General features: G+C 39.8%; 8 protein-coding genes and 1 long non-coding RNA gene across 28 annotated transcripts; 7 read left to right on the top strand and 2 right to left on the bottom strand.

Moving 5' to 3' along the window:
* Positions 1-4,958: 4,958 nt before the first annotated feature.
* PAQR9 (progestin and adipoQ receptor family member 9) lies at positions 4,959-13,050 on the top strand. The gene has a single exon (XM_071566086.1). The coding sequence runs from the start codon at positions 5,225-5,227 to the stop codon at positions 6,503-6,505; it is 1,281 nt and encodes a 426-aa protein (XP_071422187.1). The 5' UTR covers positions 4,959-5,224; the 3' UTR covers positions 6,506-13,050.
* Positions 13,051-33,228: 20,178 nt separating this feature from the next.
* Positions 33,229-53,543, top strand: PCOLCE2 (procollagen C-endopeptidase enhancer 2). The gene is made up of 9 exons (XM_071566729.1): positions 33,229-33,423; positions 34,316-34,424; positions 41,546-41,801; positions 42,286-42,410; positions 45,335-45,471; positions 47,223-47,377; positions 49,568-49,651; positions 51,583-51,750; positions 52,972-53,543. The coding sequence occupies exons 1-9, from the start codon at positions 33,332-33,334 to the stop codon at positions 53,100-53,102; spliced, it is 1,257 nt and encodes a 418-aa protein (XP_071422830.1). The 5' UTR covers positions 33,229-33,331; the 3' UTR covers positions 53,103-53,543.
* Positions 53,544-55,774: 2,231 nt separating this feature from the next.
* Positions 55,775-74,008, bottom strand: TRPC1 (transient receptor potential cation channel subfamily C member 1). The gene is made up of 13 exons (XM_071566783.1): positions 73,776-74,008; positions 72,974-73,128; positions 71,683-71,784; positions 70,658-70,860; positions 69,148-69,279; positions 67,657-67,852; positions 65,685-66,021; positions 64,110-64,249; positions 62,313-62,456; positions 59,587-59,762; positions 59,235-59,436; positions 58,496-58,690; positions 55,775-57,685 (listed from the first exon to the last, which is right to left on the bottom strand). The coding sequence occupies exons 1-13, from the start codon at positions 73,909-73,911 to the stop codon at positions 57,458-57,460; spliced, it is 2,346 nt and encodes a 781-aa protein (XP_071422884.1). The 5' UTR covers positions 73,912-74,008; the 3' UTR covers positions 55,775-57,457.
* A 29-nt stretch (positions 74,009-74,037) lies between these two features.
* On the top strand, positions 74,038-83,393 carry LOC139677134 (uncharacterized). Of its 2 annotated transcripts, none has more exons than XR_011698778.1 (4): positions 74,038-74,286; positions 75,735-75,893; positions 79,082-79,238; positions 82,898-83,393. It is a non-coding gene; the product is annotated as an uncharacterized lncRNA (long non-coding RNA). The 2 variants fall into 2 exon arrangements; XR_011698777.1 differs by having other exon boundaries at positions 78,818-79,238.
* PLS1 (plastin 1) lies at positions 75,464-117,451 on the bottom strand. Of its 6 annotated transcripts, none has more exons than XM_071566784.1 (16): positions 117,331-117,451; positions 98,096-98,204; positions 94,655-94,818; positions 94,029-94,158; positions 92,266-92,398; positions 91,263-91,344; positions 89,841-90,006; positions 89,603-89,745; positions 88,256-88,351; positions 86,876-87,071; positions 81,905-81,983; positions 80,792-80,906; positions 79,990-80,123; positions 78,983-79,106; positions 76,874-76,998; positions 75,464-76,388 (listed from the first exon to the last, which is right to left on the bottom strand). In XM_071566784.1, the coding sequence occupies exons 2-16, from the start codon at positions 98,163-98,165 to the stop codon at positions 76,253-76,255; spliced, it is 1,893 nt and encodes a 630-aa protein (XP_071422885.1). In that variant the 5' UTR covers positions 98,166-98,204; positions 117,331-117,451; the 3' UTR covers positions 75,464-76,252. The 6 variants fall into 6 exon arrangements, with proteins under 6 accessions (XP_071422885.1, XP_071422886.1, XP_071422887.1 ...); XM_071566785.1 differs by lacking the exon at positions 117,331-117,451 and adding an exon at positions 110,821-110,948; XM_071566786.1 differs by lacking the exon at positions 117,331-117,451 and adding an exon at positions 108,240-108,475.
* Positions 117,452-117,867: 416 nt separating this feature from the next.
* ATR (ATR serine/threonine kinase) lies at positions 117,868-156,961 on the top strand. The gene is made up of 47 exons (XM_071566637.1): positions 117,868-117,944; positions 118,714-118,805; positions 120,110-120,253; positions 120,809-121,698; positions 122,729-122,913; positions 124,135-124,329; positions 124,549-124,775; positions 125,583-125,735; positions 125,880-126,066; positions 126,648-126,907; positions 127,105-127,295; positions 127,401-127,501; positions 127,814-127,985; positions 128,646-128,813; positions 129,670-129,864; positions 130,220-130,405; positions 130,820-130,912; positions 132,329-132,459; positions 132,654-132,797; positions 133,672-133,765; positions 134,413-134,538; positions 135,987-136,193; positions 136,397-136,510; positions 137,257-137,372; positions 138,246-138,366; positions 139,204-139,341; positions 140,470-140,677; positions 141,123-141,301; positions 142,182-142,346; positions 142,714-142,805; positions 143,354-143,445; positions 143,824-144,001; positions 144,959-145,135; positions 145,522-145,681; positions 146,217-146,396; positions 147,674-147,816; positions 148,227-148,324; positions 149,360-149,592; positions 150,284-150,418; positions 150,994-151,194; positions 151,472-151,615; positions 152,362-152,512; positions 153,367-153,523; positions 153,654-153,807; positions 154,732-154,883; positions 155,124-155,229; positions 156,387-156,961. Exons 1-47 carry the CDS (start codon positions 117,886-117,888, stop codon positions 156,558-156,560), a joined length of 7,968 nt encoding a protein of 2,655 aa, XP_071422738.1. The 5' UTR covers positions 117,868-117,885; the 3' UTR covers positions 156,561-156,961.
* A 1,176-nt stretch (positions 156,962-158,137) lies between these two features.
* XRN1 (5'-3' exoribonuclease 1) lies at positions 158,138-195,103 on the top strand. 12 transcript variants are annotated; one of them, XR_011698729.1, is made up of 45 exons: positions 158,138-158,253; positions 160,074-160,306; positions 161,452-161,549; positions 161,904-162,013; positions 162,104-162,214; positions 162,442-162,524; positions 164,699-164,786; positions 164,898-165,066; positions 165,274-165,341; positions 166,346-166,480; positions 167,798-167,861; positions 168,595-168,700; positions 169,339-169,428; positions 169,581-169,737; positions 170,087-170,206; positions 170,890-171,059; positions 171,849-171,969; positions 172,062-172,160; positions 173,664-173,767; positions 174,259-174,390; positions 175,109-175,271; positions 175,414-175,527; positions 175,999-176,097; positions 176,218-176,333; positions 177,163-177,309; positions 177,654-177,743; positions 178,210-178,345; positions 179,003-179,059; positions 179,200-179,332; positions 180,400-180,469; positions 181,544-181,769; positions 182,415-182,510; positions 183,179-183,274; positions 183,427-183,541; positions 184,060-184,124; positions 184,504-184,614; positions 184,956-185,081; positions 185,398-185,554; positions 185,849-186,027; positions 186,714-186,827; positions 186,907-187,024; positions 188,004-188,155; positions 192,418-192,588; positions 192,722-192,775; positions 195,088-195,103. XR_011698729.1 is itself a non-coding variant. In XM_071566048.1 (44 exons), the coding sequence occupies exons 1-43, from the start codon at positions 158,179-158,181 to the stop codon at positions 188,644-188,646; spliced, it is 5,304 nt and encodes a 1,767-aa protein (XP_071422149.1). In that variant the 5' UTR covers positions 158,138-158,178; the 3' UTR covers positions 188,647-188,651; positions 192,449-192,469. The 12 variants fall into 12 exon arrangements, 8 of the variants coding, with proteins under 8 accessions (XP_071422149.1, XP_071422150.1, XP_071422154.1 ...); XR_011698730.1 differs by lacking the exon at positions 195,088-195,103 and adding an exon at positions 194,823-195,081; XR_011698731.1 differs by lacking the exon at positions 195,088-195,103 and having other exon boundaries at positions 192,449-192,588; positions 192,722-192,935.
* A 1,908-nt stretch (positions 195,104-197,011) lies between these two features.
* Positions 197,012-220,555, top strand: GK5 (glycerol kinase 5). Of its 2 annotated transcripts, XM_071566056.1 has the most exons (16): positions 197,012-197,455; positions 198,304-198,397; positions 201,337-201,412; positions 201,839-201,932; positions 202,880-203,011; positions 204,609-204,684; positions 205,294-205,355; positions 205,444-205,517; positions 205,841-205,901; positions 206,817-206,943; positions 210,012-210,116; positions 211,505-211,590; positions 214,649-214,752; positions 215,690-215,749; positions 218,227-218,360; positions 219,435-220,555. In XM_071566056.1, the coding sequence occupies exons 1-16, from the start codon at positions 197,027-197,029 to the stop codon at positions 219,569-219,571; spliced, it is 1,851 nt and encodes a 616-aa protein (XP_071422157.1). In that variant the 5' UTR covers positions 197,012-197,026; the 3' UTR covers positions 219,572-220,555. The 2 variants fall into 2 exon arrangements, with proteins under 2 accessions (XP_071422157.1, XP_071422158.1); XM_071566057.1 differs by lacking the exons at positions 215,690-215,749; positions 218,227-218,360; positions 219,435-220,555 and adding an exon at positions 215,631-215,680.
* A 2,070-nt stretch (positions 220,556-222,625) lies between these two features.
* On the top strand, positions 222,626-268,892 carry TFDP2 (transcription factor Dp-2). 2 transcript variants are annotated; one of them, XM_071566116.1, is made up of 13 exons: positions 222,626-222,919; positions 232,849-232,942; positions 239,575-239,641; positions 248,014-248,117; positions 251,584-251,705; positions 254,047-254,094; positions 255,360-255,522; positions 256,049-256,192; positions 258,275-258,343; positions 258,848-258,999; positions 263,087-263,253; positions 267,247-267,352; positions 268,230-268,892. In XM_071566116.1, the coding sequence occupies exons 2-13, from the start codon at positions 232,928-232,930 to the stop codon at positions 268,396-268,398; spliced, it is 1,326 nt and encodes a 441-aa protein (XP_071422217.1). In that variant the 5' UTR covers positions 222,626-222,919; positions 232,849-232,927; the 3' UTR covers positions 268,399-268,892. The 2 variants fall into 2 exon arrangements, with proteins under 2 accessions (XP_071422217.1, XP_071422216.1); XM_071566115.1 differs by having other exon boundaries at positions 222,627-222,919; positions 256,046-256,192.
* The last annotated feature ends 783 nt before the right edge of the window (positions 268,893-269,675 follow it).

Raw genomic sequence — 269,675 nt, 5'->3', positions numbered from 1 at the left:
CAAAAGCCCTCCTGCAGCTTCTTGTCAGAGAGAATTAGCCTGCATGGCTAGAATCCAGATGTGCGCCTTTATCAGCTGTTTAAAAGCATGGAAGCTCAAGATGAGTGCAATGCCAGCCATTCCTTTGTCCATACTGAGAGTCCCTCCTTTCAGGTTACTAACTGTAAGTAGCAATTTGTGCTCTGGAAAACACTCCCACTCAGCACATACAAACAAAACAATTTCTTAACCATGAACTTTGTAAGTGAGGGTTCAATTCTGCAACCCTTGCAAAGGACAAGCTGTACTTTGCTCTTACCATGAGCCCCTGGAAGTTGGGACAGTGGTGGATTTTGACCATAGAAAACATGTGAAATATGCATCCATCAGTATGCTACTCTTCATCACAGTGAAACTAATTTCACTGCAATACTTATGTTCAGATTGGCAGCTGCCCAGAAAAATAAAAGTTCTACATCTAATCTTTCAAAAACAGGAACTTTAAAAAGACAACAACCAAGCCTTCAGAGAAATTTTCTTAAAATGTGAAGTATTTTTACCAGTTTGCTGTGTTCAGTGGTTTTTTTCAGACTTTTTCAGATGGGTTTTATTGCTGATTTTTAAAGCATAAAGAGTAAAAACCTGAAGATATTCAACTTGATGGTAAAGAGGGCAAAAAATAAGCAGCTTCTGGTGAATGAATATTGCTGTGCAACCATTATGCTGTTGGTTACTGTTACTCCCTTTTACCACATCTAGCTTTTCTCCCCTCCAGTGAGGCTTTAAAATACATGCATCACTTTCACTTTTATCTATTAAGGAAATCAGGTTTAGAAAGTATAGTTGTCCCTAATTAGGTAGTAAAGAAGGAGAAAATGATGCACGGATTACTGTTTATCCTGTCTTAAAAGAATAGTGGAGTAGAATCTCTAAAGGCAAGTTAATCTCTTCAGTATTAGATCAAAGCACTGTTTCTACTCAATTATTACAAACTACTGTAATCACTGCAGTAGAAAGTTACCCATCAAGACATTATTTTCAAGAGATTGATACACACTTGAGAAAGGATACAAAAATACCACATAGAACAAAAGGACCATTTTTGTATGTCTGTGTATCTCTTCAGTTGTTCTCCCACAGAATCTGCAACCATGAGGTACAGGCAAGAAAGATGAGGCTGAAGCTTCTCGCTCTTTAACAGCTCCTCTCTTCAAACAGAGCCAAATTCTACCCTCACTCTGGGTCAGTGGGGTTCTGTTCAAGATGTCACAACAGAATCAGGTTTACTCAAGAGATTTCAGTGAAGAAGGATAAATGTTTTTACTCAGACAAAATTTCTCACAGAGAAAGAAATAATAAAATCTGTCTTGGAGGTGAAGATATAGAAAGAAAAAAGAAATGAGACAGACAGAGTTGTGTGGTAGAGGATTATGTCACGCAAGAGCTCTTAAGACACTTGCTTGACAGTGTGAGTGGGTTGAATTGGGTGGGGCTAAAAGGTTATCTTCAAAAGCATCTTAAATCTTCCAAACACCACCAATGCTTGCTCATAGTAGGACTTTCTCTCTGTTTTAAGTCTTTAAAGTTATTTACTTACTCAGAAAAGCTATGGATAATCAGAGGGCTAAGAATGACCCCTTCCCTAGTGTGCTCAGTATGTTAGAGTGCAAAACACGAATTTAGCTTTTTTATTTCCTAAATAAAAGGCATAATTTCATTGGGGAGGGTTGCAAAAATTTAGAGTATTTTTTAGAGGTTTAGATATTTCAGACAAAATGGCACCTTGTGAAAGGACTTCAACAATTAATGAAACAAAGGTATAACAGAAACAAATTCACATTTCCTATTTTAACGCATCTTTTTTATTTTGAGTGTTCAGCCAGCACTGATTAAAATTATATTCCATTACTTACCTCATTAGGCAGTGCCTTCATCAGTGTTTTAAGGCTTCTCAGAGGTTGTTTGGAGAGAAAGCCTGCAGAAAATTCTACACATGCTAGAAGAAACCCTGGTATATGCTGACCATGCCCTTCTAAATATAAACTCTGGTTAGAGAAATGCAGAGGCCTCTTCATGAACTACATTATGTGGACTCTTCTCTGTGACCTCCACATGTCCTGATTCTCCCTGGCTTACCACATAATAGTCATGTAATACTAACCTTGATGGACTACATATGAATAAGAGGCTATTTTGAGGTTGTAAGTGCTTTAAATTGTAAGGTTCTCTGTATACTATTCCACAGCTGGCTTGGGAACAGAATACTGAACTCAATGTAAGATGTATGCAGTTGTCTTTATGAAAGCCCAGTCCATCCTCAGAGATCATTCTCCCTGCTCCTGTGAGGAGCCTCCCTTGGAAAAAAGCAAAAGACTCAGATCACTAGTAATGACTTTCATAAATGTGGCTGCTAAAGCTCCATTGCTGTCTCTTGGCAGCGATGTGAACTGTGATCTTTAAAAGCTCTGAGATCTCCCTGACACTTCCTGGCCAGACAAGGAGACCCAGGTTATGCATGTCTGACATCAGCAGAGCACTTGGGGCAAGCCAAAGCTGGATGCCCACACAAAGGGAGAAAAGAGAAGATGTGTATTTATTGTACACAGCTTGTATGGATCTTTAGGACAGTTAACAGGTAACCCCAACAGGGACAGAGCAAAGCCCAGGAGCTGGACTAGATCATCCTTGTGGTTCCCTTCCAACTTAGGATGGTCCATGACTCTAAGAAAACTACCATGGACTGTGCTTCTGCTGAGGTACAAGTCTCTCAAGTGGTTTTCAGCTCTGCAAAAAGTCCCCATCCTCTAAATATTTTAAGACATCTTAAAATATTACTGGAAGACATCAGAAGTGGAGAGAAATTTCCAGACATCCATCTCCGCTGCAGCATTAGTGTGTATCTCCAACAATACCCAGACCATTCAGGGGCCACCAGAACTGTCAGTCTTGAATCACAAGCAATTCCCACCAGCTCCTCCCAGCCTGGCCTGCCTGCCATGAAAACATAAACCCAGTGGGTGTCTTTCCAAGGTAGCCAAGCTATACCCCAGTACTCCCTGAGGCAAGTGGGCCGCCTGCCTCCCACACCCCTCAAAGTGTGGAGGTTGCAGGAAAGCCAGAACATGTTGAACGAGCCCTGCTGCCACTGCTAGGCCAGCAGTTCCCAATCAGCAGTTGATGCTGTTGTTCTTTAGACACCATCTGTTGCAACAGCTGCTGGTGGCTTTCCAACAGGCTCTTTAGCACAGGTCTAAAACTCTCAGTCAACCCCCTCTTATCTAACCTTGATGAGGGAGGCTAAAGATCATGGTCACTTTGGCCCTCTTACGTAGGGCCTGCAGTGGCACTGATCACCATAAATTACTGTCACTTAAGGACTGTGGGAGAGGGTCACTGGAGCCGTACTAGGAGCACCTGCACGTGTGGTGTGGTGGGAGCAGGGCAGGGGAGGGGTCATTCTCTAGCTAACAGCCCCCTCACCACCAGGTGAGCATACAGTCCAGCGTCTGGCTTGTCTCTTCTTCAGGGTGGCCTCTCTAGTCCAGAGCAGCCTCCATGAGAAGCATGACCTCTACTAGAGGCTGAGCAGTTTGTGTGAATCCCCAAGAGCCTTTCCTCTCCCTAAACAACACACTGGGCAGTGGGGCCCTGCTTGTTCACAAGGCTCACTGCAGGTGGATTCAGACACATCAAGGTGCAGTGACACTCGTACAGCTCTTTCCCCTGTATTTTTATATTCTGATTATGTAACTGTGCTGCTTGCATAACTGCAACAATAAATGTAGGATTTGTCTAAGAATCAACACAGAGCAGCTCCTGTCCCAGCAGCCCCACTCGGAGCACGGACAGAAGGTGGGTGCCATGTGTATTAGTGAGATGCACTCCCCAAGCCACGGCCAGTTGGTGTGTCCCTGCATGCCACCAGCCACCTCCTACAAAACACATGGACATCAGAGCATATTTGGCCTGTTATCTGAAAAATGTCTTTCATTTAATGTTTTACTCCTCACATTGGCTTTTCAGCACTGTTCAGTTGTTTATTTTCCTAGCAGGTCTCCTGAGTAATTTTTATAAATATAAGCAGTGTCACCAGTCTGCCCTATTTTTGACAGTTCCATAAAATCAGTATTTTTACTTCAATCACTTGAAAAATCACTTTCAGCAACACACCTTTATGACTTTCGTTGTGCTAACTTAAAAAAAAATGTAATTCTTATTGCCTCCTTGTTCAGAAGATTTTTCACATTGTCATGTTGGGCAGAATGTCCTAATTACACTGGACCTCAGTTTATACCATGTGACCAAACATTTATCTCTGAATATCACCATGTAATACATACTTTTGGAAACCAAGAGCTATTATAATTTTAAGACCATCGAAAACAAATAAAATGGAAAAGAAACACGCTGAAGCAATGGAGAGCAGTCCCTTACTCTGGCTCCTACCTGTGCCTGCATGAGTGACTTACCTTTCCCCATAGCCTGCTATTTCCTTTGGACGCCTTAAGGTAAACCCCTAACACTCGTACAGCACTTTCCCCTGTATATTTTATATTCTGATTATGTAACTGTGCTGTTGCATAACTGCAAAGACAATAAATGTAGGATTTGTCTAAGGCTCAGCTCCTGTCAGCGCTGCCGGGTGTCCCCGCGGAGATAAGGAGGGTGCCGTGTGTGTATCAGCGGGACGCACTGCCCGTTCCGCCCGAAATAACGTTTGCATTCGCTGCAGAGATAATGTCACCAGGTCTCACCGAAGCACACACGGCAGGCAGACACTCAGCTGGCCCCTGTCTGGGGGTACTTCCCCGCCCTGTCCCGACGCCAGGGGTCCCCCAGGCCCGTGGGGTCACCTCCCCTTCCCTCGGGGCCGGGCGGGCGCCCCGGTGCCTCCTCCGTGCTCAGAACGCCCGCGCGGGCCGGTCCCGTCCCGTGCCGAGCGGGGCCGGAGCCGGGGCCGGTGCCGGGGCCGCCTCCGCCTGTTCCTGCCCCGGCAGGGTCCGGCTCGGCCGCACGTCCCGCTGCGGGGGCTCTGCCGGACCGGCCCCCCCAGCGCGGCCGCATCAATCATTAACCGCGGCTCCGGTGTCCAGCGCCTCCCTCCTCGGGAAACCCTACCCGAGGTGGCGGGGGCGTCTCTTCTCGCTCCTCTGGAGCGCTGGATGCGCCGCCGGTTTCCAGTTACCGCGATGCCGGGCGGCGGGGCGGGAGGAGCCGCGGCAGTGCCGCCACTGCCCCTGCTGCAATGAGTGATGCTGCCGGGGGCGGCGGCGGGGGCGGAGAGGCGCAGAGACACCGCGGATCCTCCGCCGGCGGCTGCGGGCGCAGCGGCTCTGCCTCGCCCGGGCGGCGGCGAGGCGGCGGGCCCGGGGTCGGCCGGGGCAGTGGCGGCGGCGGCGGCGGCAGGAGCGGCAGCAGCAGCAGCGGCAGCAGCAGCAGCGGCAGCAGCACCAGCACCGGCATGCCGGAGGGCGAGGGGGACAAGGAGGAGGCGGCGCCGCCGCCTCGCCCTGCCGCCCTGCTGCGGTGGGACGAGGTGCCCGAGGACTTCGTGGAGTGCTTCATCCTCTCGGGCTACCGGCGGCTGCACTGCTCGGCGCAGGAGTGCCTGGCCTCGGTGCTGCAGCCCACCAACGAGACCCTCAACTTCTGGACCCATTTCATCCCGCTGCTGCTCTTCCTCAGCCGCTTCGGGCGGCTGCTGCTGCTGCGGGGCGCCGGGGACGTGCCCTTCCACCACCCGGCCCTGCTGCCCCTCTGGTGCTACGCCTCGGGGGTGCTGCTCACCTTCGCTATGAGCTGCACGGCCCACCTCTTCAGCTGCCTCTCCCCGCGCCTCCGTGCCACCTTCTTCTACCTGGACTACGCTTCCATCAGCTATTACGGCTTCGCCAGCACCGTGGCCTACTCCTACTACCTGCTGCCCGGGCTGAGCCTGCTGGACGCCGGTGCCATGAGCCGCTACGTGCAGCAGCAGCTGGGCTGGCAGCTGGACTGCAGCCTGCCCATCGCGGCCTACCGCGTGCTGGTGCTGCCCGTGGCGCTGGCGCTGGCCGTGGGCTGCACGGCCGCCTGTTGCCGCAGCCGCGCCGCGTGCTGCGCGTACCCCTTCGCCGTGCGCACCTTCGTGTTCGCCATGCCGCTCAGCATGGCCTGCCCCATCATGCTGGAGAGCCTCCTCTTCGACCTGCGCACCCGCAACCCCACGCTCTTCGTCTACTTCTACCGGCGCTACTTCTGGCTGCTGGTGGCCGCCTTCTTCAACGTCAGCAAAATCCCGGAGCGCATCCAGCCGGGGCTCTTTGACATCGTGGGGCACAGCCACCAGCTCTTCCACATCTTCACTTTCCTCAGCATCTACGACCAGGTGCACTACGTGGAGGATGGGCTGGCAGAGTTCCTCAAGGCGCCCCTGGCTGCCCCCACCTACCTGGGCACCGTGGGCTACATGGTGCTGCTGACCGTGTGCCTGGCCGTGGTCGTCAGGAGGTTCCTCAACGTCGCAGACCTCTGCAAGCAGGACTAGCCCGGCCAGCGACCCTCAAGACAGTGACCACCATAGCAGTGACCATTGGGCTGGAGCCCCTCAGGCTGATGACCTTCAGATCAGTGATCCTCAAACCAGCCCCACCATGTCCTGAAGAAGCTGTGAAACCTGCGGGAAACACACCTGTGGATGAGCCTGGTCCCGTTCCTGGAGGGTTTCTGGAGAAAATGACCATGACAGAACTGCTCGTGCTCTTTAAACTACTAGGTTACCAGGGGAAGCAAATGCTTACTGGTATGTTGCTGCTTAGAGTATAAGCTGAAATAATTTAGCTCTGCTACTAGGAAGAATGCATGAATGGTGAATGCCACTCACTAATTTCGTAACAATTAAACTAGCTCTGTATATACATATATATTTATATATCTAGCTATATATTTATTAGCTACATATATGTGTATATATATGTATACACTTGAAGACATTTGTGCAATGATTACTCAGACTTTTAATCAACTCCTATGTGAAATTTCCTAGCAGATCATGCACTGACATTTATCTTCCTCTGTGTTGCTGTAACAGGCCTTTGCAGCCACATACTGAATTTTAAATGCAAACAAATCGATAGCTATCCATAGTTTCTAAGGTCTTGCAGCCTTTTCAGCCAGGGAACAATAGATTTAACAGAGAGAGGAAAAACAGCTGTGAATTATTACAGAATTACCAGTTGATGGAGAGACTTTAATTAGACAAGCAGTGAGTGGTTGGTGTAACCACTCGGATACTAAAATAAAATAAAAGGATATGTAAAATAACTGAACTGGAAAGGGGTCAATGAAATGGGGGCAGGGAAGGAAGAAGGACACTGCATAATGGCATGGCTCTTCCCTCAACACGTCAGGAACATCTGTCGTGTTAAGGGGGTTGCTGAGGGGCCCCTTTATCTTCCCTGGTAAATCACACCCAAATCAGCCCTTTCGAGTCAAAGTCAGATGCCAGACTTTCTATAAGCCCCTGCCAAGCTCGATGGGAGCTCTGCGGATGTAAAGAGAGCAACTGATGCATGAGATCTCATTCTGGATCTTTTAAAGAACTACATGGAACTAGTTTCTTCTGCTCTTTAATTAGAGCACTGTCAGATTTACCTTCCTAAAATTAGTTGCGGAATAAGGTACTGCTGAATTTGAGTTCAGGACCTAAAATCTGGCTCTGGAAGTACTGGATACTGGCACTTTCTCATCATTCCCACCTTTTCCTATTTTGATTAGTTGTGGCTGCAGCTCTGTTGAAGTTCTATTTCAGAAGCTTTGGGGGAGATCAAAGACAAGAATTAAGAGATCCTTTCCAAAGCAGTATCTTTTCAGAGCAAGCCAGGTATTATCCCTGTCTCATAACAGAGCTCACTATAGTTGGACGTTACTCTCTGTATACAGAGACATTTTTGTAAACTCTGTGCAGATTTTAAGCAGATGCATTTTGATTTTGTCTGACAGAACAAGTTATGCAATAATATTACACAAGGGGGTTACAAATCAAACTTCAGGTGAGAAACTACTTGTAATGCCATTGTCAGAAGGGTGGTACTTCCTTAGGAAACGTTGGTGTCAGACTGCACAACTGTGTAGTGGTTCTTTTACTCAGCCCCTGTTGTAGAAATATATTTCTGCTTGGGTCTTTCCTGTTTTCGTGGACGTGGCATCTGAACCCCAACAAAATGTTTTCAGTGCAATCCCATAGTCTACTGTAAAACAAAGCCCCCTTTGCTCATAATGGGAATATAGGAAGAGCTATAGCTGGGGATCATGAGGCCAAATCCTTAATATGGGTCAGAATCATCACAGAAACCAATAATTTATATGTCCTGTACCAACGTCAGCTTTGTGAAAATTTCTCTATGAAAGTGCATAAGCTAAAAGAAAACTACACTTACTTCGTTTTATCTCAACCCATTTTAAGTGCAATGGTTTGAATCTTTTAGATTCTTAGTGAATGATTAAAATGGCCTAACAAAAAGATGTACTCTTTGCCAGCCGCAATTCTGGTAGTACATAATTTCTAGTAGGGTCACATGTGGTCTCTTAAAGAGATTGGCTAGAATTTTCTGAAAAAGCAGTTTCTAAACTGTGGCCCCTTGAGTTACTGCTGATGGGCCATAAAAAACAGCATGGCCCCATGTGGCTGGCTGTGTTTGGGTTTCATTTGCCAACCTGCATTAAAAGAAAATGAAAACTACATGAAATATTTTTAATTTTACATATTTTCATTAACTTTTGTCATAAATGTGGCAGAGCTTTACTCAGCCAACAAAGCAGAAAACGATCTGCAGCATTGGGAGAGGAGGCTCATTCACAACAGTTTTTCTTTGAGATGCATTTTATACTGTGAAACCCCTGAAAACTCATAATGGGAAGCCAGTGGATCAAGACCTGCAATGATGTCATCATATGAATTGTCACAACTGCAAAAAGAGGACAAAAATCTTTGAGATGGGCTGTATTCAAATTAAAATAATAGTGGCATAGTAGTTAGAACCCAATGACTCATCCAAGTTTCAAAACTAATTATGTGGAAAGGGTTTGCCTGGGAGATGCCACTAGCACATCCAACCAGCAATTAAAAACTAAGAAATAAATCAAAAAGACCAGGGACAGTAAGTCTCAACACTAGAAAACATCTTAGAAACAAGGAACAGTGGAAGTCAAATGTAAAGACCAGGCTTTTAAAGCATACTGTATAATGAATTATATTTGTGCTTGTCAGTCACAATGTAGAGGACATCTCAAGAGGCAACGTCAAAAATGGCTGTTGCTAACTTGCAAAAATACATTTGATATTTGCAGTTCGGCCATGCAGGGTCATCTATATATATCTCAGTGATGGGTAACAGTGTAAAGTTTGGATTGCAACCAGCTGCAGTTTTCCTGGATCTTACTGTTGCTACAAGAGTTGCCTGTGAGCCCCAGTTACACTGGAGATTGGGTACCTAGCTCTGATATATGAATATTGCTTCATTTAGAAGTTTCTGTTGGCAAATTGTTGAGGCACGTGTATGGGCCTGAGCACCTCTTGGAATTATTTGTACATGCTCGTTGCAAGCACTGCTCTCTGAGCCACTGTAGGCAGGCTTCACAATTCCAGAGTGAGTGGCCACAGGGAGATGTGGTCAGAGTTTGAGTGATAATTACTGTTCTTTTGTTTGTCTGCTTGTTTAAAAAAAAGTGGCTACAGATTGAAAAGGTACAGTTAGTGTAGAGAATATCTAGGGAAATCCTACCTGAGTGTCCGTGTTTGCCCAGTGAAGGACATGTTTGCAGATAATTGCTCCATTTGCCGTGTCCAATGGCCAGCCTTTGTAAACATGGACAGAACAAAACTGAGTTAAAGAGATTGAGAGCAGAACAAAATATCTATAATTACAGTGCTTGAATTTGCTCACATAGAAGTGAGTCAGCATTTGTGTGACTTGGAAGGGTGCAGGATGACTTCTTGGTGTGAAAGCACACATTACTGAACATGTGTAAGCATGTCCAGAGTTTACACAAGAGGTCTAACCTGCAGACTGGATGTATAGGGATGTCAGAGAAAACAAACTTTTTTCCTAAGTACGTGTCATACTGTTTTTATTGCCTGGGTACCTGCCATAAGGCCAACACTCGCTGCTTGTGTTTGAAACCGAAAGGCTTTTCAGGCCTTGTTTGGTAGAATCTGTGTGGGGGTGGGAGTCAAGGTGAGGACTGGAGTGCAGGGGGATGGCCTGGAAATGCCTGTGTGTCCTTCTGACTTGGGCCAGCACTGACCTTCAGACTGACACACCTGTGCCCATGGGAGCTGCCTGTTGATGGGGACAGTTCCCAGAGTGTTGGTGGTGCAGACACCCCTCCTTACAGTCAGCACGTGCCTACAACTGCAGTCTACACATTGGCATTAATTCACTAAGCACTGGGCACTTCCAAGTAGCCTGTGAGCTTTAAGCTCATCTTTGTGTAGGGTTGATATACCTGATCTGTAGTAATCATCCTGTGTTCTGTGATGATACATTATTGCTTCTTCTGCAGCACGTTCATTTGAATGTCTCTCTCCAGAGTATCCGTGAAGCTCTGAGCAGCTTCATTAGCAAGACTGGAATGTGCAGTCTGGAAACAAAGGGAAAGGGTTCATCTGCACGATGCACTTGCAGAAATTTAGCAGTTAAAAGTAGAAACATGTTGGTGTTTTTTTCTAAAATGATAGTTCTGCTTAGTTGTCCAAGTGTTGTGCTTATTATTTATTTGCTGAATTCAGCCACTTTGTCAGGTTTTTGTCAACAGTGTACCTGCAAAAAATGACAGTATGAAAGTTTTACTACATGTTTAAGTAAACTCTCTGAGGCAGCACATGCATAAAGCATTATTGCACTAAACTCAGTTGATTACCATCCACATGCCTTACAGAAGCAAATCATACCTGTAGTAATTGCCCAGATTAAACTGTTTGTCATTGCCTATGAGAGTAAAAATGACCAAGTGGCCAGTAAGAAGCTGAGGAGTCAGGCACTCCTGGGGTCTTGTCCCTGCTTTGCCACTACCTGTTCTGTAATCTAGGGCAAGTTGTTTAAACTGTGTTTACTTTGAATGAATTGAATTCATGTGAAACACTGGAATTGTACAAGGGTTGAATTTGACCCTCTGTGTCTCAGTTTTCTCATCTGTAAGATGGGGAGAATATACCTTACCTACCTCGCAGGGTTGCTCTGGAGACTCGCTAATGTTTGTCAAGCACTTAAAAATGCAAAGACCCTCCTTGGTGCTAAGAAGAAATATTACTGAACTCCGGCAGAGAGAATGTTATTTTTTCTTCATCTCACAGGGAGAGGAACAAGAACATTTCTAGACCATGAAGTCTTGGGACAAACATTTGTCATTGCCATGCTCCCAGGAAGTTCAAATCCTGCTGGAGCTGAGGGCAGAATTTCCACTGGCTTCAAGTGGAGGGCAATCAAGACCTAAGCAGTATTAAACAGGCTGACTAAATGCTTAAGGGTCAGGAGTAAAGAGAAAACATACATAAGTTACATATCCTACTCTGCAGAAATTCTCACTAGTAACTTGTACCTGAGGGGCATTGTAACACTGACATGAGGCCTCATTCATTTAGCCATGGATTGTATTCCAGTTACCACAAAACAATGGAGCAAGATTTTCCATCAGTGTCCGTAAGAGCATGGTTATGTCTCAGTTGCCATTGGGAATTTCAAACTACATCAAGCTATTTCTTAACAGTGAAAAACCTTAAATAAATGAAGCTTTAAAGTAAATGTTTAATCATTTGAGAACATAAAATTATATTGATCAAACAAGTTTCTCTTTTTCCCTCCTGTTCCCCAAAATCAACAACATGGAGCCAATCCTGTTATTGAGTGAAAACTGAACTTGGATCTTCTGACCACATACATGTACTCTTCCTTTGCCAAGAAGCCCCTGGATAATAATCCTGCTAACCCACTCTGCCCATCTCCTGAAGGGGCTGATAGAAACAGCACCATTGAGTAGAGGACCATGTTTTTAAGAGCTTTTCTAACTGGCAGCAATAGCAGAGGGGAAAAAAAGACTTCAAATGGTTTGAGTGGTTCATTAAGTCAAAGCTTCTACCATTAGAAATTCTCCCCATCCAAGTATATTCCTAGCTTCGGTTAGACACATGTAAGTCAGGGCTATACATCCAACACCCAGATTACAGCTCAGACTTTCCTCTCTTCTCCTCAGATGAGATGTGAGATGCTGAGGCAGTGCCACATGCACTGAAAGACACAGACCTCCATTCTAGACACTTTGTGTCTTGGAGCTGGGTGTGGAATAAAGTTAAATAATTTTCACATCTTGCTTAGACAGATGCTGCTTCATTCCACTGAATTCAGTAATAAATTATTGACCAAGACAAAGGAAGCAGGCTTTTGCTTAAGGTTGCCTGTAAGGGAACACCACCAGCAGACTTCTGCTTTCAGGGCAATTGCTTCCTGGGCCACACTCAGAACATGGAGGATTCTGAAGTAGGTCTTTGCTATTTCATGGGAATGCCTTAGGACTTGTGGTTGTAGCTGGGGGTTAATAGTACAGAGAAACAGATCATAGCAAGTCAATTCTGTCTGCTAGAGGTTCAAGCACACTTCATTAGGAGGTACCACATTTAAGGGTCTGTGCATGCAGTGAACAAAAAGTGTGAATTTTGTGTGGTTCTGTTGGGAGGGCTTGAAAATTTACTCTTTGTACACTTTTGGATGCTGACTACTGTCTATGTAATGACTATGCATTTTTAGCAAAAAAAAAGGTGTGAGCTATAAATAAAGTTGATTCTGAGTACATTTTTGCAGAAATGCATTTATAAAGTTTTTTCTCATTTCTTAGTATATTTTACTGTGACACCTGTGGGATCAGAAACATGTTCAATGTAGTTATCTTCAAACACAGATGTTGGCCTGAGTACAGGAACTTCAAATTCATGTATAGTGGTGTTGGTATCTCTGAAAACACTATACCAGTGAAAGTATCATTGCCATTTTGTTGTCCTTTATAATTTAAAGCAATAAAATAGCATAATTGCCTTTTTAATTCTCCAATATCTATGCTAACTAATCAATGATAGCCATCCCTGTTATATTAAGCTCATTAATATGTATAAGGACATCAGCGATCAGTGTTCAGCCTACAGTTCTTGCTAAAAAATCATGAAATTGGTAGCAGCAGCAATGTCAGGAATAACAGCAAAATTCTGACTTCAAAATGGCATCAAATAAAGTCTCCCATTTGAAGAGTAGGAATGTTTCAGGTGACAAAATACTGTTTTCAGTCCAAATCAGGCACCAAAAAGCTCTAAATCAACTGCAATTACATGAAATGTGGTAATAACTTCAAGGATTTGATGATCCCAGCAAACACATCCATTGCCCCTCACAAACAGATGTTTCAAGAGACAACATCCTACAAATAAGCACTTCACAAGACTGCATCCTGCTGTTAATATTTAAGGCCTCTCAGTAGGCTCTGGATCTGAGTGTGGGACGTGAACATGCTACAGGGAAACCTCACCAAACTGATGGAGCCAGTGAAGATGGAGGAACACTGAGCAGAATGGTGGGCAGCCAAAGTTACAGCTGCTAGGACAGATAAGTTGCTGAGGTCAGTCCCTCAGCTTTCAGCTGAGATGGGTTCGTAGTTACTCTGATAACCTATTGGAAATCTGAAGGCAATTTACATTTTGTTAGAGTGACATCACTTCTCTGACAAATGGCCCTAAAAGTGAGGACATTGTATTTGTGAAGGAACAAAGGAACATCTGACACACGAGAATAACCTTCAGATTTTACTCTCTCATCACAGGATAATGTATGGTTAGTAGGGTTTGTGAATGGAGATGAAACTCAGTACAAATTAAAAAGCTGTTAAAAATGTAGAGTAAATCAGTACTAACGCTAAGGCTAAATCTTGGTTTCAGTGATGAGAGTCTCTGGGGCAGACACTACAGATGCACTTTCTGCATTAGAAACCCCACTATTACAAGGCAGATTTCTTATCAAGATTATTATACACTTCTGTTAGTGGGGAGCTGGAAATTCTTCTCTTGCCAGGGAGCACAGCCTTTGGGTATATGTTACATGCTTTATAGAAACATAGCAACAACATCACACAATCTTTTTGGAGAGTAAGCAGTTTTACAGAGTTCTCTAATTTGAGCCTCTCCTACCTCCAAGATCTAATCCTTTATGTCCATCCTGACTGATGAAACATGACAATACAGGTTTTTTTCATTTTTGGTGTTAAGCATACTATTATCCTCTGTTTGCTAGGAAACGTTATTCTCCATCACTCTTCTCTGCTGTCCTGAGAAACTGGGAAATTCCACTTGTACAAGAAGAAAAACGCTGATTTTTTTCCCCCTCTTTATATGCTGGGCTCTCTGCATCCACAGTCCTGGGGCTATGGAATTCAATCACTGGCACTCAGTGGTGTTCCAAAATCTCAGCTTTTCGTTGTAGCAGCACTTGGAAAGACAACTATGAAATGTCAGTGGGGTGGATAACAAGCAGCAATACCTACAGCCCTCAGAAATAATATAAATAATAAGAAAAAGGTAAACAGGTCCCTGGGACAGCTTCTATCATACCTCTGTACAGCCAGGCATCATCTCTCATTGTCCCAAATTTAGCGAAGCTCATAAGCACATGCTTAACTTTAATATGAATGTATGTTTATCTTTGTTCACTGACAGGGGTGAACTTTTCCTTGTGTTTTAAATGTGCTATAGAAGCAGAGCCCTAATGAGCAGACAGTGCCAGGGAAATGCTGCCAGCAAGAGTCTGGCACAGCAAATTCTGCCATTCAGCCCTAAGGCAGTGTCCTGCCCCCTGACACCCAAGATTCATTCCCTCCTCAGCCTTAGCACTTCAAAGCATTCTCCTTTCAGGTCATTGTCTGAAAGATTTTAATACAAAACAAAGAGCAAAATACAAATGTAAAGCCAGAAACGCACCAACTTAGTAATGAAATAAACCTGCAAATTTTCTGTCTGTACCAATTACATTATCAAAACATTGTTTCTAGTAGTCTGGTAGAAAACCATAGCTTGGAGAAAAAGAGTTTGGAACAGTTACCAGAATCACTGAGCACTGTCAAATACATTCACTAGCCAACCTAGTTTAAAAGAATATTTATTTCTGTATTATACAGACTTAAAGATTAAACACACACGGAAGCCATATATTCTATGAAGAACACCTTTGTCCCTAGCAATAGAGCGTGTTCCTTCAAACTGTAACTATTCTGCTCCAACAGAAGCATGCCATCTCCTTTATTTTAAAGTTCAGATGTACTTTGGATGATAATAATTTGAATTAACTGATTTCAGTGAAACACAGGGAATTGAGGGTATACAAGAGTGGAAAGCCTGCTCAACTGCAATATTTGGGTTGTTAAATTAGTATCACTTAAAGTCACAGCTAGCTCAGCATCGAGCAGCCCTGATGCCTCAGAGGGAATATACAGGCAATGTGTGTTCAGCTCTGCTATTACTGAGACTATCAGTAATCCAAAGGATTTAGTGAATTGATACAATGAATGGAAAATAGCACATACCTCGATTACAGTTAATCTGTGATGAGTATATTCCTGTATTCAGACATAAGGCTGAGTTGTTTACATGGTAAATATGTTCAGACAGCAACATTTACAAATAAATTGGTAGTGCCCCACATACTTGTTTGAGATCTCCAGCTGTTACCAAGAAGACATTTTAGAAGTTTTCCTTATTAAAGGGAAACAAAGAGGGAAGATTAATCTCACAGAGGTTAAAAGCTTTGTTGCTTTTGACTTTGCTGGCAGACTTGTTACATAGATTTGCACGATGTAAATGAACTGGTGGACTTACAAATACTACAAAGTGAAGTAATCACTGCATTCTCTTGTCAAAGTCACAGTGACTCTCCAAGTTACTGAAGATCCACAGTGAATCCAGCCTTTACAGCAGTTGTGGCTTGGAGTGCGAGTCCTGTGTGTAAAGTACTAGATGCTCACCCAGCAGTATCAAACACAGTTTCTTGCTGCTTTTAAGTAACTCCAGGGAATGTTATTTCTTAGCCAAATATGCACATATAGCTAAGAAATATTTATCATTTCCAGGCTCTGGAAGTGTCTTGATTTGTGTCTTTAGTGTCATGGCAGACCTGTCAGGTATGTCCCAGACATGAATGACTTCCAGCTTAATACTGAATATACTTTGTTTTCAAAGCCATTTCAGTCCCCCAGTAGCTAATGAATGAAATGATGTGCAACAAACAGGCTGGTAAATTAATTCTCTAAGGTGTCAACTTCCCATGTGCACCATAATAGGTCAGCAGCAGTGAGGTTCTCCTCACAAGTAATTCCTGAGCTAAATTCACAGACAAGCACCAGACTCAATTCTCTTCCCTTGGCATTTTGCCTGGAAGGCTCAAACAGGCTGGAGAATAATACTGACTAGTAAAAAGCTCTTTTACCCTACAATTCCCTAATCACATCCCTGCAACACGGGCACAGAGAATGCAGCAGCAGTGCAGTGTGGCACAGCACATCTCTACGCTGCACTAGTGCGTTCGTGGCGCAGAGCCATATGATCCCACCAGGGCTGCCCCCACACTCATGAGTCAAAGCAGCCTGAGACCCAGGTGGGTTCAGCCCTGCCTGCCTGCTGTGCCAAGTGAGCCTCAGAATAAAGAGATTCAGGCCTGCTGTTCAGGGGAAGGCTTTGCCACGTTGGTCTGTGCCCAGCAGACCACGGAGGACACCGAGGTCAGCCAGCAGGAGTTTCCTAGACAAGGTTTGGTCTCATTCAGCATTAAGAAAACCCTCAATCTTCTAACTCAGGCATCAGGACTCTGGAGTCTCAGCGTTTGATTAAATCCTTGTATTTCACCAGCCTGAAATTAACAAAAAAAGACAAAATAAATTATTCACATACATTGAACAATACCAGGTAATTCAGACTTCTTCTAGCGTGCCCTGGTCCATGCACACAGCTGGCCAGCAGCACAGCAGGCAGCACAGCACAGCAGGGTGGGCAGTGCAGCACAGCATGGTGGGCAGTGCAGCAGGGTGGGCAGCACAGCAGGGTGGGCAGCACAGCACAGCAGGGTGGGCAGTGCAGCACAGCAGGGTGGGCAGCGCAGCAGGGTGGGCAGCACAGCAGGGTGGGCAGCACAGCACAGCAGGGTGGGCAGTGCAGCACAGCAGGGTGGGCAGCGCAGCAGGGTGGGCAGCACAGCACAGCAGGGTGGGCAGCACAGCACAGCAGGGTGGGCAGTGCAGCAGGGTGGACAGCACAGCAGGGTGGGCAGCGCAGCACAGCAGGGTGGGCAGTGCAGCAGGGTGGACAGCACAGCAGGGTGGGCAGCACAGCACAGCAGGGTGGGCAGTGCAGCACAGCAGGGTGGGCAGCGCAGCACAGCACAGCAGTGTCCCTGTTAATCCCGGCCGGCCGCGGGGTTTAGAAGCGGCCGGAGCCGCCAGGAGGAGCGCGCAGACAGCTCCCGGCTCCCGGCTCCCCTCCCGCTCCGGGGATGTCCCTCGGCCAGCCCAGTGAGCAGCTGGGTGCCTCCAGCACGGACACATTTTTTCCATGGTAGCTGGCCGCTGTATTCCTCATCTGCAGCGCACAGAGAGGAGCACAGCAGTCCTCGCCAGGCGCCTCCGGCCACCGCCCTGCTGTCCTTGGGTGCTGCACAGCTGGTGACAGTGCTGCCCTTTGTGCCTCCCCACCACTGCGCACCTCTGCTGTCCCCAGGGCTTATTTGGGAGGGATGCCCCATCCATATAACACTCTCAGGGAGAAGCTGGCACAGAGAGCCTGACCGTCTGGCAAGAATAATGCCTTGGAGGCAGCTGCTTGCTGATATAATCCCATATGAAAAGAAAAACTGTTTTGAAGGGGATGACTCTGCCTTCCTAGACATTCCTGGAATATAAACTGAGCATGAGTCAGTCAGAGTGAGAGTATGCATCTTGCCATGTTGACAGAGAAACAAAACAGGCAGTAAGTAAAAAAAAAATAAAATTGAGAAGTATCCTCTTATGCAGGATTTCACCCTCCAGTACCTGGAAGGCTGCAAAGCTGACCAATTGAAAGTCATCCATTCAGAAATGGCTCCTTCCTGGCCCAGAACATTCTGTGAGGGATTTCTCAGGACAGATACAGGACAAGTGAGAGGGACCAGCCCTGATAAAGCCTGAATCAGCCATGAGGCACACACCTGGCTGGCACAATGCCATGTCCATCCTTCCACAGCTGACCTGTTGCCTGCTAGATGTGAACAACTTAATCTGCCACTCAATTTTCAGATTCATGTTTGCTCAGCCTACCTACCATATTCCCAGCTTATGTCAAACAATGCACATAGATTTCATGCTACAGTTTTCAACAATTAAAGCATTCAAAGTACTTTCTGAAATATTGCAGTCCTCTTTTTGGCTCTAATATTGCAATGTCCATTAAAGTATTATAACAGTGGTATGATTCAATCCCTGCTTGCCAGTTTACAGCAGGAGCTGTTGGACTAGCTATGCTGTTTTGAAAGTAGAGCTGACACTCATCATTCCTGCTCAGTGACAGCACAGACACCAGCTCGTGGCTTGCCATGACCTTTGAGCTCTCCTGCAGAGCCAAAGATCATACAGCACCTCTGAGACAGCCGTGCTTTACTGTCCACTGCTCACCCTTCAAATAAGCCTGTTCTGGGCACAGGCACAATCCAGAGCTGCCCTGAGGCTGTCAGATGATCTCCACAGCCCTTGTCGAAGCTTGGATATGACTAAGCCTGATCCACTCCTCTCTCATTTAACATCAACATATGGGGAAGTGTTTCACAGTATGAGTTCCTGTGCCAGCTGCCCAGTGACCCGTCCACCTTATGCTGGCACAAGCTGTGCAAGTCAGTAGCCTCACTGCATGGATGCAAGTCTAGCATCACATCAAAGCATTTCCATATCTCTTTACTATGCTATTTTCTTCTTTTCACTTGTTTCTTCACACTTTCTGGCTCAACTTCACTATCTCATCCTCTTCTCTTTACAAATTTGAAGCCTGATGCCGTATTTCTTCAGATCAGTCCTTCAGTGCAGCTGAGCACTGACAACTGCCTTGAACACGGGTGGAAGCTCTCCAAGACAAACCAAGGTGGAGCAGACAGTGAGCCTGTTCTTGCTGCATTCAGGACACTGCTGCCTGTGTCAGTGCCACACCAGTGCCCTGCCTGAGGCTTGCTTAACATTGTGTAGCTACAGATACTTCTGTCACACAGGCAGGACGTACAACTGACTTCCTGACTACCTGTGGCCTTTTAGTAGTCTTCTCTTGTCTTTTACCACTGGTTGTATTAGCACTAAAGAACAGTAAATAATTCTACATCCCACCTGACATATGTAATAACATAATTTATTCTGACTTCCCACTGAAAACTGAATGCATTTATTTCCTTACACAATCCAGCTATAGGTAAAGCTTTACTGGATGTTTCAGACCAATTATATAAACTAACTACACACAACCATCTAGATACAAAATATCCTTGAGGGTGAAATTCTAGACTAAAGAATTTGCTTTGGCAATAGCAAGATTTACTGTTTTTCTTGTCAGATTTTGTTCTCAGGACATCTGCCATCATTTCCTTGTCGACACCTTTTGCGTATCAACATGACTGATTGACCTGCAAGTCCCATCAATGAGAACCCGGAGGCCTCACCATATTTTCTGACAACTGCTGGGATTTACTCTCAACTAAGAGTATAAGAATGTTCTGCAGTATGAGCCACATCTTTTATGCTCAATGTCAAACATAATAGGCTTCTAATAATAGAACCACCACAATCTGTCCAGCTATTCCAGTCCTGGATCTGCCACAGGAAGCATCTCATGAGGTCATAGCTAATACAGTAAACAGTGACCCTTCTTAGTGGCATGGTAAGAACAGAAAGGCTTCAAATGTTGGAGAGTTTTCTCATCTACAACACTCTTCTAAAGGATTTAGCAGGGTGAGTTTCGGCGATATATTTACAGCTCCTCTTACACAAATTATCACAGCACGTACAGAACTCTGGGGTTTTCATACAGCTCTGTAGAAGGAGGAAGGACAACCATCTACAGGGTAGGCTGATGCCAAATCTCTAATTTCAGATCTCTCTTATTGTTGTGTATTCAGAGGTTCTTATTTTATGATGGGAACATAATAGAAGAAATAGGAATGTAATGAGGACATAAAACTTTCCCCCCACTACCCTTAATTCAAAGAATTTTTGCAAAAATTTTCACATTCCCTTAAATTATTTCCATGAACAGATCAAGTTGCAGAAGTATTACTTGCTTTGGGACTAGCTGTTAACGAAATAAAATAGTTTTAAGCTGTTGGTCAGCTTTGACTACTGGGGGATAGCAATTCTCTGGTCCAGCTGGCATTTTAGTGCAATGTTCTCACCAGTGCTCAGTTCAATACTTACCTTAAGCCTACACAGAATTTGTGTGACACCACAGACTTTAATGGGAGAATAGAAACAAGATGCAGAGGTGCCAGGGTTCATGGGTCTACCTGCAAAACCTTCCTGCCCCCATATCCTGCTGCTGCACAGCCACGGCTCTGGAGGATGCCAACCTCATGCTTCCTGCTGTGCAGCCCCACCATGCCAGCTGTACATCCTCAGCCAGGTTAGGTCCAGCATCCTGGAGCCACAGCCCACAGCCAGGAGCAGAGATGGACAGAGTTAGGAAGCCATGGTTGAAACTCCAGATCAGAAACCCAAAGAGAAGCAGCTACAAACTAAGCTCTGCAGCACAGTAGAAGTTTTACATCTGCACCACCTGCACATCAGAGCCTTAGACCAGCAGAGCAGCTTGTTTCCTGTGGGCACGTGGCCAGTGACAGCCAGGCTGAAGGACACCTCAGCCTCAGCCGGGAAGTAGCTCACCACACTTTCCCAAGGCCAGGGCCCCTCATCCCATTAGCCCAAAGTCTGTTTCCTGGGCTGAGCTGGGTTTTGTGGATGGTGCTATGCTGCTGAGAACACAGCTGCGCTGGGTAGGGCACGTCTCCAGGATGGAGGATCACCACCTCCCTAGGATTTTGCCCTGTGGAGAATTCACCACCGGCTGCCGCAAGAGAGGAGCCCCAAAGAGGAGATACAAGGACTCCCTGAAACAACACCTCAGCCTTAGCCACACTGACTGCCACCAATGGTCCACTCTGGCCTCCAGTCACAATTCATGGAGACACACCATTCATGGCACTGCTGCTTCCTTTGAGAACGCACGCAGAGTCAGTCTGGAGGAGAAAAGACAACGCAGACAGAACCGTTCCTTGCCAATATCGCCGAAGGAGACGTTCTGCTGTGCCTTTTGTGACCGGACTTGCCTATACCGCATTGGCCTCTTCAGCCACCAGCACCTTGCAACAAGTGTGGGGAGTGCCCTTCCCAAATCTTCATTTGCTAGCCTAGCCATGATGATGATTAGCTTTAATGTAGTACTTGCTGTTTAGTCGTTCTCCTTCCATCTGCCAGAGCCTATGTAATATTTAATGCCTTAATTTTGAGTATTCATCTCAATATCACTTGGTGGATTCTTACCTCTTGCTGACAGCTGCTTCTTCTTTCATAGCTTTCACATAAGATGTGTAGATGAAGAAATATTCTGTGTCCCTTCCATCTCTGTGTTTCAAGACAGAGACTTCTCTGCTCTTACGGCAGCTTTCCTTCAAAATTTTCTTTGAAAATCTTTCATCTGAAAATACATGTTTTGAAGGTTACAGGTCATTTATTGCTCTGCAGTCAAGAATTTCTTTCCAGATGCCAGACACTACTGTTCTTTAATTATACAGTCCTCTGAAAGGCCTTCCACTATGAAATTTTGGTTTATTTTATGAAAGTCACTTTATTGGCAAAACATATGACTAACAAAAGGGATATGACTCTATGCTTACTGTATTATGAATTGTTACATTGTTTACAGCTGAGCTCTAAAAACAATTTTCAGACAGCTCTGGTTTGGGTGACTAAAGCTCTAAACCTCTTGGGTTTTTTTACTCCTTTATTAAAGCCAGAGGTAGTGATTTTCTAGTTCCTCATGTCATTTTTTGTCAGGCCAGGCATAGGGGTCTGTAGGTCAGACACAAGTACTAGAACTACCTATGCTTTTTTTTGAGTTCTCTAATGGAAACTCATCTGAACTATAAGGATATGTTAGAAAATTGTAACACATTGTCCAATTCACAATCTGAGATAAAGTGAGACCAGTTCCCCTCAGCCTACCTGGAGCTTAAAGTTTGTTCCTTCTGCCTTAGCCCTGAAGGGGAATTTGTTGCCTGAAACATTGTCTGTCTTTTTAGCTGGTTCAATGAAACTCATTTGTGCCCAAGAACTGTGCCTTGCATGATGCCTTGATTCAGCACACTGCAAAAACATCCCTGCTGGAGCTCCATACAGCCAGGACTATTCAACTGGCTGCAGGTCTCAAGAGTTCCTTATTCCTGTCAGACACAAGCCATTATAGAGCAGCATTCTCCAAGAGACAGATCTGCTTGTGGGACATATAAATACTGGTTTCCCTTCCATTGATGTCAATAGAAGCAAGGATACAGGTATGATGTTATGAGATACTAAGTTCTTAAAATATGTTCTAAATTATTTCTATTTTTAAGAACTGTTTTGCTTTGGAGGCTGAAAGGTCTGTTCACTTAATATGAGGAACAAGGTCTGTCTCAGAGATGTGGAAGAACATCTATTCATCCAAAAGCTTAGCTATTTCAGGAATAATCTGTAAATTATTTTAAGAGTTTGTTTAAACCGTTGTTAACTATACCTGGCAGATTTCTGGCAAATGCATTATTGTTTCTTTAGACTTCTTCATAACTTCAAGGAAACTTTTTGGGAGACAGGACTTGTCACTTCTCCTGTTGACACTGTTCTACTTTGTATAAATAATTACACATTCACTGGGACTGGGACTAACACCTCCGCCCTCCCCAGGAGGTTACTGAACCATCAGACTGGAGCATTGTTTTTTCTCTCACTAGCTGGCTCCATGAATATTTAAGTATATTTTACAAAGTGGGACTGTTCCAGCCAAAGGGGCTGGTGGTCAGGTCGTTGCTGTGAGGCAGAAACCTAACCTGAAGTTGCAGAGGAGAGTGGAATTCCTCTCAAACACAGGTAGGAGTTAGGTTTTCTGAGGCATGCTTTCTCTGTGGGATTTGCACATCAATTTGTATCACTGTTTTGACAATCACTTCCATTAAAAAATACATTTTTAGGGTTAAAAATGAATAGTTTGCACCAAGTGAAACAGTTTGGAAACTTAATTTCATTTAGAAATATGAAAAAAAACATATTCAGCTCCTGGGTATTGAGATTTTCTTTCTTGTCCAAGTATTCAGTTAATTACTAGCCCAAACTAACTTGCAAAGTCTTCCCAAATAATATCTTGTTTACCACTATGGACTCCACAAATTCTGTGCCTTTTATCTCAGTCTAATCAAAGTTCAGGTAGGTAATTTTTGGTTTCTGCTTTAAAAACTCTGAAATGTGCCTGATGTCAGAAAGTGAAGGGCTTCTGGGAAAGGCAGGGTAACTTGGGAATTCACAGCCTGGAAAAACTTCATTTTCCTCAACTGAAAAATATTCAGTTCAACAAACAGACTTATTTTCTGAGGGCAATTCAAACACCCAACTAAACCAAAACAGACAAACTGGGATTAGGGGCAGAACAGACTGCTAAACTACCCAAAACTGAATGGCAGATTTAACCTCTGATTGTCATATTAGTACAAAGTGAATTAATAATTCTGAAATGGAGTCAAATTGTAAAAATAATCTTTGAACACTATAAGGATTCAGGAAAATCAAAAGTCCTGTTGTGTTTGGATCAAACCTCTGATCATTTTTTTATAGTTACAACCTTTTGGGTCTAAGTCTTGCATTAGAGCTTGGCTGGGAATCTATGCTGGAGTCTTCTACATTACAGAAAATGTAAAAGTAACACTACAGATATAAATTCATACATTAATAATCTAGGGCAGGTCAGAGACACTGAGTTTTGAATTTACTTAATTTAATTAGATGTATTTGAATTTCACTTACATTTAAAGAAGATAATTGAATAATGATAGTCAAGAGGAGACTCCAGGGTTAATAATGACAGCAAATTATTAAGGAATCCACAGAAACACACTTTCACCTGGGTGAAAACTGCAGCCTTGGGAGGGGTGATAACCAAGAGACAGGTCAGCAAACACTTTGGGTGCATTTAGGGTGGTGCCAAGGCAGAGAGAAGTGTCAGCAGGGTTTGAGAGCCAAAGAACCTGGAGCTTTGAACACTTAGCTGGAAAGCTGAATACAGAGATGTTGTACAGGATAGACAGTATAATAATCATGATCCATTGGTTGTACGTCTAACTTGGCTCCATATAAATCAGTTCCTCTCATTCCCTTTCAAAAATATATACCTAGCATCACATACTTTCATCTGTACTTATTTACAGCAAAGAATTCCTTACTGTTTGACACTGTGCAGGATAATTACTGTCATGCACTGCAGTGCATCTGGAAAGACAAAGGAATGCTGGCTCAGCATACCTCAGGCAAAGCACCGATCCTCTTAAAGGATGAAAGCTGACAGGAAACAGGAGCACGAGAGCTGCCTCAGTCTCCATGCACCCTGAAAGCCAGGCTGAATTGCTTTGGAGTGGAAGCAGTTACAGCACGGCAGCTTTCCAGCTGTAGAACAGGTAACAACAGGAATTTAACTACTTACCAATCCTTTGATTCCTTTCCCAAAGATGCTTCCCATCCACCAGCAAATGTTATGTGGTAGAGGCAGGGTCTTGGGTCCTTTCCTGCCAGGATTAAAATGAAACTTGACTGTTACCTCAAGAATGAGCTCCAAGACCAGACTTAGACCCTGGAAAGACTTTTCTCTCAAAGTACCCTTATAATAAGTGAGTTGAAGGTTTTAAACATAAAGACTCTTTCAAAACAGTTGCCTGTGCTCAACTGTCCAGCCCAACTGAAATCAAGTATAGTTTAAGAACTGAAATTAAATTACAGTGTTACTTTCTCAGTCTGGCCTTTATTTTGTTTGGTGGATATGGGAAATTTCCTCAGAGACTTAAAACAAAAATAGTCTGGGGCTCTTGAAAGGCTTAAAACAAGTAACTTCTGGAATACAAAAAGGATAAACTGCTGCTTAGTTCTGGCCTTGTACTTTTGATTCCTAAAAGGACTAAAGGACTGTTGCTGAGTTAGAACTGCATACAAATTCCATGCAATTGTTTTCATATAACACTAAAAACACGGAAGCATTTTTATGTCAAGTATATATCTAATTTAAATCTATAATGCTTTCTCTAATGCTTTTCCAGTGTTTTAGCTACTTCTGTAACCACAACTGCTACTATCTTGGCTCCTAAAATTTCCATGTATATTCCATTGATTTTTTATAACTTTTCTCCTTAATTCTTTAGCATTTTAATGACCTATAATATTTTGCTCATAGCGAGAAGCACTTTTGTAGTGTTCAGATGTGTTGCTCTGCAATACCATGCCAAGACTGATATTGACAATGACATTTCTTTACATATTAGATAACGATGATTCTGTGAAAATCATTACCCAGCAACATAATAGATCACAGATGTGTTTAAAAAACATAGTATTAGGCTAAACTCTGAATGCTGGCCTGGAATTCATGTGTGCATCTCCCAGGACAGTAATTGAGCACTTAGAAAAAGTAAACTCACCATTGTAATGCATGTGGCAGATAGCTGAGTTCCAGCCATCAGTGAAATAATCTGGCCCCAGTTTTGCATTCCATGAGCCCTGTACTGTGATGGGAAGGAGGCCATAGGGACTGACTGTAATTCCTGTAGTCTGAACTACCCAGCCCTGGTACAATTTATTGTTGCACAAGAACATCAGTGATGCAACACCCACCTTCTTGCCAGGGACTCTACACTGAATAAGGACAACTGGGCTGCATAAGGACAGCTGAGGGCATAGCATAAACAACAAGGGGAATCCAGTAAGTCTTTCTGTATCATCAATATGATGCTGTGCCTGGCAGAGAATGACTGTATCAACATACTCCCTCACAATTACATCAGCTCTCTTGACTTGGCCTAATCTACCTATTGAAGAAAGGGTATTCTCCCAGTTCTGAATTTTCATCTTTGAGGAAGTCCTCCAGGTGTAGCTCCCCCAGTTTATCTTTCAGATGTAGCTGTTGAGCTGCTCAGGTAAGCGAGGGACTCCTTTTCAAGTCAGGAAAACAAGTGCAAGAATGATCAGGGCTGATGGAAATTTCCTTATATTCTCCCATCTCTTGCTGCACAGGCTGTCGTCTCACTTGCACATTTTGCAGAGTCTTTTCCTTGTTGTCCCCTCTGTGGTCATTTGGAAGTGGACAGGGAATTTTCTTATCAGTACAAGTAGGGAAACAGTATTTTAGTTAACTGAACTAAAATTGCTCACAACACTTTTCTTCCTAAGAGCATTTGCAGCAAATAAATTAGATCAAACTGTACTCCTTTTTATGCATAGCCTTAAAAATAATAGTAGAAGGAAATTCAGGGAAAACAATGAGAGCATTGGCAGGAAAGAGTTTCTTACAGGGCTTAATTCTGATTTCAAATCTGTGTTTGCAGTAACAGCAAATGAATTATATGTGAAACTGCACCACGAAACTTGGGTCTCAGGTGTCACCTGTGAAAAGGCAGTATGACAGCTTATTAGAAATGCTTCTTAGAAATACCTCTATTGCAAATACAGCATTCAGTAGACAAAAAACAAAGGGGGCAGGGGGTAAAATAAAGTAGATGCCTTAATACAAACCTACTTATTCATAGACAATGTAGAACTCTTTCTTGAACACCAGAGAATTAAATCACACGCACACTAAATAGGCACCTTCTCTGCTCAAGGTTCCAGTTTTAATTTTGACAGCATTCTTGCCAAAAGCACACTCTAAGCCTGAAAGAGACTTCTCTGGAGCACCCCTGATGCCTTTTGCAGCTTTTCTTCCTCTGCTTCTGCATGAGCAGCCACTGACAGGCTCTCTCTGCACATACTGAGTGCACTCACACGTGCCTTTGCCTCACACCTCCAGTGTCACTTGCAGCCAACTCAAAAGGAAGGTGGCTGTGGCCATCACCAGGCTGCTGGCACCATCCAGTGTGCCACGCAACACAGCAAGGGCTCCACACTCTCACTCACTTTCTTCATTCAGGTCAGAGCTGAGCTTAACAGTCTCTGGTGGAGGTGGTGATTTTGTAGGACAGAGGATGCTATTGTGCTGCAGGTTGTTCAAAATATCAGCTCTTTTCATTTCTCAATCTATAAACCAGACTCTGATCTCAGTCTCCAGAAATTTATTCATATGCAAACATGAGTGAGTCTTGTCATTAAATGAGGACAATAGAACCAAGGATGATTGATATATATATTTTGCTCATAAGAATAATTCTAGTTTGTATACAGAAACAGAAGGTCTTTTTTTTTTCCATTTCAGTGACACGACTTTCTAGGTACTTTCTATTTCCTTGCCCAAGAATAAGCACAATTAAAGGTTTCATGTTTCTTTCCCTCATGCACCAAAGTAAAGGAAATCTGCTTTGTAATTTTCTTTCATAATATTATCTACTTGAGTACTTGCTGATTTAGATTACATCAAGCCTGGGATAAGGACTGACTGCGCAGCTGACCTGTCTTTGCTTTTACAGCTCTCTAGATAAGAGCAGCATTTCCTGGTCCTTGATGATGCCCTGCCCCATGCCAGGGTTCGGAAGTTGTCCTGCAGAGCCTGAGGGGCTTTGCTCCTCTCTGTCTGCTGCTGGAAGATACAGCCATGGGACTGCCTGATTCACAGGTACCTGCAGGCAGTTTAGGGCTTCTGCCTTTTTAATTTCATGGCCTTCTACTCCATGGTTTATGCCCCTGTTCCTTTTACATATTGAATATTTTCCTTGGATTGATGTGTTTAAGATACACTGTTACAGACATAGCTCTTGTTTAAAAATATTCTTTTTAGAATCCATTTATTTGATTGGCACTTTAGCCATTCCTGCACCTGCATTGTCCGTGCCTGTACTTGGTTAATGGACCCTGGGATGGTTCACTGGAAGTGTTGAAACAATCCGCTCAGAGTCTTGCACTGTGGTGGAATATCTGTTCACAACATTATGAATGCTTCAAGCATCCTGCTTGATAGCAGGCACTCTGGTTAATAATTATTAGATCTCTTTGGTTACAGGAATATCTGCAATTTAGCAGTAGTTGTGCAATTTATAACTTTTATATTACGATGAAAAACAATCCAACTAATTATAACTCAGCACCATTGTCCTTAATATTTTCTTATGCTGGCAAATAAGCAACTAATCTTGAACAATAGGGGGTAAAACATTAAAAAAAATACTGGATACCATTTTTGTGTTCCTATAAAGAGAAGAAGCAAGTAGAAACTGATGTCCAAATTGCCCAAACTGGCAAATGGAAGGACAAGACGGTTATTTAGAAAAGTCATACTGAAAAACTGTACTGCTTTTATAGTGGATGCATCACGTCTGGTCTCTCTGCTAAATGATAATATGAAGTTTTCCAACTGTATTGAATATGTTATTACTTGAGGTAAAACCAGAAAAGAGACAAAAAAACATTAATTAAAGAATGCAAGCTTAGTTCCTATTAAGTTCCTAAATCCCTAAGGTCTGGGAATACTGCAAATACTACATTTGCACTTGGTACCTCAGTAAATAAAACAGGGGAGGGGAGGTCTGTGACTCATCACAGTCATTTTTTATATAAAGCCAGAAACCACATTGTCATTTGATAAATAAGCCAAGAATGAAGCTTTACACAGAAAAAGAGAGGAGAGTGAGAAGGGTGGAGGCTCTGAAAGTTTTCCAGTGACAACTCTTGTGTGGGTTTTCACTTTTATAAAGTAGCAGATTCAATTAAAGGCATGACATGGTTAAATCCCTGGCTTACAGACCAAAGCAAATGCGGGAATCCTAGGAACTGGGTGGATACCTCAGTTTGTAAGGTCATTTTAGGTGCTAGAATTATCAACCAAATAGGGATACATCCTCTTTATTGCATATTGTCCAATGCTATTCTGAAAAGGGACAACTTGCAATTCCAGGAAATACCAAAGTTCTTTTAGAAGTGAAAATATCAAGATTTTGGCACTTAAGACTCTACTGAGAGAGATGGGGTTGTCTAGCCTGGAGAAGAGAACACTCCAGGGTGACCTTATGGCAGCCTTTCAATAATTAAAGGGGACTTAAAAGAAAGATGGGGAAAAACTTTTTAATAGGGCCTATAGCAAGAGGACAAGGGGTAATGGCTTTAAACTAAAAAAGTGTAAACTCAGATAAGACATAAGAAAGACATTTTTTATTATGAGGTTGGCAACACACTGGAACAGGTTGCCCATGGAGGTGGTGGATACCCCATCTCTGGGAACATTCAAGGTTAGGTTGGATGGGGCTCTGAGCAACCTGATCTAGGACCTGCTCATTGCAGGGCGGTTGGACTAGAGGACCATCAGAGGTCCCTGCCAACTCAAACAGTTCTATGATTCTATGTTTCAAATGAAAAAAAGAGCTGTTGTTGATAGCACTCACATAAATTTAAAGTCAAGTATTTTCACAGCATAAGCAGAGCAGGACTCGTGCAGAAACAGTAAGAGAGCACTAAGAGATCTTTTGCCATGGTACAAGGTATCTTGTACAAATGACTCTCCACAGAGAAAAAGGTCTGGTGGGAAGCCTGAAAGCTTGAGCATAAACTAAGCTTTTAGGGAGGGGGTTTGTTTTCAGTCAGATCATCGGGCCATTTTGGCTGCTGCACAGCAACATCCTTATTAAATTTGTCACAGTAAAGATGGCAGGGATGCATGGGAGGACACGTGGTTTGCACCAACATTTACAGTCTTTTCCAAGAACATCTTGGGGCCAATCTGTCACACAGGGCTACATTTCAGGAAGAGGTTCTCCCTTTCCACTTCAGCAGTTGTCTCATTTTCAGGCAGACAAGGTCACACTTGCCAGACATTCATGAGGAAATTTGTCCCTTGTTAGCTTTGGGTACCCAGTATCTTTCTGCAGTGGCTGACAGGGAGCAGCGCTCAGCCCTGGATCACCGGCTGAGTCCCAGAGAGCCGGAGCAGCTGAGGTGAGGGGGGGTCTCTCAGGCTGCCTGTTCTGCCACGGCTGCAGGAGGCAGTGATGCCCTGGAACAGGGGGCATTTTTCACAGTAATGGTGGCAGTAGCTCAGAAGTTCATGTTAAATGCCCGTCACTAAAGATTCATCATTCCAAGCCTGAAGATGCCTCACCTCAGGGACACGTAACAGAAAATAACTTTTGTTCTACCTTCAAAAAGAAACTGCTGTAGAAAACTTGTGTTGCAAAGTCAGTTGTCAAAAGTTAGACACTTTTTGTCCACATTAATGCAGACACTTTGCTTATGCAACTCCATACTACTTTTGTCACTTAACCTATGCATCATTTATGCAAAGAATACATACACAAGGCAGCGTAATTAAGATTGCATGAGACTGTAAATCTGCCATCTTTTGGTTTTGAACTTAAAACCTTCCTAGCTGAATTTATATCCACTACCTACAAAAAATTCCTAACTGTGCTTTCCATGGTTTTATCCCAAAAAGATAGGGACTATAACAGATGCTGATTGAGAAGCTCCCTGACTTCAAAAATGAAATATAATCAGCATATGAAAGAGTTTATTTCATTTGGTTCCCTGCAAGAGTAGAGGACTGAGCTTGGAGAAGAAGAAAGGTCACTCCTGTTTCTGTGTTCATAACAGATCATAATTTAGCTGAAGATTAATGTCAATGCTAACACATTTATTTATGGATAACTACTTACTGGCCTTTTACTTGCTGTTCCTTCTGCAGCCATCAATGGAAACCAGCCAGACGTCTCTGAGTTAGCTCATGGATGAATTCTCTCCAGCAACATAATTTACATTTGGTAAATACAGTTTAATCTAAATTAATGCCTTGTTTATCATTTACTATTTGTGGTATTCATAATCTATTTAATAGTGGGACACCAAAGAAGGACTTGAGTACATAAGATTTAGGGTGCTAAGGGAACACACATTCAGGGTGTGCTCCTGGGTATGCAGTGCCAGGGAGCAATGGGGCTGTTTCCCAGTGCAATGGAGGTGCAGCAGCCTGGCTGCATGGCTGTGTACAGGTGTGTGGGGCTTTCCCAGCAGCCTGTTCATTGCCTATGTTTGCGCAACAGGCCTGAACTGTCCTGTTGCTGCACAGATGTGTAGATGTGCTTGGGTAGCAATGCAGAACCTGTTAATGCCTTAACTGTTCAGAAGTTTAAAACTGCCTTTAGATGAGGTTAAAAGTCTGAAGCACCCACATGTAAAAGATTCCTTGTATGTGTAATCCATGGGAACTATCAGCCTTTGTTGGGGGTTTTGCATGGAGCCAGCTCCTCTGTGGGTGTAAGGCTTGAAATACTTTCTCCCTATTAAATAGTGGTTCTTCTCTGGACAGAGAGGAGCAGCAGGTGTGTCTGTGGTGTAAGGATTATACAATTCTCTGTCCTATACATTGACTTTGGAGCTAAAAAATTTTATTAACATTATATTACCTTCATGGCAAAACCCAGTATACCTACTGATAGTGGTTAAACTTTAGCTGCTAGCCAGCATCATGCTGACCACAGAGTAAGTAAATGTCTCCTTTTTGGCTTTCTTATTTCCCATTTCTATGACTTAAAATCAGTTCCAAACACAACTGCAAATATAATCTCTGCTCAGACCATGTTATGATCTTCTCTGTTTCCAAAGCCCTCTTTTTGTGAACTGGACTCCCTGCCCCAGTCTCTCACCAGCCATTCCTAGATGTGTCCTGCTCCCTCACCAAGCCTTTCCTAGATGTGTCCTGCTCCTTTCTCCAGTTCCACTAAGGAATGTGGGGCTGCCCCCCCTCAGGACTACAGGCCAGGCACTCCCACTGTCTGCCAACACACATTCGCTCCTACAAAACCTGGGCCTCCCCAAACCCATGCACGTCTCAGCCTCTGCCCTTTAGTTGTTGTCCATTGCCTCCATGCACACAGGAACACTCTTGGTATCTCTTACCAGCAGTCTTGTAGGCTGCCACAAAGATCTGGGACATTCCAATAGCAGCTGCACCTCTCTCACAAAAATCCTTTGGAAAGTTTAGCAAGCATGGATCCAGGTTAGTCTCCTGCTTTCTTCCTCCAGCACTGCAGAAAGAAGAGTACAGGTAATTATGTCTGTTAAACTGCAGCATCCACTTTTTGTTTATTCCTCACAGCATCCTCTCTAATTCACAGCACTTCCTTAAAGTCATGGTAGTGGGACCACTCTTCTCTGTATTTTGCAAGAATAGGACCGTTAAGTACCTAATAAATGAGCTAAAAATAAGCTAATAGGTTTATATTCTGCCTTGTATGCAGCAGAATTTCTGTTTAGTTCCTCCAGTGTTTGCTTCAGTTGGCTGTGCCTGAACACTTTATTACAGATTTACCTCTTTCTCCTGCAAAGAGGTGCACGTGACAAATACTTAAAACAGTAAGAGGGACAGGCTCTTCTTAAAGCAATCTTCAGAAGATAAATTACTATTTTTTAATGGGATAATCTGTATGTCATCATTCAACAGCACTAACAACGTCAGGCTTTTACATGCTGCATTCAGTAAGAACACTGTGTTCAATAAAAACACTGATTTAATCTTTCATTTCTTTTCTCAGTCAAACAACTTTGGCCAAAATCCTGCAAACACCCAAGTATTGAGTTCATTACTGTACACTCTGCCACAGCCCTTTAAAGAGTATCTTTCACAGCCAGAGCGAAAAGGCTACTAAATGGGTCAAGATTGCCCATTGGTAAACAAAACGAAGCATTTCAAGTTTACTTTAGAATTTAAATAAAGAAGAAATTTCAAAGTAGCATTACTATTTTTCGCGCTCCGCCGAAGCTGCACCGCGCGGTAACACTGAGTTCATTCACGGCCGGGACGAGCCCCCGCCCTGTGGCACCTGAGGACAGAGCGGGGCGATCCGGGGGCTACGGGCTCGGGGGTCCCTGCGCCCGGGATGCGGCTCCGGTGCAGCCCCCGGGAGGCTCCGGGGCGGGGCCGGGCACACCCCGGGCAGCGCCCGCGCCCCTGCCCGGGCCCCTGCCCTGCCCCGGGGGCGGAGGGCCGCGGGAGCCTTTGCCTCCTCCCCCGGCCCCGCACTCACACGAGGAGCAGGCGGCGATCGCAGCAGCGGCTCCGCGGCCCCAGCGCTGCCGCAGTCGCCGCCGCCCCGCGATGCCGCTCGCCGCCCCGCGGCCACCGCCGCTGCTGCTCCTGCTGCTGCTGCTGCTGCCGCCGACAGCGCGTCCTGCAGCCCCCCCACACAGGTACCGTGTCCGCACCCGCCCCGCGCCGGCACCGCTGCCCCTCGCACCCGCCCCGCGCCCCGCACGGCTCCCGTGCCCAGGTGTCCCGGCACAAGTACCGTGCCCCCGCCCGTCCCTTTCCCCTCCGAGCCCCGCAGAGCCGCGCCCGCCGTGCCCCCGAGGTGTGTCCCACCCGGAGCGCAGCCAGACAGGCGCTTTTCCCACCGACCCCGGGACGCTGCGAGCGCAGCCCCTCAGTGAGAGATGCCGCGTGTGTAACCGCGGTGTAACACCGTATGGCATCCCCGCATCTAAAGCCCGGCAGGGCACTCGCTCACCCTCCAGTCCTCAGCAGGATCGCTGTGGTTCCACACAGAGGTTTTCCTCGGCGCCTGAGCTCACCTGAGCTGAGTCCTGAGCACGAATGGGCTGCAAGGCCTGTGCTCGGGATGGGTTGTGCTACTGGGGTACAGAAAAGTACTGGAGACTTACTTGATTAAAACATCCAATCAAAGCATAGAAAGGAATGAAAAGTTATTAATGTGCTGATTTAACTACTATTATATGTACTGTAAAAAGCCATCACTAATGACTTTTTAATAACTTTTTTCATTATAATAGTAATTTGCAATTATGTATGACACCTTTGCTCCTATGAAGTGAAGGAGGGAGGGATAACAGTCTATGCAAATCCAGAATTAAGGCCCAAGTAGTTAATTTTTTCTACATGTTTGCATGTTAAATTGCACATTTTATGTCAATAGTCAAATTATGTAAATAATGAAACATTTGATGTTAGCAATGTTTTTAAGTACTTAAGTGTTTTTGAGACAGTTTGTGCCTCTGGACTATTATACAAAGAATGAATGAAATATATTTAAAAATTAAGCACTATTTTTCCTGTTATTCTCAGGCCTACATTTACATGTGGAGGAGTTGTATCTGGAGAGTCAGGGTTTATTGGCAGTGAAGGATTTCCTGGAGTCTACCCTCCAAACAGCAAATGTACTTGGAAAATCACAGTAAGAATTTTTAATATCACAACATCAGTGCTGGAGACAATGAAGAGCTATTTGTTGTTAATGCCAGTGTTTTATATGGGGTAACATATGTGCAATGATGAACTCAGTAACTCTAAGCAGCTCAGGGATCTGGAGCTTTTTAGGGTTGATGTAATATGATAATAGTGGCTGAAATAGAACTGGCCTTGGCTCATGGCAGAAGCAGATTTTCACCGACTTCCACAGACACACCTCTAATTGTTTTAAATTAACACATCTACAAGCAAACATCTCCCCTTCCTGTGACAGTGGAAAGCAATAGTGAGTTCTGTCGAAGTGAAGGTTTGAGGCAGAGATAATGAAAAGAACAATTTTCTTGGAAAGAAGACATAGAAAAAATTTCAATCAAATCCAAAAAAATCAGGCAGGTTTGCTTGGAGTCTGCTCCTAGCACTGTTCTGCCAGCAGGACATCTGGAATCTGTCATCCAGCAACCTGACAGCAATAGGGAAGTGTTACATTTATAAATGACCATGTGAAATGAAAGCGCATGGTGTGATTGATACTTTGATGCTGAAATGAGACTGCAGGGCAGAGACATCGTATTCATGGACAACAGATGCCATGAAACAACTAGGACTGAACACTGGGTGCTGGATGTCCTTACCCACAGACTCAGAGAAAGGGATGTGAGTGAATGCTTACTTTCCTCACATCTGCACAAATTAAACCCTCTGAAACTGCCCACCAAATTTCCTCTCTGTTTTTCAGGCACAGTTCACCAAGAATTCTTCTGACATTCAGGCCTACAGAAAAAATGAAGTATAAGAAAGCATAAAAAAATAAGTTAGTCTATGTGTTGACGGGCTCACTACAGACAACTGCAGTTCAAAGACTGCCTCACAGCCCCAGTGCTGGCAGGAGAATAGGATGTCACAGAATAATTGTTTCCTGCTACTATAGAGATGCTGACGCAAAGCAGGAGACATTGATCTGTTTACAGTGTTCAGTTTAAAACGACTCTCGTACCAAATGAGTGATGTAAATTTAATCATTTTATCTGAAGGATACTAGTGAAGTTGCACAGTTGATTTCTGAACCTCTCTTGCATTATTATTGGGGCCGAGTTTGAGGTTACCTCTGATCTATGACTGACTTCATCCAGAACAGCATGATGTGAAACACAGGGTATGCTCCTAAACTTGCTTTCTTGCTATTGAGAGGCTGAGGTGACAGCCATTAGGGTGGCCCAGCTTGCAGTCTGAAGAGCAGATGCAAATTGCATTTTGATTCATATGCACGTGCCTTAAATGAAAGGGGAAAAGTGTCTAAAGTTAGTTTACCAATATAACTCTGTATTAGATCTTCAAGAGTTCAAAATCAAATCTGGAAGGAAATAACAATTTTGCTTATAACAGCATAAAGTTTTTGTCATTAAAAAACTTATATTACAAATGGAGGCTGCACTGAAGAAGCAATTACTGAAGGGTGCCATGGATCTGCCCTTCAAATATTGGGGGTAGAGGGAGAAGAGAACAAATGATTGTGCTTAAAAAGTCCATGCAGAGTGGTTTCATTGCAGACTTAACAAGGCTGTTGCTCACAAGATGCTGGCACCCAGGGTAGCCTGGCCATGCTGAGGAGCACTCCTACAAGGCTGTAGCAGAGCTGTGTCTGCACTCGGGCTTCCTTGACGATGGGAAGAGCTCCATGGCGCCTGGCATTTCTTGATCACCCTGATCCCAAGTTTGCTGCTGTGCTGCCATTTGCTTCCACTCTTTGACTGCTGCTTACTTGTCCTCTGTAACTCACCCAAAACCAGAGAAGAGTTGCACTGCTGTGGTAGTCTGGACTTGCTTGTGCCCTCACCTCATTTAACCCCTATTAGACAATATTGTGCACTAAGCCAACCTGGTTTTTTCTCCCCCATCAACTGTGTAGAACACCCTGTCTTTTGAGTGTTTAGGAAGGATGTAGTGAAGGCAAGGACTACAAAAGTTGCAAGACTAAGCCTGTACCCTCTTTAAAAAGAGGGTGGTTTACCAAACTGAGGGAAAGTTACACTCAAGGGTCTGGTTAGCCTGAATTTAAACAGCAAAATCCTTTCGCCAAATACTGCTGAGGCTCAGAATAGCTTGCAGTAGCACCCCCAAGTAAGAAAGCCAGTTACAGTGCCATGAAGAAATACTTTGGAATTACTGTTAGGCTTCCTCATTTAGCATCGCTGTAGAAAGTGACTGACTTTTTGCCTGTCCGTTTTAGCCAAGGGCTGTGAACACCTTCCTGAAAACACTCTGCCTAATGCAGGATCTGACGAGTCTGCAAGACTGAAAGAGACGTTGATTCACTTTGTTGTCTGGGTCACAAGAAGCATTAAGCTGTTTTCTCAACTACAGGATCTGATTGTCTGCAGAAGAAATGCACAGAGAGGCAGACTGGCAGCTAATTCATTCTTTAGAAGAAAATAGGTTTAGAAAACGTTATAGGTAATACAGATAAAGCAATGTAGCATTCAGGTATCATCTGAAATCTTTCCAACTGGTTTGCTAAAGCTGGAAGAGTCTCTCTTGCTCAATTATAGTTCTGTTATTTCAAGAGACTGGGACTTTTTCAGCTGGCTAAAGAAAACAGCTTCTCTATTCTAAGAGCTCTAAGAAGTGTTCAGCACATGCTCGTGGTTATATTACAGCCTTGGCAGACTACCCAGCAGCTTTTAGCTGGCTTTTCTACAAAGTCATTTGTACAGCTATTTCCTTTCCTATAGTAATGTATATAGCTTTATCTCAATTGTGTCATATGCATTTACTTGTAATACTCTGTAATCCTTCTTGGCCATTGACTCACATAAATGTGTCACATAGTCCGAGAATCTGGACTGCTGTCCTGTGGTTTTCTGGCAGACTGCTTAGTTCCCATAAAACTCCGTCAACTCCATGTGCAACAATAATGCTGAAAACTGTCGGAGTTATGTAAGGTTATGCTTTTATAGGTTCAGGAGCTTTGTTACAGCAGGTTTGCTGGCAATAAGCAAGGTTTGAAAAAATTACTTATGAGAGAAGCTGGGAATCTGCCCTGAGGGAGCAAAATATTTTTACATAATTTTTTCTATGTTTTAGGTATTCATTTTCCCATATCAATGTAAAACTGCCCTTCCAGTAGAAAACAGATCTTTACACGTGGTTGTATTGCCAGAAAAGAGAGAGATGAACAGAATCTCGGGCCTTTGTCAGGAAGATTTTTAAAATTGCATCTAGAGTACAAGACAGGAATTGTGGTTCTTCCCAGGATGTAACTCCAAATTACTTCCACATTCATTCTCAGCAGAGAGAAACAATATGTTTGGTGTGCAGGTAGCTGATGTATTTTTCAACTCTACCTAGGATTGCTATGGCAGAACACACATCAGAACAACAGTCAGAACAACAGTTTCTACTTTAACTGAACTTTGATTAACATTATATGAAATACCTGCAATGAATGATAACTAAATACAATCTAGGGACCTTATTTTGAGGGGGGTTGTATATATGAAATAAACATGCCCTTTTGAAGAAATTAGTAATCTACACAGATGATTTTAGGGATTTATCCTCTAAAAAACTCCTAAAATTGGTTTAGCCTTCAATAGGAGTAAGGCATCCTTCACATGATTTTTGATGCTGAAGAAGTTCATAGAGTTAAAATCAGAAGGGAAGCAGAGACTGAGTATGTGTTAGTCCCCCTCTTTGTGACAAGGAGAGGCAGAAGCTGAAGTGCTTCTGTTGAAAGATACCAGCTGGATGGATAGAACAAAAATAAGGCACACCCTGCAGAGGAAGCATCACATCATTCTTCCACTCTTCCTTCCTCCCTCTTTTTTTCCCCTCTCCTTTCTTCTAAGAGCTGGAATTCCTTCCAGTTCTTCCTCTGAGGTATCTCACCATCTTACTGCATCAGGCTCGGACCTGAGTCGTGCTGGCCTTTGCTTTCTCCCTTGTTGTTTCTCATGGAACGATATTTTAAATGTCCTAGGATAAACATTGGCAGATTTCAGCACATTAGTTTTCAACATTTAAAAGAGCAAAATGGTAACTGGAGCAGCTTCTGTCAGAATAGGGAACTATCATCCTCTGCACTCCTGATTGTCATCCAGTCAGACCACATAATTTTAATTCTTTTACCATACTGGAAAAAAATGGTTATTTTTGTGAATGACAAATACTATTTTAATAAGCAAGTACATTATTTTATGAAGTAATGGCTGTAAGTAGTGACTCTGATTAAGGGCCCCACACATTCCTCTAAATTACTTAACTCCCCAAATTCAGCTAAACGTGACAAGGATTATTCTAACAATTAAAACCTGTAGTAGGCTACTTGTTAAATATTCACGATCATGTGGCTGAGTTTTTCCTACACGTGTTTTACAAACTGTCATGAAACAAAACTTAGAGTTAAGTACATCAATGGGAAACAGCCTTGACCAAGTTCAAACAGATTGAACTAACAGAAGGTACAGAGATTAAGAACTATAATGAAATATAATTAGTGTAAGGTTTTATAACATAGCCTGTAGTGGAGAGAAGAGAAGGAAGCTCACAACACTGCACAGAATTACTTGTACCACAGAACAGAAAACCTGAGAATGGCTGGCTGGCACTCTGGAGCTGGGCAGCTTTGCCAGCACCCTCTCCCTCCTGTGGGGGTCAGGCCCATGTCCCTGTCCCCCCCTTCCCCGTACCTTTGGGCAGCATGAGGAGGTGGGATGCCCAGGGGCAGAACCGAGTGCCCTGAGGCTGGGGAGAGCAGGGCAGCGCTGGGGCAGTGCTGGAACAAAGCTGTCAGTGAGCACCGCGAGCACTGCTGAGGGGTAACCACTTGGCTAAATCTGAATGCATTTCTACAAGGACAGCAAAAAGACCTTTTCTTACCCCAGAACCAGCTACCTCTCACATTTCCACTTCCTTCTTCAAACACCGTGAGGGAGCAGGTATATTCAAAGAAGCAATTCAAGCTAAGAAAGTAGGGGAAAATCTCATAAACATTGATAAAACTGTTTAATCTAATATGCTAAAGCGACTTCTGCTCAACTTTCAGAAATAGGAAGGAAAAGGAGAAACTTCTTAAAAATGAGTAACTTGTAGCCTAAGCTGCAAGGCACTGTAATGGAAAATGTTGGACAATCTTAAAATTGTAGGGATAACAGCTCACTCTGCTTTAAAACATGATAACCTTTAAAGGTCACATTTTTTGCATCCTGTCATACCAGTTGTACAAACTTATGAATAATCAGTGTTCCACCCCAAAAGACCATGTTATTTTACATACATACTGCTGGAAAAAAGGCTGCCGTAATTTAACTGCCTAAATCTGACTTTATCTGACTAACTTTACAGTCAGCATTTCTAGTATAACCATAAATAATGTTCAGGTCTTCTGACAGGAACACCAAATTCATTTTAGCTCATTTTCTGTTACAATGACCATGTCTTAATGCTCCTGAGTGGTTCAGACCAGAAGACAAGTGAATGCAATAATAAGAGGTTTAGTTATGAGGGCAGTGAGTCAAGGAGTGGATTCAAGATGAGGTGAGCTTTGTGGTTTTGATGGAGCAGTAGTGATGTACGTCAGCACAGGGGAACTGAATGCATTTTTGAGAGAACTCTGTGCTTGAAGGAAAATACTCTGAAACCAGATCCAGGAATTGCAGTGGGGCTGGTCAGCCTTTGAGCATGTGGCTCCTGGGCAGCTGAGAACAGCTCAAGCAAAAGTCTGTCCTGCTGCAGGCTCAGTATGAGCACTGGATGTAAAAGCAACCTCTTGAATGAGTCACCAACACACCTACAGCACATTTGTCACTACATCTAGAATTGCTGCCTGTATTGGCATCTTCTCTGGGCTAAGTGGTCACTCCCATCTATACCACTTCCATCTATACCTGACCTGACAATTTTTAACTGTTGAGACTCACAATGTTTGACGATTTCATATAGGAACAGTTTAGTTGTAGTTTATCTCAAACTGGTGTTTTAAAATAAGTCACTGTTAAGGAATGAAAAAAATTCATGAACTTTTAAATAACGTGGCTTAAATATGAACTAACTGCAGATATATTAATTGTGTGTTTAAAGCAGAAAATTATAGTAGTGTCTTAGTAAAGCAGAACAGCTGCAATTATTTTAATAGCTAACCACTCTACCAGGCTGTGGATTGAATGCAGATAATTATACTTGCCTGTCTAGGATCCCTCTATACTTTAAAATACTGCTTCCCTTCCTCCTGGCCTGCTCCACAGCATTAAGTGCTTTGTTAGAATAATTTTTCACTTCTCAGTATGCTGCTTTTTCTCTTAAAAGCTTGCAACTCTATCCCAGGAAATGTTCTCCCTATTATGTGTCTTAATTTACATTCTTCTCAGTACTCTTGTCTCTTTTGCAATGTCCACAGATGGAGACATGTAAGATTTGCCCTGCCTTATGTTCCCTCAAATGTTTCAGAAAACAAAACTCTCCTCTGTATGGAAGACACCGACTAATGGTTCTTTTGAATTCTCTGTTTATAGTTTTACATAGCCTTTCCAAATATAATTCTTTCCCTGTAGCCACTTCAGCTACCAAATAATTAGGGTTGTACATTATTAGCCATAAAGTTTCCAATTTTATTCACAAATATAAGATATGCGTCAGTACATTTAAAAGTAAATCCTTCAAACTATGAAATTTGGTAACACAAATCAGGAAGAGAGGCCATTTCAAAATGCTAAATTGTTAATCTCATCCTCACCTTACTTGGTGACAGGGAGCTGCATGGCTGATTTCATACTTTCAGCAGAAGATAAGAGAAACACGCCAAGCTGAACTGGGCAGTGATGGTTTATAATTAACTGCATGAGCCTGACCAGAGGATACTGTAGATCAGAAATAAGATAATGACAAGAGATGGCCAGAGCTTTGTATTAAGGATTGGTCCAAATTATTGTCAAGACTGCTTTGCCTGGAGTATAACTGACACAAAGAGCCTACCTGGTGAGAAGTGGAGGGTATGAAGACAGTCACGCAGACAGTGGGATGCGATAGATGTGTGGGTGTCAGTCGCATTTCAAGATGCACCTCTCCTTCCTTCCCTTCCCCTCCCTCTCTCTCTTTCTCTCTCTCTTTCTGCAGGTCCCAGAGGGAAAAGTGGTGGTTCTTTCTTTTCGATATTTAGACCTGGAAAGTGACAACTTGTGCCGCTATGATTTTGTGGACATTTACAACGGCCACGCCAACGGGCAGCGCATCGGCAGGTTCTGTGGTACTGTGAAACCAGGTGCCCTTGTGTCCAACACCAATAAAATGTTGGTGCAGATGACTTCAGATGCTAACACTGCTGGAAGTGGATTCATTGCCAAGTTTTCTGCTGCAGAACCACATGAAAGAGGTAATTTGTTATATACATGCTGAAGACAAGCATAATGGTACATTATGCTCATTGCAGTTACAGCTTCCTCATGAGGGGAGGAGGAGGGACAGACACCGATCTCTTCTCTGTGGAGACCAGTAACAGGATCTGAGGGAATGGCCTGAAGTTGTGTCAGGGAAGGTTCAGGTTGGATATTAGAAAAGGTTCTTCCCCCAGAGGGTGGTTGGGCACTGGAACAGGCTCCCAGGGAACTGGTCACAGCACCAACCCAGCCAGAGTATCCAGCCCCAGTGTTTGCAGGAATGCTTCTCTCTCTCTCTTTTTTGCTGCCCTTTGTTAAATATGTTTTCCCAGAGGTGCCACCAGCTGAGCTGCAGGGCTCAGCCATGTCCTGTGGTGGGGCCATGGCAGAGGAACAGTCTGGTCTCCCTCCCCGCAGCTCTGCAGCACCCCGAGCCTCTGGCTGCCCTGCTGTGCTCTTAGCTCTGTGTGTGTGTTGCAGGAGACCAGTACTGTGGGGGACGACTGGAGAAGCCCTCGGGGTCCTTCCACACGCCCAACTGGCCGGATCGAGACTACCCAGCGGGAGTGACCTGCTCCTGGCACATCGTTGCCCCCAAGAACCAGGTAAGGCGCTGCTGTCACTGTGGCTCCGCATCCATGGCCTGCCAGGGTGTGCTGCCCAGGGCCAGGATGTTCTCAGCATCCATCCTGCCAGGGCATGCTGCCCAGGGCCAGGATGTACTCAGCATCCATGGCCTGCCAGGGTCTGCTGCCCGTGCTGCCTAGAGCCAGGATGTGCTCAGCATCCATGGCCTGCCAGGATGTACTGCCCAGGGCCAGGACGTGCCATGTGGCTCAGAGCTCGGGCTGCGCCCGTGCAACAAGTGCAGGCACAGCTGTGCTCCAGCCAGACTCCAGGTCTCACTGCAGTAACTCTGGTGCTCCCCCAGCACTGCATGGCCTCTGCCCTGCACGCTCCCTAAAGCAAGCCTGGTAAAGCATCTGTGGCTGGTGAGGCTTTTAAACCAGAGTTTTTTAAGATTATTTTGTTAATTCACAAGCATTATGCAAATTATTCCACCATAGGGAATATATTTGGTTGTGTCCTGGACAGAGACTTTCAATGTACACTTCATAAAGTTTGTTTTGTTTCCTATGAAGGCTCCATCTCGTAACATGCTTGATTAGCCAGATGCCATGAGAGCATATTAAGACCTGAAGAGGTGTGACAGCAGACCAAGAGGGCTCATGGGCCACATGTGGCGAACACAAGTGTGTTCCCTACGCTGTAGGGCTAATCTCAGTTCTAGCCCCACATTTTCTGGTTGCTGCTGAGCCATCTGCTCTGTACCTTGGCAAGAGGTCTACAAAGACAATGTTTTGGTTGTCAGGCATGTTTGGTAGGTTGCTCTTCTTGCCACATCCTGCTTTTTAAATTCATTTACATGTAAAGATGACTTTCTTCTTCATCTTCCACTCCTGACAGAAATCCTCAAAATAAAAAAGCTGCCCCAGATAAACATATTCTTCTGATCTCTCATACTTTTCCCTTTACCAAGATAGTTTCTCCCTTGAACTGAAGCATTATGTCAGCTTAGTCTTTCCTGTACTCCTCTTTAATCCACATTCCTTGTTTGCTAGATGCAGGTCATGTAGCAATCCTATTTTTAAAACCTTATCTGTAAACTGCAGATTACTTTGGTTCTTTCCAAATGTCTCTAGATAAGCCTAAGAACTTCTCCTAAGCTCATAGACAACATTTAAGAAAGGCTATATAAGCATAAAAATAAGGGCATTATATCCTGTGCCTTTTGATGATCCTGTTCCATAAATCTACCTGTTTCCAAATAAATATTAGTCATGCACTGCAACAGTGGTTGTTTGCATGCAAATAAGGCAGAATTTTGACAGTGACAAAAAGCAATTTTTGAGGAAGTAATGAATAAGCATCTCTCTTCAAGTGCACATAAAAAGGTTCTCTCTCTTCCATTTGCCAAAGTTTAGGTGACATTTTCTCTGTTTTTATTTTATGTGAGCAATAAAACAAGTCACTCTTGTTTTGTTGCTGTAAATACAAACCAATAATTACTTTATGTATTACAGAAGATGAAGGAATCTCCTGATTATGAAGAGTTTCTGTTCTATCATGAAATACTCACTAGTGCAAGGTGCTCTTATGAAGAAAAGCAAAGTAGATATTATGGCCTGCTGTTTTGCCTGTTATGGGAAAATTTTGCATTTCTATTCCCAGTTGCATTGCTTCTTTCTATACCATTTTTTTTATCACGAGCATATTATTCAGATGGGTACTTCCGTTTCAAGGCCATATTTTCATCATGATGCTGAGGGCTTTGAAACAGGCCTGTTAGTTATCTCTGAAACCAAGTCCCCCAAGGCTACTCATACTTTATGGGAAACAAAATTATACCTTAAACATCTGAATAGTGCAAAAGCATATTCAGGCAAAACTGAGACATCAGGTGATAACAGGCTATCATTATAAGGAATATAGAACAAGATAATTTTTACTATGTCAGTAAAACAAAGTGTATGCCATGTTCAAATTACTCCTTTTTCTGTGTACCATCTTAGAAGTTTTAATACCATCTTTGTTTGAGACAGACTTTTAAAAAGAAATTCTGCATATCTATAATCAACACAGTTCAGTGTTGTCATTCAAGCCTCATTTGTGCTATTTGTGGGAAGATGATTTAAATACTGTTTTGCTTCATATAAAGAAGCAACCTAAATGCATGTATTACCTCTGTTTCCATGGAGCAGTTAGGTTGTGTTTCCCTTCCTTGCTACACAAGTGACAGTCACTCTGCAGGACTTCCTTTCAGAGTAGTACATTCCATTTCTGTTTTCCTGTCTATAGTTTTTCTTCCTTAAGTAGAAAATTCTATAAAAACAAGTCATTGGAGATAATAGCATCAGCAATGGAAATACCAGAGTTACACTAGTTCTCATTTATGACTTGTAGAGCCTCAACATTTATGGAAATCTGACATGGAGACAAAATTCATTTAACTACTTACTTTCTCATGGTTTTAGTCTTACTATTTGCTAATTTTATTTCTATCAATATTTTAATTTGTAATGTTTTTAATTCTTCATCAAATGTAAATGGCATTGGTGACCACAGTGATTCAGACCTTGCTGTTAATGAAGTCAGTGAAATGGCTCTGACCAACTTTGCCTTTTCTTTAGCAAATCTTGAATGAAATGACACTAACAGCTTCTTTTCTGTGATTTTCACTTGTTACAGTTATTTTAAAAGCAACGTAACACCCAACACCTACTACCCTGTTCACATTCACTCATAAAAATAACTTTATCCAAAGTTACTTGCATATATTTGAGGAGAAAATGTTTTACAGAATATTAGTCATATGTTGAACTATTTGTTGGAGAGGTCATGTGGATCAAAATACTTTATAATTAAGTCCACTAAGGACTTCATGGAAAGAAAAATCATCTTCTTCACATGAAGATGTCACTTACTACAAGAAGCACCATTAAATTAATTATCTACACTTTCCCCATAGCTAATAGAGCTGAAGTTTGAGAAGTTTGATGTGGAGAGAGACAACTACTGCAGATATGACTATGTAGCAGTGTTTAATGGTGGAGAAATCAACGATGCTAAAAGAATTGGGAAGTACTGCGGGGACAGTCCACCAGCGTGAGTAACATCCTTGAACTATGAGCTTCACTACACTGTGTGTCTTAACCATAGTTGCAGTTACAGTTTTGTCCTAGGCTTCTGAAAGATTTTTAATGTTTTTTAAATTAAATGTAACATTTTCTGCCTCCAATTGAACTTCTGGGAGTTGCTTCATATTTTGTCTCTCTCTAGGTCTTCTCATTTTTCTCCATGACTAACCCTGGCTCCAACCCATATTCTCTCCTGTCCCACAAGCCTCATTAGACCACTGTCCAATAGCACCAGTACCAATCCTGTTGCTATTGATATTGGTATAAAACCAATGGTAGCTGAACATCCATGTAACTTTATGTTTCTTAACGTTTTGATTATAGATACTACAAGGATCCAGCTGAGCTCTCTAGCTCTTTGGCTCCTTACTCACTTTAGCTGACTTACTTCCATCTCAGACACTTTTTAAAAAAACAGGAGACACAGACTGGGTCAGATTTTTCAGATTTGGCCTTGTAGTCCTGGTGTTCAGGGAGCAGAACAAAGCTCTCAGGCAGCTGATAATCAGTGCCCTCCCACATCCAAGGCCTGTGCCAGTGCTGCACAAGAAAAGTGTGATCTGTGCAACTCCCTTAGCAGGAAGAATTCCAGACAACCAGGCACTTACTGTTTGTGTCAGACTCGGCCATCAGAGTAAACTGACTTGGGGTAATCTGCCAAAAAATGGGACATGATGACAAGTTTTTACTTCAAAGGCCTGATTAAGTGTTTTGAAGAAGTCCTGCTCATGAGCTCTGTCAGAAATGCCGGGAAGAAAAAACAGTCATTTTAGTAAATCTACAAGTTAAAATCGCTATTTTCTTCTCTCCTCACTCAGATTCTTTTGCCCCTATATTTATTTTTCCTCACTGGTTTTGCTTGAAAAAATTGTGTTACTGATTAGTAATTAATTTTGACACAAGGTTTGTGGAAAGCTCAAAAGAAGGAGAGAAGTGCTGCTTTGGCTAGACTTGGATTCCATAGGATTTTCCCAAACAGTAGTCTTGAGTGCAGTGTTATTGCACGACCTCCACATCCAGAGGCAGTGACAGTGTCACAGAAGGTACTGTGCAGTTGTGAATTGAATGTCAATGCACTGAGCAAGGCCTGCCCAAGATATTTCAAATCCTAAGAAAGTAACTCTATTACCTCTTTAAGGCCTTAGTAATGAATATCCAACCATTGCTAAAAACCACACAGAAATAATAACATTTAATTTTTGGTGGTTTTGTTGAAGAGTTACAGAATCCAAAATTGTAATGATTTTCTTAAGACTTTCCAAATGTGTAACATGTTTTACATTAAGCAGCAACAAATTTAAAACCCCTCCATTTACTGACCTCCCTTACATACTGAAGATTTCCTCAATGTGTTTTCCCTCTGTGTCAGTCTGGCCCCTTCCGCTCCATGGAAGTGAGGGCTGCAGTGAATTCACACAGAAGAATTTGAGGACAGTGATTGACATAATCTTCAGGAATCAGTTTTAGGTGATTCATCAAAATGACTTTCATGCTCAAAACACCAGTGTGTGACACAGCAGCAAAGAATCACATATTTTTCAATATTAGTCTGGAGACAGCTACTTCATTCAGACCAATAAATAAAGAGAAGCACTCTCTTTTTTATTTGTTTGTTTGGGGTTTTGTTTGTTTTGTTTTGTTTTTTAAAGAATGCTATTAATGCTTTTGGCTTTGACATTTAAAATAATGGAAATATTTTATTTTGTTTTTCTATTTCAGGCCTATTCTGTCTGAGAGAAATGAGTTGCTCATTCAGTTTTTGTCTGATTTAAGCTTAACAGCTGATGGCTTTATTGGCCATTATAAATTTAGACCAAAAAAGTTACCTACAACTACAGTTCCACCTACGACCACAACAGTTCCTGCTACCTCCAGTAAGTTTTACTGGCTTTATTTAATTTCTTTGAAAAATTAATTATTCCAGAACAAGGAGAGGGCTACGGAAATATGTACTAGAAAAGATACTAAAAAATTCAAGTTTTATGGTTTGTTAATATTTCAAATGTTAAGGGAATTAATTAAAATTAATATACTCAGGGGAGAATTTTTAACATTATTAAAAGGAAACTGTCCAGGCTACATTTCAGTGTGACAGTAACTCACTCCACCTGAGAGAATCTTCCTGTCTTCCCAGTTTTGGACAGTTAACCAGCAAATGCCATAGAAGAATGGATGAGCAAATTTCTTCTGTATAAGATGTTCTAAATATTTCAGGAAATGGGTTTATTTAAAGGAACTCTTTCTTCTAGAGAAGTTGATATGTAAAAATCTTACTGTATTTTTCTTCATATTGTTATTATGATCAAGCAAAATTCATATGGAAGCCACCAGAGCCCTCTTAGATTCTGCCAACACCCTGTCAATATGACATTCTCCAAGAATTATTTATATTTTTTAAAAATTTAGGGATTGGAACTTACAAAGAAATATGTCACACTGAAAATAAATTTCCTTTTATATTTTAGACTAGACAGCATATATGAAAGATCAGAGGGGATTTTTCTGAAGGTATTGCCAAAACTAGCTCATTACTGAGATAGTGAAGGAATAAATTCTTAGAATTTCTATAACCGGAATGTGAGAGATTTAAGATGCATTTATAGCAGAAAACCAAATTATTTATGATGTTTTTGCAAAACATAACCTGATTCGTACTTAAAATGCGTCAGAGTCAGGACAGCAGTGACCTGTCAGCAGGAAACCAAGAAGCTGTGGCGTTTAAATACTGCTAACAAAAGGTATATAAAATAGATGAAAATAAACATTATAAAAATTAAATCATAATGACCTGTAAGTCATTCTGATGTGCCTGGTGCTCTGACAATAAATAATCCAGCTCTTCCTCACTGTAAAGCACTTGTTCAGGCAGTTGTTGGCTCAAAACCCTGGTCTCAGGGAGCCCAGGCTGTCAGTTCCCTCCCCTGCACCATGCTCAGGGTTTGCCATCAGTTCACCCTGAGATGTTTGTGGGTGCACAGGCCAGAAAGGTGAACTTCACCAACTAACTCCAAGTCAATTTTGATGACACCAGTGTTAAGAAACAAAGACATACCAAACCTCTGCAGTTCAGTTCAATTTCTGAGCTATCATTTGCATTCAGAAGTGTCCAGTTCAAATAGACTTGCAAATCAGATCTGTTAAAACTTGCACCGAACTCCAGGCATGAATAAAATATTAAACTTTAGTAGGCCCTTTCAAGAATTATCTGTCTCTATCTTATATAAAAATATAAGAATATAAAAATATAAAAATACTTGAAGAAATAAATAAATGCTGTTAGTACATTTTTTACATTTATCTGTCTTACTTCTATGTTTCCAATAATTATTATATCAATGGCCTATTTCAAACAATTTGAAAAGGATATAAAAACCTTAAAGTCCTGCATTCTGTCATGTTATGTAGAAAGGGTCAGCTGAGTAAAGTACAGAGACTATGAACATCCACCCAGACAGGGAAAAGATACCAAGTGTATTCAGTTGTTTATAAACAAAGCATTCCACTTCAGAAAGGGAATGTCAGTCCCTAATGTTAAATACATACTTCAAACGCTGTGTTTCAAGATGTCATGAATAAAAACTCTGCAGTGCTACATGTCAAGACGCTATGTGAAAAATTTGGAAAAAAGAAGTCAGGAATTTGAACTCTGATCCCTTCCATCACAGTACAGTAATTTCCAATAAAAGGCCACCCCCTCCCTTGGAAGCTTTACTGTAATACCATGTCATGATACATCGTGTCCTGCTAGGGCTGTGTGGCAATAGCACTTGGCTAGGTATTTCAGATCACAGTGTGATCACATGGAAGTTTTCCATAACATCCCATTCTGCCACGTCATTAGAACAGGCACACAGCTGAGACACCTGAAAAGATTATGTCAGGAGGAGATGGGTGAAAAAAGGAATATTGTTACTGTGGTGTTCATCCCTTGCAATGCCAGATCTAGTTCATGTATACTTCAGGATTATTCATCTTTCTTCTCTTTTCTTTTTTTTAAACATACTGCTTTGCATTTGTACCAAATACTTAATTTCAATTTCAATTTACTTTTTTTCTTCAAAAAGTTGTGAAACCTACAGTTGCCCTCTGCCAGCAAAAGTGTAAAAGGAGTGGGACTCTGGAAAGCAACTATTGTTCAAGCAACTTTGGTAAGGAAGCAAAGTTTCTTTTTAATTATTCACTCAGCAGTGCGTTTTTAGACTCAAGGGATTTTTACCAGATGTAGTTCTGAGTTATCATTAATATAATAGGCTGTATTTTTACACCACCTTATGTGTGTACCTGATACAAGTATCTGTGTTTCACTCAATGCATCCTTGGAGATATTCTGAAACAGGCACTGCACAGGTGCCTGAGACAAACATACTTCCTCAATCTGGAAAGCAAACGACAACACAAGCCCACCACAGGAAAGCGAAAAGTATGGATTCAGTTCCTGTGGTGTCATCTCATGTGCCTGTAACCAACACACATTGTGCTGCACCTGCTGACTGTTCCACAATTCACCCCATGCACTTCCAAAGCATTTTTAAATGAAGGCATGTAAGCTTAGAAGCACTGCTTCTGTACCCAGACACAAATCACTCATGAAAATGCTGTGTATTGGGGCAGCACTGTCACTGCTGCTCTGTTCAGTTGTGCGTCAGAGCATTTTCCCATATGAATACTGGAAGCTTCTTTTAATCCCCTATAACATCCCTAACAATCTGATGGGACAACTCCCCTCCCTCTTTTGTTTGTTTTAACCTAACTCTCTCTGACTTCATTGCTAATCCCAGGAGATTTGAGGAAATGTTCTGGTAGAGGAATGTGGCTGTTCCTGAGGCAGGATGGAGTCAGGGCACCCCTGACCGCCTCAGACCACCAGCCTGTTTTCATTTGCAACCAGCACAGGCTGGTCCAAGGTGGAAAGAAGCAGGTAGGAAAAAACCCCAGACCATAATGGACTCCACTTCCTGACCATGCCTCACTCATGGCTGATGGTAAATGACACTACATAAAACTTGTTTATTCCCTCTAGCATCAGGGTAATAAATCACATTCTCCTCTCTCACCTTTTGTCAAATAGTTGACATTTTTCAGTCTTTTCCATGGCAGGATTGAGAGTAAAAATATTTCATATGCTACTCTGGATGTAAGTCTATCCTAAGGTAGGAATAGGAAGTCTGCTGTTTGTAGAGTATGATTTATTCTAAATTATTCTATTTGCTGACTTTATAAACTTATAAAATAAGAGCTATTTCTCTTTCATTATGCATTTCAACTTGTTTGTAGAAATATAGCTGCAATACCCAGCATTTTAACATCCATAATTCTCTTTTGACTGAACTTAAACATTTAATTAAGAGGTCTGCATTAAAGAAAGATAATGCAAATTTACAAACACATAATCCAAAATGTGTATTATGCAGTTCTGTAATATAAATTTGGCTGTACATACCAGATAACTGAAGATCTAATTGATCCCAGGATAAAATACTTGATTTACAAAAGATGACCTGAGAAGAAAACAAATCATTAATACCAATTACCATTTCCTTTTGATAAATAAGGATGGCTTACAAGTTCATCCAGTGATCCTAGGGAAAAGTCTGATTTTCATAATGAGGGGTGCTTAGGAGATATGATGGTCTAATCTGCAATCTACATTTAGCTGAAATCAGCAGATTTGTATCAGTGTCAGGCCTCAGACAGATCAAAATCTAGTTCCTAGGGCAGTAACTATTCCCTGCTACTGAAGAGAGCTGGGAATTCAGCTTTTGGCTAAAAGACTTTCAATTCAACTTCTCTACTGTTTTAAAAGTAGTCATTAAAATTAGGATAAAAATGTACTGTGTAACTGAAATTATCAAACCCGAGAGCTGGGCTTGCAAGAGACTGACACATTCTAGAACAATTTCATATTTGGTGCCACCAAATTTGACAGTAGTGTGTTATTTATTACCGGTCATATGAATATTTTTAGTAACTGTTCCCAGTATTGTTTCCTTATTAGGGACTAATATTAAGTTTTACCATGCCCCAAAATTATGTCTGAAATAATACAAACATATCATGTATCAAATATCTTTTCTTCTAGTAATAACTGGAACTGTAATCACAGCAATCACACGTGCTGGCAGCCTGCATGCAACAATAGCCATCATTAACGTGTATAAGGAGGGAAATTTAGCAATTCAACAAGCTGGCAAGAATATGAGTGCCAAGATTCTTGTTGTCTGTAAGCAGTGTCCTCTCATCAGGAGAGGTAAGTACACAACAGTATCTGCTTTGCGTGTTTATGAGACAACAGTTTTGAAAAATACTTTTTGAAATATGGCCACAAAAATCAGTAAAATTACAGTAATTGTTCCTATACTCAGTAATTATTATTATAATCAATTTAAGGTAAAAATAACCAGTAATCCAAGTTTATATTGCATTTTTCAGTTTTACTTTAAAAGGATTAAGCTTACTTAGATCAAAGGAGTTTGAAAAACTTTTTTGTTCTTTAAAAGCCACATGATACAAGGTTAAATCTAATTTGGTTCTCTGAAACGAAGCTCAAACAGATTGTTTCTACAGAAATGGAACCATAGCAGGAAACATTCAAAATAATTTAATAAGCACCAAAAAACCCCTGATACTGTTCTAGTGCTTAAGCATATTAATTCAAGGTGGGCAGTAACAAAGTGAAAAATCATGATCAGAAACTGGCTTTTGCCTATGAGCTATCTGGAACCTGGACAATGGGAGACATAATAATGTCCTTGTTGAAACAAACTGTCTCCTTCTGCACAGACTGCTGGCTCCAAACCACACACTTGTGCTTCCCATCTTAAATATCTATCAGCTATTTCATAGCCATTATTTAGTATCTAAACTTTCCTGTTTATATCCCTATGATACCAATCCTTCCAGTCTAAGGCTTTGCAAGCCCCCTAACCCTTGTGAGCCATGAAAATATACAAATCCGCTCAATTTCCCCAAAGCCAAGTCCTGCCACCCATTAAGTCCACCTTGCTTGCCTGACTGCCTCTCTGTGTATCTAGAAAATGTTTATGTCTTGGGGGAGGAAAAGGGAATGAAAATATTTAATTGCACTATTTCTTACCTCCAAGCTGAGCAAGTGTGCAAATATTCAAAATGAGACACATTCCACTCTGGGTGTTGGTGCCTAAATTATCCAGTGTTTATAGTGCACTTTTGATGCCTTTCAGACTCATATGACAGTCCGCATTTAATGACTGTTCCCTATATATTTAATTACTTAGTATTTAGCTGTGTATCTACCTGATTTTTGCCTCACCACTTTATGGCATAACCAGCCTGGCAAGGGTGGATAAGGGAGTACATGCTTTAGATAGGAAGGAAAAAGGAAGGCATTGACAACAAACAGTGCAAATGAAAAAAGACCATTGGTAAAGAGCTACACTTACCAAATGACCTCCCAGATTTCTGTCTTGTAATCTCATTCTCTCCTTTGCAGGTTTAAACTACATCATCATGGGACAGGTAGATGAAGATGGTAGAGGCAAAGTCTTTCCCAACAGCTTTGTTATGAGTTATAAGATTAAGAACTCAAAGATGCTAAATGCCTTGAAAAACAAAACATGTTAAAACTGAACTCTGCAGCTCCATTCTCTCACCTCTCCTGAAAAACAATTCTCACTTAGTTAAGTCACGAAAATGCAACTGACTGTCAAGAATAAGACCTTCCTTCCCTCCCATCCACCTAAGCACAAAGTGAAATCCAGTACATGTACAGGACAAAGACAGATCCTCCCGAGTCTGAAAGCTGAAGATTTGCAGCACAGCCATCTGATCTCAACCATACAAATTCCAATTACTCGGAAGATGTTAATTTATAATTGTCCAATTTTTTAAGGAGTTGTGTATGTAAAATAAGAATTCTAAGTGCAATATTTATAGTAACTCATTTTAACTTAGCTTTTTTCTCTAAATTTGTTTTATTACATGGATTTCTACATTATTGCCTGTGCTTAATAAAATATTTTAAGATTAAATCATACACCAGCTAGTTATTAATTATTTATAAAGTGGGGCAGGAGGTCTTTGTTGGCCTGTCTGTTGTATGCAGTTATTTGTTACTCTGAAAGGTTATAATCAAATCTATAAGCTATGGAGGAGCAGAAACAGATTATAAGTAAAGATTAATACTGAAAAGTTGAAGTACATTTTTGTCAAAAGCAGGTATGAAATACATGCTGTTCAAACTAGGAAAACTTGAGTATTACTAAGAACATGGATGGAATAGAATCCAAGATCCCTTTAAGTACTTGTTTTCCTGGTATATAAATACCAGACCACAGTTCTTGGGATTATTTGCAACCATGGGCAGAAAACTAATGGAATACACAGGCTCTGCTGGAAGTACCCATTGCTTATTGCAGCAGTGGAATGCAGATTACCATTCTCTTCCACTATGGATTCTCACATGTAATGCCAAGAGACACAGCCATGGTGCAGCTCAGCAGTGCAGCAGCACTTGGAGTGTTCCAAGGGCTTCACGGGGAGCTGGGCAGGGGACAAAGGATCAGACAGAGGCACAGATGCACAAAGAGGCTGTGCTGGCAGCTCATCCAACAGCTCAGTGCTGCAACCACACCTAACACACTGCTTGGCCTTTGCCAGACTGACCAAACCAAACAGCATTTCTCTGTGGAACCCGCAGCAGCATTTGTTGCCAAGCAGATGAAGTTTTCCAATTTTTAAATAAAAATTTCAATTTTCCAGCATCGATTCCTATGCAGATTAAGAGGTTTTATGCCCAGTGCTCTCTGCATTGCTTGGCAGCAGCCTGGGGAGAAGCCATGTGGAAACCATGCTCGGAACTGTCCTGAAACTACAATAATCTATTTTTATTTATGATGACATGCCCATCTGTCATGCAGCTTGTTTCAGCAAGGCAAGAAAGGTTTGGCAGCCTACTCCTTGTCTACCAAATGGTAGGTAGGAAAAGCTCCTGCCTGCTCTTCCCAAACACTCCTTTTAGACCAGTTCCTTTCCCAAATCAATGCACTGGCAGCAGTAGGCCTGAAACAAGAAGCAGAGAAACAGAAAGCACTGCCAGTTTTATCAAGTAAGGGTTTGTTACAAAACACAGGTAACAATTATTACAAGTTTTTAGAGCAGGTTGTAGTGACTGTAAACTGCGAACATTTCCAACCTGCAACCAAACAATTGAAATTATCTAACCACAATACACTTTGTGAAATAATTTCTACAGAAATACCAATCAAAACCATTGTTTAGCAAGAGCATAAAATAAGCTTTCAGGGATGAGAGGCTTTGACCTTTCTGTTGCAAACAAAGGTAGCATGAAAAATTCCATCTCCATTTTTCAGTCATCAAGGCAAAGTTAGCTCTACCACAAAACACACATTAACATGAAAAGGAAGAAAAATCAACCTTTTTCAGTTGTCTCAAAAAACCCACTTAGTACTTCCATGACTTGCTCTAATATTTGTACAAGGAAAAATCTGAATCCTATAGCCAAGTAAACTCCAGCTTCTCCAAAACTATTTTTGTGACATCTAAAATTGTTTCTGTGCATGTCCAGAACTATTCTGTCAGTGGCCATAAAGGAGATCTTGGATGCCCAAGAACAGTGGAACAGCCAGTATAAAAAACTGCCAAATGAGAAAGCAATAGAATGTTTAACACACATGAACTAGGACAATCTAAATGAGACAAGACTGGGTAAATAGTACAAGGCACTCTGTACTGATTGGTAGCCAGTTTGTTCTCTGTCCTAAGGTATGACAGAGAACAAACTTCTCTCTCTCTGGTCTGCATCACTTTGCAGGTATGTATTCCAGGCACAAATAAAAACTCCAGAACCTGTAGTTCCAACCCAATCCCCCAGAAGAGCCTTGAAGTACAACAGTTCTTCCTAAGGACATCCAAACTGAGCAGAACACCGTGCCAGGACACAATGCCCAAGCTGGTGCTCAGGGACTGCTGAACACCTGAAAAGCACTCAGTCCACCAGCTCTTCACTCACACTCTCAGCATGCCCAGCTTCCCAGAACTGCCCAGTGAGCCCAGGGCCAAACAGCTAATGACCCTCCCAGGATCCAGCCTAGCTAGTCCGGAACCAGCTCAAGCATCTCTTCATGATGCCATTTCAATGAACTGAACAGGATGAGTCCAGAAGGAAAAAAGGGAGTAACACATCAACACCAGCTCCCTTCCTTAAACTTATTACCTTAACAAGACAAAGAAATGTCTTTCAATGTGGCACCTGATACAATGTGCTTGCAATATGACTAATATTACTACAACTGTATTTTTCAGAGTTTTTATTTGTCTGCTTCCTTTTTTGGATATACATAACACACACAGCACATAGTTTTTTATGTTGGTGCATTATTTAAACATGAGATCTGAGTCCAAACACACAACTCGGTGATCCTCTTTGCTTTGAACCAAGAGGTTAACATCCAATTCACAGGAAAAGCCAACGTGTTTTAGAATCCCTCTATACTGTACCACTTCTGGAAGCAGAGTATTAAAACCTAGATCAGAAATACATAATTTCATAGTACAGAAAATATATTACCTTTACAAGAAAGAGTTTTATAAGAATTCCTTCCCAAAGAGTAAACATTTGTGTAAGCCTCCACTCTACCCATCTCCCCCAGCGAACTGTAGTCAGAGACCACTCTGGCTCCCTGTGCCTTCCAGACACAGGACCATTTTGGAAGAGCACCATCATAACAGTAAAACTGTCAATAACCCTCCAGCTGTCATAAATATACTTAGTTTGTAATTAAAAATACAGGAATCTCACATTTCTCAATTACAATTTGTCAGCTTACATAATATATATAAGCATATGCAGAAAATCCACAAAGCCCTTACTGTCCATTGTAAGCAAAGTCAAATCACATGTTTTCACAAAACAGTATCCCTGGCACAAACTAAACTCTAGCTTGGCAACAAATGTGGTAAAAAACAGGAAAAAAAAGTTTAAAAGTAGGATATGTAGAATCTGTGTCAAGCAGACCATTCTAAAGTATTCTCCAATGACCAGACTCCATGATCTCACAGAAACAAGTGCAGAATGTTTCACAGAGTTGTTCAGCACTGCAAACAATAGCACTCATGTACTCCACCTCATTTTCATTAAACAGCAGGTCTTAACAATTCAAATAATTTATCATGCAGATTTTAAAACCCCAAGATACCAAACATTAAATGTTAACAGGTTAGTTTTGAAATTCTGTTCCCCAATCATAACATGTATATTGAAATGTACTACTGAGGCACTGCTGAAAAATCCAAGCAGGGATTGATTGTCTCACAAATAACCATAAATATTCAAGAAATGGTTGGTCTACTTTGTGTTCAAAATGTCAGTTTTCCCACAAAAGGGAACAGTCTTGATGATTTGATGTGCTGTGTTCTATAAATGTCAGTTTACAGTCAGTGTTCCCATACAAAACTAGAACTGCTTCTTTCAGAGCCCTACAGTCTTCCCATGCACTGTAACCTACAGTCAAACATAATTTCCAACTGTGCTGGAAATTTTGTATTATTCTATATCTGACTCTTCTATTAAAAATAAACATAGGCTGGATTTTTGTTTTAAAAAGCCTGTCTTCCCCCACAACTTGAAAAACAAGTATCAAAAAAGAACAAACAGCAAAAATAGAAGAAACACACTGTGCTAGTTACAAAGCTCTGACACCTGACAGCCACGCTCTGAGAACATTTAAAAAACTCCTATATACAAATTTTATATACACACTAAGATTAAAAGCTTAAGAAAATCACTATATCTGGTTTTGCATTTATTTCAACCACTTTGGGCCGGAGCTGCAATTCATGCAAACACATCAGGAAATGTACTTTGTGCAATATCTTCTCGATATGATCTGGCAACAGAATTAGGCCAACATTTTCACCTACACCTGTACGAAAGTACACACTTGTTTAAAGGCTAGGCCTCAGTTCCTTGGATAAAACATGGCATATTTGGAAGTTCGAAAGCCCAGCAGGTCCCTCATCTCGTTTCGGAACTTTGACAAGTCTTGTCGCAGCTCATTGAGGTTTTCCACAGTCGCCTGATCCGTACTCTGCATCTTCTGTCTCATGGAAGTCAAGTAACGGTGGACTAAGCAACACATCACCTTTTGGTAATTCTCATCTCTCTTTTGCTTCAGGTTTCTCCATTCCTTTAAACAAACATCACACATTTACAACAGAAAAGTGATTTTTGAGCCCTAAAGCCTATTTACATTTATACAGAGAATAAATATGAAGAAAATAACAAAGCTATTTTATAAGTACATGCTGATGTGCACAAACATAGAATGCATCTAAATTGTTTGCAAAATTAAAATAAATTATAATTTGCTGTACCAGGAAAACTGAAAATTGTGATCTACCTGGCTTGCTAATTGTCCTACGACCAATTAAGAGTTCCATAGTCTTGAATGCCTCTCAGTGCAAATTCCATGAAGTGTTTTAATTTGTTTATTCAATGCTATTTTTGTCAGCAAGAAGATGCAAAATTAGTATTCAAAATTACAGGGTACAAATGTTTGTTTAACAACAAAAAAAATATCCCTCCCCCCAACAACAAAAGGCTTCAGTGATCTTTTTCGGTTATTTATTTTGACACTTCTGTAATGTGTTTAAAACCAATTACCTTCCCCAAAGAATACTCTAACTTCATCATTTTTGAGATTAACACATACTTCCTTGAGGTTTCTATGTGTTTTCATTCAATCAAAGCATTTTTCCAGACCGTTTCTGGGGGAACTGGGAGTTGGAGGGAAGGGGGTTGAAATTCCCAAACCAGAAAGTTAATAGAACCTTACCCAGGCAGAAATAGGTACCACTTATTTATATTTTGGATGCAACACACATTATTCTGTAGCTCCTACTAATCTTAGCAGCATTCACCTTGTGACAGCAGTTTGCTAATTCGTTTTAGCACCTTTGCAGCTTCCGAGCCCAGACCTTTCCCAGTCACTCCTCACCTTTAGGCTGTTCTGACGTTTCACTTTGCCACTCGAGGTGTGAGAGCAGATCCATTTACTGAGACTGTTGAAGAGATAACAGATAGTCTTGGGAGAGGGAATCACATTGAAAGGTGGAGGGAGTGTGCATTTGTCATCAAAGTAGCTAAGCCAGAGCTTGGCACGAGCAAATTTCCACTCCTTGTCTTCATGATTCTAAAGCATTAGAAACATTACAGAGAAAAGAAGCAAAAATATTTACAGGCTATTTTGTAAGTTTTTTTTCATACCTGAAAAAGTGACCATAATGTAACTTTGGTTATACAGGACTTTAAGATATGGATTTATACAGTATTTTAATATGCTTGTTTTAATATTCTAATACTAAACACTTAAAGTAAGTTCATCTCTCTTCAATTTTTTATATACTGTGTAGTGTAAGTACAAAATTCAGCCAAGGTACAACCCCCTTATAAAATACCAAAGCACCACACAGGTCAGAACAGCATCTTGAACAGCCACTGTATCAAGAAAGTCATCAATTCCCAGCAGGCCAAAGCTCTGCACATGTTCAACATGCAAAGGACCCATATCATTTGGATCAAAATAAGTAAGTTCTTATTCAAGAAAAGATGAGCCTTGTGAGCTCACAGAGCTCAGGCACGAAGGTCTGTACATCTATATAAATCATAGGAAGAAATTTGTACAAAATCCAAACATACAGCTATCAGTTATTGATAATTAATCAGAAACCACTTACTGCTATTAGCTGAAAACTTTTATGAAGCATTGCCACAAGGAGTTTAGTTAACACTATCACAACCACCACATTGTAGGTACCAACAATAACAGCACCCACAAAAGACTGTAATTCTTCACCATAGCTGAAACGTGTGACAAATATTGCTACGTGAGCCAGGGAGAATATGTACCAGAACAGGGCAAAACATGTGCCAATGAACCTACAAAAACAAGGAAAAAAGATCTGGTTAGGTAAAGCAAACACCAAAAGTGTTTAATGTAAATTCAAGTTCATGAAAAACTCCAGTTTTGTTTAAGAACTAAGGATAAAGGGCTAAAACAATCAGCTATTTTATAGATATCAGACTCACGAATGGAATGTGTCATTGCTCTGTTGTTCACAGAAAATACCCGCACAGTCCTTTTCTTCATGTACAGTAAATCCTTTATCATAAAGTTGTGTCAATCCAATTGTGAATGAGAACAAGACAAGAAGAAACATGCCCAGAAATTTTCCAAAATCTTGCAGCATCTGCCCCATTGAAATCTGTGAAATAGATTTATTTCCAATTTTAGTAAAACTAGTAGTTACTTTTATTTGCATTCTCTCCTTCAGCTGCGCATCAACAAAAAAAACTATTTGCATTTTAAATATTTAAGTTAAATTTTAATATGCTAAACAGATCTCAAAATCAGCAGATATCCTTGTACTGTTTTTCACAGAAAAATTCTAGATATTAAAAAGATAATGTAAGTAGTTTTAACATCACCTGATAAGTTAATATCCTACAAATAATTAATAGTGTTTAGGGCTTGGTATTTATTGGCAATACCAATAGTAGTAAGGAGCTCACAAGTCAACACACAAAAGCAGTAAATGAAATGCATGTGAACATAAATGCCACCACAGAAAGTTAAGAAAACATTGATAAGGACATTGAATTAATAAAAACATTTGGAATCCTAATTCACGAGTAATAAAAAAATTTTGAAAAGCAGTATAACACAGCCCATCTGCAGAATACAAAATTAATTCAGTGTACAGTTTATGTAAGATTTTAAATAAACACATGTGCATAAGCACATAAAAACTGATGAAGTATAGAAAGTATGACAGTAAATTCAGTTTTCAAGTCAAAATATCCCATAGAGAACTTTGTAACACTAATAGAGCATCTTTAAAAAAATAAAAATATATGCTTGTGCCATTTTCCAACACAGAAAAGACCTTGACTTGCTTTTGACATAAGCATAAATTTTTACACAGACGCAACAGAAACTGCTTGTCATTAAATTACTGTTTTTATGAACGTCTTCACAACAATATACCACTATAGAGAATACAAATGTATGGGATTGGGTCGATCTCATCTATATAAATCAGCATGTGGAAAGCTTAATCCTGTATAAATCAAAATCCATAAAAGTCTAGATTTGTAACCCTGGCCAGACTTTGCATGTACAACTTTCCTGGGAGACGAATGCCTGCTCCTGCTCCTGCCCCTGCTCCTGCCCCTGCTCCCTCCCAGGCTGCTGGCAACTCCCTCAGCACAGCCTGAGTCTGAGCAGTTGGTCACAGTCAGGGACATTCTGCAGCTGGAGGCACAGCTCTGCCCCAGTTACATGCACAGTGGTCAGGACTGCAATCCCCATCATAACTGTTTTGTCACATTCAACCTTCTAATGGAAAAATAAACCAAACCAAATCTCTACAACAAAACATTTACCCTTTAGCTGACACATGGTCCCAGCCAAGAGAGGCACAAAGCAGATGAAACAGGGACATACAAGAAGTGCAAGCCACCCAAAACTGTTTGGAACAGAGTGTAATAACCCATCCCAAATGCCAGTTGCTTTCTTCATATATTCATGTGTTCCCTCTCTAATTATGTACAATTTCTAAGCATTTGAAATCTAATTATCTAATCTAGGGGAATATTATTCTATCTTCTGTTAATAATAAAAAACCACCACACAGAGCCAACTTACAAATCTGTACTATAATAGGGTTTACTAACTGATGAGTCAAGTAACTGAATGCTTAAAAATAACTCTTAATAGCCAAGAGAGCATCGAAGCTGCCTCTCCCCACCCCCACTGAGGGGTTTCCATGCCCTGTTTGATTACCACCATCTGAACTTTGCGACCTACTTTCAGAAAATACTGTGGGAGTTGTTGCACCAGCTGGACTGGCCAGCAGTAATAACATAAGCTCCTGTGTGCCTCTGAATGGGGCACTGTTGACTGTTTTTATTTACCTGGAGAATTTCATAACACAGACTCTAATAAAAAACTTGTGCAAGGCCTAGTACATAAATAAATATGCACATTAAACAGTGAATCTCTTTAAAATGTGGAGAGACTTCAGTGTTCAATCAATTTGTACAACAAGCCTGATGCTTAATGCAACATCCAGACTTTAGTACTTTTTTCAAAGTATGCAAGTACATTTCCATCTAAAATGTATTAACAGAAAATTACGTCATTAAAATGTAGGGGGTTTTACTGTCATCATTACTCACTGCAAGGCTCCATCAAATTCCAAGTAAGAAGAAAGCTGTTCTCCCTTCTTCTAACTCCTGATAATTAAATTACTATTTCAACACTCTTGAACGATTTCTATTTTTTAGATAAAGGCTATTTGCACAACTCAACATGCAGCTTCAGTGAGATCACAGACATGAACAGAAAGGCTTTTGATTACTCTTCCTTGCCACACACCTCATTCATCCATCTCTTTAGAGATAAGAAGTTAAGGTAATTACTGCATAAAACTTTACAAGAAGAACCTGATCTTGTACACTTTTCAAACTGTGGAGACTTATGCAGTATGACAAGCTTACAAAAGATGAAAACAGAAAGACAGTATAGGTACAGTTATCACGGAAACCTGCACAGGGTCTTGCCCTCTTTTCCTTACCTTTTCCCATCAAAATCAGGATGCTCTACATGAGAGATTATTAAAAAAAAAATCAAACTTCAGTGCAGTATCACTTCTGTCTACTTTTCACTTTCTTACTTTACTTCTTCTTTTCCTCAATAAGCCTCTTGAAAGCAGATTATGTTTAATATTTTCTCAAGCAGCAATGACACTCACCTGGAGCGGTCCCAGAATAGAGCTGGTTGTGTACATGAAGAAGAGACGCAGATAACTAAGCACGTTGGCAAAAGCAAAAAGTCCTTCTGCCACTAGGGTAGGATGGAATGCATCCCAGTCCTTCCTTTCAGCATAATCATGGAACTGAAACATAAAAAGGACAAACTGAAATCACCCACATTATAAATACAATGCAACTGCAATGTGGTGACAGCTGACCTTAACCAGTTTGAGAAAGACATGACTTGGCATTCCTTCAACAGGTTTTATGAATGACTACAGAGAATGGAAGCCTCAAGTAAACTGTTGGTGCAAACATACCCTTCCAGTATTATCTGCTAGGTACTACCTATTTAATTTATTCATGGAATATCCACAAATCTCAACTTTTGGCTTGGCTGAAAACATTCTGCATTGATATTACCAGCTTCTGCTGTCTCAAAATTGTCATTCAAAAACTAAGGAACTCAAAGCTGCTTTAAAATAACTTGCTCCAAGTCTGCTGCTCAAAGATGGCAAGGAACAGGGATAAATATTAGTTTTTATATATTGCAATTAAATGTGTACAAATCCTCCTGCTGCAGAGACTATTTCTTACAGCTTTGGTGCCTATAATATAGATCTAAGATGTAAAACAAACATTTTTATTTTTATTCCTATATGATTTATAAACTATAGAAATAAATGTTGCCATATAAAAATGGCAAAAAAACCATTATGTGCCTATTACATAGGATAGGAGTCTTGCATCTTCAAAGAGGTTACAACTTAATTTAGCAACAAAGGGTTCTTATCTCAGCAAAGGAACTACTACTAGACATGCTGGTTGCAAAGCAAATGGCTGGGAAGACAGCCCAGCATGGCGTTCTCCCTCTAGCTTTTCTCCAAGAAATGGAGCCTTCCTTTCCAAATCATTACCAGCCTCTGAATCTATGCAAGGGATAGGGAAATGAGCCAAACACCAAGTTGGGAAGAGCTGAATCAATTTATTTCCCTCCCAACTGCCAGACAGCTGTCAACTTGCAGTTTGCAAGACAAAATAATGGTGCTACTGCACTGGCTTGAGTTTTGCTAAAATATTCACATTCAGTTGGTCTGGCAGCTTGCCACATGCTGTGTGGCTAACAACACATGCAACAGAATGGCAATGATCGTTTGCAAAACCCCACATCTTCAATCAAATCCAGATGGCTTTTCAGAGAGAAAAGACAAGGCTCCTCTATGGTCTCGGGGCTTTTATCCTTAGTAGCAAAGAGAACCCCAACCAAAAAAATCCCACCAAGCCAAAAATCAATTAAAATTCCCCCCACAACCACTTCAGACATTTGAGCAAATGTAATCAAAAGCTAAATAAAACCTTCTGTAACAAAACAGCATTAGGCAATCCAATCACAGAGATTACTGTTAGCTTTCTGCGTGGTACTGTGGAATCAGCCGAGTTCAAATGCCACATCAGATGAGATGCATTTCTATACACCAAAACCAAGCTATGTGAAGACCAACCAGTTCTTACAAGGTAGACAACAGCTCTTGATGTGTATTATAACTCCTATCTGCCTCATTAACTTCTCTTCCAAGACCAAGATGCAACGAGACCTGAGGCCTTGACAACCACACAGCAGATACGACATTTAACTCCAAAGCCTGAACTGTATGCACATAGCAGGCTGTTACTAATGTTGTACATTTAACCACAACGTACTAACACACCACATGTAACATCTCTTCATGCATTGTGCAGCCACGTACAATTTAATGTTTGCTCAGTCAAAGGGATCTATGAAGACGAGTGCTCACCTTGTTATGGGCAACAACTTTCAGGGCAAAAGTTGCCAAATACAGGGAATTCATGACAAAACTAAGCTGATTACGGGATTCTTCTAAAAAATCCTCTAAACCATCATACCAGAGTCTCTTGACATCTGACCACACCATTCCTGCAGAAGAAATAGAAATCCCAGAGAAGTGAAGCCATTGTACTGAACAAATACTCTTTTACATATGATCATCATGTATTTTACAGTACATTTGTTACAGAATCAGTGAAAGGAGATGGAGCAGTTGATGTTATTTACATACACAAGAACTGGAGTTCTGCTGCTTTATTTTCCTGTGGAAGACATTTGTATGATTTAGGCTCAAAAACGTAGAAAAAAATTTCCTGTGTTCCTGATATTGAAAGTTAACCCAGACGAATACAAAACTGGCTACTAACTACGTGTTAGAAATTCTGCTGTGGCCATTATGACATTGATTTTTATAAAACACTTTAATGGGACTATGCGATATGATAATATAGGCAAATCTTTGTTACTTGGTTTTTTTATTCCAGTTCATTCTGTAAGACATTTTCTACATACATTATTTTTCAACTTACTGAACATTTGTCAGGAATCAGTGTGTCATTACAAAATAAGCATTTAAGATATAAATGCAATTCCTATTTAAAAAATCTGTTAAGATTCAATAATGTGAAAAATAACGTGATTTAATAATTACGTTACTTAGAGGCGACTTTTCAATACTACTTGAAATCCACATTAGAATATTACATGAAGAAAATAACAGCCTTTAATTAAAATCACCAAGACCACCTAATGACACACTTTGTCTACAATAGATTTGATGCAGCAAAAAAATTACTAAAATCAGATAATTAATCTCAAAGCAAAGGAGGAATCTGATTTGTACTCAAAACGTGAAGTTTTCAAGTTTTCTTTTTAAGACCTTCCTGTGTCTGTGTGTGGGGCACTGAGTATTTCCAAAATCTGCACGAACTACTCAACATTTTTAATATGAAGGAAGTGAAGGAACCATCATTACACAAGAAAACCCTCTAAAATATCAAATAAATGACACAGAACTACTTAGATAAAAATGGTTTTGTTCTTTAACTACATCATTCCTTTTTATGAGTCTGGTCAAACAAATGACACATATCTAATTACCTTACAATAAGTAAGGTAAATTTTAATGTAAAAACAAACACATGCCACCCAACCAAAAATACAGTAAAAGGTTTAATGAATTTTCAACCAAAAGCTCTTGAGAACTCAACAAAACTTGTACCTGTGCTCCCTCTGCTGCATCAACCAGAACTGACATGCAGCCTTTCCAGTACAGTTATCATAATCAGTGATAATGACACATAGAAATGGAAAACCATACTTTGAGAAAACACTTGTTTCTGAGTATTAAAACAATTATGAGGTAAATGCACACCTTGGATTTACTGGATTGAGATGGAGCATGCATGAATACATAAACACACACAACATGAATAACATGCTGGTTTCCTAAGAGGGTAGCACAAATCATTACTGTGCAATCAACATGAGCCACTGTCATCCAATGCACTCAAATCCTACTTACCAATTAGCCATATTATCAGAAGATAGTCTATTCTCTCAAGGGCTGGTCCCATTGTGTTCTTCTTATTCTCATTGTAGACAAGGGAGTACAAATTAAGTAACAACAGAAAAGTGAAATATGAAGCTCCATGAATAATGAACTTCATAAAAGGAGTGTGAATCATTCTGCCAACTCGAGACTTGGGGGCTAACAAGTAACAGAGGGACAGAACAGGCCAGAAAATGCCAACCATGAGAACAGTCAGGATCTTCTTGCAGGTGTGCTTGCGCCGGTAGCCAGCCATCTGCCCGAACCACACCGTGTTCAGGAACTGCTGGCAGTTCGACTGGGCAACAAACTGGGGGGGCAAAGAAACAAGAGATCAGGCTCAGGTTTCTTCATACACATTACTGATTTACATTATTAGAATTAATTTTCAGACTACTAGTAGTTACCAATTAACAGGAAAAGGCAAGAATATCAACTTGAAATAATTATCTCATAGACCAAAAGCACTAAGGGACCACTATGAATATAAACATCCATTACTTTAATTTCCTTCCAAAGTCAGCAACTAAACATAAATTATACGCACCAGACTTTCAGTGGTTTTTATGTTAAGAATTTATTTTGATTTCTAATTATTTAGAAATCTAACAGATAAATAACAACACACCTCAGACAGCTTCACTGTCTGTTATTATAAAACACAGTGATCTTATCTGAAGAGTAAGATACTGCTGATGTTAAATATCCACAATGTAAAACACAACACATTGTAAGACAAGGACTAAAGTGGCCAAGCAGTTCAATACAGTATCATTATGGCTCTACTCAGTGGGTAAATTTTACCTCAGAGTAAAATGTATGTATCAAGCCCTCAAAAGAAGGCTATTTTGTCCTGAAGGTTAACTATATTGTGCAAATGCAGTTTCAAATTTCAGGTGCTTATCCACATGGAGTTACTAAAGAATGTATTTCACTAGAGAATGGTTTGTTGTTTCACTGAAAAAATACCAACAAAAAGAACCTTGCTGTTATCACCACATTCTATAAAGAATCACAAAAACTGTCTCTATAGGAAACGCCAGGAATAAAACACATTGTGCAGATATTTTCCTCATACCACACAAAAAAGTTATTTTCAAAGCCCTGTGGTAAAAACAATGCTGAAAACCAGCAGAACATCTGAAACACTGCAGTGTGCTTGCTGACTGCAAACCAGAAATGAGTAATGCTGCTTCTGGGGCATTTCATAACCATGGCTTATGCCTCTCAAACACCATGTGTTTCAAGTGTCACAAACATTTTAAGCTTAGACATGTAGAACACACAGAATTATAATTCCTTCTGCAAATGCTAACTAAAAATGGATTTTGCGTGGAAAGCAAACTTTCACTGTGTCCTTGGTCCTTGTACTAGAATCCCACAAATACCCATTTGCCTTTTAGCACAGAAACCCAGAGTTATAATTTGCCAAGCGACAAAGATAACAATAATGTACTGCATGAAACCAGTTGCACACTGATGGCATAAAAAGCACTGCTGTTCTGGAACAGATGCACTATTCAGTTATACCAGCACAGGCCCAACCTAATTACAGAACAGCACAGGCAGGGCCTGAGACAAAGCTGAACAGTTAATGACTAGTGAGAAGATGATAAATCATGTTTGGCACCTAAGGATCCATGCCTCCTTAATGAGGATCTGAACAAATAATTACCACTACCAGAGCTGTTCACAAAAAACAGTAGTCTGTACTCCAATACAGAAAATCCCACATTCTTCTCCACAGTAAACACTGAAGAAAGTCAGTATGTTGCAGCATCCCTTCCCTGTCTCCCATGCTGCTGCTCTGTGTATCACCATCTCTTCTACAAAAACTCCTAGTAAATTTATTTCCACTTCCATTTCTAGAGGACCAACAATAAATTAAATTAATTACTAGAAAAATATGATGTGGAAAGGTGATCAAATTACTGCAAAGACTAACCTCTTTTTGATTATACTTGATTGCAAGTTTTAAGCGGCTTAAATTCATCCTCTCTTCCAAGAGGCCTCTCTTGTCTACATGTTCATCACTGGATGTGTGGTTCAGAATCACTTCCAGCTCCCGGGAATTCCGTGCTTGTGCAAGCAAATCTTTAGCAAAGGTTTTGCACTGCTGAGCAAGCTCCTCATAATCGTTTCTGAAAGACACAGAAGCTGAACTTACTATTACACTGCTGGTGTATTTTCTGCTAAACCATTAACCATCCGCTTTTGGTTGGGATTCTATGTTATGTTAAGACAAACCAAAAGAAACCACTCCAAAAGCCATATGTCAAGGTCCAAGCTTTCCTAAGACCACCCTGAGAAGTTTTCCCATGTAACATGACAACTACACTTCAGTTTAGTTTGCAAAACCACTACAGAAAACCTGACAGACTTAACAGTATATAAATTCTTATCTGAGGAGTTCCATACAGAGTGAAAGCTTTTCCCAGGAGATAAGAAAGTGTGGCAGTCACAAAATATGCCTCTGGTAAGGAATCACTTGGACTTTCCATGTGACAGGAAGGTTTTTTTGGTTTTGCTTTATTCCTGTCCTCTGAAAATTAAGTCTTTTCAGTGAACACAATATATTAATATAATAAACATAAGAAAAGAAACCACATGATTTCCTTGTCTCACCTTGCACACAGTCCGTTTTAGTGCCAAGTTGTATCACAAAAATGCAACAATTGAGCTCTTATTAAGAAAGACAAGCAGCTAAAATACAGAAAATTCACATGTTGTTTAGGAAAGAAGAATTTTACCTCATACAAACATTTGCTTTCACATTCTTGGAAAGCCTTTGTGCTGCTAAGTTACAAAATGGTAGAAATCTGCATAGTTCAAACATGAAATTATACTGAGCATTTGTTCATTAAATAGGGCATTTCCCACATGACATCTTCTACACACATATGCATATTTCATATACATATACACATACACACACATATATACATACATACATACACACACACATGCACTGTTCAAAGTCTTATAATAAAAGGGGCAAAATTAAGAAACAACACCCAAGACTCTCAACATGAGTCAGGTCAGTATAAAAAAAGCTGTAACACGTTTCTACCCTGATACAGGAAAAAAGGTGCAGAGCACTGATGAGATCTTGACATGATTAATAGGTGTGTGATTTTCAAATAAGTCAGCATTTATCATAATTACTGTTTATTTTTTCAGACCAGAGCTGAAATTTGAACTGTTGGTGCAACTATACTCATTGAACTGTCTACACCTAATAGAATTTAAAGTAATTAAACTCTCAAATTGACTACTAATGAGGCACAAATTACATTATATAACTTACTACATCTAATTATCAGTTTAAACACTCCAATTACAAAAAATTAGGAATAAACTTTTTCTAATGCATACACATTTCTGTACATGCAATTTCATATAAGTATTAAAATTGGTTTGTATTTTCAATTCCTACCTGAATTCAACCTCAACAAGGCTTAATTCTTTCAAGTCTGCACTAAGTTCAAAAGCTCGTAGGATTGGATCCTCCTCTGTCAACATTATTAAAGCAGGACTGGCCAAACACCGATAAATGTCAAGACGAAACCTGTGACAAAGAACAGCAAACAAAATGAAGATGTTTCATTTCAGTAGCAGTTTTGAATCAGAACATATTCCAAAGGTTTGCGTAAGTAGCTAAAAGACAAAACAGTCTACTTTCCTAAAATCAGACAGTACAAGCATTAAATGTGGTATGTTGTGGAAGATACAGTTCCGCAACATACTCAGAATTACTAAGTATCAAAAATTGGCCAAACTGGTTCCCTGCTCTTTTCCTCGCCACTTCCACTATTACAACAGGAAAAGGCCATCAGTCAAGCTAAGAGCATCTGAAAAATTTTAAAATTTTAAGTGTTACACAGTAGCTCTTATGGTTCTTCAAGTGAAAATAAGAGAGGGAACCAAAGCATTTAGAGCAATCTTCTATATTAACCAATGAAATTAAAATCAGTAAGGAGCTTTAATGTGTAACACAGAAAAACAACCAAGGACTGCATTTGAAGGGATGTTCTCTTGCAAGCTGAGTGACTCATGAACATTGAAACACAGGATGTTATCTGTTCTAGTTTAAACTAAGAGCTGCTATCTCAAATGTTCCTATTGTTTGTCTGCTTGGGATACCCTGACATCTTTGCTCATACTGAAGATACTGACATGGGGTATAGGATGGATACCAGAATGTGGCCTGTAGTCAGTAACAATTATCCTGTCATTTCTCTTATTATTCAGTATTTTGGATACATACTGGAGTAATTATGCAACAATTAATTGCATGCTGTAATTGCAGTACACTTATGACCTTTGAGCTCTGGGACTTTTCACCCCAACTCTTGCAAACTAAATTTTATTCAACCCTCAAATATGTTGTCAAGTTAATCAGGCAAAATATTTACCAGATTGGTAAATCCCTCTCCTCATCTGAACCTTTATTAAAAAACTTTCTACTTTCAAAAATACTGAGGAAAAAAAAGAATTGTCTTTAGTTTGCATACATCAATCCATACTACATAAACATTTTTAGAAACCAGATACAGAATTACCCACCTTCTCATTCTGGTTCAAAAACCCACAAATATGAACTAACTTGAGAAATATTTTATTTGCATAATCCCTATGCTCAGAAGCCAAAGGTAGCAAGAATGTTTCACACACAGCTGGCAGCAAGGAAAGGCACTTAGCTTAATAGGCACAGTGACTAAGAGTATAAAACCAAAATGGATAAAAAGCCATGGCCTCCCACCAGCCTGTTCAAGCACAACTCATCCCCCAGAATTACCATCTCTCACAGACAGGCTACAATGTATTAAAGGAATCCACTCAAACTCCACCTTAAAAAGGAAAAGGGAAACATACTGAATCTGACCCCAAGCAATACCAGAGAATTGAGAGTCTCTTTATCATGCTCTGTGACTGCTAAGACTTACCTGGAATGTCGTAAACTATCTTTTTTGTTCTTTGCAGTACACAGTGTGCATTCACAGCCCACGGCGTGGGGTTTGGGTAAGGATATATCCTGCTTTAGCAGCATGGTGAGAATTTCATAGTTGTTACGATGAGCAGCTAAAATGACTGGGGCCACATCCATGGTCGTTGAGTACTCGGGGTTCTGAATGCGTTCCATTAATTTCTGGAATAAAACATAGGAAGTGACTGAGTTTATTACCTCCAGTTATACTGCATTACTTTCATGTAGGATTTTTTTTTACTATTTTACAATGAACTTGTTCTTCAAAATACTTTCCAATGTTTCGTAACATAAAAAGGAAAAATTTGCAAAAACATTCAAACATCTCTCAGATAAATACTGAAAAACAGACACAGAAATGTTTGATTTATTTACACAGAAAATCTGACATTCAGTGCCCACCTTCTGCAATACACATGTCTGATATTAAAAATTGTTATTCTGCTTTAGTTTAAGAAAAAATATCGTATATACTAAGTGCAGAAAAAAATACCTTGAATGTGCCATACTCTGTTACACAATGCCTTATTTCTTTCCCTTCTCCCCCTCTAGTTATGTACTTTTAAAAGTTCTTTGATAATTGAGCATTGCCAAGATACTTTTCAACTGATTAATTTCAAGGTGAAGAACTGATGTTTACAGATTTGCTTGAAAAATCTAGGAAGCTTCAGTACATGAATAAACCCTTTTGAAGTCAAGCCTGCTAACCACCATGACAAGAAAAGATTTATAATCAGTATTTTCATTCTCTTCCAAGCTAGGCATCTGTCAGCATTTGGCAGGTATGAAGCCACTGTATTCCTTAGGCAATGCAGCAAAATAATGTATTCCATCTTTCAAGACAAAACAGGCTACAAGAACAATGCGCAGATTCTATCACCTTAGAGCTGCAGAACTTAAGAACAGTGTTTTAAATACTGCAGCTACCCAGCATGTCACAGTCCCCACACCCCAACCAAATATCAAGGGATAACAACACTCAACCACAATGGTTGGTCTGGAGGATCTTTTTGGTCGGTGATTGAGTAGAATGTCAACAGCTCCCACCACTTCTGAGTCAATCGCCACCAAAAGCGCATCCGATGACTGAGGAAAGAAAACAAATCACAAGTGAAAACAGCATTAAGAGTCAAACTCAACCCAAACTGCCTTTTTTAATATATTATTTTAAATTTATATTTCAAGTACTAAACCAGTACTGTGTTATCACCATGCACATGATCAGGACACAAATGCAGGCTGTCACTCCAGAAGTTCATAGAGAATCACTGACAACCTGTTTCATTGCAAAAGAACCAACTGCAGAAACTGCTTTCCAGCACTGATGATGCAGAATACTTGCTAAAATTGAGTTGTAAGGGACACTTTACCATGTTATTAAAAATGTTAAAAGCAAGTGTATATGTAACACAGCTCAGGCGTATGGGACACTTCAGTCCCACATTTGTAGTTCTTGGGACAGCGAGGAAAATAAGCTTTTTCTTCTTGGTTGGTAACTGCTTGTGCAACTCCTCCTAAGCTGAGCTAAGCAGCTTTTCATTTTCCCTACAGTTGATATTATTCTTTTTTAATTCACTTCCAAAAATGCAAATCTTTTAGTATAAAAAATAAAAGACACAGCTTTCACGATTGCCACTGATCCAGGGAGGGGAAAGCTTGCTGATTTATTCATGCCCAGTATCAAGCAAGGTAACAAAAGATGCTACTTCTCCCTGTCTTACACATTTAAGCCACCATAGTTTCCACTCTTCCAGCAGCAGCAGCAGAGATGCCGCACACAGGTAAGGCAGCGCTGCTGGCAGGAAACTGCCCTGCCACCAAGCACAGATCAAGTTCAACAAGAAAGCACTGCAGAAATGTATGTTTATCTTAACTTAAAATCAATTAATATAACGAGCATTTTTCTAACTGTATTACCACTTAAAAACTTATTATACTCCACAGCCAAAGGGATCTCAAAGCATTTTACACTTCTTAATATGATGGGACTCTGGCAATGTACTGTTTATTTTGCTTAAAGATAATGCATGTATTTTATCTGTAACAGGAATAACATAAAATTCAGACTTATTTATATAATCGAAATATTATTTACACAATTATATTACTATAGAAAAGCAAATTTTTGAGAAAAAATCATTATCACAATTACTAACTGGAAAAAGAACTGAACTGCCTGTAAAGGCAGATTGTATTCCCTTCCAAATTCTGACCAATTAACAGAAGATATATGACATCACTACACTGAACATGTTCAATAGCGTATGTTGTATACCTGGCAGCCATAATCCAAAAGGAGTTGTAGTATGTCCAAGTTTTCATTTTCAATGGTTATAGTAACAGCATTTCGTCCAAGCACATCCACACAATTTATGTTCATTTCCCCCGAGCTGTTTTCCTCCAAGAGTTTCTTAACCATGTAATAGTCACCTGCACAAATAATGTACGGACATCACTGTGTATTATTACAAAACATGTGAACATTTTAAGTACCAGCTACCATCAAATGAGACAACATTCCGCAGCTGACAAGAAGACACTGAGTACATCAGACAAGGAAGAAATCAAGGTAGATGCACATTCTCTCAGCAGGCAGAAAACTAAAGATATATGTCTTCTCAGAAAAACAATAAACATATACTTTATCTACCCTTTAGTTCCAGTTCTGAAAACAAACACACACAAAACCATGAGTAGTTTTCAAAACTGTCTCTAGGGTAACAAATTACTTTGCAACACATAAGATCACGACCAAGACAGGATACCTGTCGTGCTTATTCTGAGAGTGTCTAGATAAGCCACGATTTTACAGCAGCCCTACACTCACAGGCTCTTCTAAGAGCGAACGCAGCAAACGCCTTACGAATTCCTCGGGCACAAACTGAACGCGCTCCAGAGACGCCTCTCGGTTCTGGCACCGCGGGAGGGGCCGGGCCGGGCTCGGTGGTGTCCCGGCCGCGGCCCTCGGGTTTCCGCGGCCCCGGGGCGAGCCCCGGTGCCGGCAGTGCCGGGCCCCGGCCCGGCGGGCCCTCGGGGCGGGCGGCAGCGGCTTGGGTGGGGGCCGGGCCGGCACGTACCTTTATCGCAGGCCAGAAGGAAAAGCTTCTCGTCCAGCGTGGTCTCCTCCTTCACCTGCCGCACGTCCTTCAGCGCCAGCAGCTTGTTGGGCGAGGCGGAGGCGGACGGGTCCGCGCTCTGGTACAGCGCGGCCATGGCTCCGTCAGGCCCATGCGGGCCCCGCACGGAGCGGGACGGCGGCCCCGGCGCGGTGACCCCGGGGCAGGGCCGGGAGGGCGGGGCCGCAGCCGCTCCCGCCGCACTGCACATGCGTCGGGAGGAGCGCCCGGGCTGCGGCCGCTTCACAGCCCTCCTTTTCCTCTCCGCGGCGCTTGGGGGTTGGAAAAGACCTCCGAAATCATCGAGACCACCTTAGCACTCAACAGCACCGTGTCACCCAGACCGTGGCCCTGAGGGCCTCCTTAAACGCCTCAAGGGACGGCGACTGCACCAGCTCCCTGGGCAGCCCATTCCAGTGTCTGATCACCTTTCTGGGAAGAAATCCTTGATGTCCAGCCTCAATCTCCCCAGGTACAGCTTGAGGCCATGTCTGTCCTCTGTCCTGTCGCCTGGGAGAAGGGGCCAACGCCACTCACCTCCTTTGAGGGGGCTGTGGAACCCCAGAACTCTTCCAGGCGAAACACCCGCAGCTCGCTCGGCCGCTCCTCACCACACCTGTGCTCCAGACCCTTCACCAGCTGCTCTGCCCTTCTCTGCACTCCCTCCAGCGCCTCGCTGTCCTTCCCGAATCAATTCTGTTCCAGCTTCGGCAGTAACTGCAGCCCTGCTCACCCCAACATCTTACAGTTGCCCATGAAAACCCATTTCAATTTGATCAAAGCAAGTTCAAAATAATTCTGGGCATACAATAATGAGCCATGCAATTGCAGAAATTTTTTTTTTCCCGCAAGGGAACAAAACACTACAGCAATTGTTCATACAACAGGAAATATTGACCCTTGTAAGTTAGCAAGAGCCTGGGCAGGTAATACAGTACTTCAGGATTATAGATCTTAGGGAAAATTATTTATTCTTGCAGTATAGAGACTAAGTCTCCATTTTGCATATCTTGAATGACGACTTGGACTGATTTGGCTCCAAAAACAGGGCAAAGAAATCAAACTGTACAAAATTCTGTCAGCATCTGGATCTGGGAATAGAAACCAAGTAACAATCAAATCTTGTCCAAACAATAATAAACTAATAAACAAAGACAAATGGACTTATACCCAGGCACTTAAGTCTCTCAATTCCTACTTATCCCCTTATATAATAGAAACTGAATGGATGCATCTCTTATTGTTCATATTTTGTGTGCAAGATCAGTATTGAAGATGTAAAATTCAGTACAACTGTTCACTCATCATGATTCTTGGGTTTTGCCACACTTAGGACTAGTTTCAGGAGCTGAAAGTAGAAGCTTCAGACTTAAAAAAAAAAAACCAAACCAAACCTCTGTTATTTTAATTTAGTTTTCTTATTGTTTGGCTTCTGGTAACAACTTTATAAACTGTACCGCTCCAGCAAGTGAAAATTCACAGCTGCAGAGAAAGGCAGACAAATACTTACTTTAAAGTTACTAAAAAAAATAATTATGGACTTCATTTCATCCAGACAATACACCAGTCTACACAAAACCTCTGCTCCCATGATACACAAGTTAGGAAAATCAAAGGAGAGATCCACAAGGAAATGCAATACAACAATATGAAACCCCAAACTGGACTAGCCAGCTGTTTATTGTTTTCCTGATACAATATTTTATGAAAAATTAAAAAATCCAGCCAACAGATGTTTAGTCCAACTGCAAAACTTAATGCATATGCAGACCGAATTATGACATTTCTGCCTTCTTTTGCTGTTTTTTTCATATGACACAGACTGTAAGAGTTCCTGCTCAGTAACAGAACAAAACTACTACATATATTTAAAGATTATTCCCACAAAAATGTTTCATCAGCTTAATCAGTATTCCTTAGTTTCCAGACATTACCACAGGCCTTCACGTGCTCTCACTTGTCAATGACAACACTCTCCAGGAGTCAAGCTCTCCAAGAATAAGGCAAGGATGATACTTCTGTGCAGTTTGGAGTAATACAACAGGATTGGAATGCACCTTAAAACTTGTATGACTACATGTAAGTAACACCCACGAAAATCAATGTTTTGCAATTAGTCCTGAAATAACATGTAAAACGAAGCAGATTCTCACAGTGCTATGGAAACTAATACAAATGAAGCTTGATTAATATGATGGGTTTTCTTCCAAGCAATATAAATCTAGGATGTTAATTTGGTAATGAATGTGTTCTGAAAACAGTATTAGCCATAAATAATCCATGTGTAATGGAATAAAATCAATATAAACACATTATTAAAAGATAATTGATGAGTATATTTGTGCATACAATTTTTCTTATTCTAAGCTTCAGAACTCTGTAAACTGTGAGGCATTCATCGTGTTTAATGTGGCAGAAAGTTCTATTACATATCTTCATTATTTTATTTTGTTCAGTCCTCTTCCCATCAAACATGCAAACACTGTCATCACCATTTTTGGCTTCACTTCAACCAGATCATCTGGGAGAGCATAAATACGAGCACCGATTTTTCGAGCAACTGAAATGGCATACCTTGAAAACAAGAGAAAACAAATACTGTCATTTGTCTTGCATCTACTAATGTGCCAAGGTTCACAAACACAAAACTAGATTTTAATAACAGGATACACCTGTTCAGCCAGTACTTGGGCTCTACTAGAAAATGGCCATTATTGGGAAGAAAGCATTATTAACCATTCTGCTGGCAGATGTTTTGCTACTGGTTATCAAAGCATTTATTTTTGTCAAAACTAATATGGATTATGGCAGGCTATTCAGAAACCAGTTGCAGTGCAGTGGTGGGAGGTCATACCAGTTGTGAAGGTGAGTTCATATTTTAGATATGCTCAAAAAATAACTCAGTAATATTAGAATTCATTATATATTCTATTTGAAACAAATCAATAAATATTAGTGTAATCTTTCTTTGTTAATAAATCAGTAAATCATGAATTACACCATGAATTCATCTATTTCCTGCACTTCAGAAAAATACAAAGCATTCGTTTAAAACTTACTTGGCATTATTCAATTTGTCTTGGTAAGAAAGGTCTTCTCTCTTGACCATTTCTGGACGAACTGCTTTTGGTGCAATGGCATCTATTAAATCTAGGACAGGTAAACTAGTGCTAATTGATTTGTCCTAAAAGATAAACAGCCAAAATATTAGTTTAAGGAATTTGCTTTAATTATCCCACCTTCACAATGGAAAAATCCCTACAGCACATCTTACATGCATTCTGAAAGAGAGAAGCCTGTTTCGTTACTTCCCAGGGTGAAGGTTTTCCTCACCCTTTATTGAGATCTAATGTTCTTTTCTGCAATCAGAATGATAAGGTTCACTGGGCTGATATGATTATTACACCAATGGTTTAAATTTATTTGATGAAACTTCCCCCCTCCCCTGAGGAAGGCCAGACTTTGAAGACAACACAAAGATATTTACATTCTCCAATACTTTTATTTTTCTCCTTTTCTTGCCATGGAACTATTTTCTGCACTAGTTCATGGCTCATTCTTTCTATAATTTTTCAGCTCAGATGGTATTCTGAGCTAGTTCAAACAGTCTGGGTTTTGTACTTAATACACAGATATTCTGAAAAGAGCAAAAGCTGTTGCTTCAATTATTCCTCCCCAACTGTTTGGGCAGAGAGAAGCTGGTGGTGCCAGACCCAGCGTAGACACCGCTGGGCTGGCTCCGTCCCTGCAGTGCCTGAGCACGAGCCACATGTCACAACTGCCTGTCACCAGGTCAGAGCTATGATTTCCAATTCAGTGAAGTACCACAGAGCCATCATAGTAATTTTATATTTAAGAAATACTAACATAATTCTGCTTGAAGACATTAAATGCATGGAGTATATCCCCAAGACCATAGGACACACCTTTGTTATTTGTATTGTTTGAACTAATGGCAATTCAACAGAACTTGGCTTTCATAGTCTACAGTACTTCTGCATTCTCTGCTATCGGTTTGCCACAATAATGCCAAAATCCAAAGTGTGAAAGACAATATACATGTGAATATTGTAAAAGATTAGGAGTAAAAAAACAGAATATTGAATAATGCCACCTTACATCAGTACCTCCTTATCTTTACTGGTCAACTGTTAGTTGAATTGTCTTAAAGACAATCAGTTGAATGACCTTAAAAACAGAAGCAATGGCCCTCCAAAAACACAGGCATACCAAAAACAAAATCTGGGACAGATTCTCTTCAGACTTTATGTAGACATAAGAGAAGCAGCAATCTCTCTTAAGAAAATAAAGACCTAAATTACCTCCTAGAGTGAAAATGAAATATTTTGTTCTACAAAATTATATATACCTTTTGCCTAACAATGCTTACCTAATTAAAGTTTGTAACACAGTGAGCTCTCAGAGATTTACCCTACCAGGTTCTTAACGTTCCAGTTGTGAATCAGACATAACTGCTGCAGATTGTGCAATGAACCCACATAATGTTATATTTGCATGCAATTATTAGTCTGCCGTTTCTACGGAGATGTACACAGCATAACACGCCTGGCACACACACGGCTCTTTCGTGTTTAACACTGCAATAATGTGGAGGGAAAGCTCCCTTTATCAGTTTGTTCCCACTGGCTGAAGGGGACAGCTCCCGGCTGGCACAGCTGCTGGTGCCAGAGGACACCAGATGTCGCTGGTTACCTTGGGCTCCCTCTCCTGGCTCTGTCACACCGAGAACATCTTTCTAACCGGCTGTCAGTAAAAGTGCTGATCCGCCCCCAGTAGTTCCAAAATCGTTCTTCATGCTTGTACAAGCATGAGTGTGTGCCTGTACCTAAAAATTTGGAAGATACACGACATGCCTCGCAGAAACATTGATAACTTCAGACAGAAGCCCTTTTCAAATTTTAAACTCCTTTTTTGTTTTTGTTGTTGAGGTTTTTGTTTAGTATCTTACTGCACCTATTAAAATTTCTTTTTCCTATTAACAGGAAGATTCAAAAGATTTTGAAGATTGAAAAACTGTCAGAAATATTTCCTTAAACAATCATGCCACCTGATGGGAGAGCCACTGTTAAAGCCAAACTGTTAACATATCAGATTAAAAATCCCAGGTTTGAGTATGTATGGAAAGAAAAGTAAATAAATTTGATTACCTTGAAACTTGTAATTGAAGTTTTCTTATCTGCTTTTGCAAGTGTCTGATTTACCCACTTAATAATAATTTCATCATTTACTTTTTCCCCCTCTCCAAGGTCTGACAGTACATTCAAAGTATACCTTCAATAAAGAAAACAAGAGCCCATATTAAAATGAGTGGTGGAACTCAATGCTTCCAACAGTACAAAGCTACAAGCAAAAGTAAAATATCACTTCATCACAGTAACAATGCCAAGTACTTCTCTTCACAAGGTACTGACCTTCTAAACTATTTAATACTTTAAATCTCTTTTTCAGCAGTTGCAAGAAAAAATAGTATCCCAAACCTCATAATATTGACTGTAACATCTTCTTCATGCACTTGTTTAACTCAGCACATCATAATTAATTTTACTTTGTAAGTTTAAATGTCTCCCTACCATCCTAGTCACCTTGAAAACTGAATCACAATAGTGTGAGAAAAAAAAGCATTAAGTGTTTTGTGATAGGTCTAAGAAAGTTACCTTGTGGAAAAAATTTGTAATAAAAAGCTCTTTATTAAAGTCACTTTATTTTTTTTTTGTTCAGTACACTAGCAAGGTTTTCATTTTATGACAGTTTTGTTACTACAGCTGTGATGGTCTACAATTTTTTTCACCCCTTCAGATTCTATAGTATATATTACCTCTTCCTTGGGTTTTACAAATATTTAAATTACTCTCTACTTATACAAAGATACATGAAATAAGATGAGCTGTTTTTACTTGCCATAGGATTTATAATTTCAATCCCATTTTCTAGTTTATTAAGGTTTTAATTGTTGCTATAAATTGTTATTTCAATCACTACACAGTATGTAAAATTACAAAACACATAAAAAGTTTATCTCTGAGAATAGGGATATTTACAGATTGCTCTCTAAAATACCTGTTGGGTGAACTGACCACTGGCCTTAATTTGCCTCGACACACAGACACACATGCACAGACACACATGCACATCTATCACACTGTGCCTGACTCACCTTCTCATCAGCTGCCAGACCAAAGCCAAAGTCAGAGTTGGATTACCTTCATTTAGATCATGTCCAGCAATACCAACCAGTGAAAATTTGGCTTTTGTCTTCCCAAGTTCCACTGCATAATTGCAATTCTCAATCTAAAAAAAATTTTGTATGCAAATAAATGAAAACACCTTAATATTTCTGCAATACAGACCTATAATCTATGTGTGTTTTGAATTACTTTGGCTTACTGTAACCTAAGGTGAGATCTGAAGCTAGAGAAAGATTTCTAGACTGTCTACACTGGGATTACAATAACACAGTTTTTTACTATAAATGCAAGTATGCAATAGTCAAATGATACTATTTTTTCCCCATTGTAAAGAACCAAGTTCATTTTCACTAATGCAGTGAATTAAAATATGCTTTATCAAAAAAACTATGCTTGGAAAAACACTGAAATGTGTTCTTAAACAGACAGTAATTTTTCTCCTCTACAGTCACAAAACTAACTGAAAACTTGGATTGCACAAATCCTCTGGGCAGCTGTGAGAAAACACCTCAGGATATAAGAGCACCTGGCAGTAATAGCTGTGTCAGGTCTGAAACTTTCACTTATATATCCAAAGTAGACCATAAATTAAATATTGCCAAAAGGTGTCCACATTCATAAAGTGATATATGCTATAACTACTATTTATTCCTTGGGATAATACCTGAAAGACACATTTCCCTTCCCCCCTCCTCCCCAGGAGTGTCTCAGTAGCACACAAATGTACACAGAGACAGCGACGCTGCCCTGTGCTCTGGAGTATCGACCCACCTTTTTCATATTCCCACCGAGTAAGGAATATGGAGGTTTGTTGACATGGCTCCAGTCAACTGGCACTCGGGTCATATCATACAGTTGGAAGATGATTAAAGCATCACAAAGGTCACTAAACCAGAGTAAAACAATGCTTTTAGGCACAGAAGCTCATATTGACAATGAAGGGAAGTACTCAAGACTCCTCAAAGTGTAACTAAGTTGCTGAAAAATTCCAGACACTTGAATAAAAATTAGTGTCATTCTGTAGAGAAGCTAGCCTATATTCTATTGCTTGATTTCTGTAGTTATTTATATAAAATTCTGCATTTAATTTCATTATCTGCACGAATCTTAGTGAAGTAAGCTGAGCCACTGGCTTTACCAACTTCAGTTAAATAATTCTTTCATAGGGTGGCTATACTGCTAAAGAATTCTAATTTATTGATCTAGCTTTACTTTCCTCAGGACTTTTCCAAGTTCAATATTGATGCTTTATCTGCACCTACAGATGTATTTTGCTAAAGAATAATCAAAGCCAATGTACTTATCTTGATAAAAAAGAATAGTAGGAAAAGTATTATTTTCCCATTATATATTGCATTCCTGATAATCCCCTTGAGCTACTTACTAAATTAAATTCTCCATGTTAAGCTACAGATCACTTTACAGAGGTCAGAAAACAGAAACAATGAAACCTAACAGCAAATACACATGCAAGCAGATGCTCCCAGTTGCTCTCTATCTCATCTTTTATTGACAGGATTTGAATCAACTGCTGGCACAATTTGAAAGTGTCCAGAAGCATCTAAAAAGCACATTATAAAGCCCTTCATTTGAGGGAGTACCACAATGCATAGCTTCTTACAGTCTACTGAGAAAAAAAATAATGTATCATAAAACACAATTATCTCAACTTTAAAAAAATGTAATTCAAAGTGAGTGAGGAGACAACAAAAAAACTTTCTTAGGTTTTCTAGTATTTCTAGATCATGGCTAGAATATTTGAGTATGATACTGCTTGATGTGGTTCTACAGCTTAGTTTTGAAGTTTCTATCATACTGTCTGGAAACCTGAAAATCACTGTTCTAGTAGAAATCTAGTCAAATATTGTTTTAAAAAAACCTTACCTGTATAAGTGATTCACATATGGGCTTACACCCAGTGAATTCATCCAGTTTCTGAAAGTCCTTTCTTCCTTACTTTCTCCTATGGTGACAAACAATTCTATATAAATTATTGGAAAAACACTTTAATAAGCAACGTTTAAAAGGCTCTTATACTCCTCACACCCCCCTCCCTCACTGAAATAGGTTTCTAATTTCTGTAACAGTGTCTGTACTGGGCAACTCTAAAGACAATCCTGTCCAATCCAGACTCACTCAGTTCTGGGCACAGGGATAGAAGCACTGCAAGGGAGTACTATTAGACAACATTTTTCTGAGCAAATACAATTTGTATAAATAAAATATTCTTATTTTGTTATATTTTACATAATATATAATGAAGAAAATAATGATTATTAATAATAACTTCCTAAAACTGCGTGGAAATTGTGTTCAACAGTATGGTTAAATCCATCTGAAATGGCACCTTTTAACAAAAAGTTAGTAGTCACATACGTATTTCAATTGATTCAAGCTCCAGACACTGCAGCTCAACTCTCTCCACACAAATTACCAGTGTTAATTTGTGAAGGACCTCCCAAAAGCAACAGATTTCACTTCTTAAGTTTTTAGCACTGGAGGCTTAGCAAGGCAGTGTTGAATTTGTGAAGCTGCCAAGTTATCCTCACAGTGTTAACCAGCAATTCTGCTTATGAGAACTACAAAACGTTAATTAGGAAGTAAAACTCAACCTTCTCTTTCCTGTCTTAGATTGCTTTTATCCACTGCCACCATGAGTCCTAAACCAACTCTCTTTCTCTTTAAAATTACAGCTTGCAATAATACATCAAATTTCTACATCCAACACGACGTAAATTTTAGCAATGTATTTGTGGCCAACTGCCTGTGAATCAGTGCTGCATGAGCTGTTTTCTCTTACATCAAAGAAGTGTATTTAAGAAAATGTTTTGCCTGAAAATGTGAGCTTGGAATAACCTCATCACTTTGTTCCCACAGTTTAGAAAACAGAGAGGACTTTGAGGAGGGAAAAAACATCCCCAAACAATGAAAGAATGGATTTCTCTGGAGTGAAGTACAAATACCTAAGTAAGATTTTTCTGTGCTGTTCTCATTTGCTCCTTAAAAGGTAACAATACCAACTTTGTCTGCTGAGGTTTATACAGCATGAAAACTGTCTCATTTAGTACTGCACTTCCAGGCTGACTACAGAGTAACGAATGTTTTGCAAAACAAAGCTCCTGTGTAAACAGGTATTTGTCATTAGACTAGAAAGAAAATCTCTTTAATATTATCTTTCCATGCATACATCTATGTCATAACATTGATTTTTAGACAGAGGTTACAATTTTAATCTGTCTTATCCTTTTATACAAAATGCTCTGGATTTCAAAAGTTTCAGCTGACATTTACAATTGCTAATAAAATAAATGTTATTTAAAAAGTTTCAGCCACCTTACAAGTTACTCTCCTGTAATTATAAAATAGATTTTATTCATCCTACTGACGCATTTTATAAATTATGATTTTTTCATATGCAATTTGAACTAATGTTTGTTTCAAATAGTTATTTGCAAAAATAACCAGAGTTATTGATGAATATATGCTGAAACTAGGAAAAAACACTACTCTGCAAGGTCATCAGATAGGCAGCTTTGTTTCACAGATTTCTTCCCACATTAAAATTTAAAAGAATCACAATTTGTGACAAAGTTTTTTAAAATATCAGTTTCCCCATTTAAAAACAATCATGTACAACTCAAAAATTATACAAAATTTAAGTTTATAAAGCGGATCTCAAGAAATTATAGTATTTTGAAGCAAGTACCTTCTGCCTTTTTTTTTTTAAAGTTTTTAGGGTTACTGAGCTCTGAGTTGATTTGCAGCACCTAAAGTCCTGACTGCAAAGTGCTTTTAGGAACACTTGTCCATTGCAAGGACAGTAATAAGGTTATTTAATGAACTCTTACTAAACAGCACAGCTACAAAAACAGACACTGAGCCACTGCACTCAGACTGAGAGCTGGAAAACACATGCTTAATGTTGTCAAAAGAATCCAAAGGAGCCAAGCAGGAGCAAGAGCATGCAAGTTGGGCTGGACCCTTTTGGACAGTGGGATCCAGGAACTAAACCCAGAATACTATATTTAATATGCCACTCTAAACAAATCCCTTTATCATGCAACACATAAGAGTTCCTAAGTTTTCCAGATGGCTGAGAACTGACCAATTTTTTCTCTCTATTCTTTTATTCAAAATATACCTGGTGATCCTATCAGGAGCATATCTTCTGCTGAGTGGTGCAGCAGATAGCCAAAATCATTGGAAAACTGCAGAAAGGGGGCAGAGCTACACAAAAGAGAGAGGAGCAAATTTGGTAGTATCCTTTATATTTATTGCCATCTCTTTCTTTGAGATCACTACACTGTGGAACTGAGTGGGGAGTAGCCACAGGGAGGGGATCAAGAATTCAGAGAGTTCCAAATACCCAAGACTCTCTCTGGAAGACACAGCTCAAGATGCAATTGCACCCTAAATTCAGGCAGCCTGAGTGGGAGTAGTTAGCCTGTGGTAACAGCCATGAAGGCTGCAGTAATCTAAGCAACAGCAGAGGACATTCACACTGGAAGAAAAGCAGGTGGACACAATCCCTCCTCTTTCTCCCCCCAAGAGCTCAGCTTTCTGTATGACTTCAGCTCCAAACTACTGCTTTCCCCCAGGCAAGAGGTTCCTCAGAATAGCAGCAACATGCAAAGGTCGTGCACTGACTGAGGTCAGGACTATCCCCTCCGCCCCCATACAAAGTCAAGTGTTCCTTTGGCTGTGTCACTATTCCCGAGGGATACACTCTCCATAGACAAGTGCACATCACCAGACTCCTTAAGTATTATCAGGGCAGATGCCAGTTTATGCACAGCATTCACTGTCTGAAACCGAAGGGAACTGCATCATCATGCTCTTTGGGTGGAACAGTCACTGAGAAAATGGAATTTATGCAGGAAAATGAAGACTTTCAGAAAGCTCTACTCACCCACACATGCCTACAGCTTGATATTTCAGTTTATGGGAAGCCCTTACTGGCTAAGCCCACTGAAATAACTGTATGGCATTTGACTTACTGCAACTCTTGCCCCCATTTTATATGCATCAGACCTCTGGAGTTTTTCCTTCTCTTTTACTTATGATGGCATATTAAAACAATAGAAACATGTAAGAACAATGCAAAAAATCAAGCAGAGAAGGACAGAGATGATTAATCACTAGAAAGAAAAAAAAGAAGAAAATCTGCAGAATAAACATGTTTATGGAGTACAGAAAAGTACTAAATACAGTACCTACATTAGGAGGAGTCAAATCTGCATTTCATGAAGCAAAACAGGAAAGCATTATAAATTATGAGTCAGATTTCAACAGACAATCTATGATGAAACTATAAAGAAATTAATGTCATATTTTATATCACTACCTTGAGAAAACAACAGTAAAAACGCAGGAATTACGGAAAAAAATAAAACACATGAACAGAAAAAAAAACATTAACAACATTGTCCTTTGGCTGAAGTAACTATTTTGATGTTTTAGATTTACATGACACCGTGGGAGTTATTTGGGGGCAAAGAAGAGTCATCTACTTGTCTTTGATCAGATAACATTTGCATGATTACCCATCTCTAAAATATACACTAGAAATAGTAAGTCAATTTTGGCCAGTATTTATCATTATGAAATCATAGTCTAGCATTCAGGTGATTGTAACTTTTTACAACTGTTTTAGCTGAGACTTTGATCTCATCTAAATATTTCAGGTAAGTCCAGAAACCAGTTCAGCTTTTTTTGCCATGCCAATTAAAACTTCCAAATTTGATCAAGTTTTCAGTACTTCAAATCACACCAGCAACTTGATCTTCAGCATGGAGAAGCTGAACTGAATATATTCCACCTCCACACAGCAGACCTTTCCTTCAAATCATTTGCCCTGGCCAGCAGGGACTGCAGTGACTGGGGATATCACAGCTGGAAAGGGAAGACTGTGCTCTGGCACCTCTATCTCAGCTGGCACGCAGCTGAAGCGAGAAGAGCAGGAAGCCTGAAACAGGAGTGGTCTGAGGAATGCAAGATTTGTGACATAGGGATGCAGCAGGGCAGACAAATTAAGAAAAACCAGGAGCAAAGGAAGATGGACTCACCTAGATGGAAAGGAAACCTGATAGAAACAGTAAGAGGAAGGCAGGAGAAGGCAGTGCAGAGGAATGTGTGAACATTGCTGATGATTCTCCCGATTGCAGCACCCCTGATTGTCACACTCCTTTGAGATCAGTGAACAACTGAAATACACTGGCAGGAGCCATTTCATTATCCTACATTAGCTGTTCCACAGCAAGGGCAACAGCCAAAGACTGTCACCAATTATCCCTTTAGGGTTAGAGATCTGAACTGTACATTGAAGGCCAAACTCCCTGATACAACAGGATCTAGATGGGCTGTTGATGAATTAGATTAACACAGGCTGCTGATATAGAAGCTTTTTTTTTTAAATAAAAAGTTTCCTGCCTTAAAAGGCAAAAATCCCAATATACACACACACATATATATATATAAATGCAGGATGTGAAAAATACTTTTAAAGACTATTACAGTTTCATAGTGTGGCACTGCAAATTTAGAAAAACTAGAATTTGTGCATCAGCTAAAATATAAATAGTATGGAAAGAAGCACAGGGAACTGGAAGGAAAGCAGGAGGATAGCTTTTGCTCCTGCAAATGAATGATAGAAGTTATTCAGGAATAACCATTTGGTCAGGCTAACACGAGTGAACAATATACACAGCAACAGGCACTTCTACTAAGGCTTATTTTGATTGCTAGTGAGAAAACACAGGCAACATCACACAGGGATCCTACATCAGAACCTACAAGGAAAACTTAAATAGAAATCACTAATATGCTTGTCTCCTGTATGCTTAATATGTTGAGTACCTTCTAATAAATTGAGATCATAAGATGAACTGTCAGGCTTGTGTAGGGCTGGGTATGTGTTAAAGAGATTTGCAACAAAAGCCAAATTGAGTTTAGGGTTGCCTGCAACCACATCAGCTGGAGTTACAAACTGTCTGCAGCCCAATTTATCTGCCTGCTGGAGCATGTATTCAGCCCTCCTCAAGTCATTTTTATCCTATAAAGAAAAACAAACCAAAATTAATTTGCAGTAAGTACCAGCACATTTTCTTTTTTCACTTAATCTTCATGTAGGAAGATCTTTGAATGACCTATGTCAGTTCCTCCCTCATTCCTCAATGCCTGAGCTACCTCTTACAGCCCATGACAATTCCCTTCTTCTTTCCACCTTCTTTCTGTCTTTCACTTCTGTGGCTGCCAGCACAGCATTCCTCATGAATCCCAGCAACTGCAGCCAGAAGTGTAGTGATTATTATTTCCATTTCCAGGCTGTTGATTCCCATACTGCATATTCTGCTACTTGTGCTAAAGGTTCACCATCACTGCTTTAAATTGATATTCTCAAGGACAGCAATTACAGCTGATGTCCAAAATCCTCAGTAAGAGTTTGAATGCTTCAAACTTCTTTCCTTTTAATATTTTGTGCCTCTGAATCGTAAGTTGGGAACCTGTGTGTTTTCTTCATTGGTCTTTATTATTTGTATACTAGTTTATAACTCATTACAGAACATGATCATATGAACTGTAAGAAATCACATTAAAAAACTAATTTCTATTCTTTCTCACTCCCTAAAAATTCCCAAAACAAGAGCAAAGAAAACAGAACTCCCTTTTTATGAATGAGTTTGAGAGAACTGAAGTCTGTAAGCAAACAATTTTGTATGTGGGGTTCATTATTATAATGAGTAACAAGATTCTCCCTTAGATTCTGTTTGATATCTAGATATCTCATGCATGCAGTGCAGCTTTGTGTCAAATGCATTCTAAGAATAATCCTTCCAATGATCATTATATTGTAGCTTAGACAACAGGTTTTTCATATCCACATAGGCTGGTTTTAGACCCCCTGTCCCTTTACAGATTCAAGTTTGATGGATGTCATATTTTTGTACTGGTTATTGGAAGGGCTCATGTGTTATTTCTGAATGCTCTTTGGTTTGAGGAGTATCGCAAGGTTTGTCAAGTCTACTCTTTTTCCTTATCTGAATTCCAGAAGGGCAGAACTGAATAGAATGTTTTAATATTCATGTTGGATGACCCAGCTGAAAGTAAACATACACTACTCCAAGTAAACACTTTCAACACACAAGGACTCAGGGGCAGCCCAGTAACCAGGACATTGGCTACATGCACAGAGGTCTCAGATAATTCCACTCTATTTTTACACTTCCGGATACTTACATGAAATCCTGAAAAGTCAATTTTAATGGGCAGTTGATCAGGGTCATCTCCTTTGGGTGCAATCTGATTTAACAGATGGTAGTATGCTCTTGAATCCTAAAATGAGCAGTGTAATATTTTAAAGAAATAAAAAGCAGCAAGTATGTAGCCTCTCCTAGCCATTTATTGCTCTAACAGTCCAATCCAAAAGCCACATAAGTCAAAAATACAGGACTCAAATTTCAGTGACTATGGATGAGGTTATAGAGCCATCTTACTATGCTATTTCACATAAAACTTTCTTAGCCAAATGACAGAGAAAAGGAACATCTGCTAATTATTCTGGACAATGCTAGTTAAATTTATTCTGCTGAATATCAACCACGTTGTTGCAATTCAGATATTCAGGGCAAATTTATATAGGTTATCCAGAAAAAAACCCCCAATTTACATCTTATATTCAGTGTTGGTATTTTACTCCTTTACTGTCCTTTTCAAATAGACTGTTTTATAAAAATTTCTCTTTCTTAATCAATGAGGTAATGGAAATTAAAAAAAGAGAGTAAGGTAGGTCTTTTAGGAGTAATCTGTAGTGACAAAAGAAATTATGTTCATTTGATGAAGTTTTCAGTGTACTTCTGGGGTCTCCCCCCACCCCAGTAAGAAACAAGGAGGAAAAAATAAACCCCTACTAGTTAATTCTCTTAAACAGCATATAATATTTTTGCAATAGTAGCAGTTTTCATATAAAACCTTAGTTAAAGGTTTGCTTTAAATAAAAGCCTTCTTGGTGGCATTTGAAAAGATGTAACTAGAAATTAATGACATTGTTTTCTTCAATGAAAAGAGGTTTTATCAGGTTAGGGAATCGCCCTCCTTTGCTTTCAGTTTTAAAAAGTTGCTCTTTTCTCTCTTCAACTGGCCTCCCACAGTGCTCTGCACACCTTACACAGAGTGACTGCAGAGGAAGAATTACGCAGCTCCACCACCTGCCCCAAGGAACCAGCACACCTTTCTTCAGTCCCCTGTGTCAGTCACCTGGCACATGAGCAAAGCAGTGGCTGGGAGTTATTAGTTACCTAATAAAGTAGTGCAAATCGTCCTGAATAACTCTAATCAGCATCTCAGAACATTAGTACTTCCTTGAATATGAGCTTAGTGGAAATGCTTATTGTGATGTCATAGTATGAGCAACTGAATAGAATGTGGGAGACCAAAACTAATGCTCTTTCAGTGTTGGAAAATGCAGGATGAACCTACTGCTAGAAGATTACTAATTTATCTAATTTCTTCTGATCTGCCTAATTTGTTTCTGAGCATGTTTTTGAATAGCATTATGTTTAATTATCAGAGCAAATAACTACATACCTTAATGTCTTGGCTGAAGTTACTGATTTTCTGCCACCCTGCATTGCCCAGGTGGTAGTTCACCCAGCGTAGCAAGAGGTCTTCTGGGGAAAGCTTCATCAGCTGATCTAGTTCTTCCCCTTCATTTAGCAAGGCAATAAGAGCTAAAAGCAAGTTTGAAAGAAAGCTGAAATCATTGCTACTGTGGTCTCAGCCTATTCCAAATGGCTGACACTGCTATAGCTGGCATTGCTCTTACCTTCATTTCTGGAGATCTCAATATCAGCAAAAAGACCAACTTTAATGATCTGCCACAAGAGTCCTAACACCAAATGTGGCTTTCCTTCTTGCAGGTCTTGTGATCCAATATTGACAACCGTACAGCCAATGGCAGATGCTGAGTTCAGAGCCAAGTTTAGGTTTTCCTATTGGGAATATCATGTTTAACAAACTTATGAGACTTCAATTCTTAGTAAGTTCATAATAAACTTCAGAAGAAATAATGCATTAGTTCAGTGGTTCCCATCATAAAACTGCAGTCCAGAGATTTTTTTGTGAACTACCTCACATCTCACCAAAATTTAGTGAAAAACATTATTGACAGTGTTTAATACAGACCCAGCAAAAAGCTCTGGATCACTTTCTGCAGCTTGGATCACTGAGGAATACTCTAATCAAAACACTTTCTGTAATTTGTAAGTATCAACTGTACAAATTAAACAATACTTCTCAAAATACCAGTGGAAAAAGGTGTTCCTATGGAATTCTGCGCTGTGCAGGAGGCTACTGACATCACTGCCATCTCATCTGGAATCTTACACAGGCTGACACACTCAGTCAAGCAACTGTTAAACTGTAATTGGATGGAGAGCGTAAGAAAATCATGGCAATTCAATATCCTGACTCTGAAAGTAAAGCTCATGATTGTCACAGATGAAACAGGCCAAGAAAAATAGCTGGGAGCTCCATCAATATCACTGTTTTCTTGTGTCATATATTAACTATCTACAGAGACAACATAAACACACGTAGCATCATCTTTGCTGACCAACCTTCTTTAAATAAGTAGAGATTACAAAATGCATCTAGAGGATTTAGAACACAGAATGGTTTAACTTTTCATATTTTAGCATCATAGCCTGCAATCAAATTCTGCCAATTAACTGAGGTTTTTAATCAGCTTTTTTTTCTTAATTGATCTGGTAACTTACAGATCTACTTCCTTTTCCAGACCTATTTTCTTAAACTCAATCTAAAGTAATAAAAACTGTTTCTCTCAATTTTTTTCATAATTTCATACACAACTAAAAATGCAGCTTCACATCTTCTGTACAAGCTTGTCTCCAATAGGAAAATAAACCATCTTGCCATACAGTCATGCAGATGCTTCCTGCTTTGCTAAAATACAACCTGTCTACTCAGAAGTTTATTTTCTTCAGGTACTTAGTAAAGCAAAACAAAAATAGTGAATAGGGAAAGAACTAGGGAAAGCATGAAAAATATAAGTTTTCCTGTAAATCATGTAAGAAACAGGAGAATTCAACAGAGTGTATTAGAAAATACAATTTCATGCTTTAGGATTTTCGTAAAACTTTTTTTCTCCATCAGGAGGCCTGTCAATAAACCAGAAAAATACTTTACTTTTTCATTTGTGTTAAGTTCCTATCCATGGAGTACTTACAGAAATAGTGAAAGGAGTGAGTTTTTTCTTATTAATAGCCCTTTCATCAATCGTATCGGGTTGTGAAAAGTTGATCATTTTGCTAAAGAAGAAAAGTCAAGAGTTTATTCAAACTTTGATTTCTCATAAAATACACTATTTGATAATAAACTCCTAACAGTTTAAACTAGCTGAAAATACTTCTGACAAGATTTTTTAAATATCCCAACAATTATCCTCTAAATCTCCTCTTGCTGTTAAAGGTTTGGACATTCATTTAGAACGCCCCAGATAATATGCTGTTGTAAGAAACACGAGCATTTGGCTTTTTTAATTAATAAGGGATGTCTGTATTGTCAAAAAAAGTCCTGAGAAGATTAAAACTGTAAACCCAAGTCAAACGGTCTCTACTGAAAAAATTTGTACTATAACCAGTATGTTTTTGCACTGCATTTCTACAGTACCTTGTATCTACACAGACCTCAAAGACTATTTCACATCAATACTAACATGCTAATCCCTTGTTACCATGGTATAAATACTATTAATCTACTTCAACTAACTAGAAAGTTACAGCAGACTGAAGTTGAGGTACCTACTACATATGCTATTTTGCTGTGGATTTAATTCAGATTCCTGTTCCTCCCATCCCATGATTTAGTGACTATAATTAGTAACTTTAAAAAATATTTTACATAGTCAACTTTTCTAATTATTTCAACTAATGAATATATGATGTAATTATCATCTCCTTTACAAACAGCCTGCACATATGTGATGTGCATAATTATGGGTCTGAAGTGGAAAACTACTTCTGTAACATATGCACAAATTCATATAAAAGTTTGCTAAAATCCACATTTCTACAGGCAGAAAGATTTCCCCCATTTTACAAACTGGTTGATGTATTTAAGAGAGGAGTCTTGATGTTAAAGCCTGTCAGAAGTTTTCCAGTTCATGTCACTGTGATCAGCACTTAACCTTTGAGATTAATTTCCTTTTTTTCTCACAGCCTTGGACTCACCAAAGAAGGATGCCATCTGCAAGGGATTTAAACAGACTGGCATCTGATGGGTTCATGGGTAGGAGGTGCTTACAGTCTGGGTCATCCTGTAGAGCTTTATTTATCCAATTAACAAAAGCAACTTTTTCTTCCTCTGAAAAGAAGGACAGCATTGAAATAATAGATTTTCATCTCCATGAACACCTAAACATCATACTTGGGTCAAAGAGCTTCATCTGCAACAAAATCCCTTAGTTCCACAGAGGCCAGTTACGAAAAGAATCAGACCAGTGGGAAAGAACACAAAAATGTCAAGTACAGATTGATCTTTCTCCCCCTGCACCCTTTAACTATCTGGGGATTTTCTGAAGGAGAACACCAGAATCAGAGGGACATCATATGGAAAGTATCCTCATGGCTGACTTCAAATTCAGCTGTTCAGCAATTACAAAGAAAAGAGGAAGATTTCTGATCTGAAAAACGCAACATCTCAATCCACACATCGTTAGAGAATGAAACCATTATCATTCTGAGAGACCAGCAGACTTTTTGAGACTGTGATCTGGGGTACTGAACTGTATTTAGCTTTGAGAAGTTTAGAAAGTTTAATATCTCAGTTCTAAATTCTCTTTCATATTTAGTGCAGAATTTATTAGCTTACTGGGATAACAGTCACTCAGGTATCAGTACCCAAATTCCCAAACAACACAGGTGGTATTCCCCTCACTTACCTCCAGAAGCAAACGAGACAGGTACCTACACCTGACCCCTTACACTTCTTTCATTGTCAGGGAAACAATGTGAAATTCTAGGGCACACTTCATCTCACCATAAATGAGATGGCTAGTGGGGCCAGGCCACAGGAATTTCACTTCAGTGGGGTCACTTTCTCTTCACCAAAAATGAAAAGGAGTCTAAACAATTACCTGTGATGCCCTACAGACATCCTTTGAGAGTGAACATATTCCCTGCTTTGGAGAAATACCAAGTGCAGCTGGTGGTGTAAGAATCATTGTGAAAGAGAGGGTATTGCCACCTTTGGCCAACCCAAGTGAATCTTTCTCATATATAGAACCTTAACACAGTCTGGAACCACAGCAAATTCCAGACTCAAGTTAATCAAAAAAGCTGCAATATTGCTGATTGCAATATGATCCTGGAAGGTGGTTAACACTCCAGCCTGGAGCTGCAATGCAATTAGGCACAATTACCAACTTAAATTACATGCAGCAAGGGGAGGTAGAAAGAATCAGATCAAATATTAAAAGCAGGTTCTTAAGTGTGAGAGAGGCTATGCAAAACCACATTGGAGTGAACAATTGTGTAATGGCGGAGACAGCTGAGGAGGCCATTACACCCAGAAAGGATGTATGGTGATTTTTAGTTTATGTTAATTAACACTGGACATGAAAATGAGAATTCATTTTTATCTGAATATAGGAATAAGAGTAGATTAGCATGTAATGAAGGCAAAAGCTTGATTAGCATTACTTGAAGAATGCCAAAGGGGCCATTTTTCCACCCTTACATGCTGTCAGTGTTGGTTTTCCTCCTTTGCTCTCACAAAGAGGCCCAACTTGGCTCCAAGGGAAGCATGAAACAGTAACAACCAAACATAGTTAACAAACTATCACCCACACTGATCTTGTCTATCTCCACAGGATTTCTCTGTGTTAATTTGCTTTCAACACCATTTTCCAGTTAGTCTTTTATTTCCTTCATCTGTAGTGCAAATTTAAAGAGTTTCCTCCATATAAAACTTGCCCATGTTCATTATTTCTTACCAGAATAAGAGTGCTGTGTCCCTTCACTAGAGATTGCTGATGTTCCTCCAATCGCTGTAATGCCTTGCTTTTTGTTTATTGATTTTCGGAAAGACTTGCTAACATCTTTACTTTTCAATTCCTGAATTATCTGAAATTAAAAAAATAGAGAGCACTGTGGGATTGTTCATATCTTCAAATAACCAGATGTTAATTCATGTAAGTACTCCAGAGTCAGTAGTTAACCTGACTGCCTTTCTTTGATATTGACACCGACTGTAATTTACTGTATGGGTAGAACCAGTGTGAATCCCTTCAGGAAACTTGCATAGTGGATATCTAACATATTATTTCTAAGTGAAAACCTTTATTAGGCCATGCTATCTAAAAATGTAGACACAGAACAATCTGCACAATATTTCCACAAGTATTTTGGTAAACTGAAAATACATTTTCGATGGCTATAGCATGTTTCTCCCACTTATTTCACCATATGCTTCACAGCAAAAGGTTACACGTGACAGTTAAACATGCCCTTAATCAAGCTATACCATTTTCCAGCTGCCTGCCATATATTAATTCAGTTTTCTATCCTAATTCTCAACAGGTATCAGACAGTAGAGAAACATCCAAAGGGAATCTCTTACAGAAACAAATTCTTCAAAGTTGATCCTCCCATCCTTGTTGCTATCTGTCACTAAAATGATTTTTTCTACAATCTCCCGGACTTTGTAACCAGGCAAGGGCAGACTTGCTTCTTTAAACAGGTCCTGGAGCTCGTAATCACTGACATAGCCACTGTTGTCAATATCTGTGAAATGAAAGCACATTGTATGTTATACTTATGTAAAGAACAAAGCATAGTAACTCCTCAGAATGCATAAAGTGTGAGAAATGCAGTCCCAGGAAACATATTTCTGTTCTTGACAGAGATAAGTAGGTATGAAGAAATGCTTGTGGATTAGAGGGATAACTGTCTAGGACTTCTGCCATCTTGTTAGATACTTTCTCAGGAACTCTCTTATGATCCCAAAACACAGCTGTAACAAGACAGCAAATTTTCAAGTAGTGAAGTTCAAGGAGGTTTTTTTAAGACTTCCAACTAAATAATGTATAAACCTTCAAGTGAAAGGGAGATCAATGAATATGTGCTTACTGTCAATATTATACCTTTTCCAATCAGCAAACTCAGACCTGGTGCATGTTGTTATTAGGAGACCACACTTACACAAGAACTGCCTGACCGCATTTTATTTCTTATCCTAGTATCTGACAAACATTTTCTGTTCTTCAAAACTTTTGATGTGGTTAGGCTTACCTGTGAAGAGTAAATCTGGGATGATCTGAATCTGTTCGTTAAAGGTGACCTTCCTTAATCTATTAACTAGCTCTGTTGGAAGCAATTTGTACTTCCACCTTCAATTACACTTGGCTCCCAAGACCACATGTTGGGAATGTTCATGTGCAGCAAAGTATCACAATGCTTTTTTTCAACAAGAGGTATGGTATAGCTCCACAATTGTGGAAGAAAGGAATGTCTGTATCATATTAAAATAAATTAGGAAAAGTTGAGTATAATTTGTGTTACTCATGATGAATAATGCAGCAGTGGACAAACAATGAAGACTACCCTTTGTACTTTCACCTTAGGCCAATCTGTGCAGAAAGCTGTCTTGAATTCATCTTAGTATAATAAAACATCATTTTACAGCTCTGTTTTTATACAAAGGAACACATAAATCAACCACATTAACTGCTCCTATTTTTAAAACTATGCATATTTCCATGTGCAGACCTACACATATTTATACAAACAGAATTTGAAACTGACAGTAAAACAGCCTCACCTGTGCCTGTAGGGCACTGGCTGTGCAACGGACAGCAGACTTTCAAAAGCAGGAAAGTCATAGTCCATACATGGTATAGATGAAGGTCAGTCAAATAAAAGAAATCATATTCACCCTAAGTAGTGCTGGTTATAATGCCCATCATTTTATGTATTTAATGTTGATATTTTCCATGTTTGACAATAATTTCTGATGTCTTTCAAGATCATAATAAAGCTCTTGAAAAATTTAGTTAATAGTATTTTCCCAGCTCTATAAACAATCCATCTAAGGTAAGCAATTGAAGAGAACACCCAATGAGTCAGAAATAAAGCAGATGATGCACCCACCTTTCTGACTTGTCAAGGTGCTCTCACTTTTGAGTTTATTAGTTAAAAAACTTTCTTCATATTGTCTCAAGTCTCAGCACCCAGGCACGAATACCAGAGTGGATGAATATGCCTCTCATTAGAGAAGGGCAAGCAGAGAAACATGCTTTCATCTCTAGCCATAATTGATTGCTATACAGTAATTTTCTTGTAATTCATACTACACTGTGTAGCTTCTATGCAGCTTCATAAGGCACCCACATTTCACTGTTGACAAAAGGTTAAAATCACCTGGTTAAAAAAAAATAATTTTGTGTTTTCAATACTCCCAACGATTCCCAAATCACTACACAGACAAACTGTGTCTGCATATGGATTAATTCAGCCACTGGCTTGCAGACATGTAAAACCACACATAATAACAGGGATGGTCTAAACAGCAGAGGACATGCTCATGAACTCACTCAGATTACCAGCTATTTTATTTCTCTAGGTTTATCTTTCACTGGGGCTAAGTTTCCATGATGACAAGCTGAGAGTTAAATACATGCCTTCTCTCAGCTTACCAATGTAGCTGTAAGCAATTTATCCATAAAGACACTAGGAATGTAAAAATGAAAAAAAAAAAAAAGGCAGCTTAACTTTTATGTTTTACAGAAAGGAAAGAAATGCTTTTCAGTAAGTAGGAGCAGTACAGGAAATGGAGAAAAAGGAGGAACGCAGATGGTGAAAAACCAAACAGCAAAGTTGTCAGACACCTCCAGTGAGTATCTACCTATCCTAACATCTTCCTGACATTAGACTGACACATGCACACGGTGCCCTTCTTTGTGGCCTGTTGCTCCTCACTACAAACTTCTTGAGCTACAGATGTCATGACGGGTGTTTAATAGGAATTCATCAATTACCTTCCATGGATGGATCTTTCTCCCTTTAGGACTTCTACTCTTTTTAGGTTTCAACAACATCCCGAGTCAATGGGTGGATGGTTTATTTATTTATAATGCAGAAAAGTTACCTCTTTTAATTTTAAGCTTTCTGAGTCTCTATTGAGCATCACGTGATACCTGTACTGACAGAACCTGAATAACTGTCTTCACTTTCTCCATACTACTCATTGTCTTACAAATCTCTAACATACAGCTTCCCTATAGCTTCTTCACTAAACTAAAATCTCCTAATATTTCAGAATTCTTGCCTAAAATGCTCCTGTTCCCCTCATTATGACTGCACAGGTTTGCTTGATTTCCTGAGCTGCACAGCTACACATCACCCCCAGAACTGCAGCAAATAAGAAATAAAGCAAACATGAACTTTAACATGAGCAACAGCAGTGCAATCTGGAAATAAGGGTTAACTGCTATTTAATTTCTTACTCTTCCTATTTACTCTGATTAATCTGTAAACATCCTGTCAAGCATAGAAAATTGTAGTTATTTATTAACATCTGCTAGCTACAAAAGCAATATTAAAAAAATCTCCAAGTTTAGCTTACTTAAAATGTAAACCCCAATTGAACAAATTAACAGAAATTATTAGTTCACCAAAGCATGCAAGTAAAGTAAAAACTGTCAGTAATTTAACATGATAATATATAACATCTGAAGATTAATCAAACCATTTTTTTCAGATTTAAGGAATTCAAAAAACTGATTTTTTGAGACCTATTATGTAGCGTATGCCATGGCACAAATAATGCAACTGCCCAGCAGGAAAATGTATCTGTTTTCGGTGCTGAAGTTGAAGGAAATTAACACACATGGAAAATAAGGGGCTCTATGGAAACATTCTTATTTTCTTAGATATTACTGGCAACATAGAGGGAACACACATCCCTATCAAAACATGGTGATCCATCAAGATTTCTTACACAAATCCTGAACAGTTTTGCAATGTTAACAGCATCCTTATTATTTTCTTATTTAAAACATACCTATTTTGCCAAATGCTTCTCTCAGTTCTTCAAGCTCTTCACGAGATATAGTAGTTATGTTGTTTTCCATCTCTGGACAGCAGGAAGGGTTGTCTTCAATTGCTTATACCTAATAACAATAAACAGGAAAGACGGAAGCTTTTAATTCCAGGTACATATAAGTTACTGATCTTGTCAACATGAGGTACCAGACTCGAGTGCCACGTCCAGGCTGAGCACACTTAAAACACTACAAACAACAATCTCAAGTACATCAGATACCCAGCAATTCTTTGCACCATAATAGTGGCTGAGAATTCACAATAGCAGCACCTGTTTACATACACTAGTTGTTTTCATTTGCACAGAATAAGCACAAACCAGCAATCTACCAACGTTAAAATCTCCTTAACTTCAACAAGCAATTTTTAGAAACATGAATTCCTAAGTGCAATTCAGTATCATTGCCAAGTAATGGTCAGTGCTTGGATTGAGTCCTCCAAAACACGTAAACTTCAGTGGGACACTTTCAAGTACCTGCCTACCATCCATGGGTGAACACCAAGGAGCCTTTCCACAGCTGCTGCAGAAGTTACAACCTGCTGACCTTCACTACTCTTCTGACACCCTGTTGTCTCATAACACTGTCAAAGAGCCAAATGAAGGGTTTTACTGAGCAGAGATTGGAGTCTCAGTGTGAATCATTCTCTACTGACCCCTATAAAAAAGCAAAACAAAATGGAAGGCACCTTTGCAAGGGGTTGATAAATCCCAATAACAGATCTTTGCCCATTTCCTCTTATTGAAGCTTTACTGCAACAGAATGACTCAGACTAATTGGCAGTAAGTACAGTGCTGTAAAGAAGGGACACACAATTGTCTCAATACACAAGCTTGTATTCACTTTGCTGTTTTCCACTGGCACACACAAGGCAAGCCCAGAGCAGCACCCCCCACCTGCACTAAGCTCTGAGCAGCACCTGGCTGGAAAGAGCCCCGTGTGGTACAGGTGCCTACCATAAATGCCAAAGTTTCATCTTTGCTTTTACTTTATAAACCAAAAGGGGCAGAAATCCACTGCACATAACTATTTCCATCACAGTTACTCTATCCTTGCATATGTTTTCCCTTCTGGTCTTTGCTTTAGAGCAAGAAGCAAAAAAATTCCTGTGATGACCAAGCTGATTTGCTCATAATAATTATATTCAGATCTGCTATATGTAGCTGCTTCTTCTTCAAAAATCATGCATATCAACAGAACAGTACTGTTACCCACTGGACATGATTCTAGAAGGGGAAACCTGACTTCAGCAATTGGTTTTACCATGGACCTTGCTGAATGCCCTTGGGAAAGACTATTCGTTTCCTACCTTTTGTGTAAAGCTTTTCTTTCATGATGCTATTTAAAAAGAGTTCTTAAACAACAATGGATTATTCTAAATAGCTCTTGTCTACTTTACTTGGGTTAGTATTTTCTGTGTCTTCACTGAGACTGTTCCTGTGGGTCACACAGGATATGGCCTTGAGTGTGGGTGGCAAGTTAAGTCTTTTTCCTTCATGCCACTAGATCTTATTTAAGTACTAAAATCCTACTTATCCATTTTGCTAAGCTTACCCACAGCATGTACAGTCTTCATACTCAAAAGAAAAAAAAATATTTAAAATATACATTCAGAAAAAAATGACACTTCACACAGATGTTTCTGGAATCAGAAGTACCTTCACTGGAAAGCTGGTGTGGTAATTAAAGGAATAATGAACTGTGGAAAAATCAAGTTAAAGGACTCCAAATCTACAAAAAAACAGATGACAGTTCTCTGAAATACAGAAACAGCATGACAAAGCATAAGTGAAGTATTTAGCCATGCAGGTATAAAAGACAACATCACTTCTGTTGTACCACTGATGTTTTTAACTATTTACCATTATCATAAGTTGGATTTTATCAGAAACAATTTCCGAAAAGTTGCAATGCAATTAGTTTCACTGCTGCCCTTTTATGATTCATCATTTCGATTTTGCACCATATTCTATTTCAGAAAATAGCAATCTTTGATTTTGAAAGACGTTTCAGTTACATAGTAGAAACATCTGTTCTTGAATGAAGCAGTTAAATAAAGCTAATAACTCTGCTCTAAAGAGACAGCCCTAAATAGCCTATGATATCATTACAGGGCAAATTAGCTGGTCAATTAAACGGCAGAAGTGCTGCAATCATGGTTCTGGCATTCAGGAGAGAGTCTGAAAAACCAAGAGACAACATCTAAACTAAATGTCAGACATTTCAGACAATTTCAATAGAGAAACATCAAAGTTCTATCTAAGCTAATAAATACCTGGCATACCCAGGCTTATCACCACCCAAGATGACTCAGTGCACAGGCAATTCTGATGAGATTTGGCCTCCAAAGGTATGTGTGTCTTGGAACTGTGAATACCTGTTGAAAGGTACATTAATTTACAGACAACTTTTCTCTGTACTTTGGTGGTATTCAGATGGCACTTACATTTTTTGTAGTCTATGCTTACATTAAACCATCTCCTGCTGCCCCAGGACAGGGCAGGTACAAACAATTTTAATGCTGAAAAAGTGCCCTTGATTCTCTTTTTGGTCCTTGACAATATGCTCAACGTGAACAGGCAATATTCATCTATCCCTGGCCTGTCTTCTATGCCTGGAAGGCTTTTTGTGTCTAAAGACAATTCTGTGGAGTTTCCTGGAACACATCCACATCCAACACAATACAGATACCAACTACTGTTGGTACATCATGGTATTTCTTTGTGTGCAGAGGAGTATCTGTGGCCGAGCAACCACAAAGGGTGAAGGGAGTAGGTCAAGGAGCAGTTCCTGCCACTTTTTTGACCTGTTATCAAAGCTGTCAGAAAAAACAGAGCAGTTAATTGGCAATCCGGCCCAATAGTTGTCTCTATCCCTGCAGGCAAGTGGCAATTTCTTTTCCAGCTCCTTATTTCAAATTCTATTTGCCTCATTTCCATGCACAGCTGCTACTGCAATGACAATGGACTGCAAAAATGCTGACTCGAGAGCTAATTTTCTTTTGTTGCTGCTCTTTATGTCTGGCATCAGGGACACACCTTCTCTGTCCCTGCTGCAAATACCATCTATTGCTGCATCATCCTTAAAGCTGTTGTTTCTAATGACAGCCAAGATAGTGTAATTTGCATACACAGGTTGTGCTTTTATGCCAACAACCAGCTGGTTATTACTATGTACTATCTATAATTACAAAACATGAAAATTCTGCTTCTCTTGTTGGGTTTTGAATCAAACTGCTACAGATTTCAATAGAAAAAAGTCCACCCAAAATACATGGTTTAACCTGTAGTGTTCCTGTGTTGTTATCCAGGATTCTTTAAGTCCCTGTGATGAGAACAGAACAGCTTTCAAGCACTATTAGTGTCTTTTAATCTCTTGCCAGATTGAACTAGGAGTTCTACCCAGTCTCAGTGAGAAAATAATGCATTATAAAGTGTGAAACACACACAAGGAACTTTAAAACAAGAACATGCATCATATATTCCCTTTGCCCAGTAAAGACAGAAGGGGAAATGCTAATTAAAAATTAGTTAAAATATTTGCATATAATAAAGAGTTGAGCAATAAAGGAAATACAGAACGTTAATCTGATATGAACACACACAAAAAGGTTTCTGATCTATTTTCAACAAAATAAAACTGCCCAAATTTGTTTGTTTAGTTTACTTTTTGGTTTCCCCTCCCCAACTCAGCTTACACTGAAAGATCTTTTTACTTATGCCAAAATTATTCTTGACCTCCAAATACAAAGATACTTAGGGGCCAACTAAATCAGTTCTTTAACAATGTGAAAGGATGAATGGTTCTATGTGTTTCACTAGTGGTCTGTAATAAAACAGCAGTGGAGATTAACTTTTTTTAAACTTACTGGAGATTAACTTTTTTATCTTACTGTGATAATGCTCTTAATCTTTATAACAAAATGAATAATCATTAGAGTTCACTGACTTTATTATTTTTTAATTATTATTACTGTTTCCACTAGCATAGGATATGGAAAGATAGCTTATCTTTCCCAGATCAGTGAAAAAGCTGCAGGAGACATTCATTTATGTTATCCAAACTGAAAGAAGCCTCGACTGCCGAACAGTCAGAGAAACACAGAAGAGCAGATTGGGAGGCACCTCAAGGATCAGCTGGTCCCACTTTTCCTGGCAAAAGCACGGTCTGGAGAAAATGGCTTAGCAGCCCATCCAGTCAAACCTTGGAAGTGTCCAATGTTGGGGACCTCACCACTTCCCTGGGGAGATTATTCCAATGGCTGACTGTTCTCCTTGAGAAAAACAGTCCTCTTGTGACAAATTGGAATGTCCACAGGAGCAACTTGTACTCATTACTCCTCCTCTTTCCATGGCATTCCTTGTAAAAAAGATTCCATTCTCTTTATAGACACCCTTTAAATACCGGAAAATGATGAAAAGGTCTCCCCTAATCCTTCTTTTCTCAAGGCTAAACAAACCCAGTTCTCTCAGCTTTCCTCCTATGACAGCTTCCCAGTCCTCTGATCATCTCTGAGGGCCTTCTCTGGGCTCTCTCCAGTCTGTCCTCATCTTTTCTTGGATAGCAGGGACCAAAACTGAACACAGTATTCCAGGTGTGGTCAGTTCTCTAAACATAGAAAGAACTAGTATAACACATCTTTAGAATGATGAGCACTGGGTTTTACAAAGAAAGAAGATACAAAAATAGATTCATTCCTAATGCAGCAAAGAGGATGCTTGTAAAGCCTAAAAACAGGAGAGCACAGAAAGGTCAATGCAATTAGCTGTACACATACCTACACCCGTCTGTATATAAAAAGAAGATACTGCAAGCACATTGTTAATTTGTGAAAGAAGAGATCAGATATAATTATGGTATCAGTAGCAGTTATTAACAGAGTAGTCAGAGTAGTGAAAAGAGCAAAGTTCTTTTAATATCATACAGGCAGTCTGAGGCTTTACAACCTGGAAGACTCAGACTATGTTTCTCAGCCTGAGCTTATAAGTGGGTGGATACATTTGTAACTACCAAAATTATTTAATTACTAGAAGTTAGATGATAACAATGAAGAAATGTTATGCTTCAACATACAAATCAATAATCCATACAATTCTTTTATGTACAGAATTACACAGTGAATAAGATACAATTTATGATGGGAAAAATGGTATTTTTAACTTCTTCCAAAACGGTATGCACTGATCTTTGCTAGAGGCAGGGTATCAAACAAGCCACTGTGATAAATTCTGTGTACATGAAATATGTATCTTATGTAAAAAGAACTATATTTACATTGAAATTAATTATTCACTCCATAGAAATTTGTACATCATAGTACAGTAACTCTGGTGAATAATAAAATCATCATTTCCAGTATACCTTAAAGATAAACCTGGATGACTTATGAATAAAAAGTAAAACAAGCCCAGATATCTGTTAGATGGGTCATGGACCTGATCTGAATTCACTTACTTGGGTATACAAACAGATTAATTTCATGAGGCTCATGTCAGGATTAAGAGTAACTCTCCTACAAAACAGATAAAAGCTTACTTCAGAAAGATACCTTTTCATCCAAACAAAATGCCTCCAGCTTCCTCTGGCTGCTGAGTATACAGAACAGCCATGCAAATTTATCGACAGGATCAGGTTCACACCGCTTCCTTTGCATGCATCATTCAAGAGGATCTCAAACTGCCTGTGCTCTGTATTGTTGCATTCAGCACTCCAAATAAAAAATATCAGTGGAAACCTCACCCATGCCAAAAGGACCACTGCTAGGCGAGCAGTTTTGGGAAAAGGCTATTGCACACAGAGTTCATGGAAGCACCTTTCCCAAAATGTTCTGCAAAGCTAATCTGTTTACAGTCTAGGAACACCAACATTTTGGGCTGAATTTGCCCAAATAGATTCTCTCATATCCCATTCTGCTTTGGTTAATTAGTTATTTTTCTAGGAGGTCTACAACTTTCCCCTGCTTCCAGCACAGGGCTGGGTGTGTTGTACCCCCTGTTGTGACATCCACCAAAAAAGAAATAGTGCCATTCTCTGTGAAACTGGGATACTCGGGTGGCACAAGGCAACACCATCAGCCTTGCAGAGCCAAGAACACAAATTACTACATTTCAACTGTAGTTTCTGAGGTTTATAAGTACAGTCCATCATAACACTGGTTGTGGTTCTGCAAGTAACAGAACAGCAAGGAAGTTCAGTTTGTGTATTTCTGTAGCACAGCGTGCCCAGGGCTCCCTCCCTGACAGCAAACCATTTCCAGACGAACCATATGAACAAAGCTGCTTCCACGCAACAGGCAGATTGTCTTTAGGACTTAACAATACCAAGCAAATCAGTATTAGAAATACAAATTCAAGATTTTTCTCACAGATCTCTCTATAAGAGGCAACACTTCTGTTTCTCAGAACACAAAATCAGATTGTCTGCAGAAACAACATACCTTTAAATTTGAAGCAAAATCACACTGCTTTTAGAAGACCTTTGTGTTTTACGTGATGAAAATGTCAAGACTCAGTATTCTGAACAACCTGCATATTATATGTAATTTAAATATATATTACCTTTCCAATAAATGATGCAGTACAGAATCAAAGTATATAATACAAAATAATTAACATATGTGCCCTAATAAGCAACAAATTAAGAGACTTGAAAATAAATTTTCCCTACAGAATTTTTAACATGGTTAGATTCAAAAAGCCCTGCTCCAAAGTAAAGGTTGGATAAAGTCAATCTGCTGAAGTGCCACTGACTCTCAGTTTTATAATGAACAACCTTTGCCTTGGTGAAAGTTCAATAACAACATGCATATGGTATCCAACTGCTGTCAAAAGAAGTACAGACACATACAGAAAATGAAAGCATAGCTAGAACTTGAATACACTCAAACCATAAACCTGAATTACCTTTTATGCTATCTCAACATCTTTCATGATTTTCATTCCTCAACAACACAAATACATTCCTGAACAACATAAATATTTAACAGGAAAATGAACACAAAGGGCATAAGGACTTAATTTTTAACATAAACATACCAATTATCCACTAGTAAGACTGTTTTCACTGAAAAGTGTTTCCAGAACTCATTGTGAATAAAAGCTGTTAATGAAATAGAATAAACAAGAAAAGAGTTGCTACATTTTACAGTGGAAAAGGATGGTCCTGTTATGTCTTCTAATGAAGTTTGAATCTACTGCTTGTAGTCAAACAGCTTGGAGAAAAGTTTAAATGCCTGGGTGACATAAGAAGATCAGAAGATGTGCCACCAACCTGTATGAGTTCAGCTCTGGAGGCCCCTAATCAAACCTTACAGTTGGTCTAAAGGAGATTATTCAAGTACAGGATATCTATTGGAGCCTCACAATGCACTTTATCAGATGTTACTGCAGCAAAGGTACCAGAGTTACTGGGAACAAGTTTTTCAGTTGTACTCCAACAACTTCAGCTGGTGTCAGCTGGATTTGTGACTTTCAGCATCTTTTATAATCATGCCATAAGAAAGCTAATGAAAAACTTCAGAAACAAAAATAAGTACAACGCAATTGCAATTGGAAGGAGATTGCAGCTGCAAGAGAAATAGAAGCAGCTCTTATTTGGTGCAGCTATGGAAATACAAGTGTAAACAGAAAGGTTCCTCAGAGTCTCAATTCCGTAGTTCATTACACACACAGAAAATCACAGACATACTTACATTTTGATTTTACGAGAAGGAAGCTTTGCATCCAGCAATAAAACCTGCATGCTGTTAATGGCACACAAGGACAGGAAAAACAGGCAAAAACAGTACTAAGGAGAAGTGGGCCTAGAGGATTCCCTTGGGAGACACAAGATCATGCAGAAGACCTTCCAGTTGTTGAGGAAATCTTAGAACAAGTGTCTCCTCAACCCTGTTGGAAAATGTGCATTCATAAAAACCACCAGGATTGTAGCACACGTGACCTTTGCAGGTGTGGTACTAACCTTCCCCATGCAAATCATCTTAGTCACTTTAGTTTCACCTTACTGTCCACAGTCTAGAATAATTTTTATCTTTTACTGACACACTCCAAACTAGTGCTCACAAAGGAAATCCACAAGGCCTGGTATAAAACTCCTGAAACTTGCTGCCCATTTCTGAGTCCCGTGTGGTTTACACTTGAAAGCCCCATTTTCACCTCTGTGCTTCTGGTATGTAACATAGTTACACAACTGGCTCTGCTTCTATTCACAATTAAAGTCACAAGTATTTCCAGAGAAAAACTTCACTCACATCAATCATTAATGTGATTTCCTTGGACAGCTCAAGAACACTACTGAGCCTGCCCAATATAACCCAAAATAATAATGCCAGCTAACAGCAGTGAGGCAACCCCACCATCTCATCTTTTTATCCAAGAATCTGAAGCTGGGACTTTGAATATAAATAAACATTTAAAGGCATTGTTCTGAAAGCAAAAATTCTGCTTTTCCATTTCACGTGTGGCAATGTCTGCATTCAAGTATTCCACGACTGCAGAACTACAGTCAACTTAATTAGAAAGAAAGTAACAGGATTAAAGTGAATTGGTGGAAGAAACTTCTTTACATGCGTAGCTATAAAGTAACTGGTCCAGGAAGCATCTGACTGAGCCTTGACCAGAAATCATCTTTCTTTCAATAAGTTTAATCAATTTAATGTATTGTTTCATTTTATATGACCTTTTCATATCTCTTCTCACCAATGTCACAATATCATTTGTCCTCTGGATGGAGCATTTGATACTCTCCAAAAATCAGTTTACTATACTGAAACCTGTGTCCCAGGCTGACTCATCATTTGGCTTCCCTATACACAAATGTGCTAGACCCTCCTTCCTGAAGAACTTGTACAAGCCCCCATCAAGCACCTCTTCTGCCCTTCCTGTTCTACAAGGCTCCTCTTGCCTGTCTCACTGTGTGCCCATATCCACCATTTTTACCCATATGAGTATCTTTGCTTGCCTATCTCTTCTGAATGCAACCACCCAGTGACAAGGACAATGCCTGGCCTCTGCAGAGCCAGAGCTGGCAAGGATCATGCTTTCCAATTAGCACTGGAAGCTGGTACCTCAGATGCTGTGACCAAAAGCAAGAGAAAATACAGTTTGAACCAATATCACAGTCATCAAAGCCAGAAATTGTGGCAAGATGAATTCCTGCTAAGGTCAAAGTGTCATAGCAGTTTTAGCATGCAAATGCATGTAAGATGGAAAGAGTCTGGCATTAACATGGAGAAAATTTGATAAGAAACTACAAACCACTTCCTCATAAACCCCACCTGATTACCAGTAACTGCTCTCAAGAACAGAATTATTTTTTTAAGTCCAACTTGGTGTCTCTGTGTCATTTCATTAGAGCAAACCACACTAAAATATAAATGGAAAGGCTACACTAATAAAAGCAAGTTCATTCAGGCACTCCATCCTCAAGTCATTCTTTTGTGCCTAGGCTGATGTTACATATCAAGTTTACAGCAGCAAAAGAGGGCAAGTTAAAAGACACACCAGCAAACGATACTTAATCTCTTTCTTCCTCTGTCTAGGTTGAGGAACATGCAGCTTTTGTCAGCGTGCAACTACAATGACAAGTAAAAACTGCATTCTTTTTAAAGGAAATTCCAATTTAAAAAAATTCTGAAATTCTTATTGAAATATCTGCATTGATAAGAAACTCCTGCTCAGAACTCACAAGGTGGTGACAGGACCCTCATTTGACAGAGGGACTTTGTGGGTGCCCCAGTATTCTCAAATAAGATTCTCAACTAGGGGGTTATGTTTTAGTCACTCTTGTACTTCTCTAACAAACCATAGCATTGCTAGTTAATTACTAAACAGAAAAACTAACCAGAAGCAATAGTCATGAAAACAGCTTTTCAAAAACAATCACAAGCCAGACTCCAAACTAAAAAATCCATGAAATATGGAATGACATCTGTCTTCTGTTTTCAGATACTTCCCATTATTATCAGATTAACTCTTCTCTGTAACTGGAAGCACTGGAAATTTGTTTTAAAACTGACAAATTACAATTTCACTTGTTATGAGCGTCACAGTTTTTCAGAGTTTGCTGGATATTGCATTCCATCTATTGCAATCAAAGGGTACTCACCTTTGACTGACTAATCTGTCACACTGCCACTGACAGTTTTACAGTATCTTTTGCAGGGCTGTCAGCATTTGTCACAAGCCTCCATTTCTTCCAGATTCGGTGCTGCTCGAGAGGTAGAACAGAGGTACTGTACTCTCTATTCTTTGCTAAGGAATAGGCTTTATCCATCTATGGCATTCCCAACTTCACATAAGTGTCTTTTCCTTAACCTAACTGGAACATTATGAACCATTTTTCAGTTCTCTGAGCACAAAGATAACATTTAGTTAGCGTGTAACTTAAAAAGCAGAACTATGAACTAAGCTATTGGTGATCGAACAGCCTAAGAGACAGAAGGGGAGGGAGATCTTAAAACAGCACAACTGCAACACTCCAGAGACCTATTGCCTTGAGCCTCCCCTGTGCCTGTTCTCTGGTAGCCCAAAGGAGGAAACCTCAGCTTGCTACAAATAGTAGAACTCCAGCAGAGAGACACAGGCTAACTCTTACTAATGAACTTAGTTTTAAGGTCACCCCAGAAGTTAATCATGTGAAGATCATTAAGAGTAACAATAGAAATGTGTTCATTCTGCCCTCAGTAATTGAATTTACAGCCACATATTCTTCATACTCCAGCTAATTGCAATTACAAAATAGTATCAAATAGGTGTGTGTTGCCAGAGTATTTTCCCCATTTCCATTAATTATCAGATGGCAGAATGGCCTTCTGACACCCACTAATGCCTCCGTCAGCTCCACATGGTTCAAAAGATTATTAGATTAGACTGATCAGCTACTATACTGCAAGCAAGCCAGGATTTTCTGTCATGGAAAATTCATAGGTTATTTTTGGGTTTCTTTTGTCATTGGTCAAGCTAGAGAAAAAAGGAGGGTCCTCTACAGTACATGGCAAAAGCAACTGGCAGCATTTCAAAACTTGTCTTTGCAGAGTCCACAGGTGCATAAGTGCTACCTGTTTGCCAGTCCAGAGCCTTAGGGAGCTGTGTTTGCCCAAGGGCTGAGAATAAAAGCAGCACGTTAGCCAATATGAGGAACCAAAGTTAAATAGAGTATTGTTCATACCTTCTAAACTAGAGGACTATCTGGGGCATGCATGAAGTTCATTTGCTGGCACTGCAGTTCTTAATAATTAGGCCAGAAGAAAACATCTACAGTTGTTGCCAACTGTCATTTTTAATCATATTTTGAAGATGAAAAAGAAGGACATTTCTGAGCAAATTTTTTTTGTAACTAAACTATTTAAAAAATCAGCTTTGACTCACATGATTAGGAGACAACTTCATATTCTTAAAATTATTTCTGATGCTTCAGTGAAAACTCTACCATCTTTCTTAAAAATATCAGAAATTAAAAAAAAGAACTTTAAATATCTCAGGTTTAAACAATTTACCTTTTTAAATAGTTTGAGCTGGCAGCATGAGCAGACATCCCTAAGCATTTAAACCATACACTGCCTATGCAACAAAGTCATGAGTTTAAAAAAAGAAAAATGTACATGTAAGAAATATCCAGGCACTTCTACAAAAACAATGAAAATCTAACATTTTATTCATCTGCTGCAAAGCAATGCATAAAAGTGTATATGATTTTATTAACTAGAATTCTTGTTTCCTTTTTACAAGTATCATAAAAAGATTCATCTTACAAAAACAGTGTTAGGTTAGCAACCCTTACAAACCAAACAATGATAGTTTAAGAAAATTACTTGTTGCTTTAAAATTAATGATCTAAAGTCCTATAAAGGGAGAAAGATATGATGATACAGTTATCTACCATGTACCAACTACAAGGAACAATACTGACAGCACAGAAAATGCTGTAAACTGGATCAGCGTTGTAAGGAGTCTCTTTGCTGAAACATGAATTCTGAGTATTGTTAAATTCAATTTATTTACACTTGCTTTGTGTTTTACATTTGCTTTGTGTTAGCCATTTTTTAATATGTCCCATGATAAAGTGACAGTCCTTTGCTCTCAGCCTGCAGGACATGCTACAATGTTCCAAAGTTTCCAGATTACAATCCCAAACCTTTCCAAACGGTAGCACTTTCAAAGGAAAATGTTAATGTTTCTTACACCACTTGTAAGTCAAAACACTTCTTAGGACTTTGAGAGCAGATTTTTGCATGTTCAGTAAATGAAATACATTGCTAAAAACTGATTCTTCGATAATAAAACAATCAACCATGATAACTTATCAGACAAATCCGCTTGGTGATAAATCAGCTCTTTTACAAGGACAAAACATGTCTCTGGAGGAGATCTTGTAAGATAAACATTTTATTTCACATAATATTTTACGAGATACACTTTATTTTAAGTTAGCTACAAGACTGCACCAAGGGGCTCATCCTCCTCCCACTGACCTTCGCAAAACCTGAATAATTCTGTCACAGTGTCTACTTTCACTTTATACAGTGACAATTAATGAAAAATAACTAATATTTCTAAGTCTCCAAAATTAATGCTGTTAGCATTAAACAATAATCTAGACTTAAATACGTATTTCAAATCTTCTAAACATGGCACAGAAGTATTTATTGTGCCACTATCATCAATCAGCAAGTCAGTGCAGTGCTCACCTTCCCAAGCCTTCCCGCTGCTGCTGGCCCGTGTCCCGCAGGGTGAGGAGTCCAGCGAAAGCAGCACAGCTGAGCTGACATCTTAGTGAGGCACTTCTGAGTGCCCAGAGACCACACAGCACCCAGCCACTCACCCAGCATATGCTTATTGCCTTGAGGAGCACTGATATGGATTAATCCTATTGAGCTTAAATGCCTAGATCTTAATTTGCTTAGTAAAAGGCAGAATGGTAGCTTAAAGAATGAACTCTATGGCAGAAGAGTCTGTTCCATAGATTTATCCCCACATACATACGTACGTACATACATTAATTAATTAATTCAGGAGGGAAAGCATGCAGAAATTTTGGAATGCAGCAGAAATATGTGCTTCTGTTATTACAGATAATTTAATATTTCCACTTTCCCCAAGGCAATCGGTCTATCAGACAGAACCTGATGAACAATCCCAGTGTGGCTGACCCAGCAGCTCTCTCACCACAGCGTCAGAGCTGCCATTTTAGGGTGCAAGGCACCTTACGAAAACAAACACAACACAGAGTGCCAGAAGCAGGGATTTGCTCTGGCATGACAAACAACAAGTCTTGTGTTGCTGCCAAGCTTCTCTTGGGACCAGCTTTGGTAGGACATGACCAAACCACCTGGCCCGTGGTGAAGGGACCAGTCAGGGGGGTTGAGTTTCCAGCCTCAAAGATTTTGGAAATTTTAAGGAGTGCACACATTAGTTTAATTATTTTTTAAATCTCTGGTAACAGCACAATAATGAAATCCCTTTGGAAAGATCAGATATACCAAAGTCAATGATTAAGGTGAACAAGATACCAGCTTTTAGAAAAATTTATCCAATAGGCTTTGAACTAGTGAAGTAACTATCTGTGTATACAACTCTAAGCACACAAATAACTGTCTTTTAAAACAAAGGAATTATTGATAAGATTTATGTGCTACAGCATTTCTTGGGCTGTGAAAAATTTTCTGCCTCATACAATTAAGTATTCAACAACAACAAAGTGGTTGATACAGGTGATGACAAGTAAAACAAAACGTATCTTTATACTCAGTTATTTAATATATCATATTACCTAAGGGGGGGAAGAAAAAGAATGACAGACCATGCCTGATGCCAGCCATGTCACTGGCAAAATCCTCACTAGCTTCAATTAAATATATCTTGATTCTATAAATCAAGCTTGGAAGGACTAGAAATATTGCAGAAGAAAAATAATCAGCTCAATGGAAAAGGATAATTTCATACTACTTTATATCATCCTACCTTTAGGATATCAAAGAACAGAATTTAGTTTCATTTTGTCCTAAGGGATAAATTAGTGCAAAGAGAAACAGTAGGACGTGCAAACAAAATGGGAGAAGGGGAGAGGTGGTGTTAAAAGAAGAACTTGATATATAAGTAAGACAAAAAAATACCCCAAACTATAAAAATTCTGGAAAAGAAAACCTATCAGGCAACACCTGGTTTGAAAAGAAAGAGCTGGGCCCTGAAGCTTCCACAGAGACAAATCCTTTAAATTGCATTCAAGTAAATATAATCTTGCTGATAACATTCAGCCTAATATTACAGCTTTTCTACATGTCAATGTTTTAATCAGTCTATTCTACCACTGATTATTAATGAGATGAATGGGTGAATACACTAATTGAATGAAAGTGGGAAATTCTGGATCCAGCATTATTTTTTCTTTTTGCTTGTGCTTATTATTATTTAAGAAACATCTGCCCTGAAAGAGAGCCCTGAAAGTGGGTTGATAATCCTTTTCCCACCAAAAGCATGCATGTAGAAGCACACAACCTGCTTTATGCATAATTTACTCCTGAGACTCAGCAATACCAGTCTCTGATGAGCTATTGTGATGAACAATCTTTGCTCTCCTTGCACACCTTTATGTAACACCAGTAATCAAGTACACACCTCCACAGAAAAAGCTACAAATTCATCAAGTGACATTTAGAAGTACCCAAACAAATAATGATGTAAATAAGGCCATGACTAACATTTAGCATGTCCTCCATATGACCAGATGAATCAAAGCTGAAATCCTGTAATTAGTAATTTTATCACGAATATAATACACTGGAGAATAGAGAAGTCACACTTACTGCTTCATTTTCAAACCCTTTTTGAAAGATTTAGCCACACCAATGTTTAAAAACCCCGTTAATAAAGTAACCAATAATGCAGAACTGGTTCTGTCAATACCCTGGAACTCCTGATCCATATTGATCTGATGAATATCAGTTGCTCTTTCCATTGTTAACAATTGTTTTGTGCATCACACCACAAACATCACTAGTCAACTGTTTCTCCTCGAATGATGTCAAGGCTGAAATGAGTTAATGAGACAACATCTCACATAGGTGGTCTTCAAACCAGTGTTGGAGGTCGAACAGCAATTGTAGTTGCTTAGCTCAGTATCTTCACCCAGAACTACATTATAATTTATTGCTTCCTTATTATCTGTCACAGTACAGTGGAGCCTTTCCCAGTAATAATTCTGTCTGTTAGGATCAGATCCTGTTACTCACTGGTACTCCTGTTCAACATCTAATCCATTTATGTAGATATAGAGATATTTGGAGTCTTTATGGCAACATTTATCACAAATCTGAAGTATTTCACATATCACAGTGAATGCTATGAAAAATTTTATTTAAATAATTACTGCAATAAGAAGGGTGGAATAAACATCACACTCAGACTTTATGTGAACTGTTAAGTGTAAGGCTACCTAAACTTTTCAGTTGAGGTATTCCTGTATATGCTGTTAAGGTGATGTTCTATTTCATTGACACAATCCTCACAGAGTAGTGGAAGCTCCAAGTACTGGGAAAATACCAAGGAACATATAAGTCCTCGAAAAAGTAATAAGCACTGTTTCACCACATATAATTTTAATTTATTTGACTTTTAAAAAAAGAGGGTAAAAGGACAAAACACATGAATCCCTCTTCTCCCTCCATTGCATTGATATCTATAGTAAGCCATGCAGTAGAGAAGGTGGACATTTAGCAGATCTTCTATCAATATTCCCAGGCACAAACTCTATTCTAATTTTAATCAGTAGGGGAACACAGAACCAGATGGAAAATTTTATCTCCTAACAATAAATCTCTCAGAAACCAACAACTTTTCACTATGAAATCTATGGCAATGTAGCCAGTCCAGTTTTTCACATTTTCATTGAGGAAATACTTGAATAAAAGAACCTACATAATTTCAATAGCCACAGTTGTCAAATGTAGTTTAAATTACGTTTTTAATGCATACTGCACAATTTTCTCCTAGCAAGACTTGTACAGATTTTTGCATTTCATTATGGGATTTTTAAGCATCACTGTTGCTACAGGTTTTTTAAAAAGTGTAATTTCCAGACTCTGTAAATCTTGTATTTGGAAACCAGATTCCAGGCATCTTAACTCTCATTCAAAAATTATCAACTCAAGAAGCCTTGGTGATATACAGCAATGCTTGTAGTAAAACCATTTCAGTGAGTTTCCTCCACAGCTATTGGCGTCAAGAATAACACTTTTCTAGGAATAGCAGGAGGCAAGAAACAAGTAAGAAAAGTACATATATAGGCAACTATTTTTAATAGTAGTAGTTGCCGATAAGCAGAAAACAATCACTGCTGCTACACAAATAATACCACCGTGTTCCAGAGCAATGTATACTCTAACATGGTCTCTCTCCAAATTACTCAAATACAATCAGACCAATACGCAGGGTGACACATTTTAATCTGTGCCACTCCACCCCAGCCCAGTTGACTAAGCAGCACAGGCACAGATAAAACCTGAGAGTGCTGAAATACACATTCTTACAGTACCCAGGAGCAATGCCCTGTCTCCAAAGGTCAGGCACCTCCTCTGACAACCACTTTCATGACTGTACACAGAACTGTCTTTGAGTCATCATGCAGACTGTGGGGTGGTACCACAGCAGCCATGCAGATGATAAGCCGTAAGCACTCCTTGATAATGCAGGAAATCACTTAGCACAGTTCCCAGAAGCTCCATGCTCCACCTTGGCTGTATTTCCTCTGATCACCGTTATCAGCCTGTGTGTTCACATCTCACAGTTCATGAAGGCATCAAGGAATGCACATGTGTGTTTACATGTCTGAGCATCCTCAACTGGCCTGCCTGCAAGACAGCTGCCATTTAACTGCAGTCACACCATCTCACATCCATCAGCCACAGAGCGGATGAGCCCCAAGAACAACAGTAATTATACCTCACAATTAAACAACAAAGGCAATAAAAGCACAATTAACATGCTTTTGCACAGACCTGGTCCAGGACAGAGTGTCTCACTGTCTTACAATAAGTACATTGACCAGCAGAGGCACATGGTGAAAGAAGTAAGGAAAGCCAAAGAAGAGAGAGGCAGTGAGAGAACTGCCCAAGCGAGGAATTGAACAGAAAAAAAATAATTAAAAAAGATAGTAGCTTCAGCAGAAATCTTGGTAGTGTCACGTACACTGAATTTGAAATTTAGTTGTGCCTATCTGCATGAATTTCTCTGCCCCACCCCAAGCTCTGCACACCTGACTCCTTTCACCAATAGGAACAGCTGCATTGGAGGAGAAAATAGGGAAAAAAGGCACACTATTCATTAGTAATTAGTCACTCCCTCCAGACACACCTGATTCTCCTGCTGGGGGCTGAGACCTAAAATCACAAAATAATTAGTTAAGAAAGAAATAAGATGAATTAAGAGTTCATTGACCTGCTCCTCATGTGCTTAAGGCAAAACAAGAGATGAAATCAGATAAAGTTGCTGTTTCTTCAGGGGGTTTGTGGAACACTAGATATTTTGAGTTCCCATAAAAATGTTTTTATGGGGGGCATCTAGAAGACTTCTTACATCCCCACAACAGAATGAAATTGTTATCATGGGCAGTCTCACGCAGAGTCCTCTAAAACCATGGTAGCTGGAGGAATGTAAGGATATGATGGGAAGTCAGTAGATGGGGCTTTGCAGTTGGGAGGGAAAAGAAGCCTCCTAACTTCACTCCCAGTGAAAAATGGGAAACAGGAGATCTCTAGTGAATTGTTAGAAGTACTTACTTAAAAAAAAAAGGCACCTGAATGACATGCTTGGTAAATGGTCAAAGAACCTGCACCACAAACTTTATGTAACATTCTGCCTATCACAGTGAAAGCATTTCTACAATACATATATTAATATGAGGTCACTCTTGACTCAGGACATTTCCAAGCAAAACCCCTTTTTTTATTAAGCACTTCATGAGCTCCACTTATGCTTTACCAACAATAACAACTTAAAACCCCCACCCTATAAATCATTACATTTAGCCTATTTCTTGGGATTGGAAGCTAAAGAATAATATAACCCACTCAGACTCTCACAAGATACCAACAACATCCTGCTATTTTTCTTAAGTTCATCAAGGATGACACTGAAATTTTAATTCTACACCAAATTAGCAAGCAGTGCAATTTACACCTTTCTTAGTGTGATTGTTGGCTCAGGCTTGGAAATTTACATTCAAAATGTTGTTTTCATAATAGCAGATATTTTAAATTGACATTATGTAGAAAATTTTATGTCCAAAATAACATATAACAAAACCCAGACATACTTAAGTCTTCCTGGACCATTAAAATTCTACTTAACAGAAAGTATAAAGCTACATGGATCCTGCTTTCTTTCTAGGAATGACTCTTGAAAGACTAGCATTTATAAAGTCAGCTGGTAGAAAACGTTGTTATATCTGCTGGAAAACAAACTAAGATAAAACCTGGTTATGTTTTGTAACATTTCTCAGAGTATTTCAGGTTCTTGTCAAGTTACCAGCCTTCAAAAGGCCAGTAGAATTTAATGAAATAACCTACATATATCTCACAGAACGAGATTATCCATCTCTAAATGTACAATTAGTAACGGGTTCCCTGAAAGGATCCACCTGAAATGGTTCAGTAATTGAAACACACACGCACCCTCTTTGTGGGCTGTTTTACATGCAAGAGACACAGCTCCAGTCAGTGGAAACAGGCAACAGAATTACAAGCCTCCAAGAGGATTTTATTTCAGCCCAGAAACAACACTAAGCAAAGTTCATGAACAAACGCAGAGCAAGGCGTAGCTCCGAAAGGCAAAAACAAGGCTCAGAGCTCACCGTCCCCCCGCTCGCACCCTCTCTGCGCTGTCGCTCCCTGTACAATCCCCCGTGTTCCCCCGTCCAGCCGCTCTCCCGCAGCCGGCGCGGCACTCGCGGGTCCCCATCGGGGCTCCCACCGACACCTGCCAAACGCCACACACTCAAACATTTCCGAAAAGAAACATAACACAACGCAACACGCGCTGAAAACGTAATAATAATAATTAAAAAAGACCTAGTAGTGTTATAAATACTCCTCGTGGCCCGCTACCCGCAGGGCGGAGCGCCGAGCCCGACACCAGCCCCAACACTCGCCCGGCTGCGCGTCCCGCACCGTGCCCGCCCCGCGCCCGCCCCGCTCGCTGCCCACCTGTCCGGCGGCGCGTCCCGCACCGTGCCCGCACTGTGCCCGCAGCGCCGAGTCCCGCCGCCACCTGAGGCTGCGGCTGCTGCTGCTGCTGGCGCGGGGACCGGGCCGGGCGGGTGGGGCCATGGCAGGGGCGGGCCGGGGCGGGGAGCGCTCGGGGCCGGGCCCCGCGGGGCTGTCCCGCACCTGACACCAGGTGTGCCCTGCGGGGCCGGCCCAGGAGCTGCAGCCAGGGCGGTAGCGGCACCTTCTTAGCCCGAACCAAAGTTTCTCTTTCGCCGCTCCCTCCTCGTTCCGAGCCCCTCCAGCACTGCGACGTCTCCCCCCCGGTGTCCCGGGCCCCCCGCCCGTCCTGGCTGGGCTGCGGCTTTCTCAGTGCCCCAGCTCGGCGGGATGCGCTCGGGCCCCCCGGCTGCTCCCCGTCCGAGCGGTGCCCGCGGGAGCCGGGAGGGACTCGGAGCACGGATGAAGGCGAGCGCGGCATACGGAATTTGTTCTGCTTCGGCCGCCGTCCCGCCGGGTCCGCCCCGCGGCGCCCGCCCGATTCAAAGCGGAGCCATGGCGGAGCAGGGTCTGGGCATGGCCTCCATGATCCCCGCGCTGCGGGAGCTCGCCGGGTAGGACGGGCCCGGCCTGTGTGTGCGTGTGGGGCTGCCGCAGCGGAGTGTGGAGGGGGAGAAGGACGAGGCAGTTCGTGCCCCACCGTTGTGCGGGGTGTCCCGGGGCCGGGCCCAGCTCGTCCCTTGCCCCACACCCGCAGGGTTTCTCCCTCCCGGGGTGCGGGTCTGGCCCGCAGAGCCGCCGGCTCTGCCGCTGTGTGCGGGGCGTGCGCGCTGGGACAGACGCCTCGGCCCGTGTTGGGCTGCGGGGTTCGGTGGCAGCACCGGCAGCAGCTTTGGCAGGTGTGCGGTGAAGGTGTAACCTGAAATGGGCTGACCGGCCTCTCAGTCCCCTGGGCAGCCGCTGACACCTCTTACCCAGAGTATCTGTACCTACTCAGCTGAATAATTTTGGTGAATTCAAGAAGTGAAACAGGTTCTCAATCTTACTTTTTGCATGCACCAAAGCTGGTTTGTTGCATGGTGGTAGCATGGGGGTAAATGCCTTAATCTGTCAGATGTGAATTTAATATGTATTAAATAATTGCATAACAAAATAAAAGGCACTTAAGTTCATTATAAAACTTTGTACTTCTGAAGATGAAAGAGGAGTGACAGTCTGGTCATTAAAACAAGAAAAAACCCCAAAGAAATCAATTTGTATTTCTTTTAGAAGACTTCTAGAAAAAAAAAACAGTGTACAACAATGTGTTGTTGAGATAGACTTCAAATAATTATTCTGTACTGTAAAATCAGTAACATCAAAATATCATGCTTTTACTTTTAGGGCTAGCCCAGAAGAATACAACACAGTTGTGCAGAAACCAAGACAAATACTCTGCCAGTTTATTGACAGAATTCTTACAGATGTAGATGTTGGTAAGCATTACATCCCTATCTTTTGAAATTATCTGCTTTATGCTTTAAGTAATTACTGCCAAGAATACAAGTTACAACTAATTTCCAGAAAGGTTTAATTGAATGCAATACCATTTGTGACTTATTTCATAAATTCCATTATGAAGTATTTTCTGTTAGGATGTGAAGTTAACTATGAAAAAACCTAACACACATTCCCCCAGAAAAGGAGGGGGATTGCAGTGCAGGGTTGTATGAATGCAAGTGCTGGCAACACTGAGAAGCAGGAGTGGCATGTCCTGTGGTTGTTCATGAGTAATATGGATTGCAATTCTTAATGCTTATGTGTCTTTCAGAATTGAAATACTCTGATGTAAACAGCTTTATTTTTAATATTAGAATTCTAACAAAGCCTTATTTTAGTACTTCCTAAATAGTGTGAAGATTCCAATTATTTCAGTATTTCAACAACATTTTGATAATTATGAAATACATACACCACCAAATTATCATTTTAATTATCCACTTGCATCAGGGAGAATCAGAGTACGGGTATCTTACTGTTTCCAAGGTATAATTTCTTGTAGCCATTTCAGACTGATACTTTGTGTAACTTAATTGAGGGATTCAGGTATCATGCCCGTGTTACTCTGCAGGTGATGCATTCACTGATTCTTTTATAGTACTGAAAGAAAAGGCTGTAAAAATAAAAAGCCAGTCTCCTTTATATACTACTTTTGAATACATAAGTGTTTTATTTTATCATTGGCATGTAAATTTCCTGGCTAACTGCTGTCTGAATCTCAGAGAGTTACCTTCTTGTTTGAGCCAACCCTGTGGAATTTGGATAATCCAATGTGATTCAGGTACCTTTTTCAATGGAGCAGCGTTGGATATGTTAAACTTTCTGCTTCAGTGAGCTGGATTTACCATTGAAAAACTTCTGTTTCCTGAAGATTTAGAATAATTCTCAGAGTTGTTTCTCTACCAAGACCACAAACTTAGGGAAATGTTAAGTATTTGCTATTCTTCACTCATGACACAAATGGATAGGATGTTAACTGAATGTTAGTGCAGGTGGTGTTAATAATAGTTAATGAGTAACTTACATTTCTTTTCATACACTTTGGAGTCCCATAGGGGGTTTACAATATGCACAAAATCATCTTCATGGATTAAAGAAAGCATACTCCCCATAAATTATTTGGGAGCTTCAAAACTATATAGTATTCTATATAAAAATATCCTTCCATTAGGTGTTAACAAAACTTGTGAAGTTGATGTATTGCGATTCTAATCCAGGTATTGTCTTCTTTTTTTTAAAGTTGCTTTGGAACTGATTAAGAAATCGGATTCACAGCCAAGTTCTGTAATGTTGCTTGATTTTATTCAACATATCATGAAATCTTCCCCACTTATGTTTGTAAACGTGGATGGAAGTCAGGAGGAGACAGAATGCAGTTGCATTGGTGAGTTTGTTGAAAATGTTTGTTGGAGCTTGGTATTTTCAAGATTTAAATTTGCAGACATTGCCCAAAGAAATGGAAGTGGGAAAAAGGCAGATATGTAAGTTCACCATTACAAATTTATACATAAATATGGAGATAGAATTTGAGTATTGTGAATGGATTTGCACTTCTGATAATGGAAATTTATCAGAACAGATTTTGACATTATTCATTCCCATTGCACAGTGATGTTACCTGGCTCGTGTTGATGAGATATGCTGTACTCATTGCCTGAGGGGTGTTTTTAGACAGAGGAAAATGTCTGGAACTACCCAGTGTAAAATGTGTGTCTTCCATTCCCACCCAAACCCTCATGTGCTGCTCCCTCCTCTTTTTCTGTTTTTCAATGGGACCTGCTGAATAAATGTCCCAGTGAAGGCTGTTTGCTAAGCCTACATGCATTTATCTCAAGGAGTTTTCTTTTGAGATGAGAATCTGCCCTCAGGGAGGTGCTCAGGAGATTTTGATTTTAATCTTAATAATTTTCTGTTTGCTCTTTCTCTTTTGTTGTCCTAGAATTTAGTAACTGGATCATAACAAGGCTCCTACGAATTGCTGCAGCTCCAAACTGCAACGCATTGCACAGGAACATTTGTGACGTCATTTGCTCTTTACTTTTTCTGTTTAAAATGAAGAGTTGCTCCATTTTTGAAGTACTAACTAAAGACTTGCTACAGCTTTTCCAAGACTTAATCATCTTGCATCAAAGAGATGCACAGAAGCATCTCAGGGGAACTGGACTGGTCTGGCCAGTGACTGTAAAGAGATTTTCAAGCAATATAAGTGCCAAAGTGGGATATTTAAGATTGGCACCTTTACAGCTGATGGGTATCCCCAATGTAGACTGTTTGGAAGTTATATTGATGTCTGTTCTGACAGATATTGTTGCAGATGTGTTTTTTGTAAGACAGGATAGTATTCTCTGGGGAATAGGCTGTTCCCTCCTGGAGTATGGCAGTCCAAAAGTTAAAAGTTTGGCAATGAAGTTTCTGGTGAAATTAATTCATTTAGGAGGCCCTCCAGAACAGCTGGCCAGCATTTTCTTCACAGTCTTTTTTGAAATTCTCCAGTCAGCCCTTGAAATGGATACTGATGAAACAGAACTCCTTGGAGAACCACTCCTACTGTTGGTGAGGACATTGTTGCCTTTTGAAGCAGACTCTCACAAAAATATTGAACCTGTCTACTTGAATATGCTGCTGGAGAAGCTCTGTGCATTGTTTGAGGGGGATGTGTTTAGGTGTCTTCAATCTGAAAAGCTGAAAACTACTTTTTGCCATATACTGCAGTATTTTCTGGAATTTGTGCCAACTGGCTACGAATCTGCCTTACAAGTAAGAAAAGACCATATCAGTACCATATGTGGAATTTTTGTGAGTGTGCTTGGGACTCAGGAGGAACAAGAGGTAGGTTAATTTTAAAAACTCTATTTATTGGGTGAATAGATCATATATAAAAACCTACACCTATGCAAAGAAGAAAATCTTGAAAATGCTATTTTTAGTTTAATATTTACGTTGATATTTCGTGTTTGTCAACTATTTCACATATTTGTACAGGTCAGAGTTCTTTGATCAGTTTATGTAGCTGGACTTTATGGTTTTTTAAATGTGTTAAACTGTTGATAAGCTGTGCAGGCAAAACTGTCTGTGAGCATGAATAAAATCATAAAAGTATAAAATGGGAGTAAGACCCAGAGTACCTTCGTATAAGGGAAGCTCTGTAAGTAATTTCCATTCACCGGAGATGCTCTTGCTTTGTAACTAAATGCTTTTAGTCACGTTTGTTAAGGACAGATAGCCAGAAATCTTTGAATTAAAATAGAATCATACAATGGTTTGGGTTGAAGGGGACCTTTAAAGGTCATCTGGTCCAAGCCCCTGCAATGAGCAGGGACATCTTCAACTAGATCAGGGCTCGGAGCCCCATCCAACTTGACCTTGAGTGTTTGCAGGGATGGGACATCTGCCACCTTTCTGGGCAACATGTGCCAGTGTGTCACCACCCTCATCATAAGAGATTTCTTCCTTATATTTAACTTAAATAAACCCTCTTTTAGTTAAAAAACACAATGAGGTGTTAATAACGAGGTGTTGATAGCTGAGTGTTCTCTCTCCTCCATACAGTCATGTCTGTATTGTATCTGTTTTCTCTTAAACTTTGTGTGTCTGTCCTGATGGGTGTGGTAGCCAAGTATTGTGGCAGGAACTGGGAGACAGCTGTGCCAGTTGCATCCTCACCAGCAGCAACACAAGAAACTTCTTTGCTTATAAGACCTTTCATCTTGTGATTATGGTTTTTGAACATAAAGACTTTGAAGAACTTTGTTACTGTAATATTTTGAAATCTTTTGTTTTAAGTGAGAAACAGTAGTAGCATGTCTTTGAGAAGTAAGGCAGAGCATACATCATGGTGTCTGTTGTTTGTCCATCCCAGTATCTGGTGAGTCCACTTTATACAGCATTAAAGACACAAACAGAAGAAATTTTCCAGGAGCTTCCTGAGAACCAGCTGGACACCTCTGATACCAATGGGTGGAGCAGCAATGATGAAGTTCCAGAGAAAAGACGACGACTCAGCCTAACCACAAAGCATCCAAAGAAATCACCTACACCTTCAATGTATGACACTCCATAACTACTTTTATAGTAATTTAGCTTGAATAATAAATGACAACTTCTTGAGGCAGTTTATTCTTGACAGTCAGATGAAAAGGTCTTCTGGGGCAAAAGATCTAAGTGGAATTTTGAAGGATCAAAATCTGCAGGTGATTTTTAAGTGAAGCTTTAGTTAGAGACTATATTTTTAATATGTTCAGTGGAAATTATTTTTATTTTTACCCACTGAAAACAGAAAAGCTGACAGCATCCCTGCAAAGTGCCAGAATCAGGTGTGTGGCTCTGCTGTTACGCTGGATGTAGTTAAAGTAGGTCTAGTTAAGTCAGGTTCAGGTGAACAAAGCCAGTTCTTTCAGTCTCTGCTTGTGCTGTGCTTCAGCTCTCCGATTGTCTTGGACTTGCTCCAGCTGTTGATCTCTTTCTTGTATTTGGGCACTCAGAACTGGCTTCAGCATCCTGTACTGCAGGTGTGGGCTCATGATCAGCCTTCACTCCTGAGTACAGCCCAGTATGTAGTTGACCTTTTTTGCAGCCAGGCCACACTGCTCTTACATGCACCTTTTCCACAAGTCTCCTGGCTCATTTTCTCCAAAGCTCTGTGCTAGTTACTCAGGCCTCAGCCTGTTGTGTTGTGTCAGGGCTTTTGTGTCAGTTGCAGGACTTGTCATATGGACCTTCATGAAGTTCTTGTCAGCCTAGTTTTCTAGTCAGTTGAGATCTTCTGAAGTAATAGCTCTCCTTTTATCCACAGAGTTGTCTGTCTCATTGTAGAAAGGAACTGAGGGCATGATTTGCCCTTGGTAAATACATAATGGCTGTTTACAGTCACCTTGCCCCTCATGCAGGTAGAAATGAGTTCAGGGAAGACTTTTTCCATAAGCTTCCCAGGGACTGAGGTTAGGCTGACAGGGCTAAAGTTCCTTAGATCCTCCTTTTTTTGCCTTTCTCAAAGATAGGTGTAACATTTGCCTGTTTGTGGTCACCGAGACCTTCCAAGAATTGTGGAGTTTCACCTTTATGGCCTTTCAGATAAGTCTGATTTGAGTCATACTTAAATTCAGAGTTAGGATCTTTTTCTCCCCAAGAGCACATTTAAGCTAAAGTTTCCTTTGGTATTTTCCTAATCCTGTATCAAACATGGATTAGCACTGGTTTTGCTGTGATGATTTATCTTTTCTGAAAAAAAGGATGTGTTGGAAAAAAATTCATGTGGTCAAATTACAGACGTAGCCCTGTAAACATGAGACTGAGGAGTGCTCTGTGGAATGCCATCACTGAGAAAGCTGCTTCCTTGATGTCTGTCCTTGAGAAAGAAGTTCTCACAGCAGATGTTCTTCAGGCTGTGGAAGGGCTTGCTGCAATTCTGCGACTGGCTGCTCTGTGCATAGTTCATTGCTCTCCCCCAGCGAGTTCTGCCAGGTAAAGGGACCGAGGTGAAACCATGAGACCAGTAGTTTCTTGTAACTGTCATTAAGATTTCTGTAGATTGTTTTCATTCTTGTCCGTATATCAGGATAAATATTGGATAAGTCCTGTGCGTTTTGCAGAAGTACACTGTCATAATGTCTTTACTTGCAAGCAGTACAGTATTAAATGTTTATAATCTGTTGAACTGATCCTGTGATTTCCGTTTAACAGGAGAGATCATAAAGTAGCCCATCTGTGTAACTCTGACACATGTAGGAGTTCTCTGAGTGACTCGGATTCAGTGGTGAACACACAGTTCAAGTGGATTTGCTCTGATTTTATCACAAGAGTAGTGAATGTCTGCAGAAACCTGTTTGAAGCTGCTGCACAGGTGGTTAATCTGGAACAAGTAATTGACAGAATAGTGAAAATCTTTGATGCTTTGCTATATGCACAAGGTGAGCAATTCTTTACACTAACATGTTTTTTACTGTATTTGGGAATTAGAAATGCATCTGACTGTATTAGTCTGTTGTGGGAGAGGTACTGAAATTACAGATCTTGTGCTAGTATTCCAAGTCTTGTACAAAGATGGTGAAATAAATAAGAAGAACCCCCATTATTCTCTGTTTAGAGCGCTTTGTTTGCATTCATTTTTGAACATCTTTTACTTCTCTTTGTCTGTACTTCTATTGATTTTTATCTGATCAGAAGAGTATGTAGGGATAGTGAAAATACACATGAAAGGAACAAACTCTGGGCAGTTTTCTTTTTAAAACACAGAGGGAGTGTGCCTTATCATTGTTCCACTTAACGATTTCAAAGCTTGTGACCAGCTTCAGCAAATGTGGCATGCAGGAAGTGTACCAAAAATATGAAATACTTGCATATTTTTTTCAAAAAGTCACAGTAGGATGGAGGACAGACTGTAAGACTATCGAGGTACTATGAGTTCAGCTTAATAGACATCCAAGAGTCCACCTGAGAGGCTTCGCACAAATCCAGAAGTACCAAAGTTGTGTTCATTCTGCTGCTCATGTGTTACTTTCTGTCAGCTGTTTAATGAGGTTTTTAGGTTATTTTGATGAAGCACTACATAATTTATTACTACATATCTGAAATGTAGGATGTCAACCTGTGGAAATAGTGATACTAATCTTTGTTGATAGAAAAAGTAACATTTTGTAGTAAATCAAGAACATAAAATGTTTTATAAACTATACAGTCCTGAAAAAGTATGTAAATTCTTTTTTTTTTCCCCCTAGTGAAAATTCCACTGAGTGATCAGACTCTTCATAACTTATGTGCATTACTGTCCCTGCCCTGGATTTACAGTCATCCTGACGATTCTCCTTTTCAGTCATCTGTTCTTGAGTTTGATCCTCTAGTTTTGAGTCAAAAAACTGTGCAGAGTTTCTGTAAGTACATTAAAATACATAAAACCTAATATCACTTTGGAATTATTTTTTCTAAAGCACAATTATTTTCTTTGCCCTCTTATGATGATTGCTGATATTAAAAATTTAAATCAAGTAATTGTTTGCTTTGTTTTTTCTCTTTAGCACCCCAAGCTCAGTCACACTGTGTGTTCCTTCTGTCTCTCTTCCCAAGAAACATTCATCTGGATTGGAGAAAATCCATTTATCATTGGGCACTACAAAGTCCCCACGAAGTAATTCGGGCTACTTGTGTTAAAGGATTCTCTCTTCTGCTTCATCCACCAAGCAGCACAATTCCCAAAGCTCTTTTGTATGTATTGATGCTGCTTTTCCAGGTGTGGGCAAGAATTAAAATGGACAAATAGGAAACATAGTACAAGCACAAAAAGAAATGTTTATTTCTATTTCATCCAGAATATTCTAGATGTTCATTGCAGAAATCATAAGATATCTCCAGGATAGGTGTATGTGATGATGTCTGTGTGACAGAATAGTGTTCAATTACCATGACAGTATGTAAGTTCCTTCGCCAGCTGAAGAGCCCAATTTAAATTAAGGAGGGGAAAGGAGGTACCTTTGTCAGTGAAACCTATGTCATATTTGTCAATATGTCTCTTGAAATTTTTCCAGTTTCTTTGCCTTTTGTATATATGTCTTGGTGTCATCTTTGCTTTTGTTTTAGTCTTCAGTTTCTTTATAACATGCCTGACTCACCATGCCCAGCACTGCTTCAAACATTTAACAGAACATGAGGGTAATCTAAAAATGTCAAAGATAATTTAGTGAGACTTGATAGTACTGTCAGTGCAGTTAGAGAATTCAGACAGTGTAGAAAAACAAATTTCTAGGTAAAGGATCTATTAAAACATTTCATTTTTATTTCCATTTCAGAAATCAAATCAAAGATGAGTCTGAGCTGGTCAAGGAGGCTTGTGCTGCTATCGTTGGGAAATTATCTTGCTGCCTTTCTGGTACATTCTGTGTACAACCTTCCTTGGCAGACTCTGCTATTAAACATGTTACTCATGATATTCTGTGTAGCAGCCTCACTGTGACTTCTGCTCATGGAAAAACTTGTTCTGTGCAAGCCTGTGTTTTCAAGCCATTTCTTATTCTCCTTGAGAGCAAAACACCCAGCTCAGTAAAGCTAGGTATGTGACTTTACCTTTATCAACATTTTACACTTCCATATCGGGTACTAAGTCACTACTTCTGTACCTTTCTCCCTTCCTTTTATTTTATATTGGGGTTTTTTTAGCTTGAGATGTATTTCAGTTCCAAATCAATAGATTGGGAAACAATATTAAAAATATATTTTCCTTTCCTCCTACAACCATGCCACACCCAGCATTTATAAAAAATATACCTCATCTTTGCAAACATCTGGATTTTAACACTGATGAGTCCAGTGTGAAGATTCTTGTTGGATCTTTCTTAAATCTAATGGAGGATCCAGACAAAGATGTAAGAGTGGCTTTCAGTGACTGCATAAAGAACATACTGGAATCCTTAGACTCTGAAGAAGGATTCATAAAAGAGGTGAGTTCGTATTTATTTTTGGAGGTTGTTCCTAATTTACTGTGTGTCTTGTTTAAGTATTGTCAAACACTAAAATTATTTTTGTTCTGTTTTCATGTGTACCAGCTGTTTGTTTTGAGAATGAAAGAAGCCTACACAAATGCCAAAATATCCAGAAATAATGAGCTTAAAGATACCTTGATTCTCACAACAGGAGATATTGGAAGGTATTTTTGATAGTATCTTGAAAATTGCCAAGTCCTGTCAGTTCGTGATGCAAAGTAACCTTTTGTTCAAGTGTAAGATTAAATTACTTATTTCAAGTCAGCCTTTGTCCAGAGCCTGCTGCAACTGTACAGAGCTGTTGATCCATGTGGAACATTCCTCATTTTCCACTGCCCTGTCATAGGAAGTACAGACAAGCCATGCAAATACAATATGAGTCCTTTTGCACTGTGGTAATTGTATAATCCTCCCATTTTATTAATGCAGCAATTCATTTTTCCTTTTTAATTCTTTTTTTCTGCTTACTTTGTAAGGGCATCCAAAGGAGATTTGGTGCCATTTGCCCTGCTGCATTTGTTGCACTGTTTGTTGTCCAAGTCTGCGTCCGTGGCTGGAGCAGCGTATACGGAAATCCGGGCCCTGGCAGCAGCCAAGGCCATCAAACTGCAGGCTTTTTTCAGTCAGTACAAGAAGCCCATCTGTCAGGTAAGAGCTGCTGGCTGAGAAAAGAATGTGTTTAGCTTCTTTGTATGTATTTTAAAAATGGTAATAAAGTTAAAAGTTGCAGTATTTTCACAAGGTGAAATCTCATAGGACAAGAAAGTGATGATTTCAAGAAAAAAACCTGTACAAATACTCAGGAGGGAATGGGAAATCTTTGACTTTTTCATGATCTTCCTTTAGTACTATTGCTTCTCTGTGTTATTCCCTAGAGGCTGTCATTCTGAAGCAGAGCATCTGTCTAGTTTCCTGCATTACATAGTACTATTGCTGCAAGACACTATGTCTTACAATTGGAATTGAAGTCAGCATTTTACAGGTGTAATTCTGACCTGATTGATATGGGGCTTTTGTTATACCCATTACCTAAAGACAAAAGTTCTGTTGAAAAAAAGTTGCCAAAAGTAAACTTTTCTAATTTTGAATATTTTTAAAATAATGCAGTATTTGAATCCAGTGTTGCAAAATTGAATGTAATTAAGTGGATGATAATCCAATTCTATTGCAAAATAATGATCATATATCTACGTGCAAAAAAAGAGAGATAAAAACAGATGCATAGAAAGAGAAGTGAAACTCTTTTGTTTAGTTTTAGGGAGCAAAACAGGAGAAAATAATAGTAAATATCTATTTCTTTATGGTTAGTTTCTAGTGGAATCCCTGCACTCCAGCCAGATGGTGGTGTTGAGTGCTCCATGCCAGGGCAATGAGCTGCAGAAACAAACAGCTGCCCACCAGAGAGAAATGGCTCTGGACATGCTATCTGAGATTGCCAGTGTGTTTGATTTTCCAGACCTAAATCGTTTCCTCTCGGTAAGTTGGTCAGTCCTTTTTACTTTTAACATTTGGGGTGTGTGCTTGCTAATTTCTGTTTTAATCCACAGTTTCTCTGATAATGGCACAGATCTGATTTTTTTCTATAGGTACTATTGCTTGTTATAATATAGACTGCTTTGGGATTGCTGCAACTGGGAGCTGAAATACAGAGGAGCAGTTTTATTAAGGAGTTACAGGCATGGCTGTAGTGCTAATTCAAGTATGACAGATAAGGAGCAGAGGTCTAGAATACTCATTAAGTATGTCATTATTAATGATCTGGTGCACTGGAAGGGTTCCTTTCTAAGGTGTGATTTTTGCATGGTGTCATCTTCCTTGTTTCAAGTGAGAAAAGCTACTGTTCTGTCAACACAGCTCTTTCTGATCTTGTTAGATATCTGCTTTACTGGAAGACTAAGTAGCTTCATAATCATACTTTTATTTTCCTTGTTGGTAGATGAAACACAACTGTTAACTAAGCAGTGTTCTGGTTGGATGGTAGGCTGGGGCAGTGTTGTTGTATGTGGGCATGTTGGTTCTTTTTGTTCTGGGTTTTTTAAGATTTCCTTTTGTGGAGAATCTGAATGGATAGAAAAATGCCAGCTCACTTTTTGTTTTTGTGTTTCTTAGTATGGATAAGGTGAAGTAGCTCCTAAAGTAATTAGTTCTATCTGCATTTTTACTGGCTATTTCCACATTATTGAAGTTCTTCTTTATTCCTGCCTATGGTCATACTTACAACCAGAGATGTGCATTGTGGTGCTGACACAAATGGAACTAAGCCTGACCCTGGGGGTTTGGAGGGTTTTTTTTGTTTGTTCTTTTCCACTAACTCTTGTTCTTAATTTCGCAGCGGACCCTGCAGGTTTTGCTCCCTGACCTTGCAGCCAAGGCGAGTCCTGCAGCCTCCACGCTCATTCGAACCATCGCAAAACAGCTGAATGTGAACCGAAGGGAGATTTTAATCAACAACTTCAAATACATCTTCTCTCACTTGGTCTGTTCCTGCACCAAGGATGAGCTTGAGCGGGCGCTTCATTACCTCAAGGTAAATTGGCTCTTGCTCTTTATTATACTTGCAGGTGAGGAGCAACAATTGATGCAGAGTGAACTTACTGCTTTATTCAAATTAAAGTATTGCAAAGCATAGGTTGGGATTGTATATGCAGAAATTTTGTTCTTGTTATTTTTAATCAGTTCTGTTGGCTCTGAGGAATGGTTATAAGATATTTTATGAACTTGGCAAATTCCAAAAACTTGGTTTGGCCAGCCTTTTACTGACTGGAAGCTTTTTCTGCGATTTCTGTAATAAGTCAACCAGAGTCCAGTGACTCCTGTTTCTCAGTGTGCTAATTTCATTATGTGTAATGAAGTCTTGATTTCTGTTTGCTGTTTGATTATAGAATGAGACTGAGATAGAACTGGGCAGCTTGCTGAGACAGGACTACCAGGGCCTGCACAACGAGCTATTGCTGCGCATAGGAGAGCACTATCAGCAAGTCTTCAATGGCTTGTCAATATTGGCTTCGTTTGCCTCTCATGATGATCCCTATCGAGGACCCAGAGAAATAACATCACCTGAACAGATGGTAAGGACAGCAAAATATTCATATTCAGTTTTGTTCAGTAATTACTTTTTGTTGATTGTGAGAGCAAAGACAATTGGACATTCTCTGAATATCTCTTATTTGAGGCAAAAAGTGGAGGAAAGGTTAGCCTTTCATATTAAGTGTCCCTGTATTTGGGAGATACATACCAAGTAGGTGTAAAATGAAAACAAAACAGTGCCGAAACTGACAACACACATATGGAATTCCCAAGGTTCTTATAGGGGATGTTGTCGATAACACTGGTAGTTCTTAATTAGTAGTGCATGTATTTGAGATTCTTCTCATTTGTCTTTCAGAATTAGCATTTCATACCTCCTGTTTAATTTTTTAAACTTAGGAATGTGTTCATTGTAAGACTATTTTGGTTTTGTTTACTTTTTTTTCCCTTCACAGGCTGATTATCTGCAACCTAAATTGCTTGGTATCTTGGCTTTTTTTAACATGCAGTTACTGAGTTCCAGTGTTGGCATTGAGGATAAAAAAATGGTGCGTAAAATTAATTTCAAATAGTAAACCAAAAATAAGCAAGGGCTATTTTGAGGTGCCAGACTTACTTGTGTGATTGTGCAGCTGTCACTGGAGTCTCAAAGGTACTCAGGTTCCATCATGATGCTTTAAAACCCATGGTGTGTCGCTGTGTGTAGGACTTCTGTGTTAGCTCTAAAGTGTTTGTTTTGTTTCCTTCATGGTCAGATAAGGTACATACTTCAGTCAGACATGGTACATGTAGCAAGTCAGTGAACCAGGAATTACAAAGGAGGAGTCCGAGTGTATTATTTTTAATGTGTGAACCAAACAACAGTGGGAGGGTGAGGGAATACAGGACAAAACTGGAGTTACTGCAGGAAACAGGGCACCCAAGGGGAAAGATAAAGAAAATAAGATGCAAGTCCAAGAGAAACTGGACTTTATTAGTTTTGCTTCTCACAGAACAGCTTCTTTAGGCTTTACAGTAAGAGAGCATGTAGAGAAATTAGAGCTTGCAGTTTGAGACCAAGTCTGATGGTTCTGCTGAGACAGTGCTTCTGACCACAGGACCAGCCTTTTAGCCACCTCACAGAGGCAGAGCAGATGATTCATGCAGTGCTAGAATGGATATAACCTTTCCATTGACACTGTGTTTTCTCTGATGCTTTTTTGTTTCTCAGATATTCATGTTGAGATGCTTTCATTTTCATGGCCCCATGTATTCACGCTTTCTGAATTTCTTAATTTGTATAGCATTTCTTTTGCTGCACCTGCTATTATTTCTATCTTTTCTTGTTCTGTTTTTTGTTCTTGGTGAGTTTCCCCTTGCATGACCTTTCTTCAAGCTCAGGTTTATTCCTGTGTTACTGATCTGACATTGTACAGCCTTGTTTAGTGTAGTGTTACTGAGGCTGAAATGTCTCCTGCATCTCAGTATTTCTCTTCTGTCTTTCATTGACAACTGTTCCTGAAGCTTGCCAGTCACTTCTGCCAGAAGTTGTATGTCAGTTCTGTTGGTGGTTTGTTGTTTGGTTTAGTTGGTTTTGTTTGTTTGTTTTAAATGCAAGTTTGTTTATTTTCCTCTATGTTTCCTAATTTCTCTATATTTCCTGCTCTTTTCAGCTTTGAATATATAGTCAATCATGTCTTAAAACAGCCATCTAGAATAATTAACTCCTTTGGTGTCCACTCCTTTGGTGTCTTCCCTCATCAATCTGTCAATAGCCTAAATAACATGGGGTTTTGTTACAAGCCTGTCATTAGATTCCCTTTCATTCTCTTTCTTTCTAAACCAAAATTCTTTATTGAAATATCAAACTGTTTTAGATATCTTATACAGTATGATTTCTTAGGTGAGGGTAGACTGATTTTATTAGAAAATATGGCTTGTACATGTTTTCCTGATTATCTAAAATTACTTTTCTCTATGTCTAGGCTTTAAATAGTCTTAGGTCTTTAATGAAGCTCATGGGTCCCAAACACATCAGTTCAGTTAGAGTGAAGATGATGACTACGCTGAGAACAGCTCTAAGATACAAGGATGACTTTCCAGAACTGTGTTGCAGGTGAACTGATGGTGTACCAAATCAGTGGCATACCTACCATTTCTGTCCTTGAATATACTGGTTTCTTTTGTTCTGGACAATAATCTAAACCACAGAGCTGAAATAGCTTAAAATGCTTCTCATGACTCACCTAAAATGTCTTATGCAGAGAAGAATAATTGATTACTATTGTTTTGCTCTCTTTTCTTGCTTAGAGCCTGGGATTGTTTTGTTCGAAGTCTGGACCATTCATACCTTGGCTCCTTGCTTAGCCATGTGATAGTGGTTTTATTGCCCCTTATACATATCCAGCCCAAGGAAACTACAGCAATATTCCACTTCCTTATAGTTGAGAACAGGTACTGTTCAAAATATTTTCAGTTGTGTGGATTAAATCCTGTTACAGGAGTGGAGGTAACCCTAAATTCAAGTTGTCCAGCACTGAGATGAGAAAACTTGTTTTTCTGCTAAATAGTATGTTATTCTATTATACAAACAACTCCCACTTCTCTAAATTATGTCTAGATCTTGAAATCTGGCAAGCAATAGCCTCATCTGGAAAAGTGCTTATATTGTCCTTATAAAAGCATCTGATGCTGCAGCAAAGTTACAATCTGTTCAGACACTTAACCCTGCCAGCCCTTCTTGAGTCTGCGCTTTTTCTGCTGGTGTGGAGAATCACTTGCCTCTACAGAATAATGCTGATTGCTCACATTTCCTCTGAGCTAGAGAGAAGTGTACAAGGTTGGAAATGGGGAGGAAATGAATTCTTGATTTTCTTCAAAAATTACAGTTATAATTATGAAGGGGGCAGATTATGATGTTGAGTAGGATTTTGTACATTCTTTTCACGTGGTCACACCAACTGAAAATAAAATCAAAGTTGAATACAAAATATTATACTTTTCATAATAACCTTTTTGAAGAGAATGTTAGGACTTAATTTTTTTTTGTCTTATATTTTGTATCTGAAAAGTATGATTTCATTTTTGTAGGAATGTTGATAGTTAATATCTTGATAATTTTTGTTGGGTGTTCATTTTTCTTGCATTGTATCATACCAACAGTTTTCAAAATAAAAGCTGGCAATAGGAATAATAAGGCTTTGGTTGAAGACCTTGTAGTAGCAAAATTGAAAGAGATTTCATCATTGCTTTTCTTAATGGGTTTGTAAGATTTTTCTGATCCAACTAATGTTTGCTATATTCTTTGCAATATTTTTTTTTGTAACAGGGATGCAGTACGAGATTTTCTTCATGAAATATATTTTCTGCCTGACCTTCCTGAACTAAAAGAAATTCAGATTGTCCTTCAGGAATACAGAAAGGTACAGCTTCTTTTATTTAGTTGGTTGGTTTGAAGGTATTAAATGAATTCATGACAACTTAGGAATATATGTGAAGTTTATAGTTAAGTGGAAATACTGTTTATCTGCCTCCACCACAAAACTGGTTTTGTGTATCACAGGAATAGTTTGAAGCAGGTTCTGATTCTTCTTTAGGAGTGAAATATATTCAACATTCTTGTTTTGTAGCATCTCTGGAACACTTACTTGTCATATTTTTGTGGGACTGAAGAGATTATAAGTCTAAAAGTCAGCAGTATTAGCTGTGGCAGTGATGTGTTAGAAGAAAAGCTACTTTTCATTTGATCCCTTTTTCGTTATTTTGTGAGAATGAGATAACAAAAGCAGAAATTAATTTGGTTTTAGATAGACTCAAAGCAAAGCATTTTCTTCTGATTTTATAATTTGTATTTACACCATCATTATATTTACCCAAAAATGCAAGTAAAACACCTTTTGTGAAAAAAATTTTAAAAAACAGGTAGAAAGACAGTGGTATATGGATATAGGTGAGAATGTAGGCTAAAAGGTATTTGTTTCCATGTGTTCTCACTTGTGTTCTTTGAGATGCTGCTTAATCAAATTCCTCTTATACTTAGCTTGAACTTCTTATGTGATGTCTTGTTCAGGAATCCTCCAAAAGCACTGACCTGCAGACAGCACTGCAGCTGTCCATGAGGGCCATTCAGCACGAGAACGTGGATGTCCGTATCCATGCCCTCACCAGCCTGAAAGAGACATTATACAGAAACCAGGTATAGAAAACCTCCTCCAGCAGAACTAAAACCAAATCAAATTAGCATCTGGAGCAACAATCTAAAACTTCTTACTGTGGCAGGGTGTCCCCATGAACTGTGTTACTCCCCTCAGTTCATTAAGCTGTTTCTTCATATAATGAGGAAAATGGATTCTTTTTCGTGGTGTCTCCATGTAAGAGGACTTTCAAATCTTACAGATCTTTGTGATGCTGATTCTGCAAGGCTAGTGGTAAATATCTTTCTTTTTTCAACTCTGAGGAAAGACATATTTAACAAGTCCATTTCAGCAATCTGTTGTGGGCTTATTCTCTGTCAGAACATGTATGGCTTGTGTGTCAGGAGCTTAACATATAATACCCAGCATTTTCTGTTCATGTGAGTGTAATATCAGAAAGAACTCAGATGTGTTTGACCACCTCACACCTTCAATTTTTTCTTCTTATTTCTCTTCCACCCTCAAAAATTTGAATTCATTGAGCATAGTCAAATAAATTTTATAGCCATGTACAAGTTGAAGACACTGCTTTACAAGTCTGTGTGGTTATTACCTCAGAGGGTGTATGTGACCTACTAGAAAAAATAATAAATCTGTCCCCTTAGTAACTATAAGGTTGTGGGACACCCTTTAGTCAGAAATTTAAAAAAATCTAGCTAGAAGAACAGTCATTGTGTATATTCCTGGCCAATCTGTAGTTCTTGTGGCTCAGGTCAGCAAAATCCTGTCATGTCTTGCTTAGTTAGAAGTCTAGCAAAATAATTGAGCTAAATAAAACTTAATTAGTTCCACTAACTATTTGCTCTGTTATGTTGGCTCTAGTTTCAGTTTTGATTAAATGTAACAATGACAAACATCTTTCTTTTTTTCTCTATTTGACTAAATGTGCAACTGGGGAATAAAAGCTGGGCCAAAATGAAAAAGAAAGGACACCCAATTAAAATGATGGACATTGATTAAAGGACATGAAACCCTGGGCCTTGTAGGATATGAGAGTGAAGAAATGGCCAAGAAATGGCAAATAATGAGAATACAAATGGCAACAGAACCAGAAGCTGCATGAAATAAATTGGGAGGAAGTACTGGAACACATGAAAAAAAGGGACAAATAAATGAAAAAGATAATGTAGAAAAGAAAAGAGGTTCTTGGTAAGACAAGGAAAGAAAATGAAGTTAGTAGAGAGGTGTATCATCATGAAATACAATATTGGCCATGAGAGCATGATTAATTGAGGCCCAAATGCCTCATTCATTTGTTCAATCCTTCCTAGGGCAACAAGCAATTCAGTGCAATTGTGCTACAGTTACAGTAAGGCACTATTTGATTCACTAACCTAAAGTCATGGGTAAATGAAATCAGACGTGAGTGAGTTACAGATGGAAAATTTCCAAGATTATTTACCATAAACATGGCTATAGAATAACTCATCTTTATTTTTGAACCTCCCAGGAAAAATTGATCAAGTATGTAACAGACAGTGAGACCGTGGAGCCCATCATCTCCCAGCTGGTGACTGTGCTGCTCATTGGCTGCCAGGATGCGAACTCTCAGGCTCGATTACTTTGTGGAGAATGTTTAGGTGAACTGGGAGCCATAGATCCGGGCAGGCTTGATTTTTCAACAAGTGAAACTCAAGGAAAACATTTCACATTTGTGGTAAGAAGCAGTAATGTTTTGTTTAGCATTCAGGGTCTCTTACAAGTCCTTGGGAGTAGGGAATCTCTTTAGACCCTTTGAAAATATCTACTTGTTTTCTTACCTAAAACAGTCTGGAATAAAACTTCCAAATGATTGTTTAGAGATTAAAGATACAGCTATTACTCTGTTTTAATAAAACTGGCATTCTGTTTGTGGTTGAGGCTGGTGTGGAAGATCCAAATTTTGCCTATGGATTATTAATGGAGCTGACCAGAGCATTCCTTGCTTATGCTGATAATGTTCGTGCTCAGGATTCTGCAGCTTATGCAATTCAGGTAAGACACATGGTTAGATCCTGATTTTTTCATCACAAATTATTTCAATAACACTGAATGGGAAATTATGCAATATAAGTGTTCATTTTGAAATACATGTTTAAGTATTTGAAACTTCATCCTGTACAGCTTAAAATTAGAAGGTACACTTAAAATTCTGGGCAGTTTTCAAATAAAAGATTTTTTTGCTTTTGGGTTACAGTATTTTAGGAGACATCTGATGTTTCAGAGGTAACTTAACAGCCCATACAAAGTGAATCAAGGAGTAATTCTGAGCCTGACTTAGAATTAGTGCAGGTTCCACAGGCAGAAATGAAAAGCAGTAAGTATTCCTAAGATGGTAGATGGTTGCTGCTTACCCTTTCAAGAAGCAACTGAAAGAGAGCCTACCATTATGTTCAGACTCTACTCTTTTGTCTGGTTTGACAAGGAGGAGTCAGACTGATTTGTAGTCCTGGTTTATTGGCAGATGTGACGAGATCGTGTGGTCCAAACACCAACTGAAGAATCTGGGGAATCAATAGTTAGTTGAAATCAAAACTTCTTAGTAATAGGAAATTAACAATGTTGAATGACAGTTTTGCAGTTATAATTTATGAATTAAACATTCCATAACTTCTGTGTCTTTACTTATAGAATCAATAAGGTTGGAAAAGACCTCTAAGATGCAATACACCAGTTTTTTTTACTGGAGTGGTTGTGACAATTCTCCGTGCTAACGTGGCTGTGTAAACCCTTCCTTTCAGGAGTTACTGTCTGTCTATGACTGCAGAGAGACAAACACGGACTGCCCTGGCTCCAGGCTTTGGAGGAGGTTTCCTGAGCATGTGCAGGAGATCCTGGAGCCTCACTTAAATACACGGTATATGGCAACTTAAGCAATTTGTTTTTATAACAGATTTAAAATTTTTTTTCCTCCAGGCTAGTATTCATTTGGTTTTGTGATTGTCACTCTTCTGGGAAGAGTAATATGTAGATACACAAAATTCAAATAAAGTCTTTCCACATAAAAATGAAGTAGCACTTACTTAAATGTAATTCTCTGTAAATTAAACAAGCAAAATTGGGAGCTCATACTTTGCCCAGTTCTGCCTGTTTGTCCCGAGAGCATTGGCTTATAAGATGTTTTGAAGCTTTTGTTTCTGTTTTATTTCTTCTGTTCTCAAATCTATTAATATCACATCAATTCTACCCTTAATGAGCTCCTCCTACTTCTATAGTTTTAATTTGCCTTTTCATTTTGTTGAAGTAATGATAAAAATAATGTGAAGAAAGTTTCAAATTATGTAATTATGTTTGTGCTTTCATTTGAAATAACAATGTTTCATTTCTATTTTCTTGTGAAGACAGTCATGCTCATTCAGGATAAGCTTTACCATTTTAGAAAACGAACTGTTTGGGTTTTTTGGCTTTCATGTATGTTCTGGGTTTTTCCTGTCAAGAACATAGTACTCAAATATTTATGAAACTGCATTTCTTAAAAGTGATTTGAAAAGCACTTTAAAATATACTTAACAACCTGTTATGAGAATTTTTATTTCCTGTTTCATTTTAAGAAGCTCTAGAATAAAAGATCTAGGCTACTGAAAGTGGTTTTTTAATTCTGTTCTTAAAGATTCAGAAGATAAAACTTACTATTGTTCCAGTCAGGGGATTTCACAATTAGCAACATGTTATTGTTTATTATATTAAATAAAATAGTTACTTTTATTAAATGGATATTTTTAAATTGCAGGTACAAGAGTTACCAAAAGGCTGTAAATTGGTCTAAGGTGAAGAAGCCAATTTACTTAAGCAAATTAGGTGATAATTTTGCAGAGTGGTCAGCAACTTGGGCAGGTTATCTTATAACAAAGGTAAGAGAATAAATCTCCTTTCTATATTGCCATATACAACACAGTTCTTGAACTGCATTTCAGTTTCTGAAAGTCAGGGCTGGCTGGGAGAACGTGCCTATTGGCTATAAGCCAATATCCTTCAGCAAAGTAACTCTGCATTCCCTTCCCAGCACCGTTCCTTGGCGAAGCTTCCCAGGCAGTGTCAGAACTAAAGTCAAGGGAATTTGCCTTTGCCCAGAGACTCTTGTAAAACTGAAGGCATTGACAAACCTTTCCGAAAATTTTCTGAAATGCTTCTGGGTTTATCTTCTCAGTTTTGGAAAGATTTCCCCATGGCTCTGCAGTCCCAGCATGTAAAAAGTACTTGTCTCTTCATTTTCTTTTTCCCTTTCCAATATCTAAGTGACCCATTGAAAATTTCACTTCCAAATCAACCACTTTAAGAAGTGAATTGAGTTACAGTAGCTCGGTAGCAAGACTGTCCTCTTTCATACAGAGAAGTAGGGACTGTCTTCATAATTTCCTACTTTTTGAGGCTTTTAAGGGCAGAAGAGAGGCTGAGTGTAATGGTAGAATCTCAGCCTTAAGGTTTTTTCCATAGCCAGTGCAAGTTCTCAATGGTATAAAAAACATGGGGAAGTGGAACAAAGCTTACTTGTCTTTTTCTGGATTCAGGAGCTGCTGTCTGGCATCCTTGTTGTAGCTTTGTCTGATGAACCTTCTGTAGGGGACAAGTATCTTAAATTTATTTGATGGAACAGAATTTGTGTTTTTCAACAAAAGGAAATCTATTAATTGTTCAGGTATTTGCACTTTTGTAATGATGCTTTTCCTGGAAATAATATTTTTCTGTAGGTGCGGCATGATCTTGCCAGAAAAGTTTTTGATTGCTGCAGTATAATGATGAAAAATGACTATAAGGTGACAATTTACCTGCTTCCACACATCCTTGTCTATGTTTTGTTGGGATGCAGTCAAGAGGATCAGCAAGAGGTGAGATGTATAACATGGTAGTGTTTTCCATGGGAATGGTCAGCTGTTCTTCCCAAGAGCTGTTCAGCTCTGCAGAATTACTGTAGACCTACATGCATGAATTGTTTAGGTGTTAAACTCCTTTTTTGTATATTAGTAATATAAATTTTCTGAGAAGGTTCTGAATATAGTCATACAAATTTATGTTGTAACTTCTTTTCTGTACATTTCCATCTCTTTCTTCAGTTGAGCCTAGAATGATACTCTGTAGTTAATTATGACTGCAGGAACATCAAGAGTGGTACAAAGAGGAAGAGTAATAAAAACAACCAATAAATAGAACTTGTATAATTCCAAGAGTTCAGACTCATAATTTTTTCCTCTCCCTTGCATAAAATTACAGTTAGAGTGCATAAGCTGTTTAGCTTCCAGGTTCATGTGGAGCAGGATTCACAGCTGTGTTGTAGCAAGGCAGGGATGGGAGAGAAGAGTCATGCAGAGCCTTCCTTCAGTTTGCTTCAGCTGTCATTGCATGTGCCTGTTGCTACCACTTGAGCAACACGTGGATGTACAGAGAGATCTTTTGATACAACAGTTAGAGAGAAGATACAGAAAAATATAACATAGATTTTATTAATTTGAAGTTTCAGTAGTAAAATACCTGTGTCTAAACATCGTGGTGTGGAAAGCTGTATAATGATTCTTCTTATGTGACCAAGTGCATCCACAATGAGCATCTGTTATGTATGTTAACTCATAGCCTGTGGATTAAAGCAAACAGGAAACAGGTCTTTTGGCATGGCATTTACTTAAATATAAGCAAAAAAGTAGATTTGTGATCTAGTAGTGAGTAGATAACTTTGCTCTTATGAAAACTTGAAGAATTGTTTTTGTAGAAAAGGTACAGTAGCATTTATTGTGTCTTGAAACCTAAAGGCTTTCTCCCTGCATGGAATCTCCTGACAACTCCTAATTGGTTTGCCATTTCTTTCTCTTGAGATTGTGGGACAAAGAGAGCTTGAAAATAAGCTCCAAATTACTTAAAATATACATTTAAAATATGTAGTATTTTAGTTTGACTTTTGTGTTAATTGCTTCCTATTATTTTGATGCTGGTGTGGCACTTCTTTTATCTTAACATTTGTGTAGGTTTACATGGAGATTATGGCTGTTCTGAAACACGATGACCAGTCCACCAGGAGACTTGAAGACAGTGCATCTGATCTCAGCCAGCTGAGCACACAGACAGTGTTCTCCATGCTGGATCATCTCACTCAGTGGGCTAGACACAAGTTTCAAATACTTATTGCTGAGAAAAATGCTGGCAAATCTAGCAAAGACAGAAGTGATCTAAAAAGTGAGTGATACTTATTTTATTTAAAATGGCATTTACATTCTTTAAATACGTATTTGCATTTGTAGCTTCACATTATGACCCTGTAAGAATGCAGTATAATATGTAAGTCTGTTTTATGATTTCTTAATATCACATTGTGATTTCCACCCTGTCCCACCCCAAAAGCATTTTTCTGAATGCCTATTACGGATTCAGAATTTAAATAATGAAATGTTAATTTCTTGATAGTTTTCTGAACATTCAGTTTAACATATTCTGTGCTGTCTTGGAAGACGAAAGAAGTTCACCAAGATTGTTCTAAATAAATTATTACTGACAGAAAAAAAACTGTGTTCTTTTACCTCACTAGATTGTTAAATGAGTTAATTGAATTTTGATGCATAAGGTAATTCTTATAAATGAAAGCTCCACTGAGAGACATTTTAATGTGTCTTGTTTTCAATAGCATCAAGTGAGGACTATGGAGAATATCAAAATGTGACACGTTTTCTGGACCTCATCCCTCAGGACACCTTAGCTGTGGCTTCCTTTCGCTCCAAGGCTTACACGAGGGCTGTGATGCACTTTGAATCATTCATCACAGAGAAGAAACAAAATATTCAGGAACATCTTGGATTTCTCCAGGTTCTGAAGTTCTTTTCCATTTTTTTGTTTTTTATTTTAAAATGAAAATGTACATGATGAATAAAGCTTTGTGAAATTCTTTGAGATGGGAAGAAGAAAAGATGTAGTTGGGGTCTTGCTGTTGGATAGAAGTGTTTAGTCGCCCATGTTTGAGCAATGTTTAGTACTTCATCTTGCTTGGCATGCTTCTGACATGAAAAGGAGTGAGTAGCTTTCTAGTGTATATTACAAGATTGTAAAATCCTGAAGATAATTAAATGTGATTTTGTTGAAAGTATAACATTTATTGGTTTTGGTTAGCTGTGTGCCTTTACTAAGAGAAAACACAGCCAACTCTACTAACAAACAAAACAAAAAGCCAAAGCATATTTGAAGAAAATCCAAGTGGCTTATTCTAAAGCAGAAAAAGAGCTACAGCTAAGGATATTGAAAACAATGTAAATAATTTTCAAGAAGCATTTTAATCTATGGGACGATCCTGTTTGGGGTTCCCTCTGACATTTCAAATTTGAAAACACTTAGTGTTGCATTTCCACCTAAAGTAATCTGTATCTTCATATTATACAACTTCATCCTGTGCTAACAGGACATTTATTTTGCCCTTTATACAGATGGTTGCAAGTAACTTAACGTGTTATTCTATCCATATTGTGAGATCATGAGTATTATGGTATGCTGAGCAAAAGTGGGGCTCAAGTTGGGAAGCAGCCCAGCAAAACTGACACACGTTCAATGAAAGGTTAATGCCAGCAAGTCTTACAGATCAGTGTGTGCTCCTTTTTCAAGAAAACATGGGATTTTGAACATGTTCTATATAAAATACATTGTTGTTGTGTTGGAGTTGTTTTTAATGTAAACTTCCATTTCTGTATGCATGAAGAAGTTGTATGCTGCTATGCATGAGCCAGATGGAGTGGCGGGGGTGAGCGCCATCCGGAAAGCAGAACCATCTCTCAAAGAACAAATCCTTGAACATGAAAGTATTGGCTTGTTAAGAGATGCAACAGCCTGCTATGATAGGGCTATCCAACTGGAACCTGATCAGGTAAATAGAAAACAATGTCTTTTTCTTTTTAATATATATATATATAAAATTATCTTTTTTTAATCTTATCTCTGGAAGACTAAGTAAAAAAAAACTCTTCAGAATATTTAAGTAAAATAGGTATGTAAGAGTTTGTCATGGCAGTTGCTGAATAATTATTGCCATTGGAAGTGTCATGAACTGAAACAGTTCTCTTACTGGATTTTTTTATTGTTCATTTAGCTTATGGTACACTTAGTTAAGCCTTTTCCTATTCTAAAGAGCACCCAAATGGGCATCTTTTGCTCCTTTTGACTGCCATGAATTTCATTCCTGTATATGTGTGGTGTTTTTATTTGTTCCTGTTTGGTTTTTTCTCTATTTCTAGATTATTCACTATCATGGTGTAGTGAAGTCCATGTTAGGCCTTGGTCAGTTATCCACTGTCATTACTCAGGTCAATGGAGTGCTTGCAAACAGGTACTGTAAACATCTAGTACAAGGTTTGTTTGGGTAATATAAATCTCTTGTAGAAATCTCTGCCTCAGCAGCCATTTCTGCATGTGATCAAGCATTTGAGCTTATCCAATTAGCAGTGTGAAGCTAGAAACCCTTGAGTGCCATATCCATAAATTATTTCTTTCAAAACGTACAGAAATTTTCTGCACACAACACTGTGTGCAGTGCTGGTCTATTCTTTAATTTGTTAGATAGAATCTTTCATTGTCTGCCATGCTACTGATTCCATAGATATTCCATAGTCTAAGAGGATAAATGGATTGAGAGATGGTAATTTTTAATGTGTACCATGGAAAACACTGTTTGGAGATTGCAGTTGTGGGATCATGTTGCACATCTCTTCTTTGTTCTCAGTGTATGTCCTTTGGTTTTATTGACTTTTATTAGAGGCAAGCTTGCCTTGCTTCTTTTCAAGTAAGAGAAGTCTTATATAAAAGAATATTTGTTACTATAATGTAGGATTAACAGAAGAGACAGCACAAAATTTTATTCCCTTTTTATTTTAATAGGTCTGAATGGATTTCTGAATTGAACACTTATAGGGTGGAAGCAGCCTGGAAACTGTCCCGATGGGATTTACTGGAAAATTATTTGGCTTCAGGTAAGTTTATAAAAATATTAATACTTCATTGCATTTCTCAACAACTCTATTTTTTAGTTTTACTATCTTGAATCAAGGTGCAGCTATTGTAATTTTTTAGTCTTGAGTGTTCCTGGTGGGAGGGTTAGTTCTGACAGTCCTCTGGAATTTGTCACTATTTGACTGTAAACTGTATAGTCTTTGAGGAGAAGTTTCAAGATGTGTAAGGCCCAATATCTTTTGGATGTCTTTGGGTGGGTGGATTGTGGAGTGTGGTACTAAAATTCAGTTAATTAGTCCTGAGAAAAGCTTTTTTTTCCAGTAGTATGTTAAGAAAACTTAGCATGTTCATATTAAGCTGCTTAAAGAAACAGAGGTTGTTCTTTCTTCTCCCCACAGATGTGAAGTCCACTACTTGGAGTGTCAGACTAGGGCATTTATTGTTATCAGCCAAGAAGAAAAATGAAGCAGCTTTCTATGAGACCCTCAAGGTTGTGAGAGCAGAACAGATTGTCCCGCTTTCAGCAGCAAGCTTTGAGAGAGGATCCTACCAGCGAGGATATGAACACATTATCAGGTTTCTCATTTTCATGTCACTATTTTCAAATCCAGAAATCATAATCAAATATGCATAGCAAGAATTTTGCATTTCCACAGTAAATGGTACTGATGTGCATTTTTTGTCAACTTTTTTTTTTACTCACCCAACTGAAAATCTTTACACTTACCCCTCATGAAAAATATTCACAATAACACTATTTCAAAACTTTTCAAAACCTGCAAGCAAGTTTATGGAAACATTTTTATGTAACAAAAAACATCATGTAATAAAAATCAGCAATCTAATTCCATGCTTGAAATAGTACACATTGGCCAGTAACTCCACTAACTTAAGAGCTTTGCTTTTTAGCTGTATGGAAGCCAAAAAGCACTCCCTTGTTTTGTCAAGAAAACAGCAGTAAGAATTAAAACTCCATCCCTTTCAGTAGTTTTATTTTTTCTGTATTAATAAACTTTCAAGTTGACTGCAGTAGTCTAAAAAGTGAGTAGCCTTTTTTTTTAATGAAAAGGCTTACAACTCCAAGGCATTTCCAAGCTCAGGTTTGCAACATTACAGGGACCGCTAATAACAGTAATGGTATTTCAAAATAGATCAAATAACTTTATTTTAATTAACAGTATATTGCTTTTAAAACAAGATTTGTTGAAAATAGCACATTTTTTTAAGAAATACTGCTAAAAGTAATGCATAGAAATACTCTTTCTAAAAACTGACTCTCTCTCCAAGTGGTCTTCATTGTCTCTGTGTTCAGCAGCTTGGCAAAGAAATAGTGAGGAAATAACTAATCAATTTACAAAATGTTGATTTTATGTGCTTGGTTTTGCTGCATTTTTGTTTTTAGAAGATCTGCTGGTTGCCATTACTTACAGATATTCTTCTTTAGAAATAAAATGAAAAAAATCTGTAAAATTTGCATATATCTCAAACAGCAATCAATTCTCAACAATTTTTGCCTTTATTTTGCTAACACAGGTTGCATATGCTGTGTGAGTTGGAACACAGTATTGGGCCAATGTTTCAGCAACCAGATGGTAACCACAGTAGAGATTCCCTGAACTGGTGTGCTCGTATTGAAATGACCCAAAACTCTTACAGAGCAAAAGAGCCCATTTTAGCACTGAGAAGGGCTTTGCTCAGTCTCAGTAAAAGGTGAGAATATGACTCTTTCTTGTCTATGTTGTAATCTCAGTTATGCTCTGGGCTTCCATATATCTGTTAGAAGAGAGAAGATACAACTCTGAAAATTTGTTGTAGACAAAAGTCCTCTCCAATATTATGTACTTTCAAAATAGGGAGGAAAAGTGGTGGCTATAGGAAAGATAAGTGAGAAACAGGGAAAAAGTGTGGTAGTTGCTTGGCCTAAATGGGAAAAAAGGTGAAGCAAATATATTAAAATCATTTTAAGTTATCATTATGTAGTATAGAGCTTACTGAGAAATTCAGTTTCCATTTCAACACCTTGTGATATTTACTTCCAATTTTAAGGCAGCGTTCATGACTGAAATGTTTCATTCTCTGCAAAAATGTCTCTGCAGCCAGGATTACAGTGAGCTTGTTGGTCAGTGTTGGCTCCAGAGTGCAAGAGTTGCAAGAAAAGCTGGTCATCACCAGACTGCATATAATGCTCTTCTGAATGCTGGGGAATCTACACTCTCTGAACTTTATGTAGAAAGAGCAAAGTGGCTCTGGTCCAAGGTAAGGAGAATAAAAGTGGAATTTAATTTCTTACATGGAAGGAAATAATGTTTTTCATTTTCTTCAGGAAAAACAGGCACACAGTCAGCATAGGTGAAACAAGATATGTCAGCTGGGACTATCAACACACTCTGGCTAGAACTGAGCCACAGGAAGTTTTTACCTCCAGCTGCTACTCAGCCCTTTTCTGTATCCATTGCCTTTCCTGGCAGCCACATATAAACCTGGTGGATTGCCTGCTCTGTCAAAGCAGCCCAGGCATATTTAAATTAGCTGAATAGTAGATCTCTCCTAATTTGTTTTCTTTTAACTAATAGACGTAGGCAGCAAACATGAGAGCAATTATTGTGGTACACCTAAAGGCACAACAATGCTGAGATAACAAGGGAATACAAGTCAGTAATACTCAGTTACCCCAGCCAGAATGGCCTAGAACACACCTGGGGACACAGCTCTGCCTTAATAACTACTGTAAGATGAACGTTTTGCATGTCTGTCATTTAAAGTGTGTCAACTGTTTTTATCTTTCCCTTAGGGTGAGGTTCATGAAGCACTCATTGTTCTCCAGAAGGGAGTTGAGTTATGTTTCCCTGAAAATAAAGCACCCTGCAACAGCAAAAATCAGCTCATCCATGGTCGGGCAATGCTGCTGGTGGGCAGGTTTATGGAGGAGACTGCTAACTTTGAAAGCAACGCAGTTATGAAGAAGTATAAGGTAATTTGGATAAGCGTTAACAAGACAGTAGTTTTGAATACCTTAAGTAAGCTATCATTGTGCTCCTGATGATGTCAGCCAAGTATAACAACAATGGGATTAAATGGGGTATCAATGTGTAGGAGGGAAGTAGTTCTTCTTGTGAAGATGTAACTATCTTAATTATCCTTAATGTGACATGTCAGTACAGGGAAAGCTGCAGTTCTCATCAGTGAGAGCTACAAATACCTAATATAATTCTTTTCAAATAAAAACCAAATTACAGGAGCTTGGCTTTTTTCTCATGCTTGCACAAATTAGAATTCCTCACTAAAATCTGGACTGCTCAAAATACACAGAGTTGCCTTAATGACACATTGCACTGCTCTCCAGTGTTATTTCTCTCTCTGGTAGTGACTTAAACTGTGCTTTAAATACGCTTCCAGTCTCTGAAGAACTAGGAAAAGGGTCACCTGGTATGTTTCTCTGGAACAACAGAGCACTTCCTCTTGTGACACCTGGGAAATACTTCTTGCCACCTAAACCAGTAGGAGAGGCAGATGTTTATGCTTCCTTGAAAGCAGGATGTCTCCTGCCCAAGTTTTGGCATTTGATACTGTTAATAGTTGCTGCTGTCTTACTTCTGTAACAGCCATTTAGAGGAAAACCTAACTAATGGATCAAATCAAATGCAGGTTGAAATAATGGAAATTAATGAAATTTCATTGGGTTCTATGAAAATACTAACACTCAGAACTCTCTGCTGTCAAAGTATTGGCACTGGGAAGAAGCCAGTGTTATTAAAGAATGGATGTGCCACTCGACAATTTCTTTTCTAATATATGTCACACAATGGTTTGGTTTTCTTTTAAACATCATTATTTAGAAAGAAAACAGAAACATGAAAAATGTAGAATTACAAATTCATTTAGGTCAGAAAGATCATCAAGTCCAGCTGTTAACATCCTGCTGTTGCATTTTACAAAAAGCTAAAAAAACCTCAGTATTGAGTTTATTTTTAATGAAAGTATCATACTTACTAGTTGAGGAATTCTCTGTTATCCTGTCTTGAATTATCTTGCTGTCTCCAAATCCAAAAAGTATTTTAAAAACTGGGGCATTTATCTTGGGGCAAAATTATAATTTTTGGAGTTGCACTTAACAATTAATTCTGGTTTTGCATGTACTTTGCACAACAGAACTAATACAAGATTCTGGTTTCTTGAGAGTAATTTTATTTTTTATTTTTAGTTTAGCATCTTCTCAAAAGTAATTCTCTTATTTTGATGTTGTTGCAGGATGTTACGATTTTCTTGCCAGAATGGGAAGATGGACATTTTTATCTTGCAAAATACTATGATAAATTAATGCCAATGGTAACTGACAACAAGATGGAAAAGCAAGGAGATCTGATTAGATACATAGTTCATCATTTTGGGAGGTTAGAGGGGAACTTGGCTTAGTTTCTATAGAGGGATGACCATTATACTGGGGAAGAACATTTTTATGGGAATGTTTTGGCTTTCACCAATTCAGGCTGACTCAAGTTTTCATGCAGTGTTGTAAAACAAAATGCTGCATGATTGCTTTTGGTTTTCATACCTAATTAATTTACTTTTGACTGAGCAATTGTCTGGCTTTTGTCAGGCAGTTAGTTATTTCATCTGCAGTTTTGATTAATAAACTCAAAACCTTTGTATATTTGTAATTTTTTTGTTGTTGCAGATGCATTAAAATGCTGACATAAATTTCTGAAGTGCAGAATGAAATGTGAACTAGTTGGGGATGTAAAATTTGCGTTGTTTCCAATATATATGATTAACACACTTTGATTTAAACATGTAATCACAGGTCTCTCCAGTATGGAAACCAGTTCATCTATCAGTCAATGCCAAGAATGCTCTCTTTATGGCTGGACTTTGGAGCAAAAGCATATGAATGTGATAAAGGTAGAACGTTTTTCCCAATACATAGTTCCTGAAAATATTCATTCTTTTGAATATATGATTGAAAGAGCAGTAAAGTATATTTACAGTTCTTTGTTTAGACTTATTGCCTGAGATTATATGGAATCAGGAAAATACTGCTATTCTTTTAAATTACAGGATGTTACTATGTAGGAGAGTATTAATCATTTTAATTAAATCCTCCAGAACTTAAAAAAATATATATAATGAAGTAGCATTGTCCTTGGAAACTGAAGTCAAAGAACAGATTTAGGGAAAATCCTTGCATGTCACTGATCTCCTCTGTTAAGCTGCCTCATGACTGTTGAGTAGTGGAGTTGTATCTGTTTGCTACAGTAAACTGTTAGGCTTTGGGGCTTTTCTCCAATTTGTTTTGTTTCGGTTGTTGAAGGAATTCTACTCAAACTTTCCCCCTCACTGAAGGGGGGAAATCGTGCTGGGCAGCAGAAAAGCATGTGGAACTGACACCAGAGATGCATCTGGGGTGGGGGATTTTTGTACAAATGCAAATTGCACACACTGCCTGCAGAGCTGCATTGAACCAGACAGTTGTAGCTCCTGGATCCTGACCTTGTTCTACACACTTGGGTCAGGTGTGTTTGGCTGTAGTCACATCAGGTAGTGTTCTCTGGGATGGTGATGAGAAACTCATGCTGGATCCTCAGGGGCAGGGATAGAGGTGGGAACAGATGTGCTAATTTGACTCTATGTTAAGGTTTCATTTCCTCTCCACAAAGAACTTAGATTTGCTTTTATCAGGCAAATATATGAAGTGGTTTTGGTTTGTTCTACACCATTGCATCATTTTAGAGGAGTAATTTTAAGAGTGTAATGAGAGCGTTTCTGTTGCTGCCTGTTCCATGTTCTGTGCTTGGTAATTTCCTGTTATTCTAGTTAATTAAATAGCATATGTATTAAGTATGCTGTGTTAGAAAGAACTTCACAGCCTTGATTTAAATGACTGTACATTTCCAATGGTGAAAACCAGGAACATAGTCTTGTCCTTTTCTTTTCCAGCAAGTCGTTCTGAACGTCTTCAAATGAAGAATGATCTGGCTAAAATCAATAAGGTGATTACAGAGCACACGAACCACCTGGCACCTTACCAGTTCCTCACAGCTTTTTCTCAGCTCATCTCCCGGATCTGCCATTCTCACGATGAAGTCTTTGCAGTCCTCATGGTGATTGTTGCCAAAGTGTTTTTAGCCTATCCCCAGCAAGCCATGTGGATGATGACTGCTGTGTCCAAGGTACCTTGATATGTATAGCTGCACCTTTATCACGTTTGCAAAATTGTGTTCATCAGAGAGAAATGTAAATATAACCTGTTTTACTGTAAGATGGTAAGAAGAAACTGAGAGTTTCAGTTTTTGTGATACAGTGTTGTGGAAGAGGATATTGATGCCATCACTGCAAAGTATTTTATTGCAATTGGAATTCCCATATTACAGTTTAATTGTTCCAAATTAGAATGCTTTTAGGCATCTGAACTCTCATTATGTGTTAGGAAAGAAAATTTGAACAATAAATAGCTGATGAATTGTGTAGTTATGGGCAACAGATTTTGTTGCATTTAAAATTTGTGTAATAGTACTTTCAGTTTTATAATCAAATAATCGACTCTGGTCCTTTGTTGATAGGTACAGTACTTAATCCAAATAATTACCTGGTAGTAAAGTCATTCCAAGGCAAACTGGAAAGCATTGTGCATGCCTTTTCTTTAAGGCTGGGGAAATAACATTCAGGATACAGTGGCATATTCTTGAGTATTGGCCTTTATGTTGTGGAACTCCCAAGAATGGTTTCAGAAGGAATAACCACGCCCCCACACACTAAACATACCACTTCAGTAGAGGAAAGAATGTTAATTACTGGGGGAGGAAGAGGTTTTTCAATTCATTTTACTGTTGTTTAATAAATTTTAACTTTCCTGTTTTTCAGTCCTCTTACCCTATGCGTGTCAACAGATGCAAGGAAATTCTGAACAGAGCTATCCACATGAAGGAATCTTTAGGGAAATTTATTGGAGATGCAACACGCCTTACAGACAAGCTGTTAGAGCTGTGCAACAAACCAGTACGTACAAAAATAAACATATTAATGCACGTACTGGGATCAGGCAAAAAGCAAATGCTTCTTCTGATCACTTTTGTTAGCTAATTCGTAACAGTGATTTAGCAGAAAGTACATTAAATTGTGGGATTTTTTTTACTTAATAAATTTTTTTTTAAAAAAAGGTAAAAAATAGCACTAAATCAAGCACATTGTAAAATATTTCTGGACATAATGGTATCTTTCACAGTGCTTGGGCTTTACATTGTTTTGTGCTTTCACATATAATTCATGCCCAGTAACTTTCACAAAGTCTTATTGTAAAAATAGGCTGGTTGTGCTTTTATGAACAAATTAACTTAGTAATAAAGGTAAAACTAAATAAATTTTTTCATTATTGTGTATTTACATTCAAAGTGAAAAATATATCTGCCGTAATGGCCAGATATAATTACTTTTGATTATTTAATTTGGAGTGAAATTTCTTATTACCATAAGCATTTATTATTCTATTCTGTTTATCAGTAAATGTGTAATAGTATTCTTTTAAGTGTTTGTTAACTGTGTTATTGTTAACTTTGATCAACATTTTTTTCAAGGTTGATGGAAACAGCTCAACATTAAGCATGAATATGCATTTCAAAACACTGAAAAGATTAGTAGAAGAGCACACATTTAGTGAAATCCTCATTCCCTTACAATCTGTAATGATACCAACTCTTCCTTCAATTCCTGGCACACACGCTAACCACGACCCTTTTCCTGGATGCTGGGCCTACATTGCAGGCTTCGATGACACGGTTGGTACCTAGTTTTTAACTTCATGTTGAACAAATGTAACTGCAGATATATCTTAGTTCTCTAGAAGTGGAGGAGTGAGTAGGAAATTTCATAATTACTTTTGTAGAAACTGAGTGGCTTCTTCGTAACAGGCTGGGGCAGGTGGTCTGAGCCTACTCTGCTGGAGCACCATGGATGTGCTGGCATGATTGGTTGCAGTGGTTTATTGCAATTGCACACTTTATTTTGTGTAGTCTGATACAGATGCTAATTATTAAGAACTTCATTTTCCTCTAGGTGGAAATTCTTGCCTCACTTCAAAAGCCAAAAAAGATCACCTTGAAAGGTTCAGATGGGAAATCTTACATTATGATGTGTAAGCCAAAAGATGATCTAAGAAAAGACTGTCGGCTCATGGAATTCAACTCCCTTATTAATAAGGTTTGATGAGTGAGACAATCAGATTCATTATACATACTGACCAGGACAGAACACTGAACTGTCTAACAAGAAAACCAACTTACCTTGAGATAAAGCCCACTGGAAGAAAAGTAAACTGGTGTAAAATATTTGATTTCAGAAGAAATCAGTAGAAATTGATAATGTAAAACTTCTTATAGATTTGTGAAAACAATAACCAGCTACAACATTTTGCCTAAACAGTTGCTTAGTCCAGCGAAAATAGGCAGAAGTTATTCACAGTACATAAATACCTGCAAACTTTCTGCTGTCATGCTTAATGTTTCTTGTTTAGTCTTTTCTAATGAAATTTTATAAAAAATAGAGAAATCGTTCTTTCAATACTAAAAGCATTGCCATACTTCATATTTTAGTTATATTTTGCTTCTCAGCAATATGATGAAGGCTAAGGTACCATGTTTGTTGTGAGGTTAAAGAAAACAATAGCATCTCTGAAACACTAAAAAACTTATTTCAAAATCTGCTTTGAAGGATTTTAAGCTGTGTACAAGTTAGGCAGTTTGACTATTTTATTTCAAAATCCTCTTGTCTTAATTTGGAGAACAGATGCACATTTTGCTTGTGTTTGACCTTCTGCAGACTGTGAAGCTTAGAATTTTAAATTCTAGATTGTGTGATTGGAAAACAGATATGGATAGAATGGTCAATGCTATTGATCCATTTTGATCCTGTGTTATCTGTTAATCTCCTTTTTCTTTTGTGAATAGTGCTTAAGAAAAGATGCAGAGTCCCGTAGGCGAGAACTCCACATTCGAACCTACGCAGTGATTCCATTAAATGACGAGTGTGGCATAATTGAATGGGTGAACAATACTGCTGGTCTAAGAAATATCCTGATAAAGCTTTACAAGGAGAAAGGTACAGCAATATATTAGACTATAGTCACAGTTTCAAAAGGCTTGTATCTTAAGTAAGTGAAACAAATGTCAAGCTAAATTCTAGGAAGGTGCAGTCACATGTATTTTTAACCATCTGCAATATATTATTATCCATGTGTGTGGTAAACTTTTAAATGGAAGAGAATCAATACTTACAATGAACAAATTCCTTACAAGAACTGATAACGCAGTCATCTTAATACTTGCTTACATCCAGTGATGTAAATTGTTCCAGCAGCAGTGCCAGGAGCGTGGGGATGTATGAGCAGCACAGACATACTTAATAGAACAGAGTGTGGATTTTTCTTTAGATTTGATCTATTATTTTTCATTTCTGTTACATTTGGGTGAGATAATTTAGATAATATATAATTGAATCAAGGTTGAGAGTACAGCAAATTTCCAGAGAAAAAAATGGATTTTTTTTTTCATTTCTTGTTTAAAAAGCAAATTTCGGATCAGTGTAATATAATTTGGAGAAAAAATTCTACACCTTACCTGTGTGTAAGTAGATATTCTGGGAGTTTGGAACTCCAAACATGAATGAATATGAATGGCTTTGTGAGGGTAGGGGATTTTTTGTGTTTGTGGGTTCCCTTTCCTCACTTTGTCCCATGGTGGCTTGTTTGCCAGGTCTTCTCTTTCAGTTAACATAATGATTTTTCAATTTACTTTCAAGTGCCTCACAACCAACATGTTCTATAGGTTTTTTTTCATTTGTTCATTTATTGTAATTTTATGGAGACATTTATTTTCTCTAAATTACCATATCGTGATAGTACATAGAAGGCTTCACGTTTGGGGATTTCTTTTGCCTGAGGAAGTCTGTTGCAGGGATCTATATGACTGGAAAGGAGCTGCGTCAGCATATGCTTCCAAAGTCAGCACCTCTGCCTGAAAAGCTGAAAATGTTCAAAGAAGTCCTTCTGCCTCGTCATCCTCCTCTCTTCCATGAATGGTTTCTTAGAACATTTCCGGATCCTACTTCATGGTTAGTGACTGGGATTGGACTAGCTCAAGAACACCTGATGTGTGTGTTTCCCTAAGCATTAATGGTTCTACTGAATAAAGACAGGTGACTCAGAGAAGTGACTTGGCCGTTCCTGCCCCTTGTTCCGCAGGTACAACAGCCGCTCGGCCTATTGCCGCTCCGTGGCCGTCATGTCCATGGTGGGCTACATCCTGGGGCTGGGGGACCGGCACGGGGAGAACATCCTCTTTGACTCTCTGACTGGGGAGTGTGTGCATGTGGATTTCAACTGCCTTTTCAATAAGGTGAGAAATGCCACTGGCTGAACTTGCACTCTATTTCATATGGATGTTAAGTTATACAGTTCTACTGTCTGGGATTTTATCCACATTTTTTACTTAAACATATCCATTGTATTCTGTGTCTCACTTTGTTTTTTCTTATACCCAAAAAACAGTCTGGGTTATGTAAAGAACATGTGATAATTCTGTATGATGCCTTTAATGAAAACTAGCTTTTTCATTTGGCCAGTACCAGATGACCTGATGTGGATACACTGAAATAGCCCAAATTTTAGATTGTTTATATTTTGTGACTCTCCTCTCTCCACTACCACCTTTCAAACAAAACTGTAATGGCTACCCTCAGAATTCTGCTGCTGTGCAGAGTTTCTCTTTCTTTCTCACTCAAATTCAACAGAAAAGTTCTAATGGTTCTGTAAAAGTAGACAGCAGAAGTTGTGGCCAGAGTGGGTTTGGAGTTTTGGTGTTTCAGTTGAAAGATGCTTTTGGTGTGGGACATGTGGCCTTTTTAATTCAAGTAAGTGAGGCAGAGATATTGTTAGGTTATTTCTCCTACTTTCTTTTTATGAAGACTAAATTGTCCTATGAAACAATTAAAAAAATCTTTTTAAGCTAACTTGCATGTTATAAAAAAAGTTAGCATTTTGCATGAGATTACAGAGCAGCAATATATATTTAAGAAGAAAATTTTGTACCTATATTAGTGTGTTAAAATGTGGAAAAAAGTTATTTGGACACTGGTATTCTTTATTCGCTTTATTTCCCCCAGCAGATGAGTCAGATTGTGATCTGAGCAAACATCTCTTGTCAGCTCAGAACCTGCCAAGAACAAAGATGGGGAAAAAACCTAAACCCAATGCAAATGTTACTCGTTATTTTATTAATGCTTAAAATACTTGGGTCATACCCTTTTCTATCATTGTACAGGGAGAAACGTTTGAAGTTCCGGAGATCGTTCCTTTCCGTCTCACTCACAACATGGTGAATGCAATGGGCCCAATGGGAACAGAAGGTCTCTTCCGAAGAGCTTGTGAAGTCACCATGAGGCTCATGCGTGATCAGAGGGAGCCCCTAATGAGGTATGGCAGCTGCTTTTGCTGCAAACTCTTAAAAGCTGCCTCCAGTTTCACCATATGAAACAGGAACTGCTGCCAGTTCCAGCATGTGCCTTGGGTGCAGCTCAGTCTCACTATGACAGTTAAATATAAAACAACATCAATATCCGCTGTGATCTTTGGGCTCCTGTCAGTGTTTGTGTTTTGAAAATGGAGTGTATTGCATGTATTTTATATATAATTTTTAATATTTATTTTATTCAGTGTCTTAAAGACTTTTCTCCATGATCCTCTTGTGGAATGGAGTAAACCTGTTAAAGGGAATACAAAAGCCCAGGTGAATGAAACTGGAGAAGTTGTCAATGAAAAGGTTAGTTAAAACATGCATAACCTGCAGTATGCAAATGTTAAATAAGTTATGTATCTTCTAATTAAAACCTTAACTGTTTTTTGTTTCTTTCATTGATTTAAAAATTTCTCTGGTTGGTTGTTCTTTATTATCTCTGTGTTCATAATTTTTATCTATAAAGACAGTTTTTTTACTGATAGAAAATTTATCTATTAAAGAACCAAACAAAAGAGCCCACAATTCTCTTATTGGTGTTACTAAATCAAGGGCAACATCAGCAGGAGCACTGGATCTTGCTACCCCTCACTCTGACAGTTGGACAGTCCTCCAGATTACAGTGATGGTAACATCTGGAGTCCTTTCCATGCGTATTTTTCTGCTTTTCTTGAGTGGAAGTTTATTATTGAATAAATACATGCCTTGTTACATGTCAAGTATTACTTGATGAAAATTAGGATGTACTGTTTCTTTATCAACTGCTAAGTGAAGACAATATTATTCATTCAAAATACAGCTTGCACAGGCTGTAATATTTATTATCTTTCCTTTTTGCAAAATTTCTGATTTGTCCCTTTTATTTTTTTTCAAGGATTATTTCATGAAAATAAATGGGTAATAGCAGAAAATACTTAGGGAGCACTGACAAACACAGCAACTAAATAAGGAGAAACTACAGTACTGAGACTGTTTTACAACAGAGAATTTAACTGAGCTATTTCAGCACAGAAAATCTCCTGGTTTTCAGTTACTACCAGGCTGTGTATACATAACCTTTCTTTTAGTTACAAGACCACCCACATAGTTGTATAAATTAACTGCTTTTTCTGGAGAGATGCCAATGTTATGCTTGAGCTTTAAAAGAAAATGTGTGAGTATAACTGCTGTGAACTAGCTGCTCTAGAGGGCCTTGGAACAGCTCATTTTGAGATGCTCAACATCACCTCTTTAATTAGACTTCTTCAATTTCAGTTGCTCATAATTTTGGCCTAAATATGTACATTTTAAGAATTGTTTTTAAAAGTGAGCAGCCTTCATTTTCAGTGTATTTGGTACAGACATCTGGGGTTTGTATTAAATTAGAATACATATTCAAACACATTCTAACAAATAGGTTTTTTTATTTTAAGAAGTGAAAGTTCATGGATAGTAGCAATATTATTTTTTTTCCTTTTTTCCAGGCCAAAACCCATGTCCTTGATATAGAACAACGGCTGCAAGGTGTCATTAAGACTAGAAACAGAATAAAAGGATTACCTTTATCTATTGAAGGGCATGTTCATTACCTTATTCAAGAAGCAAGTGATGACAACCTGCTCTGCCAGATGTATATGGGCTGGGCTCCATATATGTGAAATTTGTTCCCTTTGGAACAATACTGTTCCCAAGGGATGTAGCTGTAATATTCTTGGGAAGGTATGACTGTGTGAGACCTGGTTACTTGTGTTGATTTCTGATTGTGAGCAGCAGGACAGTCTTATGATCATCTGAAATCTGTGTAAAATATACAATACGCTTGCAGGGATGCCATGAATGCGCTCACAGATGTATAAGGTGTTAGGACTTATATTTTGTATACATGTAGAAGGCAGTACAAAAGAACTGCTTAAAAATTAGACTATGCAAGTATCTGCAAGTGTCCTACTCTGTCTATATAAAATTTCTTCTTGGTGTTGAGAGATGCACACTGTAAAGTACTGTATATTTTTGTAAACATTTTTTTCTCATTCAGATTGAATTGAATATGACATTAAAGTTTAATACTGATATGATGTAAAGTGGTTCTTTCAACTCTTGCTACTCATATTCAGAAGGGCTTTCTAATAATAATTAGGATTTCCTTACAGCAGTAGACCTTGAATTTTTGTTTCCTCCAGCTTTCTTCCATGTGGCCTGACTACGTCTAGGAAAGTATTTTGAATCTTAAATCTCACCATGGGTGAACAGGTAAAGTGTTACCATGTTCTGAACCTGTTTTGTTAGCCTGTGCCTGCACTGCTAAGAAACCCTCCTGAAGGGCCTGGGACAGAGCTGGGTGTTGCAGCCCCTGGCAATGGGGCTGGAAGGGCAGGGGTTGTAGCTGTGGGTGTAACATGCTGCTCTTGAGAGCTCTGGACAGCCCTCTTCCCTCCCTTATGGCTAGAGGGATTTTGAGACTCCATTGGGCTTTTAACACAAACTAGACTAAATAAATATGGTCAGAAGGCAATTACTAACTTACAGTAATGCTTGCTTCTCTAGGCATCCAAATCGTAGGGCAATGGGGGATACAGAGGAAAATTACACTTTTATCCTACAGTATATTATCATTAGAATTTTTGTACGATATCTTTGTCTCTCAGGATAGCAAAACCAATCCTTTTATGTTTCGATCACAGGCGCATGCTGTGGCGTGAGACTCAAGTTGTAGTTCCGTTCAGCTGAAAACAGCGGCTCTACAGAATAAACCTGAGAAATTGGTTGGCACTGCGTGGCGGGGGCGGGGACGGGGCGGGGGCAGGAGCGGGGGCGGTCCCGCCCCGGCCCCGCGGTGTGCCCGCCCCTGTCCCCGCCCTGTCCCCGCCCCGCGGTGTGCCTGTCCCTGTCCCCGTTCCTTCCCTGTCCCCGCCCCGGCCCCGCGATGTGCCTGTCCCTGTCCCCGTTCCTTCCCTGTCCCCGCCCCGGCCCCGCGATGTGCCTGTCCCTGTCCCCGTTCCTTCCCTGTCCCCGCCCCGGCCCCGCGATGTGCCTGTCCCTGTCCCCGTTCCTTCCCTGTCCCCGCCCCGGCCCCGCGATGTGCCTGTCGCTGGCCCCGCCTCGCTCCTGGCCCCGCCCCGCCGTCCCTGTCCCTGCTCCGTCTCTTTCCCCGCCCTGTCCCCATCCCAGTTCCCGCCCCGTCCCTGTCCCCGCCCCGCGGTGTCGCGGCCAGTAGCGCTATAAGCGGCGCGCCGGAAGGAGGGCGGAGCGCGGCCCGCGGTGTTTGGTTCCGTGGCCATGGGGGTCCCCAAGTTCTACCGCTGGATCTCGGAGCGGTACCCCTGCCTCAGCCAGGTGCTGAAGGAGCATCAGGTGAGCTGCGGGCCAAGCGCCGCTGCTTGACAAGGGCCCGTCCCCGGGGGGGTCCCGGGCGGGACGAGGGAGCGGGACTAGGGGCTGGGGCTGGGCCCGGGACGCCTTACCCGCTGCCGGGGCGGGCAGGGGGGCTGCAGGACCGGCAGCTCTGAGCAGCCGAAATGCCGAGGGCGGCGGGCGGTCGGTGCCCCCTGACAGCCCGGCTGCCGAGCCCGGGGTTGTTTGCAGCGGCCCCGGCCCCAGAGCTGCCCCCTCCGGCCCTCCTGCCCCGGCCCGAGCTGCCCCAGCGCCCCGCGGCGAGCCCGGGCTGGAGTCTCCATGTTGGGCTCAGAAAAGTTGCAGGTGCTGACGAGGGACAGGTTTACAGCCCTGTTGCGTTTCCTTCTTGTCACCTGAGCAAGGTGCAGTTTGTGTCAGCAGCAAAACCAGGACGTGTGTTCAAGTCTGGAAAAGGAAAACAGTAAATGATGCTTTTAACCGGAGGGCAAAAAGGTCTTGTTTTCAGGTCTTTGGTACCTGTTAGGCACAAGCTCTTAACTTTCAATTATCATTTTCAAGCCCTGTTGTAGATGTGGTTTCATAGTCTGAATAAGGATGTTTTGAGAGCGGTGACAATCGAGGGCATGTTTGAGTATTAATACACTCTCCCTATGATTTTTAGAGGTGAAATAGCTGTTGTATCAATGTAACTAAGATGCCAGGTTCAAGTGATTCCAAACCTGGATGTTTGCCTCTTCCTGCTGGTCTCAAGGCAGTTTTTAAAGCTTAGGTCTTTGCTGATGAGTTGTTTGGTGTCGCTGCAGTGTCTCATGCTCTCTGGAGCCAGGCAGTGTCAGTGTCTGTTGCTTCCCTGCCCGCTGTCTCCTGGGCAGCCCGGGCTGCTTTCCGGGATGTGGAAGCTTTGGAGCTCTGACAGGCAGGGCAGCTGCAGCAGGGGCACAGTTGCAACAACAGGAGGATTTTTATGAACAGTCGTGTTAGTGGATTAAATAATAGGTTTGTTTATTGCAAATTGTTCTTGGACACGTTTGGTGGGTTTTGGTAACAGAAAGGTAGTAATTGCTCCTTTCTTTCATATGTTTAACAGTGCTTGTGCTCTGTATGTTGCTTGTCTATGTTTGGGAAGGGTGGGGTTTTTTCCTTTAAAATAAGATGTGACTGCTACAGATAAGGCTGTTAGAAGAGAGAACTAGAAAGAAAAAAACCTATGTCTGGAAAGCGTGGGAAAGGAATGGATGTTATCATAGCTAACTTCTGCATTTGGTGGTGATTGCCACTCTGCAGACTCCCAGGTGGCTCAGAGCGTGGCTGGAGGGCAGCGTGTGCTGGGCAGGGGAGAAGCTGCCTCGTCAGAACACTAATGCTTCATTAGCTGGCCTTGCTTTGGAAAAACTGTTGGAAATGTGTCGTCAGTTTTTTAGTTTTTATTGTTTGTGGTGCAGCTGTGAAAGATTGAATCAGTGAAGTGTGTAGTGTTACAAAAAAGAAATAATCATCCTCAAAAGAGTGATTTTTGTTTGCTTTTCCCTTTTACAATGTAGAAGATTGACCAAGCACAAAAGTCCTGAGGTTCCAGAAATAGCCAGGATAGGACAGGAACCTATTCAGCTGAGTTTGCTTACTGAGAAAAATCATAATAAGAGATTGCATGTGCAGGCAAACCCATAACCAGAGCAGATGCTCTTCCTTAGCTGTTGGTGTGCAGTAGGTCCCAGGGAGGTCTTCCCACCTGAGCTCATGGCCAGAATTCATTGCTCTCTGCTGGCCCTCAGGCCAGCTTCAGCCTCACACGTGGGTACTGACTGTGGCTTTTGTAGATTCCAGAGTTTGACAACTTGTACCTGGACATGAATGGCATTATACATCAGTGTTCACATCCGAATGATGATGATGTTCACTTCAGAATCTCTGAAGATAAGATTTTTGCCAATATTTTTCACTATTTGGAAGTATTGTTTCGCATTATTAAACCAAGGAAGGTTTTCTTCATGGCAGTTGATGGAGTAGCTCCAAGAGCAAAAATGAATCAGCAGCGTGGGAGACGTTTTAGGTAAGATGATTAGTTCTGACTCTGTCTTGAGGATAGTAAACACTTAAAAAAACCACTTACTTAAATGTATGCCATAAAAAATAAAATGGATTGAGTGGTTGTGCCTTTGACAGTAGTTTTAATTTTTAGTTAAATGAGAGTAACTACCTGTAAAAATGTTAAGATCAGGATGCCAAAACGGAAAATTTCCTTGTTACTTGAGTTTTACTCTGTGTGTGTGACACTTAGGGACAGGGGAGCTTTTTCTTATGATATCATCTGTGAAATAAATCTGCAGTGGAGCTCTTGCAGATGTTTCCAGTGGCTTCATAACGTGTGAGAGTCTTTGGTCTTTGTGAATGCCAGTTCTAGATATGCCTTTTTGGTCACTGTAACAGAGTGTTCTTTGACAGTCATAGAAGACATCAAGTTTCTAATGAAACTCTGATTTCCTGTTGCTATCAGTTCCCAAGATACATACCTCAGATACAGAGCTGCAAGTAGAGTCACAGTGTTAAGAACTGTAGTAATGTTTTGGGAGATTTGGAAGCTTTTTAAAGATTGCTGTAAGGAAAGAAAGCCAGTGGTCAGACTGCACAAGATTGGTGAGTGAATTGCAACATAAACAGATTGCGGAAAATTGTAATGGAATTGAAAAAACAAAATTCTAAGACTTTAGTGTTGCTCTATTTCCAGTTCAAATGTGTTTATGAAATCCTTGGCCAGTATGGCGTTATTTTCTCCACAAGTGGGGGTGGTAAATTGTTAGTTCACTCCAGTGACTCCCTTGGTATTCCAAACCTGCTGCTTTGTTTAACTATGTTACCATTATTGGTCTGGGGTAGCATGTTCAGGTAGTTACATCCCAAATGTTCCTGCTGCTTCAATGTTCATTTTCAGTCATTGTGGTCAGCCATTGTATGATCCTCTAAATATTAACTACAGCTGAGTAGTGACAGGTTATCATCAGTACTAGGGAGCAAAAGGCTTCTTATTGGTATTAGAAACAAGTTTAAACTCTATTCAGGAGTTAAATTTCCGGTTTTTTTCAGCCCTCTTAAAAATCGACTGTATTTGTTTTGTCAGTAAAGTAGTACTTAGGATATTAACATCTGAGCAAGATGATTCTCTCCCTCTCCTCTCTCTCCAACCCTGCTTTGTTTTAGATCAGCAAAAGAGGCAGAGGACAAAATAAAGAAAGCATTAGAAAAGGGAGAAACTCTCCCTACAGAAGCCAGATTTGACTCCAACTGTATTACACCAGGTAAGGTAATTCCTCAATTACTTAAATTTAAGTGTTTAGATTTATGGCTTTGCATATATATTTTGGCACTATTTTCCTATCTTAAGGGCATTTTAAAAAAAATACAAGACAGAATAAAGGCTTAACTAAGTCGAGAACTGAAGTTTTAGTAACTTTCAGAAGAATTGTAATATGTCTCATTCTAAATATTTTTAGATTACTATGTAAAAAGTGAAATGTCTTAGAAAAAAGAGCAGTTATGCCCTTCATCTGTGGCAGAATTTTTATTTGTCAAGGGTTTTTTCATTAATACTTCTAATAAGCGAATGAAAATTAGCAAAAAGCTTTATTTTTAACTTAAGCTTCTGTTTTCAGGAACTGAATTCATGGCCAGATTGAATGAGCATCTTAAATATTTTGTAAATATGAAGATTTCCACAGACAAATCCTGGCAAGGAATAACAGTCTACTTATCGGGCCATGAGGTCATTGCATTTTCTTACTCTTTTATTTTAAATAATTTTGTATTGTATAGAAAAATAAGGCTGAATTGTTTTTGTTTTTGTTTTGTGCAGACTCCAGGAGAAGGTGAGCATAAAATTATGGAATTCATCAGATCAGAAAAAGCAAAGCCTCATCATGATCCAAACACAAGACACTGTCTCTATGGCTTAGATGCTGACTTGGTATGTGCCATTAAAATGATGCAAACCGCTGAAATCTGTCAAACGTGTCCATCTTTGATGTCTTCCTGAGATCAGAGGGTTCTGAAATGTTATTGAACAAGCATGTGATTTTGCATTCCTGTGAACTTTTGTATTTGTAATGAAACAGAACATCAGCATTTCTTTATACTGCTTGAAGGGTTTAAAAAATGATGAAGTAAGACCTTTCTAATATCTCTTTGCAATAGATAATGCTGGGATTAACAAGTCATGAGGCACACTTTGCACTCTTGAGAGAAGAAGTCAGATTTGGTGGTAAAAAGGCTCAAAGGTGAAGTGATTTAATTTTCCTCTTACTTTCTATATGATGAAATTAAATCCAAAAGATACTGGGTGACTAAAACAGGTTTGTATTTGGTAGTTTGTGTTTTCTTAATCAATCCCATATGAAGTTAATAAAGTCTTAGTTTATTCTTTGAGTTAGAAAAGTCATGAAATTAGACAAGTCTGCTTGTTAAATTGTGCATTTAAATTAATTTATATGACAAAATGTGTGTTGTCAGAAGGGCTGATAAAAAATCCTGGAAGATTTGATGTGTTACATTTTTTTCTCTGTATTAATAATGAGCAACCCAGGCTGTAGTGACGTTGTTTTCATAACTGTCTTATGCAGACAGTGACTTTTTAAAATGTATATATATCTCAGAGGTTTTGTGCTTGTAAGTAAATTACTAAAATACTTAATGAAATTAACTCAAAATGGCTGAGTAGATGCTCTTATTCTGGGTTTGCCCATTTGCTGTCCATGAACAGTCAGAACAAGGTGAATTGTTCCAGAACTTGTGCATGGAGCTATTCTGAAGTAATAGAACAATTAATTTATAACTGTTACTGTGTCTGGTTTCCTTCTTTGAAGGACCTTAAGCATGTATTTGGTGGATAAAGGGAGAAGATGGGAGACAGAAATAAATGTTTGTGATGATAAAAGGATTTTGGATAATACAGTGATGTCATAAATGTTTAGATAAATGCATAATTTTTGCTAGTAAGAAAATGTTTTTATCGCCAAGGACAATATGATAAACATCAGAAATAAGCTTTCTGTTCAGTCTTCTGCAGTCCATGTCTCACTAATACTCATTCTGTTGGTAGTGTTGGTGTGTAAGGTTGTAATATTTTTAAAATACTTTCAGTCTAATGAAAGAAAAATCTTGGCTTTACCTTTTATAAAAGAAAATAATGTAAAAAATAGAATGTAATGACTTTTTGAGAGATAATCAGTGAAAGTATGAAATCAAAAACAAAGTTTGGTTTATTTCCCCTTTCTCCCTCATGCCCCTCCCAGTATTTTTCCATATTGTAATTTCTGAATAATTTTGTTCCTTACAGGAATTTTCTTTTGGAATTTACCAGAATTGCCTTCTGTCAATATTGTCATTTATATGGATACTTACAGTTGGAAATTTGAAAATCCTAAAAATACATACATATTAATATCTGTCAGCAGTTTTTTGATTGAGGGAAGTTACTTGTTTTACCAGGATTTTCAAGCCCAGGGCAATGAAGAATGAGGCACGAAATGTCTTTAGTCTTACAGCTTCAACCTGGTTGCTGAAGTTCTTTAATACCAATATGAAAATTACATTTAAAAAGTGACACAATTGGGTCTCAAGCCCAGTGTAGCTGAGTTTGTCTTAGTAGTCTTCATATAAGCTTGTGTATTACACACATCTTCCTTAGAGGATTTTGGCCAAAATCTACTATGTGTGTGTCAATACACAGGTATTTATAGTGGTCTCAGCTAATTAATGGTGAAATAGTTCTTTACAAATTTAAAATACATCAGTCTTTAGCTCATTGATTTTTTTCAGTGTAGGTATTAACTGGTTTGGGGTAATGATGTCTTGGGATTTTTTTGAGTAATTTTAGTGAAGAGAGAAAAAGGAGGCCGAACATATGTTGGGTACTTATGCTATAAACAAACAGTAAGTTTGTTATTCTTTCAGTGTTACATTGAAGCCACTAAATAATAAATACGGAGCATATTTTCAGGGTGAGCATTTTCTTTTCTTACAGGAAACATTTCAGATGACTACAAAAGTAACCCGGCCAGTTTAGATGTGAATCTGTGTCTACTCTGTGTTTATTCAGACTGCTTCTAAAACGCCTTAAAATGTATTGGGCTTGGTGCAAAGTTAGATTAGTTTGTCCCTTTTTTGAACAATAGGTTAAGTACTTAGGAATGAGTTCCTGCAGCATTGAACTCCACAAAGCTGCTCTGCTTTCTCTGAGTTAGCTGCTCTCCATGCAGTCACATCTGGAGTTTTATAGACCAAACCAGATTAATCCTAAAATAGGTTTGAGGAAATGTTTATACATTATTCCTTCTGTGAGAATACAATCCTAGTAAAATTTCTTGGCGTTATGTAGCCTTGAACTTATATTAATATTAATGGTGGAAGTGTGTTTATAAATAATTAACTCAGTGTTTTTAATAATTTACAGGGCATGTGCACCAGAGGAAACCACATTTCATTTATTGCACTTATCACTGATGAGAGAATATATTGATTATGAATTTTCCCCCGTAAAAGTAAGTTCTAATGGAGCTGAGATTGGAACAAATGTGAGGTCTTTATGTGAAAACGATAATAAAAATTATACTCCTGGAGTTTTTAATTTTTTTCCTTTTTTCCCCCCCCAGGACAAGATTTCCTTTGAATATGATATTGAAAGGATAATAGATGATTGGATCTTAATGGGTTTCCTTGTAGGAAATGATTTCATTCCTCATCTACCTCATTTACACATTAATCATGATGCACTGCCGCTGCTTTACAGGACTTACATGGCAATCCTGCCAGAGCTGGGAGGTGAGAAAACCACAGTCAGTTGTGGAGAGTAGAAGCATTAACATTCCTGCATCAGTATTTATTGACCTTTTTAGCCATGTTAGAATGTTTAGTATTTACTACTTTTTCTTTAGAGAGTCAGCAAGATTGCATCTGTGGGGCATTTAAATGGAAATTCTCAAGTTGTTAAGTTGTTGGTCTAAAAAAAGTACTTCATTTTCACACTAGGTTACATCAATGAAAACGGGCATCTGAATTTAGAACGTTTTGAGAAATATCTCACAAGATTGTCAGATGTAAGTAACTTTGAAATTGCGTTGTATAGAATGGTATAGTGTGTTGGACATAAACTCAGTATAGTGCCCTAAAATACACCACAGTGTAGTTTTAATGAACTGGTAAATGACTGTGTTTTACAGGTGCTTCAATCAGTTGTTTTACCATTTAGTAGATGGAATCAGTCAGTTGTCTGATCTTATCAGTATAAGAGGAAAAAGATTGAATCATTTGAGATATGCTTTGTCCAGAATCTTTTAGTGCTACAAGTCCAATGAGGATTCACTGTTAGAACCGTGGTCCCCAATTCCCATGGAATAGTGCGTGGCACTGTTGGGCAAAACTTGCAGCAGGCAGCAATATTCTTTGCTTGCCCTGCTGGTACATTTTCCTGTGGGGTAGGCTGTGTCTGAAGAGCTTGGAGAGGAGCATTGCTTGCAGGATTTTATAGAAGTCATTGGTAAAGAGCAATGCAGCATTAGTATCTCTCAGGGGCATCAGCATTCTCACGAACTGACTTGTGTGCAGGAGGCAATCCTGTTAAGTGCCTGCAGTAATCCATCCTAGAGGTGAGGAAAGGTACAGGCATATAGAAGTGGAAAGGATTAAGCCTTCTGCTGACCTTGGAAAGAGGGAGATAACCTGTTGCCTCTGGTTCTTGGCTAGAGCTGTGACAGCTTTAGGTCTGTCATGAGGCTGTATTACACAGACCCTGTGTATGTACTGCTTCTAGATTTGATACCGAGTGTGAAAATTATTTAACTCCTGTTGTTACCCCTTGCTGTCTTACTGAAAGTAAATAAAATATGGCTTGTCTATATGTTAAATATTTCTGTGTTTCTCAGCAATATTTTTAGTTTTGATCTATAAATGTGTTAGTTTAGTTGTAGCTGTAGTGCAAAATGCTTATGTACAGATGATTAGATGTGATCTAATGCACGTACTAAAAAGTCATTGCAAATGTAGCATTCTAAATTTGACATCCCTCAAATATTTGCTAACTTACTTTAATCTGCCTGCACAGTTTGATCGTGAACACTTCAGTGAAGTCTTTGTAGACCTCAAATGGTTTGAAAGTAAAGTGGGCAATAAATACCTCAACGAGGCAGCTGGTATTTCAGCAGAGGAAGCCAGAAAAAATAAACAAAAGAAACAAAAGGTGAGCACTTTACATGCACAGTTTTGGAATTTAGAATGTAACTTTTTGCAAATCAATATTTTGATCTTAGACACGTTAAATGGCATAAGCCTCTGCTTTTGGCTCTTTCAAATCAGAAAAGATAGTAAATGTACCATTTTGCAGTTGGCCTGTGTGCATTGCTGGTTGTGAGCAATGAAATGGTTAAGGCAAAGCCAGGTTCTCAGATTTGGAAGTCTTGGAAACCTGTAATTTAATGCTTTGCTGTTCCTCAAAAGCAGCAAAACTTACTTCTGGGTGAGTTACAGTCAATCCTGCTATGCTTTATAATTTCACCTCTCCATGCATATCCTGCTGGAAGTTTTATGCATTTCAGATACACTGATAGACCGTTCAGGCCAGCTATTTGACAATGAGTAGGGAAATAGCAATGCCATTGGTGTGAACTATCTCAGATTACTTATTAAACTTGCAGTTCTAGATATAACTAATTAGTAATGAACAGAAGCTTTCAAGTATCTTGTGTCTGCACCAGTGTCCTGTTCCCCCCCACCACTTCCATCGGCTGCCCCTCAGTGTGTGCCTTCAGCAGGGTGCAGAGTAGCAGCAGAAAAGTCCTTTGAGATTAATCTCTCACTGTATATTGTTATCCTGATCTTTAGTGCAGTTTCAGGTTTGTAAGAGCAGGATATTAGCTCTCCCTTTAACAGGGTGTGCTGTATTTGTGGTTTTCTGATTTGTCCCAGAAGTTTGGAGCAGCTGTGCAAGGTTAGCCAGCCTGGCTGATGCTTTGAGTGGCAGTGGCAGAGGAGCTGGCACTGCTCAGGGACAGGGCAGGAGGGCCAGCCTGAGGACCCTGCTTACTGAAAGCTACTCAGAGAATAGTCTGTAGTGTGCGAATGAAGTGAATATTTGACTTCTTTGACTCTGTAAAACACAGGTTCTTGTATCCTTACTTCCCACAAAAGTAATTTGAAATACTGAAAATTTACTGATGAAAAGTTGGGTTACATATTGGTGCTGTAGCACAATGCATGATGTAGGTAAAATGCTTAAATGTGTACTGAACAGCCTTGGAAATAGTAGCATTTTGGAAAACAAATACTTTTTAAGGTAGTTAGGGTTTTATTTGAGGCTGCTCCTTTGTCTAATCTGTCCTCTTGTCTAATTAAATACTTTTCTCTAAACAACTGTAGGAGAAGGAAATGGGTTCTATAATAAGTAATAGTATTTATACACTTTCATCATAGCATTCTGAGTTGCAGATTATATGGTATTGAATGAGGTTTCTGCATATTAACCTGTGTTTTTACATTATCTCAAATATTAATTTAATAGGCTCAGGAAAATTCTATATCTTTGGCTGCTTTAGAAAAAAACGAAGGTGAAGTGACTCCTAAAAGTAAGTGGAAATAGTTTTTCTATATACATATTAACAAAACCTCCATGTTAACGTGTATAGATTTGGAAGAACAGTAAGAATATCTTGTCAGAGATGCCTTTAATCTAAATGCAAGATTTCTGTAGTGAGCTGTTGGGAAGTGGAACTGCTTTGGAGAGAGAGAGTGTGGAGCTTCTTCCCTGACCTGTATTTCTGTGATGAGTTAAAGGAATGAGTGAGCAAATCTTCAGCAACATCCTGAGTTTAACAATTGTATGCCTAGGTATTTTGTTACATAGTGGCGACAAATGAACAGATTTTTATATGGCTTTAGGCATTTTGGTTGTGATGATTTTTTCAAACTCCTTCCACTTGTAGGAAATATTTTTTGCCCATGTTTTGAAATTAATTGTCAAAACTGCATGATATAAGATGGTGTTGCTGAACATAATTAAATTTTAAAATTAATTTTTTCTCAGTTTTTTTTTTGAGATGGCTTTTATTATCTTCTCTGTTCTTGTAATTGGACTGAAAAGATGGGCTGCTTGTCTTAAAAGTTCCAGAATTTCTCTGGGTAATAAATTTTGTTTGATTATGGCATTGTTACTTTCAGTGCAAGGAAGGTATGAGCACCTATAACTTGGAACTGAGGGATAAAGTTTAAGCATTAAGTCAAAAGCAGCATTTTCAAACCTTACTGTAGCTGAGAAGTGAACGATAATCCCTCTCTTTTATTTCATTCCTACCTTTTCAGCCGTCTTGGAAGATGAACCAGAAGATGATGATCTGTTTGAAACTGAGTTTAGGCAATACAAAAGAACTTACTACATGACTAAAATGGGTGTAGAAGTAGTTTCTGAGTAAGTGTACGCTTTTTGGTTTGGTTTTTTTTTCCTAAACCCTAAAGACAAGTCTTTTTAAATATCTATTAGAGACTATTTACAAGAGCATGTAGTGACAGGACAAGGCATAATGGCTTCAAACAGAAAGAGAATAGATTTAGATTAGATAATTAGGAATAGATTCTTTACTGTGAGGGTGGTGAGGCCCTGGCATAGGCTGCCCACAGAAGCTGTGGCTGCCCCATCCCAGGAGGTGTCCAAGGCCAGGTTGGTTGGAGCTCTGAACAACCTGCTCTAGTGGAAGGTGTCCCTGCCCATGGCGGGAGGGGGGTGGTGGAATGAGATTGTCTTTAATGTCCCTTCCAACCCAAATCAATCTATAATTCTAGTACAGGACAGGGTATTCTTCCATGTTGAAAGCAGAGAACACATGGCAGACTATGGCAGTGGTGACGGTTTTACCCAATGCAACAAAAGCTGCAAGTTTTCTGTAATAGGTATTTGAGGACCAAAGAGAACAAGTCCATTAAGATTAAATCAATCCAGAAAATCATGGTCTTATTAGGTTCCCAGAATGTTCTATCTTCAGTCCTGTGTACAAGCTAAGTAATTTTTAGATATCAGTGAAAATTAGTATCTTTCCTTTTTCTTTTAAGTGACTTCTTGGCAGATCAAGCTGAATGTTATGTCCAGGCAATACAATGGATTTTGCATTATTATTACCATGGAGTTCAGTCATGGAGCTGGTAAGAAAAAATGTCAAATGAGAAACTGCTGAAAGATTGGTATTTCACCTTGTATGCTGGGGCTATTTAATGTGATTTGGTTTGGTTCTGATCTGTGAACACTGCTGTGCTTTAATTAAGTCAAGTATCTCAAGAGGTTTCTATCCCTGCAGGTATTATCCCTATCATTACGCTCCCTACCTGTCAGATATTCGCAACATCAGTGAACTCAAAATCAAATTTGAACTGGGAAAGCCTTTCATGCCATTTGAACAGCTTCTTGCTGTGCTTCCAGCAGCTAGCAAAGATCTGCTGCCTAAATGCTACCAGGTAGGATATAGAATTAGATTGCATTATCTATCTATTGCTTACTGGTTGTCTGCTTTATTTTACTCTTTTCTTCATGTTTTTACATGTCTTATTAATTACATTCTATCTCTAAATTTTAGGTATATGGTGAAGTGTTATACTTGTTACTATTCTTTAGTAATGTAATTAGTACATTGTAAAGTCAGTAATAAATATAAAATTTGGCATTTGCTAAGCAATTTTTGAGTAGGACAGCAAAGTGTTGAATTCCTGCACAGCCTTGAATTGGTTTTAATAACCAGCCTTCCTTGGTCTCTTCCCACAATTAATGCTAAATTGTTTCTGATATCGTCTTGCTGTATTTTTCTAGCATTTGATGATTAGTCAAGACTCTCCTATTATAGAATATTATCCACCTGATTTTAAAACTGACCTAAATGGAAAACAGCAGGAATGGGAAGCTGTAGTATTAATCCCATTCATTGATGAGGTAAGTTCTTTCACCATCTGCTCTTGATAAAAGCTTCATAATAAATCTGCTAAATTTCTTAATTAATCAACAGACAAGCAATTAAGTGGAAGTTTAGTTTTACACTTGATTAAGTTCACAGAAATGTTTGCTGCCTGGGGACTAAGCCTAGATTAAGTTACCACAAGCCAAGTTAGCTTCAGGTGGCAGAAGTGTTAATTAAGGGCTGTGGACTTCGTGTTGTTTGTTAATGTTTTTAAATCAGTTATTGCAACATTTAATTTGAGATTCTGAGAAACAGTTCTATCCCTATATACATAGAAAATGCCTGTAGGTAAAATAAAAGAAACACTTGAAAAAAAAGAAAGTGTATTTTCACAGGAAATCTCTTCACCTGAACACAAGTAACAGGGAAGCATTAACGGAAAGGAATAAAGCAATAATGTCTTTTTTGCATATAGGATAACAATACTAGATAAGGCTACACTTTGGAAACAGACTTGCAATAAGGTGATCTTTATTCTCCAAAGCCATTCCATGGTAACTGTCCTGTTCTCAGAGCTGGGACATGAGGAAGGGTGAGGCTGCAATTGGAAAATGAACATGTTAACCAGACAAGTGCAGAAATCCACTTTCCCACTGCAGACCTTTCCATGCTAATTCTTGTTGCCACTTTCACACATGCTAATTTCTCTAAAATTTAGAAACGACTGCTGCAGGCCATGGAGTCCTGTAATAAGGGCCTGAAAGAAGAGGAGAAGCAAAGAAACACTCACAGTCCTTGCCTGATGTACTGGTATGAGAAGGATGTTGAGTTCCAGTACTTGTCACCGTGGCCGGAGAAATTCCCTGCAATAGAACGTTGTCATACAAGGTAACACTGGCATGACTAGTTTAGAGGAGCCCAGAAGTAGTTGGAGTACTTTTATTAACATTTTAACCAAAGCCTGTGCGTGCCATATATACACTGAAAAATGGAAAATATTGAATTAGATGTTACCTGGTTTGGGTGGCACAGTAAAAGCATTTGTCCCTTCAGATACTGCTTTGCAGAACAGGTGAACCAATGCTAAGTCGTTGAGAATAATCTCAAGAATTGCTAAACTTTGTATGACACAGAGGATGAAAAACTGGTACAAATACCTGATAAATGATGATGATTTATGGGCATGCTGATTCCAGAGTATTTATTTAGAAATAAAGCATTTGGATCCAGTGCAGAGAGTGGAACACAAGTGCATTTTTCACCTTTCTCTCACTGAAAGTAGCCAGCTTTATTTCACACAGGCTGAGGTTTCACGATGAAATGGAAACATAAGCTTAGCAGAGGTCAAGCTTAAAGCAGGATACAGGAGGAATGCCTGTTGCTGGATTACAATCAGTGAAGAATGAATAGTTGTGAACATGAATGATAGCACTGATACCATATGGAACCAATCCTAGTTTAGAATTCGATAATAACTATTTGAAATAGTGAGTTTGGCATGTATGTTGAAGTTTAGTCTTTTTCTTAATGAATAGTCCCTTCACAGTAATGACATGGGGGACTTTTATAGTCCTTTCTAGAGATTCCAAGTGACTTAAATCAACTGCTAGAAAGTCAAAAGGTTTGTCATTTAATAGGTATTTAAGCAAATGAGCAAATGTGCAATTTATTTTTTAGATATAAAACAATACCTTTGGATGCTTGGCATGTAGAAATAACCCACAATAAGATAACTAAAATCAACAAGAGTGCATTATACTTTTGTGGATTTCCTACATTAAAGCACATTAAGCATAAGGTAAGGGATATCTCTCTTCTGACATTTCAATTGTATTTAGTAGATAACTATGTAAGAGTTCGAGTTTTATGTGCTGTTTTGTTTTTACCCAGTTCTCTCTTAGAAAAAGTGGTGTACAGGTGTTTCAGCAAAGCAGCCATGGAGAGAACATGATCTTAGAAATCATAGTTGATGAGAACTCAAAAGACCAGGTAAGCATTTACCTTCTAACAAAAGTCTAAACCCAAACCAAAACCAAACAGACAGCCAGAAGACAAAAATCTTGCCATAAAAAGACTGAATTTGTTAAATAGTCAGATTTGAAATGTTGGTTATTTATACCTTATTAATAGCATATTATACAAGGAAAAAAACTTAGTAGTAATGAAAAAGGTTTAAAAGAAAAATTAAAGCCCAAGCACTTCTTCAAAAAGAATGGTTAAACATACTGAATTTTAACAAATATCTTTAGATATTTTTTACAAAACTTTAACTAGTAATGCTTGATTTCAAACCAAGCTGTATGTATAGGTTATTAAAATTTGATTAATAGAAAGGAAGGTGATATAGGGCCATAGAATTAATTGCATGAATAAAAACTCTGGAGTTGAGACCATTATGTGTATATATTTTTTTTCTCACTATATATTTTCAAAGTATCAGCTGAATCAGTTCACTGAAAACACCACTGGTATTAGTTGGCTCTGAAAGTTTTGTTGACTATGGGAGTCAATAGTAAAAAATAGAGTTTGTTAGGATTAAATGCTAAATTTCTGTAGGAAACAGTCCAGAATTTTGAGTATCTGCTGAAAGATTTAAATCTAACCAGACTTCCCAATGTGAAGTGTCAATCTCCTTGGCAGAGTTTCTGGCATTTCTCTGTGGTAACTTGTAGATGTTCGTGGCTAAGTTGTTGCTGGCTGACTAATTAATGGTAAAAATAGAGTCTCCAGGCCAGTGCCCTTTGTGTTTCCTGTAGCTGAGTGTGTGGACACATTTTCAATGGTACCTTTTCATCAACAAAGCAGACTTAACACTCAAATAGGGCTGTTTGATGAAGGAATTAGAGGACAGAGTTGGGGTAGAAAAAGACAAATGCAGAAAAGAAAAGAGTTTCAGAGATAAATAAATAAAACCAGGAAAGGGGAGAGGAGGAAAACAATATGATAGGATTTTATAGTACAGAGATAGGGAGAGTGTGTATTCAAGATATGTGGCAAGAAAAATTAAATAAGCCAAAATAATGTATTGAAAAGTAACAGAAACCTTTTAGAAAAAGAGAAAATAATGGGACTAAAATTACAGAGGCTAGCAACATCATGGCCATAAGTGCTGTTCCTTTATTTCAGGGAGATACAAAAGTAAAATCTATGGTACAAAATATTTCTCTAATCTCAAATTGTCGTTTTGATTTCTGTGTCCCAGAGAGACAAATACTTCTAAGCGATTTAACAAGAGAAGTACTCAGCCTATGTCAGAAATGCAAATCAGTCCAGGTATTACACATAACACATGCAAAGAGCAACATTTCTTATCAGGGATTGTATAATCTGTAACAAATATATTTTAACAAAATAAAATGAACTTTTTATTCTGCAAGAAACCTGTTACTTTAACTAGAGTAATTTTTATTACAAAAATAGCTTGAAAATACGGTAACAAAAATCTTTAATATTTTAAACAATTAGTAATAGGAACTTCTGTGTTTTTTTCAGATGGTAGAAAATGTTGCCAGTTTGGTACTTGGGAAGCGAGTTTTTGTTAACTGGCCCCACCTCGAAGAAGCCAGAGTTGTTGCAGTGTCAGATGGAGCAACCAAGTAAGAGCTGTCTGGTGCAGACTTACTTGGTGTCATTGTTGATTTTCAAATTAAGTTCCTTGGGCTGTACAAAAATTGTGGTTTTATTGTATTCCTGACAGCAAATCAGTCCAGATGTAGCAAAGGCTGCTTGGTAGGAGAACCTTTGTTTGACACTGAGGTGTTGTCTCTGTAGCTGTCTAGTCCTTCACTGTTTTGCTATAGTTGTAGAAGCTGGGGGAGAGCTCATTCTTAATTTTGAGGGAAAAATGCATGCAGAGAAATCCACACAGAGAATGTTACTGTATAATCTTCCTTTCAGCACATACACTGGTATTTTCTATAAACAAATACACTGTGTGGCCTGTTGTGGAAGGGATGGAGAAAACGATGCTTCGAGTTTTCTATGTCCTTAATAAGTAATTTCTGACTATTTGAAGTTTTGCTCACAACTGGTTATGTCTAGGTTAATCTTATTTGGTTAAATTCATACCTGTCATAATATTCTCAAGGTTTTATTTGGAAGAACCACATGGTACACAGAAGCTTTACATGGGAAATGCAGTGCCCCCAACTAAAGTGGCTTATGTTGGAGATAAGGAGCAAAGCATGTGGGTAAAAGAAGTTCAAGGCATTTCAGAGCAGTAAGTAACATGGAAAATTAAAGGGTAACTTTGCATTTTATATCTTACCTGTGTTTTGTTGTTCTGTTACAGACTTAAGTAGCATAGAAGAGCTGCTGCATACTTGATAAAGGTTAAAGTAGTCTGTTGGAATTTAAAAAAAAAAGGCAACACAAAAGAGCTTCTGTTGAAATTTCAGAATATATAGAGTTAGTCCCTAGGTAATTAAATTCGATGCTGTTACAAAAGAACTCTCAAATTAATGAGTTTCAGTATTTACTCTGCCTCTCAAGTTTCTGTTCTGATGTTAGTAATCTTCAGTTGTGGGAAGTATAGAATGAAGTCATATCCTATTAGTTGGCCACTCAAGTAGCTTAGCATTTGAATAGAGCTCTAGGGTGTGGGTGCTCAACGGAATATAACTGAATTGCAGTAGTTTGCCATTTTCTTATCTGTCCTTTGAGTTAAATACCTTAATTAAACCTAACCCGTCCACTGTAATGATAAAATGTGCTTCAATTAATGCACTTAGCTCTGTAGTGGTGGCTGTGCAACAGGGGGGAAGCAGCTGGTGGAGCTGTTTGTTCTGGGTGGGTTTTGTAAAGTAGGAAGCAAACTATTACAATCCTTTTTTGAAGAGGGTTTTGTTTTGTGTGTTTTTACTTCAATGAATTAATTCTACACTCTTGGTTCAGTTCTGTTTATTGTAATCAAACTAACTGTTCTGCTTTGTATTCAGCTACCAGAGAAGAAAAGGAATAATTATCCATGAAACTTCAGTAGTTGTATATGCTCAGTTACTCACTGGCAATAGATACCAACTAAACCAGAATGGAGAAGTGTATTTGGAGAAGCAGTGGTCTAAACAAGCTCTTCCTTTTGTTTACCAAACAGTTGTCAAGGTAAAAATGCAAGTTCAGTATCTTACAATTACTTAAGACTCGGATAATGTTTTAGAATAAATGTGTGTTTATGTGAACTTTTTAATTGTTCTGTTGGAACTGAATGATATTTACAGTTCTAAATTTTGTCTTTCTCATGCAGGATATCAAAGCCTTTGACTCTCGTTTTTCAAGCATCAAAACTCTGGATGATTTGTTTCCTCCTGGAAGTACAGCCTTCATGCTGGGATCTCCTTACTATGGCTGCATGGGAGAAGTTAGTGCCAGCAATTTCATTTTTTTTTCCCCATAGATTTATTTGTAAACCTAAAGTAACTAAAATGTCGTGTGACAGTAGTGGTTGGTTGATAGCTAAAATTTTAGATCTAAGATTCCCTGGTGGGTTAGTCAGAGGAAGAGGGGGTTCTGCTGCTTTCCCTATCATTGTTTCTAGTGTAAGAGTAAAAAGCATAGTTGGAGTGCAGGATTATTTTTATTAATTCTTTGGGATAATTTGCAATACCTAGAGTTCCCATTTTGTACTGTTGTCAGTCCTGGATTCCTTTTGTTTAATGCTGACTGGTTGCCTCTGTGAGGAGGCAACATACAGGTCAGGGCAAGGTGATGAATCCCAAAGTATCTCTGTGCCTACTGCAGCAAAATTGTGGATCAAGTAGCCCACAAGGTCCAGTGTCCAAAGACTGCTGGTTTTAAATAGCACTTTCATTGTGTTGTGTTTCTCTCCAAGGTTCAGGATTCACATGATGTGATCAAAGAGGGCAGAATCCGTGTGGTGTTCAACATTCCATGTGAACCCCAGCTTGATACTTTAATACAGAACCAGCATGTAAGTGCTTCTGGGTTTCCAGTCAAAGCTTAAACAGTGGGTCAAGTTGATATCAGCCCTTTGTGTAAAAATCCTTATCCTTCAGGAATTGCCAATATTTTTTATTTGTTTGTTTTAAAGAAATATTCTGTGAAATACAATCCTGCATATATTTTGGCCAGCCGTCTTGGAGTAAGTGGATATCTTGTCTCCAGATTTACAGGGAGTATCTTTATTGGAAGAGGATCGAAGAAGAAGTGAGTTCTCTTTGTGAATTTTGACAACTCTAAAGAATTTCTGATGTGTTTAAGTTCTGCTCTTATCAAGTGTATGCTATTTTGTGATGTGAAGCTTTCTTTAAAGTGTATTTGCTGTAAACTAAATTGACATGCAGTGTTTTTCTCTCCTATCATAAACATGTTTTTACTTTCTGTTTACTGGAGAGTTCTGTTTGCTTTAGTGTTGCAGACAGACATAAAACTTCCTACTTGGCTATTTGCATAATTGAATTGGGAGTCTAAACTGACTTTGCCACACTGAGAATAAAAAAGTGGAATTGGGGTCTAATTTATTGTACTTATTACGGCTAGTATAGAGGCCTCTTAATTGTACCTGTAACTTCCTTTAAGATCTAGTTAACACTACTTAAAATGTGTAAGGCAGGCAGTCTATGTAGTCCTCTTGAGTGTCAGACGTGTGGTTTCCTAGGAAAGATCTCTAAAGATATGGTTGTTGCTTGAGAATCTTCTTGTGATCTAATGTGTACATTTGTTCCTTCCTGATTGTTCAAGGACATCCTTCTACAACTTGGTAAATGCCAGCTAGATTGTGGTTGATCAGATCTCACTTAAAGATGAATAAAATATTGCCCACTCTGCTTTGTGTGTGGCATACAGGTGACAGCTGCCCCAGCACAGCTTTTGGCCTGTAACATTCACTGCAGGCACAGTGCTAACAAGTAAACAGTACAATGGATTTAATTTTTCTGTGGTTTAATGTTGAGAATACATGTTTATATGGGGAGTTTTTAGTGTATGTACACACACATATATTATTGTAAGTTAATGAACTCTTTCTTGTTTCCAGTCCTCACGGAGATCACAAAGCAAATGTGGGGCTAAACCTGAAGTTCAATAAGAAAAATGAGGAAGTTCCTGGCTACACTAAGAAAGTTGGGAATGAATGGATGTATTCCTCTGCAGTGGAACAACTACTTGCTGAGTATTTAGAAAGGTAAATAATGGATAGGAACTTCAGCCAAATTATCCACTTTCATCTCAGTCTTTGGATTTTGTTCCCTGGTCACAGTTCTTAGAGCTGCTGAGTTTGTTTTTGGAGATTGCTTGATGGAATTTCTTCTATTCCAATGTTCTCCTAACAGTCTCTTTTTCCAAGGAGAATCAGCTTTTGGGATAGATTATTTTGGTTAACAGCTTACCTTTGACAAATTAACAGTATGACACCAAATTAAGTAGAAAATAATTTATCTGGGCTCCACAACTTTGAAGTCCATCAGACTTTGTTATGATGAGGCTTTTTTGTGGTCAGTGTTATCTTTCATTTATTTGCTCTCTCAGGGTGCCTGAACTGTTTAATTATGTAGCCAAAAACAGCCAGGAGGACATCTGCTATGAAGACGACATTTGGCCTGGAGAGGATGAGAATGGGTAAGCCATCTTTCTCCTTTTTTTTCTCAAATAAGGAGAATAAAGACTGACAGTTGTGAAATTGGTAGTGATTGTATATTGCCTTCTTTGTAACTGAAGTTTTGCTGTTCCTTGAGCAGCATGAGTGTTGAGTGATGAGAAACATCTGGTCACAGAACCTGTAATCACATCTGGACATGGTTTGTTGATTGGATACAAAAATAATTTGCTGAATGCTTTTAATTAATTTTATAATTTTTTTCTGAAGTGTGATTTTAGATTATGGTTTTGAAACAGGATTGCATGATTCAGTTTTTTTTAATTCCTGTTGTAAACTCATACAGAACTCTTAGATTCTGTTGCTTTATGAATATACACAAGCAATCATGCCTGTATCATAATATTTGACTGATTAAGTTAGGGAATGTGGTAAAATGCCTGGTTTATGCAGTTAAAAAGTCTAATTCATGTCATTCTTTTTTTTCAGAGCTGAAAAAGTGCAAGAAATTGTTGCCTGGCTAAAGGCCCATCCTGTGTCTGCTTTATCTCGCTCATCTTGTGACTTGCAAATTTTGGATGCAGCCATTGTTGAGAAAATTGAAGAGGAAATAGAGAAATGCAAGGTATGCAGCTTGGGATCTTTGTCTTTGAATTAGAGTAAGACAATTGAAGATTGCTTCTCATTCCAAAGGAAAAGGATACAGAATGTAATGTAAAATCTGAACTTGTAATGTGAATTAGCTCAGAAATTCAGAAGAGCCCATTATTCACCTTTGTAATTGAATCACTCTTTTGGGGGTGATTTAGCAGCAGGAGGCCACAGTCTGAACTGTGCCTTTTGGTGGTTTCATAAAGGAACAGGTATCAGTGTATATTCAGAAATACTGAAATGCTCTTTCTAAGTGCAGTCCCAGCTGTATTTTCCTTTCAGTTTCTCTTTGGTGTTCAGAAAAGTAGAAAGTTTTTTCTGAAGGCCATTGTTGAAAAAAGTGGCCAAGGAAATTACTGAACTAAAAGTTAAGGGCAAAACCACATGAAATAATGGGCTAATATTTTTGAAATAACTTGCAAGGACATCTTAATAAAATTGCTGTGACATCTGGAATTAGACAACTGATGAAGTTCACCATGGACTTATTTTAAAGACTTTCATGAAAGTTGTATACTGTTATCTAAAAGAAACTAAAGAATTCTACACAATCTTTTCAGATGTTCTGTTTTACCTGTTCCAGTGCTGCTCCTGCACTGGTTTGTACTGACTTTCTGTTCCTTTTCGTTAGCAGAGAAAGAGCAACAAGAAGGTGCGAGTGACTGTGAAACCCCATTTGCTGTACAGAGTAAGTGATGGGAACAGGCTGGTTTTGGTTTTTTCTAGAAAGTTTGCTTAATTGTTAGTCTCAGCTGTTGTTATAAATGCATTTTAATTGTAATCCTTATTCTTTTGCATACATTAACATGGTCTCTTGGTTCTTGCCAGCCACTGGAGCAGCAGAAGGGGGTTGTTCCTGATCGAGATGCAGAGTACAGGCTGTTTGACCGCGTTGTCAATGTCAGAGAGAACTTCTCTGTTCCAGTTGGTCTTCGAGGTACCATCATAGGCATTAAAGGAGGTAATGTTTTCTTCATGCTTGTAGCTATGTAACAGCTCAGCTGGTGCTGCGAAAGGAGGCTTCAGGAGAGGATATTGTGTGATGGTTGGGAACACAGAAGGATTTCTCCCTGTGAGGCATATACAGCTTGAAGCCATTATTGACATATTTACTGTTATGAATTAAAGCTCTACAGGTGCTCTGTTTTCATTTCATGTGTTACACAGCTGTTCAGTCAATAAGAATTTACTTACCCTAAGTTTCATCTTAATATGAATAATCAATTACCCTTTGTTGTTCCCTTTTAATATGAAGAGGGCACATCAAAAAAGGAATGAAATGGAGTTATGGGAAGATATGGGCAAAATTAAGAAAAGTAGACATGAAAACAAATGTTAGCCTTAATGTTTAGGTTGAACATAAAACTTTATAAAATATGCTTTGTCTTAAATTGTTTTATTTTCAATTTGGTTTTTTATTTTGTGATACTCTATTTTCATCAATTGCCATGGACTTATACCTTCTTTGACAAGAAGGTTAACCATAAATCTCTTTCAGGTCAATAAAAGGATTTATCGAGTTCCTCTGAGTGTAGCAGTTTGAGATCTAGTAATGCAAATTGCTCTCTCATTCAGTTTGTATCTAACAGGATGTGGAATAGACTTGGGTGCTGCTTTTTTCTCCATAATTATAATACACTAATATAATTTTAAAGGCGTGTTACTCTATCACTCTGCAGCAAGTTAATATTAGAGCTGTTAGTTTCTGACTACCTGAGTGTAAAAGTGGCTTGCATCTCTTTTGTGGCAGCTTCTGAAAGCTGTGACATCCTGCTATAAATTGCAGTCCTGGTAAGATGTTATGCACAGTCCATTTCTGTTGAAACTGTATCTTAAAGGGCAGACATATATGACTTTGAGAAGCATTTTCAAATTCCTATTAATGAAATTACTCAGGAATAAATTGAGGTTTTCTGGTTCATTTTTGTTCTTTTCATTTATTATTACATAGCCAATGTAGGTATTTACGTAATTTAGATGGAAGTAACTGACATTAAGTAGGATGGCATTCTACTTTGTTTTCTATAGCTACTAGAGAAACAGATGTGCTCTTTGAAGTTTTGTTTGATGAAGAGTTCCTTGGAGGCCTCACTATAAGGTCTGTGCATGGTTGTTCATAGTCATTTCATGCTATTGGTATAGATGGCATGAAATTATTGCCTTTTGTTTGACTAAGTATTTTTAATGCCTCTTCTTAAAACTTACAGTGTTCGTCAGTTTCTGTTTATTTTGTGTTTCTTTATTCTCTTTGAGGAGGGATAATTTTTATGAAGCAGATTATTTTGTGGAAATGCTCTTTAGGTTCTTCTTACTGTATTTAAAAACTTCTGATTTGTAGAAAGTAAATATGAACCAGCAGAATAAAGCATTAGATCCAAATGTATTTCTAACGCAAATATGTAAAAACTGGGTTATTATCAGTATGTCTTCAACACAGAGATTAAAAATCAGTCAGTAGGTATCTGTTCTTCTGAAGGAGGGGCTCAGAACTATCAATAATTGATACTTAGGCACTAAATTCCAATCACCATTAAAACGTAAACTGTTCTTCAGGATATGGAGGTGCTTTTGTTTTAAAAAGTGTCATAACTCCTCTATGTTTAGATGAACAGCTAAACCTCCAAGTGCATAAATTTACACATCAGGCTTCACTTTACTGTTCTTAGGTAAATTAAGATTGTAATGACAGAAGTTAAGGGAGATTCTTGCCTGTTCCCTGCATTCACCAAGCACAGCCCTTGCAAGAGCATGTCCTGTAACACAGATTAATATCCAGTATTCAGAAATGTTGCTTAACTTCAATTTACAATTCTGCTACTGAAACTGAAACATCAGTTTTTATTTCTGAAAAGGAAAAGAATTTTGTTTCCTGGTTCTTAGTCTTTTACAGAAATATTCACTACAGAACTATGCTATACCAAATCACTCATCTTTAAAATCTCTTTAAGCTCAGCACTGTAAAGCACAATATGAACTCAGCAGTAATTCCTGTGTTTTCTGGGTTTGGCAGCCAGCAGCTGAAGCAGAGAGTGCAGTGGGATTAAGGTGGTGTGTAATGATACAGGATTTCAATTGTGGGTACAGTTTTCAGTCTCTCTTGTTCAAACTTGAGTCATTATCTTTTGGCAACAATTAAACTGTTTAAACAACTAAATAATCCACTTTTCTTAAGGTGCTCCCCTGCCAGAGGTTATCGTTTGCCATCAAGTGCCTTAATTAACCTGTCTCATGGGAGTCGCTCAGAAATGGGAAATCAGAAGCTGATGGCCATAGTCAAACCTCAGCCAGCAGTGAATAACTACAACTCATATGCACCTGGCCTGTCATCTGTGTGCTCACAAAAAGTGCATCTGGGAGGCCTCAACCATTCTCCTCGCTCCCTCTTTGTTCCTACTCAAGTAAGACTTTTCTTGCAGTTTTCCAGAATGCTTTTCCCTAGAAGCTGAATTATTGACATGACTGTCTTCATTGGTCCGAACAAAGTTTAATTTTTATGTCAGTATACTGGAAGTAGGATAATTCTTATACTGGAGAAATGAATTAATCCAACAATGAAGGGGATTAAAACTTCCTATTGACAGTTGTTTTGCTTTGAGTAGCTTCAGTTGCATTTCTGGGAGACAAATCCTTATTTGGGAGCAGTGACACCACATTTGATGTCAACAAGTAGTGTTTGGGCAGAAATGCAATTATTTCCTTAAAGCTCTGTTCCAGTTAATGCTTCCTGTAGGATAAGTTTGTCCATGCTCAGAAAAAGAAGACAAGATTTTCCCATCAGTTTTACTTCTTGGTTACAATTTTCTTTGGAACTACAGTAAGAAAGGAAGAATTACAAGTGAATTGGGGTTCTCAGTGGTTTAATAAAACTTTGTTTTTTTAGTAAGTGATTTCTTTAAAGAAAATAATTAATAACTCCATGTTGCCGTAGGGGTGTTTGACAACAATTGTCTCATGTTTTTTAAGTCTGTACAACAAAAACTACTTTCCAAAAGAAAACGTAAGATAATGAAACATTTCTGATTTTTTTTACCTCAATAATTTAGCAACTGAGTGGAAGACAGCATTACAATCTCAGGGCTGAAAATCAGGGCAACTCACCCCAGAAAGGATCATTTCTGAGTGGCAATCAGAAAAATAAAGTGAGTGTTCTAATTCATTTAGTGTTGGACCCAAATATCTCTGTTTTAGCCTTCTGTGTAGAGTGGTTGTCCTTTTCTTGTGATTAATAACTAGCTTTGGTTTAGTACATCAAATGTTTTAGTCCAGATACAGACTGGAGCAGAACTGGTATTTGTTCTTGAATGAGTGTAATATCCTCTGTTGTCCTTGTTTGGTTGTTGCATTTTCAAAAGTGTTTTTTGCATTTCTGAGCGTCAGTTCCATGTCAACATACCTGCAATGTAATGAAGCAGTTGAGCCTGATTGGAAAGGCCTTACAAAATAAGTCATTAATAATACAAATCTAAGAACACTCCCAGTATGAAAGCATTCTTTTGAAACCATTCTGAATTTTTATCTGAGTTTAATTATACTTGTTATCTTTCCTGTGTTCATAACTCCAGTTAATAACAACACTTTCAGAAGTGATTCTTGGTAAAAATTGTTGTACAAGCAACTCATCACAATAGCTTATTTCATTAATTAATTTACCTGCAACTTGTACTAGTGTCACTATGAAAATATCTCATCTGAGCACTGCTAAATTTGGACCTTGGACTTTCAGAATGTCTTGGTATATGCTTAGCTGTTCAAAAGCTGAATTTATAGCTGCTGAGTTTGTTTGGGATCTTGTTTCTTATTTTGTCAGGCACAGAGTAAGCAAGATGATGAATTCTGCAGCATCTGGCAATCATTGCAGAGTTCTGGGAAGGCTCATCACATTCAGCAAAACATGCATGAGAAGGTTAGTATATCAGTTCTTTATATCATGGAACTTTCTAGTTTATGTTACAAATAAATCCTCGGGATGAAAGTGTTGTCACAGGTCGTCTATGGGACTGCCTTGGGAATGAGAGAGACAGATTTCTGGTTAAGCTTTGATGTTTGAATTCCTAGAGTGCAGTTCTACCTCAGGAAATCAAGCTGGGAACTGGCCATCAGTTTTATAAGCCAGGATTCAATGACAGCAGCTTTAAATGTCAGCAGAGAAAACAGGAGCCATATAAAAAATGTAAGTACTACAATTAGAAACTTGGTTTAGGAGAACTACTTGCTTTATCTGATCTTCATTGAAATTCTATTGAGGTTTTTGTAATTATTGACAGGAAATAACTTATTATAGTTTTATAAACACTGCATTGCACTTGTTATTGTCAAATAATGTCCCTGGTGTCCATATTAGACTGTTCCATTCTTAATCCTGAACCTTTTAGGCAGAAGCTGTTCTGTGTTCTGCTGACTTGACACCGATCTGATAGGAAAAAAAAAAATCACAATGTGTTTTTGAAAATTTGCTTGTGGTTGTATTTGCAGATTACGAAATTAGACGTGTTACTGCATATACTTAATTTTATTTTTTCCTAGAAGAAAAGCATATACTAAATGCCCTATAAAGTATGAAATAAACATTTGATAAAACCATTCAAATTAATGCAACTCTGTGTAGTTGTGTGGACTTACTAATTTTCTTTAGTCTTGATTATTATTACAGTTTTTAAGAGTGTTTCAAAATAATACATTCTTTTGTAGTTAAAGAAGATTCCAAAGTTATAAGAGGTGAAAATCAGCCACATAATAAAATATCAAACCAACAGGTAATTTCGTCTATACTGAGTAAATCTATTTTTTCTTGTCATTTTACTCTGATCTGATTTGTCATTTTATAGATCTGTCTTTAACTGCTTATCTTAGTTGATTCTTTTAGTAGGTAAACTTTATTTTTGAGATTTTTTTCCATTAGAGATTTTATAGAAAGAATATGAAAGCAAGTGTGGAAGATGTATGATGATACCAAACCATTTTCCTGTTCCTCTTAGACTATAAAGCTGTGCTGTAATGGGAAAACACAAGTGCTGGGTTTTCAGTAAGCTGAACTGCTCTAAGGATATCAGCTTGTGAAAGCTGTTTGTCTAATATGATTGTGTTATAATGAGTGCTAGAGTATTCAATAATAATTGCTGCAGTTTGTTTCAGAATTTTGCAGGTGTGAATAAGTACAGTGTCAAACTTTTGAAAAGAAATGAAAGTCCCAACATGCCTGTAGTTCAGAAGGCTGCAGTTGATGGTCCCTGTACAGGTGGAAAGGTAGGATCTAGATAGTTGATTTTCTTGTGCTCTTTGAATAACTTGTTTCCAGTACATTTTGTTCAGCTCCTGGTCACTTGTGTGCAAATGCATGTTTATAACAGGCAAACCTATATAATTTGGATCATTCTTTAAATTTCCTACATATTTTTAATATGCAAAACTTGATGCAGTCTCTGGGTATCTGTTCACGTTCTGAATAGACATGACTGTGACCTGCCCAAGCTGAGAGAAAAAGAACTGAATGAGAATAAAATGAACCTCAAATTAATATACCCTTCCTCTTGCATCTACATGTTAATATATTATATTGATATACCTTTTTTCTTTTTTAATTTAAGAAGGACAACGAACTGGAAAGCCTTCTAGCTTCTTTGAAAATTTCCAAAGAAAATGAAGGGCAGACTTATTCCAAGGAAGCAAGAGCTACAAATGAAGAACATCTGTCACCACAGTCATTTGCTATGGTCTGTGTACTGCAGGAATCATTACATTGCAGTTAGCATCTGCTGTCTTAGCATCAATTCTTCTATTTAAAGAAACTCCATGAATACTCCATACTGCTTTTTTAAAACACATTAATGAGTTTTTAATTATCTATTCTCAAAGAAAATTAGCAAACACATTTGTTTATCCTAGGATGCTGTTATCTGTGCTTTGATAAATGTAACTGATTGCAAAACAACAATTTGCTTTCTGTTTCCAGTTACAATATTCATTCTTAAGAACATCAGGGTATCTGAATGCCAGCATGTCCCTGAGTGGCTTGTTTTATTTTTAAAGAAAGGAACACGGATGCTCAAAGAGATTTTGAAGATAGATGGCTCTGATGTGGACACAAGGAACGAATTGAAACCTCAAGTTAATGATGTCCCTGCTCCCTCTAGTAGACAGGATGGCCACGGAGCTGCTGTGCAATACAGACCAACAAAAAAAATGGGTATGTTTAGCCATCAGCTCATAGTTCAGAGCTTCACATAGTCACATTTTAGAACACAGCTTACAGCATCGTACTGTTTCTCAAAGTGCAGAAACAAAATGTCCATCTTTTTTCACTTCTAGTTCACTATTCAGATCAAAAATTCACTCTGTATACAGTCTCCTTGTTTTTGTTACACAGTATAAAAATACCAGAAAAAAATTAAATATATCCTCTCCCCAAAGTAACCGAGTTGCCATCCTTTCTGTACAGGAAATGCTTGTGATACAGCTTTTTGTTTTCTTCTGTTGTCAGCTGCTTACATGAACAAGCCTCACAGCCCTGGGGGCCCTCAGAGCACACCAACAGCAGAAAGTGGAGGTCACCCTTTCGCTTGTCCACAGCCCTCACTGTCTACTGTTTCTGAACTTTCTCGGATTTGTTCTCTTCTTGGAATGTCACAACCAGATTTCTCTTTCCTGAAAACACCACAGGTATAAAGCTTTTTCCTGCAAAAGTTCAACTTCTCAACTTGGTATGAACTGTCCTCTTGGGACCGGGATGGGGGACAGCTCCCGGAATAAACCAGACACACGCAGGGGTCATGAACACACCAAAAGCCTTTATTTCCCGTCGGGTCAGAGTCTTAAGGGTTTGGATAGGGGCGAGGTTTAGAGGGGCTTGGACAGTACAGCTGAGGGCAGGGCTGGGCTCGAAGGCAAGGACAGGGGATGCTCAGGGACTGGTAGGAACCACATGGGGACATCCAGGGCGGGGGAAGGAACCCCGGGGAAGAGAGACTGTGAGCAGGGACAGGTGGGCATCAGGAACATCTGCCACCCTGTGCCTCCTCGGGAGCAGTGGGTTCCGCTGCAGCACCCAGGGAAGGGGTGGTGGACCAGCTCAGGGCACCTTCACAGCATGGAAAAACCTCAGGGAAAAAACACACAGAGAGGGGGAAGGAACATGGGGGATGTGAGTTTTGGGTGTTGAGCCCGACACTGTCTTATATTAAATATTTGGACTGACCACTGAAATCCATCAGAAAATAAACCTTAGCTCCCATTGTTACCTTTCTTAAAAATTAAATCAAACAAGCAGAACAAGCAAATCCTCTGTTTCTGTCTCACAGTTTGTCAGCCATACAAATTCCCTCAAAAGTCCTGTGTCATTTTTGTAGACCATGACAGTGTGCCACATAAAGCTGTCCAACGGTTTGCTGGTCCAGGGGCCGCAGTGCCATTCCGAAGCTGAGGCCAAGGAGAAAGCTGCGTTTTTCGCTTTGCAGCGCTTGGTGAGGATGTAAACAATCTTAAAATTTTTGTCTCTCTTGCATTGCCTTTGTTTGTAATCCTCTGGTTCTTTCTTCATAGAGTTCTATAGGAGTCAACTTTGCTTCGCCTCCACCTCCACCAGTGTTTCCAAATTATCAGCCTCTTGGAGTTCCTGTACCACCTGGATCCCTTCCTCCAGTATTTGCACAACCTCCTGGTAAGTATTTGACTAGTACAAATTTCAAATAATAAATTGATCCCCTGTAATTGTAGTAGTTCTTCATATGAAAATGAATGTCTTATAGAAAGCCCCATTTTTTTGGTCTTCATATATGGACTGTTTTGGAAACAGTTCATGAACCCGTTCTCGTTGATATGCAGAATAATTGAATACAAAGAATCATGTCTCTCCTGATTACTTGTTTTCCTGAAGAATGTATTTATCCATTTAGTCTTAATGCTTTTACTATTTTGGCTTTTCTTTTTCCTTCAAAACAATAGAATTAGTTCAAAGCTGATAGTCCTAGTCCAGAGTTTGTAAGAAGTATCTTGCTTGATTTTCTGCATGGATTTCCTTCCCCCACCCTATAGTAAATGTTTATCCGTGCATTAGTGTTTTTATTTGTTTATAACCAACTTTCAACGAGGTGCTACATCGCAGTCCTGTTGTACATGGCCAAACATGAATGTGGTGAGTAAACACCCAGAAAGCTGCTGAAAGCCCTGAGGGTGTTTCTGGCTCCTGGCTGTTGGTGCTGTACTGGAGCTCACATTCACAGCTTGTAATTAATGAGACAGCACTACTGTAGCATCCTAGAAACCCACCTGGCAGCTGCTACATCCCTTTTCACCAGAGTTTCTCTGTTGTTAATATGCTTCAAAGGATGGCCTGAGCTTGCAGCCTCCCTTCGGTAATGCAGTTCTCTCAGCTGAGGCTGTGAAGATCCTGTTCTGTGCGCTCTGGAGTGCAGATACCACAACTTAGTGCTATTAATTGAGTTGTCATCTTGGTGTAGTTCTGTTAAAGCAGAGCTGTTTGGTTTGGGGGGTGGTGATAATACATATAAAGCATTATGAGGCTTTATTGGAAAGATAAACAAGATACAGACAAATGTAGTTGGGTTACTCCTGGGCTTTTGGTGAGATTTTACCCCTCTTGTGGGGAACCTGAGCTCAAAGTTCCTTCTTTTTTGTAGCCAATATGATGCCTCCATCATCTCACATGTTTGGTCCAGTGTCCTGGGGAGCTCCGGTGCCTAGGCATTATTATCCTGGCTCCTATCCGGGAAATGTGTCTCTTGCAGGAACTATACCCGTTGGTTCTCACAACCAGTTTATACCTCTGCAGGTAAGACCAGCAGGTTTGTCTTAATATTGTATTTTTGTAAAAAATATGCGTACATGATGAATGCAGTTACACTCCCATTGTCAAGTGCTATTTGGTATTAAAAAATTATTGTAAAAACTTTTATGCATGTTTTCTGAAAGTGGAATATTTGCAGTTTTTTGAGAATTCATTCTGTTAAATAATATTTATTTAATTTAAAGGTAACTAAAAAAAGGGCTGCTAGCAAGAAAAACTTTGAACTCAAGGAGTTTCAGAGTTCCCCTCAAGCTGCACCACTAAAGAATGAACAGCCAGTGTCTTCCGACCACACTCAGCAAGATAGTTCTTCAACTCCTTTAAAATCTCCTCAAGCTGCTCAATCCGCTGTTTCATTTCAAGACAATGTGGCTACTCCAAGTGTTCCTCATAACAAATCAACACCAAACACTTCCAGCAAGCGAAAGCCAAGAAAACTGGCTGTCAATTTTGGCGCACCAAAATCTTCAGAATAACTATGGTAGCTAGGTGTATTTTATCTTTAATTCTTCCCCCACTGTTATGTTCTATCATTTAAAAAAATCAGAAATCTCTATGAAAAAAACCAGCCACTTTAAGTATAATATAGAAGGAAATACATTTTATTTGCTATGATTTTCAGATTGTCATGAAAACTCTACAAATTATGTTAAAACTCGTTTTTATTTTCACTTCAATTAGCACAAGCAGGAGATGCTGAGTTCAGGTTGCCACGCCATCCACTGTGCCTCAGGTTCTGCCTGTGGCTCACAGCTCTGTCGGGTAAGCAGCAATAACAGTGGCAGCCTCAGCTCAGCATTGCCCTGCTCGCTGGGAGGGATATGGAGTGGTGATCAGTTGGGCACCTGACACTGCCTAGTGTGGCATTTTGTACTCCAGCTTGTTTTTAAATAGTGTAATAAGACAAAAAGGAAAAATCATTTCAATCCAGCTTTTATATTGGCTCTCCAGGTCCATCTGAGTTGAATGAATGTGACTCAAAGCTAACTACAGTGAAACTGCCAGATTTGCTCCAAGTACAAACTGAGAGGTTTGTACTACAGACAACAGCTTTACAGCTCTCAGAACACAGGTATTGCTGTGTGTCTGGTGTTAGAGTGGCAAAAAGTGATTGCTGATGCAGAATCTGACCCAGGAGATGAATTTATAGGATGTGTTGAATAATAATAATATATTTGGAAAGTAGAGACCTCTTTAATAAAATACATTCAAATTTTTAATCTATCAATTTAATTGTTTTCTCATGATAAAATAACATAGTTAACTACTACACATATACATAGCTTCCTAAATGCTAATGATAGCCTGATTTTTTCCTAAATTATAGAAATGAGCAGAGTTTGAAGATGTCCATTAGTGCCAGATGGCTGTCAAAGCTACATTTATTTAGCATCCATTTCTTCCTCTAATAGTCAGTGCCCTGAAACCTTTTCCATAGTAGGTTATTTTTTGTTAGTAGTGACTTGTAGTATTTACTTTTTAGTTTTGTGATAGTAGTTGGAAAATTAAATGATCAGAACCTGTTACTATCGATTCCATGAAAAAATATTCAGACAAAAAGTTGACTTGTATTTTTGGACAGAACCGTGTCATTAATTCATATAGGAAAAGAAGAAGGCTCAAAGGTCCTTGTCCTATTTTTAACCCACTGGTACCATTCTTCCTGACATTAATGTGAAAAATTTTCATTCTAGGAAAAAATCCCAAACTCTGGTGCTGCTAACATGGATTAAATTTCATTTTTCTTTTTTATTCTAATCTGTTCTAGAAAAAATACTTTTCCTCTAAGGCCCAGGAAGCAGAAATAAAGCATACTTGAGTGATTGATTTTGTTGCTTCCAGACAGGTTTCATGCTGAATCTGCAGGTCTGCAGACTTGCTTTCATTTGTTCTCTGCCTCCATTTCTGGTGTGGTATCAAGTTTGACATTGTTGCTGTGTTATAGGATTTTTTAATTTTCATTTCTCTGAAACAGCAGTGATTGTAGAATAGCAACAAGCCCTATAAAAAGGATCATAAAGGTATAAAAACAAGGATAAGAATTTTTAGTTTATTTTACTTCATATCATAAAACCATAGAGTCTATATGTAGTCTTAAATTACATTGATTTTGTTGTTCTCTTTGTAGTCATCTAGTCTCAAAAGGTTTGGAAGGGAAAGTTGTATTTTTTGGTCATTTGTTGTCATTAGCAACACGAGACTGACATGATGCTGCCATGCCAACATTTTGGAAGTGGTCATGTGAAATTTAGCTCTGAGACACAGGTGTGAGTGCCCCATATCCTGTGTGAACTGTCTGACCATAAGAGAAAATATCTGTTTAGAAATTCCTGTGATGGAGATGAGACTGTGTTAGATGCTTCCATCACAGAATTTGATGTATCTGGATAGCCAATTTATGCAGATTTTTTAGAAACAGAGTTATGAGGGACACTATGCTCCTACCAGTGAACACGGCAATTTTTATTAATTATTCCACTTCACACTAAGATTTCTGCTCCCTCATCAGGTGGAATTGCTATATGCAGTATATAGAGAGGTTAAACACTTCGTTTTGTAGCTGCTGCATATTGTGTTAGTCCCTGATTTTTGGTTTCTCTCCTCTCTGATGCCACCTGCCTGGTGCCCAGTTAATTACAGTTCCACATGTCCTGGTAGATGTGACATCTGCATTGATCTCTGCCATGTCCCCCATTACTTCTTTTTTATATTTTAATGAGGTTGTTATGTTTCATTCATACAGATATAAATTTAAGCACTTCTTTTTCTCATAGATAAAAAGTATTTTGTAAGCACTGGAGTTTTTCATTAGATCTTATACAGAGCAGTATTTTACTAAAAATCCAAAAGGGAAGACTTTTATGTGCGCGTTTTTGTAGTTTCTGATTTTTTTAAAATAACTTTTCATTGTTTATCTGCCAAGTGAAATGTTTAAAATTTGCATATAAAATGGATACAGAATGTATTTTTTGTGCTGTTTAGTGTTAAGTGTGCATTTGCAGATTTTTAGCATGTAGCTGCACAAAAGACTGTGCAAAGATATTTTGAAATATGAATATATGCTACAGTGAAGGAAAAACATTCATAAAAGTTAAATGCTCTATAGAACTCTAATGCAATAGAGTAATTTTATAAACTGTGTCTGTGTCTGCTTGGATTAAATATTGAAACAAGAAACTTTACCTTTTTTCCCTGTTTTATTTCCAAACACTATATGGGAACTGCTGTATGCTCCAAACCAAAAGTTTAACATACAAATTAAGTCTCATGAAGCCCAATTTCTGTCATTCTCGGAAGCAGCATCTGCCCTCCTGAGCTGTTTCTTGATGACTTTCGACTATACCTGAGATGAAAATGCAAGGTTTTTTTCAAAAGGCTGTTGGTCACATTGCAATTAAAAGCATTTAACAAGATACTGATCTTCCAAAATTAGATTAAAAAATAAAAGATATAGAAAAGTCAGTAAGATTACTTTCCATTAAGTTCAGTCCTAGGGATGTTAAACATGGGGCAACACAAGCTGGTGGCTGAAAAATAGGAGAAGCCGTGTCTAACTGGAAATACTTGACATGTTTTTGTACCTGAAGCAAAACACTGTGCTGAGACTTTTGCTGGTTGTTAAGATCTGTCTTTTGCCAACTGCAGCACCAGCTTTTTGTGTAGAGAGATGTTATTTTCTCTCCTGTGGATTATTGTGTGACTTAGCTTGTTTAAAGCAAGTTGCACAGAGAGCATACTGGGCTCTGAGCAGGCCCTGCTGCTGCAGCTTTGTGTGACTGTGAGCACGGCGTGGTGTTCCCATGTGGAACAGGCTGGGTGGGACACACTCTCAAGTCATACTCCTCCATCTGAAGATACCAGGATACAATCTGGCCTTCCTTAAGCTCTCGTTACATTATGAGTCAATAAACTTTTCAGTATTGGGTTACTCTGCATGGCGAGTTCTGCTGCCATCTTAGTTTTCCCATCTCGATATGTAGCACTAAAGAAAATAAAAAACAATTAACTAAAGGGAAAACATAAAAATCTATTGGTTAGTGCATAATAAATCTTGCATGGATGTCCCCATTCAAAAATTAAGGGACTTCAATTAAATTTAGTTTATCTGAGCTATATAGATGATCCTTCAGAGTGAGGAATCTCAAGGAATTGTTTACTTACAATAAGGGTGGTTTTTTATTCTTTTAATTTGCAATGTGATCTCCATATGTATTCCATAATCAACCTTCCTTACTACTGAGAGACAGTTATGTTCTTCTCTTTCTGTCTCTGGAAAAGGGGACACAGTGTGACACCAAGGGCATAAGGGCAGTCTGAATACACACTCTTGGCCAAAAGAATTCAAATTCAGGTGCATGAGGACCCATGAATGTTGAGACTGTAACTGATAAATGTTGGGAGGAATCAGATCTCATGAGGTAAGTAGCTGTTGCTTGTTAAAAGAATCCATGGTTCCAACAACAGTTCCTTATTGCTACCATTTTTTACAGGGGTGATGACTCTTATTTTTTTATAATTTACAAATGTCCTGTTTTATTTCTCCTTTGAAAGGTAATACATATCAAAAGAGAACAGAAAGAGTTGCAGTGCCACCAAGTGCAAACGGTAAATCTAATTCTATTATTTGAAAGGAGAGTGTTTTTCATTCAAACTTATTTTTTTCTGGTAAAACTTGGTCAGTAGCATCACTGCACCAGCAGTGCTTTATGGAAGTTGAGGATCATACCTAGTCTGTATTTTGTTATTGCAAGAAAGATGGGGGGGGGGGGGGAAGACGGTAGACAAAGTGTAATTTCTGTGCAAGTAACAATAAAATTCAAAGTCAACTTTTAGCATGTTGAGGGTACATGGCAAAGCAAGGACTGTGATTCCAATGCCAACTAAGTGATGTGTTTATGAGTAACTTAGGCGTATTTTAGATTTAGCACTAATTTGGGATAGAAGGTGAAATTTATTGTTAGTTCCTTATATTTATTCCAGTACCTATTTCTTTAAAACAGCTGAAATGTTTTGTCAGTCATTGAAACTTAACTCAGCAGGGTAGATGGAGGGCAGTGTAAGCTGCTGGAACCTGTGAGTTTACTGAGCCACTGCCTTCTACATTTTTCTCAGTTTGACTTTCGTTCCCTTTTTTTTTTAATGGCTGGGTCTTACTGAAACAATAGTTATCCCTCTAACCTCTAATATATCCATCCTGTTTTTCTAACTATGCCTCACTGATGGCCATTTTTCTGACTTTATTTTTTGATTTTTCCTGTGAATTTCTAGACTTGAAATCAACGTTCTTTTAAAGAGCTGTTGAGACATGAATTTTTTAGGTACACAAGACCATCATATTTATACACACACACATTTATATATAGCCACTCAATCTCTGTAAAAGACTAAGTTGTTCTTACTTACGTCATTTTCAGTCCACATAATAATTCCTTAAGAGACATCCAGAGGATGATGGACATTGTCTTGTTAATACACATTGCATATCTCCAAATGTAGATAATATTCCTTAGGTTAGGTAAAAGTAATGGACAAATAATGAAACAGTAACAGAGTAAGTACACCAATTTTCACTTCTCTTGCTTTGGTAGATAAATTCTTGTCTTAAGACTTGATTGTCCTAAAGTCCACCTCATTTCCTGTGCAAGGTTACTCCTGTTGCAGAGCTGGCAGAAAGGAAGGACTGCCTGTGCCTTGGGCACAGATTTGATGTGCAATTCTCCATTAAAATACAGTCGCTTACTACTTGCTGCCACTGGATCATGCCAAACTGTTTGAATTACCACATTATGAACTATATCAAGGAATTACTTTGATTGGAAGTCACTCCCCTATGTTATTTTTCAAGTAGTTCATTGTGGAGCCCCAAGACCAGCTCTGTTGGTTGTTTGTGGCATGAGGGTGGGATGATTTAGCAAGAACGGAACTTCTTAAGAAACATCCCGTGGTTGCTCCAAAGACCCATGACACTTTAAGTGATGTCAGTTTACGTGATTCTGTCTGTTGACTTTGAGGAGACTGGTAAATGCTGGCAGGAGTTCAGGAGCTGCTTCCAAGAAAGGGTCATGTCGTAACTTACTGCGCAACATTTGCCTGAAGTTCATCACTTTCATTTTGGGCTGTCTGTTAAGTTTCCAAGCAAGACAAAGCTTAATGAATGATGGATGTGGGTTGTGCGAGCCACTGAAGCAACACATATCAGTGGGCTCTTTCTTATTTAAGTGCAAAATGATTAAAGGCCCTGAGGTCAAGGCTTTCATAATGTTAAACCTTGTTAAAAAGGTAGAGCTAAGGAAATGGGTAAAATAGTAACTGAGTTTGATGAGGCGGTAGAAGAGATGCTAAGAGAAGATAAATCAAAAAGCCCCCTGCATTACAAGTTTGGTGTCTTGCTCTCCTAGATTTCAGTAGCTGGAGTTCTATTAGCATTGCCAGTGACAAGTTTGATTCATGCTGGAAGCCTGGGGTGAATGAAGAAGTTTCTTATGTATCAGTCACACAACAGAAATGCACCTGAGGAAAACTTTATTTTAAAGAAAAAAAAAGAAGTTAACTATTCAAAATACAGTTTAATAATTTGGAAATTTTATTTAATAACCTGGTCCTAGAAAATGTCCAGATTGTCTCAGGATTGTGTTTTCTTTTTGGAATTTAGGTCTGCTGGGTCTGTGTAAGTCCCATCTCTCAAGGACTCTTTTAACCTGGGTAACTGGGTCAAACTCCTCTTGCTTGGCATCATCCTCCAAAGTGTATTTCTGCTGACTGAAACACGCTGAGTATGATAACATTGGTTACAAATGTTCAATATAAATTACTCATGGTAGGGGGCTTGTTGTCCCTGCCACCTATGTGGGATTTTCGTGACCCTGATGTTCTGCCATGTGATTGGTTTTCTTTAATAACTCTTTCCTTTGCTACAGTATTGGACAGATCCTTGGAGTGCCTCCACTCCTTAATTTGGTTTGATAGTCCAGTAAAATATAAGACCAGTCACGCTTTGCAGAGATCAAAGAATCAGAGGATTTCAGCAGAGAAGATGCAGAAGCACAGGACACAGCTGCTGCAGTGCTTGGTATGTGCCCCCAGGTGTGTCAGCCCTCTGCCCTGGAAGCAGTGGGGTGGCATCTGCATGCCCCCGCTCCAACAGGGGGGCTTAGGCTGGTGGTAGAGGTTACACAGACTGGTGATCAGCCTTGCAGCACAGGATAAGAGGAAGGTGTCCAGACATTTTCACTTCAAATTGAGTGGGTTTTGTCTGTGCTAAGATGAACTTGGGGCTTTTATGAGTATTGGTGGTGATAGGATTTTTCTCTGAGGGTGACAGAGGTTTTCGATAGATGAAGAGTGCCTGTGTGGGAATGGTATTATTTATGACAAAGCAACTGAAGCTCATGCCAGGTAAGTCGTGTTTGGACAAGCTTTACGTGTCTGAAAGCCCATTGCCTCCTTTATTGCATTACTTTTATCACAGTACAATCAGAACAATAATATAAAATTTGTATTTCATAAGCCTCTCTTAAGCAATTTTAATACTTGTCCCCAATAACTGAGATTATGTATGCACTGCAACTTTGCAAGTTGGTTCATGTTAACATATTTCACTTTATACTTTTCTAAGTTCTTTGTCAACATATTAAAGAGAGTTTAAGATATGCAAGAAGAAATCGCTTCTGGTCACTTCCATGCAATCAGAAGGGTATTTATTACATTAAGAGCTTGTAAAAGAAGAAAGTAACCTGCACCTTCATTTTCTTTTTGAAGTTTTGCTTCATCTTGCAGTAAGACAGGCCCCACTTGTATTGATACTGTGCAAACACAAAGGATGTCTAGATGCAATTCCCCACTTTTTCTTAAGGCTTCTTAGTTTTTTAATATTTGCAGATGTTTGTGCCTTTTATAACAGTTACACCTGTTGCATCTTATTGAGGGACCATTCTTCAGGAGTTTTGAATAGTTATTATGCTGTTAGTTTTAATAAATTAGTTTGAGGGAAAGAAGTCAATCAGATAATGAAATACTTGATAACTTTAACATCCCACCTATTAGCTGTATGAACTTGGCAAGTTTTAGTCAAAGAGAATATAAAATTCAAAAGAGATTTTGACTTTTTTATGTTGTTCCTTAGGGAGGAGAGGTAAAGCTGTCATTCCTTGGCTTTCTCTTTCATGTGTCTTCGCTTCCCAGTGATCCAAACCTTTGTCCCAGTGACCTCTGCAATGCCCATGTGAGGAGAGAAGCTGCCTCCGAATGTGGCTTTCACTGCCGCTGCTATTCCTGGTTTGAAGATCTAATAATGTCATGTTATCCCACATAATACCGTTTTGTTGTTCATAGTGGAGGGTTTTTTAAGAGGGGCTAAACCAGGAGTGCAAAGCGGAAAATATTTCCAATGTATTTGCTTTGCTTTTTCTTTGCTAATTAAATGAGTTACAACTGACTAATTCTTCTAATTAAATTTGGGGTACAACTAAATTCTACTGATACTAGTTTGGGGTTAACTGGGAATATTTCTAGTTTTTTCTGTTTAAAAACCATAGCGCCATCTGAGGGCAAATATGGGAACGTTTCTGTCGCTAACTCTGTTCCAACAGTGACTTTAAACGCGGTTCCCGCCGTGGAGCAAATTGATAATCGCTGCAGTTACTGACTCTGTGGGATTACGTGTAATCTGTCCGCTGATGCTCGTTGCCTTCGGCGACAAGTGCTGGGAGCGAACACAGCTCGTTGTATACCCTGAGGAGGAGCTGTGGCTTGTTGGTCCCGGGGCAGTCCCCCTGGCACGGCGGGCACACCGCGCTGACCTCCGCCTTTCGGACAGCCCTGTAACATTCCGTGCTTAACTACGCTCCCTGTACGTGCATGTGGTGGATCACACCGAGACCGCACAGGGTTCGCTCCGGAGCTGCCGCCCCACGTGTGGCGGGGCCGCTCACGCCGAGCTGGGCCTGCGAGTCCGCCCCGCCCCGGCGGCGCCACCTGCCCGCCCGGCGGCCCCGCAGGCCGGCGGGGCTCCCACAGACCGGCGGGGCGGGGTGCCCACAGCCCGACGGGGCACCTCCCCCGGCGGGGCTCCCCCAGCCCGGCCAGGCGCCGCCCCCGAGGCTGTGGCGGGCGCGGCCGCCCGGCCAGGCGCCCTCAGAGCGCCGGGCGATGCCGTGCGGGCAGCCCGGGAGCGGCGGCGCGGCCGGGCCGGCGCGGTGCGTGCTGGGGGTGGATGTGGGCAGCTCGGTGGTGAAGTGCCACGTCTATGACCGCGCGGCCGCCGTCAGGGGCTCCGGCTGCAGGAAGGTGAGTGCGGGCGGGCCGAGTGGCGGCAGCAGTGCCGGAGGGTTTCGGCCCCGGCGGTGCTCGGCGTGTCCCGGGGCGCGGCATCCCCCCCGCAGGGCCCGGCCAGCAGCGAACCCGCGCCCCGACCCGCAGGTGCGGCCTCTGCGCTCCTGCCGACCGCCGGCCCTGCACCTTCGCCTCGGCCGCGTACCGACTGACCCCGCTCCGAACAAAACCACTTTTGTTAGCAGGGCATAGCTGAGCCTGGCGGAGCACTTGGCGTCCCGTCCCGTCATGTAACAGCGCAGTGTGAAGCGGGCTGCTTTTGCTTTGTACGTCTCATGGTTTTAGGATCTCCAGAAGACAGTCTCCAGAATTAACTTTTTTACTGTTAGCTATTGCAATGAGAAACTTGCAGTGAGGAGAAGTATAAAAAATGCGATGTATTTCAGAGGTGGAAGGGGCTGCTCGCAGCAGACCTCGCCGTCCCTCTCGCGTTTAGCTCCTCTGGGGGGTGACCCCGGGGCTGCTGGTGAGGAGCTCTGAGCCATCGGCTCTCGGCTCACCAGTGGAGCCAAAGGGCTCTCTGAGACACCTGCTTGCCAGCTGGCAGTTCTGGAAGCACTTTACAGGCTCCCAGGTTCCTGGAGGCTTAGGCTTCTTTATTCCCTGAGGTGGTCATCTACAGATCACACACCCATGTTCAGCCATCTCTTAAAAATTACACTGTTTTTTCCTCTTACAGGAAAGTCAGAAAATTAAGGGGAAAAAAAGGCAAAAGCAGATCTATTTGCACCAAGTTGCACAAGAATGCTGGCTTCTGTGAACTACAGATCATCATAATAATGCTGTTTGTGTTTCCTGGACAGGTGGAATCGCTATATCCCCATCCTGGATGGGTTGAATTAGATCCTGAAGTGCTGTGGAGTCAATTTCTTGGTGTAATAAAAGATGCTGTACAAGGTAAGGGCTTAAAGTTTGAGAATTTGTTTATCAAAATCAGTCAAGTCAGTTACTTAGATAATAAGATTATTTTTAACTCGTACTGAAAATTCATGACTGAGTACAGGTCTACAACATGCTTTAAGGCCTGTTCAATCATTGTGCAAAATAGGGTGCTTTAATTACCTTTTTCCTTTCAGTGGGGCCAGATTAGGGTTGCGGTAGAACCGGTCAATACTTGATTGACAAACCAGTGACAGCACCTTGTCACTCCAGCTTTTTGTGTATGCATCCCTGCCCAGGGTGCGGGTTCCTGCAGATGCCTCTGTGTATGAACAGAGAACAGGCTTGTTCCCCTTCCAATGCCCCATTATTCAACTGCTACTTTGTATGTGTGACTGTGGGTGTATGAGAGAATGAACAGGATGCTGCAGTGTTGTGCTTGCTCCATTACAACCTGATGTTCCCACTTTTCCCATTCCAACTACAAATAGTTCTTATAATCTGGTTTCTGTATTACTGTTCTTTTTTATTTGTACTTTAGCCTATATTTTCCTTGTACTCCACACAGTAAATGCCCACTATTCTCTTTTTTGCCAAACTTCTGATGTGGGAGTTTTTCCCCCTTTTTCTGGATGCTGCTCTAACCTTGCTCTTACTCTCTCCAACTCCCATAACTTTAACATTAATCCAGCTCCAGTGTTCTACAATGCTGTGTGGATCACCTTTGTTGCCACACTGATGCTGTGAGCCTGTCAGCTGCACCCCAGCCTTCTCCCAGTGCCCCACCTCCTTGGCCTATGTGAGCACATCACAGTCTTCATCCAGTGCTTTAAGTTCCTCCTGTTCAGCCCCTCTTGCAGTTTGGTGTCCAGGTGTTGCTCTGCCTCCAAGCCTGTCTCAAGCCAAAACTGCTTGTCTCTTTCTTTGGAAGGCTGCCTAGGGAACAGGGAAAGTAACAATCACCAGGTGTAACCTGGTTATTTTGGTCTCTTGGTTTGTTTTCTCAGCAGCCATAACTGGTCATAAGAATAGCAGTGCCACCTCAATCCCCAGCGACCTTACCGTCTTCCTTCACTCCCATTCTGTTTGGCAAATCAGGAGGCAAGATTTTCAGTTAGTTCTAAAAAAGGAAGCTTATCTTGTGGCCAAGCTGCGTGCAGTGTCAGCAAGTCATTTTTAAGTAATTTTTAAGTAATTTTTGACCTCACACTGTTGTCAAAAGAAGCAGTCCCACCCTCCTTTTTACAGGGTTGTTTCAAGTCCAGAGCAACTTCCTGAGTCAAATCGCTGTCCGGTTGTTTACGCCAGCAGAGCTTCACCAATGTTTGTGCTGGCACAAGAGGGTGTGGTACCAGGGGCAGGACTGACCGTGGAAGCAGAAGGAGGGCACAGCTGCACTTGGGCTTGCAGGGCTTATGGAGCCCATGTGCGGGTGGGTGAGCTGAGGTGGTTCAGTGCTACCTAAAGGTGGAAAGTTTGGCTACACAGTCCCAGCCCTGTCTTTTACTCTGACACTCCATCCAAAAGACAGCTTAGCAGAAAAGTATCCATGTTTGTCTTCTGATTTGTTTTTCTCTTTAATGGAAGTTCACTCCACTCATGTAGGCATCGAGAGAGCATTACAGCTGACACAGGGAAAGCAGTGGGAGCGTGCAGGTTGTGAAGATGGGGAGGAGTAACACATGCCACTAATCCTTAGTGTGGTAGTGCTCCTGTGGCTTTGGCTGAAAAAGAAACAGGGCTGTTCTCAAGCTGTCAGATGCACTCCCACTCCCAGGTGCTCCTCCCATACACTCCCTCTACCAGCAGCACCTGTGCGGGCAGGTGGAGCAGGTTGCCTTGTGAAAGCACTGGGTTAATACTCAGCAGATTGAGAGCCAGATAGCGCTGCCTGCAGGCCCAGTGCACTGAGAAGGTGCAGCACAGGATGTGCCCCTTCCCTACGAAATCCTCTCTGTAATTGTCACTGAGATGGACGGGGGTGATGGGTGTAGTGTCTGCAGGAAATGCTCACACAAATGGGTAACTTTGCACATAAAAGTTAACATGAGAACATGTATGAGCAAGACATACTTAACCTGTGATTTGTTCAAGTAATTGCATTGAAGCCTCTCCGGGTAACAGTACTTAGGACAGAATAGCTAGTCTGTCATTGAAGTGGAATTCCTTAATGTATACTTTCATGTAATTTTGCTTCTGGAAGGATGCATGGAGGTACTTAGCAAGCTGACTAGAGCTTGAAATGAAAATTGCTGTGCACATATTTAAATATTTACTGTTATGTACATTAGAAAAAATGTTGTGTAACAGTTATTTGAATGTAAAGTTTAACTGCAAAGTTGGTGCATGCCCACATGTACTTCTGATATTGAAGTACACTTTGCTCCATTCAGTGGTACGGGGTTTAAGCAAATTTGTTCTTAACAATTTTGAAAAGTTGCTTAAAAAAGATGTAAAGTGAGACACGTCATTATCAAAGTGATGTAAAAAATCAGAACATATTGATATTAATCTCTTTACTGCCTACAGGATCAATCTAGTTTTGTTTCTTTATGGAAATTTTTTTTGTAAGTCTATAAAGGTACTTCTGTTTGTGCTTTCATTTGCATTCATCCGAGTGAAATGGACATTTTAATTGACTATATATGCTTATGCAATTTGCCTGCCTGTCTCTGGGATTATTCATTTGAAGTATCCACAGGCCTTTCAGGAGGCAGAAAGGGTCAGTGTGCCACAACTGCTCTTGGAAAATGCATAGATTTGTTTATCAGAGTTCTCTAACATTTTGCTGCTCTAGCCACTTAGTTGGGCAGTCTGTAGAGATTTATATTCTCTTAAAATATTAATTACCCGAGTATTCTATAGATTTTCTAATTATATTGGATAAGTTGCATTTTTGTTAATTTCTTCAAATAAATGTTTTTTTCTTTTTTGTGTCATTTCTTTTTGGTTTTTAGCTGCAGGACTTCACATGAGTCAAATTGCTGGTCTTGGCATCTCCACGCAGAGAGGAACTTTCATTACATGGCACAAGTATGTATATTGTGTTGTTTCAAATGAGTTTGTGTTCATTTATGTTCATGGACTGGATGGGAGCAAACTGTTGAAATGTTGAACTCAGTCAAGTCAGAACCTGAAAGCAGAAAAAGCCAGTCACTCATGTTCTCTTGTGTTTGCACAGCCACACCTTCCAGCAGTTCAGAACACTCTGTAAGTGTATGGCCCTTTTGTTCTTAATATTTTGGAAGAGATGAATGCAAACATATGTTTTATTTCTGTTAAGAATGTCTGTGAGCCTATTTAGTAATTCCTCTAATCCCCCAGGAGGGATATGCCTTATTTCAGAAACTGAGTTAGTGTTAATTGTCCTGATTGGAAGTGGGGAAGGATGTTGAATTTTTTGGGCAGTCTGTGTTCTGTAGTTTTAAAGGGGAAATGTTCAAATACTGTTTTTTTCAGGAGAACAGGGAAACCATTTCATAATTTCATAAGTTGGCAAGACATAAGAAGTGCTGAACTTGTGGATTCCTGGAATAAGTCCCTTCTGCTGAAGGTAAAGCTGTGCTATTCTAGATACTGCTTGTACATATTGGAGCTGTTTCATTTTTATGACAAATGAGGGCAGTGTGTGGAATAACTCAAGTGTCCTGTTTTGGGAAACATGCTGTAGTCTAAAAACATTCAACTGAGCAATGTTAGCATGAAAAAGTGCCAAGGAAAAGTGCAGTACTGGTAGCCTGAAAATAGTTAATTATGGGAAAAGAAACCTGTAGCTCTAATGTGTTGGTACTTTTTAGTCTCTTTGTTATATTAAACTCTTGCATGTTTGCACTGCTACAGCAGTTGTTGGATGTAGGTGGGCAGTTCTTGCTTGGCAGTGCTTTGAGCTTTTTGTTTCTTGTTGGTTTTTCTTCTCATGTACTTTTTGCTCAGATTATCTATAGAAGGTGTATTTTATGGTGCTCATGGCTTGTGCTTTGTACCTTTAGAAGAAAAAGATTTGTTTCAACTGGAAAAACAAAAGTTACTTTTCCTCTAGGTGGAAACTAACTAGCACAATCAGAATAAGAAATTAAATTCTTGGGTTTTCCACTACTTTTTTGAAAACTTGATAATGATTTAATTTTGCTGAATCTGTTAAGTCACCATTGAGCCTGTCAGCTGTAGGATGTTCACTGCAATAACAGTATTTAGTGCTGTCAGCCACACCAGCCATTGTGCTCACACAGGTGACCAGTTTTGGTAGTGCAGAACAGTGTCTTTAGTGTCCCAGCAGAACTTGGGAAAACTGATTGCTTAGTGCAGCTGCTCTTGTGTGTGTTTCAGGAAGGTCTCTGTTGGTGTAAAGATCCTTACTGAATCCTACACAAAGATTCTCTAACACAGGTTTAGCTTTCTGAACATGGTGCCATGTCAGCAGCTCTCACCTGTAAAGATGATTGATCAGAAACCTTAAAAAGGCGAGATTAAAAATCAAGTAACTGTTTTCTTTTGAAACAGGTAATCCATGTTATTTTTACAGTGCTTCATTTCTTCACTGGGAATGATCGATACCTGGCACCAAGTTTTCTTACTTTTTCAACACAACAAACTTCTATGAAGTTGTCATGGGTTTTTAAAAACATACATGAGGTAAGCTGGAAAGGAACAACAGCAGCTTTCTCAAGTAATAATAATGGCAAGTGACTTGGAGGTGTTCAAGGAGAGGTTGGATGGGGCTTTGAGCAACCTGGTCTAGGGAAAGGTGTCCCTGCCCCTGGCAGTGGGATTGGAAGTAGGTGGTCTTTGAGGTCCCCTCCAACCCAAACCATTCTGTGGCTGTTGGCTTTAATCACTTCAGATTTGGCTTGTGGTTCTTCATGTGTGTTAATGTTCAAAGCCAGTCTACCTAAACAGTGACTTGAATTCATACAGCTTTTTCCTCTGATTCTGGAAAGGTGTAGAGTAAAAAAGCTTTCCTCATACATAAGAAACATAATCAAATCACCTTATTTCAAGTGATGTAATTATGCAATTAAGGCAGTTAAATGCCTCCCTGACATCCGATCCCGTCAGATCTCGGAAGCTAAGCAGGGTCAGCCCCGGATTAGTACTTGGATGGGAGACCTCCTGGGAAATACCGGGTGCTGTAGGTTCTAGTCCTGAGGACTTCACTGGCACTGTCCAAGCTTGCTCGGCCGTGGCAGATGAACCTCAGGACTTAAAGGGTGGGACCAGTTCTGCACACACTGAGCCTCACCCAAAAAATCCACTGCGCAGGCTGGAAGGGCACACCCATGTGGGGAGAGCCCTTCCCAAATCCTTGTTCGCGAAGCTGAGCCACACACACAATTATGCAGTTAGTACAGTTAGTAATTGTACTTTGTTTTAAAGCTGTTTGCATGACAGTTTTACTTTCAACTGTCACTCGTACCTTTCCTCTCTGCATTATTCTAGTGTTTTGCAGTTTCACAGTTATTATTGTCTATTATTTGCTTTGCATTTTATTGTAGTGTGAATTGGAAAATGCATGTAAAATAGGTTGTGCTGGAATATTCTGATGGACTAATGAGCCCTGAGCTGTTTGTTGCTGTATTCATTGTTTTAATCTTTATAATTTTCCTTGTTTCTTCCTATATTTATAAATTTAGTCATCGTATTTTCACGATAGTAATGTTCCAGTCATTTTCTAAAGAAAATTGTTATCATCCATTTTCTATCCAGTGTAAAGAAACCCAAAGTCTTTTGAGTTGTGACTGGTGTTTTCTGTACCAGAGCTGACTATTGAGAAGGTCAAGTCTAGTTTTTTCTTGGCCTGTTTTGACCGGATCTGTTGGAAATGTGGGATTTGAGCCTGGAGGATTATAGAATTGGACATTATGCAGCTGCTGCGTTTTCCATGCATTGATCCTTAAAATACAGGACTATCAGACTAAGAAGCTCGGAAGGTCACGCCTTTTGTTTACAGAGCCATGTTTTGAGAGAATTAGTTTGTATGTTCTATTTATGAATTCTGTAGTTGTAAACATTATCAGTTTGTGGAAATGAGATGAAACCCAACTTTCCCACTTTAAAGGGAAATAAGATCCCAAGAAAAATAAAGTTTTGAACTCTACAGAAATTGTAAACCAGAAAATTATTTTTGAGGACATTCTCATTAACCATGAAGAAAATTATAAAAGTAATCAGGAAATATATTTCTCTTTATTGTACCCAGTTTCAAATACTTTTTTTAATATTTTTTTCCTAGGCTGTAGAAGCTGCCCAAGAAAACAACTGCTGCTTTGGAACAATTGACACATGGTTACTGTATAAATTGACTGAAGGTGAATGTTACAGTTCCTCTTAAATATCAATAAAATGCACTGAAGTCTAAGAAATAATGACTTGTTATTTATATATTCTAGAATTCAAATGCTTTTTTTGCAACTTGTGCTTTTTATAATTGATAAATATTGAAAATGTATTTACTGGGAAAAAAAACCCCAAACAAACAGAAACCAGCTTCTGAATTAAATATTCATTGGAACCTCCCTGGAAGGGAAATAATTACTCAATGTAATCTGCCTTTTAAGAATATAAGATTTAAAGAGGACTAACAGAACTAATTGATGTTGTTTGAAGAAAAGTACCCATGAAAGCAAAAAGCCAAAGAACTGTTACAAATGTGGAAGAATTACAAGTTTCTGCCCTGAGGGCCAATGCCTGAGCAATCAGACTGTGACTGAGAGATGTGGTTGATGTGGTCTGTGTTGTCTCCTCCAGCAGGTTCTGAGGGGAAAGAGGGTAATTATTGCTCATTACAGTGAGCGGCAGGTGAGAACTCCCTGTGCTCGTGGTATCACTGGGATTTTGCTCATGCACACTCAGTTTGTATTTCATGAGAGCCCATGAGATGTCTAAAAGTCTTGCTTTTTTCTGTTTTCTCATGGTAGGTTCTGTGTATGCTACAGATTACTCAAATGCCAGTTCTACAGGCATTTTTGAACCCTTCACGGTATGTGCCCTGCTGAAAAAGTGTCGGTGCTATTTATTGTGCTTCTGGGAGGATTGCTGATGGTTTGACTTTCTCCATTTCATTTCAGAAATGTTGGAACCCCACTTTGTGTAATCTGCTTTCTATTCCAATGTCTATTTATCCACCAGTGAAAGACACAAGGTAACTATGAAGTCATAGTTAAGAGAATGTGATAACTGTTAAATTAATTGCCTTTATAGAAATACTACATAATCTGCACAGGCCAAGTAATATGCAGGTACACAAAATTATTTGTATATGCAGTTATATTTTGTGTAGAAATATATGAAGTCCAAAACTTTATTTTTATTATCTCTTTTCTTAAAGTGATGGTTTTCTTTAAAATAAATCAGTAGCATCACCTTTCATATGTGATGCAGACCCAGGCCTTATGTACCTGGATTTCATATTAACAGGAAGTTCAATCTAGTATTGTGATGTTTCTCCATAACATTTGTTTTAAGCTTCAACTTTGGATCAACTGACCCTGAAATATTTGGGGTATCTATTCCAATAATGGCAATGGTGAGTGAGAATATTTTTTTACTTAAATCTGTATATTTATATGGCTTTGATTTAGTACTTGCTTAAGTATTCTCTCTTCCTTCTCTGTGAGTTAACTGCAGTAGAATTGGTTGTTGAATTTTTCTCCAAAAACTCAGTGTACACCCTTGGGGGAAAAGGAGGAGGGAGGCAAGGGAAGGTATTTCTAGAGGCTGAGGCCCATTAAGCTGGGTGACCAAATGGTGGAGCACGGAATGTAGGACTCTGAGCTCTGGCAATGTGTTTCTCTGGCTTAAAATGAGTTTTTCTGTACAGAGTTGTGTAACAATCCATTCTGGCTTGACTTCAGTAAGACTCTGCACAAATGTAAGAGCATTTGTTAATAAATCTGCTTGTGGTACCTTTTCTCTCTCTGTTGGGTTTTTTTTCTTTCACTGAAAAGAAGTGGCAAATAACAGGTTCTTGCCTCAGCAATTAGAATTTGGATAAGAAAAACCCGTTATTTTTCTCAAGTGATGACTTGCAGCAAAATCTGCTTGAATTGAGGTAAATGAAAAAAACTGTCCCCTAGCTAATCTGAATTTCTCCTGCTATTTTTAAAGCACTGTAGACTAAATTTATCTGTAAATTTACTGTTTTGCCAAAGCGAAAAACATAAGTAAATACATTTAATAACCATCATTGTTGTTGAAAAATTGAGCATGGAATACTTTGGTACAGGACAAGTAATTTGAAGCTAGTGATAAGTCTGACTGTTGGAATGGCCTGCATATACTTTAGAAATTGTGTTTGATCCCCTCTGAATGCTCCGTCCCTCTCTGAATGGCTGCTTGTCTTCAGAACCCTGAGCCCTCTGCAGTGGTCACATAAAACCCACCAGCACTGCAGGCTGGTGGTGAGAGCTGCCTTGTCACCTTGTTTTTGTTGGTCTGACAGGTGGCTGATCAGCAGGCAGCCATGTTTGGAGAATGCTGCTTCCACCCAGGAGACATTAAGCTGACCATGGGAACAGGTGGCTTCTGGAATGTGAACACTGGAGAGCATCTCTTTGCATCACAGAGAAGTAAGATAATGAAGTTTTGGGTTTAGAGTATTTCACTCTTTCATTTTGATAGCTGTCAATGGTGAGGGTACACAAAGGAATAAAACAGGGCTATGCTTTTCCTTTGTCTTCAGCTGTAGAAAACCAGCTTGGGAGTGCTGTCACATTTTTAAAGAGTTACTAATTGTGGGAAGTCTACAACGTAGAGTGGGATGGGTGGGGCTGGGAAGGAGGACAGTGTCAGGGTAGGGTCAGTTACGGCAGACAGAAGAGGTCGAGACAGGTTCAAGCAGCAGTAGAACAAAGAACTTATTTTTAGTTACAATTTCAGTTTTATTTTCTTCTTGTATACAGTGTGTCATCACATAATTGGCTATTCAGTTCTGTTAAGCACAGATGGAAACATTTTACTGGCTGCAAGGTCTGCTACATTCTTCAGGTGGCTTCCTCTTTTTTAAGGGTGCACTTTAAACTGCTCTTTTTTCAAGGATTTACTTTGAACTGTTCAATTTCCTCATCAATGACGTCAGACATCAGAGGATCCACAGACCTGCTGTTGATCCCCACAGGATAGCAGTGTCATAAGGAGACCTTTACCAGCAAAAGTCTTGAAGGACATTGGCAAATACATGAGATGTGTCACAACTGAATAGTATAGACATTGAATTCCTTATGAATGCAAATGATTTTTGGCTAATTAATCATGTCATTAGGAAATAATACCTATGTAATCTGTGGAAATGTAAGAGCAAAAAACATGCTGTAAGGTTTTTCCCTTCTGTTTTGTTTTCAGAAGATACTCAGCTGTTGTGATCTGATAGGAGTTAATATCTTCTAAGTCAGTGCTGTGAAACTTTTACTTTTCTAGGCTGTTACTTGTGCTACTATGATGTTCTCTATGTCTTTGGCTGTCATGGGATATGGTTAGTAGGACAAGTTAAGTACCTGGCTTTCTCAGTGCCCTGGGCATGAAAAGTCTTCAAAGCTGACGTGTAGTTAACACTGCAAGATGAATCCCTACACATCTTTGTGCAAGCTGTTCATTAACTGCTGTTCTAGTTCCTGGTCTATAAATGGCAGTTTAAAAAAAAAAAAAAGAAATAAAGTAGTTCCTTGAAGAACAGCACTTCTCACAATTCGATGATGGAGTCAGGTTGTGTAGACATAAAGCTGTCCCTCTGGCAGTCTGATGGTTCTTCGTAACTCTGATCGTGCTGAGTGTCATGTGGATCCATTCCTAGAGGCAGGATTATCTTGCTCTACTGGAGACCGTGGTGAGCTCATCTCCAGGAAGGCTACCTGATGGATGGACTCCTCTGTTCCTAAGTAGCTGCCTTTCTTTAGAAATTCTAGCTCAATTTTTTGGTCTTTTTTTTTTGTGGCTTTTCCTTTGATGAAAAATAAAAATTGTAAGGCACACCTGCACTGATGATCTGCAGATATGTATATCAATTTTTCCCTTTCAAGAGGCAAATACAAACTGTACTCTAAATAGGTACTGCTGCTTGGTTCATATTGTAAGCACCAGAGTGCCTCCAACACTAACCAAATTTCTGGAGCTACACCAGTACTACCATGCAACTCTCTTGGACACAGACAAACAAATTGGAGATGATTCTGTGAGGAGCACATACATCAGCAAAGTCACTTAGAAAAAGCAGAAAGAATCCCCAGATTCTTCTGATGCCCTTCTGGTCCTCATAAAGGTAAACTGGGACTCGTTTACCTTTGTTGTGTTGCCTCTGATCTCGGAGTCCTGAGCAGGGTCCCATAAAGTCTGGGTGATTTCTTCACTCCAGCAGTTACCATGCTTGGTTGGGTGAAGTTGTGCAGTGGCCACCGAATGCTTAGGTTCTTCCTGAGTGACCTGGAAAGCCCCTTGCCCAGCTGCAGTGCCAGAGGACATTCATCTGCTGCTCAGCTGCATCAGCAAGGCTTTCTGCTTCAGCCTTAAAAGCAGTGCTGCAGGACCCCTCTGTGATGTTCTTACCATACAGATACCCAACGAGATGGTCTTTGTGTTCACAGTGGTTCTGAGTAGTCTGACTTTTCATTGTTAAGGTTTCAGGATACCTGGTGGGAAGCAAAGGTAGAACAAATTGTCAGGTTTATCCTTACTATTGTCTGTTTATTCCTAATATAATAGTACCTTCCAGCAGGCAGCTCTTCAAAAGACACTGCACCACATTGTCAAGTAAACTTAAGTGCCTTTCTTGTGAGAGAGAGAGGAAAAAAATTCCAAGCCATTAAAATTTTTTTGAGTGTCTGCAGAGCCAAAACTGTTTGGTGGAAATTGGAACTTCCTGCAAATCCCATCGTGTAAACCACAGATGTGCTGACTTTTGTAGTTCTAGGCAAAGTGTGTCACCAGGTATTTTTACTGAGTTTGAGTGTTTCTTTTGTTATTCATATTAGGCAAACATACAGGTAAAATTACAATAGTTAACTGACAGTCTTTGTTGGCAACAAGAATGGGCAAATAGTGAAAGTTGTTTTCCGTTTTGCTTTCTGTGAAGAAGCATTTCATGTTGAAAAAGGGATTGAAAAGTATATCACTTTCATCCTCTGCTGTAAATAAGATATATGCTCCAGAATTGGGTTGCTTTTTTTGTGTGTATGTATCTGTTTCAGTGTTTGTGTTTCCCACCTGAAAGCCCAACCTTCAAGTCTTGTGTTTTAGGGGGAAAAAAATCTGACTTTAGAATCCCTTGGGGAAAATTGAATGGACTTAAATAGGAAAAGTTGATAAATTTTTAAGTATGCACAATCTCTTATCATATGAAAAATAAAAGTGCAGAAAGCTCTTCAGTTTAAATGGGACTTTTTTGTAATTTGATAGTGATTTTTTGGTTTTAGGTTAACTTTGGTCTAACAACCTGTTGTTCAAGTCTCTTGTAGTCCCATCACTAAATTTTCACACAATATACTTATTAACCTCTATTGGTGACTTTTGTTTTAGCTTCAATTCTAGCAAAGAAATTGAATAAATTTTTTTTTAGTTGCTGGGCTTACTGTGGAGAATACTTATTTATTTTTTCTGAAAACGTTTAATTTAACTATGTGTTTTTCTTTCATGGAAAATAATGAAGGTCTTTATCCACTGATTGGTTGGAAGATTGGGAAAGAAGTTGTTTACTTAACTGAAGGTGCTATATCGGACATTGGCACGGCCATAAAGTGGGCTCAGGATATAGGTAAGTTCTTTAATTTTATAGAGGGTGAAATATGTAACTGCCTAAGAAACCTCTTTTATGGGTTCATAGTTATGTTACTGGACTTGGTTCTACTATTATTTATTATTCCATGCTTTGGACAGCAGAAATGCAGTGCTTTGTTATTAAGTTCTGTGATGAATGTGTTTGCTGCAGGGGGTTTGGTTTGTACAATCATCTCCTCTTCAGTCTCTGCCTCAGAGCCTCCTACTTTGTATTTACCTGAAACATTTAACTCCTCCTTGGCTTTCTCTTGACCTTGACAAACTCCCTGATTCCACAAGCACTTGCTGCAATGCTTTTGAGAGGTCTCCAGCTTCTCATCTCAGAGTTAATAACAGGCTGGATTTATATGAAAATAACATGGAGGTCTCAAGTCCTGGTGCTATCAGTGTTGCTTCACACAGAAGTAATGTGCCTGTTGGCTGGTATTATTATGTAATGAAAGGGTTTGCCTTCCAGTTTAATGAAAGACTAGGAAAATACTACCTCTGTAATAGCTGATGTTCAAAACCACTCATTGTTTATAGGACAACTGTTCTGAGTGTTTTAATTAGAACTTAGAATTTTCGTACATTTTTACTGGGATGAACAAAAGGATTGTCTGGGAAAGGTTTTCCTGAAGTGTAGCTCACCACAAAATTCCACATTTCTTGAAGTTGTCAGCTTTTGGTGCATATGTGCATTTCTGTGTGCTCTGGTACATGCCCTAAAGGGTTAAATATGACTCAGATTGGTTCTCAGGTCTTCATCATCCAACATTTGACTAAGCCTAGAGAGTTACAGCCACCAGACTCTTGAGGAAATAATTCCATACACATTTCAGTGCTGTCAGTGGTACATATATAAACCTGCTAATTCAGATTCTATAATTAAAATGGATGCTTATCCATATCAAACTTAAAATGGATTTTATTGGTATACACACAAATATGAAGGATTTTTAGTTAGTCAGTAGTGAAATGGTCATGACCTACAGTTGCTACCACAGAAAAAAAAAGGAAGTTTTAGAGGGAGATCAAAAAAGCCATGCTGCTTGAAACTCTGTAACAAATAAGACCTTTGTTTTCTGAAAATACTATTGCAGAGAAGCAGAATTCAGAAACTTGTATCAGCTTTAGAACTTTAAAAGGCTGCAGCACAAGAGATATGAGAGGATCCTTCTGAGTTTAGCCTTCATCTGTATAGTTTGGGGTTTTTAATGTGAGTGGTGGACATGAAATAGAAGAGATGTAATCATTTCGTTTAGAACATGTGGGCGAATGTTACAGAAGGGAATAGTTGAACTCTAGGTTTTTGTCTCTCAGTGAGACAAAACGAAGGAATTGAAGTCAATGTAACAAAAGCAAACAACTTGTGCATCCTTACAGATCTTTTCACCAATGTAGATGAAACAGCCAGAATGGCACAAAGTGTTGATGATTCTCAAGGCGTTTGTTTCGTTCCGGGTTTTCAGGTAAAATTATTCTTATTAATATAATCAAACATATAATTTTAATAACCCAATTAAAATTTCAACTTGTACATGTTTAAATGTAATAATTTACATCCTATCACAATATTTATTCTGTACTAGTCAGGTTCTTGCTGTCTGTTGCTCACCACAATGTGTGAAGACCCTTGTTGTATCAGAATGCTTAAACATCATCCCTCCCTGGAGAAAAACCCCACCAAACAGGAAAGTTAGTGGACACCAATTACCTCCAGTAACACAGGCAGTGCCTGCAGAGACAGAAACTGATCCCATAGCTTTGCTGCTTCCTGCAGAGCCTTCACTGAGACAATTTTCCTGAGCACTGTTTTAAAATAATTCACTTTATTTTGCCTTTTTCAGGATGTGTGTTGCAATTTATCAGAATATATACAAGTACTTCAGTGTCAGCAAGATTGCAAGAATCCTGTTACAAAAAACAAAGATAATTTTTAGTCACTTCTCATGGGAATGATCAAACTCAGCACAGTAGGCATCTCTGTGTGTTTCTGGAAGTTTGCTGAGTGTTTCTTAGATCTTCAATTGTTTAGCATACTCATTGTGATTATTCCCTTGACTAGTGTTTTTTTCTGAAGAAACTTAACATCTTTAACCTTCCCGTTGTGTAAGTTCTGTACACTAATGTTACAAAGCAAAGGAATTTCATTTCTTCTCCAGGTGGCCCATTTCCCTGCTCTCAAGCAGCTACCCTGGGCCCTAGAGGTAGAGCAGGATTGTGCTAAGGTGCCTCCATTTAGCATTTACTGTGAGGAACTGTGCTAGGAACAATCAATGTTGAGCCAAGCTAAATTTCAGTATTTGCAGACAGGAATCCTGAGGCAGAAAAATGTTAGTCTCAATGTCTTCTGAACCTTGATTTCTGTTAATATTCAAGTTGTAGAGATACTGGCAAAATTTCTTTTTGTTTGTATGTTTTTTTTTCACTTTGTGCATCTTTCTCTCCCTTGCTTTGTTGGCACTGTCTCCATAAGGAACCCCAGCTGGCTTCCCAATTAACACTGATTTCAGTCTCTTTTCCCTAATTCTAGTATTCCCAGTCTAAATTTAGAAACTGCACTTAGAAAAACGAATGGATTTCTCTTTAACTGTGACATCTAGTAGCCACTGATAGTATCCACCAGTGTGGATTTCTTTGCTTTTTAAAACCCCTGCTGATTGCAGTGGACAGAGCTAAGTGAGTAAACTCAGTGCCAGAACATGTGAAACTGAGAGGATTACATGGGATGCTGCCTCCCTGACCCCCGATCCCGTCAGATCTCGGAAGCTCAGAGGGTCAGCCCCAGTCAGTACTTGGGTGGGGGACCACCTGGAATCCCGGGGGCTGTAGGTTCTAGTCCCAAGGACTTCACCATCCAAGCTCGCTCGGCCGTGGTAGATGAACCTGAGGAGTTGAAGGGTGGGTCCAGTTCTGTGCACGCTGAGCCTCACCTAAACAATCCACTGCACAGGCTGGAAGGGCACACCCATGTGGGGAAAACCCTGCCCAAATTTGCATTCACAAGTCTGGCCATACATCCATACATGGGATGAAAAGGGACATGAACAGAGCTGAACACTTCTGTAATGTGTGTGTGTAGCTCCACGTGGCTGGGTGCTAAAACAGATTGATTCTATTAGAAAAAAAGTCTTGGCCCCTCGAGTGACAGCCATTAGAGAGGGTTCTCAGGAAGCTCATGTGGTGGTTTCCTGCACAAACTAAAATGTTTCTCTGCTCATCCATAATAAGGCAATAAGAACAAGTCTTTTTCTTGCTGGATTCTACTGCTGTGGTGCAGTACACCGAGAGGAACATCATCGTGAAACTATTTGAAAGGGAGTAAATATTTGCATTAATAATTTTTTTTTCTTTTACTCATTCTGCTAGAAACAGGTTTCCAGGCTTCAGTTGCTGTGGTCAATAGTAACAGCAAGAACATAGGGCTCTTCACTGGGCTCTATGCCTGGATGTGCATGCTGCTTTCTTCTTTCTTTTTCTTTAATGATTGATTCTTTCTAGACACCCTCATGTAGAATATGAGTCTATGCTTTTTTGTTTACTATCTTGTACATGAAGATCTGTAAACTTGGAAGCCATACCATCCTTATTGCACTATTGATCTGGACTAGTGGTTCTATTATTGGAATAGTAAGGGTGCTTTTATGTGGAAACAAAAAGAATATTTTATTTTAGTGCAAAAATTTCTTCTATTTAGGAATTTCTCAAAATGCCAGTTTTCTTTTTGGCTGTGTGTACCTGTCTGTACACTGGTGTTTTAGGCTTTTTTAGCATATGACAGCATTTTCTTAACTTTATAAATATGTGTGTATATATTGTATAACCATGAAATTCAAACTTCTGGAAAGTGTTGCTGTAATTGATACTTAGCACAATACAACTGGAAGGGTTTGTTTCAGTTGAAAATTTACTGTCTACAGTGAAAATAAGATTTAACTTTGTCCCAAACCAGGTACACACCAACAAAATTATATTTTGTGATAAAGTTCATCAGAGGAGTGGAGAGGTGGAAACAGATCCATAAATTAATCTTCTAGTTCTGTAAGAACAAGACAACATAGAATTTGAGATGGGCTGTATTTATCAGTGTTACTGATAACAAGCTGTATTATACATTAATAAAAATTATTACCATCTTTTCAGTGTTACTTTTAAAAGACAGTTTATCTTTCAGTAGTTCAGGAAAGGGGGTGTGTGAAATTTTATTAGAGAGCAGTATCAGGGTGTCCTACACACTTAAAGTGTGCACTGTATGTATTTTGAAGAGAAAACATATGGATTAATCTTACTTAGTATGTCAGATTTGGAATAAGTCACTTAAACCCTTTGCTGTTGAAAGGAGCTATTTAAACTGTTCACTGAGTTAGCTACAATAACAGTATATTCCTCTTACTTGTTGTTTTCGATTTTCTTCTCTCTCTATGCTGCCTCTAATTGTCGTAAGTTATTTTTTTTCTTACTCTTTGACTTCTTTCTCAAAACCTGCAAATACAATTCAGTGAGCTCACAGTGACATCTTTTCTACAGGCTTCTGTGGATGACCCCTATTTGTGTGCCTCTTTCGTGGGGCTCAAGCCTTCCACGACCAGAAACCACCTTGTACGAGCTATACTGGAATCTGTAGCTTTCAGGTACTGTTTGCTTACTTTTCTGGCTTATTTTCTTACATTTGCTTTTATTTAGATCAGCAGTCTTAAAAGGATACATGGAATTCTGCAGCTTGGAAAACACAGATCGTAGTGATCCACTACAGTTTCAGATGCTTCCTTTTTTCTTAACACTTTACAACTACACTTGTGTATATTTGCTAGATCAGAGTTTTTGCTATTAAGTAACCGTGTAGGATTGTCATATTATGTTGTTTTCTGCACATTCTAACAATGTTTTCTGTTTAAAGTTTGTCTTTACTCTCATGACAGTGTTTTGTCAGAAGCTGTAGCCCACTCAGCTCTGTGTAAAGTAGCCCTGAGGCTGGAAGTTTTATATTACAGAATTATAGAATATGCTGAGTTGGAAGAGACCCATCAGGATCACAGAGTTCAACTCCTGGCCCTGCACAGGACTCCCCAAGAATGACATAAATAACTAGAAAAGAATCGAGATCCTTTGTGTTTAGTTTTTCTTCCATTAAATGAAATGTTTCAGAACAAGTCAGACTTGAAGCCTTCAGATACTCCCCTTAAAGAACAGCTGGATAAACTCCAATTAACAGTCTCTTGGCCTGCTTTCCTCACTCTAAGCCACTTGTCACATCAATGATTGCATTTTGTCTGTAGAAATCAATCAGCAGTTTTCAGTGGGAAAAATGAACCTTCCACAGTGACTTGTTCTAAAATGGGCCATGATAGAGCCAGATTTGTACCTTTGTAATAATGACAAAGACCAAAGACCAGTTTCAGTGGTTTTGGTTTTTTTATGTATTTTAGAAACTCATTAGCTATTGCAGCAGTTCTGACAGAATTGAGGCCTTGTATTTTACTGCCTTGTATTTTATTTTCTGACTGTGTAGATACTGAAAACACTTTATGGAATATATAATGCTTAATTCAACTAAATATTTTTTTAAAGAAACAAACTGCTTTATGATATCATTGTGAAGAAGGTGCACATTCCTCTTCAAACTATTCGGTAAGTTCTGTCTGACTTTTAAATCTGATACTGATTTTAAATAGATGTGAACTTTATTATGCACTTTATGTTGCTGTAAAATTCTGCTGTTGAAATACATGATTCCCAAGTCAAATATTAATGTAGCTTAGGCAGCAATAGAGTTTCCCCACGCCTATTGGCATTGGTGGTTGTCAGTAGGTGAGTAATTAATTGATCTAATTATTAAAACAATAATTAAAAAGCAGGCAGATGCATGTTTTCAGGTAGCACTGGTGTGCACATGGCAATGCCTACCCCAAAGGCCCTTTGGCATCTTTCTTTCCCACTGACATTTTTTGTGCCAGGTCTTTCACAGACTATTATTTGATGACATTGGTTAAAACTGATTCTATTTGTGTGAGAAAATGGAAGGCTATTTTTACAATTCAATTGTTAAGACATTGATTTTGCTTCAATCCTTGAAGAAGCAGATCAGATTTAGTGAGGTAACCATGAATATGCCTTCACAACATTTGAGGAAAATGTAACTGAATTACACATTGCTGGAGGACATTTCAGTAGGTGTTTCCTTTTGGACACACAGTTGTCAGAGCCTTCAACCCTCTGAGGCTCAGAAACTCTTCAACAGAACTGCTCTTTCGGGCAGCCAGGGGTCAGCATGGCACTGTGGTCAGGAGCAGATCAACCCTTCCTATCCCTCCTGTGCCTCTGCAGAGGGAAAACACTGCCAGGCATGTAGAGAGAAATCATTCTGGAGCAGTGGAGGAAAAGAGAGTACAAAGTGGGAGGAGGTAAAAGTTTGTGTTTTGCATCATGTACTGGAACAGAGTAGGCCAAGGTGAAGAAACAGCCACTCTTGGGGGTTTAATGAAGATGAAAAGATTAAAAGCATCAAAATTTTTGATTACTTGGGGAATTTTTTAACATAGAGAATTGCATCCAAAATTTGAGAAGTCTCAGTATGAATACAAACTGAAAAGTGGGAAGTGTGGAAGTACAGCCTAGGGAACATTAGAATTGTGATCCCATTTATGTTGTGATGTAAACTTTAAATTGTATGATCATATTTTTTTTCATTCATTGGTATAAAATTGCTGTTTCATATAGTGACTGTAATAGTTATCTACCATCACGAGCAATTCAACTTGTGGGTGAAGCATTAGAAGATAATGAGATAAACTCCATGGGGTTTTCAGTTGAATTGTAAACTGTTCTCCCATCCCTTTTTCTGCACATCTTCAGTATCTGTCAATTGCTTTTGATTTTTTGTTGTTGTTTTTATCCCATAAACACTTTCATTCCCTTTTTAGCTGTTTTCCTGTATCCCTTGTTCCTTCCCAGTCTCTGGCTCTTACAAGCTCCTACCAGGTTATTGTTTTCATTAGTCCTCTGCTTTCCTGTTACTTCTCTTTGCTTGTCTCAACACCATCAAGAAAAGCTCAATGGAAGAACCCTCAGCTTTAGTCCACATGTCCTGTCTTGTAACAGTCTGCAGGAGCCTTTACAAGGATGGTCCTGGTGGTCCCTGGAGTCTTGGAATGTCTCCCATTTACTTGCCGTGTCTAACAGCACATCCCTGATCAAATGGCACACAGGAACTTGGAACTAGCAGATGTACAGACTGAATCTTCTACCTAGCAGCAAATTTAGCTAAATGTAAAACTGAGTATTTGGAAATTTTAAATTTTTAATAGCATAGAAGATTTCACATGGCATACTTGAATTGAAGATTTTTAAGCAATTAATAAGTTTTATTACCCAACACTTTCTGTAGCAATAAACAGTTGAGGTCTTTTCTGCACCACATTTGGTAGAGCAGCAGCTCCATATCTGGTTTGTATTGGAGTCCAAAAGCATAAAGAAACAATCTATGACAATTCAAAGATTCTTTTGTTAGTTATTTTTGTTTGGAAGTGTGATTAATTTGCACTCTCAGATGATTAAACATCGGCATTGATAAATTCTAGTTTTCTCCATTAAATTGATCTCCAACATAATGCAGTTAGGAAAATAGATAGATGGAAGCCTCTTTCTGAACTTCCTCATCAAATCAAACAACTGTGAAGGCATTTTAGCTGACTAGTACAAAGATTTGGTGGTAAGGAAAGGGGTATCTGAGAACACCTGAAAGGGTTTGTTCAGTGTAATGGTTTTGACTATTGTCATGTTGTGGTGGTAACCATGTAAAGGTTCTGTTACAAACCCTGACATTTCAGCCAGGATGATGGATGGTTTTAAAATATGGAACTTTCAGAGCCTTTGATGGTGTCCTGTGTCCTGGTCTGTCTACCATTCCTCCCCCACTTTAAACATTCTCTTTTTTTCTCTTGGCACTTTATTCTGGCCTCCCACAAAGTGGAAATGCATCTGTGCATGAGTGACAGGAAGATTTATGCATAGGTGTGAAACACTAGAAGCTATTTTCTGAAATGCCAGCAAAATAAGCATTTGAACTTAAAACATTTTTCTAACTACTTCTTCCCTTCTCCCTGTAGAGCTGACGGAGGTGTCAGTAATAATAGTTTTGTTATGCAGATGACTTCAGATTTAATCAATAAGAAAATAGAGAAACCTGCAAATGCAGATATGTCTAGTCTTGGAGCAGCTTTTCTAGCAGGCCTTGCTTCAGGTATGTAGACATTAAAAGGGTTTTTGTTTTTCCCTTTATAATGCATGTTTGTAAATATGAAGAGAAAAAAATCAGACCAAAAAAAGAGTATCATTTCAAATAATTGCAAAAACTCCCCAAAGGATTACTTTACCCATTTTTGTGGGAATCTAGGGTAAGTAGTGTTTGTTTGTCTGTCCAAAACAATTAGAAGGATGTACTGCTGGAGAAGAAAGAGGTGAACCATGTCTTTACTGCCTCCTCTTTCTTGACCCAGGCTCTCTGTGTCCATTCCCATATTTGTGCTGGGTGGGGGTGACCACGTGGCAAGGGAGCCACTGCACTTACCTGCAGCCATGTCACTGCTGCTGAACCTGTGTCCTGTCTTCTGTGAGCTGAGCCTTTATTCTTTAAGGTTTTCACAGAAATGGAAGTATGAAATAAACAGGGACAAAATATTAAAAGAGAAAACAGCTCAACTCACACAGAGTTGTTTTGTATCATTAACCAGACTCAAAACTAAAACTGTCAATGATTTTGCTGAATATGCACTTACAAAATATATTTTCATTAAATTGCTTTGATATGTAAATAACGCAAATGGAAGATAACTAAATGCTTGGGTAAGACTTATTCAGCAACTAAAAGTGTAAGAAAGCTGGGGCCCTTGACAGGCAAGAATGATCTAATCTGAATCTGTAACAGCAGCTGTTTTCTGCCACTGATGCAATTTTTAAGACATTAGCAAAGCAGCTAAATCTTGATTTTTATGGCCCTTCTTCATTGAGAAGGATCTGCAGCCAAAAGCACTTTGTGGATGAAACCAAAGGGAACTTCAGTGTACCAGAGCTGTGCCTTGGAAACCATCCCAGTTAAGCAGATGTGTTGTCAGGATTCCAAACAAGTGGATCCTATCGGAAAGGATTTTCACAATGTTAAAAATATGCTTCCCTCTGAGAAAGTTGTTGGTTGAGTAAAGAAAAGCTGTCATGATTTCTTACTGTGTTTCTGCTTTGGATGTCTTGGAAATAGATTAAAACAACTCAAAAATAACATATTTGCAGTTGAGCTGGAGAATGAATTCTCTGTTCATAGGATTTTGGAGTGACAAAGAACAACTAAAGAAGCTGAGGAGAATAGAAGCTGTGTTTGAGCCCCAAAAGGTCTCAGAGGAATACAGACCTGCTATGGATACCTGGCTACAAGCAATGAAACACTCCCTGCACCGGTAGAAATCAGCATTTTAATTCTAAAAGAATTAAGATTTTAAAATTCATATTTCTAACATATTGACATTAGCAGGACAGTGAAAACCATAACTGAAATTTGTGATGGTATATATACGAGTTATGTGGTACTTCAGTACCAGTCCCTGCTGCTGGATTGCTTCCCACACTGTAATGACCCTTCCCATCATCCCTGTGACAGCTGTGGTCCAGCTGCAGCATTTGTGTCCCTTCCGTGACCTGCTCTGGGTGGCCCAGCTGCTGGAATCCTACCATGGACTGCACAGGGGGTGTTCTTCCCATGATGGGTTTTCTACTGAGGAACTCACCTCCCTTTGGATCTGTAAAATCTCTGGTATGCTAATCATCAGGGAAGGGTAAAAGGCACATGCACTCCCCTGGGCGTTGCTGAGAAACTCAAAATGATTGTTGGGGGTGGGTTGTGATGAACTCGATTGTGTACAAAGACATTTTACTGGGAGTAGCCTGTTACCAACTTTCAGTTGACTTTCTAAGCAGTTTGGCCCAGCTCTGTGATGACATTTCTGTGCACTAAAGTAAGATGAAATACAAAAGCAAATTAAAAAAAAATCCAGGATTTTTGTAGGTGATGGTTCCTATCTAGCTTGTAGCTCAATTTTTAAAAATTTTATACAGACCAAAAGCAATCTTACCTAGCATGGCCAACACAAATACATTCAAAGTAGTTCCAAGTATGTTCTCTAACTTGTAAAAATCTGTGCAACTTATATTTTCAAGACCATTCTTAAATCCTATTATTAAGAGCTAAAAGGGAGTCAAAAGCCTGTCTTTTAAGCTGTAAATTACTTTCGTATTTTTTAAACAAATAAATTGTAATTAAAGAAATATGTAGTTAATTATTATGTATTTGCTTATCACTACTCTTAAATTATTGTAATTTTCTCAGGAGTATGTGTAAATCAGCTTCAGAAATTTAAAATGATTAAACATTTTCATTTCAGAATAATACCAAGTTCAAGCTGTGGGTGATTGTATTCCACAGGCACTGGTGACAAGAAATGTTTATAGAGTTAACATCATTGAAGAAGGCTGAAGAATTGTCATTCACTTGTTGTGCTGAAACATGGGAGGTCAAATCATACACTATTTCTTCAGTTTCGTTCAATCATGTACCATAAGTTGGACCATCTACTTTAGCTGGGTCCTTCAAACTAGATCTCACTTGCTTCTCACCCCTAGCTTGAAGTGTTACTTTCTGCCCTTCAACCTCTGCTGTCTTGGCAATTTTTTTTTCTCTGGGTATCCTTCCAAGTTGCAGGGCCCATTCTCTCCTGAACCTTCTTTAATGGGAATCCTTAAATGAAGTGTAGAACAGATCTGTGTGCTGATTTCTAGTAATGTTGCAGGCTATGCAGTTGATATGGTTGATAGCTCTATTTTTACAAATGGTGCCAAGACTCTAATATAAAGTCCTTCCCTTTTATTATAAAGCCTTTACTCCTCCTCCTGCTGTAAGGTAAGATCCTGCAATTACAGGATATATGAAACAGTTGCTTTGCTTTAATACCTGTGTCTAACTTGTGATTCTTCTGTGTCCTCACAATTGTCAGTACTAAAGAAAATGCTTAATAGCAGAAAGGCTTTCAGTGTGGCATTTTGGGCAGGAGTTTGTGCTTCAGTTGCTGCTATTTCATGCTTTGCTCTCACTGAAGGAGTGCAGTTTCATCAGTGCCTGGCCGGGGATAATGTCTACCTATTGCCTTTTTGATGAAGGCTCCTTGACTTATGTTCACCTGTTAAATCTTGTGGTTTAGCTGGGCGTGATCAGGCAGAGTTCCCAGATGGAGCTCTGATGGGAGCTGAGCCTGATTCTGTTCAACTGTTTGTTGCAGGTAACTCAGCAGCCCTGTGCCTTAGATCTCATGGTGGTTTTCCTCCTGGCACAGCACAGCTAGAGAGATAGAAGATACTCAAGATATTATGTAGTCCTCTAGCTCTGGGTAGTGTCCTAGAGGAGCTAGTCTGGATAACCATTTTACCACTGCCCAGTGTTTCTTGCAGGAAAGGAGGACAGTGAACCAAAAAGAGGTCTGTGAAGCCCAAGCGTCTTTATGGAGGACAGGTTTGAGCTCAAGTATTTGTTTAGCTCAGATAACTCTGCACAGGGCCCTAACCCAGCCAGCCTGGTTTGCCTCCTTTCCCAAGGCAGGGCATGGGCTCTGCAGTGGGGGCACGGTGGTTGTGCTGCTCGAGGGGTCTCCAGGACAGCACACAACAGTTTGCATTTTTTTTTATGCTATCGTGAATGTATCTTGCACAACACTGCAAATATTGGTAGAAGGTCTTGTTACATGGGATGGAAGTATTTTATAGATGAAAAGAAACTAAACCCACAAAGTCACTGAATACCTGGGCAAATGCTGGATTTTGAGTTGTGAACTGACCCAACTGAAGTAAATGTACAGGTCTTCCTTGCTAATGTTTTCTTCCAACTGGCATTTAAGAACCCTTATTTTATGGTCTGAAGGGGACAGGATCAAATACGCCTTTCTAGAGCATTTAATGTCTGTAGAGCAAGAAAAACACAAGTTACCATGTTTGCTCCAGTATTTGTTCGGTCTAGAAGTATCTAAAACCCCTAACTTGGTCGTCCCTATAAGCCTTGTTTTGCTCAGCGTGGCGGGGCCGAGGTGCGAGGGCAGATCCGGTCCGGCCCTTCTGAGCGCCGGCCGCGGCGCGGCCTGTCGGCTCAGCGGCCCGGGCGCAGCCAGCGCGTTGCCGCGGGCAGGGTGTGTCGGTGCAGGTGTTTCTGTCCGTGCACTCAGGCCCGGCCCGGGCGCAGCGCGGGCTCCAGCGGGGCGGGAGCGGCACCGGGACTCGAACCCGCGGCCCCGCCACTCACCCGCGCCCGGCGGCGCGTCCCGGTCGGCCCCGCCCTTCCGCCCCGCCCCCCCGCGCTCCGCGCCGCGGATTGGCGGGCGCTGTGTGTACACACACGGGCCCGAGCCAATGGCGCGAGGCGGGCGCTGACGTCACGCGGCGCGGCGGCCAATGGGCGCGGGCGGCCGGCAGACGCCGCCAAGCTTGTGCGGGGGAGCCGCACCGGGGCGCGGGCGGGGCCGGGCCGGGCGCTGCTGCCGCCGCTGCCGCCACGCACCGGGGCCCGGCGACGCCGGCTCCGGGGCCTCCTCCCAGCGCCGGGGCGCGGCCCGGCCCGGCCCAGCGGCGTCGTCGGCTGGCGCGGCGCGGCTGCATCGCTCCCCGCCGCGGCGGCTGCCAAGGCACCGTCGCCGTCTCGTCTCCTCCGCGCCGCCGTCTGGGCCCGGCCCGCGCCGCCGCCGCCTTTCCCTCCTTCCCTGGCCGGGCTTGCGGGTGAGCGAGACGCGGGAGGCGGGTGTGTAGGCCCGGAGAGTGGGGGTGCAGCGCGGTGGTTCCGCCATCAGCCGCCGCCCCCGCCCCGGGGCCACGGGCAGCTCTCCCCGCCCGAGCAGAGCCGCCCCGGGGCCGCCGCTCGCCGGGAGAGCGCCCCGTGAGCCGGTGCCGACACCTGCGGGCGGGCCCAGGCGCGGTGACAGCCGGGGCACCTCCTGCACCGCGGGAGCGGCGGCCGGACCGGGCCGGGGCTGTGCGGGGCCAGAGGGATCGGCCGGGCCGGGGCTGTGCGGGGCCAGCAGGGACCGGCCGGGTCCCGGCCCTGCCCCCGTGCCGGGAGTTGGGGCCGGGCCGGGGCTGACCCGCCGGGCTGACCGGGACTGGGTCAGTCCGGCACAACAACTCAAACTGCCCCGACTGCCTGTGCTGGGAGTTGCAGGCCTGCCCTGGCCCGGCTGGACCCGGGCAAACCCCGCCTGCTGCAACTGCGAATGCAAACAATGGGAGGAAAATACGGAATAAGCGAACTTCCTTGAAATGTGGGGGGAGCCGCAGGGGAGAGCGCGCTCCCTCCAGAGTAAAGGGGGGATGCCGGGCTGGGTGTCAGCCTGTGCTGCTCTCCCCCCGGGAGAGGACTTGGGGTTTCATTTTCTCTGTAAATTCTTGATTTGACAGAGAAAATGAATAGTTTAAATTGATATGATTTATAATGCTGTGTAATTTTTTTTAAATTGCTACTTGGTCATTTTTCGTAATTTGGAAATCAGTTCAATTATTTGTGTGACTCGTCGTTAATACTTCCAATAGCTGACTTTTTTCAACTGCTATCACTGATGTAAACAGCAAAGTATTGGACGTTGTGTGGTGGTGTAACAAATTGCGACTTGATGCAATCTTTGAGTAAAAAATAATTTTATGCTAGTAAAAATAGCAACTGTTAGAAATGAATGCATTTTTCTCATTTTCTTTACCCTTCCCAAACTAACTATAGTTCATTTGATTATATATATCCTTATATACTTGATAATATATATCCCGTCATACAAAAAACATATGATCTGTATATGTGGGGCAAGGGCTCCTGAGATGAGCAGTGCTACAGGACAAACACCGAGCTGTACTTCACAGCCCATATTTGTCCTCAAAGATGTTTTGTGTGCAGTGAAGTGCTGAATTTCAGGAACTTCTGTTCAAAATAACATGTAGGGTGCTAACTACGGCACTTTTAAAAAGTCATGGAAGAGTAAGAAGTTTCCATTATAGTAAAGAAAGTACTTAGAAGGAGAGGTTGTCATAAGAAAGAAAGAAAAAGCCAAATTCTCCTCTTTTGAAAAGGTTCTTATTGTGAAGTGAGTCTAGTACCTCTAGAAGAGGTCAAATTATTTAGTTCCGTACTAGGGGAAAAATGAAAATTACTGAATATTAACAAGATTGTCTCATGAGTGAATTTAAGAGTGATCTTATTTCACTGTCAAATTATTGGGCTTTCTTTTAACCACTTCCTCTTTGTACAAAAATCACCTTTGCAGCCCAACAAAAAGAAGCCGTTTGACTTGTACTGCACTGATGTGGCTCTCCAGTGCAAAGGGGACAATCCAGCTTGGTGCCAGGCAGGTGCTGCTGGCAGGGGGGGCAGGAGAATTCTTTATCTCCTCTTGTCTATGCTGACACCACTACAGGGCCTCTGGTGCCTCGGGATGTATTCCTGAGAACCTTCCCAGGGAAGAGCTTTTAGCGGCTTTGGTTAAACTTACTGGTACAGGTTTAGCAAAAAAATAGGAACCCAAATTCCAGCATTACATCCCCTTCAAAGGTTTGTTGTGTTTTTGGGTTTAAATGTGCAGCCCTTGTCACTGTGCCTTTGCAAGCTGAGTGTGAACCTTTAAAAGCAGGAGAAGAACAGCGACTTGCCATGGCCTGGCAAGGGCAGCTGCTGCAGCCAAACTGGGTACATGGTAATATTTAAACATCTGCATCCTAATGTGGAGCAGAATGAGTTCTGGTTATAGCCAGCCTAATTCACTTCCTGGAATTTCATTTCTTCTGGTATACTACCTTAAAATAGTGTTCTTGGGTTGTCTTTATTAAGTGACAGTTTCTTAAATTGTTTGTTTTTTCTGTGTAATTTGGAGTGTAGTGGGTAAGACTTTCTCCTCTATTTTTAACTCCTAATGAAGCAATCTTAAAACAGGGAAAATAACCTGTCTGGTCTGGTGCAAGGAAATACGCTTGTGGATTTTTTTGCATATGAAGCCAAGAAGCCGTGGAATCAGACAGGTTTATCCCCAAACTTTAGGTATTAGGTGAAAAACAATCCCAAAGTCCTGGTGTGGTAATAATATATATACTTTGTCAGAACTGAAAGCATAAATGCCTTTTGCATGATCTGAGAAACTCGGTATATGAAGGAAATACTGTAACAGGTGCAGGTGTGGTAGGGAGTGAGTGACAGTTTTAAGCCAGCTTCCTGGATTGACTTTTTATGTGTGCCTTGTAACATCCAGTAGCAGAATGAAATGAATTCTTTTTTTCCTTATTTGTTCTGTAGACTGCAGCTCTTTTGAAAGAAGCTGAGGCAGCAGTAAGTGTTCTTACTTCCATAGTTTTGTTAAAGGAGCTTCTTTGCTCCTTGGTCTGATTTCCTGTGTGCGGTGATAGTTTCCAATAAAGGTCTTTACAGAGTGTTCAACTTCACTTTTCTACTTTTCAATATTTAAACATAAAAAGCAATCTAAACAAATCAAACTGCAGGCCTACTATAGCTATATATACTATATATGTTAATATATGCCTAATAATGTATATGTTCATGTATTTGCATCAGTAGAATTGCAGCAAAAGCACAGCTTTTTAGAATATCACACTTCTAGTGAAATACAGAATAGTAAAATTAAATTAAAAGAGATGATGTTTGGAAATAATTCTAGATCCAGCTATTCACTTAGTACTGTTGAAGAAACTTTGCTTTTCAGAACACAGTTTGCAAAATCCACAGCCTGCTGAAGCCACTTTTGGAAATATTTGTCTTTACTGAAACCTGTAGAAACTCAGACTTTTGCATGACTAACTTGGTAATAAAATAATGCTTCATCCAGCTCACATCTAGAGCTGGCTGTCACAGCTGAGTCTGGAACTAAGCTGGGAAAAGATGAGTGAGTTTGTTAAATTACTTGGTTGCGAACTGCAGCAATTCAGGTGTTGGCACAGTTTCATTCTTTCTGACTTGATGATAATCTTTAAAAGAGAAGTAGAAGGCAACTTCACACTGTGAACTTCCCAAATCACTTAAGCACGAATTCTTCAGAGGTATCACTGAGGGCACTGTCAGAATTGTCACAGCACTGTGACCTTCCTGTTCTACAGTCCTTAGAATGTTTGATAGACATTGAACTGACAGGTTTTTCACAAAACTTCTGAACCTGCTGTAAGTTAACATAACTTCTACAAATAATCCACCTTAAAAAGGTGACATTCCTTTTCTTTTAACTGGTTTCTCACTAATTCAGTCAGTGAGATGTGCCCTGACTACCAGGTTTTACATAAACAGTAGTAAGAAGAAGCAGTGATGGTAGTTGAGACTGTACTTCCATTCCTGGATTCCTTTCCAACAGTGAGTGTATGTCCAAAACATGGAATATTTGTTAATATTTGTAGACCAAAATCCATTTGCAAATGTAATTCTGGTCTTGCAGCTTAATTTATTTTTTCCTGTGGAGGGTAGGGTATGCTCCTCTGTTTGGCAAGTCAGGTTTCTCCTGTTCCATCAGGTTCCTGTTGCTGCCAGATTTGCCCTGGTTTGGATGAGGATACAGATAATTCAGCTGTGTTAGGGCCTCCTCAGTCCTTTTGTTCCGCAGTCCCTCACCAACCTCTGCTGGGTGTCTGGAAGGCCTGGCAGGGTGTATGGGAAGGGTGCTTTGATAGGAACCCAGAATCCATTTCCCCGTGGGTGGTGTTAGCAGGTGTGTTGTGTGAGAGTGGGGGAACGTTTTCGTTTACTGTTCTGTTACTGTGAATTTCAGATAGAGATGGAAGTGGAAAAAAGTAAATACGGTCACCTGTTCAGGAAGGAATTGGCAGGTTGTGACAGGCACTCACTCTCTTGAAGGCTCTGAAATTTTAGTGAGTGTAGAGGAATTCTTCAGCTTGGTAGCAGCTGTTACATTTTTGGGGGGGCGTTACAATCTGAAAGCAAATGTATCAGTGTTTGCTCCCTGAAGCTTGTCAGTGCCAATGCCCCAACAGATCAGGAGTCGCTTGTGGCCCAGTGCTCATCCAGGTGTTACGGTGGTACCCTGGCCAATAATTGTGGGGAGATTGGGAACTGCAAGTGAAAGTGAGCCCATGTCCTCAGAGTGCAATAAAAAACCTTCATGTGTGTGTGCTCTCCATTTCTTGGAAGGAAGGGGTTGGGTAACTTTTCCTTTTGTTACAAACTTGACCTTGAGACTTGAGAAACACAAGCAATGCGTTGCTCTTCTCTGAAATGTGCAATCAAGTTGTCATAAACTTCTGTTTATTTAAAATTCAACTTACAATTCCAAATACATTTGAGCAATTTTTTTTTTAAATCAGTAACTTCTTACATACAGCTGGTAAAGTTTCAAGCTGTGTATTGATTTGGTATAGCAGCAGGCTTCTTTCTGTCAATAGCAAATTGTTCATCCTGCTTCTTGCTGTACCAGAAATTGGGAAAGCTGTGATCTGAAGACATAATACCCCTCTTCTTCCTGGTAGAGTAATCTTTATATGAACAAGCCATATCCAACCTTTTGTGACCTTTCAAGCCAGAAGTAAATTTTGAGGAGATCATAAATGTGTTTTTTTTCAAATGGAATCACGATGTGGTTCTGAAAACCAGACTGAACTGGTCAATCAGCTGTTAGTCCTGAGGGTTGGTCCTGTCCTGTGCACAGCCTTGGTGGCCCTTGGATCTGTCAGTGGGTTGCAGCCTATGGAAAACTTTCTTCTACCCCCTTTCATCCCTCTTGTTGAAATTCTGACAGTGTGAGAACTGAAGTGGCTCACTGAGAGGTCGGGTGGGAATGGGAGTTGTTGAGACTGTGTAGCCTGGGGAAGGAAGGGGAAGTGGAAGGAGTGGGTAAAGGTGGCAGATCCCTTTCAGCAATGTTAGCAAGAGTGGAATATTGGAGCAGTGCAACATGTCTCATGAAACTGTGTCCTTCAGGTGTTTTGCAGGCTGCAGTCAGTATTGGTGAGCTTGTGCATCACTGGAAAAATCCTCTTTTGCCTTTGGGCTGAATTATAACTACAGAAGCATGAGAAGTTTTGTGACTATTCAGTGAATACTGTCGTAATCTTTAATCCATGCAAGAATAGAGTTAATAATGGCTTTAAACTAGAGCAAAGCTTCTAGCAAATTAGAAGGAAAATGTAAGAAATAGCTACTAAGTCTCCTCATCATCAAGTTTTTTATCACTATGTAACTTGGTGATCTTTAATTAAATGCAAATGTAAAATTATTTTCAGTTCACTGGATGTTAAGATCCTTCCAGCTGTGAGGTGTAGACAAAAGTGTGTCTCTACAGGGAGGTTCCACTGTTCTATGCATTTGTCAAAGTACTGGTAACTCTGGAAATTTTAAAATCTCAAAATTAAAGCTCATTACAAGACCAGATTAATATCTAGAGCACTGTCTGATGTAACATACAGTATATGAGCTGGTGGTAGCAAGAAATTTGCGTGAAGTCTTGGTTGTCAAAAAGATGCTGTTTTCAGCTGAGCTTAATTGAAAACCAAGCTGGTGTATTAATGGCAATGCACAAACCTTCTTACCAAGGTATTGCACATTCATATAGATCACTTCATTTTTTTCAAATGTCAATCCTTTGCAAAAATGGAATTTCTTGAGACAAAAATGTGTTTGTTAAAATACAGTGTGCTCTTTACTGTGAAAGGAAGTTGTACCTGCCTCCTGCCACTGAAGCAGTGGAGTCCCAAATGTTGTGCCCAGTATAGTCAGCTGTGGACTAGAACCCCAGTGAGAGAACAAGGATAAGCTTGTAGAGCAGATTGGCTCCTTAAAAAACAGCAGCTAAATTTCTGGTAATTCCAAATGTATCTGTGCTGATGAAAGTTTTATGTAAAACTCAAAAAGATAATATTTTAGATCATTTGTTTTAAGTGCTGCATGAATGTTTCCCACTTTTCTGATATCAGGCCCTATGTACTTTATCTGGAATGAGTGAGCTGGTTTGGGGAATTAAAAGAGCCTTCAGTGGTTCAGGTACTTGGAAGTTATTCCACATGTTTAATGTAATGTTCTCTTTATTTGGGCAATAAGGAACGTGCTCCAACTCACTGATTTTGAATCAGCCATGAGTGCTGCTGCTGTTCTTAGACAGTTTACTGCTGGTACTGGCACAACACTGAGCATGTCTAAGAACAGGCCTAAGAAACTGAGTCCCTTGAGGGAAGGAGGATCCAGTTCTAGGTTGCTGAATCTGGAATGTGGCACTGCCAGGGCTGGACAGGCAACACAACTTGAGACTCAGCAGTGCAGTTGAGTGCAGGGAGATTTTGGGCACTTTCAGCCAGGGGAGAGTTTGAATCCAGCTTTGGATTTTATTGCTGTGTCACATGTTCTTGTCACTTGTACATCCACTCAGACCTGTATTTGTCCCTAGTCTTCTGCTAGGGATGCAAAATCTGTAATTTAGATTTCAGAAATTTGCTAACAAAGTTACATTTCTGTTCTGTGAGATACCAATAAATTAATCTGACTTGTACATACAGATATTTTCACTAAAATAGGTCTTCTTTAATTTTCAATTTCTTCAAAAAGGAGTTGGATATTGAATTTTATTTATCAGAACAAGATGGGGAGACACTTCCTGTGAGCAGTTGTAGTTCTAATAAGTACTTCGTAATTTTGAAATTTTGCTGGTCTGACAACTGAGACACAATGAGGCAGCATATGTGTAACAGGTGGTCTGAGCCATGTAGATGCTGTGCATAAATTAGTGGTTTAAAACTGATTAATACTTCTGTCTTCTGAAATCAGCCTTGTAGTACCATAGCTTGAAAGTACTATGGAGAGGGGTGTGAGGAATATAAATTAATTTCTAGTGAAAAGGCTCCTGCTGTACAGGTTTCTTTTTCTTGAAATTGATCAGACTTTCCTCTTGGCTGACTCAGTTATTTGGAATAATTTTCATAATTTTCTTGATCAAGTAAATGGAAAACAGCTGTCCTTGGTGATGGTAAAAATCATTCTGGGATACTAAGATATCTCTTTTTTATGTGTTCCATGGAGAGTTTATATCATAACAATTTAGATAATTAACACAGATAGTTGTCTTCACTTGTATATGTTTAGTACTGATGTAATACTTATATAAATGACATTTTATGTTGTGAACTGTCCTCTGGCACTGAGAAGTATCTTGGCATGGTGAAGGTCTGTGTGAAGGTCTGATTGTGAAGTCCTGATAATTTGAGAAGGGAAACCAGGATGAGTTTGGTAGATCTTAATTTCCAGGGACAGAAAACGGACTGTTCTGGTATGGAACTTTATTCTCTTCTACTATCAGGTTTTACCCAGTATGTGTGTCTTATGGGGGCAATTAAAAAATAAGACTGTGGACCATGGGAAATAAACATAAGAAGGATTGTAATGTTCTTCTGCAGATAACTCTTTTCTGTTTTGCATTGTTTCTTGCACTGGTATTTGGCTTCAGTGTCACAGAAACTTTACAATAGATCTGGCTTTTAACTTGTAATGCGAACAGGTACAAATAAACAGTTTTGTTGTAGCTAGAGCTTGATTATCTGGGCTTTTGTAAATTCAGTGCTGAAACTGACTTTTTAATGTCATGGCATAAGTGATTAGGAAACAAACTCAAAGTTTACAAAGTCAGACAAGTTGATTGGCTCCTTTTACTACTGTACGTGACCAAAAGGGAGAATTATGGATTATAAATCAAGGCTTAGATTATGAAGGGACAATCTTAGTTCAGATAAAGCACTCTTTGTGTCTCATGCTTTGGGCTCTGAACCTGTCTTTATGCAGCTTCATTTCCGTAGGAACCAGCTGAAGAACAAAAAAGGTTGAGTTTTCTGTTTATCTGTGTCTCTGGTGCAAGCACAGGCAGCAACTGGGGGTGAAGGGAATCTCCATTTTGAGGCCATCTGTGTCGGTTCTTTTGTCTGAACCTGACAAGAGGTCATGGCAGATGGTGGGGTCACAAAGTCTGGCTGCTCGAGCTTGACAAAATGTGTTCATAAACTGGAAGAATACCAACTGTTCCTACTGGCTGAGGAGCATTGTGGCAAAGGACTGTAAGAGCTTATGGACAATACCTTCTGGATGACTAAGCTTGACAGCAAATAACTTGTCTAAGATAAACCTGGTTTGCGTATCTGTAAATGGGTTAAAACTGCTTAGCAAATGTGTTCTTAACCGTGTTTTATTTGAGTAAACTACTTGAAAAGGCTCTTAAAGAAAGAGGTCAAAAAGGATTGTGAATTTTGGCCAGAGCTCTAGATGATGTGTTTGGAGAGTGTGTGTATCAGGTTGAGAAAGGTGGAAAAAGAACAAACACAAAGATCATAACTTTCAGATGCAATGCAAAAATTCAGTATTTGCTGTGACCTCTGTGGCTTCTCTGACTCTTCAGGTTTCAGAATTGCTGCACAGATCAAGTGGCCCCTTTCCCCAGGCTGTGAATAGATATCTCTCAGTAGTACATTCTCTTAAGCCAGAGAAAAATTATTCTTGTTTTCTTGGATGTTTTGTTGTAAAAGTAAAATGTACAAGTTTTCACAGGAGAATGTCTTATTAGAATTGCGTGGTGTTCACATGGAGGAGCAACTGCTTAATTAGGGCTGCAATAAATGGAGGCATTGAGGGTTGAATACAACTCATTCAGCAGGGGATGGAGGACACCTCTATGTTGAGTAAAATGGTTTTCCACTAACATGGCTAAATAAGCCAAGAAATGCATAGAAACAGCCTAGAATTTAATGTTCTCCTGGGTTGTCCAAAGCTGCTGGTGCTGGTGGAGTCTCCTTAACTGTGCACACACTGAGACATTCCTGGCACTTTCCTCCAAGGGAGGGGAAGGCACTGCCCCTTCTCAGTCTTGGTGTAGGTTAAAATGCAGAGGAAGGGCATGGATCTCACCCTGCTCTTGGGCTGGGGAGTTCTGCTGTGGGTGGTGGTGACTCATATTGGTGACTAGTTTAGGTATCTCCCTAATTTTGCTGAATTGTTTCCACACTTGAAGGTGTGAACAGTTCTCACTCTCTTACACATCCAAGTGCAGTTCGAGTGTCTTTTAGAGTTCATTTTTTAACTGCAGATAATCATAAAATATTTTTGAAGTACTTAAACACTTTGTCAAGTTAATTCTATCTTTAAAATGGTTTGTGCTGCCAGCATTTATTGTAACTTTTCTTCTGTTTTCTGTAAGACTTCTGGAAGTTTTCATTTAAAAAATAGGTCAGTTTTAAGTATTTTTTGGTATACCAGAATTATTGTCTTTTACTGGAATTCTGGTACTATAATTCTAATTAGTCAGGTTTAATAAAAAAGCCTGAAAATATTGAAAAGATGAGTTTGAACTGCAGTGTTTTTTCTTGCATGTTTCTTAAAAATGATGAATATTTTCTGTATATATGCATTTCATTAAAACCTTTCTCTGTTGGTGGTGGCTAAAGACATAATGGAGAGAAATAATTCACTTCCCTTTTATTAGATAATCTGCATTAGATGCAAAAGATTGCATGGCTTTCCTTAAAAACTATAATAATGGTAGGAGATGCTTTGCTAGCACACTAAGTTAGAGCTCTGTGTGTAGAATTTCATCCCTGCCTGTTCCAAGCAACATGCATTTCTAGTATCCATGCAGAGCCTGACTATCAAAAAACGTGGTTTCAGCTAAGATATTTCATTAACTTTCTTACAGGATGTTCATTTTAAAGATTCAGTGAAGATGAAAAGGGATATCTTATGGTTTTACGAAATATAAAGCAGGACTATCTGACATGACGGCTAAAAATGTAAGTATAACTCTGCAACGTGTATTACTTTCTGTATTGGCATGTTGGAGTCACTTCTGGCCTTCAGAACTGTGTGGACAAATATGAGAAATCAAAACCCATGTCTGATTTTTGTATACCGCAAATCTTCTGCAGCATTTTGATAAATTTAAACTAGTTAGATGCGCTTTAAGGATGTGGAGTTTACTCAGCTGTAGGTCAGATGGATAAGTGAGACAATGCTTTTTGTTGTTTCCTTATTGAGCCTTTTGGCTCCCTTCCAACTTGAGATACTCTGAGTCTGTGATTCTTCTGGCATTGCTCCAAACTCATCTGAGAGCTGCTCATTCTGTTGAATCTTCTGACCTTTGCACTGCTGCAAAATCTTCTACTGAGCTGAAGTGTCAAAACTCAAGAAAGAACAGAAAGGCTGCATAGTTTCTTTACTAATATCAGTACACTTTTGGTTTGTAGAAGACTGGGGGTGTTCCCGTTTCTTGCTTGCTGCATTATCAAGCCTGTAGTTTGGTGTTGAGAGGCTGTTTGACTCCCCTGACCCAAGTTCTGAGGATACATATGAAGTGTCCAACATCCTGACCTTAATTTTCTGCCTAATTAGCTGTGCTTCCTCAGGTACACAATTTGTATAGAGAACAGTTCTGATTAAGCTTGGTGATCAGTGAGTATGACTTGTGCCTTGGACAGTTGGCCTGTTGACTGACTGCCTCTGACAGGGCATCCTGCAGTCTGCGGAAATCTGAACAGCTTTGGGAACCAGCACCTCTGAAGACGTTCCCCATGATAACAGTGCAGGCAGTGTAGGGTGGTGCTCTGTTCAGTAACTGCAAAAGCTTTTGTGCATGTTGGGTTGCTTTGGTGCCAGGGGCATAGTTTGGATAAATTAATTCTCAACTATCAGAGGTTTCTGCTGCTTTATTAATAGCTTCATGTGGTGTGTAGTCCCAGGCTTTCTTTCAGGTGTCAGACGGTTCACTTTGTGATTCAGGCTCACCAAGGCAGAAGATGAATTGATGTGTGTATGCAAAGCCCTTTGACTTACTATTTCATAGGTCATATTCAACTCTAGTATAAATAAGTAATGCTGCTATTGTATGTAGAACAGCTGCACAAATCCAGATTATTTGTGGTTTTGGCCTTCTGTTCGATGCAGTCAAAGGATAAATACCAATCCCAATAAAATGGCTGGAGTGTTGTGTGATGGAGTCAGGGTGGCATAGTCTGGAAGGGGTCTCAGGAGGGCATCTCTTGGGTGCTTTGGGTAAAGCTCCTTGACACAGGAACCCAGTTGGTTGGTGCTTTGTTCAGGGTTCTGGGTTTTGAAAGTCTCCAAGGACAGACATGAACCTTCAGTCTGGGCAAGGTATTCTTGTGCTGAATATGGAAATAAGGTTTTGCAAGGCTATGACTACTTTATAGAAGAGATGTTTTATTGGTATGTATGCTTTGAAATTTTGCATGTGTCCTAGTTACAGGGGCCAGGACCAGTTTATCACTGTGTGGGTGTAACCAAAGTGGTGTATCTACACCCTCTGTGTAATATCTGATGAACTGTTAATGGATCGTTTGCAGCAGCTGCCCAGAGCACACCTGACCCCTCCGGCTGGGTGTTAAAGGACCCTGTGAGACAGGGCAGTGTTTCTGTCTTCCCACCAATGACTCAGCTGTGATAACTCCCCTCTGGGGAGGCATCAGCATCTTCACACCAGCCTGAGGGGTCATGTCTGCTAATGGGCCATTGGGGACTGGCACAACAGGAGCTGTGATGACCTCGGCCATCAAATATTCCAAAAATATCCCAGGGCTCACAGAGTTAAATCACCCATAGTGAAACTCCTGGCCCTGGGGGAGGTACTGGGCACTCCCACCTGAACCTGAGCATGTATAATCTTGGGGCTTGGGGACTTCTGGTAGCACTTGTCAGATCCAGAAGAGGACCAGAACCTGAACAGGACTGCCCTGCCACTCTCAACAAGACTGCAGCCATTACTTTGGCAGAACTGTGACCATCATCCTCACCAGCACGTTTCCTTTCCTCTTACTTTGCACTTAGGGGGACCAGATGGGGCTCAGCACAGGGACTAACAGACACTGTTCTGGTCCTGTCCCAGGGTGCTGGGTTATACATCTGCCTTTGTGGGTTAAAATCACTTTTCTGTGTATCATTGTATTTATTGTAATCTTTTTAGTAAATTGTAATCACTTTTGAGCTGGGCTCATTTTTCCCAATGGTTTACTTTTAAACCAACACAGCATATGAGACTTAGGCAAATTAGTTAGGTACCTAATATTTATGGATTTATTTTTAAAAAATAATCAATTACTGTGGTGCAGGTGAATGTAGGACTCATTTTTCATGTTAACCTGTAAAAATGGTGGTCATGTGTTTTCCGTCCTTATTTGTAGCACTTCTTCAGGTTTTCCCAACCTCTGTTAGTTAGAACTGCCCACTCAGGGTAAAAGTGTCAGCCCTGGTGTCTTCTGATGTTGTTAGAAGGCCTGACAATGCATCTGAATTTTCAGAGTTTGGGGATTTACCGTATGTCTGTGGGTTTCTGCAGCTCAAATCCTGTTTCAAATGTAAGGCTAGTGTTTATTTGTTTTATTGTCAGAAATGGTTTATGATCTGCAGAGTGAGGTGAGGGAGAGAGCTTTTCTATGAAAGTATTTCCATCTTTTTTTCCTTTATGTTAAAGCATCAAGGAAAGGGAACTTTAAAGTACTGGAATTTGGGCATCTTCCTGAAAACTGTTAAAGGACACATATCTTTCATCAAACCTGTACATGCTGGGAAGCTGCCACCTCTGTGTTCTGAAATCATTGCCCCCAGCTGGGACACAGTTTGTGCTCCTCCTGCGTCACTGTCAAGTGCAGTGAGCTCAGGCTAAAGTGTCCTTTCATCTCATGCAATAACCTGTGGTGAACAAGCTCTCCAAGGACGCTTGTGTTCCAAGCACATGCCAGGATGTTTCCATGGATTGAGTGTGTATGCAAGATCAATGACATTCCCCATCATGGTTTTCCTTCCTAACTTCTTGAGTACAAGATTGGAAAATTATCAAGACAGGCAAGATTGGAAAATGATCAAGACAGGCTCACTGTTCATTTTCTTTAAATGCATGACACTTTCTACTATCTTCTTGTGGAAAATTGTTTGCGGGTAATTTGGCCTTCTCTGGAAAACTAATCCAACCAAAGCACCTACAAATAATAAAATGTTGAGTAAAAGTTCCAGATTCTCTTGGAGATGAGATGTTTATGTGCTTACCATATACATTGTACTCCGATGTAATTCTAATCATCCTGTCCAACTGGGTTATTTCAGTCTTTGCCTGTATTGTAAAATGCGATTTTCTTGCCTGTTTTGTACTCCATTCCCATCTGTCCTTCAGGTAAGAAGGCATCAAAACGGTATTGAGAAATGGAGAAAACAATGAGCAAATACTCATGATAAACTTTAGAACCAAATAAATAATATGACTCAAGCAGATTTTTTGAATAAGGCTGTGAGTGTTGATTGTTAGATCTGAATTTTTATACATGTGAAGTTATTTGTGTCTGCTTCTTAGAGAGTGGTTGTCTTGTCATAGATGAGATCAGTTAGATGATGACAGTTCTTCTTTCACATGTCACTGTAGAAGAAAGTTTAACTGCTGAAGTTGGTCAAGGAGACTTGCCCTTAACTATCTCAAGCAGTAGAGAAGGCTGGTAAGCTACAAGAGCTTGTTGTGATTCTCTTTTCCATTCCCCTCATCCCATTTGGACACTTATTCACCTGATAGGAAAGGTGTAAATAACTCAGTGAAACTATTTAATAGTAGGCAAAGGCCTGCCAAGTGCTTTTTTCTTAATCTTCCTTCCGTGGCCAGGTTCATCTGCACATGGACAGGAGGAGCAGTCCTGCCATTCCCAGTAATCCAGACACTCTGGGGCCCTGTTACAGAGCAGAAATATCATGAGTGGTACAAAAACGAACAAATTATACAAACTAAACAGTTCGTTTAGGAGGGGTTAAATTGCAAGATCCCAAAAGCAGTGGGTGGTACAGTCTCCAGAGAGCAACATGGCCTGGGACCTCTCTAGCAGTGAGACAGAATGCTATAAAAGTCTTGCTCTGCTGCACTATTGTGATATTGCATCACACATTGCTACTTCTGAGGGCTTAGTTATGGTCACTGTTCTGTAGGAGAAGCCAGTTCCTTTGGATTTGGCATATTTAAGTTCTCACAAAATTCAAGTTTCTTTTCAAGCTCTTCTAAACTCAGGTACAAAGATTATAAATGTGAGAAAAGTGCTACTGTGTATTGAATGCTCTTTATAAATGTGCTATTAGAACCATTATAATGAAAGTAATATATTTCTATGCTAACTGAAATTCTGCTGTAATTTTATGTCATTTGGATCACTAAAGTACAACATACACACAAAAACCCCCTCAAGTACTTTGTTGTATTTCCTTAAATATTGATTCAGGTAAATAATCGAAATGTTTCAGAGAATTAAATGTAAATGTTGGGATTTTTATTCTGATACTGCGTATGTGCATCATCTTCAGTGTTTAATTGCAGCACTGATGTGAATCAGTAGGGAGATGTACAGTTGTAAATCCAGAGCTGAATGTTCAGTCGCGAACAAATTGCAGTGGTGTCTCTGAGGATGTTCATTGTAATTCTTATCCCTTCTCTTGGGAGGAATTGAGGCCCTTTTATCTAACATGATATTTATCCCTGTGGACCCCTGTTCTTTCTTGGAATTTAAAATTTCTCCCATTTGTGTTCCTCTGCTTCTTGCAGGGGCAGGGCCCTGGGGAGAGGCTGGTGCTGTTTGTGCAGGGGCAGCAGTAGCGATCCGGGAGTGCAGCAATTCCCCTTGGAATGGCCTTCCAGTGCCTCGCACTGTGCAACTGCCAACCTTTCCAAGCTCTGAACATCTCAAAAACACATTTGCCATGTCAGGAACCACAGTAGCCTCTTGCCCAAGAGCTTTCCTTGTGCTCAAGCACCTGGAGCAAAAATACCAGAGTGCTTCAGTTTTCCGTGTGGCTGCGCTACCAGATTGGCACAGGAGAGGGTTTGCATTTGATTTCACGCCTTCCTTGCCTTGCCCTGCTCCAGTGTGGGCGCTCCTTCCCAGACCTACCACATTCCTGCTGGGCCACTGCCACTGCTGGGAAACAGCCCAGGACATGGACAGGGAACACGGGACACACGGGGAGATGGGCAGGGAACACGGGACACACCTGCTGCCAACAGCCACAACACCTGGGCTGCCCCTTGGAAACGGGAGAGCCTCCCTGGCTGTGCCAGGAAAGAGGGAAGAGCAAGTCCGGTAGGAACAGTGTTTGAGATGAACTGAGGGACTGCAGGAGCATCTCGGGATTGGTGCAGAAGCACCTGACGTGGCTCCTTCAGGCAGTGCCCCAGTCAGAGCAGGGCAGCAACAGTTCATCTTTGCACATGTCTCCTCACGGGGAAAAAGTCTTCCTATAAGTCGTTTCAAGAGAGTCTCTCACAGTGCTGTGTGCAGATTTTCCCCTGCAAAAATGACTTGCTGAATACAAGTTCCCTAGCACAACTGAGCCATGGAATGCTTATAGTAGGGATTTTTTATTCCTTGGAGTTTTAGTTACTGTTTAATTTGCCTAAAATTAAATGATGTTCTAATTTGAGATCATTAAAATTCCACAAGTGACTCTGGTAGCATGGGTGCCATTATAGCTATATACATCTGTAAAATAAAACAAATAGTTGATCCTTGATTGTATGGTTGTTTTCTTTTAACTTGGATACTGGAACCCTTTGGCCCACTTACTTACAAAAGTACTCAAAATTTATAATGTTTTAAAAAGATATTTTGTGCTATTTAGTTTAATTGCCTCCTGCTCCAATGGAGCTCGGTCCTTCAGTGCTTCTCACAGCTTGGAAGCAAAACAAAATTCTTTGTTGGACAGTGGTTACTCAGGTGGTGTGAGCATAATGTGCTGAAACTGCAAAATACCTTACCATTACTTGCTGCTGGTGGGCCATCCCTTGCTATGGGTTATGAGGGACTTTCCCTCTCTTCCCTCCCTCCTGCAGTAGCTGTGGTCTTGCATTTTTCTGAAGCTGTACCTTTCTGTGCTTTGTGTACATGCCAGAATCTGAGCTGCACCATTCTGTGTAGGGTACAAGTTCTCCATGTGTGTGGTAACTTACCCTCAGGGTAAGCCAGTTAATCTCTGAAGGCCGGGGGATGTCTCTGAAAGGCATCAAGAGACATCTCAGACCTGCAGACCGTGCAGTTTAATGCTGAGGGTTCTGGACATCAGCAGGTTTGTGCTGCGTTATTGGTGGCAGCTGCTCCACTTGACTTGGAGGGGACAGTGACCTACACAACAGCCAGAATGGGCTGCCTGGGTCATGTAGTGCAGGATCTGAATATTTAGGGGGTGTTTTAGGTAAGAATTTTGTTAAAAATAGAGTTTGTCTTCATATACACACAGTAAATGTTGAATTCTTTGCCTTGAATCTCATGTTCTTAGACTGCTGTCTGTAGGATTATGGTGGTTCATAATGCAGAACAGATTATTTTCATAATACTGTTAGTTGCATAGAAAGATTGATAATATTTTAAGACTTCTAAAATGTTTTGTTCAGGTTGGTGTGACTTCCACAAATGGAGACTTGAAAGGATTTATAGATCAGAACCAGAGTCCAACAAAAGGTAAGAGAACTCTAATTGTATACATAGAAAAGAAGCATACATTAAAACTTATTTCACTGTGTATAGTTGATTCACATTTGGGAGACTCAGAATTTCATTGGTAGATGTTTTAGTACTGATGTGTAAGTGTCAATAGAAAAGATTGGAAGATCTTTAGATTTTCAGAGGGGAAAAAAGAGCGTAGTGAAAGTAATTAAAGGATAAAATAAGTACTTTTTTCATGCCTTGATGGTGAATAATATGCTGAATTTTCTGATTTCTACTCCACCCTTAAAGTTCCCAGACTCTGTTGTCAAAATGGCAGAGAAGGTTAAGCATGACTTCATGCTTTTAAATGTTCAGCACAATTATATTTTGTCCTGTCCTGTTTCATCTTAGGACTTTTAGATTAATCACTTTTGACTCAAAACCAGTTTATGATCAGTCATAACAGCTATAGTATTCCAGTAAAATAAAACTGCAACCACGTATCTATATTAAAAAACTTGAGTATTTACAATTCAGGAAACACGTCAATCAATCTTTCTTGCAGAATGTTGCAGACTGGTTGCAGGCCTCTGAGAATTATTTATTGTGCACTGATGAGATAATTGCCCTTTGTGCTTCGTTATTTTGTGATTATTGTGTCATGGTGCTAGGGAAAAGACTAAAATAAGTGCAACATTTTCAAATAATTTCTGAGAGATAAGCAATGGATTTGTTCAGAAAATAATTGAATAACTTTATAAAGTGTAGGGCAGTATTGTTATTAGTAATATCTCAGTGATCCTTATCGTGTTCTTTATCAGATTTTGCCTCTGGGAGGATGGATGTATTATTTATCTCAATTTTCATATATTTTCTATAATACTATGATTAGTGATTTTTTTTAACCTTGAGATAAAATTAAAAATCGCTGACATCTCTTTTGAGATGTAACATCTTGTTCACAATACCTTACTCTTAAAGAATCAAATATTCTGTAGAAGCTGAGAAAACATGTACAGATACAGCCACTATCTGACCTGTCTCTTACTTTCAGTCTGAAGTATCCTTTACTTATTTATTTTGGCATGTCCACTGTTGAACTCTGGAAATTAAGGAAGGGGGCAGAAACTCTAAACAGCCATTCAGATCCATTATATCTTGTCCTGGCTTTGTGAGCTTCCTAATGAAGACAGCTTTTATTATTTTATCCATTATTTAAGTTAAATCATTTGCTATAGTAAAAATAAAGGCAATTTTTATTGCTACATATCTGGGCCTATCTATAATGTACCTTCATAGTATTCTTAGACTGAGGTGTGATGGATTTATGGTACGTTCAAGGACAAAGAAGAGAGGCCATTTGCTCAAATAAGGATCTTCTTGAAAGCATCAGGTTTCAAGTGCTAGAAATTTTGGCTTTTAGAAGTTGCATTTAATAATTTTTTTCCTGAAAAAAATAATTCTGATACATGTTTATATGTTATTTGCCTCTAGCACAAAGATACTAATTTAGTACCAGTATTGCATTAAAGGGGCATTTCAGATTCCAGTGCTGAGCCATGAGCCCATAGAAAATTCCTTGCAAAATCTCTTCCTTTTTATTAATGAACTCTGATCTTTTATCATACTGTGAGATCTGTTGTGTAACCCTCAGTTTACTGGGTTTAATTTTGAAAAATGCTGGACTGCTCTAGGCAAACCCACTGCCCTGCCACTTTGCCCCACAGCAGCAGAGTGCAGCCTGGAACCTGGACTGGGCTGATCCAGACTGCGGGAGGGTGTCCTGAGACACCCAGTAAGCTCGTTCTGTACTCACAGACAGCTGCAGTCCTGGGCTGTTGCATTAGCATAAGAGTTATGTTAAGGAAATTTTCTGTCTTTGTGTCACTTAAAGTGCATAATCAAAATAGGTAATCATAGCAAGTGACCCTCGCACTCCTAAACTAGTTCCTCTGCTTTTCTTCCGTTCATAGGTTTAACTTTCAAATTCTCTTTTCTCAACTAGTTTTTCCCCTGGACCATCTGAAGCAGTTGGTCTGTTACTGTTGTTGCAGAGTTTGATCAGGCTCCACTTTTACCTTTCCCACCACTACCTTTAGTGTCCAAGCACAACCTCTGGCTATTTTCCTGGTTGATCTCCCACAGGAGAGGTGAATGCTCTCAGATTGCTTAGGTATTGCCATCTAATCTGTGTGTCTTAAAGTACTGGTCACTTCTGCTGATTTTAAATATGAATTAATGTTCCCAAATAGGTTGACAGGTTGTTTGGCTTATTTATGGGTCAGTTTTTTTATCATTTCCTGTGTTAGTGAATAGTGTTGTCTTCTTGCTGCAGATTTTTTTGATTCAGATTTTTTAGAATACTTTCAGTACTTTTTTATTCCTTGTATAGATGATGTCTGGGGAAAAGAAGCATTTGTAGTACCCAGTGTACAGATTTACCATGGGATTTGATGTTTTAAATGAAATGATTGCAGAATCAAAGCACATACATCCAAATTTGTAATCCTCACCTGCCCTCTGTGCTTCCACTTGGGTGTCTGCAGCTTTGAGGACCCCCGGCTGCTTTACACAGTCCCAGGGCTGCCCGATCTGCTGAGTGCTGAAGTTGCCTGGGTGCGAAGGCTGTAATAAAATTAAGGTTTGCAATGAAGTATTATTTGGAAAATCATTTGGAAAATCTTGATCGGCCCCTCCAGTTTCTGGGCGCCGCTGGCTGGCTGGAGCAGCCTGTTTGTGTTTCAGGATAGCAGAGGGAATGCCGGTGTCACTCCTGCCCATGTGGGGTGGGACTGGCACAGCTCCCGCTGCTGGGGCCGCTGGCAGCACAGCGTCTGTCGCATCTGTAGGGTAGACTAACATGATGGTTTCGGTGAATCATGCTGTGCTTGGTTAGTACTGGTTTGTTACTGTGTTCTCAAATTCCATGAATTTGCATGTTCTCTGTTGCTGTGGGAAAGGGAGTCCAGCCCATAAACCAGCAGTCTTGCAACAGGCTCGGGGAGGGAGGATACATTAATCATAACTGCAGAGAGATTGCTTTGGGTGTTGAATCTTAGCTTCTACTACAAGTCCACAGTGAACTTTGTTTCAGTCCATCTTTTCATTATGCAGTACCTGTTTCTTACTAAGTCCTGATAGGGCTGGCGTTTCAGAACCAGTGGATGGGGCTGCACTAATGGAAGGAATTCATTGTGTGCTTGAAGAAACCTGCCAAAAAGACCAGGACATCAGAATTGTTTATCTACAGGCCTATGCCTGGTGCTTTTGGATTCATACAGCTCTTAACTTCTGTAACTATGTCTCCAATTGAACAGTAAAAGACAGAAAATGAAAAGTGTAAGCATGAAGTGAACTGAAATATCATCTGTCCTGTTTTGTTTTATCTTTTCTACAGATCTCTTTAATTTCATGTGTTTCTAGACATGTGTGTACTTCTCCAGATTATGGAATTTTTAAGTTAGGGTTGTAGCCCAGTAATTTTGTGCAATGAGGGTAAGTCCCAAGAAAATACTTGTGTATGAATAGCATGATAATAATTACATTTTTCTATATGCTGTTACGATACTGTATCTTGGTCTTGGAGATCAGTTTATGTTTTAGTGTAATAGAGGACCCTGAGGATACGTCATGTGTATTATTGCAAAACATCCTAAAGGACTGCTGATATTTCACAACCCTGAACCCTGGGGTTTTTTGCCACAGGCTGTATTAATTTAAATGTCTGTTCATTGAGACACCTTAAAAATGTGGACATTTGTTTAGCACTCTGAATATGAAATCCAAATTACCAACACTTCCCTGGTGTTTTGTGTGAAAATTCAAAGGCTTTTTTGTTGGTGGTGGTGTAGGCATTGTGTGTAACCCCAGCTGGTTGGGCTGTGCTCCCCATCAGCCATGGTTTCCTTCAAACTGGCTGTGACAGATTCTATAGATTCTCCAGTTGACATTGTTTCTGATTATCTTTGCAATGAAGCTGAAGACCTAACAGCTATAACTATACAGGAAAAAACCCACTGAAATCTCTTCAGCTTCATATTTGTATAGGAATGCATGTTGTTTGTGTGAAGTTAAGCTATTTAGGGTGCCACAACAATTTAAAGTGAGTCTTGTGGGATGGTTTAGTGCGTGTGCGTGTGAGTGCACATGTACGTAAACAGGAATAACTTTATCTGTGACTGGTTGAAGCTGAAGATCATTTAAATTGAATTTTTCTTTGTATGTGCAAGTAAAATGATTACGCAAATACCAGGAGGAATAATAGTTATGAAGTGGCGATAGTTTTGTTTAAAATATGAAACAATAGCAATAGTGATTTTTCTCCATGAGGAACAATAGTGGTAACTGAGGGATGGAAAAATAATTTATGTAGAAGCAAAGTGGATTTGTTCAGAGAGAAAGATGCATATGTCCAGTGGCACGTTTTTGTTTTGCTTTTGCATCAGCAGCGAGCGGGCCCAGTTTGGGGTGGCTTCATGTGAGAGTTCTACGTGTGTTTCTTTCCCATGTGCTTGGTTTTCCATAGGTAAATGGGAATAATGACACTGACCTCCTTTGTGCCTTGAAAGTACTGCTGAGAAACATTATATAAGAATTGAGTATTATTATACAAATCATTCTAGTTTGATCCATCTGTGCTGACCTTTTTCATCCACACAGTGAGATTACCGTGACTCGGGGGCTGATGGGTCTCATTGTGTTCAGCTTATCACTGTACTCACTGCTGTTGTGCCAGGGGACATAAATCAGTGCAATCTTTTTTGTTCCCAGCTGATGGATGTTATTAAGAGTTAGCATTTATTTAGAATTTGGTCATGTTTAAAGCCTTTACAGTTGATCTGTGATAATATATATATAGTTACTTTGATGATATTTCTGCTTTCAGTTGACTACAGAAATCTGTTGAATGTTTTGTGACATCTACTTCCTCTTACTTTTTCTATGCTGTTTTATAAATAAGACTTGAAGAGATTGCTCTTGATGTTTGCTGTTCTATAATACTACTTTGCCTTCAGAACCTTAGAAATGCCCAACTCCTCAGCAAGCACGGGTGCCCTAAACCTCAAGAACCTGGTGTGAAATGCAGCAAGTCAGCAAGCAAGTGCTGTTCTCTGAGCTGGTTGTACCCATGTGGGCAGTTCCCACTCTGTGGTGGTGCATTTGCTGCACTGGGACTGGCCCTGGCCACTCCAGGCCTGGCAGTGTCTGCTCTGTCCCCTGGGCTGCTGCATGAGGGCTCTGGGAAGCTGCATTCATTCATTCCCCTGCAGAGAAGAGCAGTGACACTGGTGGTACTCACTGCAAACTCTGTCCCTTCAGGCAGCACTGCTGGTAACATCTGCTTGGAAACACATTAACCTTTTGGAACAACAACCTGAACCAGCTCTTGTGTTTGCTATGAAGGGACACGGAGAGGTGGTGTTTCCACCAGTAATATTTGTTAAATATTTGTAATGTTGGAGATAACAGACTGTCTGGACCATAATGCTGTTTTTGAAAAAAAAAGAAAACAGTAGGGAGGGAGTATTTTATTCATAAGTGATAAATTTTTTTAATTTATTTTTCAACTACCAACACACATCTTACTGTGAAAAATTTGTTTGTTCTTTGTTCTGTCCACTGTTGATGAGAGACCTTACTCATAAACAGAAGCTGGTCCCTTTCCATCCTATCTACATTTAAAAATTTACACATTTACATATTTGTATTTACCCATAAAGAAATTTAAAAGAAAGAACAAAGGCAGGGAAGCATTTCTGTGAACACTTGATAAACTTTTAAGATCACTTTGACAGTGCTGCTGCCAAACAGGGTATTTGTGTAGGGATTAGAAGGTGAAAATCTTTTTTATTGGCAGCAACTCTAGCCAAAAAGACATTTAAACCCATGCTACATGTAATCAACTGTCTTTTTAAAATCAAGATCAAGTAATTTTAATGACCCTTGTATTTCCTAAAGTTGCCCTAGTGGTGACCATGTACCTTTGTCTAGGGAGCCTTGTCAGGAAAGGCAACAGTGCAGCAGTAGCTGCTGATTGTAGAGTGCTGTGAGTCTGGCACATCCTCCTCTTGCTCTATGAAACACGACATTCCAGTGCCTCTTGCAGGCCAGGAAGTGTTGCTGGAGACAGCTCTGATGGAGCCCTGTGGCAGAGCTGGGAGCCAAACCTGGCATTTCAGGATTTTACTGCACTTTGCCATGTGACCTTAGGCTGTTGGCACCAGAGAAAGTAATTTATTTCTTTTCCCTGGTAAGAAGAGGGACAAAGAGAAATAATATGAGAACTGATCTTTGAGATAACAGGGTCAAACGTTTCAGCTGCAGCAGAAAAGAGGAAAATTCCTACAGCAGTACTGGGAAGTGACAGCAGCCTGCAGTGAGGGGGAACTGGGTTTTGATGAGAGTATGCTGGCACAACTTGGGAAATCCCAAGCAAAATCCTCTAACAAAACTAAAACTGACAAGTAAAAGTACTATTTTGAGCTCAGAATGGGAACACAGTGTATGTACATCATAAATTACTGTCGTCTTGTGCATTCTGGCACTGCCTCACGGAGGATGTTTCATAACACAGCAAGGATTTGATGGGGGGTGGCTGTCTTGAGTGTGGGGAGTTTGTAATTTTTTTTTTCTAGGTGAATTAGGTGACTGAATAATTCATTTTACTAAATAGAGAAGCAAGCTGTTTCTGAAGGTATTTTCAGTTACAGATCTGCCTTTTGGAAAATTAAGTAGCAGTGTTACTCCAGATGCCAGAGGAATTTACACAGAACATTAGAACATCCTTGTCTCAAATTGTATGTATTTCTCATATCTCTGTTGAATTTTTTTATGAAGGAGAGACTTTGCATATATCTACATCTTTTCTACTTCTGTGCTGTAACTACAGAAGATAAGATCTTTTTTTAAGTACTCTTTTTCTCTCAGTTGTGTTGCTTCTGCTTCCTATTGCAGAGGAGTTACATTGTTGAATGTATGACTTTTCAGTTACCCCCTGTAAGCACATAGGTGTACTGAAATAAAATGTAAACAAGAGGCCATGATTCGGGACCAAGTGAGAAGAAAAAAGTGGGCAGTGGAGGTGAACAGGTGATGTGAGAAAAGACCAGGGGACAGAGGTGTCCGACATCAGCCTGGGAGCACATGGGCTGTGCTGGGTGCTGTCTGGCTGTCTTCTGTGGGCTGTGCTGGGTGCTGTCTGTCTGTCTCCTGTGGAAAGAGAGTGTCCCATGTGGGCTGTGCTGGGTGCTGTCTGTCTGTCTGTCTCCTGTGGGAGGAGGGCAGGTGTCTGTGCTGTGCTGGGGGAACCTCTGTCACCTCAGGTGCCCTCAGCTGCTGTATGTAGTGTCAGAGAGCGTAAGTAGCTCTTCGGGAGCCAATCCTTGTCCTCACAACTCAAGATCCCAGCTAGACCCAGGCTGGCTCTGGATTACAAGGCAGTGGCAGCTCTTCCTCACATTTGATTCAGCTGCAGCCCCCCCACTGTCCCTGCCCATTTTGAAAGGGAATGTGTAGGAATGGGGGCCAGTATTTGATGGAAGGATTCCCAGCTCCCTTGCTTGGAAGGTGGCCCAGAGCACAGAGCTGCTGCTGCCACGATGGCTGTGGATGGGTCAGTGAGCTCAGTGCTGGTGCACAGCAGCTGGATCACTCGTGGGCTGTAACTCGTGGTAGTGCTGCATGACAGGGTTGATTAGAACAGTGGGTCCAAACAATCAAGATACAGCTTGGGATAGAGGAGGAGCAGCAGTGTTTTGAGGCTCTGGGCACAGAGAAGGCAGGATGGATTAGATCATAAGCAGTCCAAGATCACAGAGAGCATAAACACCTTGTGATGAGAACATGCTGGGTTAGACATGGCATGGCATGGTTGGCTGTATCTCGACATCCACCTGCCTGCCCTGTAAGGCTGTAAAGGCATCACTTACTCCACCTGCACAGTGGGAGGCTGTGATTTGCTCTCTTGAGTGATGTTTACAGAACACTCCAGTATAGAGAGATGAGGAATGGTTAAGACTGGGGAGGTTTATGGATGTGTATTTTGTACACGTGCTTATGATTATAAGTAGGATTTGTATGCTGGCTTCTTTTAGAGGTATTCTCGTTAATGTTCACTCGTGATGCTGAGGTATGGCAGGCTGTGTGCTCTTTGACTTAGGCAAGAATAAATTGTTTCTCGAAATAAAATTACATGTAATTTTAAAGGTAAAATAGTAAAGGTGTAGTTTTGTGAGGTGTCCTTGTAGCATCTCCTGAAAGTTCTGGAGCCTGTTGCGTGAGGCGATGTTTGCTGACAACAAAGCTAATCGGATTCCAGAACCTTAGTGATGTGAGAATTTGCCCAAGTGTTTTTCACAGGTTGCTAAGGAAGTCACTTAAACCTCTCTTTTTACCACTCTTTTTAGGTAATATTTCAGTAATCACATTGCCAGTTTCCAGCACCAACTCTCCAACTAAGATTTTGCCAAAAACCTTAGGACCAATCAATGTGAATGTTGGACCCCAAATGGTAAGTGTTGCAACTCGGGTGATGCCAACTTGTGTAACTGCCTGTGTGGTTTCCTGTTGGTGTCACACACAAACAAAGAGGGAAACAGTGTGAGAAACTTGCTGCTTCCTGCCTCAGCCACAGAGTGCTCCACCTGAGTGGGAGGGTGGGGTGTGGGCTCAGTAGGCTCAGCATCCCAGAACTGCCACTCCCAGCACTGCTCCTGTGTGTGTGTGGCCTCGGGGGATACCCACCTTCCTGGCCTCGAGTGGGAATTGAAACAGCTTCTCCAGCTGACGTTATACTCAAAAGTGTATTAAGGAAAAAAATCACCTTGTTAAGAATGTTACTGATACACCTTGAATGTTTTTAGTAATTTTCTCACCAGTAAATTTCCAGCATTGCGAGACTGCCTCAGATGTCACTAGAGATTTAACTTGTCGAAACTACTCTTCTTAAACTCTCTTTTCCTGTCAGTGGTAACTGTATATGGCCATATATTGATGTTTCAGGGATTTTGGATCTAGTTTTGAGGAAAAAAATTAGGTTTTCTGGTGGCCAGAGAGCTAAATAGGCAATACCTAGAAATGTGAACAGTATCTAGTAACGGGATGCCCACTTGCCAAACCCTTAGCCCGAGTACAGAACCATTTGATGTGTTTTATAAATAATTGGTTTGGACCTTTTTCCCTGTCAGCATTTACCACTGTTCTTTGGTGGGTTTTATCCCAGTTGGACAGAGGGGCACACACATTACAACCATTGCCCCATTGCATTCCCCACTGTGTGGAGCTCTCCATCCAGAGCAGTGGCCACAGGCTGCCAGGGGAGAGCCAGGGACGGCCAGGGAAGGGAGCGGCCAGGGACCAGCTAGGGACAGCCAGGGAAGGGAACGGCCAGGGAAGGGGACAGCCAGGGAACAGCCCTCAGTGCGTCAGTGCTGATGCATGTCTTGCTGGAGCGTGTGCCCTGTAGCATTGCACTGGAATAGTTCTGCCACAGAAGATGTTCTGTGAGTGCAATAAATAGCCAGGAACAGAGGAGAGCAGTCAGTTAATGCAGTTCCTACTCTTACAAGTGACTTCTCAAGGCCCTGCTTTTGCTTTAAGTGAGCCCTAGTTGCTGTTTAAGTTCTATAGCAGGTAAAAGTTGCAAAAGCTACTGTGTGGTGTGAGAAATGCAATTTTTATTCTTATTTTCTTTTCATTTTTTAATTCTTTTATTCTGCTGCTTTGAAAGGATAGATCTATATTCAGAAAATATTTTCCTATTAAATAGCCATTACTGCAGGCCTTCTAAGCCCCAGTGTACAGCTGTGTTGTGCCAGGCCGTTTAAAGCAGAATGCCCACAAGCTCTCAGCAGTGCCAGTGTTGGCACTGCCTTGGCCTTACCCCTGCTGCCAGGGGGGCTTTAGCTTTGCTCAGCCACTGCTCCAGGTGCTTCCAACCAGCACAGCTCCAGGACCAGTGAAGTGGTGACCACTGGTCTGACTCCCTGGAATGTGGCGGTGCCACTGGTGAAAAAGGCACTGTTTGCTGGCTGGATTCTTGTGGTGTAGGTTCCTTGGCTTTCAGTCCGTAGGCCTAAGTTTAACAGCACAAGTGATCAGATGTTAGTGACTAATCACAGTGGTTTCACACATCCTACAGGTGCTGTTCGTTGCATTCGGGCGAGGGTTCTCCTTTCTGCCTGTGCTGTGTATTTATGTCATCGCTCCGGGCACGCGGGGGGTTGTTCCTCTTTGAGATGGGATGAGCCTTCGGAAAAGGGGCAGTGTCGGGAACGGGAACGTTCGCTGGGCACGACTCGGTGTGATGCTGCGAGGCCGCCAGGGGGCGCCGCGGGAGCGGCTCCGCATCTGTCGGGACAGAGGGAGCAGCCCCGCACGCGGGGGTCTGTCTGTCGGGACAGAGGGAGCAGCTCCGCACGCGGGGGTCTGTCTGTCGGGACAGAGGGAGCAGCCCCGCACACGGGAGTCCGTCTGTCGGGACAGAGGGAGCAGCTCCGCACACGGGAGTCCGTGTGTCGGGACAGAGGGAGCAGCTCCGCACACGGGAGTCCGTCTGTCGGGACAGAGGGAGCAGCCCCGCACACGGGAGTCCGTCTGTCGGGACAGAGGGAGCGACCCCGCACATGGGGGTCCGTCTGTCGGGACAGCGGCAATGGCCCCGCACACGTGGTCCCTCTATCGGGACAGTGGCCCTGCACACGGCACGGGGGGGTCCGCAGCAGACCTGCACCTTTGGTTCTCCAGTATCAATCGGGAAATGCATCCCTTGAATCACTGGTTTGGTTTCTCTCAATTCCCGTTTTCACTTGGTTCTGTCCAGCTTTCCATTTGCAAAAAGTAACTGAGGTAAATTTATGTCTTTAAGAAAAAATAATACATACATGTAATCATGATGTGTCAGGAGGGATGTGAAGTAATGCACTGTGAGCTAAGGAAATGGGAAATTCTTCACATATCATTTGTTTTCTACTTGTTTAAACAATATTGATGAATACCAGACAAGTGTCATATACTTGTTGCTTTTTTTTACATATATATTTGCAGACACACACACTCTTGCTGTGTGTTTATATATAAATATATGTGTATATATATATAAATATGGGTGTTAGATAAGTTAAATAGTAAAGGAAACTGTAATGTTTAGTACAGTCAGTACTCAAAAAGGCACTAAACAAATGAAGTAAAATAAAGTTTTAAAAAATGAAATAAAGTGTATGAGTAAAAAGCACTGTCCAAGAAACCTTGGTATGAATCTTAGCATACTGAAATCAAAATAATCAAATGTGTTTTGTTTTAAAGATTGACTAATTAATACTGTTTCAGTTTTAAATACTATTTAAATTCTCCTGGTGACCTACTTTGAAGAATGAACTTAGATGTGATTTAAAAGTTGAGACCAGGTGACTTGGTGTTAACCACGGTACATGTAATTTCACCAGGTTTGTACCTATAGCACAAACTTTAAATTGTATTCTGTAGGTCCCATGCTGTATTATTAGCTTGCCAGAATGCCCTGGGATCATGTGATTGCTAGAAACTGCAGGGAACACTGCCTGGAGCTCAGATTGTCTTCACTACTAAAGACAATTACAAGAGACAAATCCATTGGAAAGAAAGAAGGCTTCATTGATTACAGTGATCAAGAGATTGCCTACATGTACTTGTGCAGAAACAGTTGGGTAACTATAGGTACAGATCCTGTATGCCATACCTAGGAATTGCTTCTATTTGTCTAGTTCATGACCATATGAATAGTACAGTAATATGGTACAATTAGAACATTACCAGTGTTGTAACTGCTTCCCTGTATGAAGATCTTCTGAAGACATCTCTTCTGTATATTTTGACTGCAGCTTGCTTCTGGGATAGAATTACTGCTCCTTTGCTTGGTGCAACGCTTTGTCTGAATTTTGGGCTGTGGTAACCTCTGTTTTCTTAAGGCAGCTGGTTTTTTTTATTCCTAAATTTTACAGATCATAAGCACACCACAAAGGCTGACCAGTTCAGGGAGTGTTCTGATAGGGAGTCCATATAACCCAGCGCCCACCATGGTCACACAGACACACATCACAGAAGCTTCTGGCTGGGTTCCAGGGTAAGACTTGTCGTATTTAAAGATATCTGTGGGTCTGTTCTGGACTTTTCTGTTGTTTATACTGTTCTGTCTATATGGTGGCTTACAGTTTCTAGTTCTTGCACAGCTACAAGCAGTATGGAGTGTGCTGTTCAGCCTGGTATGCACTGCTGATCTCTGCATATGATCATGAACTACAAGCACTGGTCACTTCACTGTCCATTCTAACTGTGGTTTATGGCACTGTCTGTTTGCGAACATGGAGAGTCACAAATTCAGGAATCCTGTTAAAAACAGGCCTTTATTTTTTTCATGAATTTATGGTCTGTTCAAGTAGTGCTGCTGTTGAGCAGAGCAGTGAGTACCTACAGGGGGAGAGACTGTCAGAACCACTTTAAGAGGCATTTAAGAAAAGACTCTAGTGGAAAATTTGGAATGTAATCAGTGTGGTATTTTTATTACTATTTACAGTAGCAACAAGTTCAGTGGGGTTCTGAGGTACTCCAGAGTAACATGACATTCTTTATCTCTTCTAATTAAATGTGGTCTTTATAGTATTTCTTGGTATTTTGTTTGAATACCAGTACTGCTGAGCTTAGCTGTTTCAAAATAGACATGTAGTGCTTTGCCTCTGAAAAAGTAATTTATTTCTGCATCTAGGTTAATTTTTGTAATCAGTGATGAATGTCAGCAGTACCTTTTCAACTTCAGATGCAGTAAATGGAGCATCTAAGGAAGAGCAGAAACAAGAGTGCAATGTTTGTACTTTGACTTTCTCCATTTTACTCTCTAAGCAAGGCCTGTACTTCCCAATCACTGTATTCCCACCATAGTCAATGAAATGAGGCCCAGCTGAGCAACTTTTTTTCTGGGTATGTGTTCATTTCCTGAAATACCTTTTGAATGCACTTAGTTCTGATTTTATTTGAAAAACTTGTCAAAGATTACTTTGTTTCTGTAAGTTTTGTGAAATGTGGAGGCTAGGCAGATGTTCTTTCAGTACCCAGAGGAGGGACAAGCTCTACTGTCTGGTCACAACTTGCTAAAGAGAGTCAACACCCATCACTTTCTGAAGCTTCATCCAAACCCATGGATGGGATTCCCAGAGCAGTTGCAGTGCATCAAACACCACCACCAAGGAGAAGCACCATCCCTCTGTTTGTGGACTGTCAGGGTCAAGGCGCAGGATTCCGAAAGAGCCTGACTCGTGTTTCACCCATAAATGGTGACAGCAGTCAGTACTGATCCATGCAGAAGTCTGTGCAATAGGTCACATTTCTATCTGAGGAAGGGCCTGTGGTGTTGCTGAGTGGAGGTGGTGAGCCCTGGCTGCAGACGGTTCCAGAAGACTGAAGTCCAGACTGCTTGCTTTACCTATCATTGACTCCACAGATTCCAAATGATTTCCAGAGTCAAATGAGATGAGCACACTCAGTCCCACGACTCCACCCAGTCTGGTGCACAGGCCAGGGGCAGCCCTGAGTGTCCCCTGGCTCCAGGGGCCTCCCAGGGAAGCACTGCAGCCCCTGCCCAGCTGCTCTGAGCCCCAGTGGAGCACCATGGACAGGGATCGCCAGACACAAACCCTGCCACTGGTCTGGATCTCACAGCCCAGGGTGTGCTGGCCCTTAAGGCACAGCTCCTCAAATCCATCACGTGTGTTCAGCCTCCTTCATAGCAGGGCCAGGTGTAAGTCTGTGCTGTGACCCCACCCTGGAAACGCAGGGACACAATGGGATACGTGTGTGAGCCGCAGGAATACGAGCAAGTGTGGGATGCAGTTCCTGCAACCTGTTTGCTGGGGCAGCAAATGGGACAGGAGGAAGCGCCAGTGACTGCAGAATGCCAGTCCTGTGCACAATCCCTGCCAGCTGCTGCTGCAGAGCCTCCTCAGCTCTGTCTGCATCTGCCCTGATATGAGCATGTTTTGTGTAAAGATTTCAGAACGTTCAATGGCCTGAAAATACAGGATGTATCTTATGCACTGTTAAAGACATTTTCTTCCACATGGAGGAACTTTAAATAGGAATTTTCAAAGGAGCCCAGCTTCTCCTTTTTGATGGACTTTGATTATCTAGCTCAGCATCAGCACTCCTGTAGTTCCAGGTGAAGTGACTTCCCTAAATTCATATGGGCAAAGCTTGGTAAAATTTGGACCAGAACTTGTCTGGCAGTGAGCTCAGACAACTTCTTCCAAAAGCCCTGACCACCTTCTCTCAGACTGTGTCAATCTCCATGTATCGTATTTTTGGGAAATGTGCAACAGCAAACACCAGAGCCAGTGAGGCCCTGCACACTGTGATTTTTACGCTCTGTAGGTAGAATGTTATTTTCATCTGAAGTTTGAATTGTCTTTTCTTAGGGAGCGAAAACGGACTCAAGAAATTATAGAGTCGGATTATTCAGAAAGGTGAGTATTGCTGAACATGTATTTTATGTACCCAGTCAAACCTGTTTTACTTCAGATCTGCCTTTCAGAGAGATGGGTGTCCAGTTCCCACTTTGAGCAGTTTTCACTCCTTCACATAAAAGCTGTGCTGATGCTATTCCTTGTAGTTGCAATTCATTCCTTTTATAGCTTTATCACTTCCTGATAAATACATTTGCTGTTACAGATGATACTGGGAGTTGTGAAAAACAAACATCTTCAGAAACAAGATTGTTCTAGTTTTCAGTGTGACAAATATGTGTAAACAAATCATCTTCTCCTTTGCTTCTGAAACTTTTTGAAAGCATTCAAGGTGGTTTTATTTGTTTACCTCCTATGGTTGATCAAATTGAGTATCTCTGTAGGGATTGGACATGTTGGGGTTTTTTAATTTGTTGTTCCTTTTTACTCTTTTTTTTCCCTTCTGTTAATGTTCTGTTTTCTTAAATACATTTGCAATTTTGAAAACCCTTCTTATATTTTAATATTTTCCATATCTTGTTACTGCTGACAGAACTAGTATCCCTGAAACATCAAATGAACTCTTCAGACTATACTTAAACAAAAAACTAAACCCAGAACCTACACAGCTGAACTTGTTAAAGGCTTTCTGTTGAAATACACGTCCAAATCTAGCTTGTGTGAGAAAACCAACTGCTGTTTTTTTCTATTACCATTATCTAAGCTCTTGCTTTTCTGAAAGAAGGTGGTGAATCGAAAATAACCCTGACAGTTGGTGGTTGTTAATTTGGCGCCATAACCCCAATGAATATGTACTTACTCTCCACGAAAGAAATTCTTCTATCTCTGTCTTAACTATGATGACACATAGTTTAATTCCTCTCATGATCAACTTTAGTATCTCCTACTGCATTTTAAATAGGGATGTCTGAGCCTTTCTATTTTAGGCACACACATGAGAGATCCCCATAAGTCTGGGTTCCAGGCACACCCTGTGAGATTTTTCTCCTTTTTTTTAAGTTGTTCTTTTGTGAAACTACCTGGAGATGAATTCCAAATTCATTTGTAAGCATCTTCCCAGCAGCATGTGTTCAAATACTACCAGTGCAGAAATAGCCAAGAAAGGGGAAAGGGCTCCAGTGCACTTTTTTGCTGATTTTTAAGAAATAAGAAATGGTTTTCATTCAGATAGTACAGATTCCTGTTGCAAAAGGCAGACCCTTTGCCCTGTAATGAAGCAGCTTATTAGCATTCAATTTATTAAAATAGTATTTTTCTCTTTCCAGTAAGAGAAGCAAAAAAGGAGATAAAAATGGGAAGGGTCTGAGGCACTTTTCAATGAAAGTTTGTGAAAAAGTTCAACGTAAAGGAACAACATCATACAACGAAGTGGCTGATGAGCTGGTGTCAGAGTTCACCAACTCCAACAGCCACTTGGCTGCAGACTCGGTAAGCAGATGGGTGTGGAATGGTCACACCAGTACAGAGCTGGCTTGTTTGTCATGGGATTCTGTCCCTCCTGTCTCTGCACTGTCTGCCACAATCCATACTTTCCTTCACTTACTTAACTACTTCTCAAATATAAAGACTTACCCTCTGAAATTCAGAAATACTGAATGTAGAATTGAACTCGCTCTAAACGATAAACAAAGTAGCGGAGTCTGCCAAAATAACTAACTTTAAGAAAAGGCTACTCTTGAACACATGGTGTGTGGTCTTGTCAGGCCTTTCAGCTGTGACACACTTGCCATACTGGCAATTTCCTGCTTCAGGCAGGCCTGAAGCTTCCATTTGTAGCCAGACATGTTCATGTGGTATCCAAGGAGTAGCACAGGGGAGGGATCATGTTTTAATACCACTCTGACTGCTTTTTTGGCACTTTTATCTGCTACATATCTATGAACCATGTGTTCAATTGTTTTTCCTTTATTAATTCTTTCATCGTAATTAATGCTGTATATTGTTTTCTTAGCAGGCTTATGATCAGAAGAATATTAGACGGAGAGTTTACGATGCCCTTAATGTCCTGATGGCCATGAACATCATTTCAAAGGAGAAGAAGGAAATCAGATGGATTGGCCTTCCTACAAACTCAGCTCAGGAATGTCAGAATCTAGAGGTAAAGGGAGGAACATGGGGAATTCTGTTTAGTTCACAGCTTGTGATAATGGAGTTGCTCCTCTTTAGAAGAGGTTTCTTTCTCAGTTTGAAACTGGTTGGTTTTGATTCTTGCACACTATAAAAATACAAATTTTGATATTGGAATAAGCTGCAAGGATATGTTTGTGTATGCCTACTTCAGTTTGAAGTTAGTATACATTACATGAAGATTTTTAAAAAACCCAAACTGTTTACCTTACAAAAATGGACAGTGGTGTAATAGCTTGAATTAACCAGAAGAAGGTCAAAGGAATAGGAGACCAATTCTCCATTAATGTCTGTACTTGGAAATATGATTCAAAGGAAATGAAATTGAAAAGTAATTTCTGCTGGGGTGCCAAATGCTAGTTATGAACTGCCAAAGAAACAACAAAGAAGTTTTACTTTATTAGTTATTTCCATTATTGTTCCAGCAGGCTAAGAGTTACGTTGGGTTTTTGCAGGGATGCCAGAATTTATATGCACAAATGTTGCTTGTCCTTCAGGCCAAATGTGCTATAAATAAAACCCCAAGTCACTGTATTTACTGCAATGTGCTGTAATGGCTGTCTGCAAACACAGCTTCATATGTATGAGATTTGTGAGACTTGTGCTTAAGTTATCTTAAAAGGTGGGTGGTGACTCTCCAGTTCTTTTTGTACAGAGTCACTTACATCAATTGTCCTTCTAGATGTGGTAATAGAAAAGCTTTTACTGTTCTTGTCCATTACAACAACATCCACCCAAAGAGAATGCATGTGCTCAATCATTATACTCCAGGATGGGGTTTTTTAATTATGGATAAATCTACATTTTGCATGCATTCATGTGGATGCATTGTCTACAATATAGGTTATTGATACAAACATGGAACTTGAATTTCATTGGGTCATCCTCAGTGTTCACATGTGATTCACTGTTTCAGGCTCGAATTACACATGCACAAAATAGAAGCCAGGCATATTTTTTTAAAATGTTGCTTCCTCTGACATAATAGAAAATAACATAAAATATAGCTGCATTTTTAGGGTGCAAAAATCAGAATTAATTTTGCTTTTAAAGCTGTGCAAGTTGCCTACTCTTCTTACAGTGTAAATCCTAATAAGATCACCAGTACAAAAAGACTTGCTGTATAGAAACCATGTCTAAATGGTACGTGTGCTGCTTACTGGTTCTAAGAGTCCTGGAAAAGAAAGGCATTTACTGTGCTCTGAAGGAACTATTTTAAACATTAAAGTCTGTGAGGAGGGAACCACCACAGAGCAACATTGGAAGTAAGATAGGGGGTTTGGGCCAGCTCGGTTTTTAAACACTGCAGCATTTCATTTCAGTGGCTGAATGAAAAGGTAATTTAAGGGTTTAACATTTTAGGGAGCAGTGCTGGCACCAACAGGGTGAGGAATAACCCCTTCTAACGGTAATGACTGTCATCTTGTTCTGTGCTGATGTGCAGAGGACAGTTCAGATACTGCTGTACCTGCAGGGTCCACAGGCATCCAACACTGCAGCTGTCCCAAGCACTGCATATCCCGGGGCAGGATGGCTCCATGAGGTGCCAGTAACAAACTCATTGCAAGGAAAGGATTCTGTGCTTATGTAGAAAATGTTCCCTCTGTCCCTCTTTTGTCACTGCAATCTTGTTTGTGTAATGGAGTCTCAGTCTCAGTCACTGGAAAGGTGCAGGTGATGCTCCTGAGTTCAGCCTCCAAATGTTTGTGTCTAGGAGCCTGCAGTTAGAACAGTGGGACATGCACAGTTCTGGGGCAGTGGAGAACAGAAGGGAAAAAACCCCAAAAAATCAAAGCACCTCCTCAAGCAAGTGTTTAAATTGGTGCTATTTTTGGCACTCAGCTCACAATACAGAGGAGGATTGGGTGGGGAGATAATAGTGTCCTGTAATTGATTCCTTACTGGAGTTAAAATTGTTGACAAAGAAAGAAATTACAGTTTGACGGACCTGGAGAAACTCTTCTGATGCTGCAATTCACCTGTTCAGTTTGGCACATGGAACAGCCAAGGTAACGAAGCAAACACCTTGACGCATTTACATTTGTCTTTTAAGATAGAAAAACAGAAGCGGATTGAAAGGATAAAACAGAAGCGAGCCCAACTGCAAGAGCTGCTGCTGCAGGTACATTTGATTTGAATTTCTTTTTCTGTACATGAAAATACATTTCCTAAACTAACTCTTGAAAGAGACAAGAAGGTGATAAATGAGAGGGGAAAGAGAATACAGATCAAGGGAAGTGGGGGAATATTTTTTGTTTCAGTGTAATGAGCTTCTGGTCTGAGGTAATTGTGCTTAAAAAGTACCAGAGAAGACCTCTGACTGCAGTGCCTTTTCAAAAGGAGTGGGGGGAAGCATTTTCCAGCAAGCTTTAGTCCTTTCTTTTTCCTTCTCCCGGGAGTGTGAGGGGGCATAGTCAGTAGGATATGTGTGGAAAATCCGCATTTAACTTCTGTTCCTAGTGAACTTCACTAGTGCAAAGAGAAAGTCAGGCCACAACTTACTTTTTGACAAAAAATTACTGAAAGTATTGAGAGCTGATAAATCAGACCTTATGACATTTTATTTCCTGGAAACTGATGACTGCTCTTTTATTGTCAGTGATCATTTTTCTTTCTGTTTTTACAGCAAATAGCGTTTAAAAACTTGGTACAAAGAAATCAACAAAATGAACAGCAAAATCAAGGCCCTCCATCTCTGAACTCCACAATACAGCTGCCTTTCTTAATAGTCAACACTAGCAAAAGAACAATTATAGACTGCAGCATATCAAGTGATAAGTGAGTATTTATGGAATCAATTTTTATAATTTTCTTTTTGTAGACTGGAATTTTTGTTAAAACAAATGAGGGAAATTTTTCTAATTTACTAAAAGTAATTATTGTATTTACATTTGCAACTGTCACTTCAGGGAGTTGCTTCTTGTTTTGGTTTGGGTTTCTTCAATATTTAATGCAACTGCAGTAGTAATAGGAATGATTTTATCAACACTGCTTTATAACCACTACCTGAAAAGGTTGTTGTAAAAGGCACTTCAGGCTGACATTTCAAAGAGCATTCACTGCACAGAAGAAATGATTGAATGAAACTCTATACTAGGACAGCACTACCTTTTCATGAAGCCATGTGATAGTGCTTCTATTTACTGTTCAAATGCCAGAAAAATGTATACAGTCAGGAACGCAGAGTGATCCTTGTGACATAAAATAAGATCCCAGAGGTGATGGTCACAACCTTGAGTGTCTTTTAGCAGCAAAAGAGTGGCACCTAGTTCTTGAAGGAAATTACATAGAAATTTGCAATACTGTCTGTAAGCAAACTGCTATAGTTGCATTCATATTAACTTGAAAAATCTTCCAGTTATGTAATTCTGGGGACTTGTGCTCCTCATCCTGTGAAAATATGGCTGGAAGTATGAGGAGCTGTTACGTTAACTGTTAATCGGATCACAACTAGTTTATTAGCTGAAAATAGCTGGCTTTGCTTTAATGCTGTAGATTACAGATTTCACTCTGTGGTATGCAAATCCTGGACTGAACTGCAAGTCAATCAGACAGCAAAAATAGACAGTCTCTAGTAACCTAAGCACCAGCATGCAAAACAGCAATCCTGTTGAAAGTTGAATTTTTGTAGAAAATTGGACTGAAGTCCAATACATTTTGTGACAAAACTTCTGGAATACTCCAATCAGCACTGCAGTTCACCAAATTGGACATTTTAGGATCAGTTTTGATTTAGCACAATTATACCCTTACTTTATAGTCATGCTATAAAATTCTTTCTGCACTGGTACACAGTGTCCTACATTTATGTTTGAGGTTGTTAAAAGTTGAACAATTTGATACTGACTCTTCCGAACTGCTGCTCTGAAGGTGTCAGAGGTGAGTTGGCACCTGGGACCCAGAGCAGTGTAACACCCTTGTACAGCCTCCATTTGTAGGAAAACATGGCTACTAAAAGTGAGCACACCAAAATTATTTAAGTTGTTGATCCTTCAGTTTATGTAACCCAGCTTTGGTATTGCTGTCATCTGGAGGTCATTAAGTGTACAACCCAAGTTAAACAAGCTTTGCACTGTGGTTATTATTTGTGCAACTGCTTAGAGGCAGCAGCAGTGTGTAGATAAACAGTGCCAGAATCTGCTGGTGTTGTAACCACTGTCCCATTGACCTGTTAAACGAGTTAGCAAAAGCGGGCACTCGGTTTGGAGAATTCACATCCTGTAGTTTATTTGGGAGTATTTGTGCTGCCTCACTCCATTACTGGTCAGCTTGAGTGTTTGCCCTGCTCTGGTTCAAGCCCAACAGCCCACTCTTTAAAGGGCTTCCATTTTCCTTTCTTCTCCAGTTACCATTTCTATAAAGCACTCGTGTTGGTAAGGCCAGTGAAGAGCAAAGCTCACAGCAGTAGCTGCTCAAAATTGTGCTTACAGAGAGTCTTCTAAAGGAAAGTAATTGTTTGGAAAAGTTGTGCCTGCAAGGCTGATTTAGTATCATTAGGAACAGAAGTTTGTGTCCTCTAAGCTTTTTCCTATGCAGGAACAGGCTTTATCCAGCCAAAACAGAATGAAATTTCTCCCAAATAAGAATAAGAAGTTATTGGGCAAGTTTCATTTAGCGTTTGAGAGGGTAGATAGACAGGTGCCAAGCAGCATTCTGGGAATGGCATTTCTGAAGTTAGAGAACGAAAACCAAAGTTTTCAGATAAAGTAGTTGAAAATTATGTTGAAAAGATGAGGCACCTGAGTAAGTCCCATTGAAACAGGAAAAATATATTTAGTGTACATGGTCCTTCTATATACATGCTGTTGGTCCTAGGAAAAAAAAGGAACCAGAATATCTAGTTTTAAACAAGCATTCAGACACAATAGATGTATCAGAAACTTGGAAAATGAGAACATTTCTAATAGGACATGCAGAAGATTTTGCCATTGGAGATTCAATGCTGTACATTACAGGGAAAGTGTAGGAATTGGGCTCTTGTACCTTTTTTCTGCAAGAGCACAAAATCCAGATTAAAATCACTGGTGATTTGCACTTACCATGGGAAAGGGACTGGAAGTGTACCCGAAGTTGTATCCATAGTATTAGTGGCCTCTGGACCAAGCTTTTAGTAGTAAGATGGCAGCCCAGTAACTCATTCTTTGAGAACAAGGGTTGACCTCTTGGTAACAACCGAAATAATGCTGGGAATTACTAGGAAGAACAGTAAGGAATACAGTGTAAACCTGGAGGCACGGAGTGCTTCTCTGTCTGGAATACTGTGCGCTCTCTTATTCTTGGAAAATATATAACATAACCAGGAGAGAGACATGGGAGGGCAGCAAGAAGGAATGCAGCTTTGGAAAGGCTGTGACAGAAGGAACAGATGGGCTTCTCAGCCTGGAAGAGAGAGGACAGTGGCTTCCCAGGTGTTTCTAAAATCATGGGTGACATGGAGAATGTGCACAGAGAACATGTCAAGTCCCCTAAAGAAAACCCTTAAACAGCTGTTGGCAGCAAGAAGTGCAGGCACTTCCTGTACCAGTGACTGCAGGTAGAAACTGGAGAAAAACATTGGAAGTTCCTCTGCTTGGAAACTTGTGGGGAGGGGAGGGATGTTGCCCTCCTTTCTGTCATCCAGGATTGGACCACAGCACACGGGAGGAGCAATACAGAGCTACAATAAATGCAACCTTTAATCCAGTGCCATAAGAACAGAATTCAGTTATGATTTAGTAATTCCACTGCTTGCTGGTGCTGCCTGGGTGTGACACTGGTGTCCTCCCTGTCTGTGTACACGTGGTTCTATGACTCGAGCTGTGCCAGTCCAGGGAGCAGGAATGCAACTGCACCGGGTACAGGTACAGTGACACAGCTTATTTTCCCTCAATGTAGTTATGCTTAAATAAATACAGGTGCATAAACAAGAGATTTGCAAGTAGTAAGGTGTGAGTCACAGAAGAAATGGTGCCTGGAGCTGCCAACTACACCCAGCATGAAGCATTGTATTACCAAGTGAGAATCCTGTCTGCAGACACAAAAGCTGTAATGCCCAAGCTTACTGGCTCCAGGTATAAGAAAATGAGTATTAGAAAAAATCTGTCAAGAAAATCCATGACATGAGCTTGGAGAGCAAATGGAAGACCCACCACTGAGTTACCTTGTAGAGATTTTCCAGGGATAAAGGTTTTGTCATCAGAAAATGAGATAGTGGGAACCAGCCTTATCTTGTAATGCCTGGACCAGCACTGTCCAGGCTTTTGATAGCCTGTGATCGTAGCTTAAGGCCAGTCTGGATGCCCCTGCTTTTCTTAAAGCTGTCTTAAGTTTATATGACAATTTCCACTTTTATATGCAAGGAAAAGCATTTAGAGAGTCCTGCAGCAGAAATGGTGGGTTGTGATACACAGGACTCTGAACAGACTGCTTTGCTGGCTGCATCCAAAAAAGCAAAATTATACCAAGGTAAATAGGTCAGTTCACAGGAGGGGAGTTGCACATTAGAACAGAAAGTGAAATGTAAAAGAAGCAAAACCAAAATAGTTATTTTGGTGACAGGGCTGCAGGTGACATTATTGGCTTTAGTGCAAGGGAAGGTTCATGTTTAATAAGGCCTCCCTCCTCCCCTTTGAAGCTTTCTTCGTGCAGTGGTGAAGTTATTTTAATTGAGAAAATGCCATTTTAGACCCAGGAGGCAGGCCAGTGTCGGAGGCAGGAGAGAAAAAGCATTTTTTGCACTTCTCTTTCCCTAAGGACTCTTCACAGAAAATGAAGAATCCAGACACTTACCTCAGTGCATACTAAAAAAAACAGAGAAAAAACAGTCAAGAAAAGCACAGGCTGTGCTCTTTTCAAAGCCATCTCATGTTCAATTTTTTACATGCAGATTTGAATACCTCTTTAATTTCGATAACACTTTCGAGATCCACGATGACAGTGAGGTGCTGAAGAGAATGGGAATGTCCTTTGGGCTTGAAGCAGGCAAATGCTCAGCTGAGGACTTAAGAACTGCAAAATCACTGGTGCCAAAAGCTTTAGAAGGCTACATCACAGGTAAGATACATGCAACGTTTAAATATTGTTCCTGATCAAATCCACAACCTTAGTTCACTGAAGTAAATTTAATTAAATTAACCTAAAAGGGTATGTAATGTCTCATGGGACCGAGTAGGGTTGGTACATGAACCTGTGATTTTACTGTTAATTTTGGAAGGTTTATCATAGTTGTCCTGTAAATTTAATTCACAGTGATTTATAACAACAAACTTCTGAGTGAGCTGCATTATGAAGAAATTATTCCTTAAATAACTAAATTGATACCAATAACAGATTTTCTCACATTAGTATTAATTTTGAGTAACTGGAGGTATGGAGGTATGGAAGAAGGCAGCTCCTCCCAGGCTGAGGAAGAGAAAAGAGAAAGAGCATCTGGAACAGGTTGAGTGTAATCCCTCAGGTGCCAGCAGGTGCCAGCTGAGAGCTGAGCTGCTCTACTGAAGCAGGAGACTCCAGAGGCTTCAGGACAGGTGTCCCGTGCACAGGCCTTTACCTCCCCTGTTTGAACAGCTCATGCTTAAACAGACTCAAACCTCGAAATCCTCCAGTATTGCACCACTGGACTAGAGCTGCTAAAATTTGTAATCACTTCCTTTAGTTACTGTCAGAGCATGTTCTTCTTGCTCTACCCACAGCTTAAGCTTAGCCCAGTGTTTTCTCAGGTTTCTGGAGGGACTTTATCTGTAAAGGAAATGTTACCCAATGAATTACTGTGAACAGACCTTTGTTTGTGAGGAGAGGGAGCAAAGCTCTTGCCCTGACTTCTCTACTGACTGGGCTCTGGTCTTGTTTAAATTACAGTAGTATAAAACTGTGTCTTTCACACGGGAAGGTTGGAAACTTCAAACATTTGGCTGAATTTTTTTTAAACTTTCCTAAAGTTGATTCCCTTCTGTTGGCAACATTTAATCTTCATGTCAGGATGTTTAAAATTCAGTAAGAAAAATACAGTTAAGTAGTCAGGAAGTTGAACACATTTTTGTATTCTTGATTTAACTATGTGCAAGAATTATGAATTAAACAATTTCTTAAAATTTGTGATGTCAAAACACTGCTGGATATAAATTAAATTCAGTTATATTCAGTAAAATTAGTACACTTTAAATGGTTTAACATTTCAATCAATAATTTATCAATACTTGTTTGTGTTTTCCTGGTCCTCTTGTCCTGTGCATTTTAAAACTAACATTCCATATTTTAATTTTGGTCAATTTTGAAATTGCACCCCCAACTCTCTATAAGATAGCAGTGGTACTAAAAAGAGAAGTTGAACGAAATCCTGATTTGTTCCTTGCAGTTTCATTCAACTGAAAATCATTTACCATGTGATTTATCAGCAGTGTAAGAAAGGGGAAAGGAGCAGAACCCACGTCTTCTTAATACTGTTACAATGCTTAAGTTACTTATTGCTCCCATGTGTCAAATTTAAATTAAAATTAAAATTTCTTTTTAATTTTAAACATGCATTATTTTACCTTCAGAGCACAAGACTAAAAAAAAGGCAAAAAAATTCTGAGGCACTAACAGTTGGGGTAACAACATCCCACTTTATGTATCCCACTAAGGCAGTGGGCAAAGAAAGTGGTGCAGTTCAGGACCTCTAGATTACAACACTTCTTTTTGCTTCCCTGCATGAAGAAGTTCTCTGTCACTTACCTGTATAAGTTTTGACTGGAAAACAGGCTGGAGTTGGAACTACAGAGGCAAAAGTACCCCCTGACTGAAGGAGTTTGTTGAACTATCAACAACAACCCTATGCAGCTCTTGAACATTAACTACTAAAGCCACTGAGGGTGTTGCTTTAGAGCCTTCTCATGTAAAGTACGAATTTCTACCAAGTGTATCTGCTGCAAGATATGCCTAGTTCATAATAAGGATCCCACTCTTAGACTGGACTGCACCACCCTGGGAAGGTTTTTCCAAGCTGCTTTCCCGGGTTCATAAGTGTAGCTGTTAGCAACTGATCTACACTGCTGGAGGAAATAAGTCTTTCGTTGTAGGCAGACTTCTGTTTTCACAGACTTCGTACTGGAAATTACTTCAGCTCCCCATCTTTCACCAACTTCCTCTTTTCCCTGGCTCCTCAGAGCCCACTGGAAAATTGAATTTAGAAATACAAGGCAATGAAAAGACAAGGTAGGGGTCTGCATCTGTGAACAACCTTTCTGCCTTGTGTAAAATCCACAGTTTCTTCTACCTTGTTGTTCAGAAAGAAAAGCTAACCAGCTATTATCCAAAAATGTTAATAGACCACAAGATTACTAGCAGTGTCTTGTTACCCTTCTGGAACATTAAGCATGTACACATAGGTACACTCCTGCAAAATGCCAGGAAACAACACTGTGGTACATCTCTATTAATCTAAATACAATGCAGTCATTCCAAATGGTTTAGCCTCCTCCTGCAAAGACAGGAGGAAGCTGTCAGAACTTGTTCTCTGTAACATCAAACCTACATTTAGGGCAATCTTAGGGAAAGCCATCCAGCTATGTCCACATTTAACTATTCTCATCTATTCCATCCTCATAGATCACCCTAAAACTGCCACTTCTTAATGTTTGCGGTCATGTTCCAAGGAGTGCTGTCAGAACACCATCCTTGCTAGCCTTGCTTTGTGACTTAAACAGGCTGCCAACAGGTTTCCACGGCACAAGGGAGCCTGTGGATCCATCCCAGTGCATGGTGAGCCTGTTTCCATGGCTGTATCTGCCTGCTTAAAGCAGTCCCTGTGCCAGGCAGCACAGTGCCAAATCCCACAGAACCAAAGCTTTTAGGAACACAGAAGGACACAAGAGAATGTGTATGTAACAAACATGTTTAGTTATTCCTCTTACCTGCTCTTAGAGAACAATTCCAGATCAACATGAGTAGTGCAATCCCATTTTACTGCCACTGTGCTGTACAGAACAGATGTTCAGTTAAGAATAGAACTTCAGAGTGAGGACTCTGACTCCTGGGTTAATGCATCCAGCTGCAACCACATGCAAGCACCATGGAAAAGAACTAGACAGTCTTAGTGACTTTGTTTTCATGTTATCTTTTTGTCAAGATGGAATTTGGGTAGGTCAATAGAAATACCTTACCTAAGAAACAAGTTAAAAAACAACACACACACACCCCCCCAAGAAAAAATCTCACAAGTGTAATTGGGTCAATGGACTTGTTTTGCTGTTTCTCTTGGCAGAAATGTGCTTAACTGGAAACAACTGACAGGCATTACTTGTTAGGGAATTTGAAAACAAGTACTATGAGGGTTTTAAGTAACCTGTTCATGGCCCTCAGGGGGCTTTAAGAAATTACCTGAAAAAATTCAGCATTATTGCAAGACCATTTTAATGGTCTTAACCCTAACATTTCCTATCCCCAGGGAGGACACTGCCTTACAGTCACACATACAGGGTACAACAGGCTTTCTCTTCCCTGCTCTTGCCACCAGACCTTTGCTATGGTCTGTGCATGTGCACAGCCAGCCCTGCTGGCAGAGTGGACGAGGAGGCTGCACCCCAGCCAGCCCTGAGAGCGCCAGGATGGAACTGCCTTTGAACCCAGAACACACACGGCTCACACACAGCCCACCTGGGAGGCTTCACTGCATCCCACTCTCCTCCCAGTAAATACAGTTCATTTGTACCTTCACCAAGCAGAGCAGGAAATCGTGGCACACTCCAGAGGGTCAGTCTGTAGCAGGAAGTTTCCATGAAGGACTCCAGAACTCTCATTTCAGATACCTGAGACTCCACTCTCTAGACAAAGGGAAAAGCTTCAGAGAAATGAGCATAACTCTGAGAGGGAGTTGCAAGGCCTGAGTGCACCCACAAACAAGGGTGTAAGTTGATCTTGATTAAATAGGGCATATCTACAGTATAAAATCAACTTGAGCTACTGGTATCTTCTAAACTAAACTATGGAATCCTAAATGCAAAGTTAAAGATTGTAAAAGGAAGAACAAATTTAAGTAACTATCATAAATACAGTTCTACTTTCTTCTAGATATGTCTGCAGGATTTTCATGGATAAACCAAGGGTTACTTTCCAGTTCAGCACAAGCAGTTTCACATGTAGAGGCAGCTGGAGGCACTTACAATACTAAATCAAGGTAAATGAAACAGTTTTTTATTCAGGGGTAGTTATATATGTTTGTGGTACTTTCAGTAACCTCACTATTTCATACCATTTGCATGCAGGAATTGAGATGTTTTTCTTATTTTGGTAGATTTTGATTGTGAAAAACTCTCTAATTCTGTCTTCCTTGATAATTATATTGGAAAGGTCAAATCAACATACTTTGAATTTTGTACATACCAGCTATTTTGTACCTATATTTCATAAGAATAGAATCACTTTTGAGTCTTTTTTCCTGGTTAACCTTAAATTCCTGCCTGGACATGGACTACACATAGGTATTTACATGTGGATAAAAGGCTGCTAATATTTTTGAAGAATGCAAAAGAATGTTTGGTGTCTAAAGGCACTACTGCTCAAGCTCTCATGAAAGTTCAGTCCACACAGTTTAAAATTAAAAACCAACAACGGAACAGGAAAACACCACCAGCACAAACCTAATCCAAAATACACTTCAACCATACCTTGCTATGAGGTTACCTGTACCATAAAATGTGGAAATAGCGATTATTTTGGAGCAGGTTCTTCATCATAGCATTTGATAGCTTCATTTCATTTTGCAGATATCTATTGACAAAACTGTGATGGATTTTGTCTTCCTTGATCCTTCTTCAGTTTGAGCAATCCTGCTAGTTTTCTGTGGAAAAAAAAGTCACCCAATAATCTTTTCTATGCAACTTTCCAATGTTTTATCAGTTTTCATAACTAATATCTGTATTTACTGTATTGCTTTCGGATTTTCCCTTGCTGACAGCATTTCTTAGACCAAAGGAAAAGCTGAGCCCAAAAATAAAAGGCTTAAAACCTCATGGGAAATCCTCTAAACTTCACTATTTCTGTTGTTTTGATAGTGAGAATGCAGGGCTGTGTCTGGATGCTGAAGTGGCCTTAGCGACGGGGCAGCTCCTTGCCCCCAGCAGTCAGCAGTCCAGCAGTGCAGCGTCCCGGGGGGAAACGCCCTGCTCCTTCAATGAGGAGGATGAAGAGGATGAAGACGAGGATTCTTCCTCCCCAGAATGAGGAGAGTAGAAAATGGAACATACAAAATGCTGCTCAGATACTCTTAATGGGAGTTCCTGTTTGGATTTTACTGGTTTCTTGCCTTGTTTTGCACTGTGTTCAGTGAAGCAAAATGGAAGCTCCAAAACAAATTTATCCACAGCTGAAATTGAAAACTTTTTGTAAATGAACACAGAATGACATGTAGAGACAGAGCAAAGTGGTTGTTACCAGCTCAAACCAAGGAAAAGAACCAAGTCCCTGAAGATTTGGCAAAGCAAACCCCAAGTTCACCTTTTCCACTTTGGCACTCAAGTCTCTGTCTTCCCCTTGTCTTTATCAGATGGAGAAGTGGGAAAGTGAACACACAAAAATGTGCTGGAAAAGCCATTTAAAACTGTCTTATATGAAAATGGTTATAGGGAAAAGGGGCTGTTAAAATGTTTGCTTTTTTCTGTTCAACTTGCTGTATAGAAGATTCTTAAAGTAATATAAATTGCAAGTGATTAAGTGGATCTTGGAATAGTTTTAATTCATTTTAGATACTCTAAAAGTAAAATTCGTATAAAAGGTTCATATGTTCATTTATACTGCAGACCTAATTTATTATAAATAAGTGATTATTCTTAGCCATTATTAAAACAGTCAGGAAAAAACCAGTATTCTCTGCACCAGCTTTTTTCAAGGAAAAAAAGTTTAAAAATTACATTTCTAGATTACAGTGTATTGAGTGTAGCTTCTCCTTTACTGTTCTACCTTTATATAATCCCTTTGATGTTGAGCATGTGTTGGACTTTTTCAAACAGGCCTCCCACCATGTTAAGGCTCTCAGGCAGCATGTTTTCAAGGCAGTGTTTTCCAATGTGGGGTGGGTAGGTCACATCTTTAAAGTCATAAGCTGAGGTTCTTAGGAAAAAAATAAAATTCTGACAATATGTCATGTCATATTTTGCATTCCAATCAGCTTAGATTATGACAGACCAACCTTCTTATCATTAACTTCTGTTGCACTCACCTTGATGCGCCTTTGAGAATTGTATCAAACTACTTCCAATGATCTGTGGCTCAAGTTACACAACACAAATCCCATCTAAACTGTTAAATTAGACTTGCAGCAGGAGGCTGTGTGTTCCATGGGCAACATCACATCCATTCACAGGGTACCTTTTTTAAAAGGAACCCAAACTTGAATATCAAAATACACTGTATATATACTCTTCCCATGGTGTTCTAACATCAGGATTTCAACTCATCTAGAAGTTAACTGTTTTTAAATAGGTACATCCAATTTAAAATAC

This window comes from Pithys albifrons, chromosome 11 (genome assembly GCF_047495875.1).
Source record: "Pithys albifrons albifrons isolate INPA30051 chromosome 11, PitAlb_v1, whole genome shotgun sequence".
NCBI lineage: Eukaryota > Metazoa > Chordata > Aves > Passeriformes > Thamnophilidae > Pithys > Pithys albifrons.
The sequence above is the reverse complement of the archived record's forward strand: the minus strand, read 5'-3'. Positions and strand labels throughout refer to the sequence as shown.

Excerpts from the sequence above, each read along its gene's own strand:
- ATR (XM_071566637.1), top strand. The coding sequence starts at position 117,886 with ATGGCGGAGCAGGGTCTGGGCATGGCCTCCATGATCCCCGCGCTGCGG. Across the intron at positions 147,817-148,226 it reads ATAGTTCATCATTTTGGGAG|GTCTCTCCAGTATGGAAACC; the intron begins GTTAGAGGGGAA and ends ATGTAATCACAG. Across the intron at positions 151,195-151,471 it reads TTGCAGGCTTCGATGACACG|GTGGAAATTCTTGCCTCACT; the intron begins GTTGGTACCTAG and ends ATTTTCCTCTAG.
- PLS1 (XM_071566784.1), bottom strand. The coding sequence starts at position 98,165 with ATGGAAAACAACATAACTACTATATCTCGTGAAGAGCTTGAAGAACTG. Across the intron at positions 91,345-92,265 it reads GCAGATGGCATCCTTCTTTG|CAAAATGATCAACTTTTCAC; the intron begins GTGAGTCCAAGG and ends TTTCTTCTTTAG. Across the intron at positions 80,124-80,791 it reads TCGGTGGGAATATGAAAAAG|ATTGAGAATTGCAATTATGC; the intron begins GTGGGTCGATAC and ends AATTTTTTTTAG.
- PAQR9 (XM_071566086.1), top strand. The coding sequence starts at position 5,225 with ATGAGTGATGCTGCCGGGGGCGGCGGCGGGGGCGGAGAGGCGCAGAGA.
- PCOLCE2 (XM_071566729.1), top strand. The coding sequence starts at position 33,332 with ATGCCGCTCGCCGCCCCGCGGCCACCGCCGCTGCTGCTCCTGCTGCTG. Across the intron at positions 34,425-41,545 it reads AATGTACTTGGAAAATCACA|GTCCCAGAGGGAAAAGTGGT; the intron begins GTAAGAATTTTT and ends CTCTTTCTGCAG. Across the intron at positions 42,411-45,334 it reads TCGTTGCCCCCAAGAACCAG|CTAATAGAGCTGAAGTTTGA; the intron begins GTAAGGCGCTGC and ends CTTTCCCCATAG.
- XRN1 (XM_071566048.1), top strand. The coding sequence starts at position 158,179 with ATGGGGGTCCCCAAGTTCTACCGCTGGATCTCGGAGCGGTACCCCTGC. Across the intron at positions 167,862-168,594 it reads AGGTGAAGTGACTCCTAAAA|CCGTCTTGGAAGATGAACCA; the intron begins GTAAGTGGAAAT and ends CTACCTTTTCAG. Across the intron at positions 169,429-169,580 it reads GGAGTTCAGTCATGGAGCTG|GTATTATCCCTATCATTACG; the intron begins GTAAGAAAAAAT and ends CTATCCCTGCAG.
- GK5 (XM_071566056.1), top strand. The coding sequence starts at position 197,027 with ATGTGGTGGATCACACCGAGACCGCACAGGGTTCGCTCCGGAGCTGCC. Across the intron at positions 201,933-202,879 it reads ATAAGTCCCTTCTGCTGAAG|GTAATCCATGTTATTTTTAC; the intron begins GTAAAGCTGTGC and ends CTTTTGAAACAG. Across the intron at positions 205,902-206,816 it reads CTATTCCAATAATGGCAATG|GTGGCTGATCAGCAGGCAGC; the intron begins GTGAGTGAGAAT and ends TTGGTCTGACAG.
- TRPC1 (XM_071566783.1), bottom strand. The coding sequence starts at position 73,911 with ATGGCCGCGCTGTACCAGAGCGCGGACCCGTCCGCCTCCGCCTCGCCC. Across the intron at positions 73,129-73,775 it reads CCTTCTGGCCTGCGATAAAG|GTGACTATTACATGGTTAAG; the intron begins GTACGTGCCGGC and ends TTATTTGTGCAG. Across the intron at positions 58,691-59,234 it reads AAAGTTTTCAGCTAATAGCA|AATCATGAAGACAAGGAGTG; the intron begins GTAAGTGGTTTC and ends CTAATGCTTTAG.
- TFDP2 (XM_071566115.1), top strand. Across the intron at positions 254,095-255,359 it reads GAGTCGGATTATTCAGAAAG|TAAGAGAAGCAAAAAAGGAG; the intron begins GTGAGTATTGCT and ends TTCTCTTTCCAG. Across the intron at positions 255,523-256,045 it reads GCCACTTGGCTGCAGACTCG|CAGGCTTATGATCAGAAGAA; the intron begins GTAAGCAGATGG and ends TTGTTTTCTTAG.